General features: G+C 32.7%; 34 protein-coding genes, 1 long non-coding RNA gene and 3 pseudogenes across 36 annotated transcripts; 15 read left to right on the forward strand and 23 right to left on the reverse strand.

The window, feature by feature from the left end:
• The first annotated feature begins 3243 nt into the window (after positions 1–3243).
• On the forward strand, positions 3244–7281 carry LOC107365948 (uncharacterized). Its single transcript, XM_015933528.3, has 10 exons — positions 3244–3291; positions 3349–3594; positions 4266–4376; positions 4607–4678; positions 4753–4918; positions 5260–5436; positions 5511–5631; positions 5703–5908; positions 6186–6701; positions 6771–7281. The coding sequence occupies exons 1-10, from the start codon at positions 3244–3246 to the stop codon at positions 7247–7249; spliced, it is 2142 nt and encodes a 713-aa protein (XP_015789014.2). The 3' UTR covers positions 7250–7281.
• A 2318-nt stretch (positions 7282–9599) lies between these two features.
• Positions 9600–15479, forward strand: LOC107365946 (uncharacterized). Its single transcript, XM_015933525.3, has 16 exons — positions 9600–9785; positions 9867–9946; positions 10005–10155; positions 10368–10504; positions 10566–10659; positions 10743–10900; positions 11139–11273; positions 11333–11578; positions 12069–12179; positions 12706–12777; positions 12849–13008; positions 13246–13422; positions 13489–13612; positions 13682–13896; positions 14248–14763; positions 14836–15479. The coding sequence occupies exons 1-16, from the start codon at positions 9701–9703 to the stop codon at positions 15321–15323; spliced, it is 2949 nt and encodes a 982-aa protein (XP_015789011.1). The 5' UTR covers positions 9600–9700; the 3' UTR covers positions 15324–15479.
• Positions 15480–16428: 949 nt separating this feature from the next.
• On the reverse strand, positions 16429–22988 carry LOC107365788 (uncharacterized). The gene is made up of 16 exons (XM_015933359.3): positions 22805–22988; positions 22614–22693; positions 22404–22554; positions 22084–22220; positions 21918–22011; positions 21663–21820; positions 21348–21482; positions 21054–21290; positions 19338–19448; positions 19040–19111; positions 18808–18967; positions 18326–18508; positions 18147–18267; positions 17862–18076; positions 17150–17665; positions 16429–17077 (listed from the first exon to the last, which is right to left on the reverse strand). The coding sequence occupies exons 1-16, from the start codon at positions 22887–22889 to the stop codon at positions 16596–16598; spliced, it is 2937 nt and encodes a 978-aa protein (XP_015788845.1). The 5' UTR covers positions 22890–22988; the 3' UTR covers positions 16429–16595.
• A 1860-nt stretch (positions 22989–24848) lies between these two features.
• On the forward strand, positions 24849–25967 carry LOC107365797 (serine protease 53-like). Its single transcript, XM_015933370.3, has 4 exons — positions 24849–24984; positions 25047–25128; positions 25207–25550; positions 25621–25967. Exons 1-4 carry the CDS (start codon positions 24924–24926, stop codon positions 25872–25874), a joined length of 741 nt encoding a protein of 246 aa, XP_015788856.1. The 5' UTR covers positions 24849–24923; the 3' UTR covers positions 25875–25967.
• A 1128-nt stretch (positions 25968–27095) lies between these two features.
• LOC107365789 (uncharacterized) lies at positions 27096–35302 on the reverse strand. Its single transcript, XM_015933360.3, has 16 exons — positions 35094–35302; positions 34938–35017; positions 34728–34878; positions 34397–34533; positions 34245–34338; positions 34017–34174; positions 33703–33837; positions 33409–33645; positions 32214–32324; positions 31910–31981; positions 31678–31837; positions 29694–29876; positions 29511–29631; positions 29224–29438; positions 28350–28865; positions 27096–28258 (listed from the first exon to the last, which is right to left on the reverse strand). The coding sequence occupies exons 1-16, from the start codon at positions 35176–35178 to the stop codon at positions 27777–27779; spliced, it is 2937 nt and encodes a 978-aa protein (XP_015788846.2). The 5' UTR covers positions 35179–35302; the 3' UTR covers positions 27096–27776.
• Positions 35303–36462: 1160 nt separating this feature from the next.
• Positions 36463–38479, reverse strand: LOC112539234 (uncharacterized). The gene is made up of 3 exons (XM_089269757.1): positions 38330–38479; positions 38195–38266; positions 36463–37936 (listed from the first exon to the last, which is right to left on the reverse strand). Exon 3 carries the CDS (start codon positions 37934–37936, stop codon positions 37559–37561), a length of 378 nt encoding a protein of 125 aa, XP_089125883.1. The 5' UTR covers positions 38195–38266; positions 38330–38479; the 3' UTR covers positions 36463–37558.
• An 855-nt stretch (positions 38480–39334) lies between these two features.
• Positions 39335–40431, forward strand: LOC107365730 (chymotrypsin-1-like). The gene is made up of 4 exons (XM_015933285.3): positions 39335–39462; positions 39525–39603; positions 39682–40016; positions 40079–40431. Exons 1-4 carry the CDS (start codon positions 39402–39404, stop codon positions 40351–40353), a joined length of 750 nt encoding a protein of 249 aa, XP_015788771.2. The 5' UTR covers positions 39335–39401; the 3' UTR covers positions 40354–40431.
• Positions 40432–44808: 4377 nt separating this feature from the next.
• LOC107365802 (apolipoprotein D) lies at positions 44809–45899 on the forward strand. The gene is made up of 5 exons (XM_015933374.3): positions 44809–44964; positions 45040–45173; positions 45237–45316; positions 45448–45546; positions 45635–45899. The coding sequence occupies exons 1-5, from the start codon at positions 44863–44865 to the stop codon at positions 45769–45771; spliced, it is 552 nt and encodes a 183-aa protein (XP_015788860.3). The 5' UTR covers positions 44809–44862; the 3' UTR covers positions 45772–45899.
• A 421-nt stretch (positions 45900–46320) lies between these two features.
• On the reverse strand, positions 46321–49446 carry LOC107365791 (beta-mannosidase). The gene is made up of 4 exons (XM_015933361.3): positions 49285–49446; positions 49070–49216; positions 46948–48997; positions 46321–46880 (listed from the first exon to the last, which is right to left on the reverse strand). Exons 1-4 carry the CDS (start codon positions 49391–49393, stop codon positions 46421–46423), a joined length of 2766 nt encoding a protein of 921 aa, XP_015788847.1. The 5' UTR covers positions 49394–49446; the 3' UTR covers positions 46321–46420.
• A 4760-nt stretch (positions 49447–54206) lies between these two features.
• Positions 54207–57319, forward strand: LOC107365731 (beta-mannosidase). Its single transcript, XM_089269033.1, has 4 exons — positions 54207–54356; positions 54425–54571; positions 54644–56693; positions 56761–57319. Exons 1-4 carry the CDS (start codon positions 54248–54250, stop codon positions 57218–57220), a joined length of 2766 nt encoding a protein of 921 aa, XP_089125159.1. The 5' UTR covers positions 54207–54247; the 3' UTR covers positions 57221–57319.
• Positions 57320–57565: 246 nt separating this feature from the next.
• On the reverse strand, positions 57566–58642 carry LOC107365801 (apolipoprotein D). The gene is made up of 5 exons (XM_015933373.3): positions 58484–58642; positions 58275–58408; positions 58132–58211; positions 57902–58000; positions 57566–57814 (listed from the first exon to the last, which is right to left on the reverse strand). The coding sequence occupies exons 1-5, from the start codon at positions 58583–58585 to the stop codon at positions 57678–57680; spliced, it is 552 nt and encodes a 183-aa protein (XP_015788859.2). The 5' UTR covers positions 58586–58642; the 3' UTR covers positions 57566–57677.
• A 1344-nt stretch (positions 58643–59986) lies between these two features.
• On the reverse strand, positions 59987–60702 carry LOC149093166 (uncharacterized). Its single transcript, XM_089268804.1, has 2 exons — positions 60355–60702; positions 59987–60282 (listed from the first exon to the last, which is right to left on the reverse strand). Exons 1-2 carry the CDS (start codon positions 60428–60430, stop codon positions 59987–59989), a joined length of 372 nt encoding a protein of 123 aa, XP_089124930.1. The 5' UTR covers positions 60431–60702.
• A 3656-nt stretch (positions 60703–64358) lies between these two features.
• Positions 64359–65438, forward strand: LOC107365800 (apolipoprotein D-like). Its single transcript, XM_015933372.3, has 5 exons — positions 64359–64517; positions 64593–64726; positions 64790–64869; positions 65001–65099; positions 65187–65438. The coding sequence occupies exons 1-5, from the start codon at positions 64416–64418 to the stop codon at positions 65321–65323; spliced, it is 552 nt and encodes a 183-aa protein (XP_015788858.1). The 5' UTR covers positions 64359–64415; the 3' UTR covers positions 65324–65438.
• A 2813-nt stretch (positions 65439–68251) lies between these two features.
• Positions 68252–69332, reverse strand: LOC107365798 (transmembrane protease serine 6). Its single transcript, XM_015933371.3, has 4 exons — positions 69216–69332; positions 69072–69153; positions 68659–68990; positions 68252–68599 (listed from the first exon to the last, which is right to left on the reverse strand). The coding sequence occupies exons 1-4, from the start codon at positions 69274–69276 to the stop codon at positions 68346–68348; spliced, it is 729 nt and encodes a 242-aa protein (XP_015788857.1). The 5' UTR covers positions 69277–69332; the 3' UTR covers positions 68252–68345.
• A 2232-nt stretch (positions 69333–71564) lies between these two features.
• On the reverse strand, positions 71565–77348 carry LOC107365786 (ATP-binding cassette sub-family C member 1-like). The gene is made up of 11 exons (XM_015933357.3): positions 77126–77348; positions 76811–76987; positions 76604–76729; positions 76402–76539; positions 76199–76339; positions 75570–76127; positions 75035–75493; positions 74822–74968; positions 73160–74710; positions 72632–73060; positions 71565–72564 (listed from the first exon to the last, which is right to left on the reverse strand). The coding sequence occupies exons 1-11, from the start codon at positions 77159–77161 to the stop codon at positions 71785–71787; spliced, it is 4542 nt and encodes a 1513-aa protein (XP_015788843.2). The 5' UTR covers positions 77162–77348; the 3' UTR covers positions 71565–71784.
• An 857-nt stretch (positions 77349–78205) lies between these two features.
• LOC107365732 (uncharacterized) lies at positions 78206–81627 on the reverse strand. The gene is made up of 9 exons (XM_015933288.3): positions 81571–81627; positions 80946–81056; positions 80723–80794; positions 80498–80651; positions 80044–80235; positions 79848–79968; positions 79541–79755; positions 78932–79465; positions 78206–78854 (listed from the first exon to the last, which is right to left on the reverse strand). The coding sequence occupies exons 1-9, from the start codon at positions 81610–81612 to the stop codon at positions 78376–78378; spliced, it is 1920 nt and encodes a 639-aa protein (XP_015788774.3). The 5' UTR covers positions 81613–81627; the 3' UTR covers positions 78206–78375.
• A 1912-nt stretch (positions 81628–83539) lies between these two features.
• LOC149093167 (uncharacterized) lies at positions 83540–85623 on the reverse strand. The gene is made up of 8 exons (XM_089268820.1): positions 85460–85623; positions 85316–85395; positions 85099–85258; positions 84787–84923; positions 84633–84726; positions 84377–84561; positions 84104–84235; positions 83540–83812 (listed from the first exon to the last, which is right to left on the reverse strand). Exons 1-8 carry the CDS (start codon positions 85509–85511, stop codon positions 83630–83632), a joined length of 1023 nt encoding a protein of 340 aa, XP_089124946.1. The 5' UTR covers positions 85512–85623; the 3' UTR covers positions 83540–83629.
• A 1643-nt stretch (positions 85624–87266) lies between these two features.
• LOC107365794 (cytochrome P450 2J4-like) lies at positions 87267–89099 on the forward strand. The gene has a single exon (XM_015933366.3). It carries the CDS (start codon positions 87340–87342, stop codon positions 88846–88848), a length of 1509 nt encoding a protein of 502 aa, XP_015788852.2. The 5' UTR covers positions 87267–87339; the 3' UTR covers positions 88849–89099.
• Positions 89100–89440: 341 nt separating this feature from the next.
• Positions 89441–101005, reverse strand: LOC107365795 (rhotekin-2). Its single transcript, XM_089269034.1, has 6 exons — positions 100610–101005; positions 100043–100227; positions 99512–99561; positions 91988–92336; positions 91276–91904; positions 89441–90467 (listed from the first exon to the last, which is right to left on the reverse strand). Exons 1-6 carry the CDS (start codon positions 100619–100621, stop codon positions 90226–90228), a joined length of 1467 nt encoding a protein of 488 aa, XP_089125160.1. The 5' UTR covers positions 100622–101005; the 3' UTR covers positions 89441–90225.
• Positions 101006–102161: 1156 nt separating this feature from the next.
• Positions 102162–107873, reverse strand: LOC107365787 (uncharacterized). Its single transcript, XM_015933358.3, has 16 exons — positions 107700–107873; positions 107547–107626; positions 107319–107469; positions 106986–107122; positions 106837–106927; positions 106615–106772; positions 105913–106047; positions 105618–105854; positions 105082–105192; positions 104732–104803; positions 104501–104660; positions 103997–104179; positions 103804–103924; positions 103505–103725; positions 102847–103365; positions 102162–102778 (listed from the first exon to the last, which is right to left on the reverse strand). The coding sequence occupies exons 1-16, from the start codon at positions 107782–107784 to the stop codon at positions 102291–102293; spliced, it is 2949 nt and encodes a 982-aa protein (XP_015788844.2). The 5' UTR covers positions 107785–107873; the 3' UTR covers positions 102162–102290.
• A 2124-nt stretch (positions 107874–109997) lies between these two features.
• On the reverse strand, positions 109998–119050 carry LOC107365792 (uncharacterized). Its single transcript, XM_015933362.3, has 16 exons — positions 115737–119050; positions 115581–115660; positions 115372–115522; positions 115078–115214; positions 114926–115019; positions 114685–114842; positions 114266–114400; positions 113970–114206; positions 113070–113180; positions 112809–112880; positions 112578–112737; positions 112109–112276; positions 111916–112039; positions 111623–111846; positions 110750–111265; positions 109998–110671 (listed from the first exon to the last, which is right to left on the reverse strand). The coding sequence occupies exons 1-16, from the start codon at positions 115819–115821 to the stop codon at positions 110238–110240; spliced, it is 2886 nt and encodes a 961-aa protein (XP_015788848.2). The 5' UTR covers positions 115822–119050; the 3' UTR covers positions 109998–110237.
• Positions 119051–119197: 147 nt separating this feature from the next.
• Positions 119198–122278, reverse strand: LOC149093168 (uncharacterized). The gene is made up of 5 exons (XM_089269035.1): positions 122146–122278; positions 121966–122086; positions 121659–121876; positions 120441–120956; positions 119198–119688 (listed from the first exon to the last, which is right to left on the reverse strand). The coding sequence occupies exons 2-5, from the start codon at positions 122064–122066 to the stop codon at positions 119660–119662; spliced, it is 864 nt and encodes a 287-aa protein (XP_089125161.1). The 5' UTR covers positions 122067–122086; positions 122146–122278; the 3' UTR covers positions 119198–119659.
• A 2716-nt stretch (positions 122279–124994) lies between these two features.
• LOC149093169 (uncharacterized) lies at positions 124995–129194 on the forward strand. Its single transcript, XM_089268805.1, has one exon. It carries the CDS (start codon positions 124995–124997, stop codon positions 129192–129194), a length of 4200 nt encoding a protein of 1399 aa, XP_089124931.1.
• Positions 129195–134676: 5482 nt separating this feature from the next.
• Positions 134677–135978, forward strand: LOC107370224 (uncharacterized protein F54H12.2-like). The gene has a single exon (XM_015938209.2). It carries the CDS (start codon positions 134677–134679, stop codon positions 135976–135978), a length of 1302 nt encoding a protein of 433 aa, XP_015793695.2.
• Positions 135979–136976: 998 nt separating this feature from the next.
• On the reverse strand, positions 136977–138182 carry LOC149093170 (death-associated inhibitor of apoptosis 1-like). The gene has a single exon (XM_089268806.1). The coding sequence runs from the start codon at positions 138180–138182 to the stop codon at positions 136977–136979; it is 1206 nt and encodes a 401-aa protein (XP_089124932.1).
• A 211-nt stretch (positions 138183–138393) lies between these two features.
• LOC149093171 (baculoviral IAP repeat-containing protein 3-like) lies at positions 138394–140162 on the reverse strand. The gene has a single exon (XM_089268807.1). The coding sequence runs from the start codon at positions 139477–139479 to the stop codon at positions 138394–138396; it is 1086 nt and encodes a 361-aa protein (XP_089124933.1). The 5' UTR covers positions 139480–140162.
• A 204-nt stretch (positions 140163–140366) lies between these two features.
• On the reverse strand, positions 140367–141705 carry LOC149093172 (uncharacterized). 2 transcript variants are annotated; one of them, XR_016199750.1, is made up of 5 exons: positions 141225–141705; positions 141042–141152; positions 140835–140909; positions 140603–140762; positions 140367–140412 (listed from the first exon to the last, which is right to left on the reverse strand). It is a non-coding gene; the product is annotated as an uncharacterized LOC149093172 (long non-coding RNA). The 2 variants fall into 2 exon arrangements; XR_016199749.1 differs by having other exon boundaries at positions 141042–141691.
• A 2470-nt stretch (positions 141706–144175) lies between these two features.
• LOC149093173 (uncharacterized) lies at positions 144176–144849 on the reverse strand. The gene is made up of 3 exons (XM_089268970.1): positions 144688–144849; positions 144533–144612; positions 144176–144471 (listed from the first exon to the last, which is right to left on the reverse strand). Exons 1-3 carry the CDS (start codon positions 144767–144769, stop codon positions 144316–144318), a joined length of 318 nt encoding a protein of 105 aa, XP_089125096.1. The 5' UTR covers positions 144770–144849; the 3' UTR covers positions 144176–144315.
• A 461-nt stretch (positions 144850–145310) lies between these two features.
• On the reverse strand, positions 145311–151034 carry LOC107365793 (uncharacterized). Its single transcript, XM_015933365.3, has 16 exons — positions 150905–151034; positions 150766–150845; positions 150549–150708; positions 150244–150377; positions 150088–150181; positions 149823–150019; positions 149524–149655; positions 149005–149235; positions 148188–148298; positions 147964–148041; positions 147744–147897; positions 147235–147426; positions 147039–147159; positions 146752–146966; positions 146155–146688; positions 145311–146077 (listed from the first exon to the last, which is right to left on the reverse strand). Exons 1-16 carry the CDS (start codon positions 150954–150956, stop codon positions 145599–145601), a joined length of 2964 nt encoding a protein of 987 aa, XP_015788851.2. The 5' UTR covers positions 150957–151034; the 3' UTR covers positions 145311–145598.
• Positions 151035–156149: 5115 nt separating this feature from the next.
• LOC107365986 (legumain pseudogene) lies at positions 156150–157666 on the reverse strand (annotated as a pseudogene).
• A 2126-nt stretch (positions 157667–159792) lies between these two features.
• LOC149093174 (uncharacterized) lies at positions 159793–160977 on the forward strand. Its single transcript, XM_089269882.1, has one exon. The coding sequence runs from the start codon at positions 159826–159828 to the stop codon at positions 160915–160917; it is 1092 nt and encodes a 363-aa protein (XP_089126008.1). The 5' UTR covers positions 159793–159825; the 3' UTR covers positions 160918–160977.
• Positions 160978–164682: 3705 nt separating this feature from the next.
• On the reverse strand, positions 164683–168627 carry LOC107365733 (uncharacterized). The gene is made up of 4 exons (XM_089268971.1): positions 166105–168627; positions 165878–166040; positions 165375–165484; positions 164683–165292 (listed from the first exon to the last, which is right to left on the reverse strand). Exons 1-4 carry the CDS (start codon positions 168371–168373, stop codon positions 164763–164765), a joined length of 3072 nt encoding a protein of 1023 aa, XP_089125097.1. The 5' UTR covers positions 168374–168627; the 3' UTR covers positions 164683–164762.
• Positions 168628–170256: 1629 nt separating this feature from the next.
• LOC107365734 (legumain pseudogene) lies at positions 170257–171825 on the reverse strand (annotated as a pseudogene).
• Positions 171826–177438: 5613 nt separating this feature from the next.
• LOC107365746 (legumain pseudogene) lies at positions 177439–178984 on the reverse strand (annotated as a pseudogene).
• Positions 178985–182762: 3778 nt separating this feature from the next.
• On the forward strand, positions 182763–184119 carry LOC107365778 (crustapain). Its single transcript, XM_015933349.3, has 4 exons — positions 182763–182890; positions 182961–183113; positions 183177–183715; positions 183798–184119. The coding sequence occupies exons 1-4, from the start codon at positions 182804–182806 to the stop codon at positions 184003–184005; spliced, it is 987 nt and encodes a 328-aa protein (XP_015788835.2). The 5' UTR covers positions 182763–182803; the 3' UTR covers positions 184006–184119.
• A 1766-nt stretch (positions 184120–185885) lies between these two features.
• On the forward strand, positions 185886–190819 carry LOC107365735 (uncharacterized). Its single transcript, XM_015933290.3, has 16 exons — positions 185886–186180; positions 186246–186325; positions 186383–186542; positions 186726–186862; positions 186927–187020; positions 187088–187269; positions 187411–187542; positions 187738–187965; positions 188031–188141; positions 188297–188377; positions 188450–188603; positions 188879–189070; positions 189140–189257; positions 189334–189548; positions 189612–190145; positions 190222–190819. The coding sequence occupies exons 1-16, from the start codon at positions 186129–186131 to the stop codon at positions 190713–190715; spliced, it is 2964 nt and encodes a 987-aa protein (XP_015788776.3). The 5' UTR covers positions 185886–186128; the 3' UTR covers positions 190716–190819.
• A 3887-nt stretch (positions 190820–194706) lies between these two features.
• Positions 194707–198930, forward strand: LOC107362860 (uncharacterized). Its single transcript, XM_015929999.2, has one exon. The coding sequence runs from the start codon at positions 194707–194709 to the stop codon at positions 198928–198930; it is 4224 nt and encodes a 1407-aa protein (XP_015785485.2).
• A 5492-nt stretch (positions 198931–204422) lies between these two features.
• LOC107362858 (uncharacterized protein F54H12.2-like) lies at positions 204423–205751 on the forward strand. Its single transcript, XM_015929997.2, has one exon. The coding sequence runs from the start codon at positions 204423–204425 to the stop codon at positions 205749–205751; it is 1329 nt and encodes a 442-aa protein (XP_015785483.2).
• Positions 205752–207496: the final 1745 nt, after the last annotated feature.

The following is a 207496-nucleotide window of genomic DNA, read 5'->3' on the forward strand; positions in this document are numbered from 1 at the left end:
TTGTTGAGCGCTATGAGATTGGAGGCACTTTTAGTTTAATATCCGTGATCAGTTCAACAATTGCTCTATTCAGTGATTGGTCATTAACGAAGGTCTTCAATGTCCCACTTCATAGTGATAATTGATCAAATCAGTGATCACACAGATTTCATAGTCGCCATCTAACAAGAAAGAAAAGTACCTTTATGATCAAACTTAATTTTTCATAGATTTCTATTGTGTAGTGTTTCTTAAAACGGTTCAAGCTCGAGACGACGACACTTAAAAATTAACTTAACTGTGACTACTAGTGTACAATAGATTACATCTAATCAAAGTAAGATCAAATGAAATAAATAAAGATGTAAATAGTTCAAACAAATAAAATGGGTTTAGTAGTGTATAATTACCGCATGCAAAAAATCAATGTATTAGTTCATGATGTAAGCGCAATAAACCATCAATTACACAGTTTTGATTTGATTTCGGTTAATAGACTGATCAAACCGTTCTCATAAGCAAAAAGCGTGTCCGATAATCCTAGAGCACTCATTTGATGATCGAAACTTCAATTAAATTTTGGCACCATTAACGGTTAATTGTTAGTTAATCGAGCGATGACGAATAACCTTGTTCAAAGTTAATTGAATAATTAATCGAGAGCGTATCTCATAAAATCTAGAAATTAAAACGCCTAAAATTGCAGAGATTGTTGACATAATCCTGAACTAGGATTTCCGTCACCATGAGTTTCAGAGGCGAAGAAACGAAGAGCTCAATCTGTATGGTTTTATGTGATTGAATGCTTGTCATGCTTTGTATGGTACTCCAGGGTCTGTCGAAGGAACCTCGCGTACTGTTAATCGCTGAATTTCATGAAACATAAGATGTAGATTACATGTGGACAGAACTTACATGTAGATTATCGAGTTGAAAATCATTGATAATGAAAAAGTAAAACCAGTAAAAGGTAAACTCGATTACAAAATAATATAATAAACAATACATATATAGACAACTCTAGTGATATAAACTTAAAAACGTATCTTTTCATTTTATTATACATTCGTTACAATTTAAGTACGAGAATTAAATATTTTTAATACCAATCGAAATGTAATTTTTGTAATGCTAAAGGGAGTTGCGGTTCATTTGGGACAAATTATCTGAAGATAAAGATGAAATCACAAATTAAAGGTTATCAAAATGCACGAGCAAATACAAGTGACCGATTCATCTTTATCGTCATATTATCACAATTCTCATCTTCATCTTCAGATAATTTCGTTAGAAATAAACCCTGACACCCTTTATTATAATATTGAATATGGGGTTAGAGTAGCAATGAACAATCTGTATCATTATTTATTGTATCAAATATGATAAAAGTAATGAAATAATCTCAGGCGTTACTTTAGTTATTATATAATCTTATTTGGAAATTATTTCAATAAGCATTTTCACAATTTCAAACGTACAATATCAAAAGTAAATTGAAAATTTCAGTTGATTGTTATTGTTAATTAAGTCTCAACATGTCATCTTCACTTCAAAACGAAAGATACAAAATGTTTATATTATCAACTGCAGTCATCTTACTTTCAACAATTAAAACAGGTAAGAAGAAGATATTCATTAGTTTCCTGCGAATTTTGTCTCAATCCAATTCTACTTCTAATGAATATAGGAAGTGCTATAGATTTGGTTAACTTACCATTAAGCATACCTAGCAGAAGCGTTAACATTAACGCTACTTTAACTGATATCGTAAGTTGAACAACCAACCAATTGTCACTATTTTAACACTTAATGCTTTGCGTCATAGAATGCTGGCACTAAATGTTTCATCCAAGAATCGATATCTTCTGGTGCATCCATAAAAGGTAGAGTTGTGATCTCAGGTGAAAAGGATTCCTACAACATCTATTATAATACTGATTATAACAAGGACCGCTTGATTATTCATGGTAAGAGTTTAACGATGAGAAATGATGAAATTAATAAATAATTTTCTGTCATGTGATTGGGTTCGTGAGAAATTGTTTGCTGCCTGAAATTTGCCAAGAAATAAGATAATATTCACTCATGACACTCGCTGTAAAATTATCATAATATTAATTAGTAATTCTTACGTATTTAATGATTTAAAGGTACAAATTGTTTACCATTTACTTTCAAAAGCAATTGGAACCAAACTTTACCTGGAATCGACAAACCTGTAATGAATCTGGTACTCTTAATGGGACCTTCAATTTTATATCGACTTGTTCATTCCTCAATTGTTTGGGTAAGTACAACAACAGTGTATTTCAACAACATGATGAGAATGAACAATCAAATTAATTTGTTGAACAACAGACATCAGCTGCTGATAAAAACATAAGAGGAACCATGATGAAGGGTGTAACAACTGACATAAATGGAAGATTGAAAATCACTTATTATTACAAAAGTGAGTAGAAATTAATTTCTTACAATGAATTAAGGATGTTAGATGAACCAATCTTAACCATTGTCATCCTTTTCATTTGCATAGAACATTTTGATGACGGTTCTGGAATTAAACATCCAAGTCGAATTGAATTCAGTGGTTACGATCCATATTCAACTTCAATTAGCCACAACGAGAATCTAATTCTTGACATTTACCTTCAAAGTGAGAACTATTAAGGTATGGGCCCTAAAGTTTGTCAGTATAATGACCCATATTTATTTAAATTTAACAAGTATTTAATTGAAAATTCTTTATTTTTTGGAGATAATTATTGATAGTGGACCTTGTTTAGCAGCTCTGACTATTTTTTCACTAAATTTTAACTTAAATACTTTGTTAAATTCAAATAAATATGTACCACTATACTGACAAACTTTAGGGCCCATACCTTATTATGCACTTGCGAATGAAGTTAATGTAAGTATTACACTTTGCTTCATTATTCACATTATTAATTCGCCTCAGAGCGTCACGACATGATCAAATATCATATGATGACAAAATATTTTGTGGGATCAAGTTCTAAGCAATTAAGATTTCAATATCACTAAATCAGTATTTAATTTTTTCCTTTTCTCTAAGTTGTTTTGCATTATTTAACAATCTTGGCAATCCAATAAACGCGTTTACATTACTCGTAAGATTTTCATGTTTCTGTTTCATTTTCATTGACTGTTGATTAGCCTTTACCTGGAATTGGATGCCCACTTTTATTGTCCACGAAAGGGCCTTCAATCCCTGAATTGAAAGCTGATTATGTACATTACACTATGTATGAGTACATAAAAGGTTCAACTATTACTCGAACATTCAGTGAAGTTAGTTTGTTTGGTCAACTATTTCCAGTTTAGCATTCATTTTCATTTCCTTTTCAGATCCATGCATCAGAAGCACACAAATTATTACGAATAAAATCAACTCTTCTTGTTGTAACAACTGAAGCTATTTATGATTATAAAATTCAAGTTTCTTACCTCTTCGAAGAGGGTGGATCCTGTAGCATGTTTCCTACTGGTAAAAATTCACCTGGAATCAATTCTAATGGTTACTTCTATTTGGACAATTTTTTGCTCGTTGATGACATCTCTTTTCATTTTCGTTATCTTGGAAGACTCAATTTAGTAAGTTTTTGCCAAAAAATATGACACATTTTTTAAATGATCGAATTTTATTGAAATATTTGATTTTAAGTGAGTTTAATGATTAAATTTACCGCCTTTTATTTCTTTATTAATTAATTGGAGAGTGGTGTCATCTACTATCAATTAGTCAATTTAGTAAGATAAAGAATCAGTTTGTACCAATGTAAATATTAATGAAACATTCATTATGTATCAGTAGTTAAAAAGTGAATATTTTGAGTTTTAATGCGATTTATCAATATCAATATCAAAAACATTAACATGAACAGTTCAGTTGGACCGTCATAAGGAAATTTTTTGTCTCATTTACAGTAATCACTCTCTAATAGTTTCGTCTATTTTCAAGTCAATCTCATGTTTTTTAGATACTATTTTCAAAATATAAATAGTAGTTTGTTTCAAGTTGATTGAATTCCATCTTGCCATTTCTAACATAAATGTACACAAAATTTTTTTGACTGTTATGTATAGCTCTAGGAATAAATCGATGCACACGAATAGTTTCCTTGATGCAGTTATACTAGTATTTGAATGAGATTCCTGCTGCCATTAATTATTGAATGTAACAATAGTTTTGGATAATAGTTACAGGACTCAGGTTTTTAAAGCTAACAATAACTATTGTGAAATTATTTTGTATATTTACTTAGGAACATCGATCTGGATTTCCCGTATACGCGTGGGAATCAATCAGATTTGATGTTAATATCAATGGGGAAAAGGTCGACAAAGCTGTCATTACTCAATATTTTACTGAATCGGTAAGTTTTTCATAATTTTAATTACCTTGAACTATACAGATATAAACTGATAATGGAGTAATTGCAAAATAATAATAAAAAGAAAGTAAATGCAGTGAAAATAGTGAAAATAAGGTTATTATAAGATAAGGTTATTATCACTCATTGTCAAACATATGATTCTCTTGTGCAACTTAATTTTTCATTTCTCACCCAATTTGTGCTAAAATATTAAATCAAATGGCTTGTAGCATGGCAGTGAAATATTTCCTGGCTACACGCTTGTCAGTACCAAAATTGCCATCTATAAATTGCAGACATCAGTAAGTATTCATTTAAATGGTTATGGTTATGGTTCGCAAAATATTAATGTTTCTTTATTTTGGTCCTTTGCTAGAAAAAAACAAGTACCGGTACTTTGATCGGGGAAATTACAAGAGATTACATCAACTTTGAAAAGGTTGGATTAGAAGAGGAACTACATGATGAATTTACATTAAAAGACTGTAAAGACTTGTCTAGTGATAAAACATTAACACTTGCCTTCCAATTTGAATGCAAAGGTATGTATTGGTAACATTTGGTAAGAATGAGCTTTGAGCTTGTGTTATGGCAATTCGATTGCCGGTTACTTTATATTTCGATTATAATTGAGAGAAGTCTTTAGTTATTGCATTGCGTTGTGGATAGAATAGTCACAGATTGGATAATCTCTTTAGCTCATTCACTGTAGATAAAAATTCATGATTTTTTAATAAATGTGTATATGGCTTATAATATTAATAATCTCTTGAATGCCAAAATTCAAATTCAAATTGAAAACCATGTAGCACAATTTATAATGTATTAACAATGTAATTGCTCTTAAGTATTTGTAACTGATCATTTTCCTTTTCATTTGCAGGTGACTCTTGTACCGAACTCATGGAAAGTCGTGTTTACTACTTGAAACAAAGCTTCATGCATTACATTATTTTCACCAAATTTATCAGTATACTTCGAATCGATAACGTTCAATATAATATCAATGGCGTACATCTTGAAATAGAAGTGACATTCCTGGATAAACCCAATTTCCAATGTAATTAATAATTACTAATTATTATTGAAGTTTTCATTCATACAATTTAATTCAATTCTTAAACCTTTTTTCAGCTGTTTTGGATTCTAAAAATATATCTGTTAGTGCAGATACATTTAAAAAGATGCAAAAGATCAAAGCTGACACGGAAAATGAATGTCTGGACAAATTATCAAAATACCAAGAAAAAATCAGGTATGTATCTCGAAACCTGCACATTTCGATTCAACTGGAAACTAATAATTTTTTCTTCTTTTATAATTCAGTGTAGTAATTTATAGGCCATCAGATTCTTCTTGCGGATATTTGAAAGATTTTGATGATCTTAAGGAAGATACAAAAGCCGGAGAACCATGCAGCATCTATCACTTTCCTTTAAATAATTTGCAACGCATTGACCAAGAAACACCGCTTGATCAACTCCACAATAAGTTTATGAAAGATTTAGGATGGGGTCTCGATTATTCTTCTTGTGAGTACTTACCAGACTCTAACTATGCTGAAATATTTCCACTTTTGGGTGCTTATAACTTGCTTGTGAAATTTGAGTAGTACAATCACTATTTGAACAATATCATTATTTCACAAGTTAACCAAATTATTATAAATTCATCCATTTTCTCAATTAAAAGATACTATTTTTCAATTCTAATCGACGGTTAGAAAGTGGAAATATTTTACTTCTATTTCACATAAACGTAAAGACTGAATATTATTGAACATTTCTTTTTTAAACTTTTTCTTTTAAGCTCAATCTATTAAAATGGTTGATATTATCGATAGGACGGAAAATAAAATTACTTTAGTTGATGACTTTCAATCCAAAATAAGATCTGCTGCAAAATTAAATGGCAAAGATCAAGTTACTGTGACTGTACCAGATGTAAAAACTTTGGCTGATTGTTATCGAACCTGTCATAATTCAGAGCAACTCATATGCAATACTTTCTCATTCTGTTCAAATGGTGACTGTAGAGTCAGCAGCTTATTAACTGAAGACTCGTTTAATGAATCGCACGTTGAACAAGACAAATCATGTTCTATTTACGCCTTGAATGTTATCAATGATTACTTAGAAGTACCTCACAGGAAATTTAAAACTCAAACTTCAATCGCAGTCGACAAAAGTATTTATTCATGTGCAGAATCTTGTCATGCTTCACCTGATTGTTTCTCCTTCCAATGGTGTGATTATCAATGTAGTTTTGGTAGTTTTTATACAGATGCAGCTACTGAATATGATGGTGAATGCAGTGTATTTTTTCGTAAGTATTCATATGTTTTGTCTGTATATTGTTCAATTACTTCTATTTCTTTTTCATTAATTAAATTAGCCAAAGTATCTGAAAAGTACCAAAAGACTGGCAACAAAATCGTATCAGATGTGCTTTACACTGAAATGAATTTAAATTTCGAACAATGTGCATCATTATGTCATGGATGGTCCGATGGTGACACTGGATGTAAATCATTTAATTATTGTCCTAAAAGTAAAACAGAAAGTTCATGTTCGTTAACTCAATTTTCAGTTAAAAGTTCAAATACTAATACGACTGAAGGAGGAGTTTGTTCAAATTACGAGTTGAAAGTGGAATCAAATGGAAAGAAGATCAAAGAATCCAGTTCGACTGAGGCAACGAAAGGAACAAGTGGATCAGGTGCCTTTGGAATAATCATGCTCTTCTTGTTTGTCGGTGCTTTATTGGGATTCGCTGCACCATTTGGTTACACAAAAGTTAAACAAATGCTCGATGGCTTTCATAATATTGTGTTTGTGATAAATCACTGTAAATTAAAGATCATTTATGTATAATAAATAAAAGCAAAGTGTAATACTTACATTAACTTCATTCGCGATAGATCGCGATTCATAGATTCTTTTTGTAACTGTATGCAGTTGAATATGAATTATAACGACTGAATTCAATTCGACTTGGATGTGTAATTCCAGAATCGTCATCGTAATGCTCTAGTTTTTGCAAATGAAAAGGATGAGAATGGTTAAGCCTGGTTCATCTAATCATTCAATTTATTCATTGTATTGCTACTCACTTTTGTAATAAAGTGATTTTCAATCTTCTATTTATTTCAGTTGTTGCAGCCTTCATCATGGTTCCTCTTATGTTTTTACCTTCAGCTGCTTTCTGTTGTTCAGAAGGCAATGATCACGATACCGTGACGATTTTCTGTATTATCTAATTATTGTTTATTTATTTCTTTTTAATTATTTCAATTAGCCAAAGTATCTGAAAAATACCAGAAAACGAGCAACAAAATCGTATCAGATGTGCTTTACACTGAAATGAATTTAAATTTCGAACAATGTGCATCATTATGTCATGGATGGTCCGATGGTGTAACTGGATGTAAATCATTTAATTATTGTCCTAAAAGTAAAACAGAAAGTTCGTGTTCATGCGCTCAATTTTCAGTTAAAAATTTAAACACTCAAACCTCTGAAGGAGGAGTTTGCTCAAATTACGAGTTGAAAGTAAAGAATCATATGGAAGGAAAAGGAAGGAATCAAACTCAACAGCTCAAGGAACAAGTGGATCAGGGGCCTTTGGAATAATCATGTTGTTCTTGTTTGTTGGTGCTTTATTTGGATCTGTTGCACCAATTGGTTATGCAAAAGTTAAACAAATGTTTAATGCTTCAGAAGCATTAGATGCACAAGCTGGAAATATCAACGGAACCGCATTTTGAGTTCATAGCCTGAAATTGTCCATAGAGTATCCTTGTAAACCTTATCACTTCTTTTTAGAAGGACAATTTGTAATTTTTATTTTGTTTGTTAATTTTATCAACTGTAACAATTTCAATTCAATTTTGATATTTTACGTTTGAAAATAGTGAGAATGTAGATTGAAACCATCTTTTGAATTAATTGAATAACATTTCAAAATAACAATTAACGCCTAAGATCATTCGTTCGATTACTTTTTATCGAATCATATTGACACAACAAATAATTCCTCAAATTGTTTATTGCGAAGCTAACCTCATATTTATTGATATTTTTATAACATTTTGATTTATTACAAGTGTTTAATTTTTGTACTTAAACTGTGAAGGATGTAAAATGATAAGATACGGTTTTCAAGGTTGTTACTAAAAAGACGCAATTAATTAACACAATTGTCATTTATGCAAACTTGACACAAATCAGCAAAAATTGAGACTCTGTTAGTTTATGAGCACATGAAAACTGAATCACTTTGTGCGATTTTAAAATCCCTTTGATAACTAATTTTCGAGAAAATTGAGGTCAAAATTTAAACTTCGATCGCTTTTTGTAGAACTGTGCGACCAAATTTTTTCATGAACTTCCATTTTGTGATGTAACTTTTGATGATCAGCCAGAAAAGTTATTTACTTTGAGAAACAGAATTTTTATTGTTCTGTAAAACAGTTAAGTTCGATTTTGAGTCAAAACGACCGTATTCTGTGACCGTAAGAGTTAGAAAGCTGAAACTTGATGTTTGTCGATAAAATTTGTCGGTACACATTATGGATAATGAATAATTTTTTCAATTCAACAACCGTTCTCTTTAATTTGGCCATCGGTCTTAAAACTTTGCGTCTTTCGAGAATGGCATCATCTACATCCATCATTCTTTCATGAATTTAATTCTTTACTAATTAATAATTCAATGTGGTTCAATAATTTTCCATTAGTACATTTGAATTATGATGTTTGGTTTGTAAATGAACGAGCAACAACTGATTCAACAAACAAAACTCATCTTAACCCATATTTTGGTAAACAAACCAATTTTCTGGTTAAACTTGAAAAAACTACTGCCAAAGGCTCCAACATTTGAGTTGAGAGTTGAGACTTACTGGGTTTGTAGGGACATCAAAACTGAGTCCATCGACAAGACCATTATCCATAAACGGTTGATTGTTATGTACTCGAGTGATCGAGAATAACCTTGTTAAAGTTTAAAACTAATCAAAAGTGTAATCACATAAAATCTAGAAATCAAATATTTTTAATGTCAATCATCATGTAATGTTTGTATTAATATTAGTAAATATGAGGTTAGAGTCACAATAAACAATCTGTATCATTATTTGTTGTATCAAATATGAATTGATTAAAAAATAATCAAACAAATAATCTTAGGCGTTTATTGTTATTTTGAAAAGATATTTAATGAATTAAAAGTTTATTCAATAAACATTACCCATTTCCAATTTACAGTAACATAAGTAAATTGAAATCGTTTCAGTTGATTGTGTTTGTTAATTAATTCTCACCATGTCATCTTCACTTCTGAATGAAAGATTCAGAATGCTGTTTAAATTATCAATTCTAGTCATTTTACTTTCAACAATTGAAACAGGTAAGAAAAAGGTATTCATTAATTGACTGTAATATAAACTTAATCAACTTCTAATTCAACTATTAATAATAACAAACATAGGAAGTGCTATAGATTTGGTGGATTTACCATTAAGCACAGGAAGAAAAAGCGTTAACATTAACGCTACTTTAACTGATGCCGTAAGTTGAATAACCTACCAATTGTGACTTTTCTAACTCTTAATACTTTGTGTCATAGAATGCTGGGACTAAATATTTCATCCAAGAGTCAGTGTCAGCTTCTGGCTCAACCATTAGGGGCAAAATTGTGATCTCAAGTGAAAAGGGTTCCTACAACATCTATTATAATACTGATTCTAGTTTCAACAAGGAACGTTTGGTTTTCCATGGTAAGAGTTTAACAAGTCTTGGGGCCACTTTTGGCAACATGGTTTAAGAATTGATGCAATACGAAAAGTGATGAATAATTATTCTGAAACATGATTCTATTCTTGAGAGAATTGTTTACTAGTTGCAATTTGCCGAGAAATAAGATTACATTCGCTCAGGACATTCTCTAAAGGGATCATCTTAATAACAATTCTTACTTTTTTATCTAAAGGCACAAATTGTTTACCATTTACTTTCAAGAACAATTGGGATCAAAGTTTACCTGGAATCAAAAGACCTGTAACTAACCTGATACTCTTGATGGGACCTTCAATTTTATACCGACTTGGTCATTCCTCACTTGTATGGGTAAGTAATATGATAACAACATCATGAGAATATTTAATCAAATTCATTCGTCGAACAACAGACATCAGTTGCAGATAAAAACATAAGAGGAACCATGATGAAGGGGGCGACAACTGACATAAATGGAAGATTCAGAATCACTTATTATTACAAAAGTGAGTAAGAATCAATCGAACAGATTAGTTGAATTGGTTAGATGAACCAAGCTCAACCATTCTCTTCCTTTTCATTTTCATAGAGCATTTTGATGACGATTATGGAATTAAACATCCAAGTCGAATTGAATTTAGTGGTAATGATCCATATTCAAGATCACCAATTTACGACGAGTATCTTATTCTTGATATTTACCTTCAAAATGAGAACTATTATGATCAACTTGCGAATGAAGTTCATGTAAGTATTTCACTTTGTTTCATTATTCACATTAATTATTTTTGAATTGCAGAAGTGCCTCACAATCACATGCATTCAGGCAAAAAATATAACAATTTTTTGATAAAATATTTTGTGAGATCAAGTTGAAGCATTCAAGAATTTTTCCTTTTCTTTAAGTTATTTTGTATTATTTAACAATCGCCTTTGCATTGCTCGTAAGATTTTCAAGATTTTCATGTCTCTTTATTTTCACCAGCCTCTACCTGGAATTGGATGCCCACATTACTTGTTCAAAAATGGGCCTTCAATCCCTAAATTGAAATCTGATTATGTACATTATACCATGTACGAGTACATTAAAGGTTCAACTACTACTCGAACATTCAGTGAGGTTAGTTTAATTGGCCGAGCATGTTTCCAATGTTACATTCACTTTCATTTCATTTTCAGATTCATGCCTCGGAAAAGCACCACTTATTAAGACTAAAATCAAATCTTCTTGGCGTAACAACTGAAGCTATTTATGATTATAACCTTGGAGTTTCTTACCTCTTCGAAGAGGGTGGATCCTGTAGCATATTATTTGCAGATACAAATTCACCTGGAATCAATCAATTTGGTGGCTTCTATTTAAATAGCCTTTTAATCGTTGATGACATCTTTTTTCCTTATCGTTATCTTGGAAAACTCAATTTAGTGAGTAATCAACAAAAATATGACACATTTTGTATCTTTATTGATGGATTTTATTGATAATATATTGATTTTAGGGGAGTTTTATGATTTAATTTTCCGTCTACTATTTCATTATTAATCAATTGGAGAGTGGTCTCATTTACTTTGAATTAAACAATTTAGTAAGATAAAAAATCAGTTGATACGAGTGTAAATATCAATGAAGCCTTCAATATAAACATGTAAATATCAACTGTACCCTTAGCTAAAAAATTGAATATCAATCTGAATTTTATCGGCATTTATCAATTTCAATGCCAAAACCATTTGAAACATAAAATTTTTTCACGCTGTTAGGTATAGCTCGCACAATCTCTTTTTAATAGCAGTAAATTGTTTAAAGAGAGAGACTACTGTTGGAACAAAAATTTTGATTCAGCAATCGTCTTGTATGATAGTTGGACTAAGGTTAACAATAATAGTTCTGAAATTATTTTGTATATTTTCTTAGGAACACCGACCTGGATATCCCGTAGATGCATGGGAATCAATCAGACCCAATGTTAATATCAATGGGAAGAAGGTCGACAAAGCTGTCATCACTCAATATTTCGCTGCATCGGTAAGTTTCGAATAGTTTTAATCAAGTTAAACTTTACTAAAATAAACAAATAATATTCTAATAATAATTACAAAATAATAAGATAAAACAATGGTAAGAGTAAGGTTTTACGGACTAAGGCGGGACTTAAAAATCACACACTTTCGCTAACCAATGGTAAAATTAATAATGAATGTTTTTTATCTGAAATTAATGATTAACCAGAATTTTCTCATCTCCTCTTTCAGTATTCATGGATTTGCTGTAATATTAGTAATTAACAATTAGTTCAATCATGATTATACCTAAGATTAACCTTAGATTTAATTTTAAAAGATTAACCTGGTTGAATCTCAATTTAAATGTCCCATGTTGCCCCTCCTTAGTCCGTAAAACCTTACTCTTACCAAAACAATAAATGTAGTGAAATAGTGAAAATAAGGCTATTATAAGATAACATAACTTAAACATATGATTTTCTTGTGTAACTTAATTTTTCATTTCTCATTCAATTTGTGTTAAAATACTCAATCAAAATGGCTTTTAGGAGGACAGTGAAATATTTTCTGGCTATACGCTTGTCAGTACCAAAATTGCCATCTATAAATTGGATTCATCGGTAATTATTCATTTAAATGATTATGATGCAGATAAGATTAATGTTTCTTTACATATTTTGTCTTTTGCTAGAAAAAAACCTATACTTTGACGGATGAAATTACAAGAGATTATATCAACTTTGAAAAGGCTGGATTAGAAGATGAACTTCATGATGAATTTACATTAAAAGACTGTAAATACTTGTCTAGTGACAAAACATTAACACTTGCCTTCCAATTTGAATGCAAAGGTATGTATTGATAACATTTGGTAAAATAGAGCTTCGAGCTTGTGTTATGGCAATTTGATTGCCGGTAACTATAGCTTTTTATTATAATTCAATGAAATCTTTAGTTAGTACATAGCGTTGTGCATAGAATAAGCCAAAGTATTGATAATCTTTTGCGTATTCACTGTAGATAAAAAATTCTCCATAGATAAATAGATTTTTGAACATTTTGTATACAATTTTTCTTTTCATTTGCAGGCGACTCTTGTACCGGACTCTTGGAAAAACATGCTTACGACTTGAAAAAAGATTTAGTCAATTATGTTATTTTACGCTCATCAATTAGTCCACTTCGAATCGATAACGTTCAATATAATTTCAATGACGAACAACTTGAAATAGAAGTGACATTTTTGGATTCACCTAATTTGCAATGTAATTATCATTCGACATTTGACACACACAATTTGATCATTTTTTAACTTTTTTTTTCTTTTCCAGATATTTTTAACTCTAAAACTATGTCTGTCAGTGCAGATACATTTAGTAAGATGATATATGAAGGCAAGACAAGCGATGCGTATGGATGTTTGAACAAATTAGCAAAAGTCTTTGATAATATCAAGTATATATCTCGGAATCCATCCATTTTGATTCAATCAAACTAATAATTCGTTCGTTCTTTCTCCTTTAGTGTGGCAATTTACAGACCATCAGATTCTTCTTGTGGATATTTGAAAGATTTTGAAGATCTCAAGGAAGATGCAAAAGCTGGAGTATCATGTAGTATCTTTCACTTTCCTTTATTTAATTTGCGTAGCATTGACCTAGAATTATCACTCGATCAAATTCACGATAATTTTAAGGAAAACTTAGGATGGGGTGTCTCTTATCATGTAGGAAACTCTTGTAAGTACTTCTCAGCCTTTGACTTATACTGAAATATTTCCACTTTTGTGTGCTTAAAACAGTCAAAAAGTTCCAATTATAATACCAATTAACAATCTCAACTTTATAATTAGAGTCATAATAAATGTCATCTGGTTGTGAAATTTGAGGAGCAAAACAGATATCTGATGAATATCATTATTTCACAAGTTAACACAATTATTATAGATTGAAACATTTTCTCAATTGAATCAGAATGCTTTTCAATTCTTCTGGGTGGTTAGATAGTGGAAATATTTAACTTTAATTTCACATAAGCGTAAAAACTCTAATTATAACTAAATATTTCTTTTTTAAACTTTTTCTTTGAAGATCAATCTATCAAAATTGTTGATATTATCGACAAAACGGAAAACAAAATTACTTCAGTTGATGACTTTCAATCCCAAGTTAGAGTTGATTCAAAGTTGAATAGCAATGGTCAAGTGACAGTTATTGTACCAGATGCGAAAACTTTAGCTGATTGTTATCGAACCTGTCATAATTCAGAGCAACTCAAATGCAATACTTTCTCATTCTGTCAGAATGGTGAATGTAGAGTCAGTAGCTTATTAACTATAGACCTGTATAATGATTCGCAGGTTGAACAAGACAAATCATGTTCTATTCACGCTGTGAATGCTCTCAATGATTACTTAGAAGTACCTCAGAGAAAATTTAAAACTCCGACATCAATCGCAGTCGACAAAAGTGTCGATTCCTGTGCAGAATATTGTCATGCTTCACCTGATTGTTATTCATTCCAATGGTGTGATTATCAATGTAGTTTTGGTGGTTTTTATACAGATGCAGCTACTGAATATGATGGAGAATGCAGTGTATATCTTCGTAAGTATCCTTAGAAATGAATTACAAGTTTCTGTTTTGTCTAATCAATTTCTTATCCATAATTTAACTTAGCCAAAGTATCTGAAAAATACCAAAAGACTGGAAACGAAATCGTATCAGATGTGCTTTACACTGAAATGAATTTAAATTTCGATCAATGTGCATCATTATGTCATGGATGGTCCGATGGTGACACTAGATGTAAATCATTTAATTATTGCCCTAAAAGTAAAACAGAAAGTTCTTGTTCATTAACTCAATTTTCAGTTAAAAATTCAAATACTAAGACTATCGAAGGAGGTGATTGTTCAAATTACGAGTTGAAAGTGGATTCAAATGGAAAGAAAAGCAAAGAATCCAGTTCGACTGATTTAACGAAAGGGACAAGTGGATCAGGGGCCTTTGGAATAATTATGCTCTTCTTGTTTGTCGGTGCTTTATTGGGATTCGCTGCACCATTTGGTTACACAAAAGTTAAACAATTACGTATAGCTACAGATGTCAACGAAAGTTTTACTTGGACAAGACAAGTGAATGAACAAGCTGAGAACATCAATTGAATCTCATTTTCATATCCCAAGAAATGCTAAGCAATTCTTTAAATATCTGTGTAAACCTTATTACTGCTTTTTAGATTTGAAAAACTGTATTCAACTTTCGTTTGTTTCTTCCAGCTATAATTTTATTTTAATTAAATTTATTTAAAATGAATTAAATTTTAATATCTTTGTGATGGTAAAATCTCAGTTCTTTAAGAAGCTTCAAAAATTTCTAGTTGTTGATCCGTATTGAGCAGTCTACCAGCCATAGTGACAACCCTCTTCGTTGGACCATGGATCAATAATTATCCAAACCAGAAAAAGTTGATCATCGTGATACCTGACATAAGTTCAATACTTCAAGCCATGTTTCTTTTCTAACGCTTTATTGCCTAAGCTGCATAATTCCATGCACTGGCAACAAGAAATCAAATGATGAAAATCGAACTAATTTCAACCATTGTCTGGTTTCGTCATTCCTGGCTGAGATTTGCCGTGCTAGTTTCCTTTATTATTCAACAGATCAGTAATTTTTCTTTTATAAGCAAGAGTGACATTGAGTAAATTATTAATAACTGATTTAGTGCTAACCGTAATACCAGTAATCTATGTAATATGGTGTGGTTACAACAATTAACTGACGTTTAATGAAAAATCACAATGAAAATACGAATTTAAAACTATATTATGAGGACTTATCATTCATTATTACCTGTGTTTGATTACATTGCAAGTGATGAAATTAAAAGATCTTAATATTTAATGTATTCAATTTATCAGAGGATAAATATTAATTTCCACTCGCAAGATTTAATATTCAATATAAGGTGCAAAAGGCATCAATCTAGTTGCTGACAAATAAATCGACAAAAAAAGATTCAATCCATTGCAATAGCTATTGCTATCGCATAGGCACATGAAATTTTCTTCATCTGGTCAATATATAATACATTGAGATTCACTGTTCAAGGACCAAGATCATGAAAGCTCATTGAGTTTATTAGCCTCTCACTGGCATTTGGAGATCTGTTTGTGAACCGTTGCTCAGAAGCCGCTGAGATAATGAATGCATAATGTTGTGTTAAAACTTTGATATTTTTGCAATAATTTTCTAGCTTTTGTTGCATTTTGTGTACAAGATATAAATTTAATAAATTTAATATTGTTTTCATAATAAAAAAATTAGTTCAAAAGAATAAAAAAATTTCAAATATGAAAACCAGTGATAAGGTTTACACGGATATTCAAAACGATTGATTAGCGCTTTCATGTCTTGGAATAGGAAAATGAGATTCAATTGATATTCTCAGTTCCTTCATTCACTTGTCTCGTCCAAGTAAAACTTTCGTTGGCTGTTGAAGCATTACGCATTTGTTTAACTTTTGTGTAACCAAATGGTGCAGCGAATCCTAATAAAGCACCAACAAACAAGAACAGCATAATTATTCCGAAGGCACCTGATCCACTGGTCCCTTGAGCTATTGAACTTGATTCTTTCCTTTTCTTTCCAGTTGATTCCACTTTCAACTCGTAATTTGAACAATCACCTCCTTCGATAGTCTTAGTATTTGAACTTTTAACTGAAAATTGAGTCAATGAACACGAACTTTCTGTTCTACTTTTAGGACAATAATTAAATGATTTACATCCAGTGTCACCATCGGACCATCCATGACATAATGATGCACATTGATCGAAATTTAAATTCATTTCAGTGTAAAGCACATCTGATACGATCTTGTTGCCAGTCTTTTGGTACTTTTCAGATACTTTGGCTGAGTTAAGTAGTAAATGAGAAATTAATCAGATAAAACAGAAACTTGTAATTCATTTTGAAGAATACTTACGATGATATACACTACATTCTCCATCATATTCAGTGGCTGCATCTGTATAAAAACCACCAAAACTACACTGAAAATCACACCATTGGAAGGAGAAACAATCAAGTGAAGCATGACAATATTCTGCACAAGAATAAGCATCTTTGTCAACTGCAACTGAAGTCTGCGTTTTAAATTTCCTAGCAGGTACTTCTAGGTAATCATTGATAGCATTCAAAGCGTGAATAGAACATGATTTGTCTTGTTCAATGTGCGATGTATTATACAGGTCCACAGTCAATAAGCTGCTTACTCTACAGTCACCATTTGAACAGAATGAGAAAGTATTGCATTCAAGTTGCTCCGAATTGTGGCAGGTTCTATAACAATCAGCGAAAGTTTTCGCATCTGGTACAATCACAGTAACTTGATCATTGCTTTTTAATTTCTCATCAACTTTAATTCTGGATTGAAAGTTACCAGCCGAGTTATCCTGGTTTTTCGTCTTATCGATAACATCAATTAATTTATAAGATTGAACTTTAAAGAAAAAATTAAAAAACAAATTTAGTAAAAGGCTAGCTTCTAGAGCGCAGGTGAAACATTCCCACTTTTGGACTGAACAGTCAAAACTGATACCATTTGCTTGAGAAAATTTGAACAGTTTATCTAGTACTCAAAAGTAGAAATATTTCACCGGTACGGCTAATACAGCTAAAGGCAGAGAAGTTCTTACCATTATATTCACTAATCAAAGGGTATAGTTTTCCTACGTCTTTCAAAAAAGTATTGTGAATTTGATCGAGTGGTATTTCTTGATCAATGCGATGCAAATTATGTAAAGGAAAGTGATAGATGCTGCATGGATCTCCAATTTTTGTATCTTCCTTGAGATCATCAAAATCTTTTAAATATCCACAAGAAAAATCTGATGGTCTATAAATTACTACACTAAAGGAGAAAAGACAAAAAATTATAAGTTTTCAATCGGATCAAAACGTGCAGGTTCAGAGATATATACTTGATTGTATCTTGAGATTTTGATAATTTGTCCAGACATTCAAATTCAGTGCTGGCTTGGATCTTTTTCATCTTTTTAAATGTATCTGCACTAACAGACATAGTTAGAGAGTTGAAAATATCTGAAAAAAAGTTAAAAAATGATCAAATTGTGTGTGTCAAATGTCGAATGATAATTACATTGCAAATTAGGTGAATCCAGGAATGTCACTTCTATTTCAAGTTGTTCGTCATTGAAATTATATTCAACGTTATCGATTCGAATTGGACTGATTTTTTCGGATGAAATAATAAAATACATGAACTTTTGTTTCAACTCGTAAAGATGATTTTCTGTGAGTTTCTGTGAAAAAAGATTGTCACCTGAAAGTGGAAAAGAAAATTATCAGATAAAAGAACTTGAGATCAATTATTTATACATAGGCTTCCATTGTAAATACATTGCATTGTACTAAATGACTTTCATTACAGTCAGTACCAATTTTGGAAGATTGCTAATAAATCGTGCTCATGGTTATTTAAAAAATTCAGCAATAATTAGTTTTTTATGTTCAAATCTTAAAATCTCACTAAATCTCTATAAAAGATGTTGTCGCCATTGACTGCATTGTAATAACAAAAGCTCCCAGTTTAACAAACGGTAAATCTTGACTATAACATACCTTCACGTTGTAATTTGAAGGCGAGGGTTAATGTTTTATCACTGGTCAAGTATTTACAATCTTTTAATGAAAAAATATCATGAAGTTCATCTTCAGATCCAGCCTGTTCAAAGTTCATGTAATCTCTTGTAATTTCATCCGTCAATGTGTAAGTTTTTTTCTAGCAGAAGACAAAAATATGTAAAGAAACATTAATCTTTTGCTAATCATAATCATTAAAATGAATACTTACCGATGAATCCAATTTATAGATGGCAATTGTGGTACTGACAAGAGTATAGCCATAAAATATTTCACTGTCATGCTAAAAGCCATTTTGATTGAATATTTTAGCACAAATTGAATGAGAAATGAAAAAATATGTTACACAAGAAAATCATATGTTTTAGTTATCTTATAATAGCCTTATTTTCACTATTTTCACTACATTTATTGTTTCATCTTATTATTTTGTAGTTGCATTTATTTGCTGTTACAATATTAGTTCATGTTAAAATAGTTTAACGTAATTAAAATTATGATAAACTCACCGATTCAACAAAATATTGAGTGATGACAGCTTTGTCGACCTTTTTCCCATTGATATTAATATCATATCTGATTGTTTCCCATGCGTCTACTGGAAATCCAGATCGATGTTCCTGAGAAAATTTCAAAAAATTATTTCAGAATTGTTATTGTCAACTGTATATTTTTTATTGGTTTATCTAATTATCAATTTCGTGGTTACTAACGAGATATTAAGTTATGAAAATCAAACCATCATATCAAATCATGGCAACTTGGTCTAAAACAGATCAAAAATACAATCGAAGTTTGAACTTTGAAAGCGATTTCATCCAAAACTGTCGAGTAAAGAAATATTTTAATTGAACAATAATCCCAGTTCTTATGTCTCTTGAAAATCTATCAGAGTTAAACTCTTTTACAATGCTTTCGAATACAGATTCTGTTTTTTTCTCCGCCCTGATAGAACATGATTTTCTCACGAGCCTGGATTCCATAGAAAGCTCAACATGTTTTTGTCGCTGTCAAATCATACCCATCATTTGGTTGTAACATTTCTTTTATTAACCTTTCCGCTTAAACACTATTTCGACGGGAAAATGGTCGACCGTAAAGTTCAAAACAAACTCTTCACTTTTTACTCTTTACTTGTAAGACAAAGTTTAACATACAAAAATTGTAAAATCCTTGTAAAACACTTGTAAAATCCTGGTCCAACAATTAACCATTATTTTGAACAAAAAAAAGTTTTTCCCCTCACTCAATGTTATTGAATACGGATTCTGCATTCCCCCCAGTCTCTATTTTCACGTAAGTCTCATAGATATTATTATACTTCTGAGATGAGGTTTCCTATTTTTTTGTGGATGAAGTTGAATCAGAGCTTTCATGCTGCGAAATTCTTATTCTTAGAACACGTTCAGTTTGGCCACAATTTGGTCACAAGAGTATATAACATTGTCTTGATACACGTTCGAGTATTGTATTGATTATGCTTGCAAACGATTACAAATGCTTATTGCTTTTGCTCAAGACAGACCTAGACTTTTCATTTGGTCCAATAACCAATTTATATTAGCAAACTGACAAATATAAAAAATGCTGGAAATATTTTTTGCGAGTTCACTTAATGAAGGCATAATTGGAAAACGTCCATTCAATTGACTTCAAATTTCGTATTTAGGTAAGGTTGAGTTGTTAGCTCGATACTTGAAAAAATGGTGCCTTTAAGTCAAACCAGGCTGAATTAACTCCTCTTTAATTAGGAATCATTGATAAATCTATCTCATTATCTGGGATCTCTTTGTATTCAATGAAAAATTTCCATAATCGAGAAAAAAGATTTTAAAAACTCATAAAATAGCTCCTAAAAACCAAGAGAAATAGATGAAAAAATAGACTTTTGCCTTTTGCCCCAATTGCCGAATAGACGAAACTAGGAAGTGATTAATGATCAGGGATTACTGTAAAAGAGACAGAATGCCTTAGCAAGTAAATTGAAAGCTGTTCATTTTTTGATACCGAAATTGATAATAACAATAAAATTCCAATTGATGCAGCTACTAATAGTTCAGTGAATGTATTATATCTTTGGCATAATAAAGGTTAGGTTATCATCTTTCACTCCCTAGTAATTATTAAAGTTTCATCATTAGAAAGAAATTAAATGATTAAACTCCCCTAAAATATGTATTGAGTAATGAAATCAACGAAATTAAAAATTTTTGTTTATTACTTACCAAGTTTATCTTTCCCAGATATTCGTAAGAAGAATCAAAAAGGAAAAGACTTTTCAAATTAAAGTAACCATAAGAACTGATTCCAGGTGAATTTGAATCTGCAGGTAATGTTCTGCATCCTCCACCCTCTTCAAAGAGGTAAGAGACTCCAAGGTTGTAATCATAAATAGCTTCAGTTGTTACACCAAGAAGAGTTGCTTTTAGTCGCAATAAGTAGAACTTTCTTGATGCATGAATCTGAAATTGAAATGAAAATGAAAGTAACATTGGAAATAGTTGACTAAATAAACTAACCTCACTAAATGTTCGAGAAGTGGTTGAACCTTTAATGTACTCGTACATAGTGTAATGTACATAATCAGTTTTCATTCCCGGAAATGACGGCCTCTTTGTGGGCAAGTAATACGGACATCCAATTCCAGGTAAAGGCTAAGGTTAAGAGTCAAATGTGTAAATGAGAAAATCTTTTAGCTCTTCAATATTTGAAATGGCGTTTTACTTTACTTCAAGAAAAAGTCGAAATTCAATTCTGATTGAGAGATGCATTTATTTTGTTACTGAACAATCATGACTTTAATCTTTTTAGGGTTCTTAGCGAAGTGTACTTACTTGGACTTCATTCGCAAGTTGATCATAATAGTTCTCATTTTGAAGGTAAATGTCAAGAATAAGATTCTCATTGTTACTGTATGAAGTTGAATATGGATCATAACCACTGAACTCAATTCGACTTGGGTGTTTAATTCCAGTATCATCATCAAAATGCTCTAGTTTTTGCAAATGAAAAGAAGAATATGGTTGAACTTGGTTAAACTTTTGTTCATCTAATCATTAAACTAATCTGATCAATCAATTCCTACTCACTTTTGTAATAATAAGTGATTTTCAATCTTCCATTTATTTCAGTTGTCGCCCCTTTCATCATGGTTCCTCTTATGTTTTTATCAGCAACTGCTTTCTGTTGTTCAACAAATGAATTTGATTAAACATTCTCATAATGTTGTTGAAATAACTTACTGAAGTTACTTACCCAAACAATTGAGGAATGAACAAGTCGATATAAAATTGAAGGTCCCATTAAGAGTACCAGGTTAGTTACAGGTCTTCCGATTCCATGTAAAGTTTCATCCCAATTATTCTTGAAAGTGAATACTAAACAATTCGTACCTTTAGATCACGAAAAAAGTATAAATTGTTATTCAAATAACTTCTCAGTGAATGTTATGAGGTAATATAATCTTATTTTTTGACAAATTGCAGTCAAAAACAATTTACGCATAAATCGAAACATGTAACAAAAAATTATTTATTATTTCTCCATTTCTTCAATTCTTATTGTTAAGCTCTTACCATAAATAACCAAGCGGTTCTTGTTAAGATTAGGAGCAGTAGTGTAATAGACGTTGTAGGAATCCTTTTCACCTGAGATCACGATTTTGCCTGCGATGTTTTTACCAGAAGCTGATATTGATTCTTGGATGAAATACTTGTTGGCTCCATTCTAGTACGCATAGAATTAAGAATTAAAAATTGTAACAATTGTTTGGTTGGTCAACTTACGGAATCACTTAAAGTAGCGTTAATGTTAACGCTTTTGCTAGGTATGCGTAATGGTAAGTTCACCAAATCTGCAGCACTTGCTGTATTCGTATATTTAGCAGTTGAAATAGAAATGGATTGAAGTTTAAATTTTCGGTCAATTAATGAATATCTTAGTATATCTTAATCATTTTTAACCTAGGATATCTTACCTGTTTTAATTGTTGAAAGTAAAATGACTACATTTGATAATATAAACAGCATTTTGTTTCTTTCGTTCAGCAGTGAAAATAACATGTTGAAACTTCATTAACAAACACAATCAACTGTAACAAATTCAATTTACTTATGTTATTGTAAGTTTGAAAATGATGCCAATGTTAATTGAGATCATCTTTTAGATTCATTGACTAAAATACAAGCACAAAATCACAATAAACGCCTTTGATTATTCATTTGATTATATTCAATTGATATTTGTTTAGACAACAAAACACTATTGACAAACATTTTCTCATATTGACTATAATCTTTGCCTTTAACCTTTTCATCTCGTTGCTTCCATAAAATTTTGTTTCTTTGCTTTTATAAATACATCTTCAACCTCTTCTTTCACTTTCTTAATTGTTCTGAAAATGGGTTCTTTCTCCTTGTGTTAACCAGTAACTTGATTATTCATGGTGGATGCTGCTTTCACGGTCTTAGCACAAGTCTCTGATTTGGGTATATTCAGTACCCAGTTAGTTCACTGGAACTTCATCAAGTCTATCAAGTTTATCTTTCCTATTTCTATCAACCTCACCTACAAATATCCGGATTGTGAAGGGTGTTGTGTGAAATAACTTTTTGCCTTAATCATTCATCAAAAATCTGTTCAACTCTCGCAAACTGACTGAAAACTGTGAATTTATTTGCAACCTAACTTAGTATCTGTGGTATCTTATTTCGATCATGATTATAAAATTGATAAGATTTAAATGTCAAATGGCTTGCATGGTCAATTATGGTTGAATCGTGAATTATTATTGGACATTTTCATCTTTACCAACTTATTAACTATTGGTGAGCGAAGACAATTGTAAGTTCTTTCACACAACACCCTTTGAAACAGTCGCCTACCTAAAGCTGTCCCTTGCTTGTGCGGTGGAAGAAAATTCGTGCCATTTTCAATGATCTGTAATGGCTAGATTTTTAAAAGATGGGACTGGGACAGTTTAAGGATAAAGATGTACAGAAGGTTCGGAAAAATCCTTCTGCTGGCGCACTAAATTAAGATGCGCTATCAATTTTCGACTTATTTTTGTACATTTCAGATCAATCGATTTTTCTCGAGCACTTAAATCACGTTCTCGCGTACTTAAGTCTGCGCAAATCATTTATTGTGACTCATGACTTCTGAAAAGTGAAAATAAAAGAAAGAGATTCTATTACAAATGAATTTGTCAATCAAATCATTATTCATTCACTTCCAGTAATTGTTCTTAAACAGTTGAGCCATTTGAAGGCTTTGCATTATGACAATCATAAGTAAATCGGATAAGTTAAACAAGGACAATTAACTAACTCTAGTTAATTCCAAACTTTCTTCGAAAAAATAAAGTTGAACATAACTAACAAACAGATTGAACTTAAAGGCTACCATAACAATGAAGTTATCATTACTGCAAAGGATATACACGAAAACTGACCTTCACCGATTTGACAATAAACTTAATTTTCTGAAAGAAGACATCAAAATTTCCGTTAGGTTTGGTTCACAATTGGGCTCTAAAGTTGAAACGTTTTTCCAACTGAATCTCGCAAACGAAACTCGATAGAAGCTCAACTTTATTAGAATGATATTATTGATATTAGCTTCTAACAAATTGGTATTGAATGGCAAGAGCAATTTCGAACAAATCTACATTGCAAAAGAAAATCGTTTTTTCAGCGAAACTAAATGAAAATTTGTTTTTAAAAATTTCATTGTTTTGTTAAATTTGCAGATAATGATGAGATTGACAGTTGAATGGAGAAAAAATTCATCTGAATTTGATTTGTTACATTTCTTTTGATAGCATTTGATTGAGTCCATTTTCAATTTGTAATATAATGTTTAGCAAAATTTGTCAATCTTAATTGAAATTAAGAATAAAGGGAATTCCCTTACATTGTTTTTTTCCATAGCAAACACATGGACACTAATTAAGAATCATCTGTTTCCGATTGATTTTAGTATAAAAGAATCAGCTACTACCGAATTTTAATCACTCTAACAAAAGCTAAAGAATCATCAACAGTTCAATTTAAAGTATCAATAAAAATCCTGTTAATATTAACTCAACTGTTACAATGAGTTTAACTTTGTTTGCTTCCATCTTCGTCCTTTTGATCAATCAGTCCTTCGCTTGTGGTAAGTCAGTCAAACAATTAAGCTATTGATAACATTGAAAATTAACACATAATTTTGTTTAGACTGTGGTAAGGCAATTGATTACACTGTGCTGGAAAAATCAACGGGCTTGTTGAGTCGATTCCCTTGGTATGTGGTTATTGAGTAAGTATGACAATTTATATTTTATTCATTTTCCCTTTTTTAACCTAATTCTATCATGATTCTTTACGTTCAATTAAGAAATGAAAATTTGAAATCTTGCGGTGCTGCATTGATTGATGATCAACATGTCGCTATTGCTGCTCATTGCGTTTATGGTTCAAAGGCAGCAACCCTCAAAGCTCGGCTAAACGATAACTCAACAAAATCAGTCTCATCCATTTGGATTGATAATCTATATAACAAAAACACTGGTGCTTTTGATTTTGCTGTATTGACTTTGGCTTCTCCAGTTGGCTCTCAATTCACACCCATTTGTTTACGAGATTCACCTTACATGCCAATGCCTGCAACTCACCTTATAAGTCCTAAAGCTGGTAAAAATGTTGAAGATTACCCTTATAACTATCCTGATAACATTCCAGGTAAGTTGATTAACAATAAATTTCTGTTGCTTCATTTTTAACTATTCTTCATGAATTTTTTTCAATCTAGGTTACAGGTGTCCTTCTCCTGCTACCCGAACTCATTTATGTATTGTGAATCCTGGCAAAGTAGATAATACATGTGCTGAAGGACCATACATGCGAGGTGAAGTAAATACAAGATTTTACCTTGCTGGAGTTACTTCTCGTTGTTTCTCTTCTGGAAAGCCAGATCTATTCACTGATGCTAAGCATTACATTAAAAAGATGCGAGAATTGGCTCCAAAAGGTTGCTGGAAAGACACATATGACTACAGCCGATAATATGTTTAATCGAAATCGAAATTATGAGTAACATAAGTTACTAAATCTGATAAAAAATTGTTTCTCTTTGAATAAATAATTACATATCTCTAACTTCATTTCTACATTATTATCTTTTCTTCTGATCTCATTCAATGTTGATCGTTCAAAGTTAAGCAATCTAATGGCTATAATTTAAGACTCAAGAAGGAAAAATGAAGGTGATTGCGTTTCCCATATAATTGCGAAATATTTTTCTAATAAAGCTCAGCTTCTATCGGGTTTCGTTTGCGAGAGTTCATTGAAAAAACACTTTAGCTTGAGTCTGTGAGCGAGGGTACAATCTTACGGAACTTTCGATGTCTTAGAGAAAGTATTCGTATACATTCGCAATGAAAATTCTCATCAAGTTCTTTATTTTGTCTTAATTATTTAACTTATTATACAATGAAGAATCGTTTAGTTGAGGTAAGGGCAAAAAATGGTTCTAGCACTTATTATTAATAGCTCTAAATTAACTTAAATTGTTGACTTTGCTCAATGCCGTGCAACAAGTTCTGTGATAATAAATTTTTATTTTTTAAATTAAATTGAAACTAACTGAGTGATTTGGTTTGTACTTACGACCGTTTTGTTAGTACAATAACATTTAATAACTAAGCAACTTAAATTTGCTAAAAAAAACACTGACCTTTTGGTAATTGTTATGCTTAAACCAGAACTAACCAGTGTCCCTAATGGTACATCACAGTGTACTGTCGAGTACCCGGTTAAAGCCTGTTTCTCAGTCTCCATCTAGTGATAATGGGTTTCAGAAAGTGGCAGCGATATTCAATTTTGCAGCTACTGGTTCAGTGAATATATCTTTGAGCACAATGGCGGTTAGCTTATCATTTTCATTTTTCACTCCCCAGTTTTTGATTGATGTCGATTTCTCTCGAGTACTCAAATTGAGTTCTCTGGTACTTAAATACTTGCAAGTCATTTGTCATGACCATGACTTCTGGAAGGTGAAAATAAAGGTAAAAGAAAGAGATTCTAATACAACTGAATTTGTCAATCAAATCATTATTAATTCACTTTCAATAATTGTTCCCAAACATTTGAGCCATTTGAAAGCTGTGCAAGTTGAACAAAACTATCAATCAGACTGCACTCAAAGGCGACCATAACAATGCAGTTATCAATACTGCAAAGGATATCACGAAAAACTGACCTTTGTTAATTGGAAAAACAACTTAATTTCCTGAAAGCATAATACAAACCATTTATTCAAAAAAATTCAATTTAAACAATAATATAATAACTTTAGTATGAGTACAGCGAAATCATGAGTAATATACATGTACGTTACTTAATCTGAAAAAAGTGTTAATTTCTGAATAAATGATTGCATATCTCTATCTTATTTCTGTACTACTATCTTTTATTTTGATCTCGTCCAACCCCGAATTAGCATCGGAATGGAAGCAATGTAATGGCTATAATATACAACTCAAGAAAGAAAATGAAGGGAATCGCTCTCGAACAATTGTAAGACTTGCTCATCGTCTGAATACAATTATGGACTAACTGGGTTATGATGAGATTATGGTGATTGGTGCGCAACGGAATACCATCCGAGAATCAAAATAAAGATTTGCTTTAAAAATACAAAAATGTATTTTAACACAAATAATTTTTGGGAAAATTACTAATTGAAAAAAACATCACGAGAGCTTATTGCAACTCTAATGAATTGATTTTATCACCATGTTTTGGCAAATTATCAGAGTGGCTCGCAAGTTTTTTAAAACGACTTAATCGAATTCTCTTGCTTTTGTTGCATTTTGTGAACATGATAATTTTTTTTCGTTATTATAACAAGATGTACGAAGATTTGCAGCGATTGATTAACAATTTCATGTCCTGAGATCTTGAGATTCAATTGATATTCTCAGCATGTTCGTCTACTTGTTTTGTCCAAGTGAAATTTTCCTCAGCTTCTGAAACATTACGTATTTTTTTAACTTTTGTATAACCAAATGGTGCAGCGAATCCCAATAAAGCACCGACAAACAAGAACAGCATAATTATTCCGAAGGCACCTGATCCACTGGTCCCTTGAGCTGTTGAGCTTGATTCTTTTCTTTTCTTTCCATTTGATTCCACTTTCAACTCGTAATTTGAACAATCACTTCCTTCAGTTGTCTTTGTATTTGAACTTTTAACTGAAAATTGAGTTAATGAACAAGAACTTTCTGTTTTACTTTTAGGACAATAATTAAATGATTTACACTCAGTGTCACCATCGGACCATCCATGGCATAATGATGCACATTGTTCAAAATTTAAATTAATTTCAGTGTAAAGCACATCTGATACGATTTTGTTGCCAGTCTTTTGGTACTTTTCAGATACTTTGGCTAAGTAAATTACAAAATGTAATGAAAAAGAAATAAATAAACAATAATTAGACAATACAGAAACTCGCCAACAATGCTCAAGAATACTTACGAAGAAATACGCTACACTCTCCATCATATTCAGTAGCTGCATCTGAATAAACACCACCAAAACTGCAATGATAATTGCAATATTGGAATGAAAAACAATCAGGTGAAGCATGACAAGATTCTGCACAAGAGTAAATACTTTTGTCGACTGCGATTGAAGTCTGTGTTTTCAATTTCCTTTGAGGTACTTTTAAGTAATCATTGATAACATTTAAAGCGTAAATAGAACATGTTTTATCTTGTTCAACGTGCGATTCATTAAAAGAGTCTTCAGTTAATAAGCTGCTGACTCTACAGTCACCATTTGAACAGAATGAGAAGGTATTGCATTTAAGTTGCTCTGAATTATGACAGGTTCGATAACAACCAGCTAAAGTTTTTACATCTGGTACAGTCACAGTAGCTTGATCATTTCCATTTAATTTTGCATCAGATCTTATTTTGGATTGTAAGTCATCAGCCGAGGTTCCGTGGTTTTTCGTTTTATCGATAACATCAATTAATCTATAAGATTGAGCTTGAAAAAAATACAAAACAAATTTTGATAAGAACTAGTTTCGTGGTCACGAGTGCTTATTCACACTTTTGAATCTCACATTTAAAATTGATACCATTTAATTGGAAAATTTGAACATTTTGTTTAGTTAACTCGTGAAATTATGATAGTCTTAAGATAATGGTTGGAATGGATAATGGATATAATGGAGATAATGGATTCCACGATCAGAGAATTTTGTGTTTTGTTTAAAAAACAATTGATATTGCTGCATGGTACTTGATTAAAATTTTGTGAAGGATTCAAAAGCTATAAGCGCTCAAAAGTGGAATTATCTCACCGGTAGGCTCATTATAGCTAAAGGCGGAGAAGCACTTACCATTATATTCACTATTCATAGGGTAAAGTTTTCCTACGTTTTTCAAAAAAGTATTTTGAATTTGATCGAGTGGTATTTCTTGATCAATGCGATGCAAATTATGTAAAGGAAAGTGATAGATGCTGCATGGTTCTCCTATTTCTGTATCTTCCTTGAGATCATCAAAATTTGTCAAATATCCACAAGAAAAATCTGATGGTCTATAAATTACTACACTGAATAAGAAAAGAAAAGCAAAATTATTAGTTTCCATTTGAATCAAAATAACCAGGTTCAGAGATATATACGTGATTGTATCTTGAGATTTTGATAATTTGTCCAGACATTCAAATTCAGTGCTTGCTTGGACCTTTTTCATCTTTTTAAATGTATCTGCACTAACAGACATAGTTAGAGAGTTGAAAATATCTGAAAAAAATTTCAACAATTGAATTAAAATGTATTAATGTCAAATGTCAAATTTAAATTACATTGCAAATTAGGTGAATCCAGGATTGTCACTTCTATTTCAAGTTGTGCGTCATTGAAATTATATTGAAGATTATCCACTCGAAGTGGGCTGATATTTTCGGATGAAATAATGGAAGACATGAACCTTTGTTTCAACGCGTAAAGTTGACTTGTCGTTAGTTTTTGTGAAGAACGATTGTCACCTGAAAGTGGAAAAGAAAATTATCAGTTATAATTACTTAAGATCAATTAGCAATAGGCCTTAAATAGCCTTCCATCTTGCATCCATTTTACATTGTATTTAAATGATTTTATTATTTGACTTTCATTACAGTCAATGGCAAATTTTGGAAGGTTGCTAATAAATCATATTTACAATTATTCAAAAAAATCAGCACTAGTTTTTCATCTTCAGAGAATAAGCCAAATTAAATACTCAAATCTGCTAACACTAGAAAATAGGGTAAGAGTAAGGTTTTACGGACTAAGGTGGAGCTTAAAAATCACACACTTTTACTAACCAATGGGTAAATTGATATTAAATTTACAAACATGTGAATATTTTATATTCATTTAAATTCAATTGTTTTTAATGGAAATTTATGATTAATCAAAATTGTCTCTTCTCTTCTTTTAGTTTATATTGATTTGCTTCAACAATGGACTTTGGTAGTAACTAGCAATTAGTTCAATCATCATTTTTAACCTTAGACCAAGAGATTTACCATCAAAATACTGATATTTAAAACAAAATTCGTGAATATATTCCTCTTTGAGAATAGCTTTAGTTTCCTTTGGTATATTTGATTTAACGCTTTTCCAAAAGCGTTCCACCTTCTGTGTATTCACATTTCTATCCTCGGGATTCAAAAAATTTACACTGTGATTGACGGTGTCATGATGATAACCAAGACTATTCAAGTCAAGATAGCCTCTCCAACAATCTGTGTAAATTATTGTTCCAGGCTTTACCCAATATTTAATTAACTCATTAAGAGTTTCTTTGTTCCTCTTTTTTACCATTGATAAAAAACAATTTTTTGTGCCTCGTTCAACTCCACCAACAAGCCATATCTCATTTATTTGGTTACTGAGAACTCGACCAACATTAGCCTTCCGCTTATGAATTTGTGACTCGTCTATCTCTACTATTCTTCCTTCACCACCAATGGAATCTCGATTGGATGACCAGTGATTAACAGCCACCTCTCTTATCTTCTTCTTCTGGTCACATACTGCTTGTTTATTAAAAAAGGTAAAGTCTTTAACTGTTTTGTTTTTTGCCTCTGAGCACCAAAGGTAGATAATAAATAGACTTTCAATTATGGTAAGATGAGAATTAGAAAACCAAGTTCCACTTGCTGGTGATATTTTTTTTGAACACTTCCGACATCGATAGATGTAATTGAATTTTGTTGATTTACATTGAGTTTTAATCATAATTCCATCACACCCATCAGTTTTGACACAGTTATAACTCTCACCGTTTGGTATAAGTTTTAAGGTTACAGCAAAGTTGAAACCTTTTTCAATCTCTTCGGAGACAGACAAATTGTCAACAAAATTTAATGGTGTTAAATTAACATAAAACTGGTTAGAAAAAGCCATAACTAAATATGTAATATATATTGTAAATATAACAACTCATAAGAAACAGTGACTAGTGAATAGGAAATAGTTAACCAGACGATAACCCAAAGGATTACCAAACGATTTCCGTAATTACATTTATTCTCCTCAAAGTAAGTATTTTTCTTTATAATAATTAATCTATTTTCTTCTTTGTTTTTATTTTATTTCAGATTCAATTTAAAAAGATTAACCTGATTGGATCTAAATTTAAATGTCCCATGTTGCTCCACCTTAGTCCGTAAAACCTTACTCTTACCGAAAATAGCTAGAAATCTGAATCTCTAAGAAAAATGTTGTCTTCGTCGACTGCATTGAAACAACCCAAGATTGCAGCTCAGTTTTGCCAAACGGTAAATATTGACTATAACATACCTTCACGTTGTAATTTGAAGGCGAGGGTCAATGTTTTATCACTGGTCAAGTATTTACAATCTTTTAATGAAAAAATATCATGAAGTTCATCTTCAGATCCAGCCTGTTCAAAGTTGATGAAATCTCTTGTAATTCCATCCGTCAATGTGTAAGTCTTTTTCTAGAAAAAGACAAAAATATGTAAAGAAACATTAATCTTTTGCAAATCATAATCATTAAAATGAATACTTACCGATGGATCCAATTGATAGATGGCAATTGTGGTACTGACGAGTGTATAACCAACAAATATTTCGCTGTCATGCTAAAAGCCATTTTGATTGAATATTTTAGCACAAATTGAGTGAGAAATATAAAAAATTGAGTTACACAAGAAAAACATCTGTTTTAGTGATAATAACCTTATTTTCACTATTTTCACTACATTTACATCTGTTTCACTTTATTATTTTGTAATTGCATTTATTTGCTGTTGCAATATTACTAGTAGTTACAGTTAAAATAGTTTAACGTTATTAAAATAGTGACAAACTTACCGATTCAGCAAAATATTGAGTGATGACAGCTTTATCGGCCTTTCTCCCATTGATATTAATATCATATCTGATTGTTTCCCATGCGTCTACTGGAAATCCAGATCGATGTTCCTGAGAAAATTTCAAAAAATTATTTCAGAATTGTTATTGTCCAAAGAGTAAATTACCTTACTCTTTGTTATTGTCAACTTTACATTTAATCTTGATCGTTACAATTATCAAACTATCTTCTAAAATTTTGTTGTTACTTAGGAAAATCAAATTTAAACATTAATTGTTTGGTGATTATTCAGCATCAGACTAGTTAACGTATTAATTTTAGTTTAATTTTTATCGATTGACCAATACATCTTACAGTTAACCCTCGATTTTGCTTCAAACAACTGACAGACAGCCAAAGACTCTTTGGCAAAGAGTAAAGGAAGAAGCGACAGCAATTCAATACACTCAACGAAAAATTTTTCTGGTGACAGAAGATGGCGTGACAAAGACACTTTCTTTTTACTTTCTTTACAAATTTTTTACTCTCTTTTTCTCTCCCTTCTTTTCATAATTAAAAATTTAATTAACGCAATCAATATTAACTTTAGAAAAGGCTTTATGATTGTTTCTTAACGTTTTTAATGTTATTTGATTGATTCTGATGATTTAGATGCTTAGATTTCTTATTCAAAGGTAAATTTATGATGATTTAACAGCAAAAGGCCATTTCAACTAGTAAAGTCTGAACTCATCAAGCAAAAGTCAATCAAAAATTTTCATAATCATGAAAAAGGATTTGAAAAACTATTAAAAGTATCTGAAAAACAAGAGATCGCTTGAAAATAGACGAAACTAGAAAGTGATTAGCAATCACTGATTACTGTAAATGAGATGAAAATTCCTTATCACTTAGCAACTGGATTGAAAGCTGTTCATTTTTTTGTATCGAAATTGATAAAAATAAAATTCCTATTGATATTCGCTACTGCAGCTACTGGTTCAGTGAATGTATCTTTGTGCATAATAGAGGTTAGGCTATCATTCTCATCTTTCACTCCCCAATTCAGCGATTATTAGATTCATTATATGAAGATTATTAAATGATTAAACTCCCCTGAAATATGTATTGAATAATGAAATCAATGTCAATTGAATTCCATCCATAAAATTACTGCTGATTATTATTGATGGTAAATTATTGTTGATTACTTACCAAGTTTAGCTTTCCGAGATATTTGTAAGGAGAATCAATGAGGAGAAGAGTTAGCAGATTGAAGTTAGTGTAATAACTGATTCCAGGTGCATTTAAATCTAAAGGTAATGTTCTGCATCCTCCATACTCTTCAAAGAGGTAAGAGACGCCAAGGTTGTAATCATAAATAGCTTCAGTTGTTACACCAAGAAGAGTTGCTTTTAGTCGCAATAAGTAGAACTTTCGTGATGCATGAATCTGAAATTGAAATGAAAATGAAAGTAACATTGGAAATAGTTGACTGAATAAACTAACCTCACTGAATGTTTGAGTAGTAGTTGAACCTTGAATGTACTCGTACATAGTGTAATGTACATAATCAGTTTTCATTTGAGGGAATGAAGGCCCATCTGTGGACAAGTAATACGGACACCCAATTCCAGGTAAAGGCTGAGGTTAAGAGTCAAATGTGTAAATGAGAAAATCTTTCAACTCTTCAATATTTGAAATGGCGTTTTACTTTACTTCAAGAAAAAGTCAAATTTCAATTCTGATTGAGAGATGCAGTTATTTATTTTTGAATAATATCCACTTTCATCTTTTTAAGGGTTTTGACGAAGTTTACTTACTTGGACTTCATTCGCAAGTTCATCATAATCGTTCTCATTTTGAAGGTAAATGTCAAGAATAAGATTCTCGTTGTTACTGTATGAAGTTGAATATGGATCATAACCACTGAACTCAATTCGACTTGGGTGTTTAATTCCGGAATCGTCTGCATAATGCTCTAGTTTTTGCAAATAAAAAGGATGAGAGTAGTTGAACTTGGTTCATCTTATCAATTAGTTTCTACTCACTTTTGTAATAATAAGTGATTTTCAATCTTCCATTTATGTCAGTTGTCGCCCCTTTCATCATGGTTCCTCTTATGTTTTTATGTGCAACTGATTTCTGTCGTTCAACAAATGAATTTGATTAAACATTCTCATAATGTTGTTGAAATACTTACCCAAACAAGTGAGGAATGATCAAATCGATACAAAATTGAAGGTCCCATTAAGAGTACCAGATTAGTCACAGGTTTCTTGATTCCTGGTAGAGTTTCATCCCAATTATTCTTGAAAGCGAATGCTAAACAATTCGTACCTTTAGATCACGAAAAAAGTAAAATTGTTAGTATTATACTTCTTAGTAATAAAATAACTTCTTAGTGAATGTCATGAGTGAAATAATCTTATTTATCGACAAATTGTGGTCAAAAAACAATTTTCTCATAGATCCAAACTTGTGACAGAAAATCATTTATTATTTCTCCAATTCATCAATTCTTAAACTCTTACCATGAATAACCAAGCGGTCCTTGTTGAAATCAGAATCAGTATTATAATAGACGTTGTATGAATCCTTTTCACCTGAGATCACGATTTTGCCTTTGATGTTTGTATCAGAAGCGGATATTGATTCTTGGATGAAATACTTGTTGGCTCCATTCTAATACGCATAGAATTAAGAATTAAAAATTGTAACAATTGTTTGGTTGGTCAACTTACGGAATCACTTAAAGTAGCGTGAATGTTAGCGCTTTTGCTAGGTATGCTTAACGGTAAAACCACCAAATCTGTAGCACTTTCTATGTTTGTTATGAGTTGAAGTAGAAATGGATTGAGTTTATATTTTCGGTTAATCAATGGATATCTTAGTCTTACCTGTTTTAATTGTTGAAAGTAAAATGACTACATTTGATAATATAAACAGCATTTTGTTTCTTTCGTTCAGCAGTGAAAATAACATGTTGAAACTTCATTAACAAACACAATCAACTGTAACAAATTCAATTTACTTATGTTATTGTAAGTTTGAAAATGATGCCAATGTTAATTGAGATCATCTTTTAGATTCATTAACTAACATGCAATCCTAAAATCGCAATAAACGCCTTAGATTGTTCTTTTGTTTATATTTTATCAATTGATTTTGGTTAGACAACGAAACACTATTGATACAGTTTTTCTCATATCGACGCTAACTTCTGTCTCTGACCTTTTCATTTTGTTATTTTCATAAAATTTTGTCTCTTTGCTTTTATTCACAAAACATCAAACTCTTCTAGCACTTTCTTAATCATTCAGAAAATGGATTATTTCTCCTTGTGTTAAGATTTAAATATCAAATGGCTTGAATGGTCGATCATGGCAGAATTATGAATCATTATTGGACATTTTCATCTTTACCAGCTTATTAACTATTGTTTAGCGAAGACAATTGTAAGCTCTTTTATAAACCATTTAAAACAGTATCCTTCCTAATTTTAAAAGATGGTAATCGCATCGAAAGACAATTTTAGGTAAAGGGTGTATATAAAGTTTGGAAAATCATTTGACTCGACAATTTTACAACTGGATCTTTGGATGGTAAAAAATTAAAACATCGAGAACAAAATTGAATACCTTTCAAACGACGCATCCGAACTTTTTAGATTTTACTTCAACTGAAAGGCCTTGAAGAGTTGCATCGATTGATGTATTTTTTCAGCTACATCGAATCTTGTTCATATGTCTAAAGTTTTGTTTCCCGTGCAACTGTTAAATTAAATGATCGAGTGAAGACCAAAATCATCAAAATCTATCAATTTTGGAGTTATTTTGTACTTTTTAGGCCGGTCGATGTTTCGAGTACTTAATCGAAAATCATTTGTCATGACTCATGAATTCTGAAAGGTGATAATAAAAGAAAGAGATTCTAATACAACTGAATTTGTCAATCAAATCATTAATGATTCACTTCAAGTAATTGTTTCTAAGCATTTGAGCCATTTCAAAGCTGTGAAATATGACAATCATACGTAAATCAGGTAAGTGCCAACAAGATCAACTAACTAACTCTAGTCTAACATGTTAATTGTAAGCTAGAGTTGCAAAAATAAAGTTGAACAAAACTAACAAACAGACTGAACTTAAAGGCTACCATAAAAATGAAGTTATCAATGCTGTAAAGGATATTGAAAGAAAATACTAGAATAAAAAAGAAAGAAATTGCCAAGTTTCGCACTCGGTTCAAAATTAAACTCGATAGTAGCTGAACTACAGAATAGTATTTCTTAATTGCTTCAATTGAATGGCGAGAGCAATTTCCTTCAGAACTCTTGGATTGCATATCATAACTGCTAGGTAGATTGACTTAACTTAGCTTAACTTTGATAGATCGATATTGGATAAGATTCGTGTCCAGTAGATGATTCTTAATTAGTGTCTATGTGTTCACTATGAAAACAATGTAAAGGAATTCCCTTCATTCTTTATTCATTAAATCATTTCAGTTGCAAAGGCCAATCTTGCATCTTTATGCCTTTTGGTAAAACTGGCTTTGATCTATGCTTTCCATATTTCGTTTTGGTCAGAAACAAGCATAAAGTGCACAATTCTAGTTAAGCTCGATCTGGTGATCTCAAAACTTTCCGATGATTGAATCGTTCAACTACACTCTACTATGCTCTTAAGGAAACGTTTTTTACTCTCTCTCTCTCTTAAGGAAATTACTAATTGACTATTTTTATAAAATACGAATCAAATACTTACATTGGAATCACCGTAAATTGTTTTTATGAAGTAAGTGCATTACCAGCTGATAATCATTGAAACAATCGCCAACTTCGCTAAAGCCAAAGCTTCATTAACCTTGTCCAGCACAAAACTAAATGAAAATCTGTTTTTGAAAAGGGGTATCTGCCACCAAAAATCGACCTTATTTGATTTTGAAATTAATTTGATATTATGATAGGGGGGTTGAAAAAACACTGTTAACTTTTGTTAAAAGTCTTTTAGGATGACGCGTTCGGCCACAATCGCGCTTCAAAGTTGAAACAATTTTGGGCGATTTTTCGTAAACTAATCAAGCTAGAGTGCTGAAACTTAATATACATATACACATCAATGTACTCTAGCGATCTACAGAAGGAAAAACTTCTACAATGCCTTTATCACGTTTTATCGCTATTAAGTAGTTTAACTTCGAATGAATGTCAGATGACCAGATCATGTTCAAAATTGATTTCGATTGGATCAAAATTATTCTTTTAGCATAAACAAAAAATGTACAACGGCTTTTCACGATATGACATTTATTTCGTCTGTTTCTAACAGTGGCCTCTTTTTGGTCGGTACCTGATAACTTTTCAACCAGTTGACATATTGACATGCAGGTCGGATCTATAACGACGTTTTCGTGATGGCCCAGCTGAAGATGATCCTGCACTAGATGGTAAAGATTCTGATAAACTCGCAGAAGAGACTGAAGGTGTAGTGCCAGAAGATTCAGAAGCTGAACTTGATGCTATTTCTTGGTCTCGTTCGCGGTATTGGTTTGATTCTGAAGATCTATTTCTTTTCCATGCCTCATAAGCAACAGCACAGCTTCGGCAAACTGAACAAGAATCAGGATGATATGTGTTTTTCTGCATTTCAGTCATATAAAGCAGCAACAGCTCTTTCTGGCATTTTTTTCTGCCTCTTTTTGTCAAAGCTCGTCCACAGACATGGCAATTTTCTGACATCTGATATGAAATGATAGCAAAATAAAAAGAATGAACCTTACGAAACCAAGTCAACAATTGTCTTCTTGTGGGTTGAATAACTTCATCTTCAGGCTTGTTATGTGACACCCTCGGGTACGTCACGCCCTACTTACCAGAGAACTCTGGCGAGCCTGGGGTACACGGTCATGCACTTGATCTCTTCGTATTCGGTATGCAAGAAAGACGGGGGAGTTCGAAAAAAGGGCAATGGGTAGTGGAATAAACGAAAATGCTTACCTTAGGTGTTTACCTTGATTATTTATTTCCTATTGGTTTATGAAATGAGATGAAAATATTCCACTGGCAACACTATAAAACACAGAATAATCCGATGGTTGAAAATTGCTGATTGAAACTATACACAAAACTTACCGTATTAAACACAATGAGAAGCAAACTATGAAACGATGATAAACGAATAATAAGGACTTATAGATGTTAACTGAATGGTGACTTTTGTACAACTGACATAAATATATGATGTGCGCATTGGTGTAGCGCATAGAGAGGACTCAACGAGGACTCTTTAGCGTACTCAACGAGGACTCCGAAAAAACACAGTTTTTGTGCTTTTAAAAGGATGCTATATACATTGGTGCTAAAATAATCGTACATATGACATTAATAATAATATAAAGTGTATAAGTATACATATTAAATCAATTTTTTCTAAATGACCTTTAATGACCTTGAGAATTTTTCGGCATTGACATGAACCTTAATCATATGTTATACTTCAATAATGGTACCTCTAAGTAATGTAGGCCATGAGTTATTGATACTTAGATTTCATAACAATGACCTCTGTTCTGAGATAACTGTTGATAAAATCAAAAAAACCTTCGATTAGCCGAACTACAATTTTGATATAAAGCTTAAATACGGAGAATCAGCCCACACAGCCTTATCAGTTTTGTGCACACCTGTTTCGTATGAATAGCCCTTCGTTCTGGTTTACCATGTTCTGATAAAGTTAGGTGATTTATTTTAATATTTTTCGATAGTATTATTGAAGGTAAGATTAAATATGAAAAATCAAAGCATAGATAGTAACACAAGCTGAGAAAAACGCGTTTGAATTGTTAACTTTGACCTTGATTTTCTCAAAAACTGTTGATCACAGAGAAAAAATTCATTCATAAAAAGTATCTTCACTTTAGCCCCTATCGAGATACGAAGTCTGAGAGCTTAACTCAAAATCGTGATTTTCCGACCATAGTCCTTTGTCAATCTTAATTGAAATTAAGAATAAAGGGAAATCCCTTACATTGTTTTTTTCCATAGCAAACACATGGACACTAATTAAGAATCATCTGTTTTCGATTGATTTTAGCTATAAAAGAATCAGCTACTACCGAATTTTAATCACTCAAGCAAAAGCTAAAGAATCATCAACAGTTTCATTTAAAGTATCAATAAAAATCCTAATCACTCAACTGTTACAATGAATTTAACTTTGTTTGCTTCCATCTTCGTCCTTTTGATCAATCAGTCCTTCGCATGTGGTAAGTCAGTGAAACAATTAAGCAACTGATAACATTGAAAATTAACTCATGATTTTGTCTAGACTGTGGTCGGCCTGATTACACAATGATGGGAAGATCAAAAGGCTTGTTGAGTCGATTCCCTTGGTATGTGGTTATTGAGTAAGTATGACAATTTATAATTTATTTATTTTCCCTTTTTTAACCTAATTTTATCATGATTCTTTACGTCCAATTAAGAAATAAAAATTTAAAATCTTGTGGTGCTGCATTGATTGATGATCAACATGCTGTTATTGCTGCTCATTGCCTTTCCGGTTCAGATGCATCATCACTCGGAGCTCGTTTGAACGATAACTCAACAAAATCAATCGCATCCATTTGGGTTGATGAGCGTTATAACAACGAGACTGGTGCCTATGATTTTGCTGTATTAACTTTGGATTCCCCAGTCGGCTCGCAATTCCAACCCATTTGTTTGCTAGATCCAGCCGAAATGCTTTGGCCTGGGACCACCCTTATAAGTCAAAAAGCTGGTAAAAGTTTTGAAGAGTACCGACGTGAATATTACCCAAGTAAGTTGATTAAAAACAAAATTTTATTTTTGATGATTTTCGATGATTTCAATTTAATCTAGCTTCCAAGTGTCCTTCTCCTGCTACCCAAACACATGTATGTATTTTGAATCCTACTAAAGGAGATCGATGCGCTGAAGGACCATTCATGCGATATGAAATGAATGAAAGATTTTACCTTACTTCAATTACTTCTCGTTGTTTCTCTACTGGAACGCCAGATCTATTCACCGATGTTAGTTTATTCAATGAAAAGATGCGAGAACTGGCTCCAAAAGGTTGTTGGAGAGACAAATGGGACTGGAGCGGTACTATGTTTGATCGAAATCAATTCTGAATCGAAATTATGAGTAACATAAGTTACTAAATCTGATAAAAAATTGTTTCTCTTTGAATAAATAATTGCATCTCTCCATCTTCATTTCTACATTACTATCTTTCTTTCTCATCTCACCCATCTCATCCGTTAAAAGTTAAGCGACATAACGGCTATAATATATGAAGAAGAAAAAATGAAGTGAATTGCGTTTATCGCTAAATAGATTCGGAATTAATTTTAATTCGGAATTCGAGTTAATCAAACTTTCTTTAAATTTTTGAATTTTTATGTTCCTTGACAATGAATGATTTTCGGAAGGTAAAGTCAGAGTCATCTCTTCTAACATGTTGATTAAAGAAAAAATTTCAACATTTGATTCCTCAACTTGAATCTTCTTTCCGTTTCTTAATTAAGTAAGCAATTTCACATCTTTATACTAGGTGTTCGGATGAACTATCCCTACATTGGCGCGTTTATAACTCAGCAACTATAAATACTAGAGAGCTATGCTATAAGCCATTCGATAGAAAAAATGTGAAAGTTTTGTATGGCGCTACTTTGGAAATTTTTCGAATACAGGGTGTTTTTCGGTAAATCATCAAAGTTGAAAAAGTGTCACATTTTTTTGTGCGTGATTTTTTCTAATTTTTTATCAGGCCATATCAAAGTTCCAAAGATCTAATTTCCGATGGTCTTATGCTGAAAGTGCTCAGATAAACGGTTCTCGAGATATCAGCGTTCAAAGTAAGGGAATTCTTCCATAGGAAACAATGGGATTCAGAACGAAAACACGCAAATGAGCCAAATGACAAAAGGAATATGCTTAATCGATCAGAAAGGATCACGTGATGACATCCTGATGTTAAAAGATCTTTTCACATAGCTTCAAGAACGGAGAAACAGTGACAATCATTGTGAATTCTTCAAAATCAAATAACGGAATTCGCAATAAAAATGGTAAAATGAGAGCTATTGACTGTCAAGCGAATATATAGTCAAGTAAATAAAAATTTGATAAAAATTCATAAGATTATCTAGATTGGTTCATCGAAAAAAATCGAGAATTCCTAAACTTTTGTCGCATTTATTTTAACGAGTTTACAATAAATAGAGAAAAAGAAAGTTTCAATTTTATTTTTGATGAAAATTCATCAGACTATTGTTCATAAACATATTTGGAATATTTGTGCCAATTTTGGTAAATTTTGCAAGTGAAACGACTGAGTTAACCAAATAAAATCGCGATTCCTAAACTTTTGGCGTGTACTGTATGTTCTTTTCTCCTTTTTGAAGGGAAAATTTTAGATTTTGAAACGGGAACCGAGAGATAATTAAAATGTTTTAACTTGAGAGCAAGATTATGACCGAATGCGAAACCTTACAGAACTTTTATGTCTTCTTTACGAAAATATGTTAATTTCAAATTGACAAAAGAGCTCACGTGAGGCGGACACCACAGCGCAGCACAATGCAAACTTATTACAGTTTTGCCCGACAGATGTCGAAGCAGAAAAAATTACAAACAGAATGCAATTCCATCTGGTGTTTTCACATAAAAATGAACACTCAATAGCGGTACAATTAAGTTTATTGTCAAATTGACAAAGGTCAATTTGTGGTGATACATACCAATTGCTACCCTTGTTCAACTGCATTTTTCAGATGAATTAACTTGAGTTAGTTAACTGATCTAGATTGGACTTGGTTATGAAATTTCTGAGAGTGATGAGAATTTAATTATTGGTCAAAACCAATTAGTGTGCTTGACTAGGACTCTTTCACGCAAAACTTACATTCTAGTGCTGGAGGAAGCCACAGCTGCAGTTGATGTTGAAACTGATGAACCTAGAATAACACAATTATTCCAAGTACCTGATCCACTTGTTCCTTTCGTTACCGCAGTCGAACTGAATTCTTTACTTTTCTCTCCATTTGATTCCACTTTCAACAGATAATTTGAACAACCGCCTCCTTCAGTGGTCTTAGTATTTAGACTTTTAACTGAAAATTGAACTAAATAGAACTATCGGAATAAGGTATTATCATCATTTATCATAATTGAGTGATTAATTTTCGACGAAGTGAAATCCACTATTTTTCAGCGTATTTTGCGCTTTTTGTGACCTCAGGTCATTAAGTTGGCTTTTTATCGATCAATTTCTTAATATTTAGGTATATTTTCACTCAAGCTTCGACCTTATCATCAAAAAATTCAATACCTTGGGTACTTTGCTTAATTAAATTCGGGATCATATTCAAAAAATGTTGCAAAGTTTCTTTTAGCGTTTTTCGATGCTTATTTTTAAGACGAAACTGTCGTAAAAAATTGACTAATCAACTGATTAGAAAATTTTTTTTTATTGCTGCGAACTCAACTGATAATTTACTAATAATTTCCCAAAAAATTTTCAATTATCATCTTCCATTAAAAAGTTAACCCTGGTTGGTTATTTTTGAGACCTACTGTATCTTCATTCCCTGAGAGTTTCAGCCTTCTAACCATGAAGTTTTTTAGAGATTCGCACTCAAAATATTCGTAACATTCCTTTTCACAGGTTAAATTCTATTATCAGCCAATTGTTGCTTCTTTAGTTAGTCAGTTACTTTTACAGTGGCAAAAATTGTTGCATTAATAATCTTGTGAAATTTATTTCGGTAAGGTCCTAGGATTAGTAACACTGGCGTGGCTTCACAAGACTTTTAAATTTTTATCCAATGGAATTAACTCTGAGTTTCCTGGTGAGTTGAAGTTTTATTGACACTCTTAAATTCATTAATATTTAATAATAATTGATCATGGACAGTCTTAAATTAAAAATAAAACAAGAAAACGCGGTTAACAAAAGTAAAGGGTAAGGGTGGCGTGAGGATTAAGCAAATGAAGGTGACAAAGTGATGACTGATTACTTTAAAATATCCTGGTTTTTCTGGTAAAAGACTATGACATATTGGCGGGTTAATCATTATTTTTCCAAGTGAGTAAAGCATGGTTGACTCTAATTTCTTAGCCGATCTAACTATTTTTATATCGATCTAACTAGCATAATCAACTATAATTTAATATTAATGAATTTAAGAGTGCCAATAAAACTTCAACTCACCAGGAAACTCAGAGTTAATTCCATTGGATAAAAATTTAAAAGTCTTGTGAAGCCACGCCAGTGTTACCAATCCTAGGACCTTACCTTTATTTCTTTAAGGCATATGTTAAAATATTAGTTGAAGTTGAGATTGAACCTTATTTAAAAGCATAAAATTGAGTCAAATTGTAACGTTGAAAGATTTTGCTCTTAATCTGAAACTCGAAGTTTTACAAGAACCTGATTGACTGAGATGAGCTTCTATATATTCGTAAATGGTACTGAAGCAGGGCATCAATACTGTGCTTTTTGCTTTGAAATTCACTCAGTTTGGTCACAAAACGCAATATATTGCATGAGTGGTTCAGCTATAAAGAAAACCCCCTTTACAAACAATAAATCATGAATCAAGGTAAAAGATAAGTTAGATTAAAGATAAGTTTGTTATTGTTAAACTTCATAAGATGGGAATGAAGATTAAATCCACTATCACGTCAAAATTAACGAGAAATTCGACGATTACTTGGAAAAATTCCTTATTCCCAGTGTGGTCTAACCTTTGTGTTTTCAGATGAGAATTGAAAATATTCTAATTTGATAAGTAATATCTTTCTTTGTTATGTTGATTTCACAGGAACGAGGTTGAATGTTACAACAAAAACAAGCAACGATTTGATCACAATTTGAAAGTTTATTGAAAATGTTCAACATAAAATCGACAGACTATGATATCTTATTACTGTCTGACCCATGTTCTCTAGTTATTTAAGTTGCTTGCTTTCAACCCTGCGACAGATCTACGTAGTCAATTGAAATCTTATGAAAACATGCACAATTTCTTCAACTATCAACAGCTAAAAATCAAATTGAACTACGATAAGTAAACGCTTATTCGTCCACATATTTGTCATGAAATTAATTTCAGAAGAAAAAATCGTTAGCAAATGATCGGTACAGCTTTGCATGAAGTGATTAATTTGATCCTAAAAACTGGCCAATTCCCATTGCAACATACTTTCTGGCAATAATAAATTATCGTTAATCAAACTCTTTACCCCTTGGATACACATTTAAATCTTTCCAACCAAAGGAATGAAGAATTTTTTCCAGGAATCAATAATCGAATTTCTCGTTAAATTTGAGATGATAGTGACGATAATCTTCACATCCTTCTCATGAAATTTACAAATAACAGACTTAACGTAGATCTATATATATCTAACTTATCTTTTCAACGTGATTTCAATATTTATTGTTTGAAAATAGTTTTATTCATTGGTGAGTCATGTTGGACAATCGATACAATACAAGTGCATGTACTGTGCAGAGTGAATGTGTCATGAAATAGAGTATAAAAAGCGATGAAATGAAACACATTAGCATTAGTTATTCTACAAGTTTCATTAACAAACATTCATTCAATTTTTCGTGCAGAAACTATTATAATATGAAAATGATCGCCACTCTCATCCTGGTCTTTGCTATTGCTTCTTCAACTCTTGCTCAATGCCCAGTTCCTCCAACTGTCCCTGTCTCTGATGTTGCCAAAGTACGTTTATAATTATTTAATAAATTTAGCCAATACTTTAAACTGCATCCATTAATTTGGTGTTTCATTGTTTAGATTGCCGGCCGATGGTATCAAATTGCTGGACCAACTTTTTCTGGAACCGAAAATCAACCAAAATGTGTTACCGCGGATTTCACTCCAAAAAAGGATGGAAACTTCAATCTTACAATGAACGCAACTGATCCAGAGTAAGTAGACACAATCAATTGAGTTTAATTGTTTGTAATGCAAATTATTAATCCATCGTCTAGTGGCTCAAAGAATTATGGTGTTGGTTTAGTCGAACGTACTGATAATCAGAATTTACTTAAACTTCACACATCACCATACAGTAAGTAGTTTTGTCTGCTTTACTTTCATCATTTGTATCATACATTCGTTAATTTAACAATAGATGTGAATAAGAGCATCATTTTTCATTGCAATCAATAATGATTTTGATTATTATTTTCATATTTACAGCTACGTCATCTTCAATTAACGTCTATTTGGTCGATACTGATTTCGATAATTATCTAGCTGCTTATATTTGCTTCCTTGATCCTTCTCAATCTCCAGTTCGTAAGTATTATATCTCTCAATTTGATAAACTCAATGATTATGCAAATCGATTCGACTGATGATAATTCAACTTTCATTATTATCACAGAAACTGGTGTCATCTTATCCAGGGCTAACACCATGGATGCTGAAAAGTATGCTGAACTGACCGATTTGTTGATTAATAAAGCTGGTGTCTCTACCGATTACTTCATAGCAACAAACCAAAAAGACTGCCAATATTGATTGACCAGTTTATTAAAAAATGATGCCCAATGCTGATACAAATCCAATTTACAATGCAATAATTGATTACTTTAAAATAAACAATTAATACCTTAAATAAATATATATTTCATTGCATAATCAAAGAATGTCATAAATACTGTAAGCACCAAAATGTAGAAAGTGAAGGGTCAAATAGAGGAACAAATAGCCAAATCTTACGTGTTTTGAGTTTTAACAAAGGAAGTAAGCGAGGTCATTCTAATAAAAATTTATCATAAAACAATTAGTTTTATGAGTGTTTAATTGTCTCGAAATCTTTCGGTTAGCAAATCAAAGATAAACTAGAATTTCAATTTTTACATATGAAGCATTGTAAGACACAAAACAAAGTGTAGCAAGAGGCCTCGCGGGATATTATAGCTTTCCCATCGATCTATACATACCGATCGACAATAAATAACTTATACGCTAATGAAAAGACGACGAACTATATTGTCTGTTAACGAGAAGAAATCAATGACACACTAAACATTGAAATCGGTTCGCGTTGAAACCAGGAATACATAATTTACTTTTCAAATGAATTTTATTGAAGACTCAAGATGATAATATCATGCTTTTCGTTCACCTTATGGTGGATAGACACATAAAACGATAAAATCATAGTTTAGTTAATATTTTCTTTAAGATGAGTGACAGTCAATAAGTTTTTGATATCGTCGACCGAGATTTGTTTGTTAGTTCCAAAGAATACTTCTTTAGATGAGTCAAGCATGTTGAATCCATTAGTTGAGAAGACTCCATCAATTCCAGATCCTACCTTGAAATCAAGCCAAACGAATAAAGCTGGATAATCGGTGGATAAATTGATTTTATAAATGTTTGAATAACTGCTGAGTGATTTTTTGCCAGCATCGCTGTCGTCTTTTGAAACATCATTGATCTTAATGTTACTTTGTTTAAGGTTCAATTCCTTGGGCTTGGCCAATAGAAGGAAATTTTCACCAGAATTGAAATCAGCTACTGATGATTGGACAGTGTTGTATTTAAGTTCAACAACACAGTTCTTCAAATCAGAACTAACAGCTTCACTCAATTTTTTATCATAAACCACGGTGGCTTTGAAACTACATAGAGAATAGCAAAAAAAATGAAATCAATTGACTTGAATAGATTTGATGATAAACAATTTACCTGTCAACATCATTAGTTTGGTCTGCAATTGTTTGTTTGTTGAATGAATCAAGTTGATGAACATTAATAGTAACGGCAACGTTGACTTTACCAGAAACATCGTTATTAATAACAGCTTTCAATTGATCATTTTCTGTATAAAGTTGTCCAAATACAGGCTTGTATGAATCTCTGAGGAAATATTGAGCCATCTTCCATTTAGCAGTTCCAAATTCAATGGTTGACCAACCAGAAGCAACCCAAATATCATTGAAGATCCAATACATGGCACCCCAAGTAAACCCAGATCCATCAGCAGTATTGATTTCACGATTTCGAAGGAAAAATTCCATTTCACGCTTATTAGCAACAGCTTGAAGAATTTGAGATAAATAAGTCATCTTGAGATAACCATTTTTACCAGTTTCAGTTGGTTTTCCCATATAATAGTCAACCATTGTCTCAATTTCCTTAAGACGATCACCACTAGCTCGATGCTCTAACCATCCACTGAAAGGATAGACAAGCTCGGATTCGGGAACTGATGTAGCATACGATTCATAAGATGGCAATGATTCGAAACCAAATTCTGAGATGAATCGAGCAGCAGGGTAATTCTTTTGTTCCCAAGCATCAGCTTCATGGTAATAGAAGTGAATATCACCATAGAAATGATCATCAGCGTTACTCGAGAAACCTCCATTTTGTTCAGTGAAAGCTCCATTGGATGGACTTGAAACAACATATGGACGAGTGGTGTCATATTTAAAAACAATTGTTTTTATGGTTTCTGTGTACAACTTCTTAAAGTCTTCAACATAGGTTGAGTATTTATCTTCCAATCTGGGCCACCACCAATGTGTACCAATGGCCAATTCATTTTCGTTGCTTCCAGACCAGATAGCAATACTTGGATGATGAGCCAATCTGGTAACTTGTTGTTCAACTTCAACCTTAACATTATCCAAAAACTCTGGATCAGTAGGATAAGTAGCACAAACAAACATGAAATCTTGCCATATAAGAAGACCCATTTCATCAGCTAAATCGTAAAAGTAATCAGTTTGATAGATTCCTCCACCCCAGATACGAAGCATGTTTTGTTGAGAGTCAACAGCGGCTTGTAAAGTCTTCTTAACGTAATCCTTGTCTCGGTTTTCATTCTCAGTGTGGACTGATGTTGGGTAGAAGTTAGATCCCTTGATATAGAAAGGTTCTCCATTTACTTCGAATCGGAATGAAAGTCCAGGGTAATCTTTTCCATCTACCTTTGGAATCTCTTGGATCAATTTAATTTCCCTGAATCCAGTTCTTTTTACCATTGATTGTTGCTTAGATCCATCTGATGGCTTAAGAGTAACTTTAACATTGTACAAGGTACGAGGTCGAGCTACAATTTGATTGTTTTGCACATATGTAGCTCCATTTGGCCACCATTTACCAACACGAGATTTTTCAACAGGAATGCTAGAAATACGATAAGTATCGGTAGATGAATCAGTATTGATGGATCCACTGTAAATAGTCAACTCCTTTTCGTAGTTGGGATCATTAGTTGAAAGGGTAACTTCAACATTGACTTGTTTACCAGACTCTGGTCGAGATAAAGCTAAACTCAAGTCAACAGACCATTTATTTTCATCTAATGATGTAATTGTAGTCCAGAAGTTTTCCAATTTATTTGTGGATTCGATAATCTCAATTTCAACAGGCAAGTAAATACCACTGGTACGGAAAGCAGGTCCCCATCCCCACATCATCTTTCGGATAAAGCTAGCATGACATTCACCATAATCTGAACCATCAGGGAAACATTGAGGAACCATATCGTAACCATATTGACCCTTGAATTTATTGTATTGCTCTTGAGCATAAGCGTAGGGATTGTATACCTCAATCTTGATACTGTTTGAGCCAGCCTTTAGTTTATCATTAACCTTGAATCGATATCGTCTGAACATATTGTTGGTGTCCCCAACAACTTGATCATTGATGTAGACCTTTGAAACAGTGTCAATACCATGAGCAACGAGGTAAATTTCATTGGAAGATTTAAGATCATCACTGCTGACTATAAGTAAAGATAGAGGAAAAGTAACGAAAGGTAATTCATTGAAAAAGCTAACCGTTTCATTGTACTTACCATCGAAATTTCTTGTCCATGTCCACAATTTCTTGGACCAAACACGTTGGTTGTAATCATCATAACCATAGTTTGGATCACCAATGATTCCATGATCAACAAGCTCTGTATACAATCCACCAGGAACAGTAGCGCCATCGATTACATCTAAAAAAGACCGTTAAAAGAGTTAACCAGAGCTGATTAGCGGTAAAATTTAATGTTTCATTACTTACATTGTCCAGAATCATCTTTTAGATTCCAATCACTAGAATTCAAGGAAATAATTTTTCCCGAACATTGGAAAATTGAATTAACAATAATCAAACAAATAAGTCCGATCATGATTAACTTTTTTGTAACTTGTATCTACCAATATAACTTGGTATTATGATTAGAATCATGATTTTGTTCGAGCTTTTAAATACTAGATATCGAGTAAGAAGTAGATACAAATGCTACAAAAATTACAAAAAATACAAAAATGTCAATCTTTCCAATCATTTTACAAAAAGTCAAAAATAACTTTTATAACTCGAATCATTTTAATAAAACAATAAACATGCATGAATGGCGATGAAATGTTCATTGTAATACATCTTGAACAAAACAATTTTCATTCAATCATCAAAAATAAAAATTGATAACAGCAATGTGTTGATGAAACATTGACAGACTAAAGTCGTCACCACACTGCCTATTGGATGTATTACAATTTGTTGATCATTTGTGCAGAAATGTCAACCATAAGGTCTGTGACTTAATTTGATGCTTACGATAATCGTTAGTTAAATTGTGTTGAAAGTTTCATCAGGCAAGGATGGCATGAAAAAATTATATTTTTTGTGTTTCATTGTTTTCTTTGACTAACCTTGAAGATCAATTGACGCAAGTGAGGATATTTTTTTTATTCATTCAAACTTTTTATTATTTTCAAATCGGTGAAATATATAATAAATCGAACCAATGATGGCTATAGGCTGTTTAAAGCATTTTTGAACACGGTTTTGACAATTTTGTCATTCTTTTGCCAGTATAATTATGTTAAATACTCAATTTTTAGTTTATTTGTTGCAGATTAAAAACTTAATCCTTCTGATAAAGATCTAGAACTAACAATCGCGTTGAAGGCTGACATTCAGGCTTTAATAAAGCAATCGACAAATTCAAATATTTAACTATTCATTGAAGCTTCAGTTAAGCAACAGTAGGATTGAGATGTCCGGGTCTGGGACGAATAAATTAAAGACAATTTTTATATAAAAAATAAGCTTTTTTATTGTTTTTTTTTGCTTAAATGAGTTCTTTTTTACAAATGGCAGCTCTGCTCGAGCTCTCGTGCTCGGGCTTCAGCCCATCGATTATTTCGTGCTAGGAATTCCTCTTGAGGCCTCCAAAATGCTTATCGCATTTTAAGTCAATCTTTTCAAAAAAGAATCAATGCCATTTCTTTCGGCCATAAGTTCGTTTTTTTCTTCTTCTAAAATTGCTATTTCAGCATTTTTTGTTTCTATTTCTTTATTTAGATTGTTATCCAGTAGATTTCCCACCCTGTTATGTGTTCCTTCAAAAATTTTCGACAACTCCTCAATTTCTTGTACTAGTTCTAATCTATCTTCTTTGGCTTCTTTTATATATTTCTTTCTGAACGGCATATTTCTCTTTGTACATCTTTGCACTTTCTATCTTTTCTTTCGCGGTGTTCACTGTTCTCTTAAGCCAATATGGGACCTCAATGTCTTTGGATCCCACGAAAGATAATATTCTATCTAAGGCGGCAGTCAGAGGTATCGAATCTCTTTAGCAATAAACAAATAAATAATTAGATAAAAAGAAATAAACTTCAATTAAATTAAATCCTCACCTTGAATTTGGCATAGTGATTGTGGAAATGGAAATTGTTTCCAATTATTTGTCGCAGACCCGGCAAGATGGTGTCCCAAACCCGGACATCTCAATACTACCAGCAACAAAATGATTATGAAATCCAAATTCTGATGTCAGAACATGGAACAAGACCATTTAAAAACCAAAAATATGAGCCCTGTTCGGCTCACTAGTGAGTTATAATTGTATTGAACAAGTGTTAGAGACGACACAATTCGTTCGTCTGCAACGTGTTTTAATCAAGAAAAAAGTGTATTTTATACATGACACAGCTATGATAAATCTGTGCTTCGCTTTGTTGATTAATCAAATCAGAAGATTCATTTGGCCTTTCAAATTCTACATGTCAAGTGTGTTTAGCATCACCTATTGAGTTGATTTGTAGCCTTAGCATATTGTTTTGAAACATGATGCCAGTCTACTTTAACCATGATTAACAGATTCGTAACCACGGAATGACCAAGATCTAATTTCACAAATTACAACACTTTATCTCACAAGGGATGTCCAAGGTCTGATCAATCGATATCGAGCATTCATTGTTAGCTATCGGTAGATTAGACCTTCTCGAAGACCAATAAAGCGAAATTAGCTGCCCACTTTTCGATTTCGGCATTTTATCGTTTTTTTCTAGAAAAATTTGTATGCTTTTCTATGAGGGTTTGTATTTGTTTTTTATTAAAGTGAACTTTTTATTGCACAACAATAACATTTATTGGATGCATCTTATAAAACAAATACGAATCCCCATAGAAAAGCATACAAATTTTTTTAGAAAAAAAACGATAAAATGCCGAAATCGAAAAGTGGGAAGCTAATTTCGCTTTATTGGTCTTCGAGAAGGTCTAATCTACCGATAGCTAACAATGAATTTTTGATATCGATTGATCAGACCTTTGACGTCCCTTGTTAGTTCTAGTGAATTCAATGTACCTTTGAATGAAAAAGAGGCAGTGTCTGGTTTATATTCTAGCTTTAGATGGAAATGATTAAACAAATAAGATACCATGTTAACGTAAAAGAATAGCTAATTGATAATTTAGTCGACCTTAGTACCGTCAAAATTGAAGGTCAAAGAGTTTGAAAGCTGTTATCTAATACAAATATTTTCAACGAGTTATGCTAATAAACTTTATTATTAATTCGAGATATTGGTTCACTTGATCACCACATTCAAAACTCTGATGGGTGATTTGAAAAATTAAAACTTTAAATTGACTTCATTTTCATGGCTTCTGAAAAGGGAAAATAAATGGAAAGATTCTACTAACTCTAATTCAACTGAATTTGTTATTCATATCATTATTGATCAGCATGAAAGACTCAATTCAACTAAAGGTGTTTCCGATGAAAAATTTATTGAGATAGAATCCGATTCAATGTCAATAAATTCTGACGTTTTGTGACGTCACAATGGATTTTTCCGGTGAAATGTTAATTGGATTTACTTCCGGTGACTTCTTTTGACCTGTGAATGTTTTTTTCAGCCGTTAGATCATTTTTAGGACAAATTAAGTCCAAAAATGTCGATGTAAATTGATCTTAATCGACTTTTTTGGATCTAGATAACTCGATCCATTTTTCATCGGAAACACCCTAAATCCACGAAAAAATAAAAAATCTCTCTTCAGAATTCAAATCTCTGATGAATTAATGAAAAAAGCGACTGGGAAAAATTGCAGAATCCACATTCCATAATATTGAGTGAAGGGAAAACATTTTTGTTGCCTAGATTGATGGTTCATTGAAAATTTTTTTAATGTTGCTGAGCTAATCTGTGAGTGCATGAATTTTGCACCGAATTGTGATATGACTCATGGCTTTTTACAAAAGAAGTTGTCAATCAAATCACTACTAATTTGCCTCCAGTAATTGCGTCTAATGAATGATAAATTCAGTTATCTTTTACTGATGAATTGATGTACAGAAAATTATACGTAAAGCAGATAAGTTAAACAAGATCAATTAACTAACTCTAGTTAATCACAAGCTTTCTCTGAAAAAAATAAAGTTGAACAAAACTAACTAACAGACTGGACTTAAAGATTGATTAGTACCAATAATACTAGATTGGCTCACGCTTAACGGGAAACGAGTTAGTAAAGGTTACCTTAGCAATAGATTGCTATCGATAATTGATGAATTATAATAATTTGGTTTCGGTAACTCTACCATTCAACAGTATGGCAAAAAATACATGGAAAGTGAAATAACTAATCGTTGCTCGTTCTTCTTGAAAGAATAGACGGACTTTGGTGAACTCCACGTACTCGTCCTGCCGTACTGCATTTCTGATGGATTTCCAGCTAAGCTGGTAAGATCGACTGGATATGCGTAGATAAAGACCTAGGTAGCAAAGAATGGATTGTGCCTTAAACTGTTGTCCCAGCTGTCTAACAAACAGTTAACCATGAATAGAAATTACGAGTTTTTACCTTTCTCCGGCTTATATTTATTCGAAAATGAAGTCGACATTAAAAATCTGTTTTCACCCAGAACTTGAAAAAATTCATTTTTTTGCACGATTTGTAATAGCAATAAATATCGGTATTTTTCTTAGTTAAAAGCTAAACAATCAAAATGAAAAAGTGCAACTAAAAATTGAGTATTTAACATAATTATACTGGCAAAAGAATGACAAAATTGTCAAAACCGTGTTCAAAAATGCTTTAAACAGCCTATAGCCATCATTGGTTCGATTTATTATATATTTCACCGATTTGAAAATAATAAAAAGTTTGAATGAATAAAAAAAATATCCTCACTTGCGTCAATTGATCTTCAAGGTTAGTCAAAGAAAACAATGAAACACAAAAAATATAATTTTTTCATGCCATCCTTGCCTGATGAAACTTTCAACACAATTTAACTAACGATTATCGTAAGCATCAAATTAAGTCACAGACCTTATGGTTGACATTTCTGCACAAATGATCAACAAATTGTAATACATCCAATAGGCAGTGTGGTGACGACTTTAGTCTGTCAATGTTTCATCAACACATTGCTGTTATCAATTTTTATTTTTGATGATTGAATGAAAATTGTTTTGTTCAAGATGTATTACAATGAACATTTCATCGCCATTCATGCATGTTTATTGTTTTATTAAAATGATTCGAGTTATAAAAGTTATTTTTGACTTTTTGTAAAATGATTGGAAAGATTGACATTTTTGTATTTTTTGTAATTTTTGTAGCATTTGTATCTACTTCTTACTCGATATCTAGTATTTAAAAGCTCGAACAAAATCATGATTCTAATCATAATACCAAGTTATATTGGTAGATACAAGTTACAAAAAAGTTAATCATGATCGGACTTATTTGTTTGATTATTGTTAATTCAATTTTCCAATGTTCGGGAAAAATTATTTCCTTGAATTCTAGTGATTGGAATCTAAAAGATGATTCTGGACAATGTAAGTAATGAAACATTAAATTTTACCGCTAATCAGCTCTGGTTAACTCTTTTAACGGTCTTTTTTAGATGTAATCGATGGCGCTACTGTTCCTGGTGGATTGTATACAGAGCTTGTTGATCATGGAATCATTGGTGATCCAAACTATGGTTATGATGATTACAACCAACGTGTTTGGTCCAAGAAATTGTGGACATGGACAAGAAATTTCGATGGTAAGTACAATGAAACGGTTAGCTTTTTCAATGAATTACCTTTCGTTACTTTTCCTCTATCTTTACTTATAGTCAGCAGTGATGATCTTAAATCTTCCAATGAAATTTACCTCGTTGCTCATGGTATTGACACTGTTTCAAAGGTCTACATCAATGATCAAGTTGTTGGGGACACCAACAATATGTTCAGACGATATCGATTCAAGGTTAATGATAAACTAAAGGCTGGCTCAAACAGTATCAAGATTGAGGTATACAATCCCTACGCTTATGCTCAAGAGCAATACAATAAATTCAAGGGTCAATATGGTTACGATATGGTTCCTCAATGTTTCCCTGATGGTTCAGATTATGGTGAATGTCATGCTAGCTTTATCCGAAAGATGATGTGGGGATGGGGACCTGCTTTCCGTACCAGTGGTATTTACTTGCCTGTTGAAATTGAGATTATCGAATCCACAAATAAATTGGAAAACTTCTGGACTACAATTACATCATTAGATGAAAATAAATGGTCTGTTGACTTGAGTTTAGCTTTATCTCGACCAGAGTCTGGTAAACAAGTCAATGTTGAAGTTACCCTTTCAACTAATGATCCCAACTACGAAAAGGAGTTGACTATTTACAGTGGATCCATCAATACTGATTCATCTACCGATACTTATCGTATTTCTAGCATTCCTGTTGAAAAATCTCGTGTTGGTAAATGGTGGCCAAATGGAGCTACATATGTGCAAAACAATCAAATTGTAGCTCGACCTCGTACCTTGTACAATGTTAAAGTTACTCTTAAGCCATCAGATGGATCTAAGCAACAATCAATGGTAAAAAGAACTGGATTCAGGGAAATTAAATTGATCCAAGAGATTCCAAAGGTAGATGGAAAAGATTACCCTGGACTTTCATTCCGATTCGAAGTAAATGGAGAACCTTTCTATATCAAGGGATCTAACTTCTACCCAACATCAGTCCACACTGAGAATGAAAACCGAGACAAGGATTACGTTAAGAAGACTTTACAAGCCGCTGTTGACTCTCAACAAAACATGCTTCGTATCTGGGGTGGAGGAATCTATCAAACTGATTACTTTTACGATTTAGCTGATGAAATGGGTCTTCTTATATGGCAAGATTTCATGTTTGTTTGTGCTACTTATCCTACTGATCCAGAGTTTTTGGATAATGTTAAGGTTGAAGTTGAACAACAAGTTACCAGATTGGCTCATCATCCAAGTATTGCTATCTGGTCTGGAAGCAACGAAAATGAATTGGCCATTGGTACACATTGGTGGTGGCCCAGATTGGAAGATAAATACTCAACCTATGTTGAAGACTTTAAGAAGTTGTACACAGAAACCATAAAAACAATTGTTTTTAAATATGACACCACTCGTCCATATGTTGTTTCAAGTCCATCCAATGGAGCTTTCACTGAACAAAATGGAGGTTTCTCGAGTAACGCTGATGATCATTTCTATGGTGATATTCACTTCTATTACCATGAAGCTGATGCTTGGGAACAAAAGAATTACCCTGCTGCTCGATTCATCTCAGAATTTGGTTTCGAATCATTGCCATCTTATGAATCGTATGCTACATCAGTTCCCGAATCCGAGCTTGTCTATCCTTTCAGTGGATGGTTAGAGCATCGAGCTAGTGGTGATCGTCTTAAGGAAATTGAGACAATGGTTGACTATTATATGGGAAAACCAACTGAAACTGGTAAAAATGGTTATCTCAAGATGACTTATTTATCTCAAATTCTTCAAGCTGTTGCTAATAAGCGTGAAATGGAATTTTTCCTTCGAAATCGTGAAATCAATACTGCTGATGGATCTGGGTTTACTTGGGGTGCCATGTATTGGATCTTCAATGATATTTGGGTTGCTTCTGGTTGGTCAACCATTGAATTTGGAACTGCTAAATGGAAGATGGCTCAATATTTCCTCAGAGATTCATACAAGCCTGTATTTGGACAACTTTATACAGAAAATGATCAATTGAAAGCTGTTATTAATAACGATGTTTCTGGTAAAGTCAACGTTGCCGTTACTATTAATGTTCATCAACTTGATTCATTCAACAAACAAACAATTGCAGACCAAACTAATGATGTTGACAGGTAAATTGTTTATCATCAAATCTATTCAAGTCAATTGATTTCATTTTTTTTGCTATTCTCTATGTAGTTTCAAAGCCACCGTGGTTTATGATAAAAAATTGAGTGAAGCTGTTAGTTCTGATTTGAAGAACTGTGTTGTTGAACTTAAATACAACACTGTCCAATCATCAGTAGCTGATTTCAATTCTGGTGAAAATTTCCTTCTATTGGCCAAGCCCAAGGAATTGAACCTTAAACAAAGTAACATTAAGATCAATGATGTTTCAAAAGACGACAGCGATGCTGGCAAAAAATCACTCAGCAGTTATTCAAACATTTATAAAATCAATTTATCCACCGATTATCCAGCTTTATTCGTTTGGCTTGATTTCAAGGTAGGATCTGGAATTGATGGAGTCTTCTCAACTAATGGATTCAACATGCTTGACTCATCTAAAGAAGTATTCTTTGGAACTAACAAACAAATCTCGGTCGACGATATCAAAAACTTATTGACTGTCACTCATCTTAAAGAAAATATTAACTAAATCATGATTCTATCTGTTTTATATGTTTATCCACCATAAAGTGAACGAAAAGAATGATATTAGCATCTTAATTTTTGAATATAATTCATTTGAAAAGTTAATTATGTACAGGGTGTTAGAAAATTGACTGCCGGTGTTTAAACTTGCATAGAATCTGAACGAATAGGAATTTTCTTAAGATCTTCATATCATTCGAAAGAGCAATTATCGCGATGACCTCGTTTACTTTCTTCTTTAGTTGCTGACAGTCAAAACTCAAAACACGTAAGATTTGGCTATTTGTTCCTCTATTTGACCCTTCACTTTCTACATTTCGGTGCTTACAGTATTTTAGACATTCTTTGATTATGCAATGAAATATATATTTATTTAAAGTATAAATTGTTTAGTTTAAGGATACATTGAAAATTGGAAATTTGTATCAGCATTGATCATCATTTTTTAATAAACTGGTCAATCAATATTGGCAGTCTTTTTGGTTTGTTGCTATGAAGTAATCGGTAGAGACACCAGCTTTATTAATCAACAAATCGGTCAGTTCAGCATACTTTTCAGCATCCATGGTGTTAGCCCTGGATAAGATGACACCAGTTTCTGTGATGATAATGAAAGTTGAGTTATCATTAGTCAAATTGATTTGCATAAAGAGACATTGAGTTTATCAAATTGAAAGATACTTACGAACTGGAGATTGCGAAGAATCAAGGAGGCAAATATAAGCAGCTAGATAATTATCGAAATCAGTATCGACCAAATAGACGTTAATTGAAGATGACGTAGCTGTAAATATGAAAATATTAATCAAAATAATTATTGATTGCAATGAAAATAATTTTCGTATTTGCATCTATTGTTAAATTAACGAATGTATGATACAAATGATGAAAAGTAAAGCAGACAAAACTACTTACTGGATGGTGATGTGTGAAGCTTGAGTAAATTCTGATTATCAGTACGTTCGACTAAACCAACACCATAATTCTTTGAGCCACTAGACGATGGATTAATAATTTGCATTACAAACAATTAAACTCAATTGATTGTGTCTACTTACTCTGGATCAGTTGCATTCATTGTAAGATTGAAGTTTCCATCCTTTTTTGGAGTGAAATCCGCGGTAACACATTTTGGTTGATTTTCGGTTCCAGAAAAAGTTGGTCCAGCAATTTGATACCATCGGCCGGCAATCTAAACAATGAAACACCAAATTAATGGATGCAGTTTAAAGTATTGGCTAAATTTATTAAATAATTATAAACGTACTTTGGCAACATCAGAGACAGGGACAGTTGGAGGAACTGGGCATTGAGCAAGAGTTGAAGAAGCAACAGCAAAGACAATGAAGAGAGTGGCGATCATTTTCATATTATAATAGTTTTTGCAGAGAAAAATTGACTGAATGTTTGTTAGTGAAACTTGTTGATTAACTGATGCTAATGTGTTTAATTTCATCGCTTTTTATACTTCATTTCATGACACATTCACTCTGTACAGTACATGCACTTGTATTGTATCGATTGTCCAACCTGAGTCACCAATGAATAAAATTATTGCAAACAATAAATATTGAAATCACGGTGAAAAGATAAGTTAGATCTAGATCTACGATAAGTCTGTTATTTGTAAATTTCATGAGAAGGATGTGAAGATTATATTCACTATCATCTCATATTTAATGAGAAATTCGATTATTGATTCCTGGAAAAAATTCTTCATACCCTTTGGTTTGAAGTATTAAATGTGTATCCAAGGGGCAAAGAGTTTGGTTAACGATAATCTAATATTATTGCATTATCTAATTTAAAGTATGTTGCAATGGAAATCGACCAGTTTTTAGGATTTCTTGACAAATAAGTGGACGAATAAGTGTTTACTTATCGTAGTTAAATTTGATTTTCAGCTCATGATGGTTGAAGAGATTGTGCATGTTTTCATAGGATTTTATTGCCTGTAACAAGCAACATTCTACCTTGTTCCTGTGAAATCAACAATCAAAGAAAGATATTACTTATCAAATTACAATATTTTCAATTCTCATCTGAAAACACAAAGGTTAGACCACACTGGGAATAAGGAATTTTTCCAAGTAATCGTCGAATTTCTCGTTAATTTTGACATGATAGTGGATTTAATCTTCATTCCCATCTTATGAAGTTTAACAATAACAAACTTATCTTCAATCTAACTTATCTTTTACCTTGATTCATGATTTATTGTTTGTAAAAAGGGTTTTCTTCATATTCAAAATAAAAAAGACAAAAAATGGCGCGAAATAAGTCAAAAGAAAGAAAAACTATTTCGAGTTTGTTAAGATGATAATTTCATGATTTTCGCCAACTTATGGCGTCAAGTCACAACATTTCCCTGTTTCGCTGAAACCATTCTGATGAAACCATGTTTTAGCTCATATTGAATGAGAAATAAACAATTAATTTACACTGGAAAATCAAATGTTCAAGTTATCTAGTCTTGTTTTAACCTTATGTCCACTATTTTCACTACATCAACACCTAATTCAATAAGTTTAGCACCAAAGCCAAAATTGTTTTAACTCGAAGATCGAGAAATGTTTCTTCATCAAACAAAAATGTTTGCTTTTTCAGTAAATGAATCAGCCTTTTCAATTTACACCTTAACTTTATTAGTTATGGCCTATGTCGATAGGCATTGGATGAGATGAGAAGAAAAGATAGTAAAGTATAATAAAATAAAGATATGCAATCGTTTATTCAAAAAGAAATATTTTTTTAGATTCAGAAACTTATGTTACTCATGCTTCCGTCGAAAATTGATTTCGATTAAACTAATATTATCGGCGTAATTAGATGTGTCTCTCCAACAACCTTTTGGAGCCAATTCTCGGATCTTGTCATCGTATAAACTAACATCAGTGAATAGATCTGGCTTTTCAGAAGATAAACAACGAGAAGTAACTCCAGTAAGGTAAAATCTTAAATTTAATTCTTGCGCCATGTAGGGTCCTTTAGGGCATTGATTATCCACTTTGTCATAATCCATAACACAGAAGTGAGTTTGGGTAGCAGGAGAAGAACACTCAGAATCTAAATTGAAAACAGATTTATCAAGAATCCTAAAGAATGAAGCAACATGAATTTTATTTTCAATCAACTTACTTGACAAGGGATAAAGGAGCTTTTCAATATTTTTACCAGCTTTTGGACTTATAAGGTTAATTGCAGGCAGATGCATATTATCTGGTTTTCGTAAGCAAATTGGGTTGAATTGAGAGCCAACTGGAGAAGCCAAAGTCAATACAGCGAAATCATAGGCACCAGTCTTCTTGTTATATCGCTCATCAATCCAAATGGATGAGATTGACTTTGTTGAGTTATCGTTTGTGCGAGCTCTGAGTGATGCTGCCTTTGAACCGGAAAGGCAATGAGCAGCAATAGCGACATGTTGATCATCAATCAATGCAATCAATCAATCCACAAGATTTGCGATTTTTATTTCTTACAAGGGATGCATGGTAGGTGATACGAAGATTTTGAACTTTTGCAGGGTTTAAAATATTCTAATGGGTAAGATATGACCCTTTGTCAAGCCTTTCGTTTTGGAAATTCTCAGTTTCAAAGTTACAGGGTGTCAAAGTTGTTTTTACTTAGGTTAATATGCTTAATGCTAGTAATGTCGATCTATGATAAAATGGTAAAATATGTTTTTTAACAAATCCATATTGCTTTCAATAGTTTTAATCTATGCAAAAGTTGAAACTTTGACACCCTGTAACTTTGAAAAGGAGAATTTCCGAAACGAAAGGCTTGACAAAGGATCATATCTGACCCATTACAATATTTTAAGCCCAAAAAAAGTTCAAAATCTTCGTATCACCTACCATGCATCCCTTTTTAGTTGAAAGAAAAGAATCACGATATTAAGGTAACAAAATAGAATGAGTAAGATATAAATTGTGATACTTACTCAATAACCAAATACCAAGGGAATCGAGACAACTTGCCTTCAGGAGCTGTGTAACCAGTAGCCTGACCACAGTCTAAACAAAATCATGAGTTATTTTATCATAATTTTCAATGTTATCAGTTGCTTTATTGTTTCACTGACTTACCACATGCGAAGGACTGATTGATCAAAAGGACGAAGATGGAAGCAAACAAAGTTAAACTCATTGTAACAGTTGAGTTATTAGGATTTTTATTGATACTTGGAATTAAACTGTTGACGATACTTTAGCTTTTGCTAGAATGATTAAGATTCGATAGTAGTTGATTCTTTTATACTAAAATCAATCGGAAACATGATTCTCAGTTAGATGTCCATGTGTACGCTATGCAAAAAACAATGTAAGGGAATCCCTGTATTCCATGATGTACATTTCATTACAAATTCAAAAGCTTTTTCGTATTGGAAGTTTCTCGGATTAATCAAATGCTATCAAAAGAAATGTAACACATCAAATTTAGATGAATAAATTCACCGTGCAACTGTCAATATCATCATTAACATGCTCATCATCTTCGAATTCAACAGAACAATGAAATTTTTAGGTTCGTCGAAAAACAATTTACGTTTTAATTACATATTTGATATAATTGATTAATCGTTTCAAAATAATAATTTTATAATTGTTACATATTTTTTTAATTAAGGTTCGTTTTGATATTTATTTACTATGGAGCTTCACTTTGTCCGACCACAAGCCCTTATCCCACCCTGCTTTAGCTAATACAGTAAAGGTTTAGTCACTAAACGCAAAACTTATATTCCAAATCCAACTCTGATTGCTTCTGCCTTTTCAATTCGGTTTGAGAAACCCGTTTGTCTAAATGCTCTGAGAACTTGACTAAACAATATGCGAACTGTCGAAACATTTTGAGAAGAGTAACTGGTTTTACGACCGACTTAAGATTTTGTCTAAACATTTTGAGAAGCAGACTATAAACATTATGGGAACTTGTCTAAAGTTATCGAGAAATGCTGTAATACATTATTAAATTATACATACTGTATTAAATGAATGAGTTCATCGAAAAACTTTAGTTCACGATTGTGATCGAACCTTGCTATGCTTGTAATGTGTCCTAAAATCTTTAATGTCTGCTTTCAGAATATTAAATTTATTTTCAAAAAGACAAAGGTAAGTTTTTTGTGATACAAGTCTTTTGCAGTTATGGCAACTTCATTGTTGTGGTAGCCTTTAAGTTCAGTCTGTTTTTTAGTTATGTTCAACTGCATTTTTTTCAGAGAAAGCTTGTGATTAACAGAGTTAGTTGATTGATCTTGTTGTAACTTATCTGATTTACGTATGCTTTCATGCTGCACAGCCTTCAAATTGTTTTACTACTAAGAAACAATTACTGGAAGTGAATCAATAATGATTTGATTGACAAATTGAGCTGTAGAATTTCTTTCTTTTCTTTTCTTTTCACTTTTCAGAAGTCATAAGTCATGACAAATGGTTTGCGAGGATTAACTCATTTCCAGTATTTTATGTTTATCTGAACATTAACAACCATTTTATAACCATTTTCATCCACTTGAAGTTTAGTTTTTTTAATTTACCCATCAGAGAGTTGAATGTAATGATCAGGTCAACGAGTACCAAGGGTTATGAATAAAGTTTATAACTCGATGGAAAACATTTGTCTTTTTTTACTTTTAAAGTTGAATTTTATTGAAACACCTTTCAGATTCTTCGACTGTCAATCGACAATCATGACATAAAGGGTTGTTGATAAGTAAGGTTGCAAAGTTAAAAACAATAATCTCGTGGGTATAAATGTGAAAACGATTGGAAAACTGAATGGCCAAAATGTCCAAACCTGTGGCTTCATTGTGATACATAATTGATCAAAATTAACTGATGATTTCAATCACTAAATTACAATTCAATCAGTATCTTTTTAAAAAAGTTTGCCAGCTCTATGGAAATTTAACAAGAAATGAGTTTCATCTGAAAATCTGATTCCATAACTGTACAAAAGGAGATCGAAGTTTCAACTTTGACCTCGATTTTCTCGATTTTGGTCTTAATCTGAAACTCGAAGTTTTACAAGAACCTGATTGACCGAGATGAGCTTCTATATTTTCGTAAATGTTACTGAAGCAGGGCATCAATACTGTGCTTTTAGCTTTGAAATTCACTCAGTTTGGTCACAAAATTTGATATATTGCATGAGTGGTTCAGCCATGAAGAAAGCCCCCTTTACAAACAATAAATCATGAATCAAGGTAAAAGATAAGTTAGATTAAAGATAAGTTTGTTATTGTTAAACATCATAAGATGGGAATGAAGATTAAATCCACTATCATGTCAAAATTAACGAGAAATTCGACGATTACTTGGAAAAATTCCTTATTCCCAGTGTGGTCTAACCTTTGTGTTTTCAGATGAGAATTGAAAATATTGTAATTTGATAAGCAATATCTTTCTTTGATTAAGTTGATTTCGCAGGAACGAGGTTGAATGATACAACAAAAGCAAGCAACGATTTGATAACAATTTGAAAGTTGATTGAAAATGTTCAACATAAAATCGACCGACTATGATCTCTAGTTAGTATATTTAAGTTACTTGCTCTCAACTCTGCTTCAGATCTATGTAGTCAATTAAAATCCTATGAAAACATGCACAATCTCTTTAACTATCAACAGCTAAAAATCAAATTATAGTACGATAAGTAAACGCTTATTCGTCCACCTATTTGTCACGAAATTAATTATAGAAGAAAAGTCGTTAGCAAATGATCGGTAAAGCTTTGCATGAAAATATTAATTTGATCCTAAAACTGGCCGATTCTTATTGCAACAACTCCTTGGCAATAGTAAGTTATCGTTTTGGTGCACATCTTTCCCACCAAAGGGTATGAAGAATTTTTTCCAGGAATCAATAATCGAATTTCTCATTAAATATGAGATGATAGTGAATATAATCTTCACATCCTTCTCATGAAATTTACAAATAACAGACTTATCGTAGATCTAGATCTAACTTATCTTTTCACCGTGATTTCAATATTTATTGTTTGCAATAATTTTATTCATTGGTGACTCAGGTTGGACAATCGATACAATACAAGTGCATGTACTGTACAGAGTGAATGTGTCATGAAATGAAGTATAAAAAGCGATGAAATTAAACACATTAGCATCAGTTAATCAACAAGTTTCACTAACAAACATTCAGTCAATTTTTCTCTGCAAAAACTATTATAATATGAAAATGATCGCCACTCTCTTCATTGTCTTTGCTGTTGCTTCTTCAACTCTTGCTCAATGCCCAGTTCCTCCAACTGTCCCTGTCTCTGATGTTGCCAAAGTACGTTTATAATTATTTAATAAATTTAGCCAATACTTTAAACTGCATCCATTAATTTGGTGTTTCATTGTTTAGATTGCCGGCCGATGGTATCAAATTGCTGGACCAACTTTTTCTGGAACCGAAAATCAACCAAAATGTGTTACCGCGGATTTCACTCCAAAAAAGGATGGAAACTTTAATCTTACAATGAATGCAACTGATCCAGAGTAAGTAGACACAATCAATTGAGTTTAATTGTTTGTAATGCAAATTATTAATCCATCGTCTAGTGGCTCAAAGAATTATGGTGTTGGTTTAGTCGAACGTACTGATAATCAGAATTTACTCAAGCTTCACACATCACCATCCAGTAAGTAGTTTTGTCTGCTTTACTTTTCATCATTTGTATCATACATTCGTTAATTTAACAATAGATGCAAATACGAAAATTATTTTCATTGCAATCAATAATTATTTTGATTAATATTTTCATATTTACAGCTACGTCATCTTCAATTAACGTCTATTTGGTCGATACTGATTTCGATAATTATCTAGCTGCTTATATTTGCCTCCTTGATTCTTCGCAATCTCCAGTTCGTAAGTATCTTTCAATTTGATAAACTCAATGTCTCTTTATGCAAATCAATTTGACTAATGATAACTCAACTTTCATTATCATCACAGAAACTGGTGTCATCTTATCCAGGGCTAACACCATGGATGCTGAAAAGTATGCTGAACTGACCGATTTGTTGATTAATAAAGCTGGTGTCTCTACCGATTACTTCATAGCAACAAACCAAAAAGACTGCCAATATTGATTGACCAGTTTATTAAAAAATGATGATCAATGCTGATACAAATCCAATTTTCAATGTATCCTTGAACTAAACAATTTATACTTTAATTAAATATATATTTCATTGCATAATCAAAGCTAGTGATGTTAGTCTACAATACTAGTCATGTGTTGTCAGCACCAAAATACCATCTTTATTTGTGTAGAAAGTGAAGGGTCAAATAGAGGGGAAAAATAGCCAAATAGGTCAAATCTCATGCGTTTCTTGAGTTTGAACTATTAAAAACTAACAAAGGAGATGAGCGAGGTCATCCGAAATCAAAGATCAACTATATTTCATTTTTTACATTTGAAGCATTGTAATGAGACACAAAACAAAATAAGTGGAGCAAAAGGTCCAGCGGGATGGGTTGATATTTTTCCTTGCACATTGATCTTCACATACCAATCAAAAATAAATGTCGCTTTTCAAACCTTTGTCCATTTGCTAATCAAAAGACGACGAACTATCTTGTTTGTTAGTAAGAAGAATTCAATGACACACTTATCATTGAAATAAGTTCAAATGACCTCGTGTACTTCCCTCGTAAGTTTATTCTCCCATTGTTGCTTTTTTAAACTTTAATTTTTCAAAGGAGTTAACTGAGTTAGTTAATTTATCTGTGTATACAATACGATTATGGTAATGCATAAAGAAATATCATTGAATATGACTTCTTACTGAATACTTTTTGCTGCCTTGTTCAAAAGCATCAAACTATTTCAAGAAAGAAATTGTATTAAAAACCAGGAATACATAAATATAATAACTTTTCAAAGGAATTTTATTTAAGAATTAAGATGATAATGTCATGCTTATCGTCCATCTTATGGTGAATGAACATATAAAACAGATAAAATCATAGTTTAGTTAATATTTTCTTTAAGTCAATACAGCAAAGTCATTGGCGCCAGTCTTGTTTTTATATCTCTCATCAATCCAAATAGATGAGATTGATTTACTAAGTTATCGTTTAAGCGAGCTCTAAGCGATGCTGCCTCTGAACCAGTAAGACAATGAGCAGCGATAGCGACATATTGATCATCAATCAATGTAGCACCGCAAAATTTTATATTTTTATTTCTTATTCGAACGAAAAGAATCATGATGAAATTGAGTAAAAAAAGCATGATATAAAGGGTGTCTTAATTCCAAGCAAACTGGTGGAGCTTACTATCTTTCTATCACGAATTAAAATAGATAAGCACAGATATCATAAACCATAGACACAAACCATTTGGTCACTTTATTTTCCGTCTTCACATTTGTTGCTTTTTGTTTTAGATATCTGTGCTTATCTATTTTAATTTGTGATAAAAAGATTGTAAGCTCCACCAGTTTGCTTGGAATTAAATTTGACACCTTTAGCATCTTAATTGTTGAATAAAATTCATTTGCAAAGGTTAATTATGTATTTCTAGTTTTTAATAACATATCTTGCTTGTAAAAGTTCTGGTGCTTTTGAACAAGGCAGCAAAAAGTATTCAGTAAGAAGTCATATTCAATGATATTTTGTTTAACCATTATCATAATCGTATCTAATACAATGATCAATTACCGTATATTGCTTATAAAAAAGCACGCCATCATATAAGCGCCTTTTGAGCCAATCTAAATGCGCGAAAATCATTGCTTATTATTATTGAGAAGCGCTTCTATTGTCACAAAATTGTGCCTTAAACAGTGGCAAGTTCATTTCAAAGCACTATGCAGTAACTAACCAACTCGAGTTAATTTCTTTGAAAAAATAAAGTTGAAAAAAGTTACAATAAACATGCAAGGGAGGTACACGAGGTCATTCGAACCGATTTCAGTGATTAGTATGGTATTGAATTCTTCTTACTAACAAACAATATAGTTCGTCGTCTTTTGATTAGCAAACGGACAAAGATTCGAGAACGCCATTTATTGTCGATCGGTATTTATAGATCAATGTGAAAGCAATAATATCTACTATCTAGTACATATCCATCCCGCTGAACCTTTTGCTTCCCTTATTTTGTTTTGTGTGCTTGTTACAATACTTTACATGTAAGAAATTGAAATTCTGGTTCATCAATTTAATTTGCTATTAGGGTGTCAAACAAGTTTTGCGGTTGGATATGAAGTTTAGCTCAGAATTGGATGCAATTTCATAAAATCAAATTATGGACCTTCTGTATTAATATATCGTTTCAATTTTCCACATCGAATAATTGAAATCGTTTTTGTTAGCGTCCGAAAATTTATAACGAAAAAATCGACAAAAGTGATTTTGATCTCCGTTCCTGAGTGGAAATTCTCCTCTTTGAATGAATTTTCAAAAAATTAAGATAGATTGAGGTCCATAGAGATGATAGCAGGTTCTTAGGATAGATTCGCAAGTATTCAGAATCTGCGGTTAGAAATTTTGTGACGCGTTACTAGAAAATTTGGTGAAAAAAGTTAATGAAAAAAATTTTGGTCAATTTTTGTGCCCTTTAAAAAACTAAAAATGCAATAATTTTGTAAATATTTGTCCGATTCTGATTTGTTTTCTTTTATACTGCTTAATTAAAGATAAGTAATGTTTAAACTTAAAACGATCACAATCAAATCTTTTTTCATAGCGAACCGCAAAATTTATTTGACACCCTAATACTTGAAAGATTTCGAGACAATTAAACACTTATAAAACCTAATTGTTTTAAGATAAAAATATTGCTTTTATTCGGATGACTTCGGGTACTTCCTTCGTTAGTTTTTAAAAGTTAAAACTTAAAAGTCACGTAAGATTTCGCGTTCAGTCTGATTAACAAATTAATAGAAGTCCTTAAAACAAAATTCCTTCATTTTTCTTCTTGATTCGTATTATAGCCGTTACGTCGCTTAACTCTGAACGATCGGAATTGGATGAGATTAGAAGAAAAGATGGTAATGCAGAAATGAAGATATGGATGCAATTATTTATTCAAAAAGAAATCAATAGAGATTTAGAAACTTATGTTACACACGCTTTGGAAAGGGTTGATTTCAATGACTGAACTTATTGACTGAAGTCATTGGTGTCTCTCCAACAACTTTTTGGAGCCAACTCTCGCATCTTTTCATTGTATTGACTGACATCAGTGAATAGATCTGGCATTCCAACGGGAAAACTACGAGAAGTAACTCCGGTAAGGTAATATCTCGCATTCATTTCATTAGCCATGTATGGACCTTCAGGACTCTCATTATCCACTTTATTATAATTCATAACACAGAGGTGAGTTTTGGTAGCAGGAGAAGGACACTTGGAACCTAAATGGAAAATCAAGAATGAATTAAAAAGAATACAATTTCATTTTCAATCAACTTACCAAAGTAGGGACTAGGCAAGCTTTCAAGATGTTCACCAGATTTTGTACCAACAAGGTAAATTGCAGGTACAGGATATAAAGCTGGTTTCCGTAAGCAAATGGGTTTGAATTGAGAGTCAACTGGAGAAGTCAAAGTCAATACAGCAAAATCATAGGCACCAGTCTTCTCGTCATATCGTTCATCAATCCAAATGGATGCGACTGATTTTGTTGAGTTGTCGTTCAAATGAACTCTGAGTGCTGCTGCGTCTGAACCAGAAAGACAGTGAGCAGCAATAGCAACGTGTTGATCATCAATCAATGCAGCACCACAAGATTTCTGATTTTTATTTCTTATTTGAACGAAAAGAATCATGGTAAATTAAGAGAACGAAGTAAAATGATTAAAATATAGATTGTATAATAATACTTACTCAATAGCTACATACCAAGGGAATCGAGTCAACTTGCCTTCTGATTTTACAGGAGCTGTGTAACCAGTAGCCTGACCACAGTCTAAACAAAATCATGAGTTAATTTTCAATGTTATCAGTTGCTTTATTGTTTCACTGACTTACCACAAGCGAAGGACTGGTTGATCAAAAGGACGAAGATGGAAGCAAACAAAGTTAAACTCATTGTAACAGTTGAGTTATTAGGCTTTTATTGATAGTGTTGATAATACTTTAGCTTATGTTAGAGTGATTAAGATTCGTTGGTATTTGATTCTTTTATAGCTAAAATCAATCGGAAACAGATGATTCTTAATTAGGATCCATGTGTTTGCTATGGAAAAAATAATTTAAGGGAATTCCCTTCCTTCTTTAATTTCAATCAAGATTGACAAATTTTGATTACAAATTGTTTTTCGTATTGGTCTTTTCGGATCACTCGTCAAATCAAATCGCGTCATTCTTTAATTTCAATTAAGATTGGCTTTAGATGAACATTCATTACTAATTGAAAGCGTTTTTCGTATTGACTTTTTCAAATCCCTCATATTCAGATGAATGTGCATCATTATTCAGCTGTCAATCTCATCATCATCATAATATTCAAACGAAACAAAACAATGATTCTCTTTATTTTTTAGTTTCAACTGCTGTAAATGAAATAAGTTTATACCATTTGTGAATAAGCTAATTTTGATGTTAGTTAAGAGTTTACATGACTTCAATAGCATGGAATTTGAATTCAATAAAAATAAAGTAGTTGACTCGTTTTTTTGTACTAATCTCATTGTTCAATTAGCACTAATCAATTTTAAGATTTTTTCTCAAAGTTTCGAGCAAATATTTTCAGATCTTGTCCATCAAAGTACTGAAGTGTTTTGCCCCGATCAAAGGCAAGGCCGACAGGAATCTCATCCAATATCGACCGTTCAAAGTTAAGCAACCTAAAAGCTATAATATAAAAGCCAAAGAAGAAAAAGGAAATTCTGTCATCATTCAACAGAAGTAATTAAGAGATGTTATTGTACGAAATCCTAAATTGAGAAAATTTAGTTATTTTCAAATCGACGAAGGTCAGTTTTCGTGACATGTATCCTTTACAGTAATGATAACTTCATTATTATGGTAGCCTTTAAGTTCAATCTGTTTGTTAGTTTTTTTCAACTTTATTTTTTCAGAGAAAGTTTGGAATCAAATAGAGTTAGTTAATTGATCTTGTTAACTTGTCTGATTCGCGTATGATTGTCATAATGCACAGCCTGCAAATGGCTCAACTGTTTAGGAACAATTGCTGGAAGCGAATCAATAATCATTTGATTGACAAATCAGTTGTAAAAAGCCACGAGTCATATCTCGACTCGATGCAAAATCCATACGCTAGCAGATTCGCTTAGCAACATGAAAAATTTAACAATGAACCATCAATCTGGGTAACGAAAAAGCTTCTCCTTCACTCAATATTATGGAATACGGGTTCTCCATTTTTCTCAGCAACTTTTTTCATTAATTTATCAGAGATTTGAATTTTGAAAAGAGATTCTCTATTTTTCGTGGATGCAGTTGGATCAAGTCTTTCATGCTGATCAATAATGATTTGACTGACAAATTCATTAGAGTCTCTTTCTTCTATTTTCACTTAAATTTGTAATCAATCAGAAGTTTTAGTTCACCAAATTATCCATCAGAGTTTTGAATGTGTTGATGAATTCAACAAATATCACGGGTTAATAATAATAAAGTTGATAACTCGATGAAAAACATTAGTTTTTTTACTTTTTTGTAGAATGCCATCTTTACATTTCGTGTTATTTTCAATGTTTTTATTTCAGTTATTAATACAAGCTGAGCCCCCCGATCATGGCTGATCGTAAATTTCTTTTCAATGAATACAATAAATTCAATCCACATTTAAAGACTCGAATGGTTGTTGAAAAATTGTGCATGAGAAAAACTAAAAAAATTTCGTTCATTTTGAAAGTTGTATAGTTTAAGCATCAGATATTTAACTTACTCTTTGCTCGAAAGACAGTTTTCATATACTCCTAACCCAACAATAAACCATCAATCTGAATACAAAAAAAGTTTTTTCCCCAAAGTCAATAGTAAAAGATACGGATTCTGCATTTTTTCCCCCACCCTGTTTAAACGCTAATTTCTCAGTAACCTGAAGTCCGAGAAAGCTCTGACTATTTTGAGTCACTGTAGTTTAACCAGGGCTTTCATTTTATGTAAAAATATTCTTCAGAACCCGTTTAGTTTGGGCACAATCTTCCCGCAAAAATTTCATAGTTTGACTTTATATATTGTATAGATGTATAGATTAAATTTAAAAAGATCCTCTTGATTGGATACTGAATTAAAAGTTTTGTTAGTTGTTCCTTGTGACCGTATAGCTAGACTGTTACCCAGGACGGGAAGAGAACACATTTTCTGTTTATTCACCATAACGTGGCCAAAAGTCATGATATTATAATCTTAATCGTTAAATTAAATTTATTTTGAAAAGTAGATTATTAATATGTATTCTTGGTTTAAATACGATATCTTGCTTGTAATAGTTTGGTGCTTTTGAACAAGCAAAGAGCAAGGCAGCAAAGGAGTTTGAGTTGCGGGTTGGTTCAAATAAAATTGGGATTGTGAGATCAAATTATAATTTAAAAGTGGCCCGATCACTTTCAGTAACAATTGTAACTATTTAAACAATTTTGGCATCTTTTGCCATAGAATAAAATTCGGTTTCTTCATTGGCTAAGAGGCTGCTTGGGGAATCATATTCAATTATATTTCCTTTATCCATCACCATAATTTTATCATAATCCATAATTGTATTTAAACGATGAGCAATTGTCACAATTGTACAATCAGTAAACTCTCTTCTGATCGTTTCTTGAATAAGTTCATCAGTTTCAACGTCAACTGCAGCTGTGGCTTCATCAAGTACGAGAATCTTAGTTTTACGTAAAAGAGCTCTAGTCAAACACACTAATTGCCGTTGACCAACACTTAGATTTTCACCACCTTCAGAAATTTCGTAATCAAGTCCATTCTCGAGATTGTCAACAAATTGTTTAAGATTTGCTTGTTCCAACGCTGTCCAAATTTCTTGGTCTGTATGTTTTTGGAATGGATCAAAATTGTCTCTGAAAGAGGCTGAGAATAAAACAGGATCTTGAGGTATGACGGTTAATCGTGATCGCAAATCGTGTAATCCAAATTGAGTTATATCTTGATCATCAATAATTATCATTCCATTTGCTGGTTCAATTAAACGGAATAATGCAAGTGTAAGAGATGATTTACCAGCTCCAGTTCGACCAACAATTCCAACCTTTTCTCTGGGATGAATTGTGACACCAATATTTTTTAAAACTAAATCAAGTCCTGGTCTATAGCGTGTACTGTAATCTCTGAAAATGATTTCTCCTCTATCAGGCCATTTTTGAGTTGGTCGTTTATTCTCGTTTACCCATGCAGCCTAGTAAAAATAAAATAAATGTTTGTTAATTGAAATTATTTCAGCAAAGAGTTTTACAGTGATTTACCTCTGTTTCAGTTCTTGTGAACTCTAAGCATCTTTCGATGGAAACAATATTAGTTTCAATGTTAGAGATTGACATAATCAAATAACTGAGAAGTGACGTTATTTCAAAAGAATAGCTAATTGATAAACCAGCTTCACCAGCACTCAATGAATCTCGAGTGCTCACAACCAAAATCACAGCTAATGTAACTACTATGTTACCAAGAAATTCAAGTCTAATAGAAAGCCAACGACTGGCCCCGATGCTCAAGAAAAATGATCTATTACTGGTATCGACTCGATTGTAGCACTCTTCAATAAACCTGTCAGACGAATTGAAGGCGCGAATAGATGATGCTCCGTTAATAGTTTCGGCAAAGTGTGAATAAATAGGTGATTCGGTAATTGAAGTGATCCGACGTAACTGACGTGATGAGGCAATGTAAATTTTCTATAAAATGAAGAGTAAACAAAAGATCAATTCAAAGCTTGTGTTTGTGTGTGTTTCAAAAATAATTATAAGAAATTCTTAATCAGTCACTAATCTTACCTGAATAAATATGTAGACAAAACCAAGGACGAGTAAGACGATTAATAGATAAACAGACCCGGTAACGATACCAATAATTGCGACAATCAACCTGAAAAACTGTGACAAGAATAATTGAAATTCGTGTCCGATGACACTATCGGCAATATCGATATCCTTGCTGAATCTATTCAGGATTCGTCCTGCAGGTGTTGTATCGAAGAAAGACATTGGTGCACGAATTATACGATTCAACATTTGATTGTGAATAAGTGTTGCACCTTTGAGTACGGCTAAATTACAAATAATTACACTTGCTAAAACAGAAATGGCATTACCGAAACCAAGAGCAGCATAAACACCAAGACGCTTATTTCGCAAAGCTGTATTATTGGATGAACCTGGAATGGATGCATCATCAGCCCAAGCAGATAACCATAAGTTAGTCCCAAAGTCGAGAACAGAAACACATAAGTAGAAAGCAATTGTTCCTAATACAGCCAACCATCCGATTGCGGAAAAGTAATCGAGATAAACTTTCATTTTGATGGAACCTTGTTCAGCTTCTTCTTTTTCAATCAATTTGAACTTTGATTCTTCTGGTTCCTTTTTCAATAATTTTTCTTTTTTTGGAATATGAGATATTGTAGAAGATCGCTTGAATGATGATAATGTTCTTACAAGTTTACTTCCACTTCCAGTCGATCTATTTGAACCCCTTCTTGCAATTTTATCGTCAGCTGATTTATCAATCAATGAAGGTTCCATTAATTCATCATCATCTTCTTCGACCTCACACATATATTGATCTATAAACTCTGCAAATGTTCCTTTTTTGTTCATTAATTCATCAAAACTGCCGTGATCATAAATTTTTCCGTCTTTAAGAACAATAATTTCGTCAACTTGTGGTAAAAAGGTTAGTCTATGAGTTACAAAAACTCGAGTCTTGTTACGAAGAAGTCCGTTTGGCCCAATGACTTTGTCAAAAAGATGAGTTGCTACATGAGAATCAACTGCAGACAATGGATCATCCAAAAGATAAATATCAGTATCTGAATAAACAGCTCTGGCAATGGAAATGCGTTGCTTTTGTCCACCAGAGACATTGATTCCTCTCTCACCAATCTCCGTTTGATCATTACCAGGTAATATTTTAAGGTCAGCAGTTAATGCACAAGCTTCGACTACATTCTCATATTTTTCTTTGTCGTAAGGTTTCCCAAACAGTATATTGTCACGAACTGTTGCGTTTTGGATCCAAGCTGATTGTGGGACGTATGCAATTCGACCATGAACGTTGACATGACCTTCTTTTTTATAAAGTTCACCAAGAAGGGCTGAAAGAACTGAAGATTTACCACTTCCAATAGTACCAACAATTGCCACCAATTTATTACGTTCAATAGACAGATTTAATTTTGAGATTATTGGTTCATCACCATAAGACCAACAGAAGGTAGCATTTTCAACTTTTATCGGAGTTTCATGGGCAGGTTCATGGTCAATTGTATTTGGATCAAGCTCGTCACATTGGAGAAACTCATTTACACGACGAAGTGATGTTACAAACTGGTGAAATGAAAAATGAATAAAGGGAGAATCAGTTAGATTGTGTGTAATTGTATAACAGTTCATTCAACTTTTATGCTATAACATTATTTCATTACACATTGTACTTACATTGGCTCCGTAAGCAATAACCATTGGTAAAAAGGCAAGTGGATCTTGTAATATACCTATCAATGTAATTGACACAAAAGCTTTGTTAGCGTCAAGTATGTTACTTGAACTTAAAAGGGCAAATGTCGCAAAGTTGACTAAATTCATCTGGAAAAATTAAAAGTAAATTAATAATTTATTCTATAACAAATTTAAGATTGTATATTAACTTACCAGAAAAGGAAGACAATCAAAAGCAAAGTAAATTCCAGTTTCCCAGAAAGCGTCAGATCTTTGATATTTAAGTTCTCTTGCTCGAATAGCAGTAACTCTGTCACCAAATGCACCTTCCCAAGCATAAAGCTTCAACACTTTCATTCCATTGAGAATTTCGGACATTAACTTTGATCTTTTATCCTTTTGGGTCAAAATTTTATCTTCTAAAACCTCAAGGCGATGGGCTACATAACCATTGCAAGGTATCAAAATGACAACCACAGCTAAACCAGCAATTGAAGCAACACCAAGTTGCCTCCATAAAAAGAAAATCGCAATGATCAATTGAATTGGTGGAAACCACAGGTAATTCATTATGTTGACATATTCAACAATACGGTCAAGATCGACAGCCATTAAATTAATAATCTCTCCAGTGGTATAAGATTGTCGAGCAGCACTTGACAATCGAAGAGTCTGAAATGTGTTCCAATAAAATATTATTCATTGTATTGATTGAGGTAATTCCACGAGTTGTTAATTTATATTTCACCTTTTGATAAACACTTGCTATCAATGCTGACTTGATTTTCATTGAAGTTGTTTGAATTAAGAACTCATAATGAGCATCAAACATTGAACTAATGAATGTTATTACAAACATTCCAAGTGCAATGAAAACGCCATGCCAAGCAGGCTTATCGGTGGCTTTGACAAAAGTTAAAAGATAATCCATAAATAGTGGATTTGAAAAGATTAAAACTGATGAAACAAGCTTGAAAAGCCCACTTAAAACAAAGTATGGCCAGAATCCTTTCAACAAAATTTTCAGCAATGACAACTTCATTGTCTTGGTGGTCTTTAGATCCAACTTTTCAACCTGTTCACCATTAGCTTTCGATGCTTTCGAAGAGTCAGTAAAAGTATATTTAGTTCCAGCAGCTATAAGACGATAAAATTCGCTATCAATAGGTTTTGATTTATATTCACTTGGTAATGGCCAAATATCCGGTGAAGTTAATGTACGTTTGAAGCCAAGTAAAGCCATAGAGTCGTACCAGCTGAATAAAAGGTAACTCAGAAATGAGGCTGACTCGTAAGGAGATTCAATCTGAAATGGAAAATAAATATAAAGATTACACCACTAATAACACGTGTAAAGATGAAGATTCAAGTCAATACCTGGATTGTCTGCTTATCAGTGCTATTTAACGTTTTTCTTGTATCAACAAAACAATTGAAGACCAGCAGGATCCAAATTAGACTCAATTGTATCGTCCTTATGGTAAAATCTTCAGCGTCAACATGCCAACGTTTAAGATTCTATTTAAATGATAATGGCTAGTTGCAAGATTAATAATGTTAGTCAAACTGATAAATCTTACTCTATTATTATTTGCATCAATCAAGGACCAATAATTGATAGACATCGTCAAAGCCATTAGGAGCCAATACACGAATAATAAACCAGACGAATGGATTCCTTTACGTTGATACACAACTAGTAAAACAGTTGTCATGCACTGTAAATTAAAAGAATAAAAAGAAATTAATAAACTGAAAATTTTTAAATGATAAAATACTTACAAATGAAATCAATCGAATAGCTGCAGATACTTTTTGATATGGGTAAATATCAAAGCCATTGGAGCTTCTAATGTTCACACTAATCAACTCATAAAGAGTTAAAACACAAAGCGCTAAGCTTGCAGTCTATGCCAATAATCAGAAAAGGATATAAACAATGAAAAAGACTTGATGGTCAACGAAGGCACTAAAATAATGAAGACTTACCCATCTTATGATCAACCTTTTGGTGTAGGGTAACCTCGGCTTGTAAGCTTTAAAGGCTCCATAAACAGCTATTGGTGAACCAATCCATAAGAAGCCTGTAGAGAACCATAAAGCAACTGTTTCCGTTAAACAAGGCGAAAACATGGGCCGATATGAGTTACATGATATTTCAGGATCCTAAAGTGCACCAATAAAAGAAATAATTAAATTAAAATTAAAATATTGTAATGAATTTAATTACATAACAAAGACATTAACATAAAGCGAGTCAGACAGTGTAAAATGTAAACAAAGCATGTAACAGCTCTAACTTACCCAAAGTGAGTGACCACAAAACGATTCAAAAACCATAATTGTTGTAGTTTTTCACTGATTAATCGATGCTAATTAAATAAATAATGAAATACACATGGATGGTTTACTAAAACTGTTGAAACCAGAAATTGATTGAGTATTAAGGTAAATAACTTGACTGCTCTATCAGACTGTTGAACTTTATATAGCTATTATAGCTATTTCAATTGTTCAGATTATCTATATGAGGATGAAAAAATATAAAATGAGATAAGATAATCACAAGTATTGCTTAAACACAGGCAGTTATTACTACTAGAGATGAGCTTGAAAATAGAATTTTATCAATGACTGAATAAATTTGGATTATCTGGCTGGATTTTTCTTGAAAAGGTGAATCAGAAACTATGAAATATCCCTGAATTTGATTCACATGAAAGCACATCTGATCAATATTGAATTTATTTGATTTCACTTCTAAAAAATCATTGTATGATAATGTAAAAATGTGTAAAAACGTCGATTATCATGATAAAATTGCAACTCTCGCCACTCTTCAAGATTATTTCAACAAATGGTACAAAAAACATAATTGTTAATAATTAAAGCATTAACATAGATATTAATCTACCCAATAAAATTCCATGCAACATGGTTTTCATGATAGAAAGATCAAGGATGATCTATCAAGCCAATATACCAGTGGGATCATCAAGATCAACTTTGAACAAAACACATTATTGCATTAAATCAAATTGTTATACAATTTAAAAGCTCCATTCAAAGTGCTATTGATAGCAACATAAGTAAATCTTGTGCAAACATTGTTTCAAGTAAGGTAATGACAAAATATAATATTTTCAATGCCTTGCAAGTTTCTGTGATAGTGCTGATAGTTTACCAAAGCAAACATCGACAAAAATCAAATAAAAAACTGGTTGAGCATTCAACTCACAATTGTCAGTATTGGCAGCTCTATTCTTGCCAAATCCAAAAGATTCCGTCACGTTTAGCGTTTTAAAAGGTTTATCAGAATGATAACTGTTTACGATAAGAGCTCAAGTAAGCTTTTGCTTATTCAGATCGCATATAATTTTGGACTATTTAGTTCTATAATTTATGATTTATTAAAACCATGGATTTTATATAAAAGCTTTAACATCAGCATTTAATACGACATGATTGCTAATGTCATAAAGGTTAAGAAAAGTTTGAAAGTAAACAATTAGTTAACTAATCCTATTGCATTTAAAAAAAATTCAATGAACGTTTTAAAGCTGCTGCTCATCTTGTTGTCTTTTCCAAGTGAAATCATCATCGGCCTTTGCAGCATCATGTATCTTCTTAATCTTTGCGTAAGCAAATGGAGCTATGAATCCCAATGAAGCACCGACAAACAGGAACAAGATTATTATTCCAAAAGCACCTGGCCCACTGGTCCCTTGAGCTGTTGAACTCCATTCTTTTCCTTTCTTTCCATCTGAATCCACTTTTAACTCGTAATTTGAACAATCGCCTCCATCAGTGGTTTTAGTGTCAGGACTTTTAACTGAGAAATGAGTCAATGAACAAGAACTTTCTGATCTACTTTTAGGACAGTAATTAAATGATTTACATCCCAACTCATCGCCATCAGATAACGCATAACATAATGAAGCACATTGATCTAAGGTTAATTTGGTTCTGACAATCATCATCTCTGATGTTACTATTTTGTTGCCTGTTTTTTGATATCTTTCAGATACTTTGGCTAAATGGATTGCAGAGAAAGGAAAGGATAAGATAGATGTAAGGCTTGTTACTTTGATTACTTGTAACAATACTTACGAGTATAAATCATGCATTCTTCATCATATTCAGTAGCTTCATCGGTATACAATAAATTACCAAAAGTACAAGAACCATCACAATATTGAAAAGATACACATTCTGATGAGGCATGACAGGCCTCTGCACAAGAATGAGCATAATCTTTTTCAATTTCAGTTGACAACTGAGTTTTGAATTTTCTATTAGACTTTCTTGAATAATTGTCAAGAACACTCATAGAATAAATTCCGCATTTTAGGTCAGTTTCAATCGACTGATCCCGACTAGCAACGTCAGAAGCCTGTAAACTTCTTACTCTACAGTCAATTTTACCATCGTTGTTGCAGAATGAAAAAGTAATGCATGAAACTTGATCTGAATCATGACAGTTTCGGTAACAATCAGCAAAAGTTTTTGCATCTGGCACAGCCAAAGTGAATTGATCATCAAGCTTCAACTTTGCATTGTGTCTAATTTGAGAAGTAATATCGTCCTTCAAGCCAGTTTCCCTTTTAGTTTTGTCGATCACATCAACAATCTTGTATTGTATGGCTTTTGAGGAAAGAGTAAGAATAATTATTAGTTAAGTAAAGTAACAAAATGACTACTAATATGAGTACTACTTACGCAAGTCTACGTTAAACGAAGGGTAATTCCTACCAACATCTTGCAAGTATGCATCATGAATCTGGTCAAGTGTTAACTCTTCTTTAACTCGACGCAAATTGTTCAGTGGAAAGAGATAGACACTGCATGATTGTCCTTGTTTAGTATCTTCCTTGAGATCATCAGGATTCCTCAGGTATCCACAGGCAAGATCTAAAGATCTATAAATGGCAACCCTAATTGTGAAGAGGAAAAAAATTAACAGTTAACAATTAGTTAAAAATTAAACTGAGTCGAAATGTTCATGCAGTCGCGAAATAATCCATACTTTATTGTCCCTTGATATCGTGATAGTTTTTCTAGGCATTCGTCTTCATTGTTAGCCTTAATTTTTATCATCTTGTCCAATGTCTCTTGACTGACAGACATGGATTTAGAGTTGAAAATGTCTGGAAAAGGAAAGAAAGTTAAATAAATGAACTCAATGGTATTCAAGTGAGATCAAAACGTTTTAATCAACTTACATTCTAAATGCGGTAGATCAAGAAATGTTACTTCCATTTCGATTTTTGTATCCGTGAAGCGATATTGAATATCAGAAATTCGCAGTATGCTGACTGGTTGAACTAAAAGGACAAAATAAAGGAAGTCTCCTTTCAACCAGTAAACACGATCCTCTGTGTGTTTGATGCAATCAGTGTATGCAGGATCTGAAGCTAAAAATTATAAATTATTAATAAATAAGCTATTATAGCATTTGCATTAGTTATGACTAAAAAGTTATCAAATTGTAAAATATTACTAGTCGGTTTTAAACGACCATTAATAACATTCAAAGACAACATTTCGACTAGCCACGTTGGAGTTCGACGAAAAGCTCACAAATTTTCCTAAATTACAATCTAACAGTGTAGTCCTTAACCAAATTTCCATGACCAAAAGTTCATAATAACTTTACAATTGTTTATCAATACATACCATTGCACTCTAATATGAAGTTAAGTATCACTTTTTCATCGGTAGACGCGAAATTAACTTTTTCAGTTAACGAACGAATACTCTCGATGGATCGAACCTCTTGAAAGTTCATGTAATCTCTGGTGATTTCATCCTTCCAAATATAAACTTTTCTCTAGCAAAAGACAAGGTATAAATACTAATGTTAATATTTTGAGAATAACGAGAATTGAAATGGACACTTACCGATATATCATAATCATAGATGGAGATCTTGGTACTGACAAGAGTATAATCATAAAATATGTCATCGTGTTGCTTAAAACCACCATTTAGATCGAAATTCAAATATTTCATAAGTAATGAACTTATCATTAAAAAAGCATACAACTGACTTTTGTGGGGAATTGCTGGACAAATCTCATTTTTTAATTGTTATCGAATATGTGTTTCAATGCAAGTTACTTACCGATTGAGCAAAATATTGAGTAATGACAGCTTTATCCACCTTCTTTCCATTGATGTTAAAATTGAATTGAACTGATTCCCATGCTTCAACGGGCAGTCCAGATCGATGTTCCTAAAGAGATTCAATCAAAAAAAAATTCAGAATTGTTTAACCATATTTCAATAAGTTGCACAGTTTACAGTTATTTTACAGTAGATTTGGTTGACTTTAATAAGCTACTCAGAATGCATCTAAAAGATTATTGAATATTGATGTATTCACTTCATACTGGTTAACAATGGGCATCGTTGTAGTATTACATCAACAATTAGCTGAATAAACTTACTTCTGAGTTTTGAGAAGACACTGAATTTTAATTAATGAACGTAATGAAGAATTATACCTAAAATCGAATTAGAAATCGATGGATTTCAGTTATTTCCAGTTTTCACTATCTGATGAACATATTGAGGTATCTTTCATCTTTGGCGATTCATTGGCGATTAAGACCAAATACAGTCTTGCCTCGGAGAGTTTATCAAGAAGAGAATACTCGAAGAAAGAGAGTTGATATGATCATAGAATTTCAATCAGAATGTTTCAATCATACTTATTATATTTTCCATATAAAAAGTCATTAACTTACCAAGATGAGCCTCCCAAGATATTTGAACCTACCATCACACATCAAAAGATTATGCAAAGTAAAGGAGGATAGCCAAAATGTTGGATTTTCGGCCCATAATTCAGATTTTTTTGAACCATATATCAATCGAAAGCTTATGACGAGTAGAGTATACCTCCCTAAAAATCAGGTCGAAAATCGAATCCCCTGGGGAGTTATTCATTTAGATAGAACTTTTTATGCCAGATAGAACTTTTTTTATGAATTCAATAATGCTAAGTAGGATGCTCTAAACCTGCGATATTTTGAGAAAACACACTTTGAAACTTTTTTTCCATAAGAAAGTACATACAAAGCCGTGGCGTTTCTTTCTGACCATCTGAGGATCAAATCAAACCTAGTACATATTATTCACCACCCTCGGAACTATCTTGAAACCCACAAAAAATATTCCTAAACCTGCGATATTTTATTTGCCATTCACATTTGTATTTTTGTCTATGGGAAAATACATTCAAAGCCGTGGCGTTTCTTTCTGACCATCTGAGGATCAAATCAAACCTAGTACATATTGTTCACCACCCTCGGAACTATCTTGAAACCCACAAAAAATATTCCTAAACCTGCGATATTTTATTTGCCATTCACATTTGTATTTTTGTCTATGGGAAAATACATTCAAAGCCGTGGCGTTTCTTTCTGACCCTCTGAGAATCAAATCAAACCTAGTACATATTATTCACCATCCTCGGAACTATCATGAAACCCATAAAAAATATTCCTTAACCTGCGATATTTTATTTGCCATTCACATTTGTATTTTTGTCTATGGGAAAATACATTCAAAGCCGTGGCGTTTCTTTCTGACCATCTGAGGATCAAATCAAACCTAGTACATATTGTTCACCACCCTCAAAACTATCTTGAAACCCACAAAAAATATTCCTAAACCTGCGATATTTTATTTGCCATTCACATTTGTATTCACATATATTATTTTTCCATATCAGCTGTCTGGTTACTATAACCATGGACCAAAAGATGCTAAAAAAATTAGTGATGCTATCGATTATATATCTATCGATTATTTTATTCATTTATTTTCGTCATGCAGATCGGTTTTGAAACCTAAAAAGATGTAACATATGCTTAAATTACAATTTTTATGATTAAAAATATAAATGTGAATAGCAAATAAAATATCGCAGGTTTAGGAATATTTTTTGTGGGTTTCAAGATAGTTTTGAGGGTGGTGAACAATATGTACTAGGTTTGATTTGATCCTCAGATGGTCAGAAAGAAACGCCACGGCTTTGAATGTATTTTCCCATAGACAAAAATACAAATGTGAATGGCAAATAAAATATCGCAGGTTTAGGAATATTTTTTGTGGGTTTCAAGATAGTTTTGAGGGTGGTGAACAATATGTACTAGGTTTGATTTGATCCTCAGATGGTCAGAAAGAAACGCCACGGCTTTGAATGTATTTTCCCATAGACAAAAATACAAATGTGAATGGCAAATAAAATATCGCAGGTTTAGGAATATTTTTTGTGGGTTTCAAGATAGTTTTGAGGGTGGTGAACAATATGTACTAGGTTTGATTTGATCCTCAGATGGTCAGAAAGAAACGCCACGGCTTTGAATGTATTTTCCCATAGACAAAAATACAAATGTGAATGGCAAATAAAATATCGCAGGTTAAGGAATATTTTTATGGGTTTCATGATAGTTCCGAGGGTGGTGAATAATATGTACTAGGTTTGATTTGATCCTCAGATGGTCAGAAAGAAACGCCACGGCTTTGTATGTACTTTCCTATGGAAAAAAAGTTTCAAAGTGTGTTTTCTCAAAATATCGCAAGTTTAGAGCATCCTACTTAGCATTATTGAATTCAGCATAAAAAGTTCTATCTAAAAAATTGGGTCTGATATGGTCCTCATGGGGTCCCAAGGGAGTTGATGAATAACTCCCCAGGGGATTCGATTTTCGACCTGATTTTTAGGGAGGTATACTCTACTCGTCATAAGCTTTCGATTGATATATGGTTCAAAAAAATCTGAATTATGGGCCGATTCGGCTATTGTCCTTTACCGTCCACATTAGTTCCAGGTGCATTCGAGTCTATGGATGCCACAGCAACAGATCCATCTGTTTCAACAAGAAAAGAAACTCCAAGTCGATAGTCGTAAATAACTTCACTCTCTGAACCAACCATTGATGATTTTATCCTCAAAAAATCGTGATATTTTGCAGCATAAACCTAACAATGAAAGTGGATTGAATGACAAATGACATATGAAAAGAAAGCTTAGTGCAAAAGTATTGAGTATCGAACATTTACAAATTTTAGTTTCGCAATGAAAGACTCGATTCGTTTAGTCACTGAAGATTAACTCAGACTTGTTTCAATGCTGTATCAACGTTTCTAAGTGAGTTAAAAATTTGTGTCTGTACTCAAAACCATGATAAAAACAGTGAAATCGTCGTAATTCATAATTTTTTATTGTTAAGATGCTTTTGTACCAAGCTTTAGTTGACTAGGTAAACTAACCTCACTAAGTGTTCGAGACGTAGTTGACCCTTTGATTCGTTCATCCATGGTGTAGTGTATGTGATAAACTCTCAACTCTGGTGAGGGTTTATTTCCAGATAAGTAATGTGGACATCCGATTCCAGGTGGCGACTGGTCAAGGGATAAACAGTGAGTTTTAATATGAATTTAGGTTTTTATTTAGAAAAGTGCATTCAAAAAACGATGAATATTTCATTTCTGAATATTTGTCCACAATTATTCTTATAATAATATTATTGAACTAATACTTACTTGAACCTCATTTTTAATCTGATCTGCAGAAATACCGTTGTCAAAGTAAGTACCTAGCACGTCTTGAATAGAATAGATATCCATAATGAGATTCTCTTTGCCTGCATTTGCAATCGAAGCTTCAACATGACCACTAAATTCAATTCTACTTGGATTTTCTATTCCGAATTGGTAATCATAATGACCTGTGTTTACAATAAGAATTTAAAAATTTTAAATCAAAATGAACTAAATTAATCCAATTGTTGAGACTTACTTTTGTAATAGAAAGTAATTTTCAAATTTTTATTCATTTCTGCTGATGCGCCTTTCATCATGAGTCCTCTGATGTTTTTATCTGCAACTGATTTCTGTTAAACAATAGAATTGATTAATATATTTGAATAAAAAGAATCAATAAAAATATTTACCCAAACAAACGATGAATGATCGAGTCGGTATAATATCGAAGGTCCCATCAAGAGAATCAGGTTGAGTAAAGAATTGTCGATTCCAGGTAAAGTTTTATCCCAACTATTCTTGTGAGTGAACAGTAAACAATTTGTACCTTTGGATAGTGAAATGAACAAGCATAATTAAAAATTGACTCAATTGGAACAGTAGACTCGAGAAAAAAGGTGTTCATTTCATTGGTATAAATTATTTCAGAAACCAATCTTATCAAATAAATCTGTTTATATTTTTTATATTCCAGTAAAATTTAAAAAACTGAAGCTTCTTACCATGAATAACCAACCGTTCCTTGCTGTCCACATAATCATGATAATCAGCTTTGTAATGTATTGAGTAGGAATCCTTATCACTTGAGATTGAAATTTTACCTTTAATGTCTGGATCAGTAGCTGATATTAACTCTTGAATAAAATACTTTTTAAATCCATTCTGAGAGGAGAAATGAAAAGTTAGATTGATCGACAATAAGTGAATTGTTCAACTTACAACATCAGTTAAAGTAGCATTAATCAATGAGCTTCCTTCAGGCACATTTAATGGTAAGTCCACCAAACTGTTGAGACTGACTGTTAATAAATGCATATATCAATATATTAGTCAAGACGATTGAGTTTTAATTTCAATTCTTACTTGTTGATACTGTTGAAAGCAATGTCAAAACAATTAAAAGTTTGAGTAACATTTTAATATAGAGGAAATACAGAATTAAATACAAACAGAGTTAATTTTAACAATTTGTTTCCAATTACTGTTGCTGAACATTTGCAAATTAATTAAATATTTATAAAATAGTCTTTTATACCATAATATCGTATGCAAAGTTCGCGCAAAGTAGAGACGCCTCACATAAATAAACAATAAATAACTCAGTGAAAGTCAAAGATATTAGACTTATCAAAATAGTTTCGTTTCGGTTCATGATTTGTGTACTTAAACGCAGCATCAGGTAATTGAATTTTGTACCGCATTACTTGGTCAAATGAAATGAAAAATTGATAAAACCTCTAAAAAACAGATTAGATACTATTTTATCGTTATTAGAATCTTTTTGGATGTCGTTGAAATTCAGGGTAACAGTCACCATGAGCAAAGGTTTTCGTCTCTTTCTTGTGTATAGACCATGCATAGGTCACATTTTTGACCACGTTTGGACTATTACGGGCTAGAATTAGTGCAATGATTTATTCTTGAAACTTCAGAAGTTATGATTTGGATTTGATGTATTGCAAACACAAAACAGAAATTAAACTCTGTGACCAAAAGTATTGCTCAAACCCGAGAAGCTGCTTTGATGTAAGGTAACGCAGCAATTTACAGTTTTTGTTAATTCATTAGTTCATTAGTTTTGTTCACCAGTTTAATGAACAAGCCTAATAGTGGAAAGCAAACGATATTATTGTTATGAATTGCCCAGCTCGCTCTCTTGATCTTAATTGTTAAAGCGAAGATTTCAACTTGCACTACCACTAAATTAATTTCACTTTCAACTTTAATTTATTACGGAAATCTCAAGACCGGTTTTCCTCAGACTTCATATTTTGATACGTAGACAAATGAAAGCATTTTAAAGAACTGAGATGAAAATCGAAGCCATCGGAGGTCATTTTTTTGGTAATTAGACCTTTTGTCTCCAGAGGTAATTTGAACGTCATTTGTTAGTTTTTCTCAAAACCATTGAATGACAAGATTAGATATTATTATATTTTATCATTGTCAGCATCTTTTTGGATGTCGTTTCAGGGTGAATATCATTCTGTGATCAAAAGTATTGTTAAAACCCCAGAAGCTATTTTGATGTAGGATAACGCACCAATGCATAGTTTTTGTGCAATTTTAGCGTAGTACAAGAGAGCAATTTTTCTGTTATGAAGCGTCCAGATTGCTCTCTTGATCTTTATCCAATAGAGGACTTTTGAGGATGCCTTTCGCTGACATGTTTGAATTGCTTGATTCGAAAAATTGTCGCGAATTCTTGACGCGTGGCATAAATGTCGTTCAACATAAGTTATCGATATTTGACAAGCATAAATCAATCTAAAAAATGTGCGCTCTCAGAAAGTGATTTAAAGGTAAAATAACGGATGGGCCTTGAATGACTTAAGAGTTCTAACTTATTCTTCTTCAACCTGCGTAAGCCCATGGTTCAAATCTTACGTCTTTAGCATTAACAGTTCGTAAGTTATGACTACAAAAAGGGATAAAGAGTGGGAAAAAACCCCGTTTGTTATCAGTCTCAATAAAATAGCTGCTGAAGTCTCACTTTCTGTAAGTCTCTCTTATTGAGTGTCTTGAGTAGTTCTCCTTCAAAGTCTCATATATCTTTGATTTATAATATCTTCAAATCAGTGTTAAATTAATTGCACTGTGGGAGCTGTGTGTTCTCTCAATGGATTATTATTAATAACGGGATAAGTGTTTCAAGATTAAACTGGTATGTTGTTTTCAATAATTTCAATAATCATAATTAGTTCGTGATCTTATTTGTCTTTATTATATTTCTCTCAATCGAAATGTTTTTAACCGATTATTTTGTCTTTTCTCAACCCTTATACAGCATAGCAAGTGGACTCATATTTTTATTTGTGTTTAATTTTCTTGTGACAACAGTCAAGAGATTATTCTTATTACCACCTGGACCATGGGGACTTCCAATCGTTGGTTATTATCCATTCCTGAAAGACGAAAGTTACCTTGCGTTTGATTCTTTATCCAAAAAGTATGGACCAGTTTATAGTTTAAAGCTGGGACTGCATGATGTTGTCGTAATTTGTGATTGGGATCATCTTAAGTTAGCGTTTGCTGATGAGTCTCTACTTGCTCGACCTTATGAGACTTTCTTCGAAGGGCTGATCAACGAGCCATCTTTCATTGAAATGTCTGGGGAACCTTGGCGTGCTCATAGACGTTTATCCTTACAAGTACTTCGCAATGTTGGCTTTGGTACAAGTAAAATGGAAGATGCTGTAAGTACAGAGATTCAACAGTTTTTACAAACAATTGGAAAGAGCAAAGTGGATTTTATCGCGAAAATATTGCCCAGCGTATCAAACAACATATCACTTTTACTTTTTGGCCATCGTTTTGATTATTCGGATGCATTTAAAGTTGAACTGGACGATAATATGGAAAGAGTTAATCAAGCTGTCCAGTTTGCCGGTTTGACTGCGTTTTTCCCCTGGTTAGCCAGGATATTTGCTATCTTTAAATTGTCTGGAATGGACATAATTGATAAATGTATGAATGCTGCAGAAGATTTGATACAAAAAGAGATTGATAGACACCAAGTTAAAACAGATATGAATGAAATTGAGGATTACATCGATGGCTATTTGGTGGAACAAAAAAATCGTCAAAATAAAGATGAAAATGATGAAGTATTCAATAATAAAGTTTTACTACGAAATGTGACTGAATTTTTCGCTGCTGGATCTGAGACTGTTACCAGTACACTATCATGGGCCATGATGTATTTGATTTATAAGCCTGAGTACCAAGACAAGATAAGAGCTGAAATATCCGATGTTATTGGATTCGACCGAGAACCCCTGTATGTTGATAGGAATCGAATGCCTTTCACAATGGCCTTTCTCTACGAAGCACAACGAATTGGGTCCGTTATTGCTGTAAATTTACTTCGTCGAGCCGCAAGAGACACAAAGATTGGTGAATACAATATTCCTCAAGATACTGTTGTAATCTTCAATTTATGGAGCATTCACCGAGATCCAAAACTATGGCCAGAACCAGAAAAGTTTGATCCCAAACGATTTCTGTCTGAAGATGGAAGTAAAGCTATTAAGCCACCTTATTTGGTTCCCTTTAGTGGAGGTAAAAGGATCTGTCTCGGTGAAGGCCTAGCCAATGTCGAATTATTCTTGTATCTTGTGAATATTTTACAAAAATATCGAGTTCGATGTGATCCAGATGTAAAGTTGTCTTTCGAATCAGTATTTGGAGTCGCAAGGCGACCAAAACACTTACCTCTTCTTACTTTCGAGAAAATTGCATCACAAAATTGACAACTTTGACCAGCTGTGAAAAAGTTGCTGAAAACCAATGAAACGTTTCTAAATTTGCAGCTGTTTCGTACCCAGTCCTTTAGACCACCCTAAGTAAAAGCCAAGAACTAACAATCTTTGAAAAAGCAATCCTAGATTGCATTATAATGAATCCATCGATTTTTCATTTACATCTTGCTGTTCCATAATCAGTTTGAATATGATATCAATTCAACTATCCAATAAAGTTATGTGTATCTTGACTAAACAGAGCCGAAAAAGTCTAATCAAATATATTACTTCGGTAATTCAGTAGAATATGCTTTCTACTCATTCGTGTTTAAATAACACGATCAAATTTACCGCAATTTTTCCATATTCAATGCTTTTTCCAATCACTCAACTGTTTGGCGTGAGTGTAGCTTTTAATTATTGCAATTGTGAATCAACTTGTGATCTTTGTTAACGATTCTCATCAGGTCTATTCTTCAATTGAGTTTAAATTTAAATTAACTTTATTAATTTGCAACTTGTGTTAAGCAAAAATCTCGATGATTATTTATTTCAAGTGTTCAACAATGAATAACCTTTCAAGTTGAGTTATTTGACTGGGTTTGTTTATAAGTGTTTTTATATTGCAATTGTGTAAAAACATCATCTTTGCATGTTGTAAAGTATTTTATGTCATTATGTTATACAAATTCAAATCATAAGAAAAGGATAAGGCAGTTGCGAGGATAATGTAGGAGGAAGAGGAGAAAGGATTGAAGAATTACAATTGATGAATTTAGTTGATGAATGGATGAACTCGCAGAAAAAAGAGAACTTTGATTTGAAGTGATGAAACAATTAATGTCGATTACAATTTGCAGATGATCAAGGCACGTTTCTTTAATTGTGTGCATTATTATGTCGATGATGAGATAATGTTGGTAACCTTAGTCCATTTTTTTCTGGGAGATTTATCTGGTTTGTTGAAACTTGAATTGTTGCTGTCATGTTTGCACCTTACTCAATTAGTAACAAAAAAAGATGAGGTTTGATTGTTTGTTGATAGATAATAGAAATAGAACAGACAAGTCAAAATTTGGCAAGAAATTAGTAGTTACAATTAGGAATCAGAGATATGAAAAGTACTTTGCATGTGAGAAACATTTACACTTTTCATTGATGAAAACAAGAAAAGATGTAAACCCCCACACAAGGCAAGCACAACATCTTCAGGTCATGTTTCTGTATAATAGCAATTAACATTTAGCAATAATAATAATAAAAGCGCTCTCAAAATTGATAATGATAATAGTTGAATCATTATTTATAGTAGTTATAATTAGAATAGTTAATCGTCAGTCAATAATGTTAATAATTCTAATCCACTGATCATTCGTCCAAAAAAGGCTAGTAAAGTGGTGTTATCCTTGGCAATTGTACAGTTCGGTATAAATCGATTCCCGAGCAAAAAGTGTTAGCCCATCGTGAATTATTGCCAAGTTGCGCTGTTGAATTTGAACTATCAGTTTCCGATGAGAGGCTTGAACTTCGAGATCGAATTGATCCAGTCGCAGAGCTTTTCTTAGATCGTAAATCATACGTTGAACAATTGGGGCTCGATGAAGTTGAATAGTTTTTAATAAATTTATCTATAAAAGTAGAAAATAAAAAAATTCATTAGTAAAAAATCTAGTTGACAGAAGAATCAGAGTAAATGGTGATAAAAAAAGTGAATTGAAAATAAAAGTGTAATTTGATTAAAAGCCATTAATCAATCAATCAATCAAGCATATTGTTTAAAAGAAGAGAAATGAAGTGAAAATTGTCTGGAAAAATGGTTTGAGAAGTGAACTTGATTGCACCAAATCAAATCACCATGAAAGCTTAAACATGGCAAAAGAAGTGATTATATTAATGAGTGAAAACTTGATAATCAAAAAACTCAACGTGTAAACGGTTAAAGGAGAGAGAGAGAGAGAGCTTTTAATTAATGTTAAAATGTATAAACAATTATTTCCCTACGTTGCTTCCATTTAACGTTTAACGGCCTGATGATCTAAACTTGCTCCTTGTCAAATCGTCATTACTATTATTGTTGTTTTCATTATTATTAATCTATCAACCAAATGATTTTTAAAAATTCAGCAAATTATAGTAAACAATAATAACAATAGTAGACTTACACACACACTATTAGTACAAATTAGTTGATTGGTTTGCTGAACGCAACTATAATTGTTTAAATAAGATTTGAGTTTAAACACCGAAGATGGGTTAATGGATGGAAATTGTAATTATTACTTTCAACAATTTGTCTGTAAATAATTATATTTGCTCAACTCTTAACATCTATAATCTTGAAGACTCTACCCTTCTATTAATACATAATAAGGTAAACCGAAAGATTGAAACTTTGCCATTTGCTTTGCCAAAATATACATTCGGTTTAATCCTTACCTGGTAAAGGTGTTTGATCGTATAATGAGCCTGGAAGTCTTTGACTAAGAAAACTGGGCATTTGATTTGACGAGGAAGCTTCAGGAATCTCCATCAATTTATCTGCCGCTTTATCCCAAACTCGATTTTCTTTTATGTGAATCTCGATGACGTTGAGCCAAACTTCTCGATCTTCCTTATTTAAAACGTAAAAAGTGTTTTTCTTTGATTCTTTATTAATTATTGTGAATGACTTGGAATCAGAGCCTTTCTTGCAAAGTGTAAACCTATTTACGTCCACTATTAAACTGGGTTCACCTGAACCTCGTTCAGCTAAAGGTTCAACGTTAACAGCTGAAATTGGTTTTCGCCAAAGGTACAATTTAAATGCTTCAAGGGATGCCCAATAAATTGGTTTCTTTGAATCCTTCTTTGAGTTACCCTCAGGTTCACCTTTGAGGTAACCACTTAACCTTTCCTCTGTTAGACAATATGGTTGGACTGCTAATCGACAGCAAAAAAGGCCAAACAGAGGCAACTGTGAGCAACTCTTTTCTCCTTTAACCAACTGTAAATCATATGTACAAATGGATTCATCTGAATCTTCCAATCTTAATGTTGCTTTGGCGAGAAGATCAAATTTAGGATGTCTAAATGGGAAAAGAGGAGAAAAGAAAATTTCCATAAATCAATTTGAAACGAGAAAATAATTGTCGATTCTCTTTAAACATACGGTTCATTGAGCTCCTCTTTAATTACAGCTCCCAATTTTCGTCCAAAGGTGCGACTAACTGAAGAGGAAATTTTTTTCCTAAGCTTTTTAGGCGTTGAAACAATACTGAGATCGTCATGCATTTTTCTTCCATAAACTTCCAGGTTGAGTTCAAAGTCATGAGGAATGTGATGAAGTACAATTACATCGTCAAAATTAATGTCGGTCATGCTTCGATCAATGTTATTAACTAGCACGGTATCGTAAACCTCAGTTCCACATTTGATGAGACAAAAAACTGAGAAACGCCGATGGTCGCTTTTGTTTTTGAAGTGATCTAAATCCTTCCATAGTAAAGGCATTCTTATATCTATAAATTGACATAAAAGACAAAAAGACATTGAAATGGAGTGAAAAAATTAAGATTTTCAGAGTGTGATCAAATGAAATGAATTGAGAGGTGAAAAATGCCGTGAAAAATAAGGATTGAAGGACAGTCGTAAAAAGGGAAAAGAGATTAATTGTAAATAATTTCAATTGTTGTGAACTCGATTTACGTGAGTTATCAAGTAATTTCATCAATTCACAGGATACAAAACATGATTTTTTTCTTCCATTTCTAAACATTCAACTTCTTATACAACAAACACATCCTCATCCGAATGGTGAAGTAAATTGAGCTTTTGTTTGAAAATTTCTAAAGCCATTTGTTTCTATTTTTACTCATTAATAGCAACACTTCAGTAACTGAACTCATCAGTTTTGATAACAATTTTGTCCACCAAAGATGATGACAAATTTTTAATGATGAACTAACATGGAATAAGAAAGGTTTAAATTGAAAGCCATCAACACAATATCATTACAATGACAGTGAATGATGGCAATTAACTAATTTAATGGGGAACAATTTGAGTCACCAAATAAATGTAAGAATTGCAAGGGATTTAATGACAATCAAATTAGAGTCAAGAATGTTTGGTGACACTATTAGATTGAGTTATTATTAGGTTGTCATTCAATTGAAAATGAATTCTGATTAATCTAAGTCAACAATTGGAAAAAAAATTAATCATGATAATAAAACAATTGAAAATCAAATGTTCTGGTATAAACTGAAATGAGGAAGTTTGAAACAAAAGGTAAAATTAAAGATGTTGAAAGTAGTCAGCAAAATAAAAGGTAATCATGATGATGATAATGATTTTTTCAATCAAACTCGATTATTGTTAATCTTGATGAAGCTATTAATACATCTCTATGGTTGTTGACCTTTGGATTGTAATTAAATCAACAAATTGACTTTGATTTAATAAGAAAAATATATTTACTAAAGACGCAAGACTCTTGGTTATATTGTTTTTAAAATATCAAAATGATGTTTTAATGATTATCATTAAAAAACCTTATTAACTTGTAAATGAATTTAATCGTGAAATCACGAAAATATATGTTGATATGCTCACAATAATAGATAACAATTGGCCTCAATTGAAATAGCAAACAAGTATTTTGGTTTGATTGTCAATTAAATTAAATGAGAAAACTAATTCGTTCTAATGATTTGTAATGAACCTTTTATTATTAAAAAGTGAAACAAAACAAAGTGTAGGATTGTTTCTTATTTTAATACTTTGACCGTTCAACTTCATCTCAATTTGTGAATTAACTCAATTCAAAGGATTGGCTAAATCAATGTGAACATTCAGATGAAACAAGGTTAATTGATCATCAAAAGCATCACCATTTAAGTCATCATAAACATAAACGACAAGATGAGGCTTGAGTTTAAAAAAGCCGATGAATATTAAGCATTTGAAGGTGAATGATAATCGCTGAGAAAAAAGGTTGAGTTATTGTTGAAAGATCTAATCTAGCTGAGAAATCCATCATCATGATTAATAAATTGAAATTTAGATAAAAATAAAACTTGAAATAGATTGAAAATAATTATAAAAAATCAGCAAAATTGAATTTAATTACGAAGCTTAGAAATTATCTCAATATCTGATTTCATGAGAAATTTCATAGCAAATCACTTTGCAAGTCAATAAAAGTCAATGAAAACTTGTGAAAAAGATGCACATTAATTAACCCATTTTTGCATGAGTTTAGGTCGACCTTTCCGGTTCGGGAAATTGTCATCAAATAAGTTGAGATAAAGAAATGAATCAACATTGGGATCAACAAAACATCAAAAAATCATCATGATGGGTAATCTCAATGTGAGAATTACTTCAACATAATTCACTTATCATGAACCTTAATTAAGCTCATCATTAGCCTAAAAATTTCATCATCATCATCATCATCATCAGCATCAAAATTTGAAGTTTTTTTTGTGTTTTTCACTCAAAACAACAGGTTAATTTCAAGATTCATTTTATTACCCTTAAGTAGAAAAACATCATGTTAATCATGTTGAACAATCAATTTTATCATCTTTTTTTTCTATTTCATACTTTCTCTTTCATTTAAGGTTGTTTTTCACCTTCATCAATCGTGACTAAAACTCTGTTGATAATAGCAATTCATCATAAACCACCTTTTTTCAGGTAAAAAAATCAAACATACGTTGCAATAAACATACTCAAACTTTGATTCCAATCTCATCATTCGTCTATTAAAAAATATTGGGTCCTCTTTTTTATACTCAACTTGAGCTATAACCGTTACCTGTTGCGTCTTGCTCTACCTGCCCGGAAACAATTATACTAATCGAGTTTCCTCACTTTTTCTTGAAGAAAAAATGATTTAATCAATATTTTTTCCCTTCACAGTTTTTTTACCTCAACATATTGTATATTATTAGACATAATGTATAAGATATCAATTAAAAAATGGATAAAGGCTTGAAGCAAGAAACTGAAATTGAAATTTTAATGCAAATTGATAAAAAAAAGTTGAAACTATCATGTAATTTATTACACTAATAGTAATGTTATTATCATTATAATGATACCATGTGTAATATTACGAGAAAACTTGATCAAAAACCAAGGTCCGGTTTGCACCTTCAAATCATGTAACTGATTATTGTTCAAGTTTTTGTGTTTTTCATGTTTACTTGATTCTCAGGTGGAAATGAAAAGCTGATTCGGCAACATTGAACGTAACCATAAGTAAAAACTGGTAAACAAAAAGGTAAACAGTAACAATTGCTTGCTTGGTTGTACGTAAATTACCAAGCTGTTAACAAATCAACATCATTATGTTAACCTCACACAGATATTGATATCTTGGGGCAAGAAAAGTCAATATTGTTGGGCGTCAATTCATCCATCAATTACATTAATAACTTCATGATGTTAATTTGCAAATGATGACTGATTTAACTCAGCGGAAAGCAATAACGGGAAAAGGTTAAAGTTTGAACATTGCAACAATTGATGCTTCAGTGAACTTTACTTTGATCATATTTCATTTTAAAGGGCCATCGATTGTTAATGATCACCAACAGTAAAATGTTTATTTCCTATCCTTGCACAAAAAAACATAATTTGTTCAAATAGTCAATTTTTGAAAAATGTAATCACCTTAGTTAGTCTGGAAAATTGTTAAGCCGGAAAACAAAAGATTTTACTGTTCAAAGTCAACCCTTTGGAGTTGCCAGAGTTTTTTTGCTTCATCTGTAATCATGTATGAAATGAGGTTAACTCAGTTTACTTCAACTATTATACTAATTGGTTGAGCCGTGGATGGTAATCAATTGCATAGTAAACAAGAGACAAATCATTATACAAAATGACTCTTTTACTTGCAAATGTTACAATTTGTCAAGAGTTGTTATTAGCATAGACTCGCATAGTCATGGTTACATCAAGTAATAACGTCTGTCAAGTTTCGTTAGTAGGACAAAGTTGATGGTTTCACTGTGATAAGGTTTCATGATATTTAATCAGAATGTGTTGGTTAGCTAATAAACTCTTAACAATCACTCATCTAGGTTTGTGAATATTGACATTGATTCAATCATTTATTTTCACCTCTTTTACTGGAAATGAAAAGGTTAAAAATCACAACGCTGACGCTGAATCTCGATAGATGCAAATTTTAGTTAACTTTAGTTGCTTCATCAACTCTGAGTGAAGTAACCTTTTATATTGCCAAAATTTATTCACAAAATGCACATGACGGCATGATGTTGGATAAAGGGTACGAGATGAAATTGGTGTGTAAAAAAACTCATTTGAGTGGGATTAAGTTGGAAACCAGGGGTGAAAGATGGATAATAATATGATAATCTGAATATCCACAAGTTTAAGCCTTTACAAGTATTTTTGGTACAATATCATTTAATATGAGCGCAACTGGAAAGATTGATAAGCTGATGTTATTTGTAGCTTTAACACAGTTAGGAATTGCTTTTTTTAGATAATCTAATCAGAATGAATATGATGATGAGGATGGAAAAACGGTTCTCTCTTTCCATTCTCTATGCAACTCTCACCTCAACCTACATTTATCATGATGATACGGCGATAGTAAATCAAGCTTCTGGGGGTAAATGTGATTTTACCATGAGCAACTCATGACGATGAGTGAATGAAGGAAAAAAAACAAGCACAACAACACAAATCTAAATGGGAGGTTAGTTAAACAATAGACCTGGTGTGGGCCAGAACCAGGGTACGATTAATCACATTATCATATATCATGACACAAACAATTCAGTGCTAGTGGTTATTACAATCATTTGCACCAATTTTTAGTCCAAGATCAGCTCAATGTTTAAAGACAAACAAAAAGATGGTAAACATTTATGCATCTTTAAACACTGACGATGAAATGGACGCTATTTACATGATAATACCGAAGAAGCAACAACACCAATATAAATGATAATATTGTTGATGGGTCATTCATCATCATAAACATCCTCATCATCTTATTTTGTTGTGAAAGTTTCTTTTTCATGACTTGACCAGTTTAAGGACAACATGGTGAGATGCAACATAAAAATAAACTGACAATTCAAAGCAACTTGAAATTGCCAATTATTACAGTTAAAAGTTAATGAAATGACAATCATTGTAAAGTTGATTATCAATTTCCGGAACTTCGCTAATTTTTGAGAAATGACTTTAAATTGTTATTGGTCAAAAAATTAAACTTGGGTCACTCATTGTTAAGGAAAGTTGGAAATGCCATTAAATGGACATAAAGATTACAATAAAAATTTAAGATGCAATTCAAGTGAATAATTTTCAATACTGAAAAAAGTATCGAAGAGTTTAAATTGTATTCAACCTTTTTTACGCGTTATTTGTGCCAGTGTTCATTACTCGCTTCAGTGACTTGTGATGGTTATATTTGTGGCCGGACATATCAAGGTCAATCAAAAGGTGAGTTATGAAAACGCGGTGATGAGAAGGATGAGGATGAGGAAAGAAATGTGAAAATGATTCGCATGTTCAAGTCCATTGTTTGAGAAGAAATTAAAACAACTTTTCTTTACCTAACAATTAGAACAGATATTTGATTGTTTAGTACAAATTGACTCATTAAATAGGTTTGTATGTTGACGAATAGATGTAAACATATATTGCACTTTTGATAAGAAAGGATATAAATTGGAAAAATGAGAAGCGAAAAGAAACGATTCCAGATTAATGGATACAAAAGTAATTAACTGTTTGTTTTTTTATAAACAAATGCAACTTGGAATTTGACAGAACTTTTCAATTTACAATTGGTTTCATGCAACTTTTCAAAAAACAAAAACATCACAAGTTCCTTCATCTTTATCATTTAACTTTTTGTTTCTCCCTTTATCATCATTATTCCTACCACATTTAGGTAACAAGCAATAAATAAACTTGCAACTCAAATTGTCTTCAATCAATGCACTGATCTGAATATGCCAACAACATGAATAACATTGAAAGTATCGTTAAAAGGGTAAACAGTTGAAAGAGAGTTGAAAACAAGAATATTTATAGTCGATTGAATTTGAAAATGATAGTGATAATCATGATGAAATTCATTGCACTAGGAATATTGAAAAACTTGAAATGTTGCGGAAAAAAAGTTGTGAGAAAGTTGATAATGGATGAGATTAAGATGTTATCATTTTTACCATTTCAATTACAATTGATGTTTAAACTGGGCTCAATATCAATTTTTTGACCATCAATCAGCTGAGAATCAAACCAAACTGAAATAGAGCAACAATCGAAGGAAGAGGAGAAACAAATTCATGTTATTTTTTTCCGTACAGCAATAAGGATATTGGTGATTTTGATAATAATAGTAATCATAACATTTTTAAATCTATTTGTTTGAAAAAAGTGACCGCAAAGAGATAAAAGTGATTCTTCTGATTCATTGATTGTTGATGACTTTGTTTGGAGATAATTCAATTCATGGAAATTAAATTGAATGAGGAATGAAGGAATCGGTTGATAAGTTTCAGGGAAAGATAAACCAAGTTAAATGTTTACTTCAATTTATGGACTTGCATCAATGTGGTCATAGGAATGATCACATTGATGGAAGGCAACTTTTTGTTTACTCCGAGATGAACTCATCATCATTATCATGAAATTATTGTTATTATGATTATTATTACTATTTGTTAATGATAACCATCTAAGTTGTACACCTACTCAGAATGATTTTATCACAATGGAATCCTCTGTAAGTCTATGATTACCTGTTGATGAAGTAAGAGCGATGGCAAAAGGTTGTAAAGATGATGATCATTTTAGAGTTAAAAATGATATAACTTGGCTTCTAAGATGATATTAACCTTGATGAAAATGATGAAAATGAAATGACAGTGACTGCTAAAGATGTTTTTGAAGTAACTAAGAAGTGCAATTATAATTGGAATAAAATTATATTCATGATTCCGTGTGAGTGTAACATTGTCTTGAGAAAGTTTAACTTTCTTTGTTGATAATGATGGTGAGGTTTTTGCAAGCTAAATGAACTCGGTTCACTATAACCTTAACTGATTTAATCAGATTGATCAATTGATTGTGATATGTTTATAAATATATGAAGTTGGAGAAAGAATGGAAAGAAAACAATTTATCGTTTTAAATTTGTTGATAACCATGAAAATTAAAATGATAGATGACCTCAAATTAATGGTTGCTTCGTCTAATGGTTTCACTGCAATAATCATGTTATTTTCAAGATATTGTCTTAAATTGTCTGTGTTAACCTTTGTTATACAATATTCAAGCTGTTTCAATGTTTAACCAATTGGCATAGATTTTTTTGCTGATGAAATCTCAGTGAATCGGTTAACTTGAACATTGATAGTAAAAGAAAAAGTGATTCAAATAATAGAAAGGTAAACAAGATGCAAGGAGAATGGCCAAGAACAATGAAAACACACCTTACACTTGTTTACTTTTCTTGCAAATTTCAAACCATTAACGCTCACAGGTAACCTTTTTTCAACTTTTTTTTGTCTGTAGGCTCAGTAAATAAGGGTTGGTATACTTTGGGCTTTTTTTATTCCCTTGGAATCAAGTTAATTGTAAACGGCATAGTGTTTGAGTATAATGAGAAGTTAAATGTTTCCAGGCTTACCTGAGATAGCGATTCTTGCTTTACATGGTTTCAGTTGTTTACTTGATTTCCTAAAAGAAGCAGAAAGAAAGAAAAAGATCAGAAAAAAGAAGATTAATTTGATGTTTGTTTAGATCTTAAGCCGTAATTGCTGTAGTTCAAGCAATAATTAGCCATTTCTACATTAAGATCATACAAATCAATGGCGGTTTCATAAGTACCATGGAAGGAGAAGCAAAAATGTTGAATGTAAACGGAAATAAAATCAAAACAAAGAGTAATTTTGTTGGTGATGAAATATAATCTATGGTTATGCCAAATTTCATTTCCGCGTTAACCCAGTGAGAAGAGAAGAAGCCTGAGACAATCTTTGTTAGACTCAATTAGCTTAAAAATACAATCTGGATCACTATTTTTAACTCTTTAACTATGTAAATTTGCCTCTTCTGGTTGATGAAAGCTTTTCTTATTTGTTTCTCTCCTTTTTGTATAATCCATTTACTTGTTTTGCTTCTCTTTCATCTTTCCTGGCATATTAATTACATAACTCACATGTTGCCCGATTCTTGTTTTCTCCTTTGCAGTTCACTGGTGTAGGCGTTCATTCGCTCATTTGATGTTATTAATGATTTAGCAGGCTCTAGACTTTGTAATTCATGGGTACATGCAGCCAAAAGTTTGGTAGTCCCTTCTCTCATCTTTATTTCCAAATCAATTTTTTGTTCCAAATCATATGGCTATTGATGTTTCATGGTAGATTAACCAGGAAGATAAATTGGGAAAAAAAGAAAGCAAAACAAATTAGAATAAACAAGATAATCCAATTGAATTGAATAGTCAAAATGTAACGTTGACAATCGTAACCAATCAATGATGATGAATATTGTCATGAGAATCATGTATCTCCAACAAAAACACAGAAAAAAAAGATAGCAGAGGCATTTTTATTATCAATCTCTTTTAATTGATAGTCAAGTGAGATGTAAAGACAAATAAGCATTGAGAAAGAGATAGAGAGAAAGATGAAAACACTGCAAAGACATCAAATTGATTGGTTTGATCAAATGTACATGGATTGGTAATGAGAGATGAACACAGACATAAATAAAAAAAACTTACATCAAAAGCCATGTTAAATAAATGCAAAAATAGTAAGAGATGTGACAATATTTTTGGTTGAGTAAAAAATCAGAGAAGAATGGATGGAACACAGACTCAAATTGAAAGAGTTTAATTTAGTGTGGATTCAAATAAAATCACATAACTTTTGAAGTAATCACTGTTTGGAAATCAAAAACACATCAATATTAGAAGTGATAGAAACAACAAATCGCAGGAAAAATCACATAAATCACGAAATGAGACAAAAGAGAGAGTCAAGTCAATAATTAACAAACCACCAGGTAAAAAGAGAAGACTGTAAACAAACGCAAAGTTTAAAAGTGAACGTTGGATTAATAATTTGAAAAAAAGGTAGTTTGAATTCACAAAGAGAAAAGTTAAGCAGCTCAACAAGATTGAAAATGAAACGAAACCTGTAAGTCAACCTTGAGAGAGAGAGAGAGAGAATACGATAGCTTTCTATTCGATAGATGGCAGCACAATTTTTTTCTGGTTTCAAAGTTTTGTTGTTTCAGGTCTTTGGGTAAACCCAATGATTTGTACCTTTTAATCAACATTTGACCAAATTTTTTTGTTCTCGAGTGAGCTTCTGTTAATTAATTTCATCAAGTTTCCATTCAATGTAATTGATAAGAACCGTTTAAGCAATTTAATTACTTTCTTGCAAATCTTTGTTATCATTCGGCCTTCTTTACATTCGGCGTTTTTCGGTGTTCAAGTAACTCAAATTTTCTTATCAATATTTTGCTTTTCGTTGTTTACTGTATTGTATCACAATTGAAGATTTTGATCTTTTGTTGACTTATTGATGTTTTATAGTTGAATCAATTTTTGCCTATTTCAGATATTCTGATCTTTTCTAAGCTCCATCTAGTGATGTTGATTAAAACTATCCGGATTGTGCTGGTTTTTGTTTTGGTTTTGTTACTACAAATTGTCGATGCATTTTAATGCGTTTTGTGTATTTTCCACTTCTGTTTTGGTTTCATCCGTTTCATTATTAAATTAATTCACATGGTTACATTAATATCAAAAAGTCGTTTCTTGTTGTAACCAATTATATTTCTTGCCTAACAAGGGCAAAATTAGTTAAATCTAGCAATAATAGTGATAGAGTAAATCACATTTGTACATTCATAATTCCTACATTTCTCAGGATAATATATTACGTTATCCTGATTTCCTATGAATTGATTGTAATTTGACTTGACTATTAAGGAGAGACAAGGTTAGTAGGCTCTTGGTTCATACACCTAGGGAATGGACTCAATTTTTATTAAAAACTAAGAGGTTGCTTACAATGTGAACAAAATCAACATTTCAATAATCAATTCCTCAATATCATCGGCAAATCAACTGTTTCACTGCCTTTACCGAATTCAAAGACTGATCGGACAAAAACACTAACAAAATACAGATAAATGAAAAAAATACAGATGTAGGATGAATTTCATTTTAACAACCAGAAAGTCAACACAAGTTTCAGTTATGAGTGTATTATTAGTGTGTAATAAGTATAATAATGGGTTATAACTAAAATGAGACACGATTTAAACTGAAATGTTAGATTTAATCGAATGTTACCGAGAGTTTTAATTCAATAATTAATAATTGACAAAGGCCCATGTGCAGTTCGATAATAAAATTTGAACCGGCAATTCGATCTCTGTAATCAGATTCAAATGTCATTCTCAGCTTGTGAATCTACTTGTTTTTTCCAAGTGAAACTTTCGTTGGCTTCTGAAGCACTACGCATTTGTTTAGCTTTTGCGTAACCAAATGGTGCAGCGAATCCTAATAAAGCGCCGACAAACAAGAAGAGCATAATTATTCCAAAAGCATCTGATCCACTTGTTCCTTTCAAGACATCAGTCGAACTGGATTCTTTCCTTTTCTTTTTATTTGATTCCCCTTTCAACTCGTAGTTTGAACAATCGCCACCTTCAGTGGTCTTAGTATTTGAACTTTTAACTGAAAATTTGGTTAATGAACAAGAACTTTCTGTTCTACTTTTAGGACAATAATTAAATGATTTACACCCAGTGTCACCATCGGACCATCCATGACATAATGATGCACATTGTTCGAAATTTAAATTCATTTCAGTGTAAAGCACATCTGATACGATCTTGTTGCCCGTTTTTTGGTACTTTTCAGATACTTTGGCTAATTGAATTAAGAGTAAGGAATTAATAAATGACAAAAACTTGTTACTCATTTCTATGGATACTTACGAAGATATAAACTGCATTTTTCATCATATTCAGTAGATGCATCTGTATAAAAACCACCAAAACTAATACATTGATTATCACACCATTGGAATGAAAAACAATCAGGTGAAGCATGACAATACTCTGCACAAGAATCAACACTTTTGTCGACTGCGATTGAAGTCTGTGTTTTAAATTTTCTTTGAGGTACTTCTAAGTAATCATTGAGAGCATTCAAAGCGTAAATGAAACACGTTCTGTCTTGCTCAACGTACGATTCATTAAAAGAGTCTTCAGTTAATAAGCTGCTTACTCTACAGTCACCATTTAAACAGAATGAGAAAGTATTGCATTTGAGTTGCTCTGAATTATGACAGGTTCGATAACAATCAGCTAAGGTTTTCGCATCTGATACAATCACTGTATCTTGATGGTTGCTTCTCAGCTTTACTTCACCTCTAATTTTGGATTGAAAGCCACCAGTCGAGGTATCTTGGTTTTTTGTTTTATCGATAACATCAATTAATTTATAAAATCCGACTTGAAAGAAGAGGTTAAAAAAGTTATTAAGTCTTTCTGAAGTTATTAACATAACTATTAATTATAAGTTAAGAGCTCAAAAGTGGTTATATGGCGCCTGCAGACTCTGCAGTATAGATAATGGCTGAGAAGTACTTACAACGTTCTAAATTCAAATCTAGTAACGAGTAATGTTGTCCAGCGTATAGCAAAAAAGCATTGTGAATTTTATCCAGTGGTACTTCTTGGTAAATGCGACGTAAATTATGTAAAGGAAAGTGATAGACGCTGCATGGTTCTCCAATTTTTGTATCTTCCTTGAGATCATCAAAATCTTCCAAATATCCGCAAGAAGAATCTGATTGTCTATAAATTACTACTCTGCATGAGAAAAGAATAACAGAATCATTAGTTTTCCATTGAATCAAAATGGTCAAGTTTCGAGATACATGTATATACCTGATCCTATCTGGATATTTTGATAATTCGTTCAGACACTCATTTTCATTGTTTGCTTTGATTGTTTGCATCTTTTTCAATGTATCTGCACTGACAGACATTGTTTTAACGTTAAAAATATCTGGAACAGAAAAAAGTTTAACATTGAATTAGCATAAATTTAGTATGAATGTAAATTTCAAATGAAAATTACATTGGAAATTAGGTGAATCCAAGAACGTCACTTCAACTTCAAGTTGTGCGTCATTGAAATTATATTCAATGGTATCGATTCGAAGTGGACTGATTTTTTCGCGTGAAATAACAAGATACACGAAGCTTTGCTTTAACTCGTAAAGATGACTTTCCGTGAACTTTTGTGACGAAACATTGTTACCTAAAGTGTAAAAGAAGAACGTCAGGCATAAGTACTTAAGACCAATTATTAATACTTTTACATTGTAATACATGACTTTCATTGCAATCAATTTCAATTTTGGAAGATCATGGTCAAAGCATCATATACACAATTATTTAAAAAATTCATCAATGATTAATTTTGATCTTTAGTTAATAAGCCAAATTAAATGAGGCTAACACCAGGTTTCAAATCTGAAACATTTCATTGAATTTCAATAAAAAATGTGGCCCTGGTCAATTGCATTGCAATAACACAAGCTCAGTTTATGGCCATATTGACTATAATTACAATACATACCTTTATTATGTAATTTAAAGGCAAGGGTTACTTTTTTATCACTAGACAAGTATTTACAGTCTTTTATTGTAAAGATATCGTGAAATTCATCTTCAAGTTCAGCCTTTTCAAAGTTCAGGTAATCTCTTGTGATTCCATCCGTGAAAGTGTAAGTTTTTTTCTAGAAAAAGACAAAAATATATTAAGAAACATCAGTCTTATTTTAATCAAAATCAATATAATGGTACTTACCGATGAATCCAATTTATAGATGGCAATTGTGGTACTGACAAGTGTAAAGCCATAAAATAATTCACTATTTTGCTGAAAACCATTTGTTTGAATATTTCAAATTGAATGAGAAATAAAAAAATGAGTTACACAAAAAAATCATATGTTTGAATGATAATAACCTTATTTTCACAATTCTCACTACATTTACATTTGTTTTTTCTTATTATTTTGTAATTATATTTATTTTCTTTGACTAGCATTTTATGTTAAGGTAGTGGAAAGAAAAATTTAGACATAATTTCAAAATTGATCCACTACCTTAATATAGTTTAACGTTAGTTAAATAGTTTAAATAGTGACAAACTTACCGATTCAGCAAAATATTGAGTAATGACAGCTTTGTCGGCCTTATTCCTGTTGATAGTGACATTATATCTGGTTGCTTCCCAGGCGTTTACGGTAAATCCAGGTCGATGTTCCTAAGAAGATATACAAAAAAGTATTTAAGAATAGTTACCTACTGTATTGTCAACTTCACATTTAATTTGGGTCCATCCAATCATCATTTGCTGACTTTAAAACCTTTTGGTTACTTCATGCAGAGTATAATCCCTTTCAACTTTATCAAATCACTGATAGTGGTATAAAAGCTATTCCTAAAAGTCCATTTTTTTATTCTCGATATGTTTGAGATTTGATACACTTACAATGAGATACCAGATAATGAGTAACAAAAAAACAGCTCATTTCTCTGTTATTATTACTCACTATTCATTCAGAGTACTGAGAAAAGTTTCATTATTGATCATTTAATTATTAAATCATTAAACTCCCCCAAAATATAATTAAATAGATCAATGAAATTCCATGCATAAAATTACGAATTTTTCTTACGATTACTTACTAAGTTGAGCTTTCCAAGATAATTAAAAATAGAGTCAAAAAGGAAAAGATTATCTAAATGGAAGTAACCATCAGAATCGATTCCAGGTGAATTTAAATCTGCAAATAACATGCTACATGATCCACCCTCTTGAAGTAAGAAAGAAACTCCAAGTTGATAATCATAAATAACTTCAGTTGTTACACCAAGAACATTTGATTTTAGTTTTAATAAGTCATGCTTTCCCGATGCATAAATCTGCAAAAAGAAATGAAAATTAATGTAAAATGTGAAATACTTTACCAAATAAACTAACCTCACTGAATGTCCGAGAAGTGGTTGAACCTTTAATGTACTCGTACATAGTGTAATGTATATAATCAGTTTTCAATTTAGGGATTGAAGGTCCATCTGTGGATAAGTAATGTGGACATCCAATGCCAGGTAAAGGCTAGTCAAAAGGCAAGAGACAAAATGTTCAAATGCGAATCTCTTTTAACTCTTCAAATATTAGAAATGGTGTTTGTTTTATTTTAAGAAAAGTCAAAATTCAATTCTTGTTGAGAAATGTATTTCATTTCTGAATAATATTCACTTTATTGTTACATAAATAGCGATCTGTATGCCTACATACAATATGTAAAGTCGAAACATGGTACTTTTGCGCTGAGATTGTGGCCAAACTAAACGATAAAACTACTTTCACAAAAAACTATGTTCAGATGGATGAGAAAAGCCATTTGCATTCAAAAGCATTGTGAAGAGAAGCTTATTTACCCAATCGAGTTTTAATTATCGATAAACTCGGTCAAAAAATTTTCAGAATTGATTTAGAGGCATTTTCTATTAAAATTATGTAATTGGATATCTTCAATCGTACTACAATCGCCACTTCAGCCCGGAGAACCTAATGTTTCAAACTTTTCAATTCATGATGTCTCTCTAAATATTGCGTTATTGTGATTGCGATAAATCATAGTAAATGAATATGATTAATGAAGAAAAGTGAAATGCTTACGTGAACTTCATTCGCAAATTCATCAATATGGTTCTCATTTTGAAGATAAATGTCAAGAATAAGATTCTCGTTGTAACTAGATGAACTTGAATATGGATCAACAACACTGAATTCAATTCGACTCGGATGTTTAATTCCATAATCGTCATCAAAATGCTCTGGTTTTGAAAATGAAAAGATGCGAGCATTAAAACTTTTTTCATATAATCAATCAATTCCTACTTTTGTAATAATAAGTGATTTTCAATCTATTTATTTTAGTTGACGCTCCCCTCATCATGGTTCCTCTAATGTTTTTATCTTTGACTGCTTTCTGTTATTGAACAGATGAATTTGATTAAACATTCTCATAATGTTGTTAACTTACTTACCCAAACAAGTGAGGAATGATCAAATCGATATAAAATTGAAGGTCCCATTAAGAGTATCAGATTAGTTACAGGTTTCTTGATTCCAGGTAAAGTTTGATCCCAATTATTCTTGTAAGTGAATGGTAAACAATTTGTACCTTTAGATCATGAAAAGTTATAAATCTCATTAAGTGAATAGCGAATATCATGAGTGAATATAATCTTACTTCTTGACAAATTGCAGTCAACAAACAATTTCTCACGAATCGGATCATAATACAGAAAATGATTTTAAAATATATTATTGTATATGCAACAGTATATATTAAATTATATCAAGTTATGAATTCTTACCATGCATAACCAAGCGTTCCTTGTTAAGACTAGAATCAGTATTATAATGAATGTTGTATGAATCTTTTTCACCTGAAATCACAATTTTGCCTCTGATGGATGAACCAGAAGCTGATATTGATTCTTGAATGAAATATTTAGTCCCTGCATTCTGGGACACATAACATTTAAAATTTAAAACAGTTAAAATATTATTAATAGTATCAATTACTAGGTTGCTCAACTTACGGTATCAGTTAAAGTAGCGTTAATGTTAACGCTTCTACTAGGTATACTTAACGGTAAATCCACCAAATCTGTCGTACTTCCTATGTTAATGCGTTGAATTAGAAATTGATTGAATTTACATTTTCAGTCAATCAATGAATATCATTTTCTTACCTGTTTTAATTGTTGAAAGCAAGATGGCTACAGTTGATAATATAAACAGTATTTTGTATCTTTCATTCTGTAGTGAAGATGACATGGTAAGACTTAATGAACAAACACAATCAACTGCAACAATTTCAATTTACTTATGATATTGTAAGTGTGAAAATGATACCAATGTTAATTAAAATCTTTATAATTCATTGACTAACAATAAATAACAATAAACGCCTAAGATTATTCTTTCGATAATGTTTAATCAATAAAAAATTTCACAATAAACAACACCATCAATACAGTTTTTCTTATTTCAATTCTAACCTTTATTTTTCAATTGCATCAACATAGCCAATATTGGATCCACCATAAGTTCTGGATTTTTCATTGCATCAGAATAAATTGCAAGGATGACATTCTAATAATAATCAATTGTTTTTGCCTTACTAGCTCATGAATAACTTTACAATATTATGAAGTGAAATCCAATTTTTTCTGAATATTTATATCTGCATGATTAAGTTCAATGCTGTCTTTAATGCCATGCAATGCAGTGTATTGCAATGTAATATATAGCAAGTCCAATTTACTTAACACTTAATTGAAAAGCAATATAAATTTCTGAGTAGGATTCCTTTATTAATCAGTTAATTGTCATTTTACAGACTGTTAACATTGATATATTAGACTCACAAAGGAATCTCAAGCCCTTATGCACTGAATCATGAATATCTCATAGCGTAAGCAAGATATAACACTTAACTATGAAACTAAAATTATAATTGTTGAGTGATCTAAGAAGCTAAGGTTTTGAGTGTTCAGTTCCCAATACTTTTGCACTAAAAAGTTCACATGAAGCATTTAATTTTCACTGTAAATTCCATAAAACTGACTTCGTACTGTATCGAGTATATCAAACCATTGTATCTTACAACAGATTGTTAGCCAAGCCACGCTCATTCATTTTTTCGTTCAAGAAATCTAGTGTTAAATTTCAAAAATCCATATTAATCGAGTAAGATTTGATTTTATTTTGAAAAATTTATCATCGATGAATTTTTCCAACGTACTTTTCACAGAATTTAGCTGCTTATTTTGCCTTATTTTAATAAACTAATTGCATAAATATTGATTGAGGACCGAAAAATTAGAACCAACTCACCCAAAAAGCTCAAATCACTAACTTCTCAAAAGGGAAGTGCCTTGTACGATCATTTTCCGATTCAATTTCAGATTACAATGCAATATCCTCACTTAAAAGTGTTTAAATATCAATAACCGCACACTAGCGAAACAAAAGCAAAAATACGTGTCTAATTATTTTTTGCCCTCTACAATATAAGCCCGAAAAAAATTGAAAATGATCGTACGAGCAAAGGTACTTCCTTTGTCAGAATCTTGTTTTCATCTTATTATAATATAAGCTATTAAAAATTTAAAGAAAACAAGAACTCGAAATAAATAAATCTTCAATTGAATAACAATATAATGTTGTGTGAAATTGATTGCCAAAGTTGATTACCTGAGTTAACTTTGCATCAAAAAATTAATCAAAGAAACACGGATCTCTAAAGTTTCCAGATGCATTGTAATAATATAATCATTCATGTATGCTGATGATAAACTAAGCATGTACTTGATTATCATAAATTAACAATACTACCTATCATACCACACGTTGACTTTCATCGAGAGAACTAAATATTTTCCTATCAAGATTGATACTATCAATGCAAGCAAATTTGTGGACTTTTGTTATTGTTAGATGAAAGCTATGATTCAACTTAATCAATCAACCCACTGCATGAATCTGTTTACGAATAATTAAATAATCATAGCTATATAATTTTCATTCATCGAAGAATATTAAACAATGCACGGTTGAAATGACGAAAAACTTGTTACGTCGCTCTTTTTGCCTTGGCCACTGGTGCCAGTTTATCCGTGAAAATGCATAGGAATCATTAAAGGTAAGTTGTTAAACCTGCAAAACTGCTGATTAATTTTAAATTTTGACTTTTTATTCTCTGATTCTCTTGAATTTGAAAGCATTCAATAAAAATAATCACTGAATCAGATACATGCGAATATCGATAAAATCACTATCGAAAAACAGTTTTCTTGGACAATCTAAAATAAAGTCAAAGCCCATGATGGAAGTAAGATGTTCAGCGTTTTTATTGATGATAATTCATTTTAAGTAAGATTGATTGAAATCTTCATTTGAATATATTCTAGATATACGCAAATAATTTTCCTGCTAAAATCACATTTACTGAAAAAGATGACGGAATCTTATTTCATTATTGTGAAAGATCATGAATTTTTATTTGCCCATTTTCAGAATGATTAACAAGTGTTTTGAAATAGTTTTATCGAATGCTCTTGCTTTTATTGCATTTTAAGAATAAGATGTTCTTGAATAAGTAGATATGCGTGATATGATTCATAATTAAATTAAACGATGATTAACAACGATTTCTTGTCATATGTAAATGTAGTTCAATTGATATTTTAAGCTTGTTCATCTCTTTGTCTTGTCCAAGTGAAACTTTAGTTGGCTTCTGGAGCATTAACTTTTTGTATAACTTTTGAGTAACCAAAAGGTGTAACGAATCCCAATAAAGCACCGAAAAACAAGAGCATAATTATTTCAAAGGCACCTGATCCACTTGTTCCTTTGGTCGCCTCAGTCAAACTGGATTCTTTGCTTTTCTTTTCATTTGATGCCACTTTCAACTCGTAATTTGAACAATCGCCTCCTTCAGTGGTCTTAGTATTTGAACTTTTAACTGAAAATTGAGTTAATGAACAAGAACTTTCTGTTCTACTTTTAGGGCAATAATTAAATGATTTACATCCAGTGTCACCATCGGACCATCCATGACATAATGATGCACATTGTTCAAAATTTAAATTCATTTCAGTGTAAAGCACATCTGATACGATTTTGTTGCCTGTTTTTTGGTACTGATCAGATACTTTGGCTAAGTTAATTAATGAAAAAGAAATTGATAAACAATAATTGTACAAAAAACTTGCTTCTCATTTATGAGGATACTTACGAAGATATACACTGCATACTTCATCATACTCAGTGGATGAATCTGTGTAAACACCACCAAAACTACAACGATAATTGCAATATTGAAAGGAAAAACAATCAGGAGAAGCATGACAGTATTCTGCACAAGAATAAGCATCTTTGTCGATCGCGGTTGAAGTCTGGGTTTTAAATTTCCTATGAGATACTTCTGAGTAATCATTGAGAGCATTCAAAGCGTGAATAGAACATGATTTGTCTTGTTCAACGTGTGATTCATTATGAGAGTCGTCAGTCAATAAGCTGCTAACTCTACATTCACCATTTTGCCAGAATGAGAAAGTATTGCATTCAAATTGCTCTGAATTACGACAGGTTCGATAACAATCTGCCAAAGTTTTCGCATCTGGTACAGTCACTGTAAATCGGTCATTGCTTTTTAATTTTGCATCGACTCGTATGTTGGATTGAAAGCGACCAGCCGAGGTATATTGGCTTTTCGTTTTATCGATAACATCAATTAATTTGTAAGACCCAACTTGAAAGAAAAGGTAAAAAAGGACTCTTGATAAGATCTAAGGTTCTGCGTCTCGAGTGAAATATTCCCACTTTTGAGCCGCACAGCCAAAACTGTTACCATTTAATTGAAGAAAAAGCAAACATCCTATTCAGATAACTTGTAGGAAATATTAATTAGTTTTAGATAATGGTTGCATGGCTCCAAATTTCAATATCAGATAATTTTTCCGATTAATAATTGAAAATATTTGCATTGCCAAATCGTACAATTTTTTGAAGTTATAAATATAAATTATAAGTTTAGGACTCAAAAGGGAAGATATCGCACCTGAAAGCTGAATATATTATATAATAGCTAAAGCTGAAAAGCACTTACGATTATATCCTCTAGCCAATCTTAATAACCAGTAAATTTCTCCTATGTTTTGCAAAAAAGTATTGTGAATTTGATCAAGTGGTATTTCTTGGTGAATACGTTGCAAATTATTTAAAGGAAAGTGATAGACGCTGCATGGTTCTCCGATCTTTGTGTCTTCCTTGAGATCATCAAAATCTTTCAAATATCCGCAAGAAGAATCTGATGGTCTATAGATTACTACACTAAAAGAGAAAGGACGAACAAAATTATTAGTTTTGACTGAATCAAAATGGTCAGGTTCCGAGATATACCTGATCCCATCTTGAGATTTTGATAATTTGTCCAGACATTCAGTTTCATTGTTTGCTTTGATTTCATTTTTCATTTTTTTAAATGTATCTGCACTCACAGAAATAATTTTAGAGTTGAAAATATCTGGAAAAGAAAAAAAAGTTCAGCAACTGGACTAAATTGTGTGAATGTAAAATGTCAAATGATAATTACATTGAAAATTAGGTGAATCCAGGAATGTTACTTCCATTACAATTTGTGGGTCATTGAAATTGTGTTCAACGACATCGATTCGAAGTGGACTGATTTTTTCGGATAAAACGATAAAATCCATCAAGTTTTGTTTTACCTCGTAAATAAGTTTCTGTGATAAGTTGTCACCTGAAAGTGGAAAGAAAACAACAGTTATTAGTACTTAAGATCAATTATTAATACATTTCACATTGTAATAAATGACTTTCATTCTCATCAATTTCAATTTTGGAAGACTGGTGATAATCATTTACACAATTATTTAAATAATTCATCAATAATTAGCTTTCAACCTCAGTGAATAAGCCAAATTAAATGTGGCTAACACCAGGTAATAACTAAAATCACTGAATTTAATGAAAGATGTGGTCTTGTCAACCGCATTACAATAACACAAGCTCTGTTTTTGGCAATATTGGCTATTACATACCTTCATGTTGTAATTTGAAGGCGAGGGTTAATTTTTTATCACTGGTCAAGTATTTACAATCTTTTAATGTAAAAACTTCATGTAGTTCATCTTCAAATCCGGCCTTTTCAAAGTTCTTGTACTCTCTTGTAATTTCATCGGTCAAAGCATAAGTTTCTTTCTACAAAAGACAAAAGTATATACAAAAACATTAATCTTTTGCGAATCATAATCATTCAAATGGATACTTACCGATGAATCCAATTTATAGATGAAAATCTTGGTACTGACAAGTGTATAGCCAGGAAATATTTCACTGTCATGCTAAAATTCATTTTGATTGAATATTTCAAGACAAATTGAATGAGAAACAAAAAAAATTGAGTTACACAAGAAAATCATATGTTTGAGTGATAATAACCTTATTTTCACTATTTTCACTACATTTACATCTGTTACAATATTAGTTTATGTTAAAATAGTTTAACGTAATTAACATTATGATAAACTTACCGATTCAGCAAAATATTGATTAATGACAGCTTTGTCGACCTTTTTCCCATTGAAATTAAAATCATATTTGAATGTTTCCCATGCGTCTACGGAAAGTCCAGATCGATGCTCCTAAGAAAATATGAAATAAGTACTGGAGAACAGTTATTGCTGATTTACATTTAATCTTGGTCCATCCAATTAACTATTAAATTCTTGGCAACTGCATGCAGAGTAAAATGCCTTCAATCGAAACTTCATCAAATTACCAAATCGGATACATCAGTAATAAAGGTTCAAACTTTAAAGCTACATTCCCATTATCTGGCACATCACTGTAAACCTTTTTCTATTATTAAGACATTTTATTATCCTTGATGTTTGAGATTCATTACACTTGCTATGAGATCCCAGCTGAGGATTAACAGTGAAATAGCTAATTTTTATTATACTATTCATCGAGCAGCGCATTCAATGATTTTAAATGATCTTCTTTAATAGATCGCATTCGACCGTAAATGTTATTTTAATATGATTCTTTTATTAATATTTACGAAATAAATGAACTAAGTCAGTTGGTAATTGAAGAAATTCAAATTAACTAAGCAGCTAAAAGTAGGTTTAAAATAAATCGATAAAAGCAAAAAAAACTGGAAAAACCTGCCAAAAGTAGCAAAAAAATTTGCTCGAAAATTGATCGCGCTTATCCAGCTACAGCAGTAGTTTACTGTAGTTAACCATTTCTTGCATTTTGTTCACTAATCGACTTTAGTCGGCTAATAGATTGTTTAGTGATGGTGTGGCTGGTGGCTAACTATGATATTAATTATTTAAATTCATGATTAAACTCCCCTTAAATAATTAAATAGATCATGAATAAAATTTCATGCACAAAATTATGAAAATTTGTTGATTACTTACTAAGTTGAACTTTCCAAGATACTTATAACCAGCATTAACAAGGAAAAGATTATCTAAATGGAAGTAACCATAAGGATAGATTCCAGGTGAATTTTTATCTGCAGGTAATATGCTACAGGATCCACCTTTTCCAAAGAGGAAAGAAACTCCGAGGTTATAATCATAAATAGCTTCAGTTGTTACGCCAAGAACATTTGATTTTATTCGTAATATGTTATGATTTCCTGATGCATGAATCTGAAAATGAAATGAAAATAGATGTAAAATGTGAAATACTTAACACCAAGTAAACTAACCTCACTGAATGTCCGAGAAGTGGTTGAACCTTTAATGTACTCGTACATAGTGTAATGCATATAATCAGTTCTCAACTCCGGGAATCTAGGGTGCCATGTTGACAAGTAATGTGGGCATTCAATTCCAGGCAAAGGCTGAGGTTAAGAGTCAAATGTGTAAATGAGAAAATCTTTTAAATTTTCAATATTTAAAATGGCATTTGTTTTGTTTTGAGAAAAGCACAAAATTCAATTCTATTAGTTGAGAAATGCATATATTTCATTTTTGAATAATTTTGATACATAAATATTAATGATAATAATAGATCTTCCATAAGCAAACTCTTCAATTCATGATGCCTCTCAAAATATTGCGTTATTGTGATTGCGATAAATCATAGTAAATGAATATGAATAATGAAGAAAAGTGAAATACTTACATGAACTTCATTCGCAAATTCATCAATATGGTTCTCATTTTGAAGATAAATGTCAAGAATAAGATTCTCTTTGTAGCTGATTGAAGTTGAATATGGATCATTACCTTTAAATTCGATTCGACTTGGATGTTTGATTCCAAAATCATCATCGAAATGCTCTATGAAAATGAAAAGGAAGAGAATGGTTGAGCTTGGTTCATCTAACCAATTCAACTAATCTGATCAATGAATTCCTACTAACTTTTGTAATAATAAGTGATTCTGAATCTTCCATTTATTTCAGTTGTCGCCCCCTTCATCAGGGTCCCTCTTATGTTTTTATCTTCGACTGATTTCTGTTGTTAGACAAATAAATTTGATTAAACATTCTCATAATGTTGTTGAAATACTTACCCAAACAAGTGAGGAATGATCAAATCGATATAAAAGTGAAGGTCCCATTAAGAGTACCAGATTAGTTACAGGTTTCTTGATTCCAGGTAAAGTTTGATCCCAGTTATTCTTGAAAGTAAATAGTATACAATTTGTACCTTATATCATGAAAAAAGTAACAATTAATTTCATAGCGAATTTTATGACTGAATATAATCGCATCTCTTAACAAATTGCAATCAGCAAACAATTTTCTTACGAATCTAAGCATATCCCCATCCTTTCATTTCATCAGTTCTTATGTTCAACACTCACCGTGATAAACCAATCGTTCATTGTTAAAAAACGAAGCAACATTATAATAGATGTTGTAGGAATCTTTTTCGCCTGAGATCACAATTCTACCTTTGATGGTTTGACCAGAAGTTGATATAAATTCTTGGATGAAATATTTATTGCCAGCATTCTGAAACGAATAACATTAAGAGCTAAAATAGTTACAATTGGTTGGTTGTTCAACTTACGATATCAGTTAATGTAGCATTAATATTAGCACTTTTGCTACTTATGCTTAATGGTAAATCCACCAAATCTGTAGCACTTCCTGTGTTCGTTAGTAAATGAATTAGAAATTGATTGAATTTATATTTTTAGCCAATTAATGGATATCTTTTTCTTACCTATTTTAATTGTTGAAAGTAAAATGACTTCAATTGAAAATATAAACAGCATTTTGTTTCTTTCGCTCAGCAGTGAAGATGACATGTTAAGACTAGTGTTGTATTGTTCCAATATTTTCAAGGAACAAGAACAACGAGAAGAACAATTTCTTCGGAACAAGAACAAAAAATGTTGTTCCTAGTTCTTAAAATCGAGAACAAGAACAAGAACAAGAACAGTACAAATCGGAACAAAACAACGGAACAGAACAAAGAACAATTGTTCCTGGCGCTGGAGAACAAGAACAATACAACACTAGTTAAGACTTAATGAACAAACACAATCAACTGTAACAATTTCAATTTACTTATGATATTGCAAACGTTTTGAAAATGATGCAAATGTTAATTGAACTAATCTTTTAAATTCATTGACTAACAAACAACATAAATAACAATAAACGCCTAAGAGGATTCTTTTGATTATATTTAATCAATAAATAATTTAATAATAATCAACAAGTTTCAGCATCCGGATCAGCATTAGCCAGTATTGGATCCATTATTAGATCTAGATTTTTCATTGCATCAAAATATTAATAGCAAGAATGATATCCTAATAATTTTCGATTGTACTTTCATTTGCGCCAACATGCAGCTTAAATTTACCGAAATGAGCAATCGGAATATTTAAATTGTTTGATTAAATTCAATGCTATCCTTAATGCCATTCAACACAGTGTATATAACTTATTTGAATCTAAGATGTTTGAATGTTCACTGCCCAAAACTTTTGCACGAACTAGTTTACTGTACATAAAGCATTCAATTTTTACCGTGAATTCCAGCACGCTGGCGCTGTACTTTATCTTATATATCAAATTTTTGTATCTTACAACAGTATAACTCGTCAGCAAAGTCACGCTATTCAGTTTCTTTAATGACGAAATAAATTGGAAAATATAATTTTGTGTCAAATTGATTGCTGAAAGTTGATTACTGAATTAAGATTGCATCAAAAAACTAATCAAAGAAACACGGATCTCTGAAGTTTCCGGATCTTGTGCAATAATATAATCATATATTAATTATCGGAGCGTAGTGAAACGAAGTGGAGATTTAGACTCAGCTTAGCCATTTTGAAAATCCACTTTTTGATTTCTTTTTTCACGGCTACAGCCTAAACGACTTATCTAAATATGTTCAAACTTTATATAGAATGTATGGAACTTGTGAAGATGTGCAGAAAAGACTTTGGAGGCCATCGGAGGTCATTTGTCGGGACTTTGACCTTTGACCTCTAGAGGTCATTTGAAGGTCATTTGAAATTTTTCAATGAATTTTCATACATCTTGCAAAGATTCGACATTATATCTGTGATAGTAATCGTAATATGAGCCAAAATACGAAAAAAAGTTTGAGAGCCATGCGATGTCTATTTTTTGTGAACCTAATATCTCATGATCGGATATACTTCTAAACTTAGTATTTGTAAACTGATTGTTTCAGGGCATTTTGCAGAGCTGGAAACAAAATTAATTACGGCCATCGAAGGTCATTTTTGATAATTCGACCTTTGCACTTAAGAGATCATCTAAAGATATTTTGAGAATTCACCATGTATTTTGATAACTCTCTTACAATTTTAACATCGTAGCTCTAATATAAACCGCAATTGGAAACGGAACCTGACTCAACCTGACACCGTTAGAAGCAGATTTCACAGCCCAGCATGGAGCAATAAACTGTTCATAATTCGTAATGTTACAAATGTTTGCAAAGATTTTGTAGACAGCTATTTTTTAGTTTCTAATCTTTTGAACAAGATTTCGGATGAAAGTAAATGCAAAAAAATGGTCGGTACTGGATGGTGTAGGAACAGTGATGACGTTGACTCAGATACATTTATTTCTACAGTAAAGTACCAGATGATGTCACTGAATTAATCAATGGCCCCTCAAACCCTTTGTTGACATTCCTTATCAAGAAAGTTTTTGTTGGAATGATTAGAATTTTTTCAAGAAATTGAATATCCTTGCGAATTTCAACTTGCTTTGGAGCTTGTTGATGTTAATTGCAAGCTTTTCTGACACTTAGTTTAAATCCTGTAGTTGTTTTCGATTAATTTATCATGATATGCTCATTGAATAGCTTTTGCTGTAAGCAAATAAGCTATTTCACTGGAGTGACACTATCTGGTACTTTACCGTAGATCTTTTCTCGATTTTTTATTCCAGTCAATGGGCTCATTGAATCTAGATAAAAATACGTCAGCTTCAATTCGTTACTAACGCTCCGATTTCGACGAGCGATCGTCTGACCTAGTGATAAACTAACCTTGTACTTGATAATCATAAAATTAACAATACAGCTTACTTTATACCACACGTTGACTTTGATTGAGAGAACGAAATATTTTAATATCAAAATTGATACTACATTATTGGCAATAATGATAGCGACATCATGTTTTTCTTGAGAAAAAAGGATTGTGAGAGACTTATAAGGATTTTAAAGGTTCCTGAAGGCTTCAGAGGATAATCTGTCAGCCATATGCTGAAATTGACTTAAAAATTTGCAGACAGGATTAACTAATTAAGAAAATTAACTCGGGCGGTAGGCAAAAAAGATAGGGACACTATTCCAATCGACTATTTTCTCAGGAATTTTGGCCTAAATCAGGGTATAAAATGAATGCTCAATGCAAACAAATTTGTGGAATTTTGCAAAGTTTCTTGTTTATCACTGTTGCATGAAACATACGATTAACTGAAAGACACCCACTTCATGGAATGGTTTTGTTGGATTGTCAACAATACAAAAACTTGCGAATAATTGAATAATCATAGTTATAACTCAAACTAATAATTCAAACTCTTACGTAGATGGGGGAGGCGACCAGTAATAACATCTTCTTGTTTTGCAGAAATTTTTGGCACTTTTTTTCTTTTCTTGATATTAATCTTTAACTTTGTAACAACTTTCTTGGCAGTGTGGTCATCAATATTTAATTTCCGTCCAATAGCTCTAAATCCCGGGAAAACTTTGTTATCTGTCATGGCCAATACTTTTTTTTTCACTTGTGATGTAACTTTCAGCGAGGGTCGACCAGCATAATTTTTCATGAAATTTTCAGGATCATTTACCAGTTGAAGGTAATAGCGATTAGCTGAAGTTCGAGGCACACCAATATCACAAAATTTCCGAACCATTTCGGCTCTAGTGCACTTTTCATTATTGAGAAAAAAAATCTTTTGCACTGCTGATTTTAAACACCCTGAACTCATGTTGATTGCTTACTAAATAATTGACCGATTTTGTTGAAATTTATATTGACCAGAGGTCTATGCTTCTTAATCATTTCCTAGAAATTTCAAGCCTTCAGGTCATATGGTTCCTGAGAAAAAAGGATTTGCCTAATCTGTACCAAAATTTCTCCGCACAGGTTAGTATTATCATTCGTCAAATTTAAACAGTTTACAATTAAAATGGTTCGATAAACTTTTTCGTTGCCTTTTATCTTGTTTGCTGCCAGTTCATTCAATTAAATGATGGTTAAAATTTTTTATACAGTTTTATTATGCTGTCAAAAAGCTGATTTTAGTGAAAATATAATATTTTCTTTCGATTGTTACCGAGGTAACAACAGTCTTGCTGAAGGAGCTTTATATTCAACTTTCTAAGCGCTGACACCTTTACAACCACCAAGAGCTCGGTTCTTTTAACGCATATCGAATTCATTGTATTCAGTCGAAAGAAATTTGTAATCAGTTATGATCTATTAGATGTGATCCATCGTAGTTATAATTATAATCAATAATCTACTAAAAATTTATTTCTGACCAGCAAACATACCAGTTTTGAACCATTTAAACGATTGTTTAGTTTACATAGTTTGCCATCGCAGCGTTAAGCATCGTCAGTTGTGAAATCTTTGGGCTGGCCTAGTTATTTTTATGATCTTTCTTGGAATCTGTGTTAAAAAATTTGGGATTAATACATTGTATTAATAAAATGTGAATTTAAAATGTTTAATTGTTTTCAGAATTAAGGTGAACAGAAATTAAGTTCACCAAGTATTTCATGTCCTGCGGGATGGAAATAGAATCAATTAATATTCTCAGCTTCTCTCTGTCAATATCTCTCTTTTGCAACCATCATCGTAGTTTTGAAACTCACAAATAATAAGTAAATCGATTTTCAAAAAGAGTCGATTAAAATTTTGTTTAAAGTTTAACATGGCACATCTATGGGAGATTGAATAAACTTGATTATTTTTGTATTGATCTGCGTGTCATCTCCCAGAACTATGACCATACAGCATTTAAAGTATTGTAAATGTATTGTATGTAACATTTTAAAGCCATTTGATAAAATTAATAATAATCATATAGCGGACAATATCCCATTGAATTAATTAAATTTAGTTAAACTAATAATTAAATAAATACTATGTCCAAGCAATAGTTCCAGTCATTTTCAAGTTACCACTTTGGAGTCATAACACCACTCAACTCAATAATCCTTTAGTTAAATTAAAGTGTTAGTTTTGCCCTTCTGACCATTGTTAAGAATAAGAAATTTAAATTCATTTCAGTGTAAAGCACATCTGATACGATTTTGTTGCCCGTTTTTTGGTACTTTTCAGATACTTTGGCTAATTGAATTAAGAGTAAGACATTAATAATCAACAAAATCTTGTTACTCATTTCTAAGGATACTTACGAAGATATATACTGCATTCTTCATCATATTCAGTAGATGAATCTGTATAAAAAGTACCAAAACTACATTGATAATCACACCATTGGAATGAAAGACAATCAGGTGAAGCATGACAAGACTCTGCACAAGAATCAACACTTTTGTCCACTGCGACTGAAGTCTGCGTTTTAAATTTTCTTTGAGGTACTTTCGCGTAATCATGGACAACATTCAAAGTGTAAATAGAACATGATTTGTCTTGTTCAACGTGCGATTCATTATAAGAGCCTAGAGTCAATAAGCTGCTAACTCTACAGTCACCATACTGACAGTATGAGTAAGTATTGCATTTAAAAAGCTCTGAATTGTGACAGATTCGATAACAATCATCTAAAGTTTTTACATCTGGTAACGTCACTGTAACCTGATTACTGATTTTTAATTTTGCATCAGCTCTAATTCTGTATGGAAAGCGACTAGCCGAGGCATCTTTGTTTTCCGTTTTATCGATAATATCAATTAATTCATAAGAATACACTAGAAAGAAAAGGTTGAAAAAGAAATTTTGATAAGATCAAGTTTCTAGGTTTAGAGCGAATTATTCCCACTTTTGAACCGCACAACTACAATAAGTACCATATACATGAAATGGAGAAAATTCGAACATTCATTCGGTTAACTCAGGAAATCACGGCAGTTTTAAGCCAACTATTATACACCTCTAAACTTCACTCAGATGACTTTTTTCCGTAAAAAACCAAAAAAAACATCTACATTACCGAATGGAACTCGATTATAATTCGTTGAACCTGTAACTATAACTTATAACTAGTTAAGCACTCAAAAGTGGAAATATTGCCCCTGTACGCTCAGTAAAGCTGCGGCTAACAAGGGAAGGGACCTTCCTGGTACGATTTGATTCGAGAAATTTCATGATGAATCGATGGAAATAAGTTATTGTAAAAAAGATGTTTGGTGAAGTGTTAAGACCTGCAAATTTTTTCTTCAATTTTTATTTCAATTTCAAGTTAAACAGACCTATTGTAATGAACTGAAACTATGAAAAATTGCCATTCTCAAGTTGAGACTAAAATTCAATTTGTTTAATTTGTTGTGCAATGTCTTTATTTTTGTCATTTTCAATTCATTAAAATAGGTCTGATTAGACTTAAAATTGGATTTCCCAAATTAAATCGTACCAGGAGGGTCCCTTCCCTATTAAGAAGTATTATTACTTACGATAAGATCCAATGAACAAGCCGTGACTTTTTACTAATAAGTTTTGCAAATAAGTATTGTGAATCTGATCAAGTGATAACTCTTGGTCAATGCGTTGCAAATTATGTAAAGGAAAGTGATAGACGCTGCATGGTTCTCCAGTTTTCGTATCTTCCTTGAGATCTTCAAACTTTGTCAAATATCCACAGGAAGAATCTGATGGTCTATAAATTATTACACTAAATGAGAAAAGAAAAACAAAATTATTAGTTTTCAAATGAATCAAAATATTTAGTTCTTGCGAGATTGTTGTTCTTGAGATATATACCTGATATATTCCTTGATTTTTGATAATTTGTGCACACAATCAAAACCATAGTTTGTTTTTATTGGTTTCATCTTTTCAAATGTATCTGCACTGACAGACATAGTTTTAGTATTGAAAATATCTGGAAAACAGAAAAATTGCATTAAATTGCATGAATATAAAATTTCAAATGATAGTTACATTGGAAATCAGGTGAATCCAGGAATGTTACTTCTATTCCAATTTGTGCGTCATTTAAATTATATTGAACGGTATCGATTCGAAGTGGACTGATATTTCGGGGAAAATGATATAATACATGAAGTCTTGTATCAAAGCGAGTAGTAAAGGTTGACTATTGTGTCAAAAAGGCGGAGCCTATTTTTACCCCCAAAATAAGGGGAAAACAAGTTTAAAGATGTTAGCTTGAATGCTATTTTGCCTTAAGGCATTTCATACTTTTTGTTTACTAGTTTTACGCGTAAACAAGCTATGCCTCAGGGCATATACCATGCCCATAGACCTAATGTTAATTATTTTTCTTAATTAACTTCTTAACTAACACTGACTAACTAATGTTCAAAACGTTGTTTTGAAGTGCTTTAAAAGCGCTTTCTAATCATATAAAAAACTTCCCTAACAAGCCAATATTCACTAAAATTTTCAACACTAATTATTAATTACCAAAATTTTTTAAAATGCTAATTAAGAAAAATCTAACTAACAAATTATAATGTTTTATACATGTTTTTGAAGCTATTCTTTAGCTCTATCCAAGCATGTTTAAATCAAACCTCTATCATCAAACCGAGCTGAGAAAAAGTTTTTCTAGTCAAGAGCATAATTTAACGTGACTTTCCCCACCACCATCCCCACCCACCCGCCCTACCTGGGTATTTCTCTCAGGTAGCGATTTCTGAGGGGAAAAAATTGCTTTTTCAAATGAAACAAAGATAGCAGATGTCAGTCAAAATAATTTATTGAAATTGGAAAAAATGGAAAATTGAAAGTACAAAATGGAAAATTCAAAATAAATGGACAATTCAAAAGGAGAAAATGGAAATACAAAAAGTAAGTGAAAATTCAAGAAAATAATTGAAAGAGGAAATAATTGAAATGAGAAATAATTGAAATGAGAAGCAAGCCAAATAAATGGAAAAATGCAACTAATTTTTCATGGAGAGGTCCAAAGGTTTGAACCTTTTACACTCGGACAAAGAAATAGAGTCAGCCCGCAAACGTTTAAAACCTCTATTGACTGGTTCTTCTTCTTCTTCTTCTTCTTCTTCTTCTTCTTCTTCATCTTCAAATTCTTCGACTTTTTCTTCGTTTTCTTCAACTTCTTCATCTTCAGAAGCCAGATCGATTAAAGTTGGTTCACTGGCTCTTTCAAGGAAACAATCCGAGGTAAGAAATTTACCAACACAAGATTCACCAATATTGGATGTTGAGGACACTTCATGAGTTGAGTTTAGGTAATCATCCTCAATGTCGTATACACATTCCTCACAGAATTTTCTGAGATTCTCAGCACTCATGCAGTGAATTCTCTCGATGATGCAGTGGATGGTGGTGATACAGTCAGCGACTGGCATTTTAACAACTGATGCTGATGGTGCTACTGAAGACATATTAGAGATTTTGCATGGAGATAGAGTGGAAACACGAATGAAATAAACGAAAGGAATCGACTCGAAAGTGAAAAGACTCAAAAAGTGATGAACAATTGATGAAAATAATTGAAAAACTAGTGAACAATTCAAGGAAAAGTCAAGCAAAAGTCAAGCAAGAGTCAAGCAAAGAGTCAAGCAAAGAGAACAATTGATGGAAACAATGTAAAACAAAGTTAATACAATAGATGTCAAGAGTGAAATGAATGACTTTAACATGTAAAACTTTCTTCTTTTATACGAATAAACTAAACTACTTTAACTTAAGATTTAGTAGAAAATAGAAAACTTAAACCGCTTTCAGATTATCTTTTACATTTTAGAAGGAGAAGAATAATCCGCTTTAACCTCAGAGTTTTCTAGAAGAATAATCCGCTTTAACCTTAGAGTTTTCTAGAAGACTCTTCTGCTTCGCCTCATGTTCATGCTCAGTAATGAATTTCTTCATTTTCTTTACTCGTTTGAAGAGGAACGTTCATTCACCATTGTTCCTCTCAACCAGCAACATTGTCACCATTATCACCATTGTCACCATTGTCACCATTGTCACCATTATCACCATTATCACCATTATCACCATTATCACCATTATCACCATTATCACCATTATCACTATTATCACCATTATCACCATTATCACCATTATCACCATTATCAACTTTAATTGTATTCATTTTATTCTTTTGATTTTCATTCTTTTATTGTTCATTTCAATTTATACACTTCTATTCATATATTTATTGTAATAGTCCAAATTTTATTCATACATTGTATTCTTACCTTCAATTATACATCTAAATAGGCTGGAAAAAGCTTTTGCTTCAACAAAATTATACTCAACTCAAGGTAACCCACATTTATATACAAAGAATTATTTACATTCAACTTTGAAGTTTAAGGTTTACTTTGAAATTATTTTTACCCTTTTTGAATTATACACGCTTGAATTACACTTAGTTTTGCCATTGAATTTTACATTGAATTTCGCTTAATTTTTTAACTTTGAAATATAAGCATTGACTTTTACATTGAACTTTTTACATTGATATATACACTCAAATAATAGTCACAAAATACGCAAAAAAAAAATCATATACTGAACTTTTTCGAGTTAGTTTTACATATAAATTTTTCTTTGAATTTTACACTAGACTTTCACATTGAATTTAACATTGAAATTTTTCCTTTCATTTATCTATTCAAAATAATTCTTAACTTACGATTTCTAGAATTAGACATTTGCCTGCATTGTAATAGATTGAATTTGAATTTATCATCGTACTTATAAGTATCAAATCAAATAACACTTATTTTGTCTTATTTTATTATTATTCCCTATCTACTTTTTTACATCCTTAGTTTACTTTAAAATACAGAAAAATGAGTCAAGATTCAGTTTTCAACATTTCATTAGATTTAGATTCAATAAATGAATTAGGTTTAGACTTAGAACTAGAATGCGAGAATGATGAAATTTGTATGAGAGTTTGCGAAATTTATGAAAGACAAGTTTTAGAAGAAAATTACGATGCTCTACTTAGTGATAGTTTCAACTTTGATACTATTATGGAGCATGAATTCAGTCATCCAGTAGAAATTAGAGAAAATAGTTTACAAGAAGAAAATATATTTGATGCTATGTTAGAGGAAGATATGGAGTTTGAAAACATTATACTTAACACTGAGCCTATGGATCAAGTACAAGATGAAGATAATCAACAAGTTACCAGATTCCAACCAAACAATGTACCTCAAGTTGGTTATGGAGCACCATCTACTAATATCGATACAAATGACCAACAACAAGAAAGAATGCATGATATCCAAATAGATTTTGAAGTGACTGAAGAAGGTCCATGGAGGTCAAACCCTACTTTTCATTCTAAAACCAAATTACTACGAGCAAAACTAGTCTATGATGAGAACATGATGATTGATTTGATTCAAGTTGCCGCAGCTATCGATACAGCCTACGAACGCTTTGTAGAAAAACTTATTTCAGATGCATCTGCAAATGATATGATCTACATCACTTTCAGGAACACGAGTGAAAATCGTGAACTATACGTTGCCTTTCTCAAAAGGAATTTTAACAAAGAAGCATTCTTGGATAGAGCATACGCTTTGGCTCAATCAGCCGGTAACTTCCTTGATAGCAATATATTTGAGATCAAGATTCAAATTGTAGAATGTCTTTCTGGAGGTGCTAATCGAATATCGAGACTGCAACCAGGTTCACTTCGCTCTCATCTCAAAAGGAGCGTGTATGAAATAGTTAATGATGACCAGTGTTGTGGTTACATTGCTATTGCTGTTGGTAAATTTCTTATTGATTACACGAGTGGGGACTCTAATTTAGGCACAACGTGGTCGAGTGTACGAAGACGTGAAGTACCACGAAGAAAATTGACTTCAGATCTATTCACCTCTCTTAACATGGCATGTGAAACACCTGTTGACATGAATATTTTAGCACAAGTTCAAGAAAAACTTGAAAATTATCAAATTATTGTCGTTGATCAAAAAACACAGCTCAAAATTTTCGGTGGACCTGAACGAGAACGCCAAATTTTTCTAGAATATACACAACCAGGCCATTTCAATGTGATCACCAATATTACTGGATACATGGATTGTAATTATTTTTGCACTCATTGTTGGGTTAAAGGAAACAAAGCTAACCACTTTTGTCGTGATACTTGTTCAAAGTGTTCTAATACAACACCATGTCCAATCGAAACACCTATTCTGTGCGATGTATGTCACATAGAGTTCAATTCACAAACATGCTACGATATACATATACAAAAATCTATGTGCATCAGAAAAGTTAAATGCGAAACTTGTTGGATTGTTTACACTGTTGGTCAACCTCACATTTGCGATACTTATAAGTGTACACTTTGTAACTGCGATTATACTGAATCACCTCACTATTGCCACATAAAAGTTTTGGACCCTGAGGAGCTGCGTAAAGATGATCAAAAACCATCATTCATGATCTGCTATGACATTGAATCAATGCAGCTTCCTCTATCAAACTCTGAGTATGAACATCAACCAAACTTATTGATAAGTCACACTATTTGCAATGAATGTGTTGACTATACTTCATTCTCTAAAAGTCCATCGACTTGTGATAGCTGTGGACAACAAGAACACATCTTTCAAGGTACTGAATGTGTTAAACAATTCTGCAATTACATTTATAACTTCATCGCTCCAAGGGCACACAAAAAGAAAGCCAGAGTTACTATTGTAGCTCACAATCAGAGAGGATATGATGGACATTTCATCATTCAAGATTTTTACAAGCGGGATTTTCAAGCTACCCCGAATCTAATCATGACTGGTTCCAAGATATTGTTTGCTTCAATTGAGAATCTACGTTTCATTGACTCTCTCAGTCTTTTCATGCAACCTTTAAGTTCTCTTTGTAAATCCTTCAATATTTCAGAGTTGAAGAAAGGTTTCTTCCCTCATCGTTTCAACATACCAGAAAATCAAAACTATCTAGGACCAATGCCACAAATAGAGTTTTATGACCCGTCAAGCATGAAACCTGCGCAGCATTCAGAGTTTTTGGAATGGTATCAACAACAATCCGGGGTTGAGTTTGACTTCAATAAAGAAATCATTGAGTATTGTAGATCTGACGTGCAGATTCTGCAAACCTCTATGCTCAAATTTACCGCTCTTTTTCAGTCAATTACTAGTTTAAACCCAATAACTAGAGGATTTACTTTGGCTTCCATTGCAATGGAGACATTCAGAGCAAACATGCTAAAGCCAAATTCTCTTGGTGTAACTCCTACTATTGGCTATGCAGATCGCAAACATTCCATACCAGGTGCTGCATGGCTCGATAGTCAAGAAAGGTTGTTTGATAAGAAGATACTACGGGAGCATAGGATTGGTAACTTTTACGCTGATGGATACATCCCTGAAACAAAACAAGTTTTTGAGTTCTGGGGTTGTTACTACCATGGATGCCCTTTGTGTTACCAGGATAGAACACAAATTATCAGGATCGGTGATCAAGACATCTGTGTTCAAGTTTTGTATGATCGCGTACAATTGAAGAGAGACTACTATGCACATAGAGGAATGGTTTTACATGAGATATGGGAACATGAATTGAACAAAAGTGATCCATATACTCATTCAAGGATTTCATACTATGGACAAATTAAAAGTATTGGACAAATAAATATTAGAGAAAGTTTTTTTGGTGGACGAACTAATAATATAAAATTTCATCATAAATGCACAGAAAATGAACGCATAAGGTATTTGGACTTTACTTCACTATACCCATACGTGCTTAAAAAGTATCAATATCCTATGGCACACCCGGAGCTGATTCAAGAAAACTTTAGCGATATAGATGAATATTTCGGTTTCATAAAATGTAAAGTTTTACCCCCACAAAACCTGAATATTGCGATTCTACCCATGAGACTTGGAAAAAAGCTAATGTTTCCCCTATGTAGGACTTGCGCAAATGAAATGTCAAATTCTGAGTGTCATCACAATGAAAATGACAGGTGTATAACAAACACATGGACATCAATTGAGTTACAAGAAGCTGTCAAAAACGGATATCAGATACTGAAAATTTACCAAGTATTGCAATATCCTAAACCAGACACTTCGGATTCTCAATTTGCTAATTATATTCGAATGTGGTTAAAAATCAAGCAAGAAGCAAGTGGATGGCCTTCCTGGTGTCAAACTGAGGAGGATAAAGTTAGATATGTTTCTGAATATAAAGTCGCCGAAGACGTTGAACTTGATCCATCTAAGATTGAAAAAAATCCCGGCAAGCGTAGTATTGCTAAACTTATGTTGAATAGTTTTTGGGGAAAACTTGCACAGAACCAAAATATGCCCAAAACTGATGTTCTACGTAGTTATGCTGATCTTTGGGGCGTTCTGAATAACCCTGAATATGAAACATTAGGTCTTTTTGAAGCAAATCAGGACACTATCATTGTTCAACATAAATTCAATGAAGAGTCGATAGAAAAAGTAAACCCAGGAAAAACAAATATTGCCGTCGCTAGTTTTGTTACAGCTTATGCTCGCTTAGAGTTATTCAGGCTTATACAGAAAATTGAAAATCACAGAGAAGGTCGTGTACTCTACTTCGATACAGACAGTGTAGTCTTTATCGAAAGAGATGGAGATCCAGAAATAAAGTGTGGTGATTATCTTGGAGAATTGACCGACGAGGTAGAGCCAGGATGGAAATGCAGTCAATTTGTAACCCTGGGTCCTAAAAATTATGGATATGAATGCACTGGCCCTAATGGAGAAGTCAAGGCTACTATAAAAGTGAAAGGAATCAAACTCACCGCCGCTGCTCTCGATATAATAACCATTGAACGTCTAGTGCAAATGATAACAAACTACATTGATGGACAACAAGATGAGGTGCTTGTTCAACAATCAAACATCACCTCAAACAAGTTCACTCATATCGTGCGTACCAGATGTTTCGAGAAAATTTATCGAGCAGTCTCAGAAAAAAGAAGGATTGAAGGAAACAATACCCGACCATATGGTTATAAACATTGAAAATTGCAATTTTCACATCATTTTTTGTAATTCTCATCGAAATATGTACAACTTTCGTACAAAGTTTTCAAAACATGATGAAATACATCCCTCTTTTTTTCATAAATTGTCACAATAAAAACTTTTACATTGGAACAACATGTATTTTTTTCTTTGAATTTTCACCAAATATGTACAAAGTCTTAATGGATTTGTAAAATATTGTACTTAACATAGTCAAAATTTTCCCAAAGTGTATTGAACGCAAAATATTTACACTAAAGCTTTGCTAGTTAAGTTTTGGTTACGAAAAAAGAAGGGCGTGTATACGGATTAGCGAATTTCAGTTGATGATATGAGCATGCGTTATATTTATATCTGACCAATAGAAGCCCAACAAAAACTAGGGAGTTAATCTGAGCTCCCGTGAAAATTAGTACTTAAGAACGCTACATTTCAATTTTTAGTCATTCTATTTCCACTCTCCTAAGTTCTCTCTTCTCATCAACTTAGTGTTGCCCCATTGTGCCTTTAACATTTAGTTTTTCTCAATCATCTTTATTTTCAAAATGAGTGAGTCAAGTGAACAACCTCGTAAAACCTATCCGGGGAATACTTGGTATCACGTCAGTTGTAAGAACAAAAATGAACTGACTGATGGAGCCTCAACATCCAAACAATCATGCGAAGACGGAAGCGAATATAAACCAGACTACTCTATCTTCAAATTTGGATCGCAAGACAAAGAATGGAACCTTCTTTCACCAACCGATGAAAGCTGCTCCTTTGTTGTTCAAAATGATCTATCCTATCCTAGTGTTGATCAATATATCTGGAATTGGGTTAGAATTGAGAAAGAAAGATTTGAAAATTTGGATGACCATTTCAAAGAACACCTTTTCCCTCATCTGACTAATGGCTACTATGCTAAATCTAAAGTCAGTCCTGCGATGAGAAAGATGCTTCTTTCAACAGGATCAAGATTGCTTGTATTCTGTCGCAAAGAAGATGACTGGTATTCATGTGGTCTCGATAAAGAAGACGTCAATGCAGAAAATCCGGGAAAATGGACAGGTCGAAACATGGTTGGCCTTGCTCTGATGAACGTTAGAGCTCGAATCCGTGAAGAATGGAAGGTTGAAAATCTTGATGGAAAAGGACACCGTAAAAGACAGAGGAAAGAGTAAAGATATTTAAAGAAGTTCTTGAATGTAAACCGATGAATGTATTGCTCTTTTTTGAATAAATTTTGTTTGTCACCATGAATTTTCATAAGTTTGTACATCCTTTCACATGCATGGTAGCAGGTCCAACTTCAAGTGGTAAGACAGTTTTAGTAGAATCTATACTGAAAAATCATAAGATGATGATTGAAGGTTTATCATCTTCTCCAAGAATTATTTGGTGCCATGGTCAACTCCAAGATAGATACAAAAGCGGAGGTGTTATAGTATATCATGAAGGACTAGTAGAAGACCCTGAATCATACGATCTTATTGTTGTTGATGACTTGATGAATGAACTGGGATCTGATAACCGCTTACTAAATTTATTCACGAAAGGGAGTCATCATATGCACATAAGTGTTATATTTATAGTGCAAAATATTTTTCATCAAGCTAAAAATATGAGAGGTATAAGTTTGAATTGTCAATACTTGATAATTATGAAAAACCCGAGAGACAAATCCCAAATTTACTGCCTTGCCAGACAGCTATATCCTACCAAGTCCAAAAAATTCATTCAAGCATATGAAGATGCCACCAAAGAGCCTTACAGCTATTTAAAGGTTGACTTGACACCTAAAACTCCTGAAAATTTGCGTATACAAGCTAAAATCCTTGTCACTCATAATAATAATCCTACTGTAACCGTCTATGAAATATGATTTCTAGTGAGTTGCGAGATTCACTTTCAGTACTGAATGTTGCTGCAAAAATCAAAAGATTGAAACTTAGGCAGAAGTTCTTATCAGACTACTTCAAGAGGAATCCGCAAATATATAAAGCAGTTAAAGAAATTGCTGTCAACCTTGTTCATAAGAATATTCCTCTCGATGAAAAACAGAAAGCTAAACTCAGACGCCATAAAAAGTCGATTGTTGATATTGTGAAAGATAAAGCTAAAACTAGGAGACTGAGACACGTCACTCAATTTGGAGGATATTTACCCATAGTCATACCTACTGTGTTATCTATAATATCTTCCTTGATTAATGGCTGAAATATCAAAAAAGGTTTACGAGATAAACTCAAGTGGAGATGTCACAACCCAAAGTGGAGGTGCAATTGAACCAAGCTCCAATTCAAAGAAAGGATCAAAAACGATAAAAAAGAATAATAAAGAAATTATAACTTCAGTTCCTTCTAAGTTTCTAATAAATCAAGTCACCGTCATTGCACTAAAGCTAGCACTTAAAGGAGCGTATGACTTGTATGGTAAATTGATCTATCAGAAAAAACCCCTTCAAGGAACAAACATCGTGGATTTGATTCACTCACTAGTTACTGAAGGTAATAAGTGCCCTGGATTTACAGAATTTACACAAGTGCTAAAGAACTGTGGTGTAAAGCCTTCAACTATAACTAGTAAAGCTGTGCGAAGAAAACTTTCTCTTAAACCCTCAACAAGTGATAAGCGTAAGGGAAGTATATTTAGACCGATTGCTTTCCCTAACATTCATGCTAATATTGAAAGTGATTCTGAATTGAATTCTACCGAAACTGTGTCGCATGAACAATTATCACCAACACAGTCCCTTTCACCCTACACGACACCTCCAGAGTCTCCTCAACCGTCAACTTCTTATGCAGAGTTACCTTCTCAGATACCTGCAGTGAATAGGTCAAAAAACAGAAAAACAGGTCTCACCAAAGGAAAACAAAAGAGAGCTAAAAGAATACAAGAACGAAGCCCATATAGCTTAAGAAATGCCAAGAAATGGATTAAGCTACACGAATGAAGAATTACTAGCGGAAATATATTACACTCCTGACAATCCAGCAAGTTTTTCATCCGCTGATAAACTTTATCAAGAAGCTAGAAAGATCAATGAATCAATCAAAAGAGAGGAAGTAATTGAATGGTTAAAATCTCAATTGACATATACTCTTCATAAACCTGTAAGAAGAAATTTTCTTAGAAACCGAATCATTGTTAGTTCTATTGATGAGCAATGGGAAGCAGATCTTGTTGAGATGCAAGAATTTGCTAACCAAAACGCAGGAAACAGGTATATCATAACAATAATTGACTCTTTCAGTAAATACGCATGGGCATTTCCAATTAAGCAGAAAACAGCAGCTGCTGTCACTAAAGTATTTGCTGATCTATTCAAAAGGAGAAAGCCTGTTTCTCTACGCACAGACAAAGGAAAAGAATTCGTCAATTCAAACTTTCAAAAATTGTTGAAAGATAACAATATACGTTTCTACACTTCAAGTAATAGAGATATAAAATGCGCTATTGTTGAAAGATTCAATAGGACACTAAAAAGTAAAATGTTCAAGTTTTTCACTGCGAAGGGCACTCGCAAATTTACTGAAGTCTTACAATCATTGATTGATGGCTATAACAAGTGTTATCATCGAACAATCAAAATGGCCCCGCTTGCAGTTAATGCAAATAACTCTGATGATGTTTTCAAGAATATATATGGCGTGGACTCTTTGCGTGGCTTGTACACGAAAAATAAAGCAAGTATGAAACTTAAAGAAGGAGAAGAAGTTAGAATGAAGTACAAACTAAAACCATTCGATAAAGCTTTTTACCCTAATTGGACTGATCAAGTTTATAAGATAGATACTATCGATAAACACCAAGGTCATGCTGTTTATGAAATAAAGGATCATGACGGAAATAGGGTTAAAGATAAGAAATTCTATGACAAAGAACTACAGAGTGTAAACGCAGATTTACACAGAGTGGAGAAGGTTATTCGAAGAAGAATATATAAAGGAAAGATACAATACCTCGTGAAATGGTTAGGTTACCCTGCGTCGTATAACTCATGGATCAATTTGGAAGACCTGAAGACATTAACCTGAATGGATCAAAAATGATTCTATTCATTGGACAAATTTCTACTCTTTTCATCATAGTTGTTGCCTCTCTTGTAAATTTATCCTTAAATTTAGGCGATCAAAAGCTTTGGGTTTCATTGCTATCTATTTCCCTTGGCTGCCTTCTACCAACCCCTAAGATGAATATAAAAAGCAACATTGCAGTCAATGCAGCTAATGATACTGTCTTGAAACCCTAAATGAGTATTTCCTACTAACTTTCATTGAAATTTATTGTATCAAGATGAATTCATTTTATCTCACTCTACCAAGCAATACATTGAATGTACCAGAAAATAAAATATCAAATTTTACAACGTATCTGCCTGCTCCATTAAATTTATCTGAGAATTATGAAGTAGCCTTAACTGAGGTGACATATACAAAAAGCTGGTTCAACGTGCAAGAAACACCCTATTTTACGCTGTATAACCCTGTGCATATACTCAATAGCAAGAGTATGGAAAAAATCAAACCATCTTACTACTCATCTATTCAAAGCCTCGTGCAAATAATAAACGAATCCATAAGAGATGAATGGGCAGATGGACATACCATTCTTCCTCTACTAGTTTATGATGAAATATCGCGGTCATTAATTATGAAAGAAGGTCGATACTTTGTGCAGAAAGAGGGATTTATAGATGAGCATGGCCTACCTCTACTCATACACTTAGGGTATGAACTCGAAGCTATGTTGGGGTTTGACTCTTCTGTGCGAACAAAAGAAGAGAGAGGAGAGATATATATTAGCGAAAATATGTCGAAAGATACTGGATTATTCACTCTACACGATTCTAATGAATTTAAGCCAAAGAGAGCAAATGGAACAGATATGAATGCTGGTATACATTCACTGCTGATATACTCTGATATAGTTGCACCATCGATAGTGGGTAATATGTATGCTAACTTATTAAGATCAATACCTATTAGTAGCCAGGTTAAACATGGAGATGATGTTAATATGACATTCACGAAGCCATACTATAGACCACTTTCCACAACCCAAATAGATAGAATCAAAATCAATATAAAGGATGATAGTGGTAAGGATATGGATTTACGTTTTGGTCGAGTATCAGTAACTTTGCATTTCAGAAAGAAATGGAAAGCTATTATTTAAAGCAAGCAGGTGATGGACTACCAATTCAAACATATACTGGTATAAAGTATCAGAGAGGATCTGGTTTTTTCGGACGTGTATTTTCAACACACATCCTGCCTATTTTACGATACTTGGGTTCACAAGCCTTAGGTACTGGTAAAGCTATTCTCGAAGATATAAAGACATCAGCTACCAATAGAGTTATTGATACTGTCAACGAAGTAGCTAAAGAGGCTATAAAAAGAAAACTACCAAAAAAAGAAGAACATCAATCTGGTTCTGGAGTTAAACGTCTTAAAAGAAGTGTGAAGCGAGAAACGTACGACTTTCTAAAATGAATCCTATACATAAACTTTCAAGTGAAGCCTTTCTTCCTGAACTCGATATATTTACAGTGCCTGCTACACAAAAATCTATTGAGAGAGGTTATGAAACTCAACATAGACCTGTTTCTGCATTAGATGCAAACAGTCACATTGAATTTCATATCCCAACATCTAACGATGAGTACATACTCTTGCATGAGACTTATATGTATGTTAAATTTCAAATTGAAGCTGAAAAAGTTGATGAAAAACCATTAACCATTGAAGATTGGAAAACTATAACACCTAGCAACAACTTTCTTCACTCGATGATTAAGGGTGTAACATTGTCAATCGGAAACAAAGAGGTGAACATGACAAATAATTTGTATGCTTATCGCGCATATTTCGATAACCTTTTAGGGTTTTCATCAAGTGCGAAAAAATCTCACCTTGCATCATGCTTATGGATTGATGATGTTGATAAAAGGAGGAAGGTACTCCAACCTGCAGATGGAGGCTCAAAAAGTAATGTTGTAGATCTCTATGGAAGACTGCATATAGATCTAACATTTCAAGGGAAAGCTCTCGTTGGTGGTTGTGATTTGAAAATAAAAATCATTCCTCACAATATCGATTTCTTTATGATCTATCCTGTCGAATATAATCTAAATATGAAACTCTTGGACTGTTCATTATTTGTACACAGACTGCGCGCAAATCCTTCACTTCTCACAGCACACACAAAGGCTCTTGCTATAGCATCAGCTAAGTATCCAGTGACACGGATCGAATTAAAGCAGGTAGCTATACCAAGTGGTTCAATGGATGCTATGCTTGATAATATTGTGATAGGACAGCTACCAAGACGCGTTTTCATAGCATGTGTTTCAAATGCTGCATATAATGGCAGCCGAAAACTCGACCCCTTTGTTTTCAATCATTATGATATATGCTATGCATCGTGCTACTATGATGGCGTTCAGTATCCCTCAAATGCATACCAACCCGACTTCGCAAAAAATCTCTATGTTAAGGAATATGTTGGACTATTTCAAAGTATGAATATGAACTCTACTGAGACTACTATCGATATCACAAGAGAAGAATACAAGAATGGAAAGACTATTTTCGGTTTCAACTTTGCACCCGATTTATCAAACGGTTGTGGAGTTGTTGGGCACCTGAACTCTATAAAAAGAGGTACACTGCGGGTATATTTGCGTTTCAAGCAGCCCATCACTGAAGTTATTGATGTTATTCTCTATTGTGAATTCGATAATTTGATTGAAATTGATGGAGAAAGAAATGTAACAACTGATTACAATTAATAAAGCTAATGTTTGATTTTGAAATCGCTATGTGTCTTAAAAATTCACCTGGGTTTGCAGGAGTTTTTGCGCGAGATAGAATTCCTGAGATAAATAATTACCCTTACTATATAATTGTCAACACCGACAAAGCTTCGCAACCAGGAACTCACTGGGTTGCTTTTCGGTGCACTCGGCATGAGTGTGAATACTTTGATTCTTTTGGTGTTCCACCAATCTATCCTGAATTTCGAAAGCTATATCAAAACAAAAATTTACAATGGAATGGAAGATGTTTGCAACATCCGGAATCTAAGACATGTGGTGAGTTTTGTATTTCATATGTGAAAGCTAGAATGAGAAAACAGTCATTCAGGGATTTCATCAGCATTTTCAGTAGGCACACGAAATCTAATGACAAGGTTGTTACGCGCATGTGTAAAGTATAAGAGGGAAGTAGAATAACTCTGAACCTCATTCAACTATCCACTATGGAGCAGATAAGATCACTTAAAATTTGCAATATTGTTATCAAGTATATAGTCCCCTTTGATATTAAGCTTGATCTACTCAAGTTTGTAGTGAAAAATGTTGATTATCGCGTCAAAAGATTCAATGGAGCAATAGTGAAAGACTTTGGTTGCTGTTTACTTGTTTTCAGAAATGGAAGGATCAATGTTGTTGGGGCAAAATCAGAAATACAAGCAGATAACGCAATAAGAGAGTTTTGTGAAGCTGTTCAAAAACCTGGAGTAAATTACGAAAAAACTATCGTCAACTTAGTGGCCAGCTGTGACATGGAAGAAAGGATTGATTTAGGTTCTCTACAAAATAAGTTTCCTAAATATTTTCAATTTTTCCCCGAAATCTATCCAGCTGCATACTTTAAACTACCTGATATGACAGCAAAAGTACTTGTCTTCCATACAGGAAAACTTGTATTCACCGGATTCAAAACAAATGAAGATATGAATTTTGTATATGATAAATTGATGCATTTTTTATTCAGCAATAAACATTCATGAAACTAAATAAAGTCTCAATAGCCTTTTGATATCTGCTCTACACAAAGGACAGGACTTGATTTTCAGGGTACAATCATTACAAGTAACTGAGTGTGAGCATGGATATAGTACACACCCTATTTCATTTGTTAAACAAACTTTACATGTAAATCGTGAAATGCTAGCAATACCTGCCTCTTGCTGGTGCTCAAAATGAGGTTTATTGATGTAGCCAAGTTTGCAGTCAGCTAAAAATCTTTTCCCGCGTTTTATGTAAATAAAGGCACAATTTTGGAAAGCATTAGCATGAACTGCCCAAGGATCATCTCCAATCTGCCAGTTTTGTAGAGCTCCATCGCAATGATAACAATGGACAACGTCAAATAATCCAGAATAGAATAAGCCTGCTTCAGCTAATTTTTCTGGAGGGGATATTTCCTTCAGGGGCCAAGATTTGAAGGTATCCAGTCTCTGTTCATATGTCGTATAACTTTCATGTACGTACTGCAGTGATCTTCTATTAGGGTAACCTCTAGAAATACCAACAATCCTTTTATCAAGCTGTAGACCATTAGTATGAGTGTAATCTTCTTTCATGCGATAAGTTTTGGGACTACTACCAGCATAAACCTTGCGTTGAAAGCTAACCATTCGGTTGAAAACATTCGCTTGAGCAATTATTTCATTAGCTCTTTCAATTCCGTGAGATTGTCTTCGCCTTGGTTTATGATGTTTAGGGTGAGGTAGCATACTTGTTAACATTTCAATCTTAATGATACGTTGCTGGCTGTCGTCGTCTCTGAACACTAAGAGATTTTCATCATCCATGTTTACAACATTTAACTCATTTCCGATTTTGCATAGATCTTGTGAGTTAGTTACGGGATCACTAAAAATGGGTTGTATATCAATTCCGATGGTATTCATTGGAACACCCGAATCTTTAGCTAGCACGAATCTGCAGTTTGGTTTATACATCCTATGTTGGACAAGATGAAACCCCGGTATCAATAATACGTTAACTTCCAAAGAGCAGAAAGCACATTTGATGATTCTCTTCTCTCCTGTATGGAAGAACCCATCCTCAGCAAGGCACGAACGTTCATTCCACTTAAGACCCCAATCTTCCAAGAGTGATCGCATTGTAAGAAAACTACCAAGTCGTTCATTTAGTGAGGCCATTCTTGGTGTTTCAGCAATATTTGAAATGGAAATAGACATGTTAAGAAAGTCAGACAGAGTAAGAAAAGGCACAAGTTAAGAAAGCGAACTATGAAATGAAGTGAACAACACAAAGTTTAGTGGAAAAGTGAGTGTTTCAAAATTTTTATTCTCAATAAGTAAGTAAAAAGAGCTGTATGCGCATTAGCAGAAGTACATTCAAAGATCCGCCCTATACCGATTGGTTAGGGACAAAAGCGGAAAAGGAAATTTAATACACATATTTAATGGGTTCCTTGCAATGTTCTTTAGCAAAGGATTCGCCTTTTGTTTTTCTAACATATCCACAGTTTGGAAAAGCCTTAGCATGTAAAATCCAAGGGTCATCATCTAATTCCCAGTTTCGGAGAGCACCATCGCAGTGAAAGCAATTGACAATATCAAACAAACCACGATAGTAGAAACCTGCCTCTGCAAGTGATTCTGCAGGTACTACTTTTTCGAGACACCAATCCTTGAAAGTTTCCAGCCGTACCTTGTGGTCTGCAAAGCTTGGTCTGATGCGACGACCGCATACACCCACAAACTCATTGCAAGCAAAGTATCCATTGGAGAAACATACGATTTTTGCATCCAATGTTCTCTTGTATCCACCATTTTCTGATAGTATTATTGTGGGTGACAATGGAGCTAAAGGCTCGCAATGTAATCGTTCATATGGAGCCAACCTTTTGAAGAGATTTGAGCGAGCTAATACGTGCTCAGATTTCTTCCACCCTTCACGAGCATCTTCTTGTCGGGAAATATACTGAGCATAGGAGGATCCTTCAGGACAGTCTGGTACATCTCTTGCAGAAGTTATAGGACCTTCTGGTACATCTCCTTCATATCCAGCATCATTGAAAGGAGATAAAGAATTTGGTACTTCGGTATCAGGAGGAGCAGGAGTATCTGCAGGAGCGGGAGTATCTGCAGGGAGTTTGGTCTCCGGTAAAACTCCAAAACTCTTTTCTTCTGGCTCTGGCATAGCTTTGCAGGGAAACTTCACGTTACCCACGTCTTTCCCGTTCACAAAAGGACAATCAGGTCTAGCTTTACGATGCTCGTACCAGTGTAGATCCATGTCCAAAGGAGTGTTATAGCACCATCCGCAAAAAGCACATTCAACGTATCGACCCCAACTGGTATAGAAAAATCCATCGGCTGCAAGTTCATATATCTTTTCAAAAGCAATTGGCCATTGATTCATATCACAATAGAAAGTATCAATACGATAGGATTCGCATTTCCTTCTTTCTTTTTTCTTCATTTGACGGTCAAAGTCAGTATGGAGACAGCATTCGGATATATCACTCATAGTTGTAGATAGAAAATAGTTAACTTTGAAAAGTTGGTGTATGAAAAAGAATGAATAGTTTTAACTTTCTTCTTTGAAGACTGGAGATGGTATGATTTACTAGTGATGAACACCTCGAGTTTTATACAAAATTTAGACGTGAGGGCGCCGTAGTAGTTGCTAGGAATGAGAGATTTGTAGCTAAGAAAGTGTGTGGTCTAATGGCAGTTATTGTAGCAGCCTTAGGGTATTCATGCATGTGAATATACTTTAATCTCTAGTTAATCTATTCTCAAACTAACTTCTAACTAACCTAAACTAGATGATGAAAGAACTTTCACTTTTCAAGATTGTAATGCTGATTAAGGAGAGAGAATATCATAAGGATTAGTTTAATACTTCGAAGTTATCAATATTAAGCTCCAAAAGAATTTTAGTACTTGAGTACTTGCAAACCCAGGTGTAAAGTTAATCATTGAATGCAAGTGAATAATTTGAATACTTGAATATGTAGAGGACTAATCCAATCAATATTCTCTAGCTAATCTCTTCTGAAAGTAACTAGCACTCCATTACTCTGCAAAATGACCGATGGAAGATTTCCCTGGAAAATAACCAGATGTCGATCAAGAGAAAGAGGATCATTCGGATTAGTTCTATCAAAAATAGTTTGAAAGATAACTACCAATCTAGAGTTTAAGAGTTAATTAATTGTTTATCATTATATTCAATGAAAGATTCATTTAAAATACTAGAATAATTAAATTAATATCTAATTCATACTCGGGATACATTGATATGAATTCTAGAACGAAGACGGCGCAGAATTCTTTTGCGCATGCTCCCCCCTTATTTTAGGGGCAAAAATAGGCCCCGCCTTTTTGACACAATAGTCAACCTTTACTACTAAAGCGTAAACATGATTTTTGGCGAGTTCTTGTGAAGATTGCTTGTCTGAAAGTGGAAAAGAAAATTATCAGTGCCAAGATCAATTTTGTAAGTCTGTTCATAAATCATATGCACAATATTTTAAAAAATCACCAATATTTAGTTCTTCATCTTCAGTGAACAAGTCATATTAAAGCATCAGATCTATGGGTTACACTAGTTAAAACATGTCCAAACGTTGAATATAATCACCTACCTTTACGTTGTATTACGAAGGCGAGGGTTAATTTTTTATTACTAGACAAGTATTTACACTCTTTTATTGTAAAAATTTCATGAAGTTCATCTTCAAATCCAGCCTGTTCAAAATTCATGTAATCTCTTGTAATTTCATCCGTCAAAGTAAAAATTTTTTTCTAGCAAAAGACAAAAATATGGAAAGAAACATTAATCTCATCTGAATTATAATCATTTAAATGAATACTTACCGATGAATCCGATTTATAGATCGCAAGTGTGGTACTGACAAGTGTATAGTACCTATCAAATATTTTATTGTCTTCCTAAAAGCCATTTTGATTGAATATTTCAACACAAATTAAATGAGAAATGAATAATTGAGTTACACAAGAAAATCATATGTTTGAGTGATAATAACCTTATTTTCACTACATTTACATTTTAAAATTACTTACCGATTTAGCAAAATAATGAGCAATGACAGCTTTGTCGGCCTTTTTCCCATTGATATTAACATTGTATTCGATCGCTTCCCATGCGTCTACGGGAAATCCAGATCGATGTTCCTGCGAAAATATTCAAAAAAGAACAGAACAGTTATTTTTAACTTTACATTTAATCTTGCTCTATTCAACTACCAAAATGCTGAAGTGGTTACTTCATACAGAGCATAATCCAATTCAAATTGCAACTTGACCAAAGAACCAATTCGGGTACATCGGTAATAGTGGTCTAAAAGCTATATCTAAATGTCTAATTTTTTTATTCTCTTCGATGTTTGAGATTCGATCAAAGAGTAAAACAACAAGAGAGACCACTGCTATGCAGCCATCGATAAGGAGGGAAAGACAGCAGGGCGCGATGGCGCTACTAGTAAATTACAGTCAATCAACGGGAAAATACATGTTTTTGACTGTATTACAGTTGACTCTATGTGTTTTCCATTATAAAGGCTGTAATACAGTCAACTATATGCATTTACCCATTGATTGACTGTAATACAGTAATTTATATGTATTTTCTTACTGATGGACTGTATTCATCAAACTTATGCACTGTAAACTCAAATTGAAATGCAATTATTGAACAATTATGATTTTTTTAACATTATGCAATTAATTTTCGAAGAATATTAGATAGACATCACTTATTTGCCGAAAATACTGTCATGTGATTAATATCTTTTGCGAATATGGAATCGCCTTTGCGAAAAACATTCAAATTTATGTTTATAACAAATTCTAGAATCTTCAAAATTCAGTATTTTCGGCAAATAAGTGATGTCTATCTAATATTCTTCGAAAATTAATTGCATAGTGTTAAAAAAATCATAATTGTTCAATAATTGCATTTCAATTTGAGTTTACAGTGCATAAGTTTGATGAATACAGTCCATCAGTAAGAAAATACATATAAATTACTGTATTACAGTCAATCAATAGGTAAATGCATATAGTTGACTGTATTACAGCCTTTATAATGGAAAACACATAGAGTCAACTGTAATACAGTCAAAAACATGTATTTTCCCGTTGATTGACTGTAATTTACTAGTAGCGCCATCGCGCCCTGCTGTCTTTCCCTACTTATCTCCCTTATCAATGAAATACATTAAGCGAGGCCTCTTGTTATATTACTCTTTGGATTCGATGCACTTGCAATGAGATCACAGATGGTGAGTTACTGTGAAATAGCTTATTAATAGCACGCTTAAAATAGCGTCTAAAAACAAGAGATTGCCTTATAAATAGACGAAACTAGAGAGACTCTCTAAGTGAGTGATAACTGTAAATGAGACAAATTAATTTGAGTTGTTCTTGCTTTTTGATATCGAAAATAACCATCAATGAAATTTAGATTTTTATTCAATTTTTTCAGCTACTGGTTCAATGAATACATCCTTGTGCATAATGAAGGTTAGGTTTTCATCTGCATTTTCATCATGAATTTTCATCCATAAAATTTTTGATTACTTACTAAGTTGAGCTTTCCAAGATACTCGAAAATAAAATCAAAAAGGAAAAGGTTGTCCAAATTGAAGTAACCATGAGAACTGATTCCAGGTGAATCTAAATCTACAGATGATACTCTACAGGATCCACTCTCCTGAAGTAAGAAAGAAACTCCAAGTTTATAATCATAAATAGCTTCAGTTGTCACACCAAGAAGAGTTGATTTTATTCGTAATAATTTGTTCTTTCCTGATGCATGAATCTGAAAATGAAACGAAAATGAATATAAAAATGGAAATAGTTGAACGAATAAACTAACCTCACTAAATGTTCGAGAAGTAGTTGAACCTTTAATGTACTCGTACATGGTAATGTACATAATCAGCTTTCAATGCAGGTATGAAAGTATGCGTGGTGAAGTAATATGGGCATCCAATTCCAGGTAAAGGCTAAAGTTAAGAGTCAAAAATATGTAAATCCGAGAATCTTGAAATTCTTACGAGTATTGTGAAGGCTTCTGTTTAGTAATAATTCAAGATAAAAAATTCAATAGACATGCACGTAAAGGTGATGCTCTATTGCAAATTGAGCATTATTAGTGTGAATAAAAAAGGAAAGTGAAATACTTACTTGAACTTCATTCGCAATTTTATAATAATAGTTTTCATCTTGAAGATAAATATCAAGAACAAGATTCTCTACGTAACTGTATGGAGTTGAATATGGATCATTACCACTGAATTCAATTTGACTTGGATGTTTAATTCCATAATCTTCATCAAAATGCTCTATGCAAATGAAAAGGATGAGAATGGTTAAACTTGGTTCATCATTCAATTAATGTCTTTATTACTCACTTTTGTAATAATAACGGATACCCAATCTTCTATTTATTTCAGTTCTTGCCCCCTTCATCATGGTTCCTCTTATGCTTTTAGCTGCAACTGATGTCTGTTGTTCAACAAATGAATTTGATTAAACATTCTCATAATTTTGTTGGAATGCCAAGGGTTAGCAAAAAGATGGTATTATTTTCAAAATGAAACAACATGTTAGATTTTGATTTTTTGAATTAGATTTTTTTATAAAATGAAAATTCAGTCTAATATCTTTTATCTAGTACGATAATCGTAGTTCTGGGACACTTAGATAGCGCGCAGATCAGTTTTAAAAAAAAGTCGATGGAAAATAGTTTTTGAAACCTATGGGAAAATTAACATGTCAAGTTTTTCCGATTTCCCATAGAAGCGCCTAGTTAAACTCTAAAAAACTTTTTTCATCGACTCTTTTTAAAAATCGATTTGTGCGCTATCTGTCTGTTCCAAAATTACGACCATAGAGAAAAATCAAAGATAAAAGATTCAATTTTCACTTATAAAATAAATCTGATTAAAAGAGCAGAATCTGAGATTTTATTTAATTTTGAAATTGGTTCCATTATTTCCTTACCCTTGGTACTTACCCAAACAAGTGATGAATGACCAAGTCGATATAAAATTGAAGGTCCCATTAAGAGTACCAGATTAGTTACAGGTTTCTTGATTCCTGGTAGAGTTTGCTCCCATTTATTCTTGAAAGTAAATGGTAAACAATTTGTGCCTTTAAATCACGGAATAAGTAAGAATCATTATTAAATTAGTTTCATAGCGAATTTTATGAGTGAATATAATCTTATTTCTCGACAAATTGCAATCAGCAAACAATTTTCTCACGAATCAGAACATGTCGCAAGAGTATGTTTGCATTTATAATTTCATTATTTCTAATTGTTAAACTCTTAATCATGAATAACCAGGCGGTTCTTGTTAAGATTAGAATCAGTACTATAATAGATGTTAAAGGAATCCTTTCCATCTGAGATCACAATTTTGCCTCTGAAGGTCGAACCAGAAGCTGATATTGATTCTTGAATGAAATATTTAGTGCCTCCATCCTAATATGAAGCATAGCATTAAGAGTTAAAATAGTGTCAATTGGTTGGTTGTTCAACTTACGGAATCGGTTAAAGTAGCGTTAATGTTAACGCTTTTGCTATTCATGCTTAATGGTAGATCCAGCAAATCTGTAGCACTTCCTATGTTCGTTAGTAGTTGAATTTATAATTGATTGAGTTTATGTTTTCATCAATTAATGAATATTTTTTTCTTACCTTTTTTAATTGTTGGAAGTAAAATGACTAGAATGGATGTTAACAGCATTCTGTATCTTTCATTTTGCAGTGAAGATGACATGGTAAGACTTAATTAACAAACACAATCAATTGTAACAATTTCAATGTACTTATGATATTTTACGTTAGAAAATGATACGATTTTAATTGAAATCTTCTCTTATATTCATTGTCAAATATGCAATTGTAAAATTCCAATAAACGCCTTAGATTATGCGTTTGATTATATTTAATCATATTTGGTTTTGCCTCGAAACACTTCTAATAACCGCTTCCGAATATCGACTCTTAATTTTCGCCTCTAACCTTCCATCCAGTTATGATGTTTCTCTAAAATTTTGTTGCTTTGTTATCGTACTTCAACTTCTTATTGATCATTCTGAAACTGATAATTTCTTCCTTTATTCATGATGAATGCTACTTTTCGATCTTTTAAGTCTCGCATCTGATTTGGGTATATTGAGTACCCAGTTAATTCACTGGAACTTTATCGAGTCTATCAAGTTTATCGTTCTATTTTTATTGAATTTAACTTCATGATACATAATAGCTACATTAAAGAGTTATACATAGCATCAAGGACACTATTGAATTCTGATTTATTCATTGATTAAATGTTATTTTTATCAGTTTATGTTATTTTAGTTATAAATTGCTATTGCACTCAACTGAAACCAAATTTGACCAATTAGTTTTGATTTAATTCAAGTAAACATTTGATTTTGTTTTGTCTTTAGAAGATCAATTCAGAAAATTCAGCCCGTCATTACGGAAATAAGTATTTAACCAAATCGTACCCTTCATCATACGTATTTTATTCATCATAATAATATTCTTTTCCCCACCTTAGTGTTTAGTGTTAGTATTTTGAAATAAATTCAATGGACATTTCAAAGCTGCTGCTCATTTTGTCTTTTCCAGGTGAAATCATAATTGACCTTTGAAGCATCATGCATCCTCTTAATCTTTGAGTAAGCAAAAGGAGCCATGAATCCCAATAAAGCACCGACAAACACGAACATCATTATTATACCAAAAGCAGCCAATTTCGATGTTCCTTTAACCACTTTATTTGAACCGCGTTCAGCGCTTTTCTTTCCATTCGATTCCACTTTTAACTCGTAATTTGAACAATGGCCCCCATCAGTGGTATTGGTATAAGGACTTTTAACTGAGAAATGAGTCAATGAACAAGAACTTTCTGTTCTACTTTTAGGGCAGTAATTAAATGATTTACATCCCATTTCATCGCCATCAGATAACTCATAACAAAATGAAGCACATTGATCTAAGGTTAGTTTGGTTTCGGTCATCATTACATCTGATACTATTTTGTTGCCTGTTTTTTGGTATCTTTCAGATACTTTGGCTAAATGGATTACCAAGAAAGAATAAAATGAAATGGACTCATGACTTGTTACTTGGATTACTTGTAAGAATACTTACGAGTGTATATCATGCATTCCTCATCATATTCAGTAGCTTCATCTGTATATAATGAATCGCCAAAACTACAATAGCCATAACAGTATTGAAACGATTTACATTCGGATGAGGTATGACAGGCCTTTGCACAAGAATGCACAGAATCTTGTTCAATTGCGGTTGATTGCTGAGTCTTAAATTTTCTGTTGGACTTTCTTGAATAATTGTCGAGTACACTCATAGAATAAATTCCACATTTTGGGTCATTTTCAATCGGCTCACCCCGACTAGCCATTTCAGAAACCTGCAAGCTGCTTACTCTACAGTCAATTTTACCATCAGTGCTGCAGAATGAAAAAGTAGTGCATGAAACTTGAGCTGAATCATGGCAGTTTCGGTAACAATCAGCAAAAGTTTTTGCATCTGGAACAGCCAAAGTGAATTGATCATCGATTTTCAACTTTGCATTTTGTCTGATTTGATAAGTAATATCGTCATTGGAGCCAGTTTCTTTTTTAGTTACGTCGATCACATCAATGATCTCAAATTGTGTGTCTTTTGAAGAAAGAATAAGAATAATTATCAGTTAAGCAATGTAACAAGATGATAAGTACTTACCAAATTTTCCGTTAAACGCTTGGAATTTCATACCAACCTTTTGCAAGTATGCACCATGAACCTGGTCAAGTGTTAACTCTTGTTTAATTCGTTGCAAATTGTTCAGTGGAAATAAATAGACACTGCATGGTTGTCCATGTTTAGCATCTTCCTTGAGAAGAGTGCGACTATTCAAAGATCCACAGACGCCATCCGAAGGTCTATAAATGGCAACCCTAATTACGAAAAGGAAAAGAATTTTTATAAATTGAATGTAAATGTGAATGTAGTCAAGAAATAATATATACTTGATTATATTTTTATATTTTGATAATTTTTCTAAGCATTCGTCTCCATTGTTAGCCTTAGTTTTCATCATCTCTGCGAATGTCTCTTCACTGAGAGACATAGTTTTAGAGTTGAAAATGTCTGGAAAAGAAAATAAGGTTTAATAATCAAATTCGATGGCACACAAGCGAGGCCAAAACGCAGAAATGAACTTACATTCCAAATGCGGTAGATCGAGAAATGTCACTTCCATTTCAACTTTTGTGTCAGTAAAGCTATATTGGATATCAGCGATTCGCAGTACACTGACTGGTTCAAGTGCAAGGAGAAACATGAGGAATTTTCCTCTCAGCAAGTAAACACGATCCTCCGCGTGTCTGATGCAAGCATTGTATTTACGATCCAAAGCTAGAGAAGCAAATAAAATATGATTACTATCATTTCAAATGCCTTGTTTCAGCTCATTTAATCGTTAGTCGTCAAAGCTTTGCACAATCAGGAGTTTGCCTGTTAAGTCTGTATTGCAGGCATATATTGTATTTAATGATAGACGGTTTGAAATGATCATTGATAACATACAAAGACAACATAAAATTTCAACTACTCGCGTTGGGTTTCAACGAAAAGTTTAGAAAATTTTCCTAAATCACAATCGCACAGTGTGGTTCTCTGTCTGATTTCCATTGCAAAAGTTGTTAACTTTAAAATTGTTCATCAATACATACCTTCGCACTCTAATATGAAGTTAAGGATCACTTTTTTATCGGTAGACGCGAAATTGACTTTTTCAGTTAATGAACGAATACTCTCGATGGATTGAACCTCTTGAAAGTTCATGTAATCTCTTGTGATTTCCTCCGTCCAAGTGTAGACTTTTTTCTAGTCAAAGGTTAAGGTTCTAATGTTAATATTTTGAGAATAACGAGAACTGAAATGAAAACTTACCGATACATCATAATCATAGATGGAGATCTTGGTACTGACAAGAGTATAGCCATTAAATATGTCTTCATCTTGCTTAGACTACCATTTAGATCAAAATTGGATATTTTATCCGAAATAAGTAATGAATTAATCATTGGAAAGAATAAAAAAACTTTTGTCTGGACATTTTCACTTTTCTTTGTTTATGTTCGTAAAATTTGTGTTTTTCAATACAAATAACTTACCGATAGAGCAAAAAATTGAGTTATGACAGCTTTATCCACCTTCTTTCCATTGATTTCAAAATCATATTCAACTGCTTCCCATACTTGAACAGGTACTCCAGATCGATGTTTCTAAAAGAGATTCAATAAACAACAATTTTTCATTATTGCCATTTAAGTTATACAGTTTATATCACAATGTTGGTAAAAAACTACTAATATAACTACTTCCTACTAAACTACTTATATAATACAAGTGGAACCCCCGATCATGACTGATCGTAACTTTTTCACTGAAATACAATAAATTCAATCCATATTTAAAGACTCAAATTCTTGATGAAAAACCATCGTCAATGAGAAAAACTAAAAAATAAAATAAAATCTGGTTATACAGCTGAACAGAATAAAATCTTTTTGTACAGTTAAGGTAACATATTTTTCGCTTAACTCTTTACTCGAAAGACGGTTTTACTTATCCTTCTAATCCAAAAATAAACAATCAACCTGAATAATCAAAAAGTTTTTCCCCCAATGTACATAGTAAAAGATACGGATTCTGCGTTTTTACCCCTACCCTGTTTGAACACTAATTTCTCAGTAACCTGAATTCCGAGAAAGTTCGAACTATTTTTTGCGATTGTAGTTTAATCATGGCTTTCATTCTATGTGAAAATTTTCTTTAGAACCCGTTTAGTTTGGCCACAATCTTCCCGCAAAAATTTCATAGTTTGGCTTTATATATTGTATAGATATAGATTGTATTATTATTTGTATTTACCATAAAAACAAACTTGAATTCAATGTAAAAGTCACACGCTTCTCGTCATTTACTTACCAAGTTGAGCTTACCAAGATATCTGAAGTTACCAGCGAGCATGAAATAAGAATCCAAATTGAAGTAACCATTGTTTCCTGGTATATTCGAGTCTACGGCTGCTACAGTTACAGATCCATCCGTTCCAACATGAAAAGAAACTCCAAGTTTATAGTCGTAAATAACTTCACTTGCTGAACCAACCAATAATGATTTTATCCTCAAAAAACCGTAATACTCTGCAGCGTGAACCTAGCATGAATTGAATAACAAATGAAAATAAATACTGGGAATTCAACATTCATAAATTTTAGCTTCGAATGAAAGAACACTCAACGATAATAATTCAGTTTCATAGTTTATATACTGAACATTAATTAGACCCGATTTCGATTGCATGATTAAGTTTATGCAAACTTGAATTTATTTGAGTCTATTTAACTTTATGACTCGATTTTTTTCAATGTTAAAAGTCATAAATATTAGCAAATAAATGACCTTTCACAATACTTTTGCACTTATTTGACTAGATAAACTAACCTCACTAAGTGATCGAGATGTAGTTGCACCTTGAACTCGTTCCTCCAAGGTGAAGCGTAGGTGGTTAGCTCTCAACACTGGTGTGGGTTTATTTCCAGATAAGTAATGTGGACATCCGATTCCTGGTGGAGGCTAGTCAAAGGATAAACAATGTTTAGCATGAATTCGTGTTTTATTTTAGAAACGTATGAAAGGGAAAAGTATTTTAAAAAATCAGAAATATTCATTTCTATTATTTCTAATATATCAATATTTTTCCATCATAATAATATTTTAATAAAATCTTTTAATGTACTTACTTGAACCTCATTATGGACTTGTTTTAGAGAAACACCGTTTTTAAAGTAAGTATCTACATGTAGAATAGAATAGATATCCATATATAGAATGAGAATCTCTTCGTCTAAATTTGGAATAGATGATTGGTCGATTGGATCATGACCACTAAATTCAATTCTGCTTGGACTTTTTATTCCAGATTGGTAATCGAGATGACCTGAGTTTACAAAAAGAGTGGAAATTTTTTAAATCATAATCCACTTCAATCCAATTGTTTTATCTTACTTTTGTAATAGAAAGTAATTTTCAAATGTCCATTAATTTCTGTTGATGCTCCTTTCATCATGATTCCTCTGATGTTTTTATCTGCAACTGATTTCTATTAAAAAACAAATAAGATTAAATTACATTTGAAAAGCAAGAATCAATAAGAATATTTACCCAAACAAACGACGAATCAAGTCTGTACAATATCGAGGGTCCCATCAAGAGAATCAGGTTGAGTAAATTGTTCTTAATTCCGGGTAAAGTTTCATCCCAACTATTCTTGTAAGTGAACAGTAAACAATTTGTACCTTTGGAAAATGGAATGAACAAACGGGGAAAAAATATACTCAACTGAAACAGTAGACTCAAGAAAAAAGTATTCACTTCATTGGTTGCGGAAACCGATCTCATCATATAAATCTGTTTATATCTATTTTTATATTCCACCAGTGAAATCAAATAAACTTGAATCTTCTTACCATGAATAACCAATCGTTCCTTACTGTCCACACCAGAATAAGCAGCAGCTTTATAATGTACTGAGTAGGAATCTTCATCACTTGAGATTGCAATTTTACCTTTGGTGTCTGTATCAGAATTTGATACCAACTCTTGTATAAAATACTTTTTCAATCCATTCTGAGAGATGAAATTAAACGTTAGATTGATTAACAATTAATTGATTGTCAAACTTACGACATCAGTTAAAGTAGCATTAATCACTAGACCTCCTTTAGGTACTTTCAATGGCAAGTCCACCAAATTGTTGGTATTGACTGTTTTAATTAATAAGAAGATTAGATTAAGACAATCGAGTTTCGATTTCAATTCTTACTTGTTGACATTGTTGTAAACAATGAAAAAACAATTAAAAGTTTGAGCAGCATTGTAATGGAGATGTAATGCAAGAAATAAACAGAAACACAGTTAACCGTAACAATTTGTTTTCAATTACTGTTGATGAAATGAAAATGAACTAAATATTCATCAAATAGCCTTTTATACTAGTCAACAATATTGTAAACAAAGTTTATGCAAAGTAGAGACGCCTAAATAAATAAATTGTTATTTTTGTGATTGCGATTAGAATTAATCTAAAACTTCCAAAATTGTAAATTAACTCAGTGATAATTAGAGATATCAAAATTCTGTTTATGATCTATGAACTTGTAAACAAAATTATGAAACTGAAAATATTGTATCTAATTAGTCATTACTTGGTCAAATGAAATATGAAATTGATAGAACCTCTAAACAAACAGATTAGATATTATTTTATCATCACCAGAACCTTTTTGGGAATTTAGGTTAATAATAACAGAGCAAAGGTTTTCGTCAGTCTTTATGGATGGAACCATGCATTCGTCACATTTTTGGCCAAATTTATTTTATTAGGACTCAAATCAGTGATTTGTGAACTATGTTACTGTTATAAAGTGTTCAGCTCGCTGCCTAAATCTTGGTTCAATAGAGAACCTTCGTGGATGGCTTCGAAAATTTTATACTGATGGCCATTATTATCGAAAGTTTGAAACGTCAATTGTCGAAAACGGTCCCGAATTCCAGACCAGGAGCACAAATTTCTTTCAAACACTAGTAGACTGTATTGAAAAAGTTAAACGTTACCAAACAAACTTTTGATTTTACATTTAAGAATAATTAAGCCAATTTCTGACTTTTTCCAATCATTAGGTCAACTGATTTTCGTAAAGCTTTGCATTTTTGCATCGATTTTTTGACAAGAAATATCTACAACTTGTATCTCATGGGTTTAATTTACAATTTTGGAAGTTTTAGATTAATTTAATCGCAAGTACAAAAATAACAATTCGATCTCGTAACTTTTTCCATTCACATGACGTTTAAAAGTAGGTAACGATATGTTTTTGTCCAATTAAGGTGATAGGTGTAGCATATGTCAAATAAGTAATATGGGTCTTGCACGGGACCAGCCATGAAGCTGAAGCTCAAATAGATCATATTGATTGTACGAATAGGTATTTCGTGGAAACTGATCAATACTGATAACGCTATGAATTTCTCCGAAGTGATGAATAAATAAATGAGTAATAACAAAACATATCATGCATAAGCCATAAAATGTTCTATTTTTATATTTTTGATGAAAGGGGTCCTACTTGAATCACACTGCTTTTTATCCTCCACAGATCACACCTTTAATATGCTCTTCTCTGAATCAGATACGCCTTTAACCGTCACTACTGCAAATTGATTAATGAACTTCGAACGGTTAAATAGAATCATCAAAATTGCTCTATTCACTCGAAAAATATTTTGCATTTCAATGAGTTGACTCATAATTTAAGTACTGACAAATGCAGGTAATCAACTTTTTCCAACCTAGGCTGGTTTAATCAGCCTTTCCAAAATGGAAAAGGCTTGGAAAAGCTTGATTCAAATAACACTCAGTGGTGAATTCAATTATGGGAACATTATAAACACGCGGCCAATCAATACGTGGCTCTAAGATGGCAGAAATTCCATCAGCTTGATTCAACTGAGGCATTTGAGGATAGTTATATTCATCGATATTGCAATCTGGCTCTTCAGCAATGATTGCATCAGTTTCATGCTCATGAAGAGAACCGAAATTGGCAAAATCTAAATCACCATCTAAAGGAAGGCTATTCAGAATATCAGAGTCTATTTCAATGTCTTGATAATAAAGATGATTCGATTTTAGCCATTTTAAAGCACTTCGTACAACACTGGAACGAACACGTAAATATGATAGACCACTTGGTATTGTACGAGTAATGATAACGATACTTTGTAGTGAAATGGGATTAACTGGTAGTTTTGAATGTAACTGTACAACATCTTGACGGAAATGAATAGCGTGGCCAGAATACGCATATTGTTAACCACGTATTCTATATAAACAAAACTGGGTGTATTTTAGCTATAAGCATTTCTTCAATAGGTGTTAAATCTTGAAGAATCTCAGGAACTTCTCCTGGAACACTAAATTGTCGTCATTAAAGAGACCTGCAGAGGTTACATTTTTACAAAAGCTACAGGAACCTGCGAGTAAATACAGATCTGGTAACTCTTGTTCACACAAATTACATTTTTTCCATTGTATATTTTCTAAAGTTTTGTCAAAGTTTTTGGCAATGTCAACCCAAATAGAAGGATATATCTCTACTGCAGGTACATATAGTGGATCTGGTACTCTTGGTAAACTGAAAGACTCATTCAAATCATCTTCATGAAAAGATGTATTTTTTTCTATAATCAACCGAAAATTTGCACCTTCTCTAACTGCATCTACTTGATGTAATTCTTCATTTGAAAATGATTCGCGAAAAACTGGTCTCGGTTCAGCAGTGGGTTGTTCAATAATCGTATCATCAGATGATGTATCTTGCACAAGTTGCCGAAGAAAATCTGTAGGACAAGTCTGTATTGGAACTCTAACATTAGATGGTCCTGCTCCTTGACTAAATCGCATTGTTGGAAGATTAGGTTCATCTATTACAGACGATGCAGAAGAAGTTTCCTGTTGTGACAAAAAATTTTCAACCCTAATTCTATTGAGACTCAAAAGTCTCTTGGCTTTCGTTGATATTTTTTCAAGTCTCATTACTGTTTATGATTTCTATGTACCTGCGTGGTCTGAATGATATGAAAAACTTATATGAAACACAAGAGTTAAAGACAGGACTAAAATAAAGTAATCTCTGTGTTGTCAGGTTTATATACGATTAATTTGTTCAAAAAAATGAGTAAAACACTTAGCAAAGGATGTTTGGGGCTGAAAGGCGATTTCCGATATTTTGCCACGCCACTTCAACCTTTGCCCTGAAATTGAAAAAAAATTTTTTGAACATGCGCGCTCCCTTACTCTACAATAATAAAAAGTTTGAAGACTGTTCATACATTAGTTGTTGAGATATCGAGAAAACAAAATCGAAATTGTGTGAAAAAGTGCACATGTAGGCTTCGCTACGCTCAGACTAATTAATACAAAAGCATAAATAGAAACTTTGTCAAGCTGCATAGAAATGAATAGTTATGATTATAAATGATGTTAAATTTTCTAATAGTTATCAAATATTCAGATTTGACCAAATTGGTTTCTACTCATATTTTTTAGGATTTCCTTACATGAAATATTGACAATACTAACCTTGGCATCCTATGATGTGAACAACACAAAAATTGATGAACGACGCATGTTTTTTCGTTCTCTTGCTGACTCATTGTAGAGCAATAATCAATCACAAATCGATATCAAAAAAAGTGGAGCATTTCTTGCCTGGAAGTCGTACAAACAACTTTAATTCATTTTTTTATCATTGATTTTGGATCGTCAGCACGTATAAAACCTCATTTACTTCACGTTTTATTCAATATCTCAAGAACAATACAGGCTAGGTTTCTTACAGTGATTTTAAAAAGAAAGCGAATGTACAAGAAAAAGGAACCCGAGTTGAAAAAATAGTGTCTGGCCAAGAATTCGTCAGATCATTGAGATCACAATCATTTTTAGTAAAAACTTGACATGAGAATGAATTCAATGTTATAAAAGGGAATTTCTCTCATATATGTAAGGTTTATTGCAAATGTATTGGTCTACTTCGAATCAAGTAAGAAATGTCGGTTACAGATTGTTATTTTAGATATTTTAAGGGTTACACTGGGAATACTTCACAGTCGATTGGCTGAGTTCTGATGAATGACTGGGATTATCGAGTGAAAACATAAATTTAATGATGCATGGTGAAGATGGGGATGGGACCAATACAATTGACTGACACCAAAATTAACTTAAAACCAAATTTAATCCAGTCTTAAAGACCACAGGATTTGCTAACTACAATGATTGAGCCATCCCTTCCAACTAACTTCCTCTGCCCTTTTCTAGCTCCTCTTTTCCTACTCTAAAGTATCCTTAATGTAGCCATCTTGTTGACGGTAAAACTTCAACCCATTGTTACTAAGGAAAAGAAGACAGTGGATTAAGACAGGGAAATGAAAGAATATCCCACCATTAAGGAGTAAATTTTTTATCGATTTTTGCTTTCTTTCATTATAGTTGCTCAGTTGAGGTTCTTTGAATTAGATTTGAATAGATTTGTTGGCTATCGGCATACCACACCATCGGCATTTATAAGGACAAGATTCAACCGGCTCTAAATGGTCAAGATCCTCTAAGTAGAGATTGGATATGGATAAAATGTCTGTCATATCATAATGACATATTGTGGTTCATGATATGTGATTACTCTATCATATAACCAATCAAAGAACTCCAGTCTTTGATGCAGTCAACTAATAATTGATAGCAATGACCAACTTGGACTTCCTGTCGCATTAGGTTTTTATTTGAATCCAGCTTTGAATGGCTACATTGTGAAGCTCTAAATATTACTTACACGATACTAAAAAATAATAACTTATGCTTGGATTAATCGAGATCATAGTTTTATTTTATTCATTGTAGTCCTGTTCGCATAATCGCACTTTTGGTTAGAGGTGCTGCTGATAGTATTGTAGAAACACAAAGATACTTGCCGATTACGAACGCCATTCGCTTTGGCGTTGTGCTACTGTGCAGCGCTGGCGAGGGCTGTATATGCATAAGATTTAAAAGCTTAAGACGAATGAAGAACTCGCCAATTCAACAGTATATATTCCAAGAAGCACGACTATAAATCCAAAGCAAAATCCAATTTGAGAGCAATACGACCACAAGGTTGATATGAAAACAATTCCTGATTCGCTAGATGTAACTGCTGAATCGACCAAGCTGATGACATTCAATGCAACGAGGACACTGAATATTCCTGTCAACCACGATTTTAAAGTACTGCTTATTGAATAACCCGAACCTTATTGTCAATTCAGGTTTTGATTAAGACACGTCAATCAAACTAGAACCTGCTTTGATCAAGACTGAACTTCAACTTCTTTTCAATCACTATTCATAACTATTAACTATAATATAACAATAATAATAACAATAATTTCTTTACAATTTAATAAATCTATTCTGAACTTCGGGCCATTGTTGGCTAGTGTTTTTTGATTGCTGTTGAGTAATTGAAGTATTAATTTAATATTTATTGCTTAGACAAAAAAATCGGAGGTTAAAATTTAATCATTTTGGTATTTGTTTAGACCCAAAGATAATAACAAACAACTGATTTAACTGAATGTTAATCCCAACACCTTCAAGTTAGTTAGTCTTACAATCGGTAGATTTTAGCCATATCCAACTTAAATAATAGCTTCGAATCCATGATTAACAATGTGATCATTACAAGCTTTCTCTAAATCTGCCAGGAAACGGTTCAATGTTGATTCAGTGAAGGTGTTTGATTCAACAAGATTGGCAAAAACATGCATGAATTTCATTCCATGAGTATAAATACCTAAGTTAAGGCAACTTGATTGGAACTTTTTGACTACTTTTGAGTATGTTGAATGATTAATCAATGGTTGTCGGGTTGACAGAACTTGTTTGGCATCTGAACAGTAACCATTGGAACAAAGTTGAGAGACGATCTTTTTAATACTTGATTCAAGGAATCGTCGACCAGCAATCAAAGTTTGTAATTCTTTAGCTAGAACAGCAGCTTCAGCAGCATCATCTGTACGCTCTATTTTACGTTCAAGCATCACTAAAGGTACATCTCTAGAGTTTACGAAATCTCTTGGATGGCTTCTTGTTGCGTGGATCCTACTCGAAGCCTTTTCACCAAGGAATTGACCAACCTCTAGACCAGCCATTGACTTTTGACCAAATTGTTGTGGATGTGATTTTGGAGTGTGTTTGACAACATCTTTGAATTGTTGTTCCAAGGTTTCTTTGGTTATGTCATGAGAGTCAGAGTTATCAAGCCAAGCAACTGAATATGTATCAGCAAGACAGACATTAATTTTAGGGTCATCACAATAACATCCCCAGCTTGATTCTACAGAATTGGCAGCAGTAGTTGCATAAATGTTTATATTATCGGGTAAAATGTTTTCAAACATTGAACCAGACTCACAAGCTTCCAAGTAAAATGTAAGTTTACCATACATTTTATGGTCATGCATGTAAACTAAAGCTTTGTTCAAATCATGTGAAGAAATTATATTAGTTGGGAAACCAATTATTCCAACGTCTCCGTGATCAGCGAAATAAATGAATACATGGTCATCTGGTCCAGAAGTGAGTACTTTCTTACCTTTGGCAGCAAGATCTTTGTCACCTTTAAGCACACCGAGGAAGTTTTCAGGAGTTACTTCCTTACCTGTATATTCTTTTGATACACCGGCATAGACATCAGAACCATTAGGAGCATTGAATATTTTACCAGGATAAGGATTGTTTTGTTATTGGCAATATCATCGTACATCACAACGATGATGTTTTCAGCAGGAACTCCGTGATTTCTCAAGACTTGATAAGCATGACAAACATCGGCTTGATGGCGATAATTGTTGTAGTAATTGGACCCAGCAACCAGGACAGCATAGATATTGTAATCATCAGTTGACCTGGAACCCAACAATTCCCCCAAAGGAGTTGAAGACGAAAGAGTAAAAAGTATTGGGAAAATGATTAAAAATGAAAACATAGTTCAGGTCTCGTGTTTGGCACTGTTTTATGAAAAATTGATTGAATGAATGAATGGTAATTTCTGCATTTTTATATTGAATTTCATATTTTATCGCTTATCGAATCATCATCTCAATAAAAATCACCAATATCAATTTATATTTTTAGAGGCATGAAACTGAGTCACTTTGTTCATACAAACAAACAAAACGTAAAATTAATAATAATCCAACTATGAAATAAAATTTAAGCAATCAAAACTAAATACAAGTAATCAACTCTAATAAAACAAAAACAATTATATAATAATTAGACAAGCAAAATCAGGCCAGCAAGGAGTTTTTTCAGAAATAAATGATATGGAAAGTTTTCGAAGAGTTCAGAAGCTAATAAATAAACAATGGAAAGCTCAAAACTTGATCAATTAACCAGTTTTCATGCAAAAAATTTTGTTTATAACTTGCATCCAGTGTAACTTTCAAATATGTATGAAGCAAGCGATTGAAGCAAATCAATAAGAATTGCTGACTAACTTTTGACAACTTGAAGTCCAAAGTTCTGAATCAACAACCATGTTTGTAAAGTTTATGAGCAAGCCCTTCTCAAAGGTTCTCAATGGGAACAGAACTGTATTCAGACCATAGCACAACTTTGATCTAATTAGTCTTCCAATTATACATTTGATTATAATTCCATCTTTCAAATATCGTCCAACAGCATCTGCAATTTTTTCGAGGTTTAATCAAGATCTTTTTTATCATAAATATCGATTTGTGACCTTTCCTCTGAAGTCAACTGCTTCTTCTGTCTCAAATATACTATTAATAATAAATACAAACATAAATATTGCCCAAGAACTAAAAATATTGAAAAAGTAACCTAAATTAACTTAATTGCCACCGGTAAGATCAAATGGCTAAACATCTGGTTTTATATCATATTTCATTAAAAATTTAACGAAAATAAGAACTCGTCACAAATGCATCATCAATTGAATAACAATGTAATGCTATTTTGAATTGATTGCCATAGTTAATCCCCTTAGTTAACAATGCATCTAAAACAATCAAATAAATGTTCAATCTCTAGACTTTCCTAATGCAATGTAAAAATAAAATACTAATAATAAACAGAGCGTGGGCGCAATAATCATTAGATTATTGATATGATAATAATTATTAATATGCATAATAATAAACTGATAAACTAAGTACTAGTAGTATGAACTACAATAATCATCCACATAACAATACAATTATCAGGTTGCTTTCATCGATAATTTATAATTTGTAATTAAATACTTTCATATCTAGATTCATGCTACAAACAATTATTCACCCAATGCAAAGATTCATATGATTTTGCTTACATAAAATAAGCATGCACTTAATAATTCCCCCAACACAATATCATATCTAGATTGATGCATCAACCAATTTTTACCTTTGAACCGACTTTTGAATATTAATAGTTTCCTAATTATTGCTACGAGCGGAGCCCCCGATCATGACTGATCGTAAACTTCTTTCCTCTGTACACAGCAAACTCAATTTATATTTAAAGACTCATTATGAAATGATTGCTAATGACTTAATGGAAACCATCAGATGCACGATAAATTCAATCCACATTTAAAGACTCAGATTCTGAATTAAATATTTTGTCTGATGGACAATCATTTATGAAATTTACTTCAAAATTATTCGTTTGGTCTCTTTTAGCACAGTTGAGGCATCAGATTTTCCACCAAACTCTTTAATCGAAAGATAGTTTTGCATATATTCCTAGTCCAACAATAAGCCATCAACCTAAATAATTAAAAAGTTTTTCCCCCAAACTTTTTAGTTATTTGTAATATATCAAAAAATGATAGTTAGTTAAATGAAATCATGTGAATTATAAGATGCACCAAAATGTCTCGAATGTCGAACCAAGTTCTATTACTTTCAATAAATACATTTAATTATAAAATAAATGAACCGCTTAACTATCCTCATGATAGTCACGATAAAATGAACAATAATACAATACATCTGATATAATGGTAATTTTACCTGAAATTATCAATCATTTGATATTCGATTGACGGTCAACATATAAAAAGGGACTAACTGATCATCAAATTTCACAAATAAAAATAGTGAGTCTACTACGATCTACTAGCAACTTAATCGAGCAAAATGTTGTTCTTCTCTGCAATTCTTCTTTGTCTTGTTCAACTTGCCTTCCTTTCTCACAACCCAAATGACCCGTGCTTTTACGGTCTAACTTATTGTCTTAATCATGATGGTTCAACAAGGTGTTCTGCTGATACCATTGCTGCCGTTACATTCAGAGCTGGTCATGAGGATAAAGCAGAACATTTAAGTATGTCTCTTTTAGCATATCACTCGAAAGGACCAGAACCCACCACTTTATCACTTGTTTTCAATGTGAAAGGTAAACCGTATAACTTTTATTGTTCATCTGATGGTGATAAAATAGATAAACCAACTGGAATCGATACCATTTGGGCCAACTACGATTTTCGCTGCAACTGGAAACTAGATGTGACTGCAAATAGCAACCAAATTGCTCCAGTTACTAACAGTTCGATAAGCATTGATTTGGCTACCATCGATGATTATGTTCCCATTACTCTTGGTTTTAATGATATCAAGGCCGTTGTTGCTCCAAATTTGCAGGAAACACTTATTCATCAATTATCATTCCTTGATTGCTGGCAAGAAAATCAAGAATCATTTTATGATAGTGAAAAGCAAAACAGAGTCATGATGATGAAAAAGGAATCTGAAAGGCAGATGGAAACATTCATTTATGGTTTGGTTCCAGACACAAAGTCAACTGATCGATCAGTTAAGTTTGTCAATGCTCATGGAGTCTCATTGACTGTTTCGTGTGACAAGAGTTTTAGTACTTTGACTGGATTCGTTCAAAAAGGCGATATGAAAGAATCAATCGACAAGTTATTCACTTTCAAGTCACTTGATGGTTACCGATGTGGATTCAAGTTACCTTTCATAGTACGAACTGCTAACATTAAGTTTGATTTTGACTCAAAACCGATTGACTTCAGCTTCAGTTCAGTTGCATCAATTAGCAAACCAAACCTTAGATTCGATACTGATGAAAGAAACTGGCCCACTGAAATCTTCAAAATAGATTCGACTAATGACGAAGAGAACTGGCCCAGTGATATCCACGACTCACAAGATAGAAAGCCTCTTGATCATTCCGGAAAGGATACTGAGGACTACTGTTGGTTATGTTAATCCAAAGATAAATAATTGTATTGCATGCTATTAATCAATGAGTAGCAATTAAAATAAAACTTTTACCTTCAAGCAAAATAATATTTGATAATTTTCATATTCTTCAAAATGGATTATAATGAATACATCTGAAATCTGTCTCAAACCAAGGAGGCGAATATTTTGGTACCATTGAAACTCCAAGTGTTGCTTAAAAAGACCTCTTTATATTTGGATAACATCAAACCCGAACTTTCGTAAGATCGGCATTGGCTAGGCCTTCACTAAGACCAATCCTTTACCTCCACTAAACGGGACCGAGTAGGCTGGATTAATCCTGCTAAATAGGGCCAAACGCGATGCAAAGGCATTTCCAAAGGCACTAAACTAAAACAAATTAAATACGATTTTAAAAGTAAAATGCAAACAGAAGATTTATGCAAATTAAATTTATTTTTTTACTAAAGTTTTGGCACGTTTTTCAATACAACATCTTTTTCAGTGTAAAATTTCCAATCGCCTTCTCTCATTTTCAATTCAAAGACAGTGTTAGATGCATCAATACTGATGCTTGAATCGCCCAATACAAAAGGAGTAGCCCATGAACATACTTCATTATTGTTCAAACGCATTGTTTGTGTAATTTGCTGCTCCACAGAGATTCGTTCAGTACCATTTCTTATGTAGCCAAGTACACCGTAATCCTGATAACATTCAAATTCTAATTCGATTCCATCTTTTCTCGTTAAAGATACAGTCACATGTTCACCGCTGTGATCCCAATAATAAAGTCGATAGCGTATTTGTTGTTCGATTTGGTCAAAACTGAGCAGAAAACCATCATTGCCATGAACCTTATTGCAGCACTTGAGATACTGAGCGTGATAAATTGGAAGTTGACTAGTGTCTTGAGCAACTGTGACTTTATGTGATTCGTCATAGAGTGTTATTGATTGTTGACTGTCTTTTATCATATCTACGCGCTGTGGCCAGATAAGTTCATGCATATCGAGAGTCCAGGTACAGGATACAACGCTATCCTTGACAGACCATGTTGAAGTTATTGGTGCGTAGTTGTCTGCACCAAACTGTGCATAAGCCAAGTAATCATCAATTTTATGACAAGTGAATACACTTTCACGAGAGTAACCTCTTCGAATGTTCACTTTCATCAATTTTTCAGCATAGACTGGTACATTAGAAGCTTCGAGGGTTAATTGGAGATAATCATATTTGCCAAAGACTGAAATCACTTTGAATTGAGCTGTAACCAGATTATTTGTTGAGCAAACACCAGAACCATCACTTGATATACAATAAGTTTTAGTCAAACATTCATCATTACATGAATTATTAGCTTCAACTTGAAGATTGATGAAGAAAAGAACGAACAAAAACGAGAAATACATTTTCAATGTTTTCAAGAACTGACAAGTTCTCTCATCTAGTTTGACGCTTTTAAAGCTTTGCCATCGGCTGATGACTAATGGAAAATTAAGGCGTAAATTTTATCGTCTATTTTTTAATAGACCAAATCTATGTTACCCTTTAAATTTTGGTGTTTATACATTTATATTGTTTCTTTACATAAACAAGATGCAAAATTTTGATAAATTAACTTAATTTGTTAGTCTTGATATACTTGAACCTCCCAACTAAATAATCATGAGATGAAAACCCATGAATGATAAATGTGTTAAGCGAAGGTTTCAGTTCGAAGGTGCAAATTCTAAGGTTAGCATTATTTTTTAGCTTTGGAAATGACTAATGAGTGATGAATAATTAAGGCGTAAATTTTAATAACGCATTGATTGGTTTTATCGACAATTTATCAATGAATAAATCTATATTCACCTTCGAATTCTGATTTTTATCCACCATAGAATAATGTTAAGAGAGCGCTGGAGAGTATTCATCACCAAACACCAAAATTTAAAGGGTAACATAGATTTGGTCTATTAAAAAATAGACGATAAAATTTACGCCTTAATTTTCCATTAGTCATCAGCCGATGGCAAAGCTTTAAAAGCGTCAAACTAGGTGAGAGAACTTGTCAGTTCTTGAAAACATTGAAAATGTATTTCTCATTTTTGTTCGTTCTTTTCTTCATCAATCTTCAAGTTGAAGCTAATAATTCATGTAATGATGAATGTTTAACTAAAACTTATTGTATATCAAGTGATGGTTCTGGTGTTTGCTCAACAAATAATCTGGTTACAGCTCAATTCAAAGTGATTCCAGTCTTTGGTAAATACGACTCACTTCAATTAACCCTAAAAGGCTACAATGTAGCATCAGATGATAAGAAGACAATCAAAGTTAGAATTAATCCTCATCGTTCTCGTCAATATGCATACATTTGTCATAAATCTTCTGATGGCCAAACTGATGCAAGGCTTGATCTTCTCACCTACATGCCGATAACTGGATCATCGTCTTACAATGATGGTGTTTTATCCTGTACCTGGACTCTCAATTTTAATGGTAATATCTGGCCAAAGGGTGCAGATATGATTAAAGACATCGAACAATCGATAACACTTTATCACGACTCAAAGAAAGTTATAGTCGCTCAAGACATTAGTCAACTTCCAATCTATCACGCTCAATACCTCAAGTGCTGCAATAAGGTTCATGGTAATGAAAGGTTTCTTCTCTCTTTTGAACAAGCCGAAAAACAGATACGCTATCGATTTTATTATTGGAAATACAGTGGCAATGATATGACTGTAACTCTAACGAGAAAAGATGGAAGTAAATTACAATTTGAATGTTTCCTGAAGCAAGATGTACGTGGTTATATCAGCAATGGCAATGAAGAAATTGCTGTCGATCAACAGATCACACAATCAACCGTGAACAATGCCGAAATGTGCTCATGGGCCACTCCTCTTGTTTTGGGTAATTCAAGAATCAGTATTGATGCATCTACAAGTGATTTCGACTTGCAAGTGTTTGCTGGTAGTATTCCAGTTTACAATGAGCAAGATGTTACATTGAACAATTGATAACGTTTGGTATAACTTTAGACTTGTTTCGTAGTTTGTGTTGAAACTTCATTGATTTCTTCACAAACTGGTTTCTATCCAATGGTTTATTATCCAAAAGTAAAATTCAGAATATTAAATGTTAAATTAAAAGTTATTATAATAAAAGCAATTGATCATATTTAATCAAATCTTATTACAACTAATCTGCTCATTTAACTACAAGAATCTGTTTGCTATTTTTATTTCCTTCAATATTTTCCCAATTATTTTGTTATGTACCGTTTGAAAGAACCTATTTTCATCGAAGATTTCCCTCAGCTCAGTTATTTTGAAAATAAAATGTTATATTTTTCATTCTTTTGATTACATTTACAGACAAACTAAAAGACGGGTTTGCGCCAAACCTGCTATTACGAATTTTGTTCTGATATTTATCATTACATGAAATTGGTCATTTGGACCTATTTTTCAGCTACACTTTTGTTTGAATACGGAAATAACGACGAGTTAAATCGACCTGATACTCAACCAGGTTGAATCAAAAGTATTTTCCGGGGCTAAGAGAGCATTAGTAAAGTGCTTTTCTCATATTCATTAAGTACACATACAATATGCAATGAAATATTTGAAATAAAAATAGATATGCTAAATGGTATTGATAGATTTAGTTTAAAAGTTGGTTTAGATGTACATGTAGAATTAATCATTTAAAATAATTACAATAAAACTAGTTTAAAATGTATGAAAAAATATCTTTAATAATCAAAGATACCAAAACATAATTACAGACGACCTAGCAACTACTAATCAATATCGTCTTTTTATACAATGTTTCATCATTATCATCATTTAGCCATTTGACTTACAGGTAATATTTCAAGATCTAGTTCGCACGGTTGGTATCATTGGAATAGTCATGTTTGACTCTGTTTTTTTAAAAAATCCTTTCTTGACAATAAATTTAAATCCAGTGAATCCAGCAGCAAACGCCAATATAAATACTATTGTGCTCAACCCAATTGTTAAAGAGAAGTTATTTGATTTCCTTGATGTTTTCGTTGAAGATGCAGATGTATTAGTTTTGCTATTTTCTGTAATTTTCTTATGATTGATGTAAATTGAGCAAATTTTTTTGTCGCTTTTCGGTTCTTCAAATAGTTGAGTTTGATTAACATTATTTGGCTTTAAATTGGTCAATGTACAACTCGATAATGAAACACTACTATTGGAAATTTGATTATAATCAATTGTTTCACAAAACTCGAGGGTAAAACAATCAGGATCTGAATTGCATTCGGAAGCACAGTGTTCTAAAAATGTATGGTCAAAAGTTCCAACAATTGATTCTTTCATATCATCTTTCAATGAAAGTCCAACTTTATGTTCATAATCAAGTTCAGATTTTTCTGTAGAAAGTGAAGAGATTGAATGATTAGTAAATATTGACCAGACTTTGAGCAAAGGTTGGATTAAAGAAATGGTTTTTACTTGAGTAATGGGAACATCCGGCTTCAGCGTACTTCCAGTTTGTTGAATTTAATTGATGAGCTTTATCTATCACAATGTGATTAACATGTAAAAAACAAACAGATTCATTTCTGGAAGGAATTGGAGTAAAAAATAAAATGAAAATTCATCAGATCATTTCATAGATGAATACACAATAATGTTAAAATATAATAACTTTACGAGTATCATTATCAATAATATAATACCATAGGATGAGTAAACTCGAGTCATAAGTTTGAAGCTGAGTCCTACTCATAAGGCTATTTCATAGCTGCTTCATTACGTTATTAATAAACTTATTCAATAATAAGTCTGTATCTTTATGCGTTTCTCATCTCATTAATCATCTAATTGTCTGGTTTATGCTTTAATCGATTGTCACGATTGTAACCAATCTGATTGCGAATCAACTATTTATGATTTGTATCCAAGTCCATTATTAACATAAGAGATAAAAAATTTTGTGATAAGTTTCGACTTACCTTTGATCATTATCTTGGCAGTAATCAAATGATTCACAATTGAAATCATTCGATTGAGCACATCTTTTAGCGCAATCACCAATTGGTATATCAGATATGGTTGAGACGGCATCCAGGACTAGATTTTTTCCAGGATACTCATGGAATAGATTGATAAATGATTCTGGATTGAAATTGAGGAACAAAATTAATTCAAGAAATACAAATTAATGGGATAATGAATTTACTTTGATGAATGTTACATCCATCTGCATGGCTTGTTTTGTCTTCGAATGTGTCGTTCAACGAACTCGATGTTTCTCCACTCAGAATGCATTCCTTATTCTGGTTAACACAATATGAAAGTGTGTTACAATCATCATCATTGACACAAGCCATAAAACATTCGTTAAGAGTACTTTTCTCAATCTTGAATTGTCCTTCATTGAAATGGCGATCAGTTTTAATGATCGGAAAATCTTCACCTCTTGAAGGTTTAAAGGAACCCCGTCTATGTAATTCTTGGGAAATGTCACCAATCTCTTCAGGCCCATTAACAATGAACACATCTTCGAATCCACCTTCTTGGAGATTATTCCTTATCTGTTGTAACACTTGTGGCATTGACGATAAATAATCTTTGCTAACCAATGGCTCAACATGGACTCTTGAGAATCTATAATAAAATTTGCATTCCTTGTTGTTTTTCGTTTCGGCAGAAGCCCCATAATGACGTTTTTTTATAAAAATTGAACAGTCATAATCCGAACAGTAACTAAAATCGAAACAATCTTGAGTTGAACTGCACAGTTGTTCACAGTCCTCGACTTGAAATCTTTTGATAGTATTGTCAGGACGTACAATTTTACTTTTATCTTGAAGACGATAATTATCAATGAAGTGTACTCGATCAAAAAGCTTAACAGTAACATATACATTAGAATCAACTTCTTGTGCATGAATTTCACCAATACGAGTTATTGGTATGACTGAAGTCAAGAATTTTTCAGTGGATTCCTTGACTGATTCCATATTGTATTCAGTCATCAAAGGATTTGAAAAGAAGAGTTGAAACCAAGTATAGCTTCCAGGTTCTTCATAACAACCGGAAACATCGAATCGATCTTCATAATCAATGTGAACGTCTTCGTAATTAATTATGGTAACTTCCACTTGAGTTGGCACACCAGCGAAACTATAGCGATCATTATAATGACCTCGATCTGGAGTGAAAATGATTTTACTTGGAACAGAGGAATTCTGAGTATAATAATAGTCAACAATGGCATTAACTTCCTTTTTCTTGAAGAAGTTAGTTGCACTGTACTCTTCCACTCGAAAAGGGCCTAAAGGTATATCACCAACAAAATATGGTCGTTGATCTTCAGGTGGTTTCATTACGAGATAATAAAATAGGTTGAAGCCACGATCTTGATGGAATGGCCAACGGGTGATCAAATTAAGTTCATTAGAATAATCTGAAGTAAAATACTGGCATTGACCAGTGTGTTCATCAACTTGAAATCGTCCTAAAGGAGGAGGCATTTCAATTGAACGAACGAAATCAGTTCCTTCTTGGATTTCGTACGAAATAACATCGCCTCGTTTCATTACTCGACACGTTGATTTGATAGGGTCACGATCAGAATAGGTGATTATCGCTTCCGTGTCCATGGAAAACTCTTCAACTTGACTGAAATTTGGTAATGGTGTAGATGGACGAGCGCCTTTACGAGTACATCCATAACCCAATGGATAAGGAATGGGATCATCTGATGATATGACAAGTGGTTTGAACATGTAAAAGTTGTAAACGTATTTTGAATCGGAATCAACTTGCTTTTTGCCTGTTTGAGTCTCATTTATTGAAATGACTTCCTGAGTCTCAACCCATTTAGGATAATACAACGAGAACCGATAAGGCAATGAAGTCTTAACATCAAAGTAAAAGTCAATGTAAGGTCCATTAGGGTTGCTACAATAAAACCAGTGATTAACAGTACGCCCTTCAATCAGTTCGGATCCTATGAACGAAGCTTTATCACTTATACTGTTGGCATAAACCATCAACACTGTTGGTCCCAAATGAACCAAATCTTTAAACATCTCTGAAGAAGCGACAATATCTTTTGGTTCGAACCAATCTTTGATCGATTCAATCTTCTCATTCTGGGTTAAGGCCGATCCCGTACATGTATACTTTAGAACGGCGATCTTTTCCTCAGTTGAATGATAATAATAACGTCGATTCATTTTATCTTGAATGTTTGCTTCCAAGTCAATGTATCCAACATTATTTTTCCCATCATAATAGTCATGGACCAAATTGTTTCGAGTTGGATTAATTACTTCAACAGAAGCATGATAACCAGTTTGTTTATCGATCAAACTGAGAACATCTGGAACTTTTAATTCACCAACTTTACCCCTTTCAGGACATTTGAAATTATCACAAAAAACTGAGTTTATTGAGTAAAGAAAACATAGGAAAAAAGAAAAGTGGAGAAATTTTTTCATCTTTTTGATGATTGTTTTATTTCTGTAAACTTTGATCGTTGATGCTGTGAAAAGTGACTTCAATAAAATAATTAAACACTGCTAACTCTTATTTGAACAAAAATCTAAAATCAAATAATGGCGTAAAGAAAATTATACCTGAAAATTCATAAGCATTCAAAGGGGCGTCAAAAGATTAACTAACAATTGTAAGTCCGAATGGCATTTATGTTCGCGGGGAAAACGTATGAAAGTCAGATGACTGATTTACGTTAATTCTAACAATGGGGGTGTGAAATTCAAACTATTATTGAAACCTACAATCTTGGTTTCGCCTGTGATAATAAACCTTTTCGATGATTACTTATCTTGCATTCTTACTCATCTTATATCCTGTGAAATAAGTTCTGCGTGTTTGTGTTTTAAGAATATCGTTGGTTAGCAGAACAAAAATAGTAAAGCAATGAAATTCAAAAATTAAAGGAGGTGAATGTTTTGGTCGCCTTGAAACACCAAATGTTGCTTCAAAAGACAACTTTATATCTGGATCACATCGAACTCGATATTTTTGTAAAATATTCACAAGATACAAGAATAATTCGACATTGGTCAGGCTTTCTCGGGACAGATCCTTTAACCTCCACTAAATGAAACCAAATAAATAGGTAGTTTAACAGCTTTGCTACCATCTTCAGACAGAAATCGATTGGGATCAAATTTTTCTGGGGCAGGCCATAGCTTTGGATCTCGATGAATACTCCATAAATTGAAGATTACAATAGCATCTTTGGAAATATTGTATTTACCAATCTTTGTGTCTCTCGAGGCTCTACGAAGTAAACTTGAATTCAGGATTATAAATCAAATACATCATAGCCTATGCTAATGTAGCAGTAACAGTCTCAGATCCAGCAGCGAAAAATGAAACCAAAATGCGTCTCAGAACTCTTCTTGACTAACTTGATCATTTTCATCTTTATTTTGTCGATTTTTTTTATTCCGCCAAATAAAAATCAATTAAATCATCGATTTCACTTTTACCAGATTTAGCTTGGTGTTTATCATTTTATGCATGGTAATGCAGTTTTCGAACTCTGATCATTGATTGTAACGAAAATAAAGTTGGACAGAAAAACGATGTTACATTTCTCATAATTAATGCTGCACTACACGATGAGTTGTTTTATGAAATTCGGAAATTAACAGTTATTGAGGTTAGAAAAACGATGCAAGAGAATCTCCAGTTACTAGTCTTTCAATTCGAAATGTGAAATCACACTTTAAAAAAGCTTGATAGTCAATAACAAAATGTCTTTCTATTCGTACAGAATATGAAAACGGGCCAAAATGAAGCCAATGAATATCAATGATTTACTTGAAAGTTAAGCCAAAGATTTAATTTGCCAAATTGATCTTCTAGACAAAATCAAAGCAGAAAAGCCAAAACCGCCTAAAATGAATTTTTTGTTAAGAACACACAGGATAAATAATTTTATGCTTAATTCATTACTTTAATCCATTTTTCAAAATAACTTGTGAAACTTCTCTATTTACAAAAGATCTGATTAGGCACGATTATAATTTAACGCAGTTACCATGTCTGCGATTTGATTGGGTTTGTCTTTCAGTCAAGTTAAGAGTTACGACTTGATGAACTTTTAGCATACGAAATGGAACCATTCGGGTAATTGACAGATTTCTCTGATTCTCTGAAGGTATTTGACGAAATCGCATTCAAAGTTCAAACATTTTGTTCAGCTGTTGAGCCTGATTATGTTATATTTAGTTTTTCACATTGCCGATGGTTTTCTTCAAGAAAATGAGACTTTAAATACAAGTTGAATTTGTTGATACAGAGGAAAGAAATTTACGATCATTAATGATCGTAGGCTCCACTTGTTGAAAAAATAACATTTATTGATAGATATAAAAATTGAAGGTTAACATTTGATTATTCTAATGTTAATTATTTTGATATTTTTGATATGTTTTTTCTCACCCATAGCTTATAGCAGATAACATATTTCACTGAATGTTTGTTTCAACACCTTTGAGTAAGTTGATTCATCAGGTAGTTAATTCATTTCACCTTATGATCGGTGGCTTTATTTAAATAATAACTTCAAATCCATGATCAGCAATGAAAGTCTTGCAAGCTCTCTGCAAATCTTCCAAGAAAAGGTTCAATGTTGACTGAGTGAAGTTGTTTGATTCAACAAGATTGGCAAAAACATACATGAATTTCATTCCATGAGTGTGAACACCCAAGTTAAGGCAACTTGATTGAAACTTTTTGACTACTTTTGAGTATGTTGAATGATTAACTAATGGTTGTCGAGTTTTCATAACTTGATTGACTTGTTTTGCGTCTGAGCAATAACCATTTGAACACAGTTGAGAGACGATCTTTTTAATACCTGATTCAAGGAATCGTCGACCAGCAATCAAAGTTTGTAATGTTTTTTCTAGAAAGAAAACTTCATCAGCATCCTTGGTACGCTTGATTCTACGTCTAAGTATCACTAAAGGTAGATCTCTAACGTTTATGGAATCTCTTAAATAACCTTTCGGCGCGAGAATCCTACTTGAAGTCTTTTCACCCTGGAATTGACCAACTGCTAGACTAGTCAAAGACTTTTGACCAAATTGCTGGGGATGTGATTTATTAGTGTGTTTCACTACGTCCATGAATTGTTTTTCCAAGGTTTGTTTGGTTAAGTCATGAGAATCAGAGTCTTCAAGCCATGCAACTGAAAATTCATCACCAAGAGCGGTTCCGATTTTAGGGTCATAATAACATCCCCAACTTGATTCAATAGAGTTGGCAGCAGTATTTGCATAAACGTTTATATTATCGGGTAAAATGTTTTCAAACATTGATCCAGACTCACAAGCTTCCAAGTAAAATGTAAGTTTACCATACATTTTATTGTTATGCATGTAAACTAAAGCTTCGTTCAAATCATTTGAAGAAAGTATACCAGTTGGGAAACCGATAGAGCCAGTAGCTCCGTGATCAGCGAAATAAATGAATACATGGTCATTGGGCCCAGAAGTGAGTACTTTCTTACCCTTGGCAGCAAGATCTTTGTCACCTCTAAGTACACCAAGGAAGTTATCAGGATTAACTTCATCGCCAATATAATCTTTTGATACACCAGCATAGACATCAGGACCATTAGGAGCATTGAATATTTTACCAGGGTAAGGATTTCAGTGTTATTGGCAATATCATCGTACATCATGACAATAATGTTTTCAGCAGGAACTCCATGATTTCTCAAGACTTGATAAGCATGACAAACATCGGCTTGATGACGATAATTGTAGTATTCATTTGACCCAGCAACCAGGACAGCATAGATGTTGTAACCAGCAGTTGACCTGGAACCCAACGAATCAGCTAAAGGAGTCGAAGCTGAAAGGGTAAAAAGTATTGGGAAAAGGATTAAAAATGAAAACATTATTCAGGTCAGGTGTTTGGTACTGTTGATGAAAAATTTATTGAATGAATGAATGAATGGTAAACCTTTGTTGTTTTTATATTAAATTTCTGAGCTTATCAAATCATACAAGCCCAATATTCAGATTAATCTTTTGTTAAAAAGCCCAAATAAACAAAACAGCCCATTAGTATCAAATGACATTGATTTCCATGATTCATGTCTTATCAATCGCTTTTATTTTAAATATGTCAAAACCTTGAATTTAATGGGCGCAAAATGTTAATTTTAACTCACCAATAATAAACTAGACTTAATAATGTATCTCAAACAAAATAATCAGTATTGGTTTCTTGTTAGAATGAATCATTTATCGAATAGATTATTGTCAAAACTCAGCAAGAGAGTTCTGAATCACCATATTATCTCGTATTATTAATATCTGCGATAACCAGAAACAGAATAAAGTGTTTTATAGCTTATATTCTGAACTAACAAGGGAGGCATGGTGGGTGATACGAATAACGTTATCTTAAACTTTTTTTGGCTCAAAATATTCTAATGGGTCAGATATGACCCTTAGTCGAGCTTTTCGCTTCGGAAATTCTCCGTTTCAAAGTTACAAGTTGTCAAAGCTTTTTATCGCAGGTCAAAATTCTTAAGACCAGTAATGTTGATCTATGATAATATGGTGAAATATTATAAAATGTGTTTTTAAACAAATCCATATTGCTTTCAATAGTCTTAAACTATGCAAAAGTTGAAACTTTAAAATATTTTAAGCCCTAAAAAAGTTCAGAATTTTCGTATCACCCATCATGCATCCCTTGTAAGAACTGAATAAATTTAAACATTTCACACAAATATACAAAATAATCTGTCCAAGCTAAGGTCAATTTTTGATCTGTGACAAGTAAAACTGGCTATTTTCCGCTGAGAAAACGGCGATCTTTGTATGATCCAAACCTTGTCAACAGAAAAACTTTAATGCAATTTTATTCAGGTTCGTAAGTTGGCAATGCTTTGAAAGGAGAATTTTATATTTTCGCTAAACTTTGAATTTTAATCCACACAAAAGATTGATTTAGTGCCTCGTATCCTGCATAATTATGAGAACTAAAGTATTAAATACTAATCTAGGATTATTGGCTCAAAATTTTTATCGACCCAGGCTACTTTTGATTTTTCAAAAAAGTAATTAATCGCAACCGCGTTAACTCTGAAGATCTGAAATGTCGACAGTATTTGGTTCAATTCAAATTGCATTTAACAAACCATAACCAAAGTGCGTGTTTAGGTTATCATTTTTAACATAGTGAAAACAAAATCGTCATATTCATCATGTGTTTCTTGATTCATTGTCAATCAAGATTTACTCATTCAACCTGAAAAATAATTAAAATTTTTATCATAACACATCAGCAGATTGCTTATGCAGCGAAAAGTTATCAAAATCTTATGATGGATGAACAATGACGGTGAGTAGTCATGACAGTAATTCGGTTACTGTTCAATTCAAAGTGATTCCAGACTTTTGTACACATGAACATCTTCATTCAACCCCGAAAGGCTATAACGTAGCACCAGATGATGAAAAAGTCAAATTGAGACCAACAGATTACAAGTGACTTCAAGTGAAATTCATTTCCAGCATACAAAGAAACAAAGTTAATTATATTTTCCATGCAAAAAGAAGCGAAATGATATGCAATTTGTAACTGGTAATTCTCAGCCAATTCAACCATCACTCAGATGTTAAGGTGTAACCCAGTAAAGCGATTTATCAAAAAATAAGATAATTGCATAAATCATAATAAAAGAAACAAAAAGATGTAGCTTGCCATACACGGTGTTTATCACAATATCACATTACTAATACAATAATGTGAAGGATTATTAGCCAACGGAAAGGAAAAAGATTATTCTTATTAGTCAATCAAAATGTTGTTGAATGATATGTCACTCGCCTTACAGTCACCATTGAGATACACCATGTAATGCACCGCACTGAGAATAGCTTATTTTCACTATTCTTCGGGCAGCGTAATTTATTAATTTCAATCTTCCTTAATAGATCAAGTTTAACCTGCAATGTTGATTTAAGTTGATTTCGCGAGTTTTTTGATTGATATTTCGCGAAAAAAAATTGAATTAAGTCAATTGATAATCAAAGAAATCGAATCAAAATTTGACCAAATTCAAAAGTAGCTGTAACTCCTCCTTAATAGGGGCAATTGCAAAAATGAGTGCATTATCTCAATGGTGACTGTATTTGATTTTGCTATTTCACTCACAGGTTTCGTCTCGTCATCAAAAATTATTCCAGTTCTAAACTTTTGAGCTACAGTGTATTTAACAGTAACAATTGAATCAACAATGTAGCTTTAGTATGGCAATCATATTTTAATGGAACGTGATTTTCTTTTGAACTTTTGAGAAAAATCGGACTCCAAGTTATTGACAGACTTGCATTTAGAGACAGCAAACTCACAAAAAATAAAAAATCACGAGAAAATTTGCAAGCTGAATTAGTTAATGTAAGATTCAGATTATTTTAGAGTCTCGCTAAAAATAGAATTAGAGTTTTGGCACAAGAATAATTGAATCCCTAAACTGTTATGCGATTAAAGCCTTTAGATTAAATTACATGTGTTATTAAGTGTTAGCATGAATAAATTTTTTATTATTAAATAGTTCATCTATAATATTATATTTTGCAGCTTATGCATATGAATTATTCGCCAATTCAGCTGTATAACTACCAAGAAGCACGACTATAAATCCACTGCAGAGTAACGCTAAACCAAAGATAACGGCGTTCGTAATCAAAATGTCTCTTTGTGCTTCTGTAATATTATCGGCAGCACCAATTGCTCCAACCAGAAATGCCAATACACCGAACACGATACCAAACATGAGAATAATTCGACCAATGTTGAGAACAACTTTCAACTGTTTGATGATTGCCACTAACATGAATCCATCGATGACAAGGCGGATAAGAGTAACACCCACTTCTGACCCGCTGGATGTAACTTGTGGTTTTATCATTGTAATGACATCTAATGTAACGAGGATACTGAATATTCCTGTCAACCACAATTTTGAAGTACTGCTTATTGGATATTCCATACTATTCTCTGTACTTTCCATGGTTAGCTTGTAGATTCAAAGTCAATGTTGAGTCAGTTGAATATATCACAAGGGAATTAGCAATGAAAATTGAAACTAAACTTTTGATGAATCACTTGAAAACAGAGTAAAAAATGAACGAGTTTAATACTGAATGTAATAAACATGAAAGTTGGCGAATTCAGACTCATTCTGGTTATCAATTATATTATTAAATATATTATTGGTTGTAATAACTGATCATTGATTAGTTAATCCATTATTGAAATGCAAAAGAGCTAAATATTTTTCAAATTCAATGGATAATTCAAATCATATTAGATTGGTTATCGATTCTGATTGTAACCTTTTTTATGATCGAAAGACGTACATTATTTTGGGGTGTTAACATGTGATAAATTAGAATCTGAGTCATTGTTGATTTCTGAATATGGATTTTTTCTGTTGATTAGACTTGCCAAAAGATCTGAACACCCTCTTCAATAAAATATGAAACAAAAGCCAGATATGTTTCTCTAGAATATCTAGTTGCTTAGAAATTGGCCAAAGACTGAAAACGCAGCGATCGAGGTCATTTTTTGAAAGGATATGTATTCGAGACCGATTAACCCATTAGTCTACCATTAGCTGGTCACACGCCATATGCAGTTGCAAGGTGATTTCTGTACACATGTTCTTAAAATCTAAAATCATGCGTTAGTAAGTTCAGGAAATGTAAGTTAAGATGAATTCGAAATTGATCTTATTATGATATTCTATCATGAATCAAATGCAAAGATGTCCAATCTAAGAAAGGCTTGAAGACCATTTATGCATCAAAACCGATTGGTAATAGTTAATAGCAAGATTTTTCAATAGAGAATTCGAGTGTATCTGCTGGTTTGAGCGAGTTAGCTAAAGTGGTTAGTTAGATGTTAATTATTGACGAAGTTATTGACGGCAATGCCAAACTTGAGCTTCTCATGGAATTAGATTTTTATTTGAATTTAGCCTTGAATCACTTAATATTACAAGTAATTACCGATACTAACAAAAATAATAACTTATGCTTGGATGAATCAAGATTACTGTCGCCCTTCTTAAACTGCACCAATAAAAGCACCTAAATGATGATGAAAAATTTCGTTTGATCAATTTTATCAAAGAAAACTTATTGTGATTCAATTGAAACTGAATCAAATTGCTTGTTTGCCCATTCAACTAAATGCTGCTTCGAAGAATGTTTAGAAATGCATAAACAATTGTGACACTTTAAGCTAAAATTTTCTGTCAGTCAGAACCAGTCAAAATCAAATGGCATCAAAATTGTGTGGCTTGTTGTATCTTTCCATTAACCAGAATCGGCCAAATGCAGATTCAGAATTATCATTTGTTTTCTTCGATTCAAATTTCAAAAAAATTGTCAATTTATGCGCCCTTTCAATCAGTGAACTGTCGCAAGTTTAAATTTTCTCAAAGCTTTTGCCCTGAACTTTATTATAAATAATAAATATTTACATTCAAAGTGTTGATAGTCACACATACCTATTTAATCATAACACGATAATAAAGATCACAATCAGCCATTATGCATGAAGCTGAGTACATTGTTTCTGCATAATATTTTATCATTTGTTATAATAAATTCATGCATTGAATGTTTCAATCAAGAAAGTTTTGTATTATATTGGATTGGTATTAGATGAGACATCCATTCATTGTACATGTTTCAGGTCCACTAAACTATCCAAACCATTTATTCAATTTAAATCTTTTTACCAACCAAGACACATAGTTTTTAGCATTGATATGGATGGATGATATGGATTTTTAACTTTGATTAATCAAAGCTGACATTAATTAGTCTGAGCGAACAAAAAACTCAACATTCTGTCGCAGAAAACCATCTGAATCTTGTTCGGGTATTCGCACTTTTGGTTAGAGTTGTTGCTTATAACATTCCACAAACATAAAGATACTTGCCGATAACGAAAGCCGTTTTCTTTGGTGTTGTGCTAATCTGCAGTGCTGTTGAGTGCTTCATATGCTTAAGCTTTAAAATCTAAAGCAAATGAAGAACTCTCCAGCTCAACAGTATTTATTCCAAGAATTACGACTACAAATTCAATGCAGAATCCAATTTGAGAGCAATAAAACCAATGTTAAGAACAACTTACAACTGTTGGATGATTGCCACAAACATCACTCTATCGATCACAAGGAGGATAAGATGAAAACAATTCCTGATTCCTAAGTGTAACTGCTGAATCGACCAAGCTGATGACATTCAATGCAACGAGGACACTGAATATTCCTGTTAACCACGATTTTAAGTACTGCTTATTGGATGACCCAAACCTTATTTTGAATTAAGACTTTGATTAAGACACTTACCTCTGATTAAGACACATTAAACTAGAACCTGCTTCGATCAAGACTGAAAGTTAGTTTCTTTTCAATAAATACAATAAAATAAATCTATTCTCGAATTCGGGCCAAGTTGGCTATTGGCTTTTTGACTGCATTGAGTAATTGGAATATTAAATTAATATTTATTGCTTAGACAAAGAAATTGAAGGTTACATTTAATCATTTTGATATTTATTTTTACCAATGATGATAACAAATACCTTTAAGTTAGTTAGTCTTACGATCGGTAGATTTGAACTATATTAACTTAAATAATAGCTTCGAATCCATGATTAACAATGTGATTATTGCAAGCTCTCTCCAAATCTTCCAAGAAAAGGTCCAATGTTGACTGAGTGAAGTTGTTTGATTCAACAAGATTGGCAAAAACATACATGAATTTCATTCCATGAGTGTGAACACCCAAGTTAAGGCAACTTGATTGAAACTTTTCAGCTACTTTTGAGTATGTTGAATGATTAATCAATGGTTGTCGAGTTGACATGACGCTTTTTACATCTGAGCAATAACCATAGGAACAAAGCTGAGAGACGATCTTTTTAATACTTGATTCAAGGAATCGTCGACCAGCAATCAAAGTTTCGAATCTCTTTTCTAGAACAGCAGCCTCAGCAGCATCATTTGTACGGTCTATTTTACGTCTAAGTATCACTAAAGGTACATCTCTAGCGTTTATCAAATCTCTCGAATGTCTCTTTGGAATGTGAATCTTACTCTTACTCTTTTCACCCTGGAATTGACCAACTTCTAGACTAGCCAAAGACTTTTGACCAAATTGTTGTGGATGTGACATTGTAGTTTGTTTCACGACATCTTGGAATTGTTTTGCCAAAGTTTCTTTGGTTAAGTCATGAGAGTCAGAGTCTTCAAGCCATGCAACTGAAAACTGATCACCAAGAGGAGTACCAATCTTAGGGTCATAATAACATGAATAGCTTGATTCCACAGAGTTGGCAGCAGTAGTTGCATAAATGTTTATATTATCGGGTAAAATGTTTTCAAACATTGAACCAGACTCACAAGCTTCCAAGTAAAATGTAAGTTTACCATACATTTTATTGTTATGCATGTAAACTAGAGCTTTGTTCACATAATCTGAAGAGAGTATACCATTTGGGAAACCAATAAGTCCAGGAGCTCCGTGGTCAGCGAAATAAATGAAAACATGGTCATTTGGTCCAGAAGTGAGTACTTTCTTACCCTTGGCAGCAAGATCTTTGTCACCTCTAAGTACACCAAGGAAGTTATCAGGATTAACTTCATCGCCAATATAATCTTTTGATACACCAGCATAGACATCAGGACCATTAGGAGCATTGAATATTTTACCAGGGTAAGGATTTTCAGTGTTATTGGCAATATCATCGTACATCATGACAATAATGTTTTCAGCAGGAACTCCATGATTTCTCAAGACTTGATAAGCATGGCAAACATCGGCTTGATGACGATAATTGATGTATGTATTTGACCCAGCAACCAGGACAGCATGGATATTGTAACCATCAGTTGACTTTGAACCCAACGAAGCAGCTAAAGGAGTCGAAGCTGAAAGGGTAAAAAGTATTGGGAAAAGGATTAAAAATGAAAACATTATTCAGGTCAGGTGTTTGGTACTGTTGATGAAAAATTTATTGAATGAATGAATGAATGGTAAACCTTTGTTGTTTTTATATTAAATTTCTGAGCTTATCAAATCAGACAATCCAAATCTTCAGATTAATCTTGTGTTAATAAGCCCAAATAAACAAAACAGCCCATTAGTATCAAATGACATTGATTTCTATGATAAATATCTTAACGTTTGATTGTATTCCCAATATAATTAATCCTGGATTTAACTCAACGAAAAATATACCAGACAATATTGTGTAATTAATCAAAATAATCAGCATTGATTTCTTGTTAAAATGAAACATTTATCGAATAGATTATCGTCACGACTGCAGCATGAGAGTGCTGAATCACCATATTGTTGCATTGCTATCTTTGATATTCAGAAACAGAAACAAGTGCCTTTGTAGCTTTTATTCTGAATTAAGAACAGAATAAATATGCTCATTTCACACAAAGCGATCGGTCTAAGCCCTTTTCTCTCTCTCTTATTTTAGTCTTTGACCCCGCAAAACTATTTTTCATTGCAGATCCTTGCATGACCAAAACTTTGTAAGCAGAGTAAAGTTTCAATGCACTTTTATTAAGGTTTCGTGAAATTGGCAATGATTTGAAAGTTGAATTTCATATTTTCAATAAACTTTGAATTTAAATTTGCTCAAAGGATCGATTCAGCGCCTCAAATCTTGCATATCAGGGTCGTTTTAGGATTATTGAGTAATGACACTAGTTTAGGATTGCTGGCTCGTTTTTTGTGCAATTTTTTCACGACTCAGGCTCCTTTTTATTTTTTACAAGATTGTTTGATGACAACTGCGATAACTTAGAAGACCTGGAATGTCAACAGTATTTTGGTATAAACCAACTAATTGCATTCACCAATCCAAAGTTAAAAAAACAGTCAGACACGCGTTGTAAAGCTAGATAACTTGTTTGTTAGTTGGATAACTGGTTAGTGCTAATAATAGCTCATTTCTGGTAAATTCATTCCGATAAAGATTGTAACTTTTGATTACAAATGACTTTTTTCAAGCAGTGAAACACCCTCAGCAATGAAATATGAAACAAAAGTTACAAAAGTTTGATTGAACTTGAAGCTGTTACAAATCACAATCAAGGAGTACGTGCAGAAAATTTACTTTCGAGTTAAGAGTTCGAGGTTCGCTCAATGACCTACGAGGTTGTATTAGATTATCTCTTTGATAATAATAAAAGTCTCTTTCGCCAGGTCGAGCTTTTTGAACTATCGCGCGATCTTCTCTTTCAGTTATCACCGTTCGTTTGGTCTTCCTGACCTAGGTTATCCTTCTCGATCTTGTTGTTTTTGTCCAATAAATCCTGTTTTGAATTGATCGCCATAGTTAATCCCCTTAGTTAACAGTGTATCTAAAACAATCAAATAAACGTTCCATCTCTAGACTTTCCTAATGCAGTGTAATGATAAAATACTAATAATGCACAGAATGTGGACGCAATAATCATAATGATCATTGATATGATAATAATTATTAATATGCATAATAATAAACTGATAAACTAAGTACTAGTAGTATGAACTACAATAATCATCCACATAACAATACAATTATCAGGTTGCTTTCATCGATAATTTATAATTTGTAATTAAATACTTTCATATCTAGATTCATGCTACAAACAATTATTCACCCAATGCAAAGATTCATATGATTTTGCTTACATAAAATAAGCATGCACTTAATAATCCCCCCAACACAACTTCATATCTAGATTGATGCATCAACCAATTTTTACCTTTGAACCGACTTTTGAATATTAATAGTTTCCTGATTACCGCTATTGGATGGAAGATATTATTCAATAGATTTAATCAATCGAAATGCCAACAGCATGGAATAATCATGTTAGACTGTCAGCTAATCAGCAAACAATATAAAAACTTGCAAATAATTTAATGATCACAGTTATAGTGCTGGACAAAATTTTTCGTACACTTGTTTTTTTGCTTCTTCGTGAACTTGCTTGCTCTCTTTGACTTTGTGACCATAATTAGTCTATTATTAGGTGTTGATTCAAGTAAATCATCAACGAAAACTTTCATAAGTTCTCCAGTTTGAATAATACTGTTTCCTGTCAAAAATTTAGTGGCCATAATTTTTCGTACATTTGACTTTTTGACATATATCTTTGTAACTATACCAGGTAAGTAATTTTTTCAGATATATTATCTACATACTAATATTCTGACGGTTTTACATCAATACAGTATGCACTCAAAAGAGTTGATAGCCTTAGTCCGAGCAGAATACAAAGAAACCAAGAATTTGAGAGGAACCGCCAGGAGATTCAAATTAACACCAAGCACGGTACAGTATATGATTGCAAATGATTATGAAAGAGCAAAGAAAGATGTTGGCCGCCCAAAAATACTAGGAACCAGGGATGTAAACAAAATAAAAAGAGAGGTGAGGAAACTTAAAGGTCGAGGAGAAAAGGTAAATGCTGTGAAAGTAAAGACGAACTGTGACTTGCAATGCTCAAACAGGACAGTTAGAAGGTCATTGTCATCGTTAGGTTTGAAATATAAAAAGAAGCAGAAAAGAATACAGCTCAAGCAGAAACATAAAGATGACAGAGTTTCCATAGCGAAAAAGTGGCTTTCTGATGGCTTCGACTGGAACAAGACAGTTTTCTCGGACGAAAAGAAATTCAATCTCGAAGGACCAGATTCTTGGATGAGTTGGATGAGTGAAGACGAGGAATCAGATCGAGAAATGCGTCAGATGGGCGGAGGATCAGTTATGGTTTGGGCAATGTTGCTACCAAACGGAATTGTTCATGTTTTTCGAATGGTAGGTAGGGTCAATGGTCAGTACTACACTGACTTTCTTGAAACAAATGCTCTTCCTGTTTTGCGGAAACATTTTGGACGAAGGAGATACTATTTTCAACAAGATAATGCAAGTATACACACTTGTAAGCATTCATTAGATTGGTTATCTTCACATGTACCCGCTTTGCTGAGTTGGCCATCTAAGTCTCCTGACTTGAATCCTGTTGAAAATGTTTGGAAGATGCTTTCGGACATAGTTTACGATCGTCCTCCTTACCAAAACACTGATGATTTATGGGAAAGCATTAAAGAAGCAACAAGAAAGCTCAATCGAGAAAAGGTTGAAACCACGTCTTCTTTAGTGTCAGGAATTAACTCAAGACTGGTCAAAGTAATTGAGCTAAAGGGTGAAATCATAAATTCCACAAAAATTTCAAATCAGAGTTCGAAAAGATAGTCATAGGTCTCTTGTACGAAAAATATTGTCCAATCATCTTTTGTTATATTTTGTTATTTTGTTTATATTTTTTTGTTGAGTTTTTTGTTCAATTTTTTTTGTTGTTATTTTCACATTTTATACTTCGAAAAATCATTTGTTATAGTTAAAAAATAATTTATCATTATATTAAATTCTTATGTTTATACATTACTTTTTTGAAAAATTTTTGTAATTAGCTAGCAATCGACGAAACACCGAATTTCGTTTAATTGGAATTTCTAGAAAAAAAACTTGATATGGTGCACAATTATTGATGAATATTGTAGTGATTTTCATCTGAGAGATGAGCTTATCCCAAAAACTGTGTAGAGAGCAGCACAAGATGAGATTTTCAAATTTTCATTTTTCGGTGAGTTATAAGATTTTGAACAAAGACTCACAGAAGTCAGCAATAGAGAAACTGGACTTTTAAAGTACTTTCACTATAAACTCCATCATATTACGATCATTTTGAGTTTAAATTAAGAGGTGTACGAAAAATTTTGTCCAGCACCATATATAATTTTCATCCATCAAACCGTATTAAACAGTTAACAATTCAAATGATTCGAACAACTTTTTTCATCGCTCTTTTTGTCTTGGTCTCTGCTGCCAGTTTTTCCAATGAAAATGAATGGGAATCATTCAAGGTAAGTTGTTTAACGAGCAAAACTGCTGATAAATAGCTGATTTCCCGTTTGACTTTTCATTATTTGATAGGCCAAGCACAACAAGGTTTATGCGGACGAAAGGGAAGAAGCTTGGCGGAAAACAGTTTTCTTAAACAACTTGAAAAAAATCAAAGCCCACAATGAAAGAGCTAACAATGGTGAACACACTTATCGCTTAGGAGTCAATAAATTTGCTGATTTGGTAAGTTCATTATTCAGTAAACTATTCAATAAATTGATTCACAATATTTTTCTTAATGAATAGACCTATGAGGAATTTAAATCAGCTTATCTGGGCTTCAAAAAGAGTCATTACTCTACCCCTGTTGTCCACAATGTCAACAAAACTGTTCAACTTCCAGCCTCAGTTGACTGGCGAACGAAAGGAATTGTAACCGAAGTCAAAAATCAAGCTAAATGCAAGTGTTGTTGGGCCTTTTCAGCTATAGCTTCCATTGAATCCGCAAATGCCCAAAAAACTGGTAAATTGGTTGAGCTTTCAGAGGAAAATTTGATTGAATGCTCTTGGGATCACCACAATAAGGGGTGTAATGGTGGTCGTATGGACTTATCATTCCAATATGTTATAGATAACAAAGGTATTGCTACCGAAAGTTCTTATCCATACACTTCTGCTGCAGGAGACGACAGTGGTAAATGCAAATACTCCGCTTCCAAAAGAGGAGCTTCAATCTCATCATACGTTAATATTCCGCAAGGTAATGAGAATGCCCTTCTTCAAGCCGTCGCTCAACGAGTTGTTTCAGTTGCCGTAGATGCTGAGTTTGACTTGCAGTTATATCAGTAAGTAATTTCATTCACAAATTGATCATCTCAAATAGATCGAATGAGCAATTAATCACTTATTTTCACACTTTGAATAAAGTTCTGGTGTTTTAAAGTCAACCGTATGCTCGCCTCAGGCTCTCAACCACGGTGTAACCGTTGTAGGTTATGGTGTTGATAATGGCACTCCTTACTGGCTAATCAAAAACAGTTGGGGAGCTGATTTCGGTGAAAATGGTTACTTCCGATTGTACCGAGGTATCAACATGTGTGGTGTTGCTGAAGATGCTTCATATCCAGTTGTCTAAAGGGTTACTGTAAATTAATTTGAATCAGCAAAATTGACAAAATTTGTCAATAAATATTATAACTCACTCAGGCAACTAAGAATATCAATAAAATTGTCTTTCAATAAATCTCAACTAATCTTAAATTCACTCGAAAAAATTTGCCCAAGTGCTTGCAACCAATGCTTTCCATCCACTCAAGATTGTTTCAATTTCATGTTTTGTTCCTAACTTGAACAAACTTTCAAATAGGATCGCTAATGACACAAAAGAAAAGTTTTCAAAGGAAGTAATTAGATATAAGTAATTTAATTTAGTAATTGTATTATATTTGCGAATGAATTCAATGGATATTTGTCCTTTTCTACCTCGAAATTCGATCATTACTTTTCAAAGCGCATAAAACCACAGAACTTCCCTTGTAAGATTTGGTTTGCTAAATCATGAAACTGAGCTGAAGCTGAAGTCAAATGGTCTTGAGTCAAAATTAAACTTAATGATAGCAATACTATGAAAGTTAACTTGAATCCACATCGGTAACCATCAAGTGACTTGAAAGTGAATAACTTGTCGATTGATTCTTTCATATCGCCTTTTTGAACGAATCCAGTCAAAGTACTGAAACTCTTGTCACACGAAACAGTCAATGAGACTCCATGAGCATTGACAAACTTAACTGATCGATCAGTTGACTTTGTGTCTGGAACTAAACCAGAAATAAATGTTTCCATCTGCCATTCAGATTCCTTTTCCATCATCATTACTCTGTTTTGCTTTTCACTATCATAAAATGATTCTTGATTTTCTTAGTAACTGGAGCAATTTGGTTGCTATTTGCAGTCAAATCTAGTTTCCAGTTGCAGCGAAAATCGTAGTTGGCCCAAATGGTATCGATTCCAGTTGGTTTATCTATTTTATCGCCATCAGATGAACAATAAAAGTTATACGGTTTACCTTTCACATTGAAACCAAGTGATGATGTAACGAGTTCAAGTCTTAATGGACTCAGTTTTATGCCTTTTCAAGCCCACGAAGTCCCAACTCTTAACTTGAAAGGAAATTTTTTGCATTTACACCTTGATTGTGATTTGCAGTAGCCTCAAGTTTAATTAAACTTTTGTAACTTTTGTTGCATATTTCATTAAAGAGGGTGTTTAATTGTTTTAAAATGCCATTTTTAATCGAAAGTTACAATTCATATTGAAACCAGTTTATCAGAAAATTAATCATCTCAATGCATCAAACGCTGATTAATCACGAGTTGGAACCTCAAAATAATGCATGGCGTTTTTCATAAAATAGTCACAGAATGGATAATCCCTCTAACTTATTCAGTTTAGATAAAAATCATGATTTTATTTTGTACAACTTTGTATTTGACTTATTAACCATCTCTTGCTTGCCGAAATTTGATTAAAAAGACATTTAGCTCAATATGCAATGTAATTATATTTTTCTATCTGTTTTACTTACAATTTAGTACAGAAATAAGTACTGTCGATCTGCCAACGGATGCTCCTCGAACAAACATATAATAAAAAATCATTAAAAAATTGACCAGAAAATAGTGAGCATTTGACATGCTCCTTATTCGTCAATTAAGATAAATTCATAATGCTATCAGTATTGATCAGTAACATCGTTCGTGCATCACTAATCTGGCTCCATAATAGACCAAATGTGGTCAGAAATGTGAACTGTGCATGGTTTCATCCATAAAGAAAAAACCAGAACCTTTGCTTGTGCTGCCTACTTACCAGAATTTCAACGGTAGCCAAAAGATTCTGGTAATGATAAAATATTATCTAATCTATTGATTTAGAGGTTTTATCAATTTTTCTATTACAGTCAACTAAGTAATTAGATACGATATTTTTAGTTTTTATTGTTTAAAAATTCATAAATCATAAACCAAATCAACTGTTTTTGATAAGTTCAATATCTTTAATTTTAAATGAGTTATCTATTAATTTACTTATTTATTCAAGGCGTCTCTACTTTGCAGGAACTTTTTATACAATATTATTGACTAGTATAAAAGGCTATTTGATGAATATTTATTTCATTTTCAGCAACAGTAGTTTGGAACAAATTGTTGCAATTAACTGTGTTTCTATTTAATTCTGTATTACATCTCCATTAAAATGTTAATCAAACTTTTAATTGTTTTTACATTGTTTACAACAATATCAACAAGTAAGAATTTAAAATAAAACTCAATCGTCTTAAGCTAACATGCATGTATATTTCTTAATTAATAGTCAGTACCCACAGCTTGGTGGACTTGCCATTAAAAGTACCTAATGGAGGTCCAGTGATTAATGCTACTTTAACGGATGTCGTGAGTTGAAGAATCAACTAATTCTCAATCAATCTAACTTTTAACTTTATCCCTTAGAATGGATTTAAAAAATATTTTATACAAGAGTTGATATCAGCTTCTGGAAAAAGCATCAAAGGTAAAATTTTAATCTCAGACGACAAGGATTCCTACTCAGCACACTATAAAGCTGATTCTCAAACTGGTGTGGACAGCAAGGAACGGTTGGTTATTCATGGTAAGAAGACTCAAGTTTTTTTGATTTTACTGGTGGAATATAAAAATAGATATAAACAGATTTATGTGATGAGATTGGTTTCTGAAACAATTGATACCAATGAAGTGAACACCTTTTTTCTCGAGTCTACTGTTCAAGTTGAGTCAAGTTTTTGATTGTGCTTGTTCATTTCACTATCCAAAGGTACAAATTGTTTACTGTTCACTTACAAGAATGGTTGGGATAAAACTTTACCTGGAATCGACAATTCTTTACTCAACCTGATTCTCTTGATGGGACCTTCGATATTATACCGACTCGATCATTCGTCGTTTGTTTGGGTAACTGTTCTTATTTATTCTTTTTATTCAAATGTATTAATCAGTTCTATCTGTTCCTGAATAGAAATCAGTTGCAGATAAAAACATCAGAGGAATCATGATGAAAGGTGCATCAACAGAAGTTAATGAACATTTGAAAATTATTTTCTATTACAAAAGTAAGTTAAAACGCCTGAATTAAGTTGATTACAATTTAAAATATTTGCATTCTTATTGTTAACTCAGGTCATCTTGATTACCAATCTGGAATAGAAAATCCAAGCAGAATTGAATTTAGTGGTTATGATCGAACTTCAGTTCCATATCCAGGAAAAGAGAATCTATATTTGGACATCTATTCTATTCCCCACACAGATACTTACTCTGGAGTCGACATTTCTTCAGATCTAGTTCAAAGCGAGGTGCATGTAAGTATATGTTCAGTTAAATATTTTTACTGCTATAATCGTGGAGAAAATATTGATCAAGAAATTAAATTATAGACTTCTCTAAATAAAAACATGAATTTATGCCAAAACCTATTCCAAACACCGTTTATCCTTGATTAGCCTCCACTTGGAATCGGATGTCCACATTACTTATCTGGAAATGAACCATTGCCAAGTTTGTTGGTTACTCATCTTCACTTCACCATGGAGGAGAGAATCCAGGGTTCAACTGCGTCTCGATCAATTAGTAAGGTTAGTTTATCTGTCAAAGAAAGATCAGTGAAAAAGTATTGGGAAACTGGATATTAACTGAATGATGAACATCTCATAGGGGTAACAAGACAAATAGTCGAATCTAATTAATCTTCAGTAAATCAACTATGAAACTGAACTACGATCTTTCATTTCGAAGTTAAAATTTGTCAATTCTCATTCATTTATTGTTAGGTTTATGCTGAAAAAAATATCGATTTTTTGAGGATAAAAGCAGTACTACTTGGTTCAGAAGTTATTTACGACTATCGACTTGGAGTTTCATTTCATGTCGGAACGAATGGATCTATTGCTGTAGTATCCATAGACTCGAATACACCTGGATTAGACCGGGCTTTATTCAGTTTGGATAATCTTTTCATGCTTGATCTTAACTTTAAATATCTTGGGAGACTCAAATTGGTGAGTAAATAACGAAAAAACTTTTTCACTGAATTCAAGTTCGTTTTTTTATGATTCTCTTTTAGGAGCATCGATTTGGAATTCCTGCTGAAGCATGGGAATCAGTGCAATATAATGTTAACATCAATGGAAAGAAGGTGGATAAAGCTGTCGTCACTCAATTTTTTGTTTCATCGGTAAGTAACTTGCATTGAACACACAAATTTCACAAACAGAAACGAAGAAAAGTGAGATTTGTCCAGACACAAGTCATTTTTATGCTTTTTAGATGATGAATTCATTACTTATTTTGTATAAATATTCGAATTTCAATCCAAATGGGGATTGCCAGCAAAATGATGCCGCAGATGACATATTTGATGGTTATACTCTTGTCAGCACCAAGATCTCCATCTATGATTATGATATATCGGTAAGTATTCATTTAAATTCTCGTTATTCTCAAAATATTAATATTAGTTTTTTAATCATGTCTTAACGTTAGAAAAAAGTTTACACTTGGAGGAATGGAATTACAAGAGATTATATGAACTTTCAACAAGTTCGATCTATCGAGAATATTCGTTCATTAACAGAAAAGGTTAAATACGCGTCTAGCGATGAAAAAGTGATACTTAACTTCGTATTAGAGTGCGATGGTATGTATTGATAAGTTATTAACATTTTCCACGGGTAACAACTACATCGTTCGATTGTTAGTTTAAGAAAATTTGTGTACTTTTCGTTGAACTCCAAGTGAGTAGTTGAAATTTTATGTTGTCTTGGAATGTATCGATGGTTGATTTAAACCGATGTCTGTAATACTTAATCAACATGCTAACTCTTGATTGTGAAAAGCTTTGACGATTAACGATCAAATGAGCTGAAAAAGATATTTGAAATGATATTGATCGTAGCTCATTTGCTTCTTTAGCTTCAGATCGCTCATACAACAAATGCATCAAGCACACCGAGGATCGTGTTTACTGGTTGAAAGCCGATTTCCTTTATTTTGTCCTTTTAGTTAAACCTGTCAGTATATTGCGAATTAGTGATATTGAATATCGCTTCACTGATACAAAAATCGAGATGGAAGTAACATTTCTTGATCTACCACATTTAGAATGTAAGTTGATTTCTGCGTTTCACCTCACTTGACTTCAATTCGATAATTAAACTTTCTTTTCTTTTCCAGTCAACTCTAAAACTATGTCTCTCAGTGAAGAGACATTCGACAAGATGATGAAAACTAAGGCTAACAATGAACCCGAATGCCTAGAAAAGTTATCACAATTTAGTCAAGAGACAATCAAGTATATATCATTTCTTGACTAGATGGACATTTCGATGTAACTTATAACTATAAATTGTTTTCCTCTTCACAATTAGGGTTGTCATTTACAGACCTTCGGATCTTGTCTGTGGGTACTTGAGTAATCCTAATGATCTCAAGGAAGATACTAAACAAGGACAATCAGCAAGTGTCTACTTCTTTCCACTGAACAATTTGTATCGAGTTAAACAAGAGTTAACACTTGACCAGATTCATGATGCATACTTGCAAGATGTTGGTATGAAATTCCATGTCTTTGACAGAAGCTATCGTAAGTACTTTTCATCTTGTTACTTTACTTAACTGACAATTATACTTATTCTTTCTTTGAAAGTCACACGTTTGAAGATTATTGATGTTATCGACAAAACTAAAAAGGAAATTGACTCGAAAAACGATATTACTTCTCAAATCAGACAAAATGCAAAGTTGAAAATTGACAACCAATTCACATTCTCGGTACCAGATGGAAAAAATTTTGCTGATTGTTACCGAAACTGTCATGAATCAGATCAAGTTCCATGCATTACTTTTTCATTCTGCAACAATGATGGTAAAATTGACTGTAGAGTAAGCAGTTTGCAGGCTTCTGATGTTGCTAATAAGGATCAGTCGGTTGAAACTGACCTAAAATGTGAAATTTATTCTATAAGTATTCTCCAAGATTATTCAAGAAAGTCCAACAGAAAATTTAAAACTCAGCAATCAACTGCAGTTGAACAAGATTCTGTGCATTCTTGTGCAAAGGCCTGTCATGCCTCATCCGAATGTATATCATTTCAATACTGTGATGGTTCTTGTACTTTCGGTGATTTATTATACACAGATGAAGCTACTGAATATGATGAGGAATGCATGATATACACTCGTAAGTATTCTTACAAGTAACCCAAGTAACAAGTCTTAAATCCATCTTAATCTTTCCTTTTTCGTAATTCATTCAGCCAAAGTATCTGAAAGATACCAAAAAACAGGCAACAAAATAGTATCAGATGTAATGATGACCGAAACCAAACTAACCTTAGATCAATGTGCTTCATTTTGTTATGAGTTATCCGATGGCGAGGAAACTGGATGTAAATCATTTAATTACTGCCCTAAAAGTAGATCAGAAAGTTCTTGTTCATTGACTCATTTCTCAGTTAAAGGTCCTGATACAAAAACCACTGATGGAGGTCATTGTTACAATTACGAGTTAAAAGTGGAATCGAATGGAAATAAACGAAAAGAATCCAGTTCAACTAAAGAAATTGAAGGAACAACGGGATCAGGTGCTTTTGGTATAATAATCTTGTTCCTGTTCGTCGGTGCTGCATTGGGATTCATGGCTCCTTTTGCTTACTCAAAGGTTAAGCAGATCCATGATGCTTCAAAGACCAATGCTGATTGCACTTGGAAAAGACAACAAGATGAGCAGCCAATTGAGAATGTCTATTGAATTTATTCGCAAATACAATACTAATTACTTCCTGTAAAAACTTTTCTTTTGTGCCATTAGCGGTCATATTTAATAAAACGCTGACGTTACAGGTCTTTATTGAAGTCACGGTTTTATTATTTTGAAACTTCAATTCTATACATTAATTTCATTTACTAGAGTATTCAAGATAACCTGATCATTTGACCTCTGGTCAGAATTTCAAACAAGGATGTTTTTCTCAATATTTTGGACTAAATCAGCTAAAAGTCAATTTAGTCTGAGTGAGTACCGTTACTTGGTTCCCTTTAGTGCAGGTAAAAATATTTATCCCAGAAAAGGCCTAGCCGATGTCTAATTATTAGTATTTAAAGTTTGAAAATTGGTTGATGCATCAATCTAGATATGATATTGTGTTGGGGGAATTATTAAGTGCATGCTTATTTTATGTAACCAACATCATATGAATCTTTGCATTGGGTGAATAATTGTTTGTAGCATCAATCTAGATATGAAAGTATTTAATTACAAATTATAAATTATCGATGAAAGCAACCTGATAATTGTATTGTTATGTGGATGATTAGTAAAGTACATACTACTAGTACTTAGTTTATCAGTTTATTATTATGCATATTAATAATTATTATCATATCAATAATCTAATGATTATTGCGCCCACGCTCTGTTTATTATTAGTATTTTATTATTACACTGCATTAGGAAAGTGGATTGATCGTTTTTTGATTGCTTGTTAGATGCATTGTTAACTAAGGGGATTAACTATGGCAATCAAAAACAGAATTATATTGTTATTCAATTGATGATGCATTTGTGACGAGTTCTTGTTTTCGTTATAAATGTCAATATGCTGTTGGACGATATTTGAAAGATCGAGAAGGCTAAGTTCAGGAAGACCAAACGAATGTTGATAACTGAAAGAGAAGATCGCGCGATAGTTCAAAAAGCTTGACCTGGCCAAAGTGACCTTTATTATTATCAAATGTAATCTAATGCAACCTCGTAGGTCATCATCATATGTATAATGGGAGGCTAATTAGATCAAAGTTGTGCTATGGTCTGAATACAGTTCCTCTTATTGAGAACCTTTGGGAATGGCTTGCTCATAAAATTTACAAACATGGGTGTTGAGTCAGCAATTCTTATTGACTTTCTTCAATCGCTTGCTTCATCTTTGAAAGTTATACGGATAAAAGTTATAAACAAAAATTTTTCCTAGTGATCATACAGCTCTAGTATCAAGTCATAAACTCATTTTCATAAACTTTCTCACATCCGCAGATAATCAAGCATTGATAAAACAAGTCTTTCGTCCAATATTTCAGATCATTTCCATGAGCATGACTTTTGGCCTGTATCTCCAAAACGCAGTAATCGATTTCAATCAAAACTTAAGATGTTTGCTGTCATCGTAAGGTAGACTGATCGCATGGGTTATCATTTGTCAGAATTTTTCGGAACTATGTTACCATAAAAAGTTTTTGCATATACTAATATTGAAAATATTACAATCAATTGATAAGAGATGAATCATGGAAATCAATGTCATTTGATACTAATGGGCTGCTTTGCTTATTTGGGCTTTTTAACACAAGATTAATCTGAGGATTTGGATTGATTGATTCGATAAGCCCGGAAATTCAAAATAAAAACGACAGCGATTTACCATTCAATCATCTTTTCACAAACAGTACCAAACACCAAACTTTAATAATGTTTTCATTTCTAGTCAGTTTCTCAATACTTTTCACGCTTTCAGTTTCGATCCTTTGGCTGATTCGTTGCGTTTTAAACCAACTGCTGATTACGATATCCATGCTGTCCTGGTTGCTGGATCAAATGCATACAAAAATTATCGCCATCAAGCCGATGCGATGCTTATCAAGTCTTGAGAAATCACGGAGTTCCTGCTGAAAACATTGTCATGATGTACGATGATATTGCCAAGGGTAAGAAAGTACTCACTTCTGGATCAAATGACCATATATCCATTCATTTCGCTCATGGACTTATCGGTTTCCCAAATGGTATACTTTCTTCAAATGATTTGAACAAAGATTTAGTTTACATGCATAACAATAAAATTATGAATTTATCTTAACTGATGAATAAGGAACATGTCAAATGCTCACTATTTTCTGGTCATTTTTAAAATGATTTTTTATTATGTATTTTATCGAGCAGCACTCGTAGGTAGATCGACAGTCCTTATTTCTGTACTAAATTGTAAGTAAAACATTAAAAGATAAAGACATTGCAAATTGTGCAACATGTCTTTCAATTTTAATCAAAATTTCGACAAGCAAGAGACAATGAAGCAAATACACAATTATACAAAATAAAATCATGATTTTTTATCTAAAGTGAATAAGTTAGAGGGATTATCCATTCTGTGACTATTTTATGAAAAACACCATGCATTGTTTTGAGGTTCCAACTCGTGATGTGTCAGCGTTTGATGCATTGAAATTTTTAATTTTATGATAAATTCGTTTCAATATGAATTGTAACTTTTGATTAAAAACGACATTTTAAAACAGTTAAAAACCCTCTGCAATGAAATATTCAACAAAAGTTACAGAAGTTTAATTAAACTTGAGGCTACTGCAAATCGCAATCACCAATGACCTTTCGATACTGATTTCTCGTGTTGCTCTAACCGATTATGGTAAAAGCAACCGAAAAGCCAATTTATAATAAGATGTTGATGTTACTGTAGACATCGAAAAATCGGGATTTTCCCATAATTGAGTAATAATCGCGAAAGCGGTTATGTTACATGTATTGGTGCTATAATTTTAATTGATGAATTGTGAATTGATTCACATGTTTAAAATATGTAAATAAATTGAAATATTGAAATATGAAAAATGATATTAGTTATAATGATGCAGTTATTTTACAACTGAGTTTACTAGATTTTGGTTAGACTCAGCTTCTAGGCTACCGATCATGCAAAATGAGTTCTGTGTGTAAAAAGTTGTTCCTTAACTCAAAGCTGTGCACCCTAATGAATCTTGAAAAACTGAGCATAAAGTATTTTATTACTGAAGCTAAATATTACAATTGAAAATTTTTTATGCAAACATTGAGTGTGAATGAACGAAATGAAATCATGTGAAACATAGGATGCAACGAAAATGACTCGAATGTCAAAGTTCTATCACTTTCATTAAAATACATATAATCGTAAAATAAATGAATCGTTTAACTATATTCATATTCATAAAACACTAAACATTAGGAAACCAAAAAAATAAATACGAACGTAAAAATGAAATTAACACACAGAATTGATGCAAATTAAATTTATTTATTAGTAGTAAGTTAGAAGGGAAGAGCTGAATGGGCGGAGCCAAAGATTGTCAACTCTTCGCTCTTTAAGGAGCGAAACTAGTCTCAGGTCGGAAAGGGGGTGGAGGTTCAGGAGTGAGCTTGAGGGGCTCCCATCTAGAAGTGACCGTGAAGGGTCATTTTATGACGAGTAATAAAACGTAAAAACTTTAGTTAGAATATATTGCTATCTGCACCTGGCCTCGTCTAATGGCAATAAAGTCCGAACTCATAGTCAAGCTTTGTTTTTCTTTTCTTCAATTATTTTACTGAAAAAAGATGTTGTAAAACTTTACAATGCAGCGGACAGTTCTCAGAATTTTATTACATCTACAATACACCTTGCTCTTTTTGCACTCGTTCTTTATTGCTCAATATTTTGCTTTAAAAGCGATTCGCTTTTTTTGAAGAGAATCAGTATACTTTTGACTTCCTTGAAACAACTTTAGAATAGTTTTTCGACGTTTTCTTCTGTGGTAATTTTCAACCTGTGCAAGCTGTGTTTCTCTTTGCCTACCATCTTTTCTTTTTTTGATTTTTCTTGTTCTCTTTATTCTTAACATTTCATTTTGAGTTCCAACTTTAAATTATATTTGTGAGTCCTATCTTTTGTGTTATATTCATCTACTATTTATCCATCAATTTTATCATCATCAAAATGTCTCGACGTTATATGTATCCATCTAACTATAGTGAACTTATTCTGGATGCTTCACTGTTCAACTGTGAAGATGATGAAATTTGTATGTCCGTTGATATTCCTGAGGAAATAATAATGGATGATGCTGAAGCCGATATGCTGTGTCGTGATATTTCATTCAGTGAAACAAGTGATAACAATGCGATGGAAGTTTGTTCTCAGTCATCTCAAGCAACGGATACTGATAGTTCTACTTGTGTGAATCAAATGGATTATAGTGATGATAATGCTGAAATTATCATACACGAAACAGTTGCATCTTTGATTGATGCTGTTGAATGTGATGCTGACATAACCTCTAACATCGTTCAGAATCAACAACAGGAATTATCCAATGAACAGGACTCGGATGAGGATCAATCTGAATTTCTTCAAATCGGACAAGGTGAGGAGGAGAATCCAATAATCAACTTCACTTTAAAGGATGAAGGTCAGTGGCAACAAAATGATACTTTTCATACCTTAACTAAAATTGTTCGTGCAGATATAGTGAATAATACAAACCGTTCAGTAGATTTACTAGAAATATCATCAGCGATCAATGATGCTTACGAGCGTTTCGTGCAGCAAATGATATCTGAAGCAAACCCTGACGATATAATCAGTCTAACTTTTAATAATCCTCGTGATGATAGACAACTTTTTATGAATTTCAAAACCAAAAATTTCGACAAAAGTGAATTTCTTGCACGAGCTGAAAAGCTAGCTCAATCAAGTGGTAGTTTTTTGGATGGAGGTGAACTCGAAATCACAATTCAAATCCTGAAATCTATATCTGGAACAGCAAAGCGTATTTCCAAATTAGTCGAACCAACTGAAAGAGCGCAACGTCAAAAATCAGTAGTGGTGATAAAGAATGAAGATATATACTGTGGTTACTATGCTATCGCATTAGGTAAATTTCATGCTGATAAGACGCCAGAACAAGAAAACCAATGGATATCTCTAAGAAGAAGAATAACAAAACTTAAATCATTCGCAGCAAGTCTCTTCATGGATCTTAAAATCGATGCACTTGATGCAATGGATATGAATAAAATTGCAGAAATTCAGAACGCTTTGCCAGGTTATCAAATCGTTATTGTGGACTCAAAGACGCGTCTTAAAATATTTGCCGGTCCAACTGCTAACAAAAGAATATTTTTAGAGTATTGTGACAATCATTTCAACCTTATCACCAAAATCAATGGCTACATGCAGTGTAATAACTTTTGTGTTCATTGTTGGGTTAAACTGAAAGATGATAAACATATCTGTAGAGATGCTTGTCAAATGTGCTCTGTGTTTCCAGCTTGTTCTGTTACTGAATCAGTGTTATGTGACAAGTGCAACCGAACATTCAACAACAATATCTGCTTTGAAAACCATATTAAACTTGAAATCTGCGAATCACGAATCAAGTGTAAAAATTGCTGGATAACCTACAAACCTAAGGATGGACATCGATGTGATTATTACAAGTGTGAAGGCTGTAAGCTTCTTTATACAACCACCCCACACTACTGCTTCATACGTCCTCACTCTATTTCTAAGCTTAAAGAAGAGGATGAAAATCTAGTATTCTACGTTTTTTATGATATTGAGTCAATGCAACTTCCAGCATCATCCAATAGTCTTCTGCACGTTCCAAATCTTCTCATCTCCTACACAATCTGCAGTAAATGTTTCGATACGTCCTCATTGATAAAATCGCCCGATAATTGTGAAAATTGTGGTATTTTACGTAGAGTGTACAGAGGAGAAAATTGTGTTAAATTATTTTGTGATTACCTTTATCGTGAAGCTGCACCTAAAGCACGTTCTCTCAATGCAAATGTAACTGTTGTTGCTCATAATCAAAGAGGTTATGATGGACATTTCATCATTCAAGACTTCTATCAGAGACAATTTGCATCCGTTCCGGATATAATTATGCAAGGTTCTAAACTGACATTCATTAAAATGGAAAATATTCGCTTCATCGACTCTCTTTGCTTATTCATGCAACCTTTGAGTTCTTTATGCAAATCTTTCAATGTGACCGAAACTAAAAAAGGATTCTTCCCTCATCGATTCAACTTACCTGAAAATCAAAATTACGTTGGTAAAGTTCCAGATTTATCGAATTATGATCCTGATAGTATGAAGCCAAATTTAAAAAGTGAATTGACAGCTTGGCATAATGAATTGGTCAATAGCGAATATGCATATGATTTTTCAAAAGAATTAATCAGTTATTGTGACTCAGACGTTAAAATTTTGATGTTATCTATGATGAAATACATCAAACTTTTTTCTGAAATTACCGGTATCAATCCACTTACGAGAAAATTCACTTTAGCTTCAGTTGCACTTGAAGTCTATCGTGCTAGACTCTTAGCTCCATCAACACTTGCCATCACACCAAGTGCTGGATACTGTTCGAGAAAACAATCGTTGTCTGCTTCATGCTGGCTTGATTATCAACAGCATATAATCGGTGATTCTTATAAAATTAAGAGAGAATTTCGAATTGGTCCATATTATGCAGACGGTTTTATACCAGAGACAAAACATGTCTTTGAATTTTACGGTTGTCTCTTTCATGGTTGTCCTGAATGTTACACTGATAGAAGTTTGACAAATCCAATCCTCCACGAAACTTTGAACGTCGGTCAGATATATGAAAGACTATTGGAAAAAAGAAGATACTACAGTCATCGAGGATTCCAACTAACTGAAATATGGGAACATGAATTCAATCAACTTAAAAATCAACACATCTACATTAAACAGCGTATTTCACATAGATATACAATCAAAGAGGCAGGTCATATAGATATTCGTGAAAGTTTTTTCGGAGGTCGAACGAATAATATCAAATTCTACCATGTATGTGCGCAAAATGAAAGGATCAGGTATCTAGACTTCACATCTCTTTACCCATACGTGCTAAAAAAGAACGCTTTTCCTGCGGGCCATCCAAAATTATTAGAGGAAGATTTCGATGAAGATGATATCAGTGAATATTTTGGATTTATTAAATGCAAAGTTCTTCCTCCTGCTCAGCTAAATATCCCCATCTTACCTTATCGTGCTCATAAGAAACTTCTGTTCCCGTTATGTAGAACATGTGTTGCCGATAACATCCAGACGTATTGCAAGCATAATGATTCTGAACGTATGATAACAAATACTTGGTCTTCAGAAGAGTTAAAAACAGCAGTTAGATATGGTTACCGCATCATCAAGATCTACCAAGTTCTACAATTTGAACAAAATGCTGATTTATTTTCTGAATATATCAAAATGTGGCTTAAAATAAAACAAGAGTCGTCTGGTTGGCCTGCTTGGTGTGAGACAGATGTTCAGAAAGCTACTTATATTTCTGATTATGAAAACCATGAAGGAATAAAACTTGATCCTTCAGAGATTCAAATCAATCCTGGTAAACGAAGTATAGCTAAACTTATGTTGAACAGTTTATGGGGTAAATTTGCCCAGAACTCGAATTTAACAAAAACATCCATAATGCGTGATTATGCAGATCTCTGGACTCTAATGAATGACGATACACAAGAAGTTCTAGGCGTTAATCAAGTAACTGATACAGTTATCATTGCTCAACATAGATATTCAGAGGAACACACTGATAAAGCCCCACAGTCAAAAACAAATATTGCTGTTGCGAGTTTTGTAACAGCTTATGCACGCTTAGAGCTATTCAATTTACTGCAAAAAATAGAACAACAAAGGTCTGGGAGAGTACTATACTTTGATACTGATTCCGTCGTATTCGTAGAAAGAGATGATGATGTGAAAATAGAATGTGGAGATTATCTTGGTGAACTTACTGATGAAATCGGTCTCAACAAAAAGTGCGACAAATTTATTGCATTAGGTCCAAAAAATTATGCTTATGAAGTTGTTAGTAATCACAATGAGCGAAAAGCGATAGTAAAAGTTAAAGGAATCAAGTTAACTGCTAAGGCTTTAGATTTAATAACAATTGAAAAGCTTTGTGAAATGGCATGCGACTTCACCGAAGGTCGTAAAACAATTTTAAAGGTCCAACAAACGAATATTGTATCCGATAAATTTTCCCATAAAGTTTTCACTAAAAATTTTCTTAAAACTTACAGAGCTGTTTCAAACAAACGATGGATAATTGGGAATGATACACGTCCATTTGGGTATAAGATGGATCTAGCTGATGGATTATAAGTTTCTTCATCTTTATTATCCGTTTTTACAAAGTTTTGTAACGCATATTACTCTTTTTTTTGAAACCTTTTGTAACTTTTATTACACTTTTAGTGAACCTTTTGTAACGTTTTTATTACACTTTTTGTAAACCTTTTGTAACTTTTTATTACACTTTTTGTAAACCTTTTGTAACTTTTTATTACTTTTTTTGTAAACCTTTTGTAACTTTTTATTACTCTTTTTGTAAACTTTTGTAACTTTTATTATACTTTTAGTGAACCTTTTGCAACGTTTTTATTACACTTTTTGTAAACCTTTTGTAACTTTTTATTACTCTTTTTGTAAACTTTTGTAACTTTTATTATACTTTTAGTGAACCTTTTATAACTTTTTATTACTTTTTTTAGTAAACTTTTTGTCTTATTCACACATTTTTTATCATCATTTTTGTCGGTATTTGTCCTTTGCTCAACATTAGCCATCTGGCATTCAGTTAACTACCAAACACTAGGGAGCTGAATCTATGTCTTCGGACCTGCTCCTTCTTGCCTTAGATTCGTATAAATAGACTAGAAAAATCCAAAGAAAATCATTCTCGCTCAAGTTCTCCAAGTGTCAACTACAAAAACTTCAAAGTTTTCTTCTACTTATCCTACCTACCTTCTCAAATTTCTCAACATGTCTTCAAATAGTGTTTCAGTTGTTAAAGCATCGGATGTTGCTGGTAAACCAACTCCAACCGTAAGCAACAGTGCTCCATCCGAGTCTCAAAGTGAAAATGTTGAAGCCTTTTTTAAGATATTTGATTCAACAAAATCAAATGCGTGCTTTAGTCTTTTTGATGAACATCCCTTCAAACACGAAGGCTCATGGCAATTCTCACCGACGCTGTTCATCGAAACTTTACGTGGCGTCCCGGATTATGATAAGATAATTTACGGAAAATTAGTTGGGATGATAAGATCAAAATTCAGAGCCAGTAAATATCTCCAACGACAGCTGTTGATGACAGGAAGCAAGACCATTGTTTACTGTTCTGAAGAATTGGACTTTGGTATTGGCTATGCGTCCGAAACAGCTGAAGTTGAAAATCCTGGTGTCTGGAAAGGCCGCAATCTATACGGTTTAGCCTTGATAACCGTTCGAAATGATTTCCGGGAAAACTGGAAAAAAGAAAATCTCGTTGAAGACACTGAGGCTGGTCCTAATCGCAAAAAGCTCAAGGTTATGGAGAAAAAATGAATCTTTCAATGAAATTTCTTGATTCAAATTTCCACAAATCCACACTTAATCAATTTTAACCATTTCATTCTTTGTATCAGCTGATTTATTAATAATAATAACCTCTCATGATTTTGATATTAAACAAATTTGATGATAAATTCGTTTCAATTGTAAAACTTATTTCAAAAAAGGTTATATAAATATAAAGATAAATATAAAGAAACAAGATTATTCGAATGATCAATATGATTGAATCCTACAGCTTCAAACATCCCTTTACATGTATGGTAGCGGGGCCTACATCGAGTGGAAAAACAGTTCTAGTTGAATCCATTATTGCCAAACACAAACAACTGATTCCTAAGTTAAACTCACAACCTAGAATTGTCTGGTGTTATGGACAGTGGCAAAGTAGATACGCAAAGAATAAGAACATTGAATATCATGAAGGATTAGTGGATGAACCACAAAATTATGATCTTATAATAATTGACGATTTAATGAATGAGCTAGGAGAGGACAATCGGTTACTCAACTTATTCACAAAGGGGAGCCATCATATGAATTTATCTATAATCTTCATAGTACAGAATGTGTTTCATCAAGCAAAAAATATGCGAAACATTAGTCTAAACTGTCATTATTTGATTTTGATGAAAAATCCTAGAGACAAGGCACAAATATATGCTTTAGCCAGACAGCTTTACCCTACGAAAATCGCAAAATTCGTCGCTGCTTATGAAGATGCAACTGCAAAGCCATTCAGTTATATAAAGGTTGATTTGACTCCTTCTACTCCTGAAGAGTTGAGAGTAAGAACAAATATAGTTCCTAAGTCCAATACACACACATTCACTGTTTATCAAATATAATGTCTACAGAGTTGAAATCAATGTTACACACATTACAACTTGCAGCTACAATCAGAAACCGTTCACTGCGTAAAGCTTTTTTAATTGATCAATACAAAGCTGACCCCACTCTATATAAAGCATTAAAAGAGATAGCTGTAAACCTAGTAAACAAAAATGTAAATTTATCAGAGAAAGATAAAACTAAGCTACGTAAATTCAGAAAGTGCATAATTAAACTGGCAACTGATCGAGCAAAAGGGCGACAAAAACAACACGTTGCTCAAAGTGGAGGATATCTACCAATAGTCATTCCTCTTGTTACGAGTTTGTTATCAAGCCTACTCAATGGTTGAGGTTATGAAAAAGCAGATCACTGTTGCCTTCGACGGAATCGGTCATAAAACAGAAAAAGAGAAAAAAGTAAAACTTAAGAATAAAACTTGTAATAACAAGGTTGAATCAATATTGAAAGTTATTTTGAAGGTTGCTAAAATTGGCGGTTACAACGAATACCATAATCTTGTTATTGATGGCGCTCCTCTTGAAAATACTAACATAGAAAAACTATTAACTGCGGCTTTTGATACAAAAATTGAGAAGAAAGATTGGCCACCTAGCTTTATGCATTTGCTTCGTAAAGCAGAAGTGGACCCACAATACATACCTAACAAATATTTAAAAGAAAAATTGACTGGTTTCACAAAGTTACAGCCATTCAAGTCTGAATCATTCCCTTTTGTGTTAACAACACCGAAAGAGCAGAAAAGGCGAAAAAGAAAAGCACAAGAACCGTTGAGAGCTAGTGAGCGTCTAGCCAAGAAAAAGAGGATTTCCGAGAAACCGACAGGAAATATTGAAACTGGTGATGGATCCACAAGAACTAAATGGATCACATTCGCAGATATCGAATGATGAAACACTCAGAAAAATATATTATTCAGTAGAGAATCCAGCAGGTTTCACATCGATCAACAAGCTTTACAAAGAGGCAAAAGTTGTCAATAGAAACATAACGCATTCTTATGTTAAGGAATGGTTGAAAGCACAATTACCTTACACACTTCATCGAGGAGCTAGAAGGAATTACAAGCGGGATAGAATAGTAGTTACAGCGCCTGATGAGCAATGGGAAGCTGACATGGTTGAGATGCAAGAATTCTCAAGGGTAAATAGAGGTTACAGATATATTCTGAACGTAATCGATTCCTTCAGTAAATATGCATGGAGTGTGCCTCTTAAGTCAAAGACAGATGTAACGAAAGCTTTCAAATTGATTTTAAAACAGAGAGTTCCAGGATCCCTACGGACTGATAAAGGAAAAGAATTTCTAAACTCTTCATTGCAAAATATATTGCGTGGCTACGGGATCAGACACTATGTTTCTAACAATCCAATTATCAAATGTGCTATCGTTGAAAGATTTAATAGAACACTGAAAGCTAGGATGTACAAATATTTTACTGCTAATGGAACTAGAAAATATTATGATATCTTGAATGCATTAATATCGGCTTACAATAACTCGTATCATAGATCGATTAAAATGAAGCCAGTTGAAGTTACAAGCGAAAATAAGGATATAGTTTTCAAAAACCTGTATGGAGCGCATAATCTTCTTGATCTAGTTTCGAGAGACAAAATAATTACCCCACCTAAGTTTTCAATCGGCGACTCTGTTAGAATGAAATACATACTAGGACCATTCGATAAGTCATTTTACCCTAATTGGACCGATCAGATTTATTTTATCTCGAGTATTGATAGAAGTGGTACTAGGTTCAAGTATTCTTTGAATAATTATGATGGTTCACCCTATAAAGATCGAAAATTTTACACTGAAGAACTGCAGCATGTGAAAGAATCTATTCATAGAATTGAAAAAATATTGCGTAGAAAAGTATATAAGGGCAAAATAATGTACTTCGTTAAATGGTTAGGATATTCAAGTTCACATAATTCATGGATAATGGCAGAAGACTTGCAGAGACTCCAATGAGAGACTCGTCATTTGTGTTATTTATTTTTCAAGTTCTCACATTATTTTTGATTTCGCTTATTTCAATGATAAGTTTAGCTCTTAATCTCGGAGATCAAAGGCTTTGGCTTGCTCTATTGTCAATGGCATTAGGATGTTTACTTCCATCACCTAAGATCAGTAATAATAGTAATAATTCTAATACAGCTATTTAAAGGTGAATTTGTATTGCGAAAAATAAATAAAGTTATTTGAAATAATAAATATGGCTCAATCTTTTTATTTGACATTACCAAGTAACGTTAAAGGATTAACTGATAATAAAATTTCAAATTATGTAACTTATCTACCGCAAACTCTGAAATTAGGAGATAACTGGGAAGTTGGCCTAGCAGAAATCACATATACTAAAAGCTGGTATAATGTTGAAGGAAAACATCGTTTTACTATCGTTAATGAGGCAGGATTTAGCATTGAGACGCAAGCGACATTGAAACCCGGTTATTACGAAAACATCGAGCTACTCTGTGATGAAATCAATCGTGAAATCCGTGAACTAGCTGATGTTTTTGAATATGATGGTATACCTCCGCGAATGGGGTATTTACCGGCTGAGCATCGCGTAATACAACAATCTGGTGGAAATAAAGCTGCTAAAATGCTTATCCATCTAGGCAGAGAACTAGAGACAATGTTGGGTTTTCAGAATGAAGAAGATTACGAAAAAATCAAGAACAAAATGAAAAGTGATAGTATACACAGCGAGCCTCTCGTTCTTCTTTACGAGCATACTAAAACTATGGGTCGAACAGCACCTCACTTATTCGATTTGAAAGCAGGCATACATGCTTTAATGATCTACTCAGATCTTGTTCAACCTTCAATTGTTGGGAATACTTACTCACAGTTTTTACGATCAGTGCGAGTTGACAATTCATCTAAATTCGGAGACGATATAAATATTATTTTCACCAAACCATATTATTTTCCATTATCATGCAATGAGATCGATCGGATTTTAATTAATATAAAGGATGAATCCGGCCAAGACATTGCATTCAGATTCGGTAGAGTTGTTACAACATTACATTTTCGGCAAAAATGGAAAGCTATTATATAAAGCAAGCAGGTAATGGTTTACCTCTTCAAGTATTCGCAGGAACTCGTTACCAAAGAGGGAACGGTTTTTTCGGGCGTTTTCTTACATCCAAGATTTTACCTCTACTACGCTATTTAGGGTCACAAGTACTGGACACTGGTAAGGCTATATTTGAAGATACTAAAAACTCTGCAGCTAATCACGTATCAGAGACTGTTGGTAAAATTGCTAGTGATGCAATTCGCCATATTTCTGACAAAAGGAATAAACAGGAAGGCGCTGGAAGAAAGGTTATAAAAAGGGCCTTAATCAATAGGAAAAGGAAAAGTTTGAATAAAGCATATTACGATTTCCTAAAATGACTTCCATACACAAATTATCTTCTGAAGCTCTTCTTCCTGAACTGGATATTTTCACCGTACCACCTACACAGAAATCTATTGAAAGAAGCTATGAAACACAGCATCGACCCATTTCATCAATTACAGGTGGAAACTACCTGGAATTTCATATTCCTACATCGAAGGATGAGTACATATTAATGCATGAAACATACCTATATGTTAAGATGCAGTTAGTTATGAACAAAAATGATAACACAGCCATGACTGAGGCAGACTGGGTTTGGTTGAAACCTGCTAATAACTTGTTACATTCAATGATAAAGCAAGTTGAACTTAAGCTTGGAAACAGAGAAGTAACTTCTTCATCGAATACGTATGCTTACAGAGCATATTTTGAAAATCTCTTAGGATATGGGAAATCAGCTAAGGATACACATTTACAGTGTTGTTTATGGAATGAAGATGCAGCTGAAAGACGAGGTTACTTCTTACCGGCAACTAATAATGACAAAATAGGTGAATCTAAAGTTGTTGATTTGTATGGAAAATTGCATGTTGATCTTACATTCCAAGGAAAGGCTCTCATCGGAGGATGTGATTTACAGTTGAAATTGATCCTGAACACAACCGATTTCGCTTTCGAGTATTCGAATGCAGTTACTTTGAATCATAAAATTATTGATTCTAGTTTATTTGTACATCGTTTGCGAGCCTATCCAGGTTTGGTTACTGCTCACGCTAAAGCTTTGGCTTTGGCTCCAGCTAAATATCCAATAACAAGAGTAGAAGTTAAACATATACCTATCCCTTCGCAGTCTATGGATGCTGTTTTAGACAATATTATAATTGGACAACTACCTCGCAGATTATTCCTAGCTTGTGTTTCAAATAAAGCATTCAACGGTTCAAAAGAAAAGGATCCATTCCGCTTCGAACATTTCAATATTTCTCAAGCAGTCTGTTATCTGAATGGTGTTCAGTATCCGAGCAATGGTTATCAGCCTGATTTCGATAAAGGAAACTATATCAGAGAGTATTCAGGGTTGTTCCAGGCAATGAATATGAACTCAACAGAGTCAACGATCGATATAAAGAGAAAAGATTTTGCTGATGGTAAAACCATTTTCGGGTTCAACTTTGCACCTGATTTGTCTCATGGTTGTGATTTAGTAGGACATGTCAATCCTATAAATCATGGTACATTGAGAATTTATTTGAAATTTGCAAAAGCACTCGCTGAAGTTATTGATGTTGTAATATTTTGTGAATATGACAACATTATTGAGATTGATTACGAGCGAAATATAGCATCCGATTACAAAAACACTGTGAAACATGTATAATTATGAGATAAGAAATCTGTGTGCACACGTCAATGATTTTTTAGGTGTGTTTGCTAGAGATAAGATACCTATTATCAAAAATTATCCAAGTTTTTTAGTTGTGAATACTGATAAATCTACGGAAAAAGGAAAACATTGGGTAGCCTTCAGAGTTGATTCACGCAAGTGTGAGTATTTTGACTCGTTTGGACTGCCACCTATGTATCCTGAGATGCATAGCTTATTTAAAGAGAAAAAACTCGTTTGGAATACCAAACAGTTACAACATATTGAGTCGAGAGGTTGTGGAGCATTTTGCGTTGCATTTGTGATTGACAGAGCAACCAATACATCCTTCAAAAGTTTTCTAGCTAAGTTCAGTAAGTTTCATAAGTGTAACGATAATCTAGCCTGGAAAATCATTGACGATGGATACAAAACAAATCAAAATGGACCTGAAGTGGATTCCAAACGAAAAAGACTTCTACGGATTCAAAATTGAAGTGCGAAGTCGCTATGGTAATATAGATTATGAATCTGCTCTATGCTTTACTGTCTGTGGTCAACAATGCTACTTTGCTCCTGCAAAATTCGATAAAAATGGTGAAATTTCAAAGTATTTGAAGGATGCGCTTCCTGAAGATGTAGGAGGATATATCAAGCAGTTTTATGAACAGCTTCCTGAACGGGATCCAGTTATTGTAAATGATCTTGTCTTGGTATACATTCTTGATTGTATCGGTATACCGTGTACGTTGCAGGAGAATAAAAAGTCTAAAAGAAGCTGGTTTGGGATCCTTAGAAGCAAAATTCGTATTTGTTTACTCTTTCCATTCTTTTTGCGCTTTACAATTTCTAAAGGCTATTTATCCTAGATGATGTAATCATTACTGAATATTTCTTAAGAATAATAAAAAATACAAATAACCAATCAAAATCGTCTAATTGTAATTATCCATTCTCAATCGCGTATAAATAGTTTGCTTTTTCGCCTTTTCATTCATTTCAATCTTGTAAACTGTTATGGATAGAATAGCTCTTGCAATAGAGTTAGTTAACGTTTCTGTAAACTGTGAGAATAGAAAGCTATCAAAGCAAGTTGGAGAGTTAATGCGAGAAGTCCAACGGTTGAGACGTCAAAATAGAAGGATTATGAGAAGAAACAACGTTTTAACTCAAGAAGTAGAACAACTTTGTGATCTCGTTGAAGTCTGTGAATATCATCTTGACTCGTTAAATTCTGTCCATCAGGAATCTGTTGAGCAGAAAACATATATAAAATATTTGGAGCGACAAATCAAGAAGCTGATTGGATTCAAATAATGATGGATACGCTGAATAACAAACCTGAAATAAGCAACGTTGTTATAAAATATCATCTTACTAGATTTCCCTTCAAGCTTGCTGAATTGAGTGAGTATTTCCCTGGTATCGATTACCGGCCGAAGAGATTCAGTGGAGCTATTCTCAAGTTCGAGACTGCTTGCTTACTTATATTCAACTATGGTAAGATAAATGTGGTTGGCGCTAAGAGCATTGAGTCTGCTGATTCAACTATTGCTGCTTTCTGCATGAAATTAAATCTACCGATTGAATTTCATCATCGTCAGATAGTTAATATGGTTGGTACTTCTAACTTCAAGCGTAAAATAAATCTCGACAAGTTGAGCAGAGAGAAACCACGGATGTTCGAATACTATCCTGAGTTATTTCCAGCAGCTTATTACCGCAAAGAAAAGAAAAATTGTTTGTTATTTCATACCGGA

Source organism: Tetranychus urticae, chromosome 3 (genome assembly GCF_039701765.1).
Source record: "Tetranychus urticae isolate SD_2017Ah chromosome 3, NJAU_TeUrti_SD_1.0, whole genome shotgun sequence".
Classification (NCBI taxonomy): Eukaryota; Metazoa; Arthropoda; class Arachnida; order Trombidiformes; family Tetranychidae; genus Tetranychus; species Tetranychus urticae.

Bases quoted from the DNA above. Each gene is read 5' to 3' on its own strand.
- LOC107365798 (XM_015933371.3), bottom strand. From the start codon at position 69,276: ATGAGTTTAACTTTGTTTGCTTCCATCTTCGTCCTTTTGATCAACCAG. The intron at 69,154-69,215 runs GTAAGTCAGTGA...GATTTTGTTTAG, and splicing joins CAACCAGTCCTTCGCTTGTG to ACTGTGGTCAGGCTACTGGT. The intron at 68,600-68,658 runs GTAAGTTGATTG...TTTTCCATTTAG, and splicing joins CTTGCCTAGTCCCTACTTTG to GTTCCAAGTGTCCTTCTCCT.
- LOC149093168 (XM_089269035.1), bottom strand. From the start codon at position 122,066: ATGTCTGTCAGTGCAGATACATTTGAAAAGATGAAACCAATAAAAACA. The intron at 121,877-121,965 runs GTATATATCTCA...TTTCTCATTTAG, and splicing joins AAAATCAAGGAATATATCAG to TGTAATAATTTATAGACCAT. The intron at 119,689-120,440 runs GTAAGTATCCTT...TTTTTAACACAG, and splicing joins AGAATGCAGTATATATCTTC to ATTCCAAGAAAGATCATAAA.
- LOC107365786 (XM_015933357.3), bottom strand. From the start codon at position 77,161: ATGGTTTTTGAATCGTTTTGTGGTCACTCACTTTGG. The intron at 76,540-76,603 runs GTAAGTATTTTA...TTTAATTTACAG, and splicing joins CTATTCGATTGATTTCATTT to TGCATGACAACTGTTTTACT. The intron at 74,711-74,821 runs GTAAGTACAATG...TCATTTCACCAG, and splicing joins TTATTGCTTACGGAGCCAAT to TTTGTAACATCACTTCGTCG.
- LOC107370224 (XM_015938209.2), top strand. From the start codon at position 134,677: ATGAATCCTATACATAAACTTTCAAGTGAAGCCTTTCTTCCTGAACTC.
- LOC149093166 (XM_089268804.1), bottom strand. From the start codon at position 60,430: ATGCATCTGCCTGCAATTAACCTTATAAGTCCAAAAGCTGGTAAAAAT. The intron at 60,283-60,354 runs GTAAGTTGATTG...TTTTCAATTTAG, and splicing joins GCTCCTTTATCCCTTGTCAA to ATTCTGAGTGTTCTTCTCCT.
- LOC107365788 (XM_015933359.3), bottom strand. From the start codon at position 22,889: ATGTTATTTTCACTGCTGAACGAAAGAAACAAAATGCTGTTTATATTA. The intron at 19,449-21,053 runs GTAAGTAATAAA...AAATTTTCTCAG, and splicing joins ATCTGGGAAAGATAAACTTG to GAACATCGATCTGGATTTCC. The intron at 17,078-17,149 runs GTAAGTATTCTT...TACTTAACTCAG, and splicing joins AGAATGTAGTGTATATCATC to CCAAAGTATCTGAAAAGTAC.
- LOC107365789 (XM_015933360.3), bottom strand. From the start codon at position 35,178: ATGTTATTTTCACTGCTGAACGAAAGAAACAAAATGCTGTTTATATTA. The intron at 34,175-34,244 runs GTGAGTAGAAAC...TGCAAAAACTAG, and splicing joins AATCACTTATTATTACAAAA to AGCATTATGCAGACGATTCC. The intron at 33,646-33,702 runs GTTAGTTTATTC...TTTCAATTTCAG, and splicing joins CTACTCAAACATTCAGTGAG to ATTCATGCATCACGAAAGTT.
- LOC149093169 (XM_089268805.1), top strand. From the start codon at position 124,995: ATGAGTCAAGATTCAGTTTTCAACATTTCATTAGATTTAGATTCAATA.
- LOC107365735 (XM_015933290.3), top strand. From the start codon at position 186,129: ATGTTAATCAAACTTTTAATTGTTTTTACATTGTTTACAACAATATCA. The intron at 186,181-186,245 runs GTAAGAATTTAA...CTTAATTAATAG, and splicing joins GTTTACAACAATATCAACAA to TCAGTACCCACAGCTTGGTG. The intron at 188,142-188,296 runs GTAAGTAACTTG...GGGGATTGCCAG, and splicing joins CTCAATTTTTTGTTTCATCG to CAAAATGATGCCGCAGATGA.
- LOC107365946 (XM_015933525.3), top strand. From the start codon at position 9,701: ATGTCATCTTCACTTCTGAATGAAAGATTCAGAATGCTGTTTAAATTA. The intron at 12,180-12,705 runs GTAAGTTTCGAA...AATGGCTTTTAG, and splicing joins CTCAATATTTCGCTGCATCG to GAGGACAGTGAAATATTTTC. The intron at 13,423-13,488 runs GTAATTATCATT...TTTCTTTTCCAG, and splicing joins GGATTCACCTAATTTGCAAT to ATATTTTTAACTCTAAAACT.
- LOC107365733 (XM_089268971.1), bottom strand. From the start codon at position 168,373: ATGAAAAAATTTCTCCACTTTTCTTTTTTCCTATGTTTTCTTTACTCA. The intron at 165,485-165,877 runs GTAAGTCGAAAC...AATTCCTTCCAG, and splicing joins TGCCAAGATAATGATCAAAG to AAATGAATCTGTTTGTTTTT. The intron at 165,293-165,374 runs GTAAAAACCATT...CACTTTCTACAG, and splicing joins CGGATGTTCCCATTACTCAA to AAAAATCTGAACTTGATTAT.
- LOC107365730 (XM_015933285.3), top strand. From the start codon at position 39,402: ATGAATTTAACTTTGTTTGCTTCCATCTTCGTCCTTTTGATCAATCAG. The intron at 39,604-39,681 runs GTAAGTATGACA...CGTCCAATTAAG, and splicing joins CCTTGGTATGTGGTTATTGA to AAATAAAAATTTAAAATCTT. The intron at 40,017-40,078 runs GTAAGTTGATTA...AATTTAATCTAG, and splicing joins CCGACGTGAATATTACCCAA to CTTCCAAGTGTCCTTCTCCT.
- LOC112539234 (XM_089269757.1), bottom strand. From the start codon at position 37,936: ATGTCAGAAAATTGCCATGTCTGTGGACGAGCTTTGACAAAAAGAGGC.
- LOC107365793 (XM_015933365.3), bottom strand. From the start codon at position 150,956: ATGCTGCTCAAACTTTTAATTGTTTTTTCATTGTTTACAACAATGTCA. The intron at 150,020-150,087 runs GTAAGATAAAAC...TTGTAAACTCAG, and splicing joins AATTACTTTCTATTACAAAA to GTCATCTCGATTACCAATCT. The intron at 147,427-147,743 runs GTATGTATTGAT...TTGCTTCTCTAG, and splicing joins CTTCATATTAGAGTGCGAAG to CTTTGGATCGTAAATACAAT.
- LOC107365797 (XM_015933370.3), top strand. From the start codon at position 24,924: ATGAGTTTAACTTTGTTTGCTTCCATCTTCGTCCTTTTGATCAATCAG. The intron at 25,129-25,206 runs GTAAGTATGACA...CGTTCAATTAAG, and splicing joins CCTTGGTATGTGGTTATTGA to AAATGAAAATTTGAAATCTT. The intron at 25,551-25,620 runs GTAAGTTGATTA...TTTTCAATCTAG, and splicing joins CTATCCTGATAACATTCCAG to GTTACAGGTGTCCTTCTCCT.
- LOC149093173 (XM_089268970.1), bottom strand. From the start codon at position 144,769: ATGTCATCTTCACTGCAAAATGAAAGATACAGAATGCTGTTAACATCC. The intron at 144,613-144,687 runs GTAAGAAAAAAA...TAACGAACATAG, and splicing joins ACTTCCAACAATTAAAAAAG to GAAGTGCTACAGATTTGCTG. The intron at 144,472-144,532 runs GTAAGTTGAACA...GCTTCATATTAG, and splicing joins ACGCTACTTTAACCGATTCC to GATGGAGGCACTAAATATTT.
- LOC107365794 (XM_015933366.3), top strand. From the start codon at position 87,340: ATGTTTTTAACCGATTATTTTGTCTTTTCTCAACCCTTATACAGCATA.
- LOC107365795 (XM_089269034.1), bottom strand. The intron at 99,562-100,042 runs GTGAGTTATGTA...TGCTTCTTTTAG, and splicing joins AAACAAGAATCGGGCAACAT to GAAATCAAGTAAACAACTGA. The intron at 90,468-91,275 runs GTAAGGATTAAA...CTACTTTTATAG, and splicing joins CGATCAAACACCTTTACCAG to ATAAATTTATTAAAAACTAT.
- LOC107365778 (XM_015933349.3), top strand. From the start codon at position 182,804: ATGATTCGAACAACTTTTTTCATCGCTCTTTTTGTCTTGGTCTCTGCT. The intron at 182,891-182,960 runs GTAAGTTGTTTA...ATTATTTGATAG, and splicing joins ATGAATGGGAATCATTCAAG to GCCAAGCACAACAAGGTTTA. The intron at 183,716-183,797 runs GTAAGTAATTTC...CTTTGAATAAAG, and splicing joins TTTGACTTGCAGTTATATCA to TTCTGGTGTTTTAAAGTCAA.
- LOC149093170 (XM_089268806.1), bottom strand. From the start codon at position 138,182: ATGTCTATTTCCATTTCAAATATTGCTGAAACACCAAGAATGGCCTCA.
- LOC107365800 (XM_015933372.3), top strand. From the start codon at position 64,416: ATGAAAATGATCGCCACTCTCTTCATTGTCTTTGCTGTTGCTTCTTCA. The intron at 64,727-64,789 runs GTAAGTAGACAC...TCCATCGTCTAG, and splicing joins ATGAATGCAACTGATCCAGA to TGGCTCAAAGAATTATGGTG. The intron at 64,870-65,000 runs GTAAGTAGTTTT...TCATATTTACAG, and splicing joins GCTTCACACATCACCATCCA to CTACGTCATCTTCAATTAAC.
- LOC107365792 (XM_015933362.3), bottom strand. From the start codon at position 115,821: ATGTCATCTTCACTGCTGAGCGAAAGAAACAAAATGCTGTTTATATTT. The intron at 112,881-113,069 runs GTAAGTTTATCA...AATGAATTTTAG, and splicing joins ATCAATATTTTGCTGAATCG to CATGACAGTGAAATATTTCC. The intron at 110,672-110,749 runs GTAAGTATCCTC...TAATTAACTTAG, and splicing joins AGTATGCAGTGTATATCTTC to CCAAAGTATCTGATCAGTAC.
- LOC107365801 (XM_015933373.3), bottom strand. From the start codon at position 58,585: ATGAAAATGATCGCCACTCTCTTCATTGTCTTTGCTGTTGCTTCTTCA. The intron at 58,001-58,131 runs GTAAGTAGTTTT...TCATATTTACAG, and splicing joins GCTTCACACATCACCATCCA to CTACGTCATCTTCAATTAAC. The intron at 57,815-57,901 runs GTAAGTATCTTT...TTATCATCACAG, and splicing joins TTCTTCGCAATCTCCAGTTC to AAACTGGTGTCATCTTATCC.
- LOC107365731 (XM_089269033.1), top strand. From the start codon at position 54,248: ATGATCGGACTTATTTGTTTGATTATTGTTAATTCAATTTTCCAATGT. The intron at 54,572-54,643 runs GTAAGTACAATG...CTTTACTTATAG, and splicing joins ATGGACAAGAAATTTCGATG to TCAGCAGTGATGATCTTAAA. The intron at 56,694-56,760 runs GTAAATTGTTTA...TTCTCTATGTAG, and splicing joins CAAACTAATGATGTTGACAG to TTTCAAAGCCACCGTGGTTT.
- LOC107365802 (XM_015933374.3), top strand. From the start codon at position 44,863: ATGAAAATGATCGCCACTCTCATCCTGGTCTTTGCTATTGCTTCTTCA. The intron at 44,965-45,039 runs GTACGTTTATAA...TTCATTGTTTAG, and splicing joins CTGTCTCTGATGTTGCCAAA to ATTGCCGGCCGATGGTATCA. The intron at 45,174-45,236 runs GTAAGTAGACAC...TCCATCGTCTAG, and splicing joins ATGAACGCAACTGATCCAGA to TGGCTCAAAGAATTATGGTG.
- LOC149093174 (XM_089269882.1), top strand. From the start codon at position 159,826: ATGTTGTTCTTCTCTGCAATTCTTCTTTGTCTTGTTCAACTTGCCTTC.
- LOC107362860 (XM_015929999.2), top strand. From the start codon at position 194,707: ATGTCTCGACGTTATATGTATCCATCTAACTATAGTGAACTTATTCTG.
- LOC107365791 (XM_015933361.3), bottom strand. From the start codon at position 49,393: ATGATCGGACTTATTTGTTTGATTATTGTTAATTCAATTTTCCAATGT. The intron at 49,217-49,284 runs GTAAGTAATGAA...GGTCTTTTTTAG, and splicing joins AAAAGATGATTCTGGACAAT to ATGTAATCGATGGCGCTACT. The intron at 46,881-46,947 runs GTAAATTGTTTA...TTCTCTATGTAG, and splicing joins CAAACTAATGATGTTGACAG to TTTCAAAGCCACCGTGGTTT.
- LOC107362858 (XM_015929997.2), top strand. From the start codon at position 204,423: ATGACTTCCATACACAAATTATCTTCTGAAGCTCTTCTTCCTGAACTG.
- LOC149093167 (XM_089268820.1), bottom strand. From the start codon at position 85,511: ATGTTACTCAAACTTTTAATTGTTTTGACATTGCTTTCAACAGTATCA. The intron at 84,924-85,098 runs GTAAGAAGCTTC...CACTATCCAAAG, and splicing joins GGAACGGTTGGTTATTCATG to GTACAAATTGTTTACTGTTC. The intron at 84,236-84,376 runs GTAAGTATTAGT...TCCCTTGACCAG, and splicing joins AGATTAAAAATGAGGTTCAA to TCGCCACCTGGAATCGGATG.
- LOC107365732 (XM_015933288.3), bottom strand. From the start codon at position 81,612: ATGTGTGATGGTAGGTTCAAATATCTTGGGAGGCTCATCTTG. The intron at 79,756-79,847 runs GTATGGATTATT...CTTCACAATTAG, and splicing joins CGATATCAAGGGACAATAAA to GGTTGCCATTTATAGATCTT. The intron at 78,855-78,931 runs GTAAGTATTGTT...CAATCCATTTAG, and splicing joins AGAATGCATGATTTATACTC to CCAAAGTATCTGAAAGATAT.
- LOC107365948 (XM_015933528.3), top strand. From the start codon at position 3,244: ATGTATGAGTACATAAAAGGTTCAACTATTACTCGAACATTCAGTGAA. The intron at 3,595-4,265 runs GTAAGTTTTTGC...ATATTTACTTAG, and splicing joins ATCTTGGAAGACTCAATTTA to GAACATCGATCTGGATTTCC. The intron at 5,632-5,702 runs GTATGTATCTCG...TTTATAATTCAG, and splicing joins AAATACCAAGAAAAAATCAG to TGTAGTAATTTATAGGCCAT.
- LOC149093171 (XM_089268807.1), bottom strand. From the start codon at position 139,479: ATGAGTGATATATCCGAATGCTGTCTCCATACTGACTTTGACCGTCAA.
- LOC107365787 (XM_015933358.3), bottom strand. From the start codon at position 107,784: ATGTCATCTTCACTACAGAATGAAAGATACAAAATACTGTTTATATTA. The intron at 107,470-107,546 runs GTAAGTTGAGCA...TATGTGTCCCAG, and splicing joins ACGCTACTTTAACTGATACC to AATGCAGGGACTAAATATTT. The intron at 106,928-106,985 runs GTAAGTAAGTTA...GTTCAATAACAG, and splicing joins ATCATTCCTCACTTGTTTGG to AAAGCAGTCAAAGATAAAAA.